The sequence below is a fragment of the Buteo buteo genome, chromosome 16, assembly GCF_964188355.1.
Source record: "Buteo buteo chromosome 16, bButBut1.hap1.1, whole genome shotgun sequence".
Taxonomy (NCBI): Eukaryota; Metazoa; Chordata; class Aves; order Accipitriformes; family Accipitridae; genus Buteo; species Buteo buteo.
The window spans coordinates 10,154,695-10,443,052 of NC_134186.1; the positions used below are offsets into that span (position 1 = coordinate 10,154,695).

At 42.2% G+C, this 288,358-nt stretch overlaps 2 protein-coding genes across 10 annotated transcripts; both read right to left on the reverse strand.

The window, feature by feature from the left end:
* Nucleotides 1–15,961: 15,961 nt before the first annotated feature.
* Nucleotides 15,962–196,196, reverse strand: LRP5 (LDL receptor related protein 5). 2 transcript variants are annotated; one of them, XM_075047792.1, is made up of 23 exons: nt 195,797–196,196; nt 160,094–160,490; nt 142,774–142,971; nt 138,217–138,413; nt 136,076–136,207; nt 116,211–116,607; nt 115,565–115,736; nt 62,293–62,509; nt 60,448–60,737; nt 58,056–58,282; nt 57,539–57,723; nt 54,375–54,698; nt 52,003–52,205; nt 49,186–49,397; nt 47,369–47,559; nt 41,320–41,529; nt 39,008–39,133; nt 35,772–36,008; nt 32,521–32,631; nt 29,391–29,636; nt 26,815–26,954; nt 23,826–23,923; nt 15,962–23,194 (listed from the first exon to the last, which is right to left on the reverse strand). In XM_075047792.1, the coding sequence occupies exons 1-23, from the start codon at nt 195,888–195,890 to the stop codon at nt 22,933–22,935; spliced, it is 4,866 nt and encodes a 1,621-aa protein (XP_074903893.1). In that variant the 5' UTR covers nt 195,891–196,196; the 3' UTR covers nt 15,962–22,932. The 2 variants fall into 2 exon arrangements, with proteins under 2 accessions (XP_074903893.1, XP_074903894.1); XM_075047793.1 differs by having other exon boundaries at nt 15,964–23,194; nt 29,400–29,636; nt 195,797–196,018.
* A 38,668-nt stretch (nt 196,197–234,864) lies between these two features.
* Nucleotides 234,865–265,067, reverse strand: C16H11orf24 (chromosome 16 C11orf24 homolog). 8 transcript variants are annotated; one of them, XM_075047794.1, is made up of 6 exons: nt 264,940–265,067; nt 263,864–263,986; nt 259,575–259,671; nt 242,564–242,802; nt 237,875–237,991; nt 234,865–236,698 (listed from the first exon to the last, which is right to left on the reverse strand). In XM_075047794.1, the coding sequence occupies exons 4-6, from the start codon at nt 242,718–242,720 to the stop codon at nt 235,539–235,541; spliced, it is 1,434 nt and encodes a 477-aa protein (XP_074903895.1). In that variant the 5' UTR covers nt 242,721–242,802; nt 259,575–259,671; nt 263,864–263,986; nt 264,940–265,067; the 3' UTR covers nt 234,865–235,538. The 8 variants fall into 8 exon arrangements, with proteins under 8 accessions (XP_074903895.1, XP_074903896.1, XP_074903899.1 ...); XM_075047795.1 differs by lacking the exon at nt 264,940–265,067 and adding an exon at nt 264,789–264,807; XM_075047798.1 differs by lacking the exon at nt 259,575–259,671.
* Nucleotides 265,068–288,358: the final 23,291 nt, after the last annotated feature.

Here is a 288,358-nt window from a genome sequence, read left to right on the forward strand (position 1 = left end):
CTTGGTAAGGAATATGGAGGGAAGCTAAAAAGGAAATAATAACCTACAGGAATTATAGGTTGCTTGGGTCTGGGATGTGACTGGACAAGGTTGTTGCTTACATGAGGTTGATAGGAATGTATGCCCTCTCTCTGGGATGTTTTGCAAATGGAAAAGTTGGAAATCAATGAAGGACCAGTGAAGTTCACAGCTGCGATTTACTGAGAGCGTAAGTGAGTTTGAGGCAGATTCTGGTTAAGGCTCCAAGTGCTCTGAAGTCATCAAGAATAATTTATTGTACGTGAGGGGGACATTTGAACTTTCTCATAGATGAGCAGTACAGGGGGAAGTAGAAGGTGCTGGTCTTCTCTCCCCCAAAAGTATTGCAGTGATCAAGGGGGTAGCTTTGGCAGAAAAGGGTAAAGAGATTCACAAGTGTCTCAGGAGAAATATATCCCTGTTTTAGCATCAAAGTCTTCCAGTGAGCCCTGTAGGAGAGGAAAGTCTGCCTTGAGAGGAAGCAAATAAAAAGTTTGTTAAGAGTGAAAAATACAGGAAAAGTTACTGAGCTCTACAACAGGACTGTCATCTCCACAGAGGCAAGAAACCCCTTTACCAGGAGCTAAAGGGCTGTTCAAAATCATGTTTCCCCCACTTCTCCAACTGTGCTCAGATGAATAGCAATTACATTGCCATTGATAAATGCCTGCAAGTATCAATATGTCTTATACACCTGTAGAAAATTCTCAGAGGATTAGGGACCATGATGTCTTTTATCTGATAAGCGTAAGGGCTGCACAATGTGCTAAGAACAGTGAATTTGACTGTAGTAAAGAGCTGTGAGGAATATTCTCTCAGGTTTGACTCTGTCCTATTGCCACATGTGTAGTATATGGTCCTTTTAAATGGTTTGAGCTCTCTGAGGTACCTTTGTGTTTCCATGCTGTGTTGTGTGCACCTATATATGTCTGTATGTGTGGTTTTTCTTGCCTCTATTACACAACTAGGAAACATGGATTCCTCTTAAAATTTCTTCCCATTCATTTTCTAAAAAAGCAGGTGAAACAGTGATGTACTGGGCAGAGCATGGTCAAAAGCTGTTTGTGCAGCACAAGGCAACTTAATGTAGTTTGTTGGAAACTCCTTGTACCTTATTACGTGGTAAAATGGGTGCAGAAATGGAAGCCTGATGATCCTGAACATTGCTCCCTGGTGCTACCACTGACTCTGTGTATATGTCAGGGTTGTTTCCCTTGAGCAATGACCTGTGTATTTTTGGCCAGATAAAAGGGTTAGATGTTTAGTGTTTATCTCGCATCCAAACACAACACTGTTAATTAGAAATCATGAGGAACAGGGGAAGATCTCGTTACATCAATTATTAATATCAGAACCAAATAATGTTCTAATAATAAAACAGGTTGTACTGTAAGCAGAAGAAATAATGAAGTATAGTTTCCAACAAACATTTGAGGCTAAACCCTAGGTCTAGGGATAAAGGTGAGCAAAACTTAATTAAATATCCATTAAACACTCACCAGACAAGATACACTTGCAGCACCCAGAGCAGAGAGAGAAGTTGCCTTCAATGACTGAACTACAGCAGTGCTCATCTTTGGTGTTCCTGGCCTGACAGGAGGTTGGCAACACATTCCTATCCTCGGAGAGCTTGTAATCTGGTGGTTATAGGTACACTTGAGAAGTGCAGGTTGAAATTCCCATGGGCAAAGAAGAGAATGGGAGCTTGGTATCCTGCAGACTCATTAAGTGGGCTAAGCCCTAGACTGTTGTATGTAAGGAGCACCCATCTCCATTTCTTTTCCGTCTGGCTGTGCTTCAGAAGAAAGCATAGCCAAGGACTGTGAGTTGTGGAGAGTCCAGCATCCTGGAAGCATGCCTAGGACTTGGAATGCTGACCAAACTGAACTCCTGGGGACCCCGGCCAAGCAATACAGAGTTTCTGCATCATGATTTGGATGTAGCTGCTTGGCCCTCTCAAAGCCCTCCCAGGGATTTTCGATACCTTAAAGTTTACATAGCAACTGAGCGGGAGCATTGCAGGATTGCAATTTTAGACTGAAGTGTCTTAATCCCATTTCAAGTAGTTAAATGCTTTAGTTATAGATACTAATATCAAAGAGGAGAAAAAAGGGAAGAAAGCTGCTAAACAAATAATTGAATACAGATTCAGGAAGAGAGAGTGTTCATTTTTCTTTTACTTCTTTAGATGTGCAGTGGGTACTGGTTTTGTTATGTAGTTACCTATTAAAAAAAAAAAAAAGTAACACTGAGTTTAGCAGCAGTGCTAATTACCAGCATAACCACATGACCACTCTGGACTAATGATAGTCCTAAACCCATGTTATCTTTTAATAGCTAAGCTGATTAAACTAGCACAGAGGAAAAACAAGTTAGAGAAATTACCTTCATGCTACTTCTCCTAGGAAAATTAAGGTGCTTTCCAAGCGTGCAAAGTGCATGTCTCTGTCATTTCCCAACAGACCAAGAAACAGCTGCCTAGTAACTACTGAGTTCACATTTCTTTGAAACTGTAGCACAGGACTGGAAGAGATGATAGAAACAGGCTGGATCACCCAGGCAAACTTGTGAGCACAGGGAATAGCTATCTAATTAGGTGTATGTCATAAGCAACTGTTGCAATTTATTTTTGCTTTAAGCTTTCCCTTCTCTTTCTTCCCCTCCAATTCCACCACCAAAAGGTTGTGTCATCCCCCAAATGGGTCAAGATGGAAACCTGTACAGAGTTTAAATATTGCAACCTTGAAATACAGAGCCAAACTCTGGTTTTACCCCCCTTGTTCCACTGGATAGGAAGGAACAGAGGAAAGACAAGGTGTTTCCCTGTTTGAAGGCCAGAAAGGACAACTATGATCAGCTAGCTCATGTTTTGATAGCTAAAAGATGATTAAATGAGCACAGGAAAAACAAGGTGGAGAAATTGCCTTCAAAGTACTTCTAGGAAAACAAAGATGCTTTCTTTATCTCAGCCCCCTTTTCTTCTTATCTCTCCTAACCTGCTGTCTTCATAGTATGGTACATGTATGCAAAACTTGAGGAGTGCCAGACAAAGGCATTAGGCTTCTGAAAAGTGTAAGTGATTGGAATTAACTGTGCAGGTAGTTCCCACCTCTGAGATAGGAAATGCCTTGGGAGACCTGATGACCCACTCGGGCAATGCTATTTAACGCTTTTTAAGTGAGGGAAGAGGCACAGGCACACAAAGGATGCCATATCCAAGCTAAACAGGGCTTGAGCTAACCTTGGGATGGATTAAAACAGAGACCAGAATGTAAGGGGTAGTTTTCCAGCCCCTGTTTGAGACTTTCATGAGCAAATATCTCTAAACACAATTGATCTCACTAAGGACTTGACTTATAGCAAATGTGAAACATTCCCCTGCCCACCCACCCCCCCACACACACACAGTCTGGGCTTTAGGTAGCTGATTTAATCCCTTGCGCTTAAGGATTTCATCTAACAGATTCTCTCCCAAGAGTAATTTGGCTGTTGGTGTGAAAGAAATAGAAGCACATCAATGGATAAATATTTTGAAGCTGGGCTTGGAACATCCTGCAAGAGAGAGCTCTAAAGAGTGCCTGATAACTGTTCTGTGATACCCCCCAAACAAATAAAAAAACCCACCCACATGCTTTCTGCAGCATTTAAAATATTTCAGAATGCCCAGACTGCTTTTAAAACTCTGTGGAAGTTGTGAAATATTCTTTTTTCTGAATAAATTGTACAAAGTAATGAGTCCATTTCTTTCTACCTGAAAGATCTTTTGTGTTGCAGTAAGTCAAATACCTCTCAACCTTTGGTGATAATGTGGTGTCAGGAGAGATTAGTATGTGCTGGAGGCTGCTTTTATGTCAATCGAATTTGTCCTCAAATTTATTTTTTCTGAATAAATTAAAGACTATAAATACTTACTGAGTGACTCTACCCTGACCTGGCCAGAGAAATGGACCTAACTTTCTGTATCTCATCTCCCTCTCTTCCAGTCTCTCCTGACCTGGTGCCCCTATAGCATGGTACATGTATGCAAGCATGAGGGGTGCCAGTCAAAGGGATTAGGTTCCTAAAAAGTGTGTGTGATTGCAATTAACTGTTCACATAGTTCCAACATCTGAGATAGTGAAGGCCTTGCAGACACCTCATGACCTGCTTGGGCAATGCTGTTTAAACCTTTTTTATATTGAGAGACACCAAGGACCACAACCTCAGAAATATTTGCAAGTGTCTGTCTTCCAAGGACTCACAAAGGCATCAAAAGGAGTTAGGACTGAGCCTTGGGAATCTAGGCCTAAATAATGTGCCTAAGGCTGCTGAGAAAAACCTGGAATTAAGTTCATATATGTCCAAGCCTTGTTCATGGGTAATAAGAGAATTTCTGCTTTTCTTGGGTTTGTAGGTTTTGAAGGTTTTTTTTTTTAATTTCACTATTTTTTTTTCATTAGCCTGTTGTGTGGCTATATATATATATGTAGGTAAAAATAATTTTTTTAAAATTAGACAGTCTTAATTAATAGCTGTGTATGGTGTGTTAGAGGATGTTAGAGGAGCTGTGTGTACTTGGAGGATTTCTGTCAGTCTTCTAAGGCTCAGTTTTATTACTTGGCTTTGTTTGTGCATTGATGTAGTGTCGATTTTCAAAGCCCCCCCCACCCCCCCACCCCCCACCCCCCGGCAGAAATAGGTGACCTACTTTTCAGCCCTGGACATCTGCTAACTGTAGCCCATCCCTCCCTCTGTCCTTTAACCCCTTCTTCGCTCCCTCCCTCTCTGCCTCTGCTTTAGGACTGGGGCGATCCCTCTGCAGCGACAGGCAGATAATCCAGAAGACAGTGCTGAAGTGGGGTTATACGCATGACATCAGAGGGTTGCAGTTCTGCCTCTGTGCCACAGGTCACCCCAGTAGCATCCCCAAAGCTGTCTGGGCCCAGGTACCAGCTGGAAAGTCCAGAGGCACCTCACCTCAGGCCTCCTGCTGCTGGCGCTGCGGTGTTGCTGGACAAGTTTCCCATGGGATCTGGATCCAGCCCATCAGCAGCAGGCAGTTCCTCCCAGGCCCGGCTCAGCAGCAAGTAGTGGTGGGGCTGAGGTGTTGAGGTGGGAGGCCTGGGGCACACCTGGCTTCCCACCGCACTGGAAGAGCACCATAGGGAGCCCCTCGCTGCTCCCTCCCTCCCTCACCAGCCGAGCCCTCAGCACCAAGGCCACTGCCTGTTAGGGGAGGTAACACGGGAACAGGAGAGGGCTGCAGGGTTGTCTGCAGCCTGGGAACAAAGGAAAGGCTCTCCTTGCCTGGTTCACATAAGCCCCCCAGACCCTGAGACAGTCTCCACCTGAGTGGAGGTTCCTGGGCCCAGTGCTGAGAGAGACTTTTGCTCCCCCACAAACTTATTACCTATGCTGAACAGGGATGCTGTGTTTGCTCAGCAGCACCCATGGGGTAAAAATCAAATATTCATCCTGCTTCTCATGAATATAATGGAATAGCTCAGTTGGATGAGACCTACAACTGCCTGACCACTTCAGGGCTGACCAAAAGTTAAAGCATGTTTTGAAGTCTCTCCATTCAGAATTTTCCCTTTCACAGAGGCACTGCTGCTTCCCAGAGGCCTCCTCTGCTATCACTGCTCTTAGGAAACAGCCCTTGAGTGTTGCCTTGCAATCCGCTTCAACACCAGTTTGTCCTGTCCTTGCTAGCCCCTTCCCTGCCCTGTGTTAGAAACCCTCAGCAGGAGGCCGCAGTGGTGTTTGCTTGCATTGCAGCTTTTTCAGGCAGTGCCAATTCTGTGCCTTTGCTCTAGATAGTATGGTGGTAGTCTGTAACCTTGTCCAGGCTCTGGCCTTGCTGCTCCATTGCATTTGCAGATTTGCAGGTTAAGAGCATAGTGTTGCAGGGTGATTCTTGCACAGTGGTGGAGAGCAGACTTTAACCTGTGGTACCCAGATCCTTTGACTGGTTTTGCAATGCAAATATGCTTCGAGTTTGGTTAATTTATGCACTGGTTTTATGGAATATACAATGTCTCCCTTCTGACAAACAGCAGGTGGCATGTTTGGATCAAGAATGTATGTGCTCTGTCAGGCTCTGGGGGCATGGGAAGGTGCACAGGGATTGGGAAAGAAATAATGCAGTAGAGATGCCCTTTCACTAATTTTCCATAATAACTTCAAGCTGCCAGTGAAAAGATCAATTCTGGCTGGGCAGTCCTGCCTCCTTTTCCAGTGATGGTCCAACAGGAGGGGATGGGTAGCATTTCCCTTTGCAGCAGCCCAGATGAAGGTGCTCAGGCACCTCAGCTTGTGGGATGGAGTGAGAATATATCCATTTTGCCATTGGAATTTGCCCATGCTGATGCACTGCTGTTGCCTTCCAGACTTTTGGTGAGGTTTGATGGTGAAAGCCCACACAATGTATGGAAGGAAATAACAATAGGGGCCAGGAGTGGGCACTGGGCTCAAATTACTTACCTGTTCTCTTTTAAGTAATGAGTTGGATGCTGCATCCCCATATGCCTCGTGTACAGGGTGTGAGTTCACAGACATTTCAAGCTTCTGATTTCCCATGCAAGGAGGAGGAATTCTCCAGGTATTTCATTAATTATAAAAGAAAAGCTACTCAAAGCAAATCCTTGCCTTCTGGACAGGAGAAGCAAAGCAGCTCCAGAAATTTGATCTCATTCTTGTTGAAATAAACTCTGGGCTTATGCAACTACATGACAAACAGCACACTCTAGGGCAGGCTTAGCTTGGTCAGATTTCCAAGCAGCCAGCACCAAGTCTGCCTCTCCCCAGCTCTGCCAGCTCCTGCAGCAACCTTGGGTCCTCACAGAATCACACTCGTGTCCCCCACACCTGATCTGTCCCATGCATGAAGCCTTCACAAAGGACAGGAGGCTCAGCACAACATTGAAGCCTGTGACATAGAGCAAAGCTCAAAAAAGGGACAGTACAGAAGTGAGGGACAGGGGAATAAATGTACATTTTTTTCCTGGGAATCTGGCTTGGCTTGGGGTGTACGCAGAAGTTGATTTCAATTGGAGAGAGTCAAGGGGAGTTAGTTAAATCCCCGGATTCCCAAGCAATCACATCTAAGCATAGGTAGAAAATTTAAATATATATCTAGAGAGATACAATGTATGTAGAGATATTATATATATAAAACCTCAAAAAAGGGACAGTACAAAAGTGACAGTACAGAAGTGAGGGACAGGGAAGCAAATGGGTATGTATATATGTATAGACAGATAGATATCTATTTTAAACAACACCAAAGGATCAGTTGTCCCACCTGTTTAAACACCAAGCACTAGTCAAGAGACACATCATTGCTGGGTGTTTTTCTGTTAGAAGTGAACAGCAAAACATGGGCTGCTCCAGGCCAAAGGACCAGGCTGTCTGTGGGTAGGTCAGGCACTGGTGTACTCCTATTAGAGACAAGCAAAACAGTCTACATGAGAGAAATTATTTCCACCTGCTGTGAAACAGCAAACAGTCTGCAAACAAAAGTAGCTCCAAGTGTCTGCACTTACCCTATGGTCAGTGAGAAGAATAGAGGGAAAGATAGACATGCTGATGCTTCCCTTTACTGTGTTGCTTCTTCCTTGCAATGCTAAATCCTCCCCCTGCCCCATGCAGGTGTCTCTGCAAACAAGGAATATAAGGACAGCCTCTTTTTTTTCCCAAAGATCCTTTGATCCCTCTGGGCTTTTCCTGATTCTCATCTCTGTATTTCCATACATTCCATGTTTCCCTCCAAAGAAGAGAAGGCAGGAGATAGATTGGTTAACTTTGTTCCAAAAACCTACATTGGCCTCATGATATTAAAGCTGAAGTCAGGCACCAAACAAATTGCTGCTATAGCTACACAGATAAAGCTGCCTAGCAGAGATGCTGCTTCCACCAGCAAAAAACGGGGTTCTACTGTTACAGATTTTCTCAGGCTGAGGAAAATTAGCAATAGCAGCAAAATGTTTATTGCCATGTAATCATTTCCATGGTAGGCATTTATTCTATACTAAAAATTGCACTCTGAGAAAAGCTACAGCCACCATCAGTGTTTACTCTTTGAAACTTAGTGCAAGGGAAGGAGACAGAATAATTCCCTGCTGAAAAGGGCAGCCCTGGAGCTGTGTTTCCTTTGGGAAATGAAGTTTGGTGAGCAATGCTTCACAGCAGATGACTGTGCCACCTTGTGGCTTTGGCTAGTGCTAAGCTCTAAAGTATTTATGTTTTTTGACATGGATGTGTCCCTGTAAATGCCAGATCTATTGAAACAGCAAGAAAAAAAATGCCCAGTAGTACTGCAAGAAAGGCAGTAGGAGTCAAGAGTCAGCTCTAATAACTTTACATTTGTTGGTCCTACCATCCCATATCAGTCTGCCCATACGCCCAACTCAACCTACCAGCCTAAAGGGAGGGGCAAACACTTGAAATGAGTAGTTGTCTGCTACACTGGAGGCAGGGCAGTTTATTCTTGGTGGTACTTAACCTGAAATCTTCAATGTTAGATAACCTTTGGTCACTGCCGTTGTTTTTTAATAGAAGTCACCTGAAACGCTAGTACCTTGACAGCAGAGGCACCATCACAAATCATCTCTATGCTGCTTTTGCTCAAGCAGATGCATCCTTAATGCCCAGCCTGCCTGCACCAGCTGGATCCTGCTGCATCTGAGGAGGGCACAGATGGAGAGCTCTATAAGAAAAGGCCAGCATCTGTTTTGGTGGCCTTGAGCTTAAAGAGGAGGGTCCCTGGGATCAGACTTTGTGCATGGATAGAGGCAGTCTGACCTATCTCCATGTCAGATGAAGGGAGGAAAGGCCAGCAGAAACACAGAAGTGATGCAACCCATGAAGTAAGGTCACAGATCCAGATCAATTGCAAAATGAAGAAAAGCCACAAGATCTCTTGGCTTGCAGTGCTACCAAATGGTACTGAACACTCAAAGACCAATCTCTTCTCTCTGACATATGCCACTGGCTTGTCCTAAGTAGTGTTGACACATAAGACTGGCAGGAGGAATTAAACTGCCATTAACTCCTTTTGTTGTTTAGGTAACTAAGCAGCCAGATCGTGAGCAGAGGGCTTGGCTGCCCTTGGCAACTTTGATTACAGATAGTGAGAGCAGCAAAAAAACAAAAAAAATCACTCCTACACTTCTCTAAGAGGAGGATGAATTTCTTCATTCTAATTAGCTAACTTTAGGAAGAAAAAAAAAACCCCACAACATCAACAGATGCCACCAGGTGTCACAGCCAGTCAGGAGAGAAACTGTGCACTGACCTTTGTTTGAATGTATCTATCCCACTGCAGCTGAGACTTTAAAGGGTGATGTATTTCCAACCTCTCATGTCTTGTGATGTTTAAAGATTTACAGAATTTACTGACAAAATTTCCACTTTCAAGTAAGACTGCCACTGACACACATTGACATCTCCTAGGAGTTTCACACAACTAGTTTCCTCCCACTGTCCTTCTCCAGACTGAAAGCCACACTGGAAGTTTTATCAAAGATCACTTGGAACCACTTGTGGGGTTTAAATCCCACCAGTGGACACCTTCTGTGGTGATCGCAAGTTTACACCTGCTGTTTGTGTCAATATGAAATGGTCCTTCTAACAAGGCTGATACAGCCTTTAAGCAAAAGGAGAATCTTGTTTCTGCATCAGGACCCTGGAGAAAGTATTCTGTTCCTGGTCTTCCTCTTTTACCCAATCTTGGGCAAATCTTTGAACCTCTGTATACCTGTACATGGCACAGGCCAGCCCTACACTTGCTGAACTACTACATTTGGTCCATGGGCAGTTGGTTGTAGATTTCTGGCCTAGATAGGTTTTGCCCTTTTGATCCCTGTAACTTGATTTTTGTTAAAAAAAATCTGTTCTTTCCTACTCATATGTTTCATCCCCCCCAAGCTTTTTAAGTAACTTTTCTATCTCCAAGCCTGGGTTTCATATGCTATCATGCTAGAGTTTTTTGAAATCCAAATCCAGATTCTCATCTCTGTAACTCCAAATATTGCTGACACTCAGAGACTTTACAAATAAGTCATTTGTTGTTAGAACTATTAACTTGTGAAAGCATATGAGCTATTTTTACTACAGAATAATGTTAATTTGTGAGTTCTTTCGAAGAGGAAGAGAAAGAAGAAATCACTCTACTAAGAAGCTCACTATCTAAATACATGCAACACTCTGACATTATTATCTAAAATGTTAAATGCTTGTAAGCAGATTTAAGTATGAATTTTGGCTGTGTGATCCCAGCCTTTGAAATGGGAGAAGTTATGACTGTTTTAGCAGAATGATTCTGCCATAATTGCAGGTCTTGACCTGAGATGGATGTTATTTGCGTATCTTGGGGGACTGTCTGCTCTCTCCAGGCTGTTGACTTACCTGACTGGTCTTTGAAGTACCCATCTTATGGACATCAAGGTCTTTCCTTTTGATTTATGTCTTCTCCCTAGGCTTTTTTCTACAGTCAGTTCTCCCTTACTCCACAGTTAGAAACTAACAAACAAATAAACAGAACTAATTATTCTCATAAATCCTTAATCTATTTTCCATTAAATCAGAGGCGCACTGGGACCTTTGGAAAACAGGTGATGTTTAATACTGAGAACTCAGTGTTACCTTGTCAAAGCTTATCAGACCCACTGACTTTCAATGCCACTTCACTTTCATTTATGTAAACATCACAGATAGATAGACACTGGCTTTGTAACAAAGAAAGAAAGGGGACCAATAAGGCAAGAGGCCAGTTGTTACATACAATTTAAGCTGATTGTAACTAAACTGCTTGACTTAAATGAGACAAATTGTTGGTAATACTGATGATTTCAGTCTTTCTAGACACACAGGATTGATTTTTGGAAGATGGATGTTTCTGTGTTTCTGTTCACACATGTGTTAGGGAAATATGAATTGTCTGATCTCTTACGTTACAGGCTACAGAATACCACTTCTGCAGAGAAAATACCGCAGAATCATCCTGTCTGGTTGTAAATCTTAAGAAGTAGAATTCAACAGGTTCCTAAACCCAAAAGTGGTTGATACAAGAATGTGGGACAGAACATGCCACTCCAATTAAAAAAACCCAACAAAACAACACCACTAATCCATCTTCAAAAGAAGTAATTCAAAGTGTTTGAAACAACTTTGAATGACACAGAACATATAAAGGAAGGGAAAATTCCTTTTAAAATTACTGTCACTGTTATTTCTTTATAATATATAAGGAAATATATAAGGAAAAATAACCTTTTAGCAAAATTGGAAGAAGAGATGCTGTCCCTTTGACACCTGCCCTCTCCCTTTTTTTGTGAGCAAGCTGGAAAGCCATCCTATGCCTCTTCAAGGCTTCCTTCCCCAACCTTAACTGCAATCATAAGTGTTACTGAAGTTATGGCAATGAAATCTAATCTTCTGTTGTAAGACTGAGAAGCATTTGTCCCTACATCTGTTGCTGTCTTTACAATGCCTGATCTCCTAGAAGCACTTCTGGAGCGAGATTGAAGATGGTGGTCCTAGGGATTCTAAGCATTTCCTTGTTGGTTGCATCTCTAGAAATCCAGCAGGATCTGGAAATAAACTGGACTCTTCAAGTGCTCAATTCACAAAACCTAGCCTTAGTTGTAGGTGGAAAAAAGATACCAATTTATAAAAAGAGACAAAATACTTGCCCCAGTGAACACTATCTCTCACAAGGCCCAAGTTAGAAGAGTGGGCTCCAGAATGCACATATTCCTCAATCTCTTTCATCACCAATTCCTGATTTTTTTCAGGTCTGATCCTCCAAGCAGGTCTACTAGTAAAGAGAAGTGAGTTCCTATTCAGTCGAGCTTTCATTTTAAGTGCACTGCCTGATCCTGTATGGACACAGCAGTATACTCTCTACATTTTGAATTCCCAAACATTGAACTTGCCCTAACCCTGTTTAATTCTACGTGAGGGATGAATGCTGTATGTGAACAAACACTGGAAATGTTCTCTAGGAACTGGGTAGAACTGTGTGACAAACAGGTCCTCTGAATGCATGCATACCTCTCCCTTAACTTTATGCTTTAGTATTTCCTGGATACACCTGCCAGAACTGCAGAGAAAAGGGGTAAGGGTGAGGACTAGAGCTCATGAGATGCTCACCTCTCTGCTAGGATCCCTTGTCAGCCTTCCTGTTAGGGATAGGATTAGTGTTCACGCTGAGAAATGTAAAACACCTGGGCTTCAGTTTATTGCTGGCTCCTGTAGCATATCAGGAGTTAAAAAGAAGGCTTGAATGCAATGGGAGCTATTTTCTTCTTCTTTTTTTTTTTTTTTTTTGCTATGATCAGTTCTCAACATTTAGGTTAATGTAGTGCTAGGGAACCGAAAGCTTTGAGAGACCAGTTGCTTGCCACTATCAGTCAGCACCCTTCCTGGCTCCAGGATCCTGCTGAATCAAACAATAGGTTTACTATTTTAATCCCTAAACCTTCTGACTTCCCTGTAACTATAGGCAAAGGATAGACACCTTCTGTGCAAGAGAAGCTAAGGGCACAGTCTCACCTACATGATGAGCATTTCTTCCAACTCTAGCTCCAGGGAATCCAGCAACTGAACTCTTACCACTCGATTGTTCCCAATACATGGGCTTTTTGTACCATAACTTACAATAGAAAAGAGAACCTAAGGATACCAACCCTTCCTAATGCTGCAGGCTATGTATAATATGGCAACTGAGTGTAACTATTTGAGCCTGAGATTTCCAAATTCGATTTTGAATGCTTCTCAGTTTTAGTGACTGCCTATGTATAGTACAATGCCTACAGTAAAGGGAATGTAAGCACTAAATCTATTTCTCTACAACCTAGGAGGAATTCAGATCTCTATGAGCAAGAGATCATCTAAGAATTAAGCCCCAATCAAACTTGTAACGATAGCCTAATGAGCTAAATTAAAATACAAGAGAAAGCATTGGCCATGTTCTCGTGAGTCCTTCTCATACCCTTCTAGGCCATGCAAAGTTCAGTAACAAACATTACTCCCTGAGCAATAGATTGTTAAAGCTGTTGCTATCCCTTAAAACAGATTTATTGCCAAAGTAGCTCTCCCTTCGGGAAATTGTAACAGAAGGTATTAGCCTCAATTAGGGCAAGCCCAGATCCTGTCTTTGCAGGCTGTCCAGAATATATGTAAGCTGTTGGTATCTTCCTATCCCAAAAGCCAATGCTAGCCTCAAGCCTACTACTCATATTAATTACAGACAGCAGACCAATCACTAATTGTAAGAGGAAATTCAAGACCTTATCCTGCCCCTGCCATCCCTCTTCCAATTCTTGTGTACCATGAGGAATCCATCAAAAATCCAAACTGGGAAGACCCAAGTAAAATGCTTGTCCTAATCTTCACTGTAGCTATGATCTTAGCCAGCTGATCTGGCAATACCCCTTGCAGTTACTAGCCTCATCTCATTCCTGCAATATATTCAATCTCCAGCAATTAGCCTGGCTCATCAAGCCTTCATTTCCCAAACACTAGCTTTGTCTGCAATCTTAATTATAGGCAGGGGCCCTTTCGTACTGCCTAAACCACAACAGCATTGGCTCCTGTGCACACCAACCCTCTTCCTATCTGTGCTTTTTGAGCAAATTCCAGCAACCACCTGGACTCTTCCGAGAAAGTTTGTGGTACGTAGTGCTCTGTGTTGTTAGCAGGGTTGTGGGCAGCCTGCTGTGGTCAGTCACTCTTGTGGAAGCCACAGAGCCTGTGTGTTCGATTGCCTTCCCTCCACCCTGCTCTCCACAGCAGTACGCACTGCCTAAAAGGCTGCACCACCATTCCCTGGCCTCTCACAGGACAACCCATGTAAAACCCCTCAGAGCACAGGTGGGTGAAAGACAACATACCTGGGGAATACCTGTCCTAAAAAGCATTAGTTTTGCATGAAGATCTTTCTCCCCATAATGCTGTGTGGGCTTTTTGGCAGCACATGGCCACTGGGTCCGGCTGAGATGGAGTTATATTTTCCCCATAGCAGCCCTCACAGTGCTGTGCTTTGTACTAGTAGCTAGAAAAGTGTTGATAACACACCAGTGTTTTGGCTACTGCTGAGCAGTGCGCCCACAGCATCAAGGCTCTCTCTCCAACATTCTCCCCGCCCCCCCCCCCCAGTAGGCTGGGGTGGGCAAGATCTTGGGAAGGGACATAGCCAGAACAGCTGACCCAAACTGACCAAAGGGATGTTCCATACGGTATGGTATCTGCTCAGCAATAAAAGCTAAGAGAAAGGAGGAGGAAGGGAGGGCATTCATTATTGATGATGTTTGTCTTCTGGAGCAACTGCTTGTACTGAAGCCCTGCTTCCTGGGTAGTTGCTGGACATCGCCTGCTGATAGGAAGTAGAGAATAAATTTTTTTTATTCCTTTGCTTCCACACACAATGTTTGCTTTCACTTTATCAAACTGCCTTTGTCTTGACCCACAACTTTTGTTCTGTCTTATTTTCTGCCCTCCCTGTCCTGCTGAGGAGAACACCTTGAGCTGCCCTGCCGTGGACAATAACAGCTGGGGCAATTTTGTAAATGATCAAGACCAGTGGATTTAGAATTAGGCATCCCTCCCTGTGACCACAGGTTTGGTCCTGGGAACACATTCAGATTCCACTGGGACAAATGATACAACAGAGCTGTATTTCCCAATTAATGCATTAAGGAATCTGTAAGCTGAGTGAGTGTAAGGCTACAAAGATCCAGTCAGACAGCTGAGCAAGCTTTTCTGGAGCAAAAAGCAAATACTGTCTCCTGCAGTTTTAAGAGAGACCCTGAAACATCTGAGATTAAGGCATAGGAATAATAGGTATGCCGTGTAGAAATCTGTATTCCTTGTGTGAGATATGTATATCAAACACCTCCCTGCAACAAGCCACTGTGTCAGTCAGGGTCCACTCCAAGACATGAAGACCTTGTGCATCTTCCCAGGTGAGAAAGCCCAGCTACAGCCAGGAGTTCTGGAAAGAAGAGTGGGGCCACTCTGCTTCATGCCATACAAAATCCTAAAAAGTTTTCTATTCTTCTGGGTAATGTGGTCCAACGTTTCTAACACAATAAGATCATGGATGGCCGGTTCCAGGCTGTGCACAGCACCAGAAGTCCAGATCCTTCAGGTTTTTTCCCTCAAACTACAAGTGTATCTTAATCATAGTGATGGAATAAATCACTAGAGTTAGGCAGTCATCACATGGCTGGTCCAGGGTCCATTTATATTAAGCATTATTAGCAAGGGTAATGTGGCTAAGTGAAAAAATTTGTCTACATTTTCTGGTTCAGTACAATACAAAACCTGGAAGGACTTTGTAGGAAACAGAAGCATGTCTCTGAGTTTGTATGCTAGATTTTTTTCTGCTCTGGAAAAATCCAAAGAAATGGAACTAGACATCACCAGGACTGCTTGATGACTGCTCAGAAAGATTTCCTTCATTCAGTCTCATCTAACCAGCACACAGGAGAAAGGATATCTTGATTAAAGATTATTTTGACTTTTGGATTAAGACGGTAAATTCACAAACCCAAGACCACCAATACTGGCTGCAGAAATCAAGAACAAACTAGACTTAATGGAGTTTTCAAGTATGTTCACCATAAAAAAAGTATGTTCACCATTTAAAAAAAAAAAAGTCATTAGTTAATTACTTTGACATCCTATAGCATCAATTTAAAAGATACCATACAAATAAATAAAGAAATACAGATCTGATCTGGTCAAAACACAGATTATTCCTATGGAGTGTAACATTTTTTATAAGGTCATGATGCTGACAAATTTGTGGTAAGTTCTATAGCTAGCTAACAATTGTTATTCTAAAGGTGATCAGTTTTCCAATCAACTTCTTCACCTCCTTGCTCTTGCTGTTATTGTACATTATAAAATTAAAAACAAGGAGACAGCTACACTATCTTTATCTTAAATAGTAGCTAAACCAATTGTGATACTGGCTGGTTGCCTCTACTGTAGGTGACAAAACAACTTCGCTCATAAAAAGGGCTGCTAATCAAATCTTTTAAAAGTATTTATTATAAAACAAAATCCTCAGAATTTATAGTACAAATGCAGAGTCTGTTATCTGTACAGATATTTATACAAAATACCAGTTACTTCAAACAAGACTTTGGTTTTGTTAACGTAAAGAAACATTGCAGTTTCATGACCAGAAAATTGTTAATGTATAATGGTCTGAAGTGATGAAAGCCTCAAAGAAGTTTTTCTTAAGATAGTATTACCAAGTTCATTTGTATGCTAGAAGGCCATACTTGGAAAAATAATTGGTAAAGACTTTCTGTAACACAACAAAGATTTTATGGCTCTAATGAAAAGTATGGTAGTGACAATCTGAAAATAGAGTAAATTTAATCCCCAAATACATTAAGTGTCAGTTACTGGCATTTTTTTTTTTTTAATGTTAGGTATTTTCAACAGGTATTAAGATGTCTGTTGAAATAGATATGAATATATAAATCAAAGTTCACTTGAAATAATGCATGAGAGAAATTCCAATATGTTACAAATTCAAGACATGCACACTCAAAAAAATTCAGAAGCTGTCAGTTTCAGTTAGTTCCACAACTTGTGGATGTATGTCTTTTAACTGACGAGAACCCTAACAATGATACAAAGCTTTGTTAAACCAGTGGAGTACAATCTACGTATGATTCTGGGGGCACTTGTGATTTAAGGCTTTACTTTTTTCCTCAGTTAATATGCTGAACTGTTTAAAATATGCAAGGCACTGAAGTATTGGTTTGGTTGTCTTTTGTAATAACAAATGCTACAAACTGATACACATATAAAGCTGTAATTATTAGGCTGTTTGCAGAATATACATTTTAATATAAATATAAAAAAGACTGTGTGTGGGTTTTATCATAAAAATTCTTGGTACTCTTTTAATATTCATGTACATTTACAATAGCAGCAATTGCAATAAAATTAGGTAAGTAAGAAAGCGGTCTGGGTTAAGAGCTTTGTTTATGATGCCCTCCAAATTTCATGTATAACAGCAAAGCAGTCCTCCCATTTTCAACAGCTTTTGTTTTATCTCTATAGGCTGATGAATTCCATTTACAACTATTGTGTTTGTAGTTGCAACCAAAATACTTTCATACTTATTTACACACTGCGGGATCTCTATACAAATCAAACTGGAATATTGCTTCCCTTGTCAGTCAAACACAGCTACCCTGGGAATGCTGACACAGGAGTAGCGTCATTCTTATTTAGAAAAAGGTGTGTCAGCGGGACTACTTGCTTTTCAAAGATGTGAATGCCAGGGAATTAGTCTGTCACTTACTGTAGCTGTCAAACTTGCTTTTCTCTTCTGATAAGTCCTTCTAAGCACATTCTCAGCATATATTTTGTCAATATAAAGTGACCCATTTAGGAATTGCCATTGTGGTCTTCTATCCACCAGGATTCTGCGTTGGCTGGAGAGAACCCAGCCTGACTCCAGAGGTGGGCTGCAACAAGGGTCGTGGCTCACGCTGGGAACAGCCAGGATGTGGCAGCTTGATGTCATGTGTGGCTGGGAGCACTGTTAGTATTTCAGGACATAGCATTTTGAAGGATTTTGTTGTGGAATGCAGAAGCCATTTGTATCAGACTGGGTTTCATCATTCATATCAGCAGGCTTAACATTGATTTAAAATCAATTTTTCCTTTTTTCCCTCCAGGGACTACGATCTTATGTGAAAAGGCCCACAACATAGTTGGCCAACCTCAAAATAAACAAATTAAAGAAAAATACCCTTTACAAAAACTAGAGTAAGTGTTCTCAGGAAGGAGAGCTAGAAGACATGACACGATTGAAAATATCTATGTATATTAATATGTCTTTTAACATGTAGTAAATACCATAAGCTGTTTAGCTAAACTTAGAATAATAGCTGAAGAAAGGGGTTTTTACATTTAGTGATGCACAGAAAGTGTTGCGGTACCTAAGGGAAGAGCAGCAGAACCAGCAGACACCTCTCAGAATTTAGGATTCAGACTTTACTGGATCTTCTGCAGACAAGCCAAATTTACGGTGAGGACTGTACTCATCATTCATAATGGAGACATAATAAAAACACAGAAACAACTGAATAACTGATCTGTAAACAACTATCATCTTTGACTGTGGCTTGTCTAAGGCTCTGTCCAAACATGGACATTTAAAAAATGTCCTTCAGCACTGTAACAGAAAATATGTTTCTTGCAATTCAGGGCTTCATGCCAGGCACTCTTGTGTGTTACTAATTATTGGGGACATGCTTGCCTTCTGTTTTCATTTCCTGACATTAATGGATATCACTTGTAGTATAATTATAAGCACAGCTACTCATTTGGACTGACTCAACATATACCCCAACAAAATGACTGACATCAGGAAGATCTGCTTCTGAAAATGCTTGAAGCAAACAGGACACACAACTTTTCTGAAGTTTGACTGATCACACTCATGAAGTAGTACAACATGCTCCAGAGGCTCTGATGAAGGGTAGCACAGGAGCCCTCCCTAGCAAAGGGATCTGACCCTGCAGGCAGTGGAGGAACATCCTTCTGACTGGCACATCAGCCCAGTGTGACCAGCCCTTACTGCATGCTCCTGCTTCCAAATCCTTTTTCACTGCTGTGCACAGAGCTTCAGAATTTCAAAAGCCCCAGCATCCAAGAGGCACTAATTGGCATAAAAATGGGGAGAACATTGTCCTAGATCTAGCATATGACCTCCTAGGTATCAGATGGAAAACAGATCTAGGATAAAAGGGCCTGGAGCTTTCCAGAAGGCCTATCCTAGGTATGCAGAACACGTGTTGAAGAAAAAGGCCATTTTGTTGTTACTTTGAAAAGAATCAGAGCTTTTAGGGAAGTGCTTGCACCCTTTGCAAACCAGAGACATTAAGGTTTATTACTGAAAATCAAACCCATTATTCCAAAAGAAGAAACTCGTTTCCACTCATTTGTGCCTTCCTCTTTAGAACATGCTGATAATGGCACAGTCTCATTTTTAGACATAGGACGTTTTGTACTATGACACTATCCTAAAGAAAACATTATTTGTCATACATGCAGATTTAGCTTAATCTTGGCCTAAATGCTCTTTAGTGATCTGTCCAGACAGAAGAAAACTGAACCAGCAAGACTGTTGGGATAGCGCTAACGAAGTTTCCTTAAAATCATCCAGCAATAATGAACAAATTAGCTCCATTGCAAATTTCAGGGTGCAGTGACTGTTGACCAGTCTAGCTGAAGTAAAGTCAAGCTGTAATTTACACAAAACTTTTGCTTGAAATTAAAGAATACTTCACTGTCAAAGATTATGTACTTGCCATGTACTTGTCCATTTACCTTATAGCTTCACACTGCTGCTACATCTGTCCTGCAGATAAGACAAATTCTACAAAAGAGAAGACGGCCTGAGTAGCTGCTTTCATGACTGCACTGGAAGGCAGGTAAGCTGCTTTCTGCTAGGACATCTGTCCTTTAAATGTAACATAGAATCAACCATATAATTTGCCTGTTACTAGCTGCTCTCCAGACACAGTTCTATATTACACCCTGAGCTGTTTCAAGTGCTAATATGCAGTCATAACAGGCTTGGGAAATAGTGGTTGAAAACACTGATTCAAGTAAGTACAAGCTCACACAGGTAGTCCAATCACGCAACCCCTTCCGGTTCTCAGGGGAGAACTCTCACAATATTTCAGTCAGTTTTCTCATAGAAAACTTTTGCACTATTAAAACTGTGCCTAAACCTCACCAAAATACAACCTTCCCCCGCTTATTTCCTATTCAGCCCCAAACTGCCACAACTTGCCATATGCATTCACTAATTCCCTGCAACTCTTTCTCTCATCCTGATCTAGAAGAAAATAGCACCTATTTTCTACATTTTAGCCTGAAAGTTCACAGGATGGAAACCACTAAAAGCACACTGAAGATATTTGTGGAGAGAAGTAGTTCTTGTCACTCAAATTTTCTTTCTGGTCTTTTCTAGCATCAGGAGTACACTAATCCTTTTAAAATATATAGTCTACAGCAATCAAAAATAATATTTAATATTTAAATGATAATATGCTAAATTTCTACACAAATTCTTTTTAGAAGAGGCTTTTAAAGTCAGTATTATGGAGCAGTGTGTGTCTTAGATTCTGATCACCAAAATTCACATGGCTCAGAGGAGGCAATTTTTCAGCAAACATCAGCAGCAAGAGGCTATGAATGTCCAACTGAAACAAAAATGTACATGCTTAATTCACCCCATCAGCAAGTGCTTCCTTACTTCTGAATACCTAAGCTCCAAAAGAATTTGACTCTTAAGACAGTTTATCTCTCGCAAGAATGCCAATTTTCTTGGACTCGATTCCAAACTTCGTAATAGAATACAAGTCTTCAGATGAAGTTGTTAGGATTGTTACAGTTGTGGCACTTTAAAAAGATCAGGGATTTAATGAAAAAAAAAAAATCAATGTAATTTTGCATCCAGTGTCATCATAGGAAGACAGGAAAATTGATGTAGTATGTCTCAGCTAGAACTGTAACACAAAACAACTAAACTAATGAATTCATTATAAATGGTGAATAGTTATCTTGCACAAAATTACGTATGATATAAAACTGGACTACTAACTGCTGTAATACAGAAGAAGTACTCCTTTACATGATCAATGTGGTACATAAAATATCCTGTGGATCTATATTCCTAATTTAGTTCACTGAAACATGATCACATGAGAATTGCTTTGTTTTACCAAATCATTAACACTTGTTCAGAGATCTGCCAAGTCACTCTAAGAGTAACACACTCTGACCTTGCCCCTTTTGGCATACTACAGAATTACTAATGTTGATAGGGGATGGGGAAAAAAACCATTCTTAAAATCCCAATGCTCTATTCTCCAGTTTTGTATTTTTCTCCATGAAAAATGGTGGGCATCTTCTTTGTGCTCAGTCTCTCAAGTGAAAATTTAGACATGAAGGTTGTAAAAATTACTTTAAGAGTTTTAGTAACACACCAGTGACAGCACAAATCCTATCTTTGAATAAAGTAGATAGGAAGAACATATCTGGACTAATAAATCTGAAAACACAAACTGGATCAGAACACCATGGTCCCAGCCCCTCTACCACCACAATAAAGACCTCTGTCCCGGAGTTGTAGGGTTCCTCTGATGTGCTCTCAAATAACTTGTTAAAAAGACCCCACACCAAGTACAATTTAAGTTCAAACAAGAAAAGAGTTTTCATTGTTTCCAACAATATTAAGGCCGTCAAAGGCCCAACACATCTGTTATTCAGCAGCTGCAGAAACAGGTGCGAGTCTGCATATTCAGAACTTCCCTCAGATGTCCCAACTAGGCATTCACATTGTCATCACCAGAGCTGAATTTATAAAGTGCCATACAATGCCCAATCCCTTTTGTTACAGCAAGAGAGCAATGAAAGCAAAAAATTATGTTCTGTATTTTGAAAGGGACTGATCCTAACACCCCCCCCCTTCCCAAAGGAGGGGGGGGTGGTAGGAGTTGGGAACATGAGCACTTTGCTGATCATGATGTCCTTAGTTACAGCAGTTTGTATGAGAGTTTATCTTTTTTTTTCAACACAATTAGAAAGTATTTGTCTCCTCTCCTTCCTCCCCTCTGCTTTTTCTATTTCTAAACCTGAACTTATTTTGTGGCAAATTTGTATGAGATATGACTAAACTGTTTGAATGGCAGATGTTTTTGTTTTGAGCTATGCAAATACCATTTTCTACAAACACCAATTAAAATCCAAACAACTTTCCTCATTTAAATGAATACAAGTGACCATATCATTCCACTTTGGAAAAGGAACATTAGAGATGAAGCAATTCTCTGATCAAGTCAACAGAGGTGAACATCTCAGAGGCCTGGCACAGTGAATTACTGGACTTTTGGGAAAAAGAGAACTAGCACTGTATTTTGAGAAGCAGCTGACTGTTACAGCCTCTTGCCAGACAGTCATCAAAGCCTCACAAGGAAGGATGAAGGAGCTTGGTTTCATCACATTAAGATGGTAAGTCTGACCAAATCTGCATTTTGTCAGGCATTTTTCTTAGCTTAAATACCACTTTAAACTTGCCCCTTGCTCTCACCCACAGGTCAAAACAACTACTTCTGCTACCATTCACCCAGCCAAGGGGGAAACTGATTGGAGCTAAACCAAGTTCTTTAGGGCTGGTTATCTTTTTTAGCTTGAATCAGTTCCAGAATTAGCCATGTGCAGAGTGGCACTGACATGAGGTAGGGCATGATGCCTGTGGGCCTACTTAAGCTGAAGGTTTGGCCAAAAGAAGTGTTCTTCCAGTTTGATGTTAAGCAAATAGAGAGGGAGGTTTGAAATCCAGGTCTCAGCATACAAGTTCTGCTGGGAAGCATTCAGCTCACTTGCACACAGGAGCATCTGAGGGTTGTGATCTTTGCATGTTTTCTCTAGTGGTGGTAAAGGGATGAGATACTGACAATTTTATTTAAACGTGTTTTTCTTCTCTGTGAATAAACTTACAACTTTCTTTAGATTCGTGCTCCCACAAGCCACTTTGCTTTCTTGTCTCACATTAATAAAAAGAATTACATACAGTTTGCATGTAAAAAGGTGACTAAAAATTGCAAAAAGGCTCAACATTCCCTCCCCAAATCCTTTGGAGATCGAGTCATTTTCATGACTTAAAAAAGGCAAATATGGCACAAAAGAATGGAAATTAAGTTAAAAAATCAATTTTATAAATATTCTTCCTCTGTACAATTTTTCACAGCCCCATCCCTCCCACCCATTTTTATTCACATTTCTTTTTTTAAATTCCCACCCCGATTTATTTTTAAATCATAAAATATATATTTTAAATCTGTTCATATTTTAAAATATTTACAGGAAAAGTTCCTTCTGTTGAGGTCATGAGGAGTCTGTACAAGGAGAGGGTGGAGGGGGATAGAGGTGAAAATAGCTTCGTTCTGTGGCAGGAGACGGAGGGCAACTTTCTTCTGCCGACATGTACTGACTGCGAGGTGTGGGTGGAGGGGGATAAGGGTCTGAGTCTGAATTTAAATCTATATAGTATTTGTTGGCCTTCCATCGACTAGTAGTATAGTCACTGTCACAAACATCTGTGCTGCATGGAGTTGTGGGTGGAGCTATCCCTCGTATAAGGTATGGCCTGCAGGAAAAAAAAAAGGACATGCATTAGTTGCAATGTGGGGAAAAAAAAGAAAGAAAGAGACTGAAAATTAACAGCTCTGTGTCCTCAGTCAAAATGCCTGCTCATTAATACTATGTAAGACTTAATTCAGGTTTTCATTGGAACCCAACAAGAAGTACCTGAACTGTGTTAAATTTGAATGCAACAACTACCTTCAGCCAGCAGTGCATTCTTCCAGCCCCTGACAAGCCAGAGGAGACCACCATGACCATTTAGCCCAGTCACTAACAAACAGGTTGACTCATCAAAGAGTTTTAAGATAAGCTTGAGGAACTGAACAGAAAACACCAAACTTTTCTATACAGGATGCTAAGCAACTGTTACATAGCAATGTAACTTACACATATTGCATTATTACTCAGCAACACTGTATATTGAAAGGTGCTGAACACTATTGTGTCAAAATAAGAACACAAAGCCAATGTTTAACATCAAAACTGGCATAATCTCCATTTGAATGGTCATTTATTAAGAGAGGTAAAGGTTTTTTTAAACAAGGTAAAGTCTGAACAAGAACATTTTGCTTAAGATCCAAAACTGGAGGACAGATCAATAGCAGATTTATCAAACCTTTTTATCTGAGCTGTACCTGTAAGATCTCGTGGTTGAAGGAATGTTTGAGGAATAAAACATCTCTGCATTATACAGGGAGCGATCAGTAGCTGGGGAAGGAGGTGGGTTCAAGATCTAGGAAGAATAGGAAAAAGCAGTGCGAACGTTTAGGTTAATTATACAACTCTACTTCTTTTGAAAATATTATTTATGACTTTACCCTGTCACTCATCCTTATTTTAGATTCCTCCTCTTGCTGCTTGGGTGGGTTAATGCATTTTTAAAGATCACAGAAGTTCATTATGAGACTTCACTCTGGGCTTAGGTACACTGGAGGCCTTCAAAGTTCTCACAGTACAGGGAATTTCCTTCCTTGCCACATCCGTTACTATGGTGGAAAGCTGGGGTAAAGCTGGAAATTAGACCCAGTTTTGCTGAATCTCAGTGCACTTCCTTGGATATAAGGACTGATATCACCCTCAGCAGATGCTAATGGGAAATAAAGTCTGTTCCACTCCCAGCCCCTAAACATACTCCCAGTCAATAGTAGGGTCAGGAGGCCAAGTTCCTTTACTATAACTAACACAACTCCATCCTTCCATAAATACTTCCTTTTTGCTGCCATTCTGTAAACATAACATTCTGGCACAGGTCACAATGCAAAGAGCCTAAGAGCTAAAAATAGTTATAGTCTGCCCTAGCCTGTGTGTGCATATACACGGTTGCTGGTAACCCCCACACTAGGAAAACAGTTTATTATGAGTCAGAATCCTTTAGGATTCTTCCCCCAGCAGGAAGCAGAACCCCTGACATGGCCAGCAGGACTTTGGCCTAAAAACAAGGAGAGCACTTCATCCCTTCCAATGTGGAAAATTACAGCATTGCTGTTGATGGTAGGGCCTTGCTACTGATGTGAGCATCTTGTACATAGCCTGTCCTGGGCATTCTGCCACACCATGGCCTGCCACAGTGACCATGATAGCATCCTTCCTCCTCTGCCTCTGCTCTTCTCTTAAAATAATACTGTAAAATCACTGCAGTGGAGATCATTGTTTTGGTCTTCACTGTGCAGCATCTAGCAAAATGATTCCTGGCCATTGAGTCGAGCTCATCATTACAAATACTGACAAGCCCTGCATCCAGATTCATGTGAGGGGAGACAACCTTGAATATCACCCATTGCCAGCTGTGGGGAGTGATGAGTAATTGCCCCAAGAGTATCTTCCAGAAATCCTCTTCCTTGGAGGAGCACGGCATGCTACTTCTGGATTCTCTCCTACTAGCACCCTGAGCTGCATCAACATCACTTTGTGTTGAGATTAAGTATGAGTGTCAGCCAGGATGCCCGTGGCCAGGTTCTCAGGTATATAAACTGGCATAACTCCAATGACATAAATTCTTTCCTAGTCTCTATTCACTACACCATCTCTCAGTACCACCAAGATGTGTTAAAACAAAACAAAACAAAAAAGCCAAGACAACTAGATGCTCAGATCTCTCCTTTTTGTTATTAACCTGAAGCTGGGTAATTAGCTACCAGGTAGAACTGACCAAAATATTTGGATTAAGCACTAACTTTAATGTAACAAAGCCCTTGCAACAGCTTCCTTCTAAGAATCCTGCCTGCCTTTCCTGAAGGATATCATCCCTGCAGGCCCTGGCTGACATAGTCCAGAGTGGAAAGTTAAAGAATTTTCAGTAACAGTCAGATTAGCTTAGGCCAGAAGTCCAACGGAAGAGTTGATCTTTTGGCCGACACAGATCCCACAGAATGGCACAGGCAGATCAGCTCTTGGGCTTCTTTCCTTTTTTTAGACACATTTTTAAATATAAATTCAGCTAATTTTTTTCTGTTCATCCTTTTTAGTGTGGCACTGACACATCAATCAGGTACTAGCATGAAATTGTTCAGCATGTTACAGAGACACTGGTAAAGCATGAGACAAGGTAAATTAGGAGGGCTGCTGAGTTCCAAACATCTGCTAGCTGTGTCTAGCTTCTTGATGGCTTCATTGAGAAGGTAATGCGAAATGAACAATTTTACCTTATCAATAGATAAACTCACAAGCCTCTCTTTTCCGTCTTTGTCCTTATTAAAGGGGAGAAAGACCACATTTGCCACTGGTCAAAACACAATCGATCAAAATGCCCATACACAACATAACAATTTACCTGTAAACACAAGTGCACATACAGCCACCCAGTATGTGGGCTCCTGATTAAATACTGCTGAAGAATCACCTCAATAGCTAGCAGATTGACTCTGCAAGCTTGTGTGAAGAAGAGTGAATGTATGTATTGCTGAGAAGCACTAAGGAAAAAAACTGTCATATGACAAATGCTGGTAAACAGTAACCTTTGTATGTCTCTCCTACCTGTTCTTAGAGAATCATTTCCATTCATACTATACATCTTTGAATTAATAAAACTCTGATATGGCATCTAAAATCCTGTCACTTCCAACAGTTAAAAGCCAGAAATGGAGCTAAATTACAGCTAAAAAACCCAAGCATAGCAACTTCTGCTGGTACCAGTGTTTTCTCCCAGTGCATGCACTTGGTTTTCTGAATCAACAATTGACACTTTATCTAAACAGCAAGCAAAGCTTATTTCTTATGTGTCTGCATTCCAGTCCTGTCGCGTCTTGTCTTTTTATTCCATGTGTGCCTGCAGCATGACACAGTGCAAAATGTCATTGGGCCATTGACATCAGAGTTCACAAAGAACAAAGGAGGTGGCATCTCCAAGGGAGTCAAGACAGAAGAACAGAAGTGCCCAGGAACAACTCAGCTGAGTATCACTAATAACAAACCATTTTAGACACCATATGGCATTGTGTAACCCTGATGGACTGCAACAAAGCCCTTTTGTGAAGTTCAGTGGGTGTCAGACTGGGCCTGTTTATCATAAGCAGTAACACCCAAGAACAACTGTTATTAACACTCTATTTAGCAGCACAAATTTTCATCTTCCTTTTCTTCAGAAATAAAAGATACCTAACTCACAGGTATATTTTTAAGACATACCTGTGGGTAGAAAGTGGCTTTAGTGCTGGATGAGCTACTTGAAGAGGCTCCAGTAACATGGTTTCTGTCATATAAGGGGGCACCACTGCTTCCTCCCATGAGACTCATGGAGCTAATCATGGACTTTCCACAAGAGATGCCTGCAGTGAGACAGAGAGGAAAACAAGGTCAGGTAAACCACAATTTTATCTACCAATGCAAAACAGAAAACAAATCCACAGCTTGGCAAACCCATGCAACACTACTGGTTGTCCTTTGGGAACAGTGTTTTATGTAAAAACTTCAGGATTACAAGGAACAACATATTTTGTAAAGAAAACATCTCATCCCCAGACCACCTATTGTCTCACTGCAGCACTGAATTCCTTACAACCTCCTCTCACACTCTGCTGAGAAAGGAATCTCCAGAACATTTGATCCAAACTTTTCACCCAAATCATTAACTGAGAAATTTTCCAATTAAGCAAACTCAGGCATTTGCAAAAAAAGCATTATATATTATTGCCAAAGAAAAACAAGCTAGAGACCTCCAATCTTTTCATTTCCATCCACAGAAATTCAATTGCAAGTATATGAACGACAGCAAAAATTAATTATTTTTATTGAAAAATCACTGCCTAAAATAAAAATCAGCAGAGGCAAAAGGAAGGAAACCTGGGTGACAGGAAAAGGGAGGACAACATTCTCCAATCTGTTTTACTCCAATATGCACTTAAATCAGACAATACATTTTTAGTTTCTTCCTGTCAGGCTATTCAGTGCTAATGGAAGAGTTTAGTTTGGGAAGTTTTCAGAGGTTTTTCAGATGCAGGAAATATTTATTACAAGCAGATTGACTCTAGTTGTGATCATCATTCATGACTATTTATCTCTTTTGGAAATGCCATGATATTAAGAACCTATGTCTTTTCTTTAGAATTGACATCAATAGTAATATTTTCAGCTGTTGTAACTTGTCACAGCAGTATGGATTAGAAAAAGCCAACAAATATGAATGAGAATTGGAATGACAGCTTAGTTTAGCACCTACAGAGGTACAGATGAAAACCACTGATACTTGCTTTAATTAAAAAAGCTTTAGTGTGAAGTCCAATTTAAAACACCACTGCAAAGATTTCACCTGCAATGATTTCATCCTCAAATTTTATCTCCTACCACAAAAACCTCTTGATAACTGTAAAAATGTAATTTAAGCAGGAACAGCTGACCACAGTCATTAAAGTGCAAGAAAGGCTAAACCTGAGTTGTATCTGGATACCTTCAAAGCCATGGCTAGAAGACAACAACAATTAGCACATCTCAAAAACTTGTTTAATACGAAGAAGTGCCACATCTTTTCATTTGTCTTTAAGTTTATCATCTATCTGATTTTCAGCTAACATGAAAAACAGACTCCAAGCACGCTGAAGTATGGATTTCTTGTATTCTGACCCTGTCTGGCAGGTTTACAGGCACACATTTACTTTGCAGCTTCCTGAACAACATGAAGAGATATTCTTTCTTCTCAGGGCTTTGTAGTTAAGAATTTGCTATTTCCTCTACGACAGGTCTATTTTACATTTGTAAAATAATTTGAGGTACATCATTTAAGTGTTTACTTTGACGTCTATATGAGGTTTCTGGGTTCTTATCTATTAGCTGAATATCCTGAGCTTTTATGTATACTTCAAGTCCTCCTTCGATCTCAGCATTGTAGCTGTATGCACTTCTCCAAATGGATGCTTTGAGTTCTTTGCGAGGTAGAGAAACTTCGCTGTTTTACAGATGAAGGACTAAGACACAGAGAGAATAAATACTTTGTCCAAAAGCAGACAGGAAAGCTGTCTCAGAGATGGGCTAAACCAAAGGGGATGTTTTCATTACACTTCAGGCAACAAGCAGCCAGACTACAAACCCACACCCAGACTGCTTGTGTTCTTCCACATTTACTGTTGTAACTTTGGGGAAGGGATGTCTATCCCCTGCTTTTTTGTATTATAGTAAACTAAGCTGCTTCACTTCTCTCCTCTGCTTCTTTCCACTGTGGAATAGCTTATCCATCCGGAGCAGACAGGACAAAACTGTGTAAAGACCTTTGATGGACAGGACAGACACAAGGACAGCTGAGTACAAGACACAAAGAACAACTCAACAGAGCTCTTACTAGAACACTGAATGGCATGTGCATTCTTAGTTTCCAATATTGCATGTGGTTCACTACTCTTTATAGTGTTTTGCAGGCCTTTATAGTGTTTTGCAAGTACTATGCAAAACCCAGGCTTTATTACATACACCAGAAAAAAAGAGGATATTTTCACTGGCAAAATACTGTAGATCTTGTATCAAAAAGATAGATACCTGTGCAGATGCAGCCTAGCATGAAAATTGCATTTGAAAATCTGGCAAGATGCCTGATGAAATGCATCTAACAGTTTTTGCATATCTGATCCAAATGACAAGATTTATACCAAAACCACTGAGCAGCTCAACAACATCTAATTTCTGATTTTTGAAAACTCTGCATCTAGCACTCTTAATTACCTGTAAAACTCCAAATCCAGACAATGTAATGGTACTGATTAGATGCAGGTTCTTACCATCCTTACCAGTAAAAGTGCCATGTTGAGAACTTCCTGGAGCAATAAAATTAAGAGGGACGTGAGGCGTGCCACTGACATACTCATGTGGAAAAGGACTATTGGGCCCGGCATAGCGCTGACACACGACTCGTTGGCAAACAAAGTACATTCCTCCCATGACAAAAAGTGACAGTATTATACCAATGACAGGACCGATGGCACTACTGTGTGGCTGTGACTCATCTGAGGCTGGCTTTGTTTTTTCTGGAAAGAGAGGAGAAAATAATAGAGGTCATTAAACATGGAGCAATATATATGTTGCTGTTCTGGAGCTCATGTAGCAAATCATTCACACAGTGTCTCTGAAAGTATCTGCATCAAACTCGGGCATCTATAACTCCATATATTCTGATTCAATGCACAAGACTTCATGCCTCCTCTTCCCCTCCGTGTACATAAAGCAGTATTAGCATGGTACTCTCCTTTCTGTCCAGCAATCCATCTCGTAACAGGATTACTTATCATCTTGATATAACAACAGCCTAGAAAGTTTCCTTTTCTTGACCCCACAAAGTCTACGGGTTAAGGATATAGGACACTTGAAAACATGAAGTCTTTAATCAGAGAAGCATCTGCTCCCTCAAAAGTCATTTGGGCTAGCAATAACATTAAAAAATTAAAATGTTTTACCAGTAGGGAAGCTACCATATGTATTAAGCAGTGGATGTCTTCCTAGCTAATATAGGCCCTAAAACAGAATACTCTTTCTTCCTAAAATATGACTTGCTTTCTAAAAAAAAACCCCTAACAAATTAGAAAGAAAACACAGTCCAGAATATCCCAAATACTTTCTACTTCTTATTTCTTCTTCCCCTGTATAGCCCAATGTTAAATAATAAAAAGTGTTGCTGTATTTGGGATGAGCTACGTATCACATCTCCCCGATTATGGGTAACACATTCAAAATTTTTGCCAAATAAACCTGACACCTCTATGTTTTTCGCATATATGACATTCTTCAGTGAAAATTATTTTTCCATGATTCACACAACATTTATGATTTTTTTTTACATACACAAATACATATATTCATAAACTGAAAAAACCCCAAAATAATCTTGGCCAAAGCCTATCAGTTTTACATGTTCAGATCAAACTATATAGCCCTTTCCCCCTTTAATGAAGTTGTAAGAAGTGAAATGGCCTTCACTTCATGAAATTTTTCTCCAGTGGTTCTGGTTTCATTCCCTTCAGTGGAAGGGAATGAAAACCAACAAAAATTTGAGAGGGAAGATAAACGAAATACAAAGATCTAGAAATAAACTCTTAACATCTTAGCATCAGGAGTCCATTTCAGTCTTAAAGTCTTTATCTACTTTTCACACTTATTAGTGCATGACAACTTTTATGTCAGCTAAGGCTCTAACTTTCAAATAGTCAGATTAGTTCAGATATGATACCAGAAAAAAGCAAAGCCAAAATTAAAACATGTTCCCAAATTAGCTAAATTAAAACACACAATTCTCATTTTGGTTAAACCTAGCTTCTTTTGAATGCAAGATCCTTATCTAGAAAGTAGCAATCATTTTTATTCCCTACTTCAGTTCTTTCCCTCAGTCAAGCAAGAAACCACAGAATACTCTGTTCCACAAAGAGACTCTGGAGGAGATGTCTTATATCTACATAAAGACACACTGAAATCAGTGAAGACCTAATTGCAGGACTGGAGCCAAAGTGCAAACAGGAAACGGCTGCATTAACTTGGCAGCACAAAAGTTTGCCAAGTGCACAAAGAAAATAAACTAAAAAAAAAAGGAAGAAGTGGCTTTACATTATCCACGGAATTGGGGGAACTAGGCGAGAGCTGGGAGATAAATGGAAGATGTGGGAGAAGCAGGACAAGCATGTTCAGTCTGAAATTTCCACCAGGACAGCTAAACAGTTGTTGTCGCCATTCTTTTAGCCTTTTCTTCTATTCACTACTTGGGCTCCTTTCACCATTCTTGCTCATGAAATACACTTGCTTCCACCGTGAGGATGGAAGGAAGAAACAAGGTTACCCTGACCAGACCTGGTGACCCCTCCTCTCACCCCATCAGTGGCACAGCTTCTGACAACTGGTGCTTTAAAACCTGACAAGACTCTAAGATATTAAACACCTTGCAATTAGCCAAGGTCCTATAGGTACAATTACTAAGCAAAGTGCAGCATTTCTCTACACAAACCCAACACAAGGTATTTGTTCAGAATGAATTACCGACAGATCAGCACATCTATTTGCTTTTGTTCTAAAATGCTATGTTTCAACTATTTTGCTAAACCACTCGTGAGCTACTAAATGCTCCCTTTATCTGCCCCATTGCCTGAAAACTTCATGCACTAGTCACCCCAATGGTGCAAAAAGAGGGAAATTGCAAGCAGAGCACAAGTAAGTTACTGTCCACTTTGGACTGCAAAATAACAGAACCCAGTAAGGACTAAATACAGCAACTGTCATCAGTATGCCTGTAACTTGCATATACCTACTGCCATGAGAATTCAAAGTAACATTTCGCCCAGAAAAATCAAGGTCTCTCCTTATATTCTTTTCCTACCTGCACTTTAAGAGACCAGCTTGTGGTCTTTTGTGGAACTTGCTCATTGCATTTTAGTTCCTCCACATAATTAGCCCCCAGCTTGACCCTGTAATTGCAGTGGATAGGGCTGTGCATTTTTAAAAGCCACCCCAAGCTTAGCAGCAGCTCTGCAAGTTCCAAGGTTCTGAGCGTAGTAGAATCAGGTCCCCCTGGGTATAGGTCTGAACGCCCATCTAAACAAGGCAGTGTTGTATCCCAAACAGCATTTTAGAACTAGCTTGAAGTTAACATTGGCTTTTCAGTTCATCTTCACTACTGCTGCTCCTGCATGTCCTGGAATAATAGCATTACAGACTTGCTACAACATGCTGCAAGCTCACACTCTTTTGCCACACAGACCAATGGAAAAGCATGACTATATTTAGCAGCCAAATACAACTGTGAGAGTATTTGGCCAAGATTCACTGGGCTTCCCTGAAAGAATATTACTATGCAAAGACTGGGGATCTGCATAGGGATGTAGGACATTACTCCTAAACACAGCACTTGAATCTCAAGGAAAGACGTCTCACCACACATAAGCTCATCAGAACCGTCAATGCAATCTGGAAAGGAGTCACACTGTTGCTTCAGGAGGATGCACTGGCCACTTGCACATCGGAACTGATTGGGTAGACAAATTGCTGCACAGAAAGAAAGAAAAGATTAAGTACTATTTGCATGGGAGCGTTTGAGCATCTTAAGAAAACCAAAAGAAGTGAGACATGAAGCCACTGTGCATTTTATATTATGACCAGGCAGGCACCAGAACACCTGCTTTGCTGCTGTGGGTAAAATGCAAGTCTGCATTTCTCTGATTCTTCCTTCTTGTTATACATCCTACCCAGTAGGCCTAAAATAAAATTCTGATCCCAGTAACTCCCCATCCTTTGTCAAATCAGTCCTGTTGGGGCAAACCAAGGATCAAATCAGCAAGAATCTTTTACAATAACTAACAAAGTGTAGCTGATCACCTGACATGTTAACAAAATGTAGTAACTCGGCATATTATAAAACCTTATATAGCCCATACTATCTTATGTAGCCCTGTATAATATAACTTTGCAAATAACTGCTAAATTTCTTATCTATATTCAGAAGCCTCTGTTTCAGCAAAAACAACTTGTTAATTAACTTTGGAATCTCTGTCAAGTCAAAGCATATTAAATTATCAGTAAAGAAACTGTCTTAGGAGGACTAGTAACCATCAGTCCTGGAAGGTTCACAGTGTAGGTTATTCAATGCAAAAAGAAGAAAGATTCTTTTCTTCTGGAGGAGAAGACCCACATTCATGTTTTGGATTACAGCACTGGTGGTGTTGTGAAGTGGACCTTCTGAATAGCCATACTTACTTTGCCATGGTCCAGTTTGCAGAGCAGTTCTTGTGTAAGAGAACTAAATTATATAATAAATTATTATTTCTACGGAGAAAAAACTTAGGTAGAAGCTCCAAATGCAGCAGCTCCTGATTTGGACTGTTATGCCCCCAGTAAGTTGGATACAGTTCCACAAGGTCCTACAGTGCATACAAAACACAGACAGCATCTAGAGCTCCCACCATACCACTTAGGTTCTTGCACTATGAGAAGGGCCAAGTTCTGTGTGCACCCTCCTATTTGCCAATGACTACCAGCCCTCTAGTTATTCTTGCAACTGCTGCTCCTTTGTCTTCCATCAAGACTTCTGTCTTAATATCCTTTCCCTTCTTACATGTCGTATCTTCTGTTGCTGTCCTGCCTTGCTGGACTCCTTGTTTCTTCTTGATGCAGCAACAGACAACTTGGAGAACTGAACCTGTATTGTACAGGAGATGAAGTTTCTTCAGTGGCATGGTAATCCAGTTGCAATATCAAGACTGTTAACCTTGTGGCTTCCACTGGGTATGAGAGGACCAGCTAGCAATGCCACAATAAATTCAAGAAGATGAAAGGCACAGTCTTGATTGAAGATGTGGGACAAGAACCACGAACATATCCAGGGACATTTCTTTGGCCACTTCCAGTCATAGTCTGCAAGCCCTGTGCCAATGCTTCAGATTCAACTCTCCAAAAACATGCCTTGGAAAACCAGGAGACAGGAGAAACAGCTTCTGATAGAATCAAGGCATTGAACTCAGACCTGTGGAAAGGCAGTGATTACCACTGCTCTGACCAGAAGGCAATTCCTCTGATGCATGAGGTATAGTAGGAAAGTTCTGTTAAGCCCAGTTAGCCTCACCACCTTAATAAACCTCATATAAAGAACAAGAATGTACTATATGCCACCTTTTCTTCCCAAAACACAGTGGGTTATAGGCTGACACATGCTAAGGGATGAGAAAGGCCTATTGGTTTTATTTTTCTTAGGAACCCACTCAGGCCTTGGCCTGTAAAGATTCCTGAGCAATAGAGGCCACGTTTGCCACATCTCCCTCAGTCTAAGCCTGGACACTGAGTATGTTCGTAGCCCTTCTAGGGAAGTGTCAGACAGCATCCTGGACAAAAGTCTAGTCTTGGATGGCCCAAGTTCTTGCAGAGGACTAGGCATACAACCACTGAGCATTCAACTGCTGAAGAAATGTGTCTTCAACTATTCTAGACCAGATGGGAAGGCACATCTGTGCCCTCAAAGGGGCTGTGCAGGGCAGCACAGGTGCCTACAGTTAGTACGAGGCCAGGAACATTGTGACTGTTTGCTTAGCAGTGCCCACCATTTCACATGGAGATGACCAAATGCACGTTCCACTTTGACTCTGTGCAATGGTAACGGCACCATTACACTGCATATGGGCTGCGCGGTGGGCAAAGCAGAGCCTTTTAAGGAAGCAGTACAGGTAGTAAGTACCACTTCCCACAAGAAAGACAGGAAGTTAGACATGGCTGATGCTCTTCTTGTTTGCAGAGAAGGTACTGGTGTTCTGGTGTCCAGGCTCAGAGTTACAGAAGACATTGCAAATCCACAAAATTGCTCATTGAAATGTCCACAAAAATCTACCCTGCTGGTCCAGTGGCAATGGTTAGCCACTAAGTGGGTAGAGCCAAGGGTCCTGAGGCTTCACAGACAAGAGCCACCCTACTGAATAAGCTCCTGAAATTTTGTACAGCAATAAGAAGCCATGGTGCCAGATCATAGTAAAGTGTCTTGTTTCAGCTATGCCTTGACACTAGACACAGACTATGCAAGTTTTCCCATCACCCAAAGGATGATGCAAATGCGCCCATCCATGCTTCTCTCTTGGACCCAGATCCTACGGCTGACTGCATACAAAGCAGCTGCAGCAGCAAGAGTTCCTTGGACATCATTCCACAGATTTTTCACAGAAAGTTACATCCAGGATTATAAGCATCAGCTTGCTAAGAGTGAACTCTCAGAACAGCCAATTCAGGCACAGGAGTAATCCATCTCTTCCTCCCTGTGTCACCTTGCAGTGAGCACTGTCTGAAGGTGAAGTGAACACCGTGGAAACAGTGCAAGCCAAAATGGTAATTATGCAGGAAAAAAAAGCATGTGGTAAGTTCTGCCAGTTTCATTCCTGTTTTCATTCTGAATATGGAATAAAGATACTCTCCCCAACCTCCCCCACATCTATAGTTACATGGTTAACAATTTATGTAGCTACAGAGAAGTTTAATTTGAGCAAGAAAGAGGGAAAGAAAAATAGCATCAGTGGATAGATTAGTTAGGCTTATGGTTAAGGCTGTTTTTCCCCATTTGAAATTAAAAATCATATATATATATCTAGAACAGTTAAAATCAAAAATGGATGCTTATGTTAGAACCATGAGTTCAGGAAAACTAATCTTACTATCACAGTCCACTTCATCAGATTTATCTTGGCAGTCAATTTCTCCATTACACCGCAAGTGTGCATCGATACACTGTCCTTTCTCACACTGGAACTGGGTTGCAGAGCATATGGGACAACTATCTTCATCACTCTGGTCATCACACTCTGGAAATCCATCACACCGCCATGCCATTGGGATACAGTCAATCTCTCCAGTTGCACAGGTAAACTGGTCTGGGGAACAAGTTGGAGGTTCTGGAGAAAGAGAAAACAAATCACATTTGTATGTTCAATTTTAGCTCTTACAACAGAGTAAAAATGTGACAGACTTTTTCAAGAAAAACACACGTCTGGACTGTAGTTCTTCTGTGACAATATTAAGATTCCAGCAAAGAGGAAAACATGATTTTGCATAGGGAATGAAATTTTGCCAACTTCAAAACAAAACCTGGATGCATGCTAATTGAAGAAGCATACTCTAGCAGGCAAGCACTGAACTAAGGACAGGAACTACAAATACTTTAGCTCTAACAGCCACCTTTCGGAAGACACTGTCATACACATAAATTCAAATGAATACTCAATTTCTGATTGCAAACCACATTCTACACAATTCTAATCCCTGCAATTATATTAGCCTGGAACAATTCTTCATTAAAACAACTGGCGCATTGGGTTCATTGGCAATGAGTACACCTAAAACATGTAACATTGGCTTCTACAATATCTGTTTCTCTATTTTTCTAGTGGTTTCTCCACAAACAAATTTCTGAGTCAGATATGAATTGAAAAATATGAATGGAGAAAAAGTATCTGTAAAGGCCTGTTCAACATTAAGCTAAGTCCTCTTGCTGGAAAGTCTCTGGGCTGCAGGTTAGTGGAGGTTCAGAGAGCAGTCTGAGGAGCACTGTAGGCCTGCCCTGATTTTATATTCTTTCACTACAGTCAGAGACATAACACTGGACCTTCTGCACAGCCATTTTTATATTTGTTGGACCTAAGAATGCTGGGAATTCCTTCAAATTTGACTTTTCACAGACCCCAAGATCCTGGCATCAATCCATTCCACATCCACACTATTGCTCAAGTTGCAGTCACACACTGATAGCATTAAGCAGCAGCTAGAACCTCATGTAGAGATGCAACAATTATGCTGTAATAAGGCATTCACAGTTGCTTTCTTCAGAATGTCAAAAGACAAAGACAATCCAGATCAAGAATCTATTGAAAAAAATGCTCCTAATTGCTAAATACAGCAAATTAGCACACACTTTTTCACCATTAGTACCAATGAAACAAACAGTCAATGTATAAGTCCCTTCAGGTGTTATCAGTAGCAGTTAGTTATGTTCAAAATGAGGGGGCCATCTCAAAACACTGCTGCAGCAAACATACATTTCCACTGATTTCAAAAGTTGCTGGGTCAAATCCCTGTGATGTAGTTAAATCAGTTAACACAGACAGTCACTAATCCCCACAGCTGCTGTTGCCAGCTAATGCTCTGAGATGCTTTACTACTTGGATTAACAGAATACCACATCATACCCTGTCTATGACAACAATATTGAGCAAGCTGGAGGTGTGCTCTGATGCTGGATGGTAACACCCCTCTGGAAATCCAATGAGCTTTTATTAACATTCAGGCTCAGGAATGGACTTCGCAAAGAACACAGTATAAGGAAAGCTTCTCAGTTGTAACCAATAACAAGACTTTTGTATGAGTATTTTTCTCCTGAGGGAGGTGTTACAGATCCTAGAGCTATGCAATTACATGCAAACCATTTTTAAAGTGCTGCTGTCCTTCCTTCATTAGGGAGAAATGTTCAAGAACAAGACTCAAGTATAGTCAGGAGCTTGGAAAGCAAAATGTAAATAAAAATCTAAATGAATCCAATTTTTCAAGTTTTTATAATTTTTAAGTTTCTGACTTATGATTATTTGGTGTAGCAATATGAGAATTAAAAATGTAGCCAGTGACCTGACAGCTGTAGGTAAGATAAAGATGCCAGCTAGACACATTAAGATAATTCTTGAATTAAATTTTGATGTTAGTGTGCTGTTTAGATAATTCAGCAGACAGATTACTACTTCTGCATTTAGAGCCACATTTAATGTTGCATTATGGTTGCACTTGGCAGGCACAAGCTTGCATTTAAAAGCTTGTCAAGAGCATTCATAAGGGTACATGGACAAATGTTCTCCAGCCAAAATACCTATTAATCTATTTTGAAATACTGGCTATTGGCTGCTACTATGGTAGACAAGATAGGTTAAAATGCTGTTGCAGGCTCTGTGAAGGATTAGAATAATAAAAAGAGACACAGAAATGGAAGCCTCTTAATTTTTAGATTTATAGCTGAAGATAACAAAGGAGTGGAACGTAATAATCTCTTGTTGGCCATGTTGTGCAACAACAGTACAGCAAGAAATATAAGTAGATTGATTTCCTTCCCCCCCCTGCAGATGTAACCACCGCTATTCTAAAACCACATAGCATGTTGTGGTCATGGGAAAGAAAACAGTTTATCATGGAAATGACTGTCCCATGGGAGGTCAGAGTTCAGCCAGAAAATGAAATCCACAGCAAAATGAGTACATAAAAAGAAGTCAAGAGGACCAACAGAGCCAAACGATTTAAGATATGATGCCTCCCAAAAAGAAACAATGTTTTTTTGTTTTGTTTTTAATCCCCTCTGCAAGTTTAATGTAACAATTTTCAAAAATCCTGGGATTGTGAAAGAGAATTCTAAAGAAAAAGTCTACCATGTGGAAAGAGGAGAGCTACCTTAATTAAAAAGGATTGCAATGGAGCTTTTGGCCTACATTTCATAACTAGACAGTACAGTGTTTAATGTTATGAGGCCAATTTCATTTAAAAGACTGCGGTATCACACTGTGGGAATCATATGCACAATTTCTGCTGCTAGGTCACCACATATTGATGCAACATCATCTTATAAGCATCTGTTTAAAGCACAAACCTGTCACATCATACATTTATAAAAATCTCAGTAGAAGATACAAGTATTTTAAGGTCAAACAAGAATATTCTGCTCAAAATGAAAGTCACATACGTCCCAAAACTGAAGCAGCAAACAGCTGGTAGAAGAATCAAAGGTCAATTTAACACATGATGCAACACACCATGTGTAGGAAAACACTGTGTGTAAATCCACATTTTGGATTAGAATGCAACCTCAACCCCCATCTTTTCTGATGTAAACTGCTTAGCAGTACTGTTAAACATCACACACCTCCACATGTTAAGAGATTCTGTAGAAGCACAAGGTGCTCGGGGCACGAACATCTTGGAGTCCCATCCCCTTTGGCAATGCATATGTGTGAACACCCACCATTGTCACGGGAGCATGGATGGACAGCTGGAGAAAGACACAGAAAAGAGTATTAGACAGCATAAAAGAAATTGTAACTACTCCTAGCTAGGGCAAACTCACAAAACTACTCACAAACCAATTCTGTTTGAGTAAACAAGATTTCACTACAAATTAATATGAAGATAAATGCAGGATTTTCAGTTCAGTGCTCAAAAGCTGATTTACTACTTCATGAGAACTAGGTTTCTCCCAGTCACAGTGATATGGAGACCTTTAAAAGACTTCTAAAAATAATTTGGGAGCTCAGGTGAAGAGGAATGAGAAGGCAGATTTGAGAAGGTCGCATTTACAGCATACCTAGACATCCCACCCGCATTCCTTAACATATGTCGCTGAAGAATACCAACACCCCAAATCCTCAGGAATTCTCCTTTAACCTTACAGAGCTAATATGTAGCCCCTCCACTTCCCTGTTACTCACAAAACTGCAGTATAAGCACACAGAGTTGATTTTTTTTTTTTTTAAAAAGATAGGAAGCTACATGGTTGTGTTCCCAAATCAGTTACCCAGAAGCACTGAATGCCTGAGTGCTCCTAATAGAATCACTCTAAATGAACATTAGGTGGATAAGAAACAGGAACAGAGAAGTGAGGTCACTGTCTGAGGACCCCAGCCCAACAAGAGACCCAGTCTCCTGTCTGCTTATTCCAGCTGACAGCTGAGCATCTGCTGGAGTGATCTATGGGGCTATAGCCTGGGTTATTTGCGATCCTGCTGATCAATGCATTCTTTACTACTAGGAAGGACGAAGAATTTCCACAGGGAAGAAACAGTATCTGTCCAGGCTTCTCAGCGACCTGCTTTCAGCTTTAACAAATTCATTAATTTAATACAGTGTTGGAGACACTACTGTTTGAGGCATGGGTTGCTAGCAGAAAAAGTGCATGCATGTATACTTGTGTGGGCATTCACATGTGCATATGTGTTTTTACTCGCCTGTTTTATCAGAAGTCACCTATGTAGGACAGTTTTCTGCTGCAAAAGGTGATTCCTTTCAGTGTGACTTAGAACAGTACTCTTACCATAAAAAATAAACATTTTTAAAAAACACATGGGATATAAAGTAATCTTTTTTTTTTAACAGTGCTGAGAATTAAAAAATTCTTTTTCCATTATTTAGTATTATGTTTGAAATATACTAAAAACATGAGAAATGGCACAGAAAAACTGGCTGTTGTGAAAGAAAAAACCAAACATCTGGATGAGGATTAGCACATAGAACCTACTACATTTTAAATACTTATGCTCCCTTATTTGTAACAGCTTACCCACACAGGCAAGTTTGAAAATACTTTCAGCTATCACAGAAACTAATGTAAGTGGCACAGAGGGTTGCAAAATGGAATAATTTCTTCTGAAAATTAAAGCATTATACAGAAATGTACCCTCCCTATAAAAGACAGCTCATCACAGGCAACAAAGTTTAAAGAGGCCACTGTGATTAGCTCTCTGTTTCCCACATCTTGTCTGTGCTCTTATATTCTCTTTTATATTCCTGTTAAACAGGAGCTGTAGGTTGTCACTTTGAGGATTGACTACTTTAAGAGGTTTCTGCACTCTCCCTCAGACCACAGGAACTTAGGCCACCAGTCCAGAAAAAGAAAGTCCTGCATGCATGAGCCCTTTCAGAAGGGAGCACCTAAAATGGCTCCACCTCTGATGGGAGAGAATTTCCACATCCACAATAATTCATTGTAGGAGCTTCCTGCCCATTCTCCCTCCCTCCCTGGAGGCTTTTACATCATCGATGTGCTGAGTCAAACCAGTCATGCTTTACACAGGGGTCTGAAACCCCTGGAGAAAAGGCAAGTACAATCCTTTTCTTTCCTTTTAAAGGTTTTTCCAAGTCTTATTACTTGGTTGTACTTAAAAAATTAACAACCATAATTATAAGTAGCTTTTAGAGTGAATTCAGTATCATGTGACTGTGTACAAAGCAGATAACTAAGTGCCATGAAATCACACATTCTGGCTGTGCAGAAATACTCCTCTGGACAAGAACAAGGAACTTGTTTCTCTTCCTCTTCTAGAATCCCAACTGGCCAAGTTGAAAGCACTCCATGGCTTACTTGAAGCCCACTGGGCAATGTTATTACAATATTCAGCTGGATGAGGACTTTGAGAGACAGTGACCAAGAGTGACAGATATCAGATATTGAAAAAAACTCACAAAATTCCTCCATATCAAGCTCTTCCACAGCATGAATGCCTGTCAGGTGAGCAATTCGGCCTTGAATTCTAGTCCTTTTGTACCCGTTCATTTTCTCCACTCTTTCAATCATCTGCTGCTGACGATCAATCCAATACAAGTGATTCCCCAGCACAGTGAGTCCCATCGGCTGAAGGATGTTGGAGTCCTCCAGGGTCACACGGTTAGCACCTGAAATCAACAAAGACTAGTTTTATTTACACCAGTTGACTTTCAACTCATTTCTTAAAAAAACACACAACCAAAACCAAACCAAACCCTGAAAATAGTTAGCTGTACGGTCATTGGCTTCATTTGTCCATGCAGACCAAGGCTCTACTTGTTCAGCCTCATCTCAGGTAAATGCAACCAGTTGCTATGTCATGAGGGCAAGCAGATACAATATGAAACATCACTCATCCTTGCATACACTGGCTGGTCAGCCAGCCACAATCAGCCTCATGTTGACATGTTCTATTACGTGTAACTGTGTGCAGTCCCTAGAAGCCTCTGTCACTGATACAGACTCAGCTCCTGGGCCAAAATTTTTACAATACATTCACACACCAAGCAGTATACTTTGTTGGAATCTACAAGTAAGAGTGAAATACAACCAATTAGCTTCACTGCCATTACTCAAGTAAAACACATTCATCATGCAAAGCAAGAGGCAAGTACACAAACCCTGACATATGCTGTATCACAACCACAGAGATATGACCATGAAAGAAAAGCTCTATTCTAACAGCCACACTTCTTTCTTCACCTTCTCTTTTTTCTTCAGTAACTGACCAGAAAACCCAAACTCTGAGTAATTCAGTGTGCTTTTAACAGGAACACTGTGAAATGCTCAGGTTTTCTGCTCTACAGAAACGTGTAAAAATCTGCTCTCAGCCAGTAGGTAAAAATCAGGTTAAGTAAAAATGCATTTATGACTGCTTTTAACTTTAATTGCTTGCAGTCTTCTACTGTGTGCTGTCCTACACTTAGCAGCATTTAATTGTTGCTTTTGTTATGCTTATTTAGGGTGAACAAGATATTCCAAATTATTCTGTTAATTCACAGAAACCATTTTCAGGCCGCGTATACCTATGTATACTGATTATATTTTATTTTAAAAATGAGGAATCAAAACAAAATTGTAACGTAGTGCTTCTGCTCTCATATTTCATTTTGGAATAAAGACCTTACATCTGCTTGCATTTAAAAAATTAGTTTTGAATATCTACACAAAATGAGATTATAAAATCTGGATACATTATAAAAATGCTATAAGCACTGGATTCAACTAATTTGCTACATAAATTATGTAGAGCTCAACCAAGCATAAGAATGTAACATTTATTTCAATTACAGATTCTATTAGTTTTGCACGTAAAATTACCACCTGCAATGACTCTTGCTTGACTGTTGTGACATACAGCAAGCATTCAAATCGAATTTATTTGTAGAGAGATCAGAAATTCTTGGACTTGCAATTGGGGTTTTAGTTCTTTAGCCCTGAATTTCTTTTGTTTCCAAACCAATGAGGAAGACATCTTTGTTTCATTCCATTTTCAGAAGAAACATGCATGAACTGTAAGTGACAGTACAGTCCTGGTTGTAATCTGATGTGTCTATTATTGTACACACTTCCAAGGTACCACTGGATTTTACTCTTGTAAAGAGTAAAAGAACAGAATAGATGCACCTGCACTAATTTAAATAAGCAGGCACTAAACCTGACCCTTAGTACTACTCTCTAGCAGTGCAGTTCCTGAGATGTTCTTTGTCTTCTCCTAAACAGGTCTTAAAATTTAGAAATACTAGAAGAGATTTTGAAAGAAGAAGGTTCTTGGTTAACAAAGCACAGGGCACTTTATTCATTTGCCCTGCAACCTGCGAAGCACCCTTAGTTCCTATGAACTTCAGTGACATTGGATTTTCAAAGACGACTGTCCTTTTGCCAGACTAAGCCTCACATTTTGACCCAAAAGCACAATTTTCAGCTGCTTTCAAGATACCATGCCTTCTTGATTTTTTAAGTGCTAAATTGCTCATCCATTTAGAAATAAAAGGCAAGCTGGTTTCCTGAAGGAAATCCTGAAGGCATCCTGAAATCATGAATACATGAGGCGTCAGGTGACACTCGCAAGCTAGCAGTCCTGCTAGAATCCTACCTTGTTTGACCAGCCTTCGAAATCCAGGCCTAAACCAGGCTACATTTAATGGTTTTTGGGGGTGTACATCAAGCATCATCTTTTTTCTCCCTCACCTACAAAAAGCTGAACACTGCTGATTTGGGAAGCTGCTGGAGATAGCACTGGATAAGGTGATTAATCTATACTATAATTATGTTTGATTTGATCTTGAGTAAATGACAGTCCAAATTATTAATGAATAAGTTTAAAAGGAGAGGCAAAGGGCACCTATAGCACCGGATGACACCATTAAACTGTTGTTTAGAAGAACGATCAAAATGAAAAACTCAATCTGAATAAATAAAAGGATATTTTCAACAGATATGGTTAGAAAAAAGAAGAGAAAACATGTTGCAATTAAAGAAGTGTTGAATTTCCATAGTAATTTAATACTTTGATTCCCAGAATGAAACAGATGTGTAGTCTTTTCAAGATGGAAATCAATAGTTAAATGTAAAGAACATTAAGCTGGAAGGACACACAATTCCTCTATTTAAAGTCTAATTGAAAACAAAGCATGTTTTCACTGCACCAATTTTATAGTTTTTCCAGTCACTTCAACAATAATATAAAACACTACTTTTTAATTGACTGGTGTGGCACACAAGTCATTTGCAAATGGTTTATGAATGTCTAAAAATCATCAACAACTCCAACTGAAAAATTCAAGAACCTTGAAAGAAAACTGTTGGGTTTACAGTTCTTTCATCCTTCTCTGAAAGATAAGCACTGGACATCTGAGGTTATTCCATGACTTAGTAGGATACTGTTAACCAGGGTGTAGTGCAAGCTTCAGAAACCTCCATAACCACGTCATCTCCCCAAGCCTACGAAGGAATAAGTTCATCTAGACCAGTCTAATTGGCATGAAGGATGCTATACACAATTTTGGTCCAATTTATTCAGCAGCCTCAGTTTACGCTAAAATCCTTTTGCTAATATATGCCCATTTTGAAGTGTTTTGCTCAGAAAATACTTTCTAGAGGAAGTAATTCAAGCCAACATAACTTTGGCTGTCAAATTTCTTCTGAAGTTGTGATGCAAGACTGCCAAATATTTTAAAATAAAAATATGCTGTTAACTCATTTAAAAAATCAAGAGCTCAGTAAATCAAATTACAGTGAGCTCAGCTGGATGCAACAGAACCATAGTTTTCTGGCTACATGATACATATCCTCTAGTTAATAAACATAGTTTTATTTTAATCCTGTAGCTTTCCCCTGCTTTTATCTTACCTATAGGGTTTGATTCTTTACCTGTGACCCTATCAAATAAATGTGCACTAAAAGCTTTGGTTCAATATTAACCAGAGAAAGCTTAGTTCTCCTTGTAAAAACATCCAAAGAATTGGATTAAAATATATAACCAGTATGCAAACATGCTTACATGGAGTTTTAATGTCAAGAAAAGGAAGAATGCGTACAAAGGAAGCTGCAGTCACAGGATACAACTACCAGCATATGATGGCCTAGCTGCTGATTTATTCATATATGAGTTTACCTAAGTCCTATTGTCAGGTCTTATTCATTCAAGACTTAGATCTGAAACAATAATAAACAGACTCTGCATTTTATCCTGTACTATGCAAGGACACAGTCCATCTTCCAACCTGTGACATGACAAGGAAAAAGCACATGTCCCCTGCCTGCCCTCATCTGCTAGCTGTGACTCAACCTTGCATGCATCCTAAATCAAAGGGGAAAAGAGGATGCTTATGTACATATAAGTAGAAGACCTAGGCATAGCTAGGTCCACTGTGTGCTACAGCTTCATTAAATAATATGGCTTCCTATTACATGGGTACCACCTTTTTATCAGCAGCAGCACTAGTTATTGATCCTGTCCTCCCTTATCAATTCATTAACTTCTCCCTGGCACGTTCCCCCTCTCCTAAACCATATGATTTTCACATAATCTTCTTTGGTCCCTCTTCTCTCTCCCTTGCGTTTGTGGGTACCATTTCAGCCACAATACTTGCATGATATGAAGCTTTTCTGTCTTGTCATTTTACTTCTGCATTTCCTCCTACAGTACTTTTCTTTTCATCACTAGACAAAACCCTCTCAGTATCTCTGACGCATCTTGTTATGTGTCCCACTCTGTCTACCTTTTCTTCTCAAACATGGGTTGTTTCATAGGTCAAGTCTTGTCTCCCTCCTATCTTCTTCTGTCCTACAAATTTTTGTAGGCTCTCTGACGCCTATCCTCGATTGGACATTTTGTGTCTACACAGGCAGTTTGACAATACTCCCCTATCCAGCCTGATAATTGATGAAAGACATGGGCTGCTATACCTTCCCAGCTCCAGCTTCATGTTTTTATCCCTTCTCTGGCAGAAGTGACCTGAGTCTGACCTTGAGTCAGGTTTAGGTGCTCAAAAGTGAACTGTCCTTGTAAAAAAGTGAACAATTTTCTCCTGTTTTAGTTCATTGCCTCACTACAACACAAGGAAAGGATGTGACTACATGGCAAGAAGAGCAGAGCCACCAAAAATTGGTCAATCAGCCTTTTATGGCAGATGCCAATCACTAGAACAGTCCAGCTTCTACTCCCTCACACTAGTTCACTTCTCTCTGCACTTCCTTTAGGAGTTTAATTTCTTGATACCCGAATGACAATGAGAGAATGAATCATGAGTCAGAAAGTAGGGCCATTGGATTGTCTGTGCTATACTGCTCACCAGATGAGCGAGCCTGTTTCTCCACTTATTCAGCACTATCAAGTGCTTTTAAAAGTCAACGATGAACAGTGCTCTCTAAGATCCATGTGGTGCTATTGCTATGGACGTGGAATAATGCTTTATTTTACTAATATGGGAAAACTGCAACTCTGCACTTTTGCAACACAGAGCAACAGATGAGCTGCCTTATCAACCATGTTAGAAGAAAGCCATTCCCCTTCCTTCTGTTTGTATTTCAAGCTACCTTGTTTTACTAAGCTGTAAACTCCAGAGAAAGAAAAATTGAAGAGTTATGCAAACTTTTCAAACCATTAAGGAAAAAAAAAAAGGGCACACTGGAGGTGATTTAGGGGTTCCATAACTGGCAACACCTATTTAAATCTGATCTTGCAAGAGTTGTTTTCAGAACTGTCCTGGTTTCAGCTGGGATAGAATTAACTGTCTTCCTAGTAGCTGGTACAGTGCTATGTTTTGAGTTCAGTATGTGAAGAATGCTGATAACACTGATGTTTTCAGTTGTTGCTCAGTAGTGTTTAGACTATAGTCAAGGATTTTTCAGCTTCTCATGCCCAGCCAGGGCACCTGACCCAAACTGGCCAACGGTGTATTCCATACCATGTGATGTCCCATCTAGTTTAGGAACTGGGAAGGGGGGGGCAGGGATTCGCCGCTCGGGGACTGGCTGGGTGTCGGTCGGCGGGTGGTGAGCAATTGCCCTGCGCATCATTTGTACATTTCAATCCTTTTATTACTACTGCTGTCATTTTGTTAGTGTTATCATTATCATTATTAGTTTCTTCTTTTCTGTTCTATTAAACCGTTCTTATCGCAACCCAGGAGTTTTACTTCTTTTCCTGATTTTCTCCCCCATCCCACTGGGTGGGGGGGGGAGTGAGTGAGCGGCTGCGTGGTGCTTAGTTGCTGGCTGGGGTTAAACCACGACAAGAACACATCAAAAGTCAAATGGCTCTCTTGGAGGGTGGCAATCGTTACATATGTGTTTATTCCAATCACATCAAAGATGGGAGCCCACCAGCAATTGTTATCTGTGACTGCCTACACAGAACTGGCAACAGCGGAGATAGAAGTTACTGGGGTCACCATCAAAGAGGGAATGATGTCCTATACATACACACATTCCACTCCAAATGTTTAACTGTATGCCACATACCTGACAAGTCACAGCTTTCGATGCGCTTCAGATCTGCATCCACCCAGAAAAGCTTTCCAAGTTTGTTGTCAATCACCAGTGCTACTGGTCGGATCAACCCCGTTGTAAAAAGCACTTCTCTCTCTGTGCCATCAAGGGCTGCACGCTCAATCTTGGGAGCTCGGTCTTGCATGTTGGTGAAGTACATGTACCTGAGAACAAAGACACCAGCTGCTTAACTGAGAGCTTCAAAAGAGGGGCAAGTCACCCTTGCACACAGGTTTTACGTTGTGAGTGGGAATGTTTTACATAGGGATGACTGCGGTGACTGTTGCTCTCAGCTGCAAAGATCCGGATCTGTCAGCTGCAGAACCCCAAACATTTGCTAACTGGCATATTGAGATAGCCTGAAATTAATAGCATTTGTCCTTAATACACCAGGCCATAAAATGCCTCAGCTCTCAGCACCACTGCACTGGCAGCACTGTTCCTGCAGTGGAGGTGGGGCTTGTAAGAGACTAGCACAGATTTTCTGCACCCTTCCTTGAGTAAAGCTGTCCCCATCTGTGAATCAAAGCCCAGCAGCTCTTTCTGACAAAAAACATTAACTTTCACCTCCTCTCCTTCTGGGTTGCCTTCCTTCTCAGCAAGTAGAAGTTCCTACCAAACTTGAGAGGAGCAAAGATCACAGAAGGAAGAACAACTGAGGATGGCATATTCCTGGTGTCTTAGTTCCATGAATTCTTTATATCCACCTAAATAATTTGACAACCTGACTAGAATAGTTGAGAGTTTTAGAGATCAACAAACCCAAACTCCAATTTTAATGGAGAAAGCAGATAAGCTTTTATAAATAAAAACTATGTCCAAGTGACTTAGTCCCAATAAGATTAGAATCTTTCCTCTAATCTCCCTCTCCCCACACCAGCTTTTGAACTATGCAGAGTACACTGACTATTGTGTAAAATACCAATCCTATAAATGCTGTGGATAGAGTCTCTGGGTACTACTGTATCCACACAGTTACAAAATATTGTCATTCAACATCTGCCAAGCAAATGGTAAGCCATTTAGTAGTAAATTGGGATTTAAGCATCTATCTTATTAAAAAGAACAGTAAAGGACCATCTTTGGCCTCTAAGAATGAAGCTACTAACTACCTGAAGTGGAGATGGGGTCTGCTGAATCTAACCAAAACTGCTTTGCAGCAAAACAACATATTTTCTTTCTGTGGGAAATCACTCTAGTATATTCTACCTGTTTTAATTAATTTCAGAAGTTTTTGAGATACACATCAAAGCAGAACTAGCTTAGAAGTGTATAGAACATAAGGGGTTGGTTGGTTTGTTTCTTTAACTTTATACTATTACATTAGCAGGAATAGTTTTATGATATGAGTGATCTCTTTTTTTTTTCCCAGTAACATTTGTTTTTATGATGACCAAACATTTATGAGCCAGGTCCCCAGCTGATATAAACACGGTGTAAACTCTCCTGTTTTTCATATTAGGTAGTGGGGCTGTGCACTCATGCAGCGAACAGGACGAGGTGGCTTTGCTTTGCTTTCCCCACCTGGGTTAGTTCCTCACTATAACCAACCACATGGCTGTGTGAACGTCTAAGTCATTCACACCAGAGGAGGCAGCAAAGGAGAGAACAGGAAAAGAAAGCTGGATATCTTTAAAAGCCAGTATCGGACAAGCAGTCACCTACATCCTGAACAATTAAACACACAAAAATTCTCCTTTTTAAAATATACAGATGCAACACAAGATTCACACAGACAGCTAACATGCATCCCAAGAGAGCTCTGTACAAGGTACAGAAAGGAATCTCACCCTCGCTCTGCGTTCACTACAATGGCTCTGGGCTTGTCGTGATCCCCTCGCAGCACCATCCCAATTGACTCGCCGTTCAGCCTGTGGACATTGACTGAATTTGTGGCCTCACAGGTCCAGTACAAGGTATGGCTGTATATATCAATGCTGAGGTCATGTGGCTGCTTCTCTGGGTTCTGGCTTTGGTTTGGAGTACTCATGACAGTGAAAGGCTGCAAGACAACATATGGGGAACAATTTCCAGAAATTATTCTGATTATTGATTGGAGAACACTGGTTGCACAGAAAACATGGTTTACCTACCTGACAGTCCAGAAAAACCTAAAACCATCCACAAGGAAACAACAAATACAAGACATGCGATAAAGCTTAACAAGAAAAGATTTTATTCAAACTGTGGTTTAGAGGAAAAACATCTGGACAAAATCTGTAAGATTATGCAAAACTCCCCAGAAAGCAGTTGTGGGGCCTCCTACAAGTAGAATTAATTAGCAGGAGATGGAAGAAAACAATAGCGAATGTTCATGCACAGAACAACCTTGAATGAAACCACCCAAGTAACAAGGCAGCCTTCTGGCCAGACGTGCACCGTTATACAGTCAGCTGTATCTCTGTCTCTTTCCAAAGTCTCCTTACTTTATTATTTGTAGTGCAGTAGATATTGATTTTCTTTAAGTTCTGGCTTCTCTCAAAAACTAAAATTTTTTAATGAAACTTCGTTCTGTTTGCTCACATGGCTACAGCTCTGCCTCACATCCATACTAACAACATTACCTTGCTTTCACCCTCATGTGTTTATGATGGACCTTAGAAAACTTGACATTATTGCCAAGTTCCTGGAATCATTACCCTCAACCTCTCCCAATCTAACTAACATGCTATTTACTAAACTTTTTAACTCTATGCTGAATACTAACATAGATTTCCATACTTTATTTCTGTGAAGAGCACTAGAGCATATTAAAAAATCCCTAAAGGAAAATAATCTTTCTATTGTTTGTTTAAGTTACACAGGCTCCACTAGTGTACAGCCAATCCCAGTGCCACTGGGATAGTAATACTGCTGGCACGACTCCCAACATCCAACTAGCCTTCAAAGGTGACTGCTTTTGGTGACATGATAATGGTGAGGGGAAAGCCATGGCTTCCTTAAGTGTTCTAATGTGGCACTCCCAATTCAAACACAAAAACAGTACCAGAAAAAGTTTGTATAGGTCAAGAAAGCTGAAGACACCATTCCGTGCTCAGCTTAAGTCAAATGATTTACCTAACACAGCATTACTTTCACAAGTTATATTTCCACAATTTGGTTTTAAGCCTTCAGGTTCTGCATAGTGATATACAGGCTTTTTTTTCTTTTTATGTAAAGCTTTATCCCTATTTTGTCTTGACAGAGTGCCTAGAAATAAAAAGAAATCATTCTTTTCCTGATATCAAAGGTAACACTACCCAGGTATGAAATTCATATGTACCACCTCTAAACAGCATGATTTAGCAAAAATAAGTAAATATAGTTAGTGAAAATTGGAAAGTCAAAATTTGCAGTGGATCTGCATCTTCAAAGCTGTGTGACCAAGGTAGAGGAAAACACAGAGCAAATGAATCTCCACTGCAATTTGCACCTAGCAAGTACCAAAGAGAAGCTAGACTACAACAATTAGCACCTAGCATAATCCCAAAAAGCAAGAGAAAAACTTCTTCAAAATTCATCCACAACCCAGTTAGCTGTTCATCCCAACATATCTCCTCCCAGTTTTAAAAGAAATGGCCAAAAAATAAAATTGCCATCTCTTCCTTTAAAGTTAACCATAAAACCTCTGAGTTCCTAGATGCATGAAGAGACCAGTCCATTTCTATTGATATCAAGTCATATTGTTTAGATATGACTGCCCAAGAACTAGGAAAATATAATTTGCCTGTTCTCCATTTCATTTTATATTCTTACTCAAACCATAGTTTTTAAATAATCTGTTATCTTGACCTGGGAGTTAAGCTATGTTAACACGTAACACTGCCTGGAAGAACAGTACACTTATTTCCACTGTTGCGTGAATAACTAGCACAAAAGAATACTGTCCCCAACTCAGTAGAACAATTAAGCATGTAGATAAGCCTGTCCCTATCTGGCACAGCAATCAACTCTACATTCACTCAGGATTTAACTACAGCTTGGATAGCTGAGAGTTTTCGTTTTGAGAGAGCTTTACAATGATGCTAATATTATCACACAATTGGCATGCACAATATTGATTTTTGAATACAATTTACCTGTCCTGAGTATAGTGAGTCTGCCCTACTTTAGTGCCTGTCCTTAACTAAAGATTGCAATTCAAGGCTTATAGTTTCAGATACACATGATGTACTATATTTTATTACACTTATTTGTGTATAAATTAAAATCACGATCCTAAAAGCCTTCAGTAATTTTCACACATAAATAGAATATGTAGGGAACGGCGTTTGGAAGATCTCGCGATGTCACAGAAAGATGGAGGGTTAGTCGCAGCCCTATGATGTACCTGTAATCCCGCCTACCCTTGTTAGCATAAAAGGAATTAACTGTGCAATAAAAGGAGGAAGTTGGCGCTCACGCTGTGTGTGTTATCTGTCTCTTTCCCTGGTCCGGGCCGACCAGTGATCTAATCGTGGCACCTTGATATGTAGCAAACGCTACAGAATATACATGAATAAGTGCTGGCAAAAGTAAAGTTTAAACCGATGATTCTTTGGTGCAGGGGATGGAAGGGGAAAGTCAAGCATAAAGTACAAAGCACACAAAAAGACCAACACAAAACTACATACACCATGTAAACTTGCCTGAGTGCCATCATCTTTGGCTCTTTTTATAATATTCTGACGTCCATCCACCCAGTAGATCAATTTATCTAAGGGATCATAATCAATAGCCTTGACATTCCTTAGACCATGCATAGGCAGGATGATATCTGGACTTTGCTGATCATCTGGTATCATCCGGCTGATTGCAGATTTCTGGCTAAACAACAGGAAGCTGGCAGGGGCTGAAACAAGCCAAAACAGAATGCATAAGAAAATGCAATTCACACAGTCAAAAATACACCCACACAAAAGACAAAGAATATTTAGGACAAAATCCCAGAGAGACAATTATATTCACAATGAAAACTAAGGTAATTCATAATTGGAGATGTTTGCTATGAAGTTGAAAATGTTTCTTTGTATACTTCTGGAAGGTAAATGTGCACACCCGCACCCAGAAAGTATTTCCTTTTCATATTATAAAATAACAACGTTCCCCATGTGGACTTTAAGTAACACCAGTGAGAGTGGGCAATACAGAGTCACAGGTTTTCCTATATTATCATAGAAATATTTAAGTTGGAAAAGACCTTCAAGATCATTAAGTCCAACCATAAACCTAACACTGCCAAGTCCACCACTAAACCATGTCCCTAAGCACCACGTCTACTCATCTTTTAAATACCTCCAGGGATGGTGACTCAAGCACTTCCCTGGGCAGCCTGTTCCAATGCTTGATAACCCTTTCGGTAAAGAAATTGTTCCTAATATCCAATCTAAACCTCCCCTTGGTGCAATATTTCCTCTTGTCCTATCACCATCCACCTGACAGAAGAGACTGACACCCACCTCACTACAATCCCCCTTCAGGTAGTTGTAGAGAGCGATAAGGTCTCCCCTCAGCCTCCTTTTCTCCAGGCTGAACAACCCCAGTTCCCTCAGCCACTCCTCATAGGACTTGTTCTCTAGACCCTTCACCAGCTCCGTTGCCCTTCTCTGGACACACTCCAGCACCTCAATGTCTTTCCTGTAGTGAGAGGCCCAAAAGTGAACACAGTACTCGAGGTGCGGCCTCACCAGTGCCAAGTACAGGGGGACAATCCCTTCCCTAGTCCTGCTGGCCACACTATTTCTGATAGAAGCCAGGATGCTATTGGCCGCCTTGGCCACCTGGACACACTGCTGGCTCATATTCAGCCGGCTGTTGACCAACACCTCAGGTCCTTTTCTGCCGGGCAGCTTTCCAGCCACTCCTCCCCAAGCCTGTAGTGTTGCATGGGGTTGCTGTGACCCAAGTGCAGGACCCGGCACTTGGCCTTGTTGAACCTCATACAATTGGCCTCGTCCCATCGATCCAACCTGTCCAGATCCCTCTGTAGAGCCTTCCTACCTTCCACCAGATCAACCCTCCCTCCCAACTTGGTGTCATCTGCAAACTTACTGAGGGTGCACTCGATCCCCTCATCCAGATCACTGTTAACGATATTAAACAGAACTGGTCCCAATACTGAGCCCTGGGGAACACCACTTGTGACCCACTGCCAACTGGATTTCACCCCATTCACCACCACCCTCTGGGCTCGTCCATCCAGCCAGTTTTTTACCCAGTGAAGAGTACACTTGTCTAAGCCATGAGCTGCCAGCTTCTCAAGGAGTATGCCATGAGAGACAGTGTCAAAAGCCTTACTAAAGTCCAGGTAAACAACATCCACAGCCTTTCCCTCATCCACTAAGCAGGTCATCTTGTCATAAAAGGAGATGAGGTTAGTCAAGCAGAACCTGCCTTTCATAAACCCATTCTTTCATCCAGTTAAAATTTCCTTATATGCTACTGTGCCAGGATGCCCAAAGCTTTGTTGTTTTTTTTAATGTCAACAGTCCATTTTCTATTCATCTGCTATTATTCCTAGGAACTTAAATTCTTACTGGACAAACAGTGAACTGGCAGGCTCATAATATCACACACAGGGGGAAAACAAACATATGAATTTCAAGTGCATGTGCATGTTGCGCAGACTACTTAGGAGGCTGTTTTATTGGATGTTATTTTTGCTGACTGTATTAAACACTTAAGAGACAAAGACATTCTTTGTTTAGAATTTCTCTTCCACCCACCTACATACTTAGGTAAGGACTGGGAAAGCTTCAGTCACACAGCTGAATCACCTGGAAAGCACTTCTAGTAAAACAAGAAAGACCAGACTTGACAGTGCTGTTATTTCTAAGATTTGAAATACAAATCTTCAGACCTAATTCATGTCACAATAATGGGTATAAAACTCCATAATCTGTCCTCGTATTTCAAACCTTTGAAATGGACTTGTGATATCCCTTCCCTTTCTATACTGAAAGGGATTACAAGCACCTGGGAGCTGCAAGCACTGAATATAGTAGCAAACAAAAAGGCTTACAACTACAGTTCCTGCTGTTGGGATCCAAGGTATAATGAGCAGCACAGCCACACCTAAATCCATTTGGTATGGCAAGACACAAGTGACCACAATGGCCATTATTTTGCACACAATCATTCAAGCCATCCTGACGTGAAGAATGGAAGACCAATATATCCATCACAAAATCCAGATGGCCCTGAATAAGTGTCCTGTTCTTCCCACTGGTCTTGTCTGCTCTTTCTATACTGTGAAGATTCCAGTCTGTCCAGTAGATGTAGTCACTGTATTGGGTTAATCCAAATGGATGAGGTAGATCATCTGCTATGATTTCTCGTTCTTGTCCTGCAAAAATAAGGATAATCAGCTAAAGGACAATTCACAAGTCATGAAATGAAGATTGTGACTGGCATCAAGAAAAGGTTTTTTCTTCCCTTTTTAAAATAAAACCTCATTTCCCAAGTCAGCGTCATGGGATTCATTATTAAGCAGTATCTGCTCAAGAGGTAACCTAAACACTTGCATTCAAAAACCTTATCCTGATACCCTTTTGCCTATAGAGCCATTTGAATCTGTGCCAGGGTATTGGCATTTAAATAAATACTACTCTGTATGTCTCATGCTTATCATCCCAAATAGATATTGGAAAACATATTCAAGAATACTAACAGCTCCAGGAATCACTTAGGCCAATAAAAACCCCAACTAATATGCATGAAAGCAATGACATACAACAAACTTGAGCTTCACAGAGAAACAGCTATTAGAAATTATGGTGTTTCACTCAACAAACACGAATCTTTTGCGGTGCAATTTAATGTACAGCTACCCCACGAGATTAGGAAACCATTTGTTTGGCAGAAATCCCAATATTCCCACATTCAGTGGCTCAGTTAGCAACTTTCACAACAGACTTAAAACCTTCTAGAGCACTGGATGACCTCTGCCAGAGATGAACTACTAAAGTAGATAAAGTCTTACTGTAAATCACCTTCCTAAATATTTTCAAGAATAAACCTCTACGGATCTCTGCCACTTTACATCAAATGAAGATGTAGCCTTCATCAGCATCGTCTCCTCCTGCCTCAAATAAACGTCCGATGCTAGATTCTACAGAACACCTTGTTTTTCTTCCCCTGCCCATCATGCCCTCTCCCATTTGGCCAAGATTAGAGAAGGAATGAAAAACCCAAAACCTAGGACATGAAGCCGCTTTCCTATAAACCACCAGAACTAAATATAGAGGCAACCTTCCCAATTACTTTTAGGCATCTAAAGTGTCCAGGTTAGGGGCACAGATATCCTGCACACTCTCAGGCAGGTACTTCTTAGAGCAATTCTCGTTCACAGCGATGAATTCAGGGGATAGGCTCTTTTGAAGGAAGCAGATAAGCTGTCTAATTGAATTTTGAAAGTCGGTTGAGGGAGGAAAATCTGCTGAAAGAGTGATTTTTTCCTGTTGGGTAATGTTTATAATGCCCAAGATTAAGCTAGGACAGCATTCATTCATCCATCCATCCATCCACTTAAGAGTGCTTTATTCATTGCTGGTGGGGCAGACGTTTCTATCAGCAACACTCATTCAGATTTCTCCTGGCAAGGAGACCAGCACTGCATAACGTAGGCCAAGTCTAATAACATTTCTTTAACCAATAAGGCCACTTGCTTGAAGTCTACCTGAGTCTTTACAATCTGCTAACTAAAAAGATATCATACAACTTTGTTAGCTTTAGTGGTCAGCCTTCTGCTTTCTCACCACAAATAAATGTTAACAGTAGGTTCAGCTTTAGAACCAGTTTAATTTACCAGAGATTATTTCAATCTTGTGTTTCTTCTCAATGTCACAATCAGTTTCTAGTTCAAGCTTGCCTCCAGCTATTTTGTTTCTCTAAGTATAATGCAGTAGCTTAGTAACAGCTTTGATAGATTGTGCACTGTGGATGGCAAAAACCCAACTCTAGATAAAGAAACAATCTTACTGCAATTTCTAAACAGTAACATCCATTCAGCAGTTGTCATCCCAAGGCAACAAATACAAGAAATGCAAAATCAGTGATAGCCTCGGAATCCAAAACTGCATTGCTCTCTCTGTTTTCCTGAGCTTAGATTTTCTATACTCTGAAGATACGCACACACAATAACACCTTAAAAAAAAATCTCACTCTGATTGGTACCTTTTCACAGATTAAAAAAAAAAAAAAAAAAAAAGAGTTGCAGGGAAATTATATATTATCAGTCAGAGCATTGCTGTAATAATCCTGTATAAGCTTGCTTAAATACTGTATGTTCTGCCACATAAACTTTAATTTTTACATTGGAATCCCAGAGGCATTAATTACCATCTCACAAAGGTCTCTCCTTGAAAATGGAACAGGGATAGGATGTCAGGTCAGGAACTTCTGGATTCCATTTCTGATCCTGTCACTGATTCACTGTGTGGCATTTGGAAACTTATATAAACTCTGTTTTCTCAAAAAGGAATTAATTTCTGCCTCAGCTAAAACCTTGAAGACCATTTAATATTTACAAAACATCTGGACAATACAAAAGCTCTATATCAGCTGCAGAAAACAAAACTCCCTTCTTTTATCCAGTTAGTTATCATGTCAATATCAACGTCAAAGTTTAGTAGATCTTCACACACCCCTTGTATGTATAAATGAAATTCTAATGGAAGACATGAAAATGTGTAAAGTTGTGTACAAAACTTATGATACGCTGCAGAAGTAGCTGCACAACCTTCCAGATGGCAGGAAATGGAAGCAGTATTTTGGTTTTGGTTTTGAGCTAATACAAATAGTCTGAAGCTGGAAACACAGATAATACTTCAACAGAAAATTAGCATCCAGACTGAAAAGTCAGTGGTGGTTTACAGTGAACCTATAAGTTGTCCTCACTTTGAGAAACTCAGAGGTCATCTCTGCTTTGGTAAAACACAGGCAGTTTCATATCAATACCGAGAAATGGTAACGTATGTCACCGTCATTATAAATCATCATATAGTTATTAATTTAGGAAGCTTTTTTTTATCTCCTGAAACATTTAACTCTCCATTTCCTCTCATAAGAAAAATACACACACAGATTTAATACCAATTATGTTATTCCAATTTCATATTATTCAATTACTTTACTACGGTCAGTGCATATTTCTGTACTGGCTGGTGTAATATAACACTAGATTACCTAGCATATTTGATGACTCAATCATGCTTGTGTCTAAGTCAGTCCAATATAGCCTTTGGTCTGCATAATCAATAGTGAGGTCATTGGCACGACCCACTTTATCCACCAAAGTGATGCTGTTTGTTCCGTCCATATACGCCCGAACAATCCTAGGTTTACCTCCCCATTCAGTCCAGTACATGTATCTGCAATGAGAAGTGGAACAAAAAGACTACATCAGCTAGGTAAGATTGTGTTTAGCTGCATGCTTTCATTTTTAAAAATTTATTTTCAGTTCTTTAAAAAAATAAAAAGGAATAACCCATGTGGTTATGTGCAGTATTACAGTACTCCTTTTTTAGACAAAGGCAGAAAAATATGATTGACAATTCTTAATTTTTCATTGTAACCCATACGGTTGTGGAGCGTTTATTGTCTTTTCAAGGACTCTGAAGAAATGGAGCTATATAAACTAGCAATTAACTTGTCACGTACAAGATATGTACACAAAGCTTTGAAAAACAACACCATCCCTTACCCTTTGGTAGGATCAAGAGCCAGAGACCTTGGGTTGTCCAAGTCCTTCCACACAAGCACCTGCCTATACTGTCCATCCAGGCGGGCTACTTCAATGCGATTGGTTCCAGTATCTGCCCAGTAGAGGTTCTTTCCCATCCAGTCTACAGCCATTCCCTCAGGATAATCTAGCCCAAACTCAATCACATGTTCAACAGAGCTCCCATTCATGAAAGCTCGGCTTATGGTCTGGAAAACAATTTTGTAAAAATATTATGGCATTTACAGATACCCCACTGAAATAAAAAGGAATAACTATTATGAAGTTTAGTGTACAAAAAGAAATTAGTAAGAAAAATCAGCCCATGTTACATTTTTAAAAATAAATTTCTGTTGTCAAAAAAGATATAGCAATTCACAGGATAAAACCCCGTGAATTTTCAGAAAGTAGTAGTTTCTGATGTGCAGTCAAAGACATCTTAAAAGGATATGATTTTCAGAAAGCACTATGTATCTGCAGATTCTTCCTTGCCCCTTCTCCCTCTCTTCTGTTTGCACACAAAAAGTGAGGGGTTTTTGATTACTTAATTCGCTGTAAAGTTTTAAGTCTCAGAAACACATCTCAATTCAGAGAAATCTGAATTAAATTGTTTCTCATGATCAGTCACCTGGAGCAAGTTTGCTGATCCCATCTACATTTTAGTTATGCACACTCAACAAAACAAGTCATAGGGCAAGGACTGTGTACATATAAATATGCCACTCCCAACAAGGAGGTGCACTGAAACAACCCCCAGGTAAATAACTGGTAACTTCCAGGACCAATGTACAATTACCCACCCCTGTTAGCAACACTAAGCAATCATTCTACATGCCTGCTAATATTTCAGCTATTAATTTCTTAATAATTTGAGAAATGAATGTATCAGAGTGTCCTGGTCTCAGCTGGGATAGAGTTAATTGTCTTCCTAGTAGCTGGTACACTGCTATGTTTTGAGTTCAGTATGAGAAGAATGTTAGGGGTTAAATCACGACACAGGGTTAAGAGACATTTTATATTTTTAAAGGTAAATGTCAAAACCAGAAATCATGTAGTATTTTTACAGGTATAAACCACATCTCAGAAGAAGTATAATCCCTTTTTGAAAATGAGTCCTCATACAACCAGAGGCAGGAGGATATCAGGGAAGTGGTGGTCACCAAAGGAAAGGGAGATGGCTATGGGCTCTGAAGTTGCACTACCTGCTGCTAAGCTGCAGGAGTTGGGGGGACAGGGGGAATGAAAACCCAGACATGCCAAAAAATACACTGATACGTATGTGAAAATACAGTATGCTGGATAATTCAGCAGGCCACAAACAAGTAAAATGTTTTCTAGTTCTGCATAGAATGAGACAGATCTATGCACTGATGCAGCTGAAGTAATGTATTTTCCACTACAGATGGTTAAGACAACCGTAGCTCCAGCTCTCCACATGCTTGCGTGAGATTTATTTAGTAACTGTGTCTGCAGTACACTAATTTATTACATTCTCACTGTTCCTGAAGGAAAGGTATCCACACCACAAGCAGCACTGTTAACGCTCAAGCACAATCCTCATTAGTCTTCACAGAGAGAGTATGGAAACTGCACGTGCCCTGCAGTCACTAAAAGTGAGCTTTTCCCTATTATGACTTAGGCACATTGGCAAGGAAACTTTAATTGGTCTTGGAAAACCTATTAAGAGGCTAAACAGAGGAATTCAGTTCCAATGAAGTGAACCTGTCATTTTTCACCATTACTTAATTCACTTCAAAAAGCAAAGTAACACTGATGAACAGCACAACTCTCACTTTAGCATGCACCTGGATATGAACCAAACACATCACAGGAAATGTCAAACTCCTGGGGAACACACTGAGATAGAACTGGGTGCAGGCAGGGGCTTAACAGTGTGGAGGGGACTGGACAAGTTCCCTGGCCTTTTCTGTGCCAAGCTGGAGCCACAGTCTAACAGCAACCAATCCAAAGTTCACTTGCCAAATGTTAATATTGAGTAAGATTGCCTTCCAAGTCAAAACTGGAAGAGGATAGAAAGCTTGGAGGGTTGCCAAGCTCAATGTTGAAATTACTGTGTGACATGAAAACAGCTTTTCTACAATAGATACTTATATAGATGCAACACATGCAGCATCCAAGACTTAGGCATTCGGTATGAGCAGACACCACTTTGGATTTTTATTTGATGCAGAAGATGCCTATCACCCAACTGTGCATTCAACAATGCAACTGTCTTCATCTCCAAGAGTCTCCTTGGATGCAATTCAATGACACCATTAGCAACTGCAGGACGGATCATGTAATAGAGACCTTTGTTAGATCAAAGTAACTACTCTGTGGCTTTATATTCAGGGAATTCACACATCAGTAATACCTTCAAACTAACATCAGTCCAATAGATTCTGTTATCAGAGACATCAAAATCCAGAGCAGATGCTTCCTTGACTCCAGTAAGAGGAATAGCAACATCATTATTATTGGTTTCAAGGGAAATCCTATGAATTGCTGCTCTGCTTGTGAAAACTAAGAAGGCTTCAGGAATGATGCAAGTCTTCATGTCACTCAGCAGCTCAAGGCCAATCGGACAGGCACACCTTGTCTCCTGGGGTGTAAAGAAACACAGATGGCTGCAACCTCCGTTGTTCTCTGCACATGAATTAGTTCCTTAAAAACAAAACAAAACAAAACAGATATTGGTGCATTGTGGATGTAGGGGGGAAGGAGGAGGGGGCAAGGCTGAGCGGAAACGTAGTGTAATTATAATTTTTCAAAATAACTTAACACTGTGGGTTGTCAACAGGGAATTCTAAAAAAACATTCAAAACTGTTTCTTTCCCTCTACCCAAAGATTAGGAAGTTGGTCCTATCCTTCCTATAGTACAAATAACAGCTACAAAATATGTCTTTCCAGTTTTCCCAAAGATTAAATTCCTTCACTTAAGGCAGGTAATTACATACATGTTCTGCTTGGTTATTTTTGGCCGAGTATCCCATCTTTGTATCTCTTTGAAACCACCAGTTTTACAAATGTTCAATGATACAAAATGGTGAGAAGAGCTGGATAACTGCAGTTCTTTTCCAGCTGTTTAATTTAAAGCTGAGAAGATTCAATAGCAGAAGCAGCTCCAACAAGATCATCACAATCTCACACTTATTTTTTCATGTGAACGACCATGGCCAGATGGGGAGGGAATGTAGAGGGGGAAGTAAGGACCAAAAGATAAATGAGTGCCTTTCTCCATCTGCTGGAACCAAGGATTTAGGTATTTAAAGACTGTAACCACAAAAAAAATCTCCAACATCAGTCTCAACCAGGTTTCTTTTAATTTTCCCTTCTTAGAACTTACATATTTCAGACTGATGCCATAACTTGCAGCTTGAGGACTTGAATATCTTTCAAGTAAAGCTTCCTGAAAGGCTGGAAATCCATGTACTGGCAGGGTGTAATTTGACAACCTACTTTATATGATTCTGTTGCAACTATGCTCAGTAATTTTTATAGCTGACCAACAAATCCGTTTACTGGTATGCCCAGACTCCAAAGTCCCAGGTAGTAGACACATCTGTGGTGAACACGCACCTCTCATGAGTTGCTACTGAAGCCAGGAGGTCCTGTGACATACTCCTCTGCAGAATGCTAGCAGAGGACCTAAAACACTGTCTGCACCTTTCAGCAGATGCAGTGTAAGAGCACGAAGCTCCAGCTGCTGAATCCATGCTATGGGCAAGATTTAATTGTTAAGATTTAGCTAAGATTTAGGTGTTAAAGTTAAGTGCCACATGCCTTGAGGCAACGTTGTAATGGCCTCTAACTCTGCCTGTACCACCCAACACAGTAAAAAGCATTCTGCTACCTGAACATCACTGGGACTTTGTACTGGAAGAAAAGAACAACAGAAAATGGAGCAATTCTGTCACTGCCAGAAGTAATGATTCCTGTAGACTGGAGGCAGGAATAAAATTCTCCTCACAAAAAATTCAAAGAGTGTAGTGGAAGCTGTAGAAGATTTATATCAAAAGTCACTAAAAACTGGAAGCCCATACTTCTTTTGCAACACTATATTTTCACAACATTACAAACAATAGGTGCAGTTTTCCTTTAAAATGATTCAAACATGAGACCACAGTTATTCTCATTACAAGCAATCACCAGTTGCTTAATGAAAGCAAGCCCATCTAGAAACTACTATAGATCCATCCTATGATTGTTCATGCTTACCAAACACTTTGGTAACACTTGTTGCTTTAAGGCCCATTAAATCTGGCAGCTGATCAATAATGATGTCTCTGCTAGCCTTTATCTTGTGAACTCTTTCAATGCTTCGTCTCTGCCAGTCAGTCCAGTAGATGTAATCTCCCAGCAGCGTGAACCCAAATATATGTGGAAGCTTATCTTCTAGGAGGGTTTTCCTCATTGTTCCATCAATGTTTATGACCTATGGGATGCATGAGAAAAAAGGAAAAAATAATCTGCTTTAATGTGGGTACAACTAAAATGGCATTATCAATCATATTTTGACAAGTCCTCTATTTTTGCACAAGAACCCCCTGAAATTCACAGCATGCTTCTTTCAAAAGAATGTACCTCTAGGTTTGTTGAAAGATAAATATATTGGAATGACAAGACTGAAAGTGGCTTATCTCACCCCTTCTCCACTGAAAACCCTAAGCAACATGAATTTAACTTGCATCAGTTCAAACCTGCAAAGACCACAGCAAAGGGAGTGGTTTTGGGGATGGGAGTGACGTTCAGGAGATTTTTGGTCTTCATTCATGTCTTCGTCTCACTACTGAACTCTCTCCCCAGAAACAAGGGATTGCTGGAGTGACATTCAGCACTCATTCATGGAGAATAGAGGCCATCAGAATTCTTTCAGGGCACAACAAGGCCATGTAGCATCTGCGCTTTCTGGAATTTCAGTTTTTTACTATAAAAGAATTAAGTTTTTCTCACTCTTGTGTTAAGCAAGATCTTTAAGATGTAGAATAAGTATTGACTTACATAAACTCGTATTCCTAAACCTGCAGAGAAAGCAGAATAGTACTGGAGATGGGATAAGCCCCACAGATATATATACACTATTGGTTTATTATTTCATAAGCAATTACTACAATGATCTCATGCTACCCCACTTTGCTTGGCCTAAGGAAAGAGATTCATATAGTCTGACCCTGATCAAGAATCACTGAGCAAGATAGGAAATTAAAATGTCCACATACAATTTCCCATACCACATGCCTAAAGTCACCCCCACCTACTACACAAACTGCAATAATCTTTTCAATCATCCAGACACCTCTTACCCATGGCAAAGAGTGTATATTTTTAAGACTCAGGCAAAATATTTATCTGACAAATCCCCAGATTATTCCCCATCCTACTTCTTGCAATTGGTAGCTGCAATATAACTGCAATATTTTTAAGGTGCTACTTGAAAATTTATACTGTAAGCAGCATCAAGTTCAGTATCATATTAAAACAAAAACAAAAGACCACAACTTAAGACAATTTATTTTTCAATGTGATTCAATCAAATCTCCATTTGTTGCTAGAAACACTTCAAAGGTGGACAACTGCTGTGCTTTAATTTAGGCTACTGCGGCCTGTGATAGGGGTTTTAAATAGTCTCCTCTTTACTATTATTTAGAAATTATTTGTTTATTCAGACTCAAAATACTAAACCTGTACCTTGTAGGTGATTAAGGTGCCTTCATTGTACAATGCTTCTATTTTCTTGTGATTTAAAGACAGCTATGGTCATTTCAATATTGTATTCCCCAACTTTTAAATTGCTAAATGTTCAAGCAATATTTATTTCTTATTAAAGAATGTCTAAAACTTAAATGCAATGTAATATTAAACCATTAAATGCCTAACAATATTGTGGGCAGTCAAAATCAACCATCGGGAGGAAATAGTTAGTGACCTACTACGCCATCTGGACACTCACAAGTCTATGGGACCAGATGGGATCCATCCAAGAGTACTGAGGGAGCTGGCAGAGGAGCTTGCCAAGCCAATCTCCATCATTTATCAGCAATCCTGGTCAACAGGGGAGGTCCCAGACGACTGGAGGCTTGCCAGCGTGACGCCCATTTACAAGAAGGGTCGGAGGAAGGATCCAGGGAACTACAGGCCTGTCAGCCTGACCTCAGTACCAGGAAAGATTATGGAACGGTTCATCTAGAGTGCGCTCACATGGCACGTGCAGGACAAACAGGGGATCAGGCCCAGCCAGCATGGGTTCATGAAAGGCAGGTCCTGCTTGACCAACCCACCCAGTGGATGAGGGAAAGGCTGTGGATGTTGTTTACCTGGACTTTAGTAAGGCTTTTGACACTGTCTCTCATGGCATACTCCTTGAGAAGCTGGCAGCTCATGGCTTAGACAAGTGTACTCTTCACTGGGTAAAAAACTGGCTGGATGGACGAGCCCAGAGGGTGGTGGTGAATGGGGTGAAATCCAGTTGGCGGTGGGTCACAAGTGGTGTTCCCCAGGGCTCAGTATTGGGACCAGTTCTGTTTAATATCGTTAACAGTGATCTGGATGAGGGGATCGAGTGCACCCTCAGTAAGTTTGCAGATGACACCAAGTTGGGAGGGAGGGTTGATCTGGTGGAGGGTAGGAAGGCTCTACAGAGGGATCTGGACAGGTTGGATCGATGGGATGAGGCCAATTGTATGAGGTTCAACAAGGCCAAGTGCCGGGTCCTGCACTTGGGTCACAGCAACCCCATGCAGCGCTACAGGCTTGGGGAGGAGTGGCTGGAAAGCTGCCCGGCAGAAGAAGACCTGGGGGTGCTGGTTGACAGCCGGCTGAATACGAGCCAGCAGTGTGTCCAGGTGGCCAAGGCGGCCAATGGCATCCTGGCCTGTATCAGAAATAGTGTGGCCAGCAGGAGCAGGGAGGTGATTGTCCTCCTGTACTCGGCACTGGTGAGGCCGCACCTCGAGTACTGTGTTCAGTTTTGGGCCCCTCACTACAGGAAAGACACTGAGGTGCTGGAGTGTGTCCAGAGAAGGGCAACCAAGTTGGTGAGGGGCACAAGTCTTACGAGGAGCAGCTGAGGGAACTGGGGTTGTTTAGCCTGGAGAAAAGGAGGCTGAGGGGAGACCTTATCGCTCTCTACAACTACCTGAAGGGGGGTTGTAGTGAGGTGGGTGTCAGTCTCTTCTGTCAGGTGGATGGTGATAGGACAAGAGGAAATATTGCGCCAAGGGGAGGTTTAGATTGGATATTAGGAACAATTTCTTTACTGAAAGGGTTATCAAGCATTGGAACAGGCTGCCCAGGGAAGTGCTTGAGTCACCATCCCTGGAGGTATTCAAAAAGCGCATAGACAAGGCACTTCAGGACATGGTTTAGTAGGCATGGTTGATGGTTGGACTTAATGATCTTGAAGGTCTTTTCCAACCTAAATGATTCAGTTTTACCACAATTTAATACAGATATAATAAAACAGTAAGTTGAAAGGCTCTGTCCATACATGGTAAGCAGCAGAAGCACCTATGATTTCTTTTTTTAAGATGACCAATGACAATCACCACAACTTACTAAATTAGCATGTGAATTTTAGTACGTTCATGCACACCCATGGGAGATATTCAAATAAATTAAAAAATGAAATCTCTACTTTGAAATCTTATAATACTTTACAAATTTGTGAAAACAACATGCATTATTACTGTGACACAGTTAATTTGGGCACAACATCTCCCCTTTAGAGAAACACAAATAAGATGTGGTCACCAATTTTACTACATGAATTTTACCTGAAAAAAAATCTTAAATCCTAGCACACTGAATTGGGTTTGTGTAGTAAGGTTTTGGTAGCAGGGGGGCTACAGGGATGGCTTCTGTGAGAAGCTGCTGGAAGCTTCCCCTGTGTCCAACAGAGCCAATGCCAGCCAGCTCCAAGATGGATCCGCTGCTGGCCAAGGCCGAGCCCATCAGAGATAGTGGTAGTGCCTCTGGGAGAATGTATTTAAGAAGGGGAAAAAAGTCACTGCCTAACAGAAACTGCAGCTGGACAGAGGAGTGAGAACATGTGGGAGAAACAACCCTGCAGACCCCCAGGTCAGTGAAGAAGGAGGGGGAGGAGATGCTCCAGGCGCTGGAGCAGAGATTCCCCTGCAGCCCATGGTGGGGAAGACCCTGGTGAGGCAGGCTGTCCCACTGCAGCTCATGGAGGTCCACGATGGAGCAGATATCCACCTGCAGCCAGGGGAGGACCCCACGCCGGAGCAGGTAGGTGCCCAAAGGAGGCTGTGACCCTGTGGGAAGCCCGCGCTGGAGCAGGCTCCTGGCAGGACCCGTGGAGAGAGGAGCCCATGCTGGAGCAGTTCGTGAAGAACTGCAGCCCGTGGGAAGGACCCACGTCGAAGAAGTTCGCGAAGAACTGTCTCCTGTGGGAGGGACCCCACGCTGGAACAGGGGAAGAGTGAGGAGTCCTCCCCCTGAGGAGGAAGGAGCGGCAGAGACAATGTGTGATGAACTGACCCCAACCCCCATTCCCCATCCCCCTGTGCTGCTGGGGGGGAGGAGGTGGAGAAAATCAGGAGTGAAGTTGAGCCGGGAAGAAGGGAGGGGTGGGGGGAAGGTGTTTCAAGATTTAGGTTTATTTCTTATTATCCTAGTCTGATTTGATTGGTAATAAATTAATTTTCCCCAAATTGAGTCTGTTTTGCCCATGATGGTAATCGGTGAGTGATCTCTCCGTGTCCTTATCTTGACCCACGAGCCTTTCGTTATATTTTCTCTCTCCTGTCCAGCTGAGGAGGGGGAGTAATAGAGCGGCTTTGGTGGGCACCTGGCATCCAGCTAGGGTCAACTCACCACACACATGGGACACGCACTACCTCTTCCAGGTACCACCAGCCTAGCAGCAGAGATGCACAGTCAACTACTGCATCCTATATTTACCTATGCTGTACACAAAAATCATCGCTATAACACAGTCTGTCTTGCAACACTAGAGTGTAGATGTCTTAAACCACAGAGAAAAACAACTTCACAAGAACTTGAAGACTATCTAGTAGCTTATGTGAAATTGAACACATGCTACAAGGTAAACTTCTGGATTCCTTCCATGCAAAAAGCCTCCTGCTGGAGACAGTTAAAAATAACACTGTCATTCCTGAAAACTAAGTTTTAGGGGAGTTTTGTGCCAGCCCATCAACCTCCGATTCTTTTACTACTTGATGAAGTACCAGAGACTGAAGATTAATGTCTTTTTATTTTGTTAAACTAAATAGAGTATACTGGGGGGAAAAAAAAAAAAAAGACGACTGTATCTGTGGTTAAAAGCCAAATGGTTCTGCAATTATCTCATTACATCATGTCCAGACAAACCCCAAATGCTCACTTATTTAAAACATTATCAATCCCACAGGCAGTACTGCAGGTTCAAAAGTTCATCATGCATACTCAGGTGCTGGAGCCAAACTGGTACCACACTAAGTAAACGAGACACCATTTCCTTTACAACAATGCATCAGCAGGATGGTGATCAAACTACCACATTTCCAAACTACTTTTACAGACATGGACAGTAAAAGTATAATTCAAACACTAGAGCTGCTGACTAAAATACACCAGACAAAGACTGGATCCAAGGATGCAGAAACACACATTATTTAAATCCATGCGCACCTCTGGATGTTGCAGATGAACTTCATGAACCTCATGAAGTTCAACAAGGCCAAGTGCAAGGTCCTGCACCTGGGTCTGGGCAATCCCAAGCATAAATATAGGCTGGGCAATGAGTGGATTGAGCAGCCCTGCCGAGAAGGACTTGGGGATACTGGTGGACAAAAAATTGGACATGAGCTGTCAAATATGCACTTGCAGCTCAGAAAGCCAATCATGTCCTGGGCTGCATAAGAAGCAGTGTGGCTGGCAGTCAAGGGAAGCGATTCTCCCCCTCTATGCTGCTTTTGTGAGACCCTACCTACAGTACTGCATGCAGCTCTGGAGTTCCCAGTACAAGACAGACAGGAACCTGTTAGAGTGAGTCGAGAGAAGGGCCACAAAAATGATCTGAGGGCTGGAAGACTTCTGCTATGAAGAAAGGCTGAGAGTTGGGATTGTTCAGCCTGGAGAAGAGAAGGCTCTGGGAATACCTTATTGCAGTATTCCTACATTATATGGCTGTTCAAGCATAGTGGGAATGGAGATCCAAAATGTGGAATCAGATAGCAATAAAATACTTAATGACTTATATTTTGGCTAAGTCGATGGAATAAATGTTTGCTCTCTGCCTCTGAAACATCCTTCCCCAGAATCCTGTGGGCAGAACACCTACGAATCCAAGCAGGCTTCCCTTGCATGCAGAAGGGCAGCTCTGACTTGGAGGATTTTTCTGTGCCATGGGCAATCAAGCCTTCTTAGTGGTAGCTAATTCATGGCAAAAGGCAGGAAACACTAACTAACCATGAGACCATCTTCTAGTACATCTAGGGCAAAGCCTGAACAGCGAGCTGTCGCATGCAGTTCAATACAGGTACCTATACATGGTCTTTACTTCAAATTTTGCTGCCAACCATTTTCCCAGAGATCTACCTCTACTCTAGTATATCAACCGAAACCATGAGGATCCAAAATAAAACCCTACAAACAGGCCTCACAATATGGCCAAAAGCACAACTCCTTTCACTAAAAAGGCACAGCTAATAAAATACTGTATTAACTCATCATTTAATATCTGAAATGCTGTGTAGCCAGCCAACTGCAGCCAATGGGAAGCTGTTATGGTGCATTCCTTATCATTTAGCAGAAAGAGATTAGCATAGGCTTTTTTCTGCTCAGGGTTTTCATCCTCTTTCTATAACTGATAAATAGATCTTGACTTGGGTCAAAGGATAAATGCAACACTAAATCTGTTGTGCTTTCCATACGAAACACTGAAAGCCCCCCTTGAACAGAGGCACACACTAGAAGTCCCTGATTAGTCTTAAGACTTCAATGACAATCTCCTAACAAGGCATCACCAAGCTCAGCTAAAATCTGTTGTGGGCAAAATGAAATCAACATCAAACACCTTAATGAACTGAATTACACAAAAACCATGATAAGGTGTGATTTTTTTTTTTAGATGCTGCTACAGTGTATGCAAAATAATTTAACAAATATTTCCAAATATAACACTCAAAAGCTCTTGGCTCTTTGAAGAAGATTAAAGTAAAACAATGCAATTAAATTCTACACATCAGCATGATTCATATAGTCAAGTTATATTTCAGGTGCATCTGTGAAAAAACCAACTATTCAGCATACATATAGGATGTCTTTTGACAGAACAACAAAGAGAACACTTTGCTCCTATATTTAATCCATTAAGATAAAACAAAATTTATTCAATTGCTACAGACAAAACTGTAGCCAAATGGAAACCAGTTCTTGGGCTGAGCTAAATCACTATGTGAGCAGTAAGCAGACATAGCAGGTTGGCAACAGTAAAATGACATGACTGCCATATTATTAGAAGACCCACGTGGTGGGCTTGTGGATCTATGACTCTTCTCTTGTGGACCTATTCCTCTTCAACTGTGGAAGAGGTGAGCTACACTTTCTTTTGCTGTGAGGGTGACTGAGAACTGAAACAGGCTGCCCAGGGAGGTTGTGGAGTCTCCATCCTTGGAGGTATTCAAAAACCATCTGGTCACAGTCTTGGGCTTCTGGCTGCAGATGGCCCTGTCTGAGCAGGGGCGTTGGACCAGATGACCTCCAGAGGTCCCTTCCAACCTCAACCAGCCTGTTATTCTATGAATGGCTTCTAACAATTCTCACCAGAAGACTCTAAAAAAGGCATCTTGAGTGAAAAATGTCAAGTCTTCTTTGGCTGGAGAAAGAAATTGTGAGACAAATCATGTGGATGGCAGTCAACACGGAGTGAAAAAGACAAAGAAAAATGGAGAGAAGTAGAAAACTTGAGAGGGTAAAGAAGCCTGTCCCAAAAAGAGAAGAATGAAGCAGCTATGAGCAGTCTGTACCACAGTCTATATTCAGCTGAGTATAAGCCATTCGTTAACATTTCCAACAGCTGAAACACAACCACCTTTCATCAGTGCTTTGGGATAAAAGTGAACTCCTGTTTTTTTTCTGGTCTGAAGGGGCTTGATGCCAGGCATGTATTGGCAGACACTGGCAAGCAGAAAAGAGAATAACATTAAAACAAACAGTACCAGAACCCATATATCAAAAAAGGGTGGGGGTGGGCACACAACAGACATATCTGGCCATTTTCCACAAAAAAAGACTACATGAGTCTCTTAGCAATCTGTTACCTCAAACACTTGACTAAGACTCGAGAATTTAGAAAACAGCTCCTCCTTGTTCTCAATAATTTCTGTCCACCTTGACGGTATTTAGGCTACCTGGTAAAAGCTGCCTCATAAATAAAATTCATCAGGTTTCTATTGTCATTATATTTCACAGATTAATCCTACATGTACTATTGTGGTTGTTCTTTCAGGTCATTCTCATTGCAGGTAAGTTTTGATGTTGACGTACATTTTCATTATTATTTTCTGAACTTTCGCATTGCTTAGGTGTTGGTTGCCAATTGCAAACTATCAGCACCCACCTACCTTTAGAATAATCTATGAACCAAGACAGCAGGGAGAATGAATCTATACAACATCATGAGTGAAACACCCCTACTGAACTGTGGATAACAATTTGCCATTTGCAAATACACAGTGACACACCACCACTCTTTTCTTCTTACATATTCTTCTCCTTTCTCTAAGAGACATTTCCTCATTTCTCACTGCAGAACATGTCATTTTAGCTTGTTGAGGATACAGCATGACAAGATACTTCTCTATGGCTACACACAAAGGTCATATTTTCATTCATAATATAAAAGCTACTATGAGATGCTGAGTAAAGAGAATTCCAAGGAGGATTATCAAATGTCAGTACTCTTTTTTGGCAGCCTTCCCTCACAAGTACCTTTACAGCCTCCTACAGCTAAAGCATGGTAGTAATGACAAACCATCCCTGCTGCTAGGCTCTATCTTGCAGCCGTGGCAGTATGCTATGGCTGGCAGGGCAGCGATGCCTGTCATAGAGACAGGCAAAGTAGCTGGTGTGTAATACCAAATTAAAGCCATTGGTAAAAGAGCCTGCACTCAAACTTTTTCTGATAGTCTTACACACACAAAAAAAATTCTCAACAATCTAGTAACATCGGCTTCTTGATGGGATACTCGAAAACTGTTTGTTCTAAATGCAATGACTCCAGCACATTTTCTTTATCCATTTGTTCTGTTTCAAACAAATTAAAATCTACACTTACAGATTAATGTAAGAGAGTTAAGTAGTGACTTGTTAAAAAAAACCCAACCTAACCACCTACAAAGATGCCAAATGAACAGAGTGTAAATTTACATTATGAAAAATAGTAGTTTACAGTCATCTCCCATTTTCTCTGGGAATAATATAAACAAAATATATTCTTATTCTTGTGTTCATATTATCACCATGTGAAGTGGTTATTTATCTGCAGTGTTGATCTGTTCGTATTTTTCCATATCAAATCACCACGACACCTGATTTTCTCCTAGGACTTAACAAAATCTTACTAGTTCCAGAGAGAGTACTGCATTTTCAGACACTTTTGAAAACATGAGCACATCTAATAAGCTTTAACAGACAGTGATCAATGGATAAATTTCTTCTTGTTGGAAAGGTTGTGTTAACATGACTGTGATTTTGAACCTGCTTATATTTTATAAACCTCACCTAGGAGTAGCTAATGTTCTCCATATGAGGTACACCAGCCTGGTATTTCCAGAACTTTGCTCTGCTTACAGAATATCAAAGGCTTAAGAGTGCAGCTGGTCAATTCTGCAACTTGTCTCTCAGAAGCAGAAACATGATGGTATGCTTCGAAACACCTTAAATGGGGAAAAAGTTAAACACAAACATTCTTAAAATAATTTATGGCAACTGGTGGCTAGACCCTAAAGTATAGAGGATCTACTGAATTAGTATTTCAGTTTTATTTTTAGGTAGAAGGTGCTTATTTAATACACTTCAGGGAAATTTTATCTTCTGTAAATACTTTCTCATTCTTAAGTGTTGACCACCATGAGTTAAGTTTAAAGGGACATGTAACAACTCTGAAATTTAGCTAACATCCACTATGAAAACAATACACCTTTCCAACTTCTAGTTAACTAGCCTGGGAAAGGTGAAGAAGAATTTTTACAGTAATATTTTTAAAACACACCTATCTTAATTTTTCTCACTTCTCTCCTGATTTCCCTTTTCTTCAAAGGGATTTGAATAGTCCAGTGAGATCTTTACTCTCTCCTTTCCAAATCCAAACATCTTCCCAACTCTATAGACAGCTAGAAGTCTGTGAAAATAGCACATCATATAAATATTTAACATGTTGTACTCCTGCTGATGAAACTGGGACTGCAAGCACATTTATAAGCTACATGTATGTCGTGGTTTCAGGCCAGCCGGTAACAAAGGACCACGCAGCCACTCACCCACTCCTCCCACCCCCCTCCGGAGGGATAGGGAGGAGAATCGGAGGAGAGAAAATAAAAAAAAAACAAAAACCCTGGAACCTCGAGGGTTGAGATAAAGGCAGTTTACTGGGACAACACAAAAAAAGTTACAACAACAACGGTACTAATGAAAGAGTATACAAAAGGAGTGATGCACAGTGCAACTGCTCACCACCCGGAACCCGACGCTCAGCCACTTCCCCCAGGAAAGTGGAGAGAGCTTCCCCCAGCCCGCTCCCCATTTATATACTAAGCATGACGTCACATGGTATGGAATAGCTCCCGGGCTAGTTCAGGTCAGCTGCCCCGGCTATGCCCCCACCTCCCAGGTTCCTGTAAAAATTAACTCTATCCCAGCTGAACCCAGGACATTATCCACCCCTTATTCTACACCATCTACATCGTGCCCAGATCTTACATTTTCCAATTAACCACTACCACTTTCCTTGTCTTATATATATATGTGTATATGGACACCCCCCACACACACACACAAAAATAGTATTCCCTTAGTCAATAGGGTATCCCTCTAATGTGTCCATCAATTTTATTTAGTCCATGACTTTGGGGCTCCATCTGTTGTAAGAGTCCTTCAGGATAGGAGACATGGTGTGAGGTATTGTGTTGTTGTATGCTGCCTCTGGAACTTGCGGCTGGTACACTTGGTGCAACCCACACCCTTGGTCTGCAGGTCAAAGATGTTGATCTCGGGGAAATTGCTGGGCGCCAGTTCAAGTTCTATCACTGTTGTACTTGGCTCAGTTTCAAAGTCCATCCTGCAGTCATTTGGGTAATTCTTACAGTAATACCCTTGATATGGCATATAGACACTGTAGATACAATGACATATATTGGCAGGTTATTTAGCAGTTAAATATCATACAGCCTAATTCACTGGCCTTTCTCTCCCAAAATCAAATCTCCCTGAGGTACACATCAAACTTCCCCATCCTTCTGCATCACCCACCAGGTGTACCCAGGTCCCTGAGCAAAAACAACCCCTTGAATGGGTTTGCCTCTGCTCGAGGGAGGACTAACCCAGACCGTCTTTCCTAACATACTCCTCATGTGCACTACAGGGACTTTATCCCCTTCTACAGTATGTGGAAGTCTTGGTTGGGCGGGGCCAGCCCGATTGGCGGATCCTCTAGTACTAACTAACCAGGTGGCTTTTGTTAAATGTGTATCCCAGTGTTTGAAAGTTCCCCCCCCTCATCGCTCTCAATGTAGTTTTCAGCAGTCCATTGTATCGTTCGATTTTTCCGGAGCCTGGTGCGTGATAAGGGATGTGATATACCCACTCAATGCCACGTTCTTTGGCCCAGGTGTCTATGAGGTTGTTTCAGAAGTGAGTCCCATTGTCTGACTCGATTCTTTCTGGGGTGCCATGTCGGCATAAAACTTTCTCTTCAAGGCCCAGGATAGTGTTCTGGGCAGTGGCGTGGGACACAGGATATGTTTCCAGCCATCCAGTGGTTGCTTCCACCATTGTAAGCACATGGCACTTGCCTTGGAGGGTTTGGGAGTGTGATATAGTCAATCTGCCAGGCCTCCCCCTGTTTATATTTCAGCCATCGCCCTCCATACGACAGGGGTTTCAGCCGCTTGGCTTGCTTAATTGCAGCACATGTTTCACATTCATGGATGACCTGTGCGATAGTGTCCATGGTCAAGTCCACCCCTCGATCACGAGCCCATCTATATGCTGCATCTCTTCCCTGATGGCCTGAGGTATCATGGGCCCACTGAGCCATAAATAGCTCACCCCTATGCTGCCAGTCCAGGTCCATCTGAGACACCTCAATCTTGGCGGCCTGATCTGCCTGCTGGTTGTTTTGATGTTCTTCAGTGGCCCGACTCTTGGGTACATGAGCATCTACATGACATACTTTTACCACTAGCTTCTCTATCCAAACAGCGATATCTTGCCACAGTGCGGCAGCCCAGATGGGTTTACCTCTGCGCTGCCAGTTGCCCTTCTTCCATTGCTGTAGCCACCCCCATAGGGCATTTGCTACCATCCATGAGTCAGCATAGAGATAGAGCACTGGCCACTTCTCTCTTTCAGCAATGTCTAATGCTAGCTGGATGGCTTTCACCTCTGCAAACTGACTCAATTCACCTTCTCCTTCAGCAGTTTCTGCGACTTGTCATGTAGGACTCCATACAGCGGCCTTCCACCTTCGATGCTTTCCCACAATGCGACAGGACCCATCAGTGAACAGGGCATGTTGCCTCTCATTTTCTGGCAGTTTATTATACAGCGGGGCCTCTTCAGCACGTGTCACCTCCTCCTCTGGCGACATTCCAAAATCTTTGCCTTCTGGCCAGTCTGTGATCACTTCTAAAATTCCTGGGCGACTGGGGTTTCCTATGCGAGCCCGTTGTGTGATCAGTGCGGCCCACTTACTCCACGTGGCATCAGTCGCGTGATGTGTAGAGGAGACCCTCCCTTTGAACATCCAGCCCAGCACTGGCAGTCGGGGTGCTAAGAGGAGCTGTGTTTCAGTACCAACCACTTCTGAGGCGGCTCAAACTCCTTCATATGCTGCCAATATCTCTTTTTCAGTTGGAGTATAGCGAGCCTCGGATCCTCTGTATCCCCGACTCCAAAACCCCAGGGGTCGGCCTTGGGTCTCCCCAGGTGCTTTCTGCCAAAGGCTCCAGGTAGGGCCATTCTCCCCAGCTGCAGCGTAGAGCACATTTTTAACATCTTGTCCTGCCCAGACTGGCCCAAGAGCTACTGCATGAACAATCTCCCGCTTAATTTGTTCAAAGGCTTGTCGTTGCTCAGGCCCCCATTTAAAATTGTTCTTCTTCCGGGTAACTTGGTAGAGAGGACTTACAATTTGACTGTAATTTGGAATATGCATTCTCCAAAAGCCCACAACACCTAAGAAAGCCTGCGTTTCCTTTTTGTTAGTCAGTGGGGACATAGCTGCTATTTTGTTGATCACATCCATAGGGATCTGACGACGCCCGTCTTGCCATTTTACTCCTAAGAATTGGATCTCCTGCACAGGTCCCTTGACCTTACTTTCTTTTATGGCAAAACCAGCCTTCAAAAGGATTTGGATTATTTTCTTCCCTTTCTCAAAAACTTCTTCTGCCGTGTTGTCCCATATGATGATGTCTTCATTCAGCCCACGATAATCTACTGTTACGTCTCCATTCCCCATTAGATTTCCGCACGGGCCATATGGGGCTATTAAAGGGTGAGTGAGTCTTGCTGATCACTCCTTGGCTCTCCAATTGGCAAATCAGCTTATGGATGGGGATCAGGGAGTCTCAACTGGTGCGATATTGCCGCCGGTGCACCGTCGTGATAGCAATTGGCACCTGTTGTTCTTCAACCTTCAGCAACCCCACAACTGAAGGGTCTTGGGAGAGACCAGGCAGGGTAGACAGCTGTTCAATCTCCTCCGTCTCCAATGCAGCTATACCAAAGGCCCAACGGTACCCTTTTGGGTCCTTGAAATACCCCCCTCCTGAGATAATCTATACCAAGGAAGCACAGGGCATCTGGGCCAGTCACAATGGGGTGTTTATGCCACTCATTCCCGGTTAGACTCATTTCAGCTTCCAATTCGGTTAGCTCTTGGGATCCCCCTGTCACACCAGAGATACAGATAGGTTCTGCCCCTTTACAACTTGATGGCATTAGGGTGCATTGTGCACCAGTGTCTACTAGAGCCTTATATTCCCATGGGTCTGATGTGCCAGGCCATCGAATCCACGCTGTCCAGTAGACTCGGTTGTCCCTCTCCTCCACCTGGCTGGAGGCAGGGCCCCTCTAATCCTGATTAGAATATCCGTTACTCACTTTTCGCACATGTGAATCAGAAGTCCCTTCAAGAGGATCAGAAATGAGATCAGCCCATCTACTGCATCTGGGGGACTGCTCACGGGAAACTGGAGCAGCAGTTTTCCAAGAAGAATCCTCTTTTCTGGTTGCTTTTTCTCGCAACTCCCATACCCGTGCATCCAGGACTGAGGTAGGTTCTCCATCCCACTTCCTCATGCCCTCTCCATGGTCACACAGGGAAAACCACAGGTTAGCCTGTCGTGTGTACTTTTCTCTCTCCTCTCTCTTGGGCAGAGGAATGCTTACTCCCAATAGCTGTGATGTGGGCCTGTACAGGTGGGGAGAAGGACATATCCACTTTGAATTGCTGGAACTCTTGGGACAATTCCTCTACAGCCGAGACACAGGCCCGTAGGGAGGAAGAGAGACTTCCTTCGTATTGCCGGAGTAGGACAGCCAATTCATCCACTGTTTGTCCATAGCCTTCTTTCCAGGACATTACTGCCAATGAGTTGGCATAGGTTGGTGGTGCCCTTCGTAGAAACTTCCGCCACATTGGTTGTGTGCACTGGACTTCATCTGGATCTGTGGGTGACTGCGCATTTTCTGGATCATTATAAATCGCCTCCAGCACGGCTAATTCCCTCAGGTATTGGATACCTCTCTCCATGGTGGTCCACCTGCCTTGGTGACATGTAACTTCATCCTTGAAGGGGTATCTTTCCTTTACACCTAACAGAAGTCGCCTCCAGAGGCTGAGGACTTGTGTTTTTCTCCCAATCGCCTTGTCGATGCCCCCTTCCCTAGACAGAGATACTAACTGCTTGGCTTCTTTACCCTCTAATTCCACACTACTAGCCCCATTATCCCAGCATTGGAGCAGCCAGGTAACAATGTGCTCACCTGGGTGGTGGCTAAAATCTTTTCGCATGTCACGCAACTCACTCAGGGATAGAGATCGGGTAATTATTTCAGGTTCTGCCTCTTCCTCCTGTTCTCGTGATGACCCTGGTTCATCTTCATCTCTCACTAAGCGAACTGATTTCTTTGTGTGTTTCTTTTTCTGTACAGGGGCGACTGATACTGGCACAGGCTGGTTCTCTGGTTTAGCTGCAGTATCTGTCACCGGGGTTGGGGTAGCCACGCTGCCTGCTGCCGGGGTTGGGGTAGCCACGGTGTCTGTTGTCAGGGTTTGGGTAGCCACGGTGCATGTTGTCCTGTTTTCCATCTTTTCCCCCTTTTCCCCCTGAGGGTGCTGCCTAATATCAAGCAGTGTTTGGTAGATACTGGCCAGGGCCCAGCACAGTGCAGTGAGTTGTGCGTCTCTGGAATAGCCACAGCATTTTTCTTTCAAATATTCTACCACTTCATGAGGGTTCTGTAGTTGTTTGGGAGTGAACTTCCAAGCCACTGGAGGTGAGAAGTTCTCTAGATACCTGCCCATATCCTCCCACATGCCGTGCCACCCATGAATATCCAGCTTTGGGGCAGATCTCTGGGTGGTACTCTTAAAGAGCCTTTTTGTAGCCCTAAACAAGACCTGAAACATATTCAGGAGGCATAGCACTAACAGCACACTGGCTTGCACATCCCAAGGATATTCAAAATTCTCAAAAGCTGTTGTAATTAGTCGGAAGGAGAGAAGGGAGGCGAACGGACGGGGGGAAGTATCCCCCCCTAACTTCCCCATGGATTGGGTGTAATTACCAATAAAATCCAATAGAAGGTGCCCGAAGTATGGAAATGATATCACTGCCTCATACAGATACCGGCTTAACCTCATGACCAGTGATGTAATCATTTCACAAGGCGACCGTGACCAGTACAGCAAAATGATAATCCCAATCACTCTCCCAGAGGTGAGATACGCAACTACAGGCAAGACATAGAGCATATAAGAACTTACAAAACGCCACCATGTAAACAAATTAATCAACATTGTGACTAACATCTATTTATCTAGTATAAGAAACGCGTATGACAAATTTGTTTCAACATGCTCTGGCCAGATCTGTCGTTATCCCAACCCTTCGTGCCCCACGTTGGGCGCCAAAAAGGACTGTCGTGGTTCCAGCCCAGCCAGTAACAAAGGACCACGCAGCCGCTCGCTCACTCCTCCCACCCCCCTCCGGTGGGATAGGGAGGAGACAGAGGAGAGAAAAGAAAAAAAAAAAAAAACAAACCCAAAAAAACTGGAACCTCGAGGGTTGAGATAAAGGCAGTTTACTGGGTGTGAAATGTGTTCATCTGATTTGTGTCAATATAAACAATGCTAGGGCCGCATAACAAAATGTGACCCTCACTGTATATGTAATCTTTAACCATTTTGTGGGTCCTCGTATAACCGCAGGGCTGGAGGAGACAGATGATATCTATAGTTCTTTTTTGCCAGCCCAAAACTGGTTTTGTCGTTAACTGCATAGTGTTAAACAAGAGATCTTAGGGGAGAATTGAGGCATTTATCATAGTATTAAGCGAGGTTATGAATGGGGTGATCTTTAGTATGTATAAATAGAGGGTGTGTATAAATAGAGGGTGTATTGAAATGGCAGTGTATGGGCAATTTGTGGTATGCATTTGTTGAGGGGGAGGTGTTTGTTGTGAACTTGTTTGGGTTCTGGTGACCACAGCTGGTGCTGTGCAGGGTGTCCGCTGTTGCACAGGTTGTCTGCCGTGGTGCCTGAGCAGTGGGGAGCTTGGTCGGAGATACATTGTATAGAAAACGCCTCAGCCAATGAGGAGAGTTGGAGAAGTTTCTAGGAGAACTACTGCACCTGCACAACCAGGAGGTGGAGAGTGTTTTAGAAGAACACAACTAGTATGAATATGTAACTAATGTTAGACTATAAAAGAAGCTGGGTTGTTTTACACAGCGCGTCTTGGTAGAGCAGAGGCTACCGGCGCGCAACCAGTGCTGTTTGCTTGCCTTTATTCATTTAATAAATTGTAAATTTGATTGGAATCCTGTTTGAGACTAAATTCATTTATCACACTGGGACAAACACAAAAAAAGTTACAACAACGGTACTAATGAAAGAGTATACAAAAGGAGTGATGCACAGTGCACCACTCATCACCCGGAACACAACGCTCCACCACTTCCCCCACGAAAGTCGAGAGAGCTCCTCCCAGCCCGCTCCCCATTTATATACTGAGCTTGATGTCACATGGTATGGAATAGCTCCTGGGCCAGTTCAGGTCAGCTGCCCTGGCTATTCGCCCCCCCCCCCCCCCCATCTCCCAGGTTCCTGTAAAAATTAACTCTATCCCAGCTGAACCCAGGACAATGTACAACAGGAAGGAAAGACAAAAAAATAAAATAATGAGCTTGATATGAGAAAAAATTTGTGGTAAAATTTTGAGTCCCAAAATCAAATCAGCAATTTCAGTAGCTAACTAGAATTCCTTAAAAAGTCAAAAGGATGTCAAGAATAACAGTTACACTTGATCTTAAAGTAGAAAGTAGCATCAGTGCTGGTCAACCTTTCCAAAGAAAAGACTTGCCTCCTGTCCAATGTTACCATGCTAACATTAACTTGCAATGAAATAAAAATTAAGCTAAATGTAGTATTTACTACTCCTATTTTCCTCCTTTTTGTTTGCTTACCCAAATATACATGGATTTTAAATTTTTTTAAAAATCATCTTTTATCTTACGGACAATGAGAGGTCAGTGAACAATTGATTGAGAAACACTGGTCTAGTCATGACCCCCTCTTGTGGTCTTTCCATCTCTGTTTTACATACAATGCTAGGTCTCACGCAGTCAATCCCTGTCCAGTGGAGTTATCAGAAGCCACTTGTAACTCTTCACATATTCTTTATACTGTGATAGGCACACACAGTGCTTCAGAGAGACAAACAATGAATCCTTTATGCTCTAAGTCACTAGAAGTGTCACACATGGAAATTCCATGGCAAGTCAAAGGTTAAAAGAATACACCCTAGATTAGTTGGCGTGGCCATCTATTCATGGCACTACACCTTGAAGAATGGATGCTTTTTTCCTCATTTGATAATGGATTGGCCAAGTCTCATGTACCTCCCTTAGTTATGCCTCAGAAATTGAATCAAAGTTCTTTCATTAAACAAATATTTCTATCAAAGGAAGACAGATGAAATACTAATCCCATACAAATACAACCAAAGGAAGCGGGCATAGAATGCCTACTTGGAGGCAGGCAATTAAAGTCTAAGGACTCCTGCATGTATCTACAAACGTTCATTCAGTTCCTCATCTCATGAAGCCTCCTCACCCAAGTAAACAGCAAATTCTGACCATAGTTCCCTCCTATTTGTACTGTTTATAGAAACACTGCATTAGCCTAATCCAACAAATCCAGTCTTACATACCACCATGTGGGGTGTATGTCAACAAAGCACAAATAAAAGCCATGCACGGAAACCTAAACTAGGTTGTCCACAGTTAGCTGGAGTACCAACACCTGTACAGAGCCCAGGCTAAGATACTGTGCTAACACAAGTACATTGCTAGCTCCTGCAGAACTAAGCCAGGTACCTCAGCACAGCAAACTCTGACACATGCAAGCCCTCTCACAGCTGAAATGCATCTGCTGGAAGAACAGATCATGGCAAGACTTCTCCTGCCTTGATAAGATGCCTGCACTCCACTGTCACTTGGGATAAGCAATACTATCAGTCATATTTATTTGAGACACTATTAGTATTCGTAAGTTATGCAAGGTAGCATTCAGAGAATTTATCAATAAAATGTAGTTACCGAATGGTCTCCAGTCCCTGCAAATGATTAAAAAGGCAAAACACATAACTTTTGGTCAGCACAATCTTGACCTGTTTTCAAATAAAGCTACCCTTCCTTCTCAGGCCAAAGCCTGGCAGGACAGACAGACCCTTAGAGGATGTTCTGAAGCTCAGCCCATTAGGTTCACCACAGGAAACCAAGTGCCACACAGCCCTGTCTCCGACGATTGCAGTACAGAATGTGTTATAGGGAGGGTCCCAGTACTTCTGCAGCCAAAACTCAAACTCTCTTGGGGGGTAAATGTAATGCAGAAAGATGCTCCATCACATTGCTCTCTTCAGTAGCCCTCTCTGGAGGTCAGACCATCAGTTGAATTGCTCAGAATGTTACATTTTTCACATAGGTCTTACAATTGTATGAGCTAAGTGCCCCACCCCAGTTCTTAAACAGCTTTTTCACCAGATGAGCTCAGTGTACTTTAACAAAAAGGAAAATAGCACCATCCTATTCTCCCAACAGGAGAGCAGAGGCATAAGAAAGAAGTTGCCTTGAATCATCAAGTGACACTGAGAACTCAAGAGACTCAAGGGCCAACCTAACACTGGATTCACCACACCACAGTGCCTCCCTTCCCATGCTCAGGCAAGTGAGAGCATTTGCCAGGTGGAATAACCTTTCAACTGAGGTTAATGTGCAATATTTTCCACTTACTGGAAGAAAAAGAAATAAATAAATAGCCTCCCCACCACTCATATACAGGGCTGGTTTCACTCAAGAGAATATAAATTCTTCAGTCCATATCACACGGCTTATTTTCAATCCAAGGCCCTAGGCCTAATCAGCAGAGAGTGAGAGATGTGTAGAAGACTCCTAAGAGTAGATCAAACTCCACAGTATGAAAAAGTGGAGTCAAGAGTTTAGCAGAAATTTAGGATGACCTTTTAGCTTACAAGGCAGATCTTTTAGGGTATGATTCCCTGTACCCCAGCATAAGTAATTAAAAGAGGTATATTTGGCATCTACTGATAGGAGAAGAGCAAACATACACAATGTCTTCAGGAAGTTAGCTACAGTCAACTGAAACTTGCATGCTGCTTCTCTGCCTTCATTAGGCTGGTCTAAGATCATAACAACTCCACTCCAAAAGAAAAGTCCCTATGAGTCCCTTCTATTCAAAATAGAGCGGTTAATTCAGGTATCGGGAGGATGGTTTGGTTTTACGGCTCAAGTACTAGACAAAGATGGATCCCTGTGCGTAACCTCAAGTAAGTCACCAAATATTATTTCTCCATGTGCATAACAGGGATAAAATTTCTCCCTCTTTTCTGAACCCTGCCTTGTCTGTTCAAACTGCTTCTCAATACCAAAGAAAGGAGCCAAGCTAATATATCTTTCAGAATACAGCTTAAAATTTGGCAGGCAGTGCTGCTCAGGCCAGTTCAAGCAGATGCCACCTTGCCTCTGGCCCCTCATTCCCCTATTCACCTTCCTGCCATGTCAGCACAACTACTTGTGTGGCACAAAATGTATCAGACTGAAAAATATAAACCTTTTCAGCTGGTTATTTTTCAGCTGGATCAGTTCCCTGCTCTGGTTTTCCACCTGGCTGCACAGACTGCTATGCCAGCCAGAACAGAGCAGGAGCACACTGTGAGAGAGGGAGGGCAGGGACCGCCTGCAGGCACAGATGCAAAGAACTTGTCTAACACCATCTTCAGGGAAGTAGTAGACCCACAGGAAAAGTATGTCTTTATAGTTGCCTCACTAGGTAACAAAAGGCTTTCTTTCCATTGGAAACAGTAGGAGTGATTTTATACTTAAAATTAATTGGGGGACATATTCTAAAATAATACATTAAATAATTGAAGACTTATAGTTTATATAGTTGATAATTGTACCTTAGAGGGCTGACAGTTGATTAGAAACAAATCATAAAGCTTGTGCTCTCTTCTTCCTATGCAAATGCCCCAAAAGCTCATATTTAATGTGAAACCAGCACTATTTGAAGACACTCAATCCTAGGTAAAAGGGGCAAAATACAGTCTGCACATGTGACCGAGTCACCCACAGGGCATGTCTGCAAAGCCAAGCAATAAAAACTGACCCAACAGCAGCTCTCACCTGTGATCTGCCCACTAATCACTCTCCTGTAATAACAAAAATCCAAACCTCCAGGCTCACTTTCCAATTAGTATATGTGAAAGGTGAGGAGCCTTATGACAGGGGAAAAGAGCACAGTTTTTTCACCCTGAACTTGTAGAGGATGCAAGGATTCTACCTGCTTGCATTCCAAGTTTTATCTTTCTGCCCTGTATTCCCTTGACCTTGCAAACACTGGATTGGAGCAAAACCTCAACTTTCCAAACAGAGATTGCAACACGATGCTTCTAAGCCTGGAAAGGTTCAGCAGAAAATCAGGATTAAATTTTAAAGGGGTGGGGAGGGAAATGTATGTGAATTTGAACTATAAATTTTTTAAAAGAATTCATTAATGACAGTATTTCTCTCCCTGAAGGTTGGCACAACTGAAAACCTGATATTACAGGAGACTGGGCTTACAAGAAAAGGACATTGAAACACCAGTAGCTATATTTTTATGGTTTTGGATTTGAGGGCTTGTTTTCAGAAGGATGGTTATTTCTAAAATAGTTGTTTGCGTAGCATACAAGCAACTGCAACCATAGCAGCCCAAGCTAGAGCAACAGTGATGGAGTAGTAGATTAAAAAATAAAGCATTTCACATGAGCCACAAATACACTGCTCTAACAGTAGATTTTAGTACAGGTAAAGGGCAAAGACAGAAATATGCCGATCACTAAACTCTTAGCTCCCAGGCACCCAAACTATATGGATCAATTGTTGCCCTACCACGTCAAGGGAAAACCCCTGAGCTTAAAAATATTTGAAAGATGAGAAAGTAGTTCAGGTAAATAGTGTATGCATACCCAGCTTTTCCTCTTCTGCAGATACCTGTTTTGGTTCACTGTTGGAGTCTGATACTATGAGTAGATGGACTTTAGCCTGACCCCAGATGCCCTTTTTAAAGTTCTAACTCGATAATGTAATAGGAAGTCCTGAAAGGAACAAGAAGTAAAAGTTGGCTTAGAGAGAAAGACTGGAAATGATCATCTGAGCAAAGTGTTTCCTACCTTCTGATCCTAATTAGGAGGGGAAGAATCTCCAAATTAGAATCCTCTCTACCCCTGAGTTCCAGTATGATTTTAGCAGTACTCACGCTCTCAAATAAAAGACAGGGACCACAGGAGATAATCAGCTGCACCCACTTCTCCTTGCCCAGATGTTATTAATGCCTCTTCAAACAATGTGACTCTCAAGTACAAGAAGACAGACAGATGGAATTGATTAATGCAAACCCAAAGCTGCATCTCTCATTAGCAGTAGGCAGAGTTTGCATCTAGACTGGATGTGACACTTCTGGTTCATAACACTTTCAATTGATAGAAAAGTAAGAGGTGGAAAGGAAGGGAGAATTGGAGACAAATGCAAATACTGTACAACAGTAAAGGCTTTGGAAGAACTCTGCCAAACAAGATATGCACATACAACAGTGAGCACAACAGCATTCAACTTGGATGCAAGTTTTACCTGCTACTGTAACATAAAGGCATAAACCCACTACAGCACTTATTTGTGTGAGTATCTTTAAGAATATATGGCATTACACTGCCTTTTTTTTTCCCTGAAAGCAGCATAAAAGCATGTATTCTAAATTAAACAAAAATATTTGCAGTCATATTATTGGTGTACTTTCCAATATTCCTACAGAAAGCTTACAAATTAATCAGAAACACATGCTTAAGCTTTATTTAAACCTGCTGGAACTTCAGAAAACAATAAAAAAGCTTAAAGGTAAGCTGCCTATGAAAACACACAAAAAATCTAAAATTCTGCATGAAATTCCTGAAATAAGCATTTATTTTGAAACAAAAAAAGTAAACAATCACCAATATAAGGTTACTTCTGAACAAGGATTTGAACCACAAATACTTAAATTTGCAAACAAAATATACTAATTTAATTTAATCGTAAAGGCAATTTATTCAACATATGTTACAGATAATTATTTTAACCTTGTTAAAATAGTCAAATTTCACATACTATAAATTATAAACTGCAAAAAGGCAGAGAAGCACGAGGCCATTTTAAACTCAGCTTCTTTCGCTGGTCTCATCCATTAAGATGAATGATATTAGGGGTTTAGCTTTAATTGGAAATGACAGTGTTTACTAACATTTCATAGAATTCCCCAGCTAATTTAACTGGCAGGCTGGTTCCTTGAATTCTAAAACATTAATCTGGTCCTGAGGGATGGACAATATAATTTAAGTCATTGTACAAGGAGGGCTGGATCACTCCTGATCTTGCTTGAGTAACACAGAAGAATTCACCTCTCCTGTGTTCAGTTCCAACCTAGGTATGTCAGCCTTGCCTGAACCAAAGCTTCAGAAAGAAAGCAGCAGTTCATTTCAGTACAGACAATGAAGGCAATATAACCTTTTTTTCATTTTTTTAAACAAGGAATTAGAGAAGCCTATTCTCAGCTCAGAAGAGGTCAATGGCACAACCAAGAGATGTTGCAGGGGTATTCACAGCAGTCCATTTAGGAATCAGGTATCTAATATCAGAAATACAGAGTAATAAAGAAATAATAAAGAAATCACATTCTACTGGAAAATGAATCTAAAAGCTGCTTCTGTGAAAACAGTTACATAGTCAAAGAATGTTTTCCTGAGAATATTTTTGTGTAAAAAAAAATCTTACCATTTTCCAGCCAAGAAAAACTGAAGTATGGTAATTCAAACAGTACTATTTCTTCTAAAGTTAGTACCCCTAGAAATGTGTATTAAGATTTCCAATTTCCTTTGCTCACTTCTTTCATAGGTATGGGAAGGCAAGAAACTAATTCTCCCGGCTCTTGTTGCTACGAGTGCAAAACTATTTTATATGCTTCCTAGGACAAAGTTCTTCAATCCAATTCTCCTCTTGCTTTGCATTAAGAGCTACAAAAGCCAGTGTCGTTCAACAGGTATCCATGAGAAGGTTTAAGTCTTTTTCCCCCCAGGTGAATGCCTGGCTCCACATACTTGAGAAAATTGAAGCCAGAGGTAAAGGTTTAAGACTCTTATTCACCACACTCAATATAAGCTGAGGCTATAATTTTATTATACAATAGACCTGCAACTTTATGATCAATTTAAGCCACTGGAAGAGATGGTCCAAGAACCTTCCCTGCACATCAGCTTTTGCAGCTCATCTCATTTCCTTCTCTGCCAGCATATCCATTTCTGTGGCTGTACAGTCAGCTAGACCAAGGATTTGATTCAGGGTAAAACTAATTTCTTTTCCCGTCCTCTCTCAGCTATAGTCCTGACTTAAACCAATCTCAACAATTTGGTGTAAATCTGGTTTGAAGGCTTTTGTCTCCAAATCAGAAATGCCATGGCCACCTGAAGCAAAGTGCTCTTATGAATTTTTTCCACTAATTTTACTCAGAAAGCACCGAAGGGCTAGGTTTGTATCAGTTTTATACCACACGCACTGTCTTCCCACAGCTGCCATAATAAGGGATTTACAGCAGTGTTGCGTGCTTTCGATAACGCACCAGGAAGATGGCACTCCTACCTGACCCAGGATATATGCTATCAGGTGACCTGTGGCCTCTGTGACTCAAGTTCAACTGAAGAAACACTTTAAAGCTGTAGGTAGCAAGGAAACCTAAGAGTGAGCCACTCTGAGACACAAGAACGGCACACTCTTCTCCTGGCATTCCAGCTTCAGCCTTGCAAAACAACTGGGTGTTGTCAACCGCTTAAAATTATACAAATAGGGTAAAGAACTATATATATTGACCACTAGTTTATTTTTGTGGGTGTAATGCACTCTACAAGATATATTTATATTTTTCTTGATTACCTGTGGACAAAACAGTCACACAGAACTTGAAGCACACATAATACTACTTTTTCATTTATCCTTTTCTGCAATAAGGTCAATGACATGGTCACCTCCATGTTACATTAAATACAATTCTATGAAGTATGTACCAACATATGTCTGCAGTTTCTTCAAGCCCTTCTGCCAATCCTGTGATCCCTTACCTGTAATTAAATTGTGTTTGGATGTTCATTCAAAGGTTGTACATGTGAAGGCTGGAGAATCATGCTGACAGGAACCTGGTAAAGTTCAACAAGGAGAACTGTAAGTCCTGCACCTGAGGAGAAACAAACCCACAGCAACTATATATGCTGGGGGCCACCCAGCTGGAAAGCAGCTTGGCAGAAAAGGACCTGGGGGTCCTGGTGGACACCAAGTTGAATATGAGCCAGCAGTGTGCCCTTGCTGCAAAGAAGGCTAATGGTATTCTGGGCTGCATCAGGAGTGTTGCCAGCAGGTCTAGGGAGGTGATGCTTCTCCTCTGCTCAGCACTGCTGAGGCTACACCTGTAGTACTGTGTCCAGTTCTGGGCTCCTCAGCACAAAAGAGATGTGGACGTGTTGGTGTGAGTCTAACAAAGGACTAGGAAGATGATTAAGAGACTGGAACATCTCTCTTATGAGAAAATGCTGAGAGACCTGGGCCTGTTTAGACTGGAGAAGAGAAGGCTCAGGGGGAAATCTCATGAATGCAGGTAAATACCTGCAGGAAGGGTGTAAAAAAGGTGGAGTCAGGCTCTTTTCAGTGGTACCCAGTGACAGGACCAGAGGCAATGGGCACAGATTGAAACACAGGAGGTTCCCTCTGAACATCAGGAAATACTTTTTTACTGTGAGGGGGACCAAGCCCTGGCACAGGTTGCCCAGGGAGGCTGTGGAGTCTCCACCCTTGGAGATATTCCAAAGTCATCTTGTCCTGCGCAACCAAAAAGTCATGGTCCTAGGCAACCAGTTCTAGGTGGCCCTGCTTGAGCACAGGGGCTGAACGTGACGACCTCCAGAGGTCCCTTCCCACCTCAACCATTCTGTGATTCTGTGTGACTGCTGTTTTGTGAAGCCTTTTGATTCTAAAAAATAAGCAGAGATGAGTGCTTCCCACCTCCATTATTTGCACTCCATCTTGTACCCTGTAAATTCCCTCCATGTTGTGGTCTCCAGCACATATGGAATGCATTGCAAACAGACAATCCGCCAGCTGTGGTGGCAACTGAGAACCACAATGCTGTTATAAAACAAGAAACTTCAATCCCAGTTTTGGTGCAATTATGTTAGTAAGCCTCAAACAACCATAACAACAAAAAATATTCTCTTGCTTTTTCTTTAGATTGATTTAAAAAAAAAAAAAAAAGCTGCACCGTGGTAAGTTAAGTTACAGAACTTCTAATTTTTCTTCTACATAAAAAAACCTAATCTTTTAAAACCTCGTTTTATAAGGTAAACTTAGATTTCAGATATATTTCTGGGCATTGTTTAAAACATATGTATTGTTAACAATATATTCTGTTTGGTTTTGCTACACGTTATTACCAACTCATAGGTGTAAAGTCCCCCATATGTAGCCAGAAGCTGCATCTTTCTAGATAGTGTTTGTAAGCATAATTTGAAGTAATAATCCCATAATAGATGACACACTCACTCCTGAAATCTTATTTCCCTTCACAGTCCTCCATCTTTTCATACACTTGAACCATTTAGTAGTAGAAGAGGAAGAACCTCTGCAGTATTATCACAGATTTAATCAAGACTTCCTTTTTGTCAGGTCTATGTGGTTCCATTCAATTAAAAAAGTCACCTTATCACATTAGAAAAAAACTGAGGAATTGTTGATGCAGTTGGGCAAACCTGCATGCCACATGTCAGACTAGCAGGATACTTCACACCAAGGATGTCCTGGATCTAAAAGTCATTTTGCCATTGTGATGAAGAAACCTCTTGATGACAATAGACTGGTACCATAGAGAAAAACAAACATATTTCTCCCAGTACTGCGTGGGCTCAGGAGACTCTTGCGACCTTAGTTTGAGACATGGGTATCAGACCCAGCTTTTGAAAGATCAGAAATCAGATTACTAGTTAACAGATATTTCTCAGATATATCACTACCCCCCTGCATTTATTTTACATTAAATTTAGGAAAGCACTTGCATACTCTAAGTTTGCCCTTCCTAGAGCTTATGGTTAATGAAAGCAAGTGACTTAGCTGCCCTGTGATGCGAATTATAGAAAAAGCACATGACTGGGGGAGAAGGAGAGCTTCCTAACACAAGATCATGGTTTCACTGGCTCCCAGTGCCCTGTTCACTGCACTACAGGACTTATTTTCCCCAGTATCTGCAGGCTTATGCACCTCCTTTAAGTATACACTTGTGGACAATGTAAAAGTGTTTCTCCTTTAAGAAGAGGTCTATTTTTATAAGGGAACAAACATACTTTAAAAAAAAAAAAAAAGTGTAACATCTGATTTTGGTGTTGCATTTGCCATGTTCTCTTCGTAAACTGTACTGGGTGAGTATCCAAGCTACTTTTTGGTTGTTTAGTCAAGATGCAGTCTTCCTCAACATACCACAGCTAATATTCCACTCATTCCTTCAGCCACCTTTAAAACAAAGCAGCTCATAAAAAAGCTAGACAGTCTGTTTCAGTTACCTTCTGCCTTTTCATTTAAGAAGTCTGCTGCAAAAGCACACCAGCTATTCAGAATGAGATGCTATGCTGCATTCATACTCCACATGTATAAATCATTCCCTCCAGCCTCTCACCCAAGGGTCAAGTCCAGCTCCAGAGAATGCTGGCTGAGGTCCACCTCTCAGGAATCGTGCCACCTGCGGGCCTCTAGGTATAAGGCTCCCAGTACCAGCTGAAATACGCTAATGGGCTGTGGAGACACCCTGTCTACCCTTTACCAGAGATCTCTGCCAACCCCACATGGTATTAATATCTCATTTAGCAACCTCAGTAGTTGCCAATGTTTTTTGTTTTCATTATAATCTCCACCAAGTTTGCAGGCTTGCAAAAAGACCTGGTTTCAGTTTTCATGGACACAAATATTGAACTTCTTTTCTAAAGTTAGATTTAAACTTTGGCTCAAAGTTTAGAGGCCCAACACTTGTGAAGCATTCTGCCCCTGTTCCAAAAAGAGCTCAGCATTCCTGCTTTAGCTTCAGCTATCCTTTTGATCTCATACCTTGCACAGCACTTCTGGCTTTAAAGTTGCTGTACCATTCAGTGGAAAGCACAGAATGAAAGGATGTAAGAGTTTCAGGGATGAGACTGGCATCATCAAAGAGCTAGGTCCTGAGATGTCCACCTGCACATCTGGTTATTGTGGGTTTGTTTATTTATTTATAATTATTTATTTATAATTAGCTGAAAGGGATTAATTTCTACACACCATTTCACCAGTAGTGGTTTACAACTCCATTGTAAAACACTCTGAAATAGCTATAAAAACAAACAGCTGCAAAACCAAAAAAACCCCGCACTCCTAATTGCAGTAAAGTGGCCATGAAGGCAATCTCCAATCAGACAAACCATTCAGAAAGCTCTCTGGGGACCAAAAAAACCCCCCAAAACCCCACTTCTCTAAATAGCTAAGGCTAAAATACAATTTCTAAGGCCTCCACTACCCCATGGGAAGGAAAAACCTACAGCCAGCTGCATCTTGATATAGTTCTGCTTAGCACCGTTCATAGAGAGAAAACAAATATCTGTAATTAATCCCTGATGTGAGCTTTAACAGTGATACACATCAACATCAGAATTCCTTCCTTTAAAAAGAAGAAAGTCATCATATCATGTAGCCTTCCAGCAGTTAAGTTTACCTGATGCAATATTTTCCACTGAGGCATTCCTAGTGCCTTCACCATTGCTGACAGAACAATGTCAATGGGGAGTTGCAAGCCGAAGACCACCTAATACAGACTTCTACTCTGACACAGACTAAAAAAACAGCATAAGTAATTTCCACTGTGATATTTAATTTCAATCATCTGAATTTTGGAAAGAGGAAGTTGGCTTGTATGTTCAGAAACAAAGAATAATTAGAGCCACACTTGCATGTGTGAGCAGACACTTGGATGCATTCTGCTGATAAATGCATTTGAAATATGGCTGCCCCATGCCACATGAAAATAATCTGTAGATAGGCACAGGTATCAGACAAGGCAACTGAGGACCAGAGATTTAGCCCCAGAAAATAGTAAATATCTTGCACTACAGCTCCTCCATGTTCTGGTGTGTCCTTACCCATAGAGCAGAGAATTCTCAAAGTAGCTGTGCAGCACCAATAACCCCTGGGTAGTTTGGTGCCATTGTCAGTGGCACAGATGCATAATTTTTTTTTCTTTCTGCAGATCCAGGCTCAAATTTAAACATCAGCAACACAGTTTTGTTGTTTTCTAGATTCCATTCTAACATGGCGAGTTGTGGTCACCGCTCAGGAAGAGCTCAAGATGGGACCTGGTTAGTTTGCAGTCTCTGAGAGGGACCAGCAGATAGGTGCTTCCAGTTTTGGGGAGAAGGGAAGAGGGGGTTTTTGCCAGTTTACTGCAAGCAACACCCAGTCAGAACTGTGGGATCTGACTGTGCTCACCTTGACTTCTGAGAGCCACAAGATCCTTCTCCTCTTCACCAAATCACTTCTGATATGACCAGGATCCACATTACCTCCTCAGCCAGAGTAAAAGGAGGAGTTGTGTGGAACTTGTGTCCCAGCAGAGCTCCAGGGAGAGAAGCAAAGCAGAACCAGAGTGACAAAGGTGACCAACAAAAATGACCCTACCAGTCTGGCTGGGGCAGAGAAGATAAAGACACAAAGACAGACTGCCATATGCTAAGCAGCTGCAGTTCTGTCTAGTTTGGGGATCAGCAGACCTACTGGACCTGCCTTTCAGCAGATGCCATCTCCTGAAAAATGGGCTGCATAACAGGACAAAGAAGGACTGCTTCTGTGAAAACAGTTTATTGACCCGATGGCAAAGGTAAGGCCATCTTTAAGGGACAAGAATGAGGATCAATATAACACGGAGGCTGTACGTACTCTGTAATGTTGGAAGGCTCTTCTTCCTTCAGACAGAGGAGAGACACTCGGAGTAGGTAGGGAGGCAAGTGTCATGTAGCTGGAGCAGGGAAATCATAATGTTCATAATTCCTCTAGGAGTTCTTCCATAAATTGGGATGAAACACATTTTAAACATGCATAACTCCCTCTTCTGCTTCACAGGATGTCTGCATACACAGCTACTAAGACATTAATGTGCCCTCAGATCTTGTAGCAGGTTACAGAAATTATCATCGCTGTACCTACCTATTAAATGGTAACTGGGGGAAGTTTCTGGCCTTGGTCTTCACTTACCAAAGAGGGTACAAAAATCCTGATTTCCCAGTGCACTGGTACACCAGTTCCACGCTTGATGTTTTTTTATTGAAGCAGGGTAGTAGAAATAAAGGACAAAAGGGGAAGCATGTAAGATACATCCAAATTCCCCATATTTAAGAGATGCATTAGAAAGCTGAGAAAGCAAGCAAGGAAAAAGAATGACCCCCTGCTTTGTTCTGATAAACAAGAACTTGACTAGGTCAACACAGGTTTTAACACCTAAGCTAAAGAATGGGAACAGCTTCTTCAAGAACGGGATTAAACAAATGATCTTGTCAGCATGGAGAAGTGGTGGAAAGGACAGAACAGAATGTGGGTGGAACATAGCCAACATTAAATATTTATTAAAGAACCTTGCAAACAAGAGCTGAATCACTAATTGCACCTGCAGTGATAACACTCATCACTTTCTCCAAATCCCATCCCTTCTTCTGATTCTACAAACTTCTGGAAACACAAGCCTTCTGTTTTACTCCATGCATGGAAGAAATGGGATGCTAGAGTGGGAAGATTTCTTCCTTTTTTTCTGCTACTGGCCATCTGCAAGACTGAACTAGTCTCTTCATTTCAATGCCTCTGTCTCTCCCTCTCCCCTTTTGTACTGTCTATTTAGCTTTGGGGCTTGGTGGGTGGCTGCTTGGGTGTTGTGGTGGGTTTTTTTTTTGTTGTTTGGGGTTTTTTGTAACTTATATTTTGCATTTTACTTAAATGTTCAGCTCTTAAGAGACACTGACTGGGTGGGAATCTTGACTTAAATTATAATGTAAATGTTTCAAGTGTTCTGGGTTTCAGAGAAATTTTTAAAAAATGTAACTTGAATCCCTGAAAGGCTTAAAATAAAAGGGCAAAAGGCAAGTTATAAAAAGTCATTTTAAGTGCCCATTTTTAAGCAGATCTTTAGGGAGAAGGGCTGTTTCATGCATTAGCTGCACTGCCTGGGGCAATGGGACAAACCCATCGTCTGGATTTACTAATACTGGAACAGCCACACACTGTGTTTTCAGGCTGTGACTGGCATTAGCAAGATTCACAGTCTCCATTAGCAATAAATAAATTAAAAAAAAATAAATTCACTTTGTCCCTATCAGGAACTTTCTCATGAAAGTACACCTTGAGTAAGGGCTGAGAAAGAGTTTCAGGATCTAGCTACATGTATGCGTGTGCATATGTATAAACACAGATATATACATACATACTTATATATTTGTATGTGTGTGCATGTAAGTGCATATGTGTTTGTTTCTAATATGTTTTCAGAAATCCTGTTTCCTGTTGGAAGATTCAAGGACATGAATAACCCACCCATGAACAAATCAGTTACATATTCTTCACTTCTCAAGCCAAATTTTACTGGTGATATATAATGAGATTTTACATACTTTGTGCCTCATTGACTAATTAGATCAATGCAGGCTACTCCCCTTGTCCCTCCCTTTTTGTAGTAGGGACTTTCATTGCCTGTAGCTACACAAGTGTGGTTGCTTTTGCCAAATACTTGGAGATACTGCTAACGGCTTCATTTGAACTCCGCATTGCTGCATATTAGTATGGAGGAATGGGGGCGGGGGGGATGTATTTTAATCCATATTGTGATTGCTTTGATGTTGTCTGTAATGAGGAACATGTTTTTATTTAAACATTTCAGAGCTGTTATAGAAATTTGTGCTTCCCAAAGGATTAGATTTCCACTATCAAACAAATACAGTGTATACTTAGAAGAAGGGGGAGGCTAACTAGAGGTCAATTTTCTACTCACAAACTACAGTGCTTAGCGCCTTTCATAGTTCTTTCCATCCACGGATCCAAACACTTTGTACAGAAAGCTATCAGTTATCCCCACCTTACATGCAAGGAAACTGAGTCAGGACACTGCCACACACTGCTGTACGTCACGTGGGTGGTTAATGCGGCACTAGTAGAGTCACAGGACCGACCGACTGCTGCCTCCAAATTGACACTGCCACTCACATATTTTGAAAAGCACAAGTACTACCAGAAATAAGGATCCATAATTTTCACATCTCTGACAGGTAGTGCATAAGAGGGCAGAAAGAACAAAGTTGAGGGGAAGGTTTGGCTGAAGAAGTTTTTAAAAGGAATACAAAAAATTTAACCAGGGGAATATGTATGGGTCCTGTTACTCCTGCTTCCAAATGCTGAGACCACAAACTACAGCACTACTTTTTTCTCCCTTCAGAAGCTCAAAGTCCACGTACAAATTATTACACTCCTGAAATTAGGCATTTATGCCAGAAGCAAGAATGAAACTGTACCTCTACAACACAGAAGAATGATATCTCAATCTCCAAGGTAAAGTACTTAGTACCCAAGATAGAGATGACCATTTTGGGGAAGAACACCCCACATTATTAAATGAAGTTTCTGGTGCAGTTCACTTACATGTAAATTAAAGCCTGAGTACCAGGTCTTACTGTGTGAAAGCCTGGAAAATGAATCTGTCTTGCCAAAGTAAGTTTTGCCTCCCAGTTGTCACTTTGAGAGTGCTGCAGGGGCTTTTATCATTTCAGTTTCACAAATTAGCCTCATTTAAACATTTAATTTTAACATGAGGATCTTTTAAAATTACAGTATCTGACCACTTGCAATGGGAGAATAGCTTTTCAGAGTACTTTGTGGACACGCCAGAGCTGCTTTTCAGAATGAAACTTCTGCTTGGGGGTACATCTTTGTCTCTTCATATTTATTCAATGTTTTGTTTTGACCAATTTAGTTGTTTATGATCATTATAGTATTCTGGTGGAAAAAAATTACGATGGTGAAAGTGGAGGGGAAGGAGAGTGACAGTGTAACAACACTTCAGATCTGGTAGAAAAGGCACTTTTACAGACCTTTCAGCATCTTCTGAAAACAGATTCACTGCAGAACTACAGAAGGAAGGGGACTCATAGGTAATACATGGAGAACCTGGATGCTCCTGGCCACTAGAACTCCACTCTTCACTCATGGGTGTGTGAGAAAACTGGAGTTTTTCACTGACCCAGTGAATGGTACATATTCTGAGCACTCTTTAGACACTAAGAAAGTTGCTGCAATCGCTCATTTATTTAAGGAATGCAAACTCCATCTGAATAAAATCTCCCAGTACTGCTGCTGGAAAGGACTAAACTGTATTATTCTCACGTGACCCAACTGAACAAGATGAGGTGGCACTGCACCTCATTGGAGCAGAGGGTAAGGACACATGGACACCCACCCAGTCTGGCATGCCTGGCACTGTGGTAACGCCAGCTGAGCACACAGGGTTTTACCTGCTACAGAGAATGGCTTAAGGCCATGCCTGAGCCTTAGTTCCCAGCTCACTGTCAAGCAAGTATGACAAGCCAGGTCACAAGGATGTTGCAGACAACCCTGTGTGTCAGCAGAGGTACAAACTCATGGAGGACCTCTCCCCTGATTTCATTTAACAAGGCTGAAAACCAGAGAGAGTAATCTAAACAGACCAAAATAATTAATTTTCTACTCCAAGTTACTGGGTTGACATGAAAGAACAGCATTTATAACAACCGTTCCGTGCATCTATTGGAAACATATGCTTTTTTTGAGCCTGAGGACATGGGAGGAGGCAGCCACTGTAACTACAAAAATATCAGTTTCCTGTTTAAATTTGGGACTGTATTTAGACTTGATGGCTTATTGTCTGAGAGGTTTCTCTGGACAGAAGGAAGGTTGGTTGGTTTGTTTGTATTAGGGATAAGGCAGTTTCCTGATTGGGATCACAATGTTTACATTTGTCAACGTTATGCTGATTGTGAGTTAAAAAAAAAAAAAAAAAAATCAACTAATTTACTCAAACACTGCCTGTGGTGAATTTGTTCAATACATCCAATCCCAATTCCTTTTTTTAAAAGAATTGGTCATTTCAACATGCAAAATATTTGAAATTTTGGGAATGCCTGGTCTATGCAGCTGTTATATAGTAAACTATTAGATACTCAAAGGAAGTTCCTCTCAAAAAGGAAGCTGAAGCTGGTTTGATCAGAAATAGGAGACTCTCCGTGACCTTCCACTGCCTGTATCTTAATGCCAATGTGCGAGTTCCAACTGTATATTCAACACAAGAGACTTAGACTACCCCTTGACCGTGAACAGCTGGCACTGCCCACTCAGTTGGTTCTCTAAGGAACTGTCAAAAGCAGCTGCAACATGGAGAAAAAAAATACTTGCAAAAAGCTAGGGTGAAAACTTTCATCCACTTATTTGGAAAGATACCAGGGTGAGAAGCTGACAAGCTTTTGGCTTGTCTAGTACTCACCTCTCCAAAGCAGAAGAGATCTAAGAACTTATTGAAATTAATTTCATTTCACTCTTTGCTAGGGTCTGTAATGGAGAAGCTCGAGTCCATTTACTTTAAAGCATCAAGGCTGAAAAAGACAGCAGCTCTCAAGTTGATTCACCAGTGGATTAGTTGCTCAGGAACTCAAAGAAGGGCAAAGACCTGGATGTTATCAGAATAAACTGAGCCTCATCTGCTGACATAAACTTGTCAGACGTTAATACAGTATATAGATGCATAGGACCTTTTCACTCTATCTATGCCTCTCCTCCAAATGTTTGTTTCAGCATGTAAACACTGAAAACCAAAGCGCATTTGTACCAAGTTTAATTTGGAGAAAAAGAAATTCTCTCAACTATTCCAGCATTCATTCATAGCATGAGGTATCCCACTCCACTTTGGAGACCGGACTGATCTGACATGTTTAAGAACTTAAGTCTGTTACTCCAAAACCAAATTATTTGTGTTTTATTATCAGTCTGCAGCAGCAAATTATCTTTGATCTCAGCCCATCCTCCCCTTCCCAAACCTCACTGGCAAGCTTTTCTCTTTTGAGAACCATTTGCTGTGTGTTTTCAACTTCTTTCACAAGATCTAAGCAAGCTGGGATATTCACCAACAAAAACAACTTTAACTTTGCATTGACAAAGCTGTCCTGTGCTATCGGGTGCCCTATTATAATCACAAGTTCAAACTTTCAAAAGCCAGGAAATAGATAATGAAGGCACAAACTGATGCAACCTTTACTTTGTTCTTAAAAAGGGTAAGTAACAGCTAGCATCAATTTCCATATATTGTAGCACAATCAACAGGTTACTGGTAACTATGAAAATGAAGGAAAAAAAGGCTAGTTCTCTTGTAGATCCTTCCCATCTCAGAAAACAAGAAAAAAAACAGGTAAGAAGCTCTTGACTGCACAAGGGTGGCATCAAGTGCACTGGTTGTGTGGAACAAATGGGATTCCTCCTCCCTGTGAACTGTCTCCATAGCAGGAACAACCAGGTGACAGACAAGGTAGAACTGTTGTGAGGGTGTTAAGCTCACACCAAAAGGAGATCCTGTTAATGCATAAGCACCGTACAAAGTCTCCATACCCACATTCCATAATGCCATGAATGCAAAGTGTCAAAGACAAGGAGAAGACATTCCTCTTGCTGCCTGTACGGCCATGCCAGAAGCCTGTTGATAAAACAAGACAAAAGGCAAATGCTTGTACCAAGAACAATTTTGACATTTGGTCTGCTACTGAATCCTTGAAGGTGGATTCATGAGATCAGAACATTAAAAGTGTAAGACAAACCATAGGGAGGAAAGAGCAGGGGCCAAAGGAGATGCAGTGGCACTCCACAAAGATGCCTTGAATCTCCCCATTTCCTGGCATCATTAAGTTTGCATTTATGTAGCATTTCACAAACCTTAAATTAGTAAGGCTTCAACAAGCTGGAAAACACTAACCTTCCTCTACTGCAGGGGCACACGATACTAAAACACCCAACCCAAGGTCTTGCAGCAAGTCAGTACAAGTACCACCTACTTTTGTCCCCCGGGGATCTACTTTATGCTGGAAGATTTCCCCAGTACAACTCTGCCAGAAACGCCCACTCGCAGGGGAACATCTCATACCAAAGGAAGGAGTGCTGGCACTTTCTGGATGACATAAGCACTCTGAGCAAATGACCTTCCCAGCTCTAGCATAGGCTGAGGGGCATGACTTCTTCCACACTCCTAACCTTCCCAGCTCTCAGACCTGGCCCGAGTCCCAAATCTAACCACCTCCAGGCACCTCACATAACTGAAACATGTCTCAATTTAATTATCTATAACACGAAGGGCAAACATGCTCCCTACCTCCAAGAGCTCTTCAACTTTCTAGAAGTAGGTGGCGCAAAGTTTAATCCTTCTCTGAAAGGAAAGTACTTGTGTATCACTGTGTCAGAGGATGCTCTTGAAAAGTTGCTGCAAACTACAGTATCTCCCTAGGGGAGCAAACCCGAGGCTGGGCCTTATTAAACCTCCACTGGGCCATCAGAACACAACCAGCCTTTAAGAAAAAAAACAAACCCAAACCCAGGAGTTTTGTAATTACTACTCTGGAAAAATCTTCCGAATGTCATGGTTCTGACCTCAGTCACTTCTCAGATTCCCCATGGAACCTGGTATTAATTGCTCATTCTTCTTGCGCCCAACATTTCCGAATCGCTAAGGTAAATCACACCTTTGGCTGGGCCTTGTCATTTTAGAGTAGGAGTTCAGCAGGGCAAAGTCATCTCTTGTATCAGTTTGGACTAGCAAAAAAGGTATCTCTGAAGCACTGCACGGTCTTCAGGAGTAACTTCCAATCTAAGCATAAAGTCACAGGCATGAGATTTCCCAGCTGCAGTGATCTCTATACAAGCTGTCACAGGTAGTGACAAGTTGGGTGTTGAAAATTTGCTTAAGTTGACATTATTTTTGTGGGAGCTGTGCAAGCAAATCCAAGCAATTCTCTTTTTAATGCTCATGACAAATATTTCATTTACACTTTAACAAAGATGCATTTCTGTGCCTTCAGTCCAGGTCCTGCTTCATGTTGCTATATGCACGTAGTACTGGCTCTACGTTTAGCTGCTGATTGCAGCTTCTCTTTTAAGCCTTTTTATTAATTTGATTTAATAATATGCCACCCATTAATATTCTGTTCTGACAACAGACATGGGTAGTTGTGTTATTTCCAGTGAGTATGAATCTGCACCAGCAACTCCAGTGTTCAGAAACAGTAAGAGAACAGGGAATATGTAGATTATCCTGTGCTGCTATATGATGACACCGTTTATCAGTGGAAAGCAGAGAACTATTTTTTGCCAAAAAACCCCATAACTGTGTTGCCTTCCAAAGAAAAAAAACACACACAGACTCCTAAAATCACCAACTCATTAAATGGTTCATAGACTTCAATCTCAAAACCATTTAAGAAAACAGGGTTCACTTAAATTCATACACATTTCTCCATACTGAGCTCCCTCTAGTCGCAATGAAGATGACTAATCAGCATACCACAGCCAAAGTGGATGACACCAATAAAGCCACAAAGACACATGGCTCCCACTTCTACACAATGGTAAGAGGATCACATATCAGGCTGGACAGCAAATTCTAGAGAATATGCTAGAGAATAATCCTTCCTAACCGCAGATCCTTATGACTCTGCACATACACACAAGCTACACCAAGTACCTATTAAGAAAGGATTTTCAGCATCACCTCAGGCCACTGATTCAGTGTCATGTGTCCAGATGCAGCCAAGGTGAATAGGTCTTCTCAGTTATACATGAGACACAGAAACGTCCTGACTCCTACAGGCATGCAACTGGAGCCCTGAGCCATGGGAGTTAACAATAATGCTACCTCTTGAGGTTAGACTGAAGAAAAGTAAAGCAAAGAAAAAACCAAAGGAACATAGAGAAGAATCCAGTAAATGCAGTATTAAAGTAAAAGCAATGTAAAGTATTTATACCTTACATCACTGAAGAAGGCAATTACATAGCTATTATTGTTCACAGATAGCACAGAATTTGAGACTTAAATATCCATTGCTTCTGGGTTAGGAAAACCTCATATGACAAGAGCAGAGAGGAACCTGAGGAAGTAACCTATAAGACTGACTATCCGCACTCTTTGAGCACAATTTGTAAAACCCTCCTTATTGCTGAGTAAGGGGAGGGAGGCCTCAAACCAAACCAGATCTTTCACCATAGACATTGGTGAAATTGAGGCATTGAGTTCATTAATTCTTACTGATTATCTGATAAATTGAAGATCCATTCTGAGATGTTTTCAAGAGACAAGGGGGTTGAGTGGGGACTTCCCTCATGTAGATCTATGCTAACTGCTTGGGGCTAACCAGGACTCATGACAGGAATGGAAGGTGACAACAGGGTAGCGGGTTCTACAACCTTGCTGCTTTAACCAGCTTGATAAGGAAAAACCCCAGGGGAGGGAAAAAACCAAATCAGTTCTGCTCTCCTAGAGACAGATCACACCTGCCTTCTCCCCAAGGACACAGCTTTCATGACTAGTGGTTTCTAAAGCAGAGGGACTCTCTTGTGCTTTACCTGCTAGGTGACAGCAATGGGGTTTTCAGGCGTTCAAAGTAAGACTAAAATGTTAATAATACGTAAGACAGAAAGGAGGTGAGTTTTATGTTAGAAGCAACTACCTAGGTTCTAATGATGTCCTTCCTGAAAAGTTTCTTCTTGCCTTAAATTTGCCAAAAATGTTTGGTATTTTAACAAGGAATAAAACCAGACCCACAGCTAGCAGAAAGGTGCACTCTGTGCTTGCCACCCATTTTACGAATCATAATGTTTTACTTTTCAACAGGATATACATACATAATTATTAAATATACATATTTTATAAATATATAAACACTACATATAAATAGATCTTACTGATAAGTTAAAAAAGCACATGATCCAAAACTTCATGTAATCATGAACTAGTGGGCAACACAATTAAAAATAAGCCGATGCAATATTTGATCTAAGAAAAACTGCATGTGGTTTTTTTTAGCTAGAAAGTAACTTTAAGTGAAGAACTCAAAGGCAACTCAGATGAATAACTGGCAAAAAATAATCTGAGCAATCGCTTGTCTTTCTAAACTAAGAGCTCTGCTCAAGGAGATTTATAAAGGTAAAACATCCCATGAAGCAAAGTAACTTCAAATTAAGAGGCAGGAAAAAAATTACTGTAAAAATATGAGCTAAGGTGGGAATAGTAGCAGGCAAATTTTACAACTGTGAGTGGATGGCAGCTGACACCCGACAAGTGACTTTAAATGTTGGACAGAAGTCACTAGAGGCAAGGCAAGACGAAAAAGAGTCCAATGTGTTTGTACAATGGCTCACAAGAGGCTCCCGAGGGAAATGGAAAAGGTGACAGAAATACCTACACTAGCTGCAAATGGGAAAGGACAGCTGGGGCCCATCACAGGTGACGTCAGTCACACAATAAAGGTGACAAGGAAAACATACGGTGCCCCAGACAGAAACCAGCATGCAGACAAAATGTAAAATGACAAGGATAATCAAGATGTCTCAATAGTCAGGATCAAGATAAGGAAATGACCAACTTGAATACATTTCTCTATAAAGTTTGTTATTCATGTGTCCAGCTATGAAAAATCCTATTAAGAGTGACACTGACAGTCAGTTTTAAGCTAAGAAAATTAAAATTTAGAAAACTACAAAGAAATTAAATATTGTAGAATCTCTTTTCTCCTTAGCCTGCTTGATGACCTCTTAAAATCTGCTTTCCTGGGCTTGCCGAAGAGCACTTTTTTTTTTCTGCTTTTCCCCCCCTTTTATTAGAAATATGAACAGCAACTTCATATTACTCCCTTTATTTCCTGCCCATTCGCTGCTGCTCTCATTTTTACATTAGTACTAATGCAAAAAAACACTGCAAACCATGCACAGGATAAGCTTTAAAAAATTAAGGTGGGTATTTGTCAACCTTTTAATTCCTCTGTTAAACAAAAAACCCACAACCCACACAACTAGGACTCCATCAGTAATGGAAAGAGCAATGCAACAAATCTACAGACCCATTCTTTAAAAACTATGAACAGGGAAAAGAAGACTCTATGAAGAAGGCTACCCTTGCTAGTTTTTTGAGGGCAGAAAAAAATGTGAAACAAAAGGTCCGAGGAGAAAATTAGAAGCAGCTTTCAAAATAACATCACACAAACACCACTGTGTTAGGAAGGAAAAAGGGGAAGGGGGGGAAGAGGAACAGAGAGAGGAAAAACTGAAAAAAAAGGCAAAATGAAAAAAAAGGGGAAAAAAGAGGAAAAAGCCAATCCAACAGCTCAAGTGCTAGGATCTTTTACATTGCCAGCTCACAAACCCATCAAACATTTTCCTCACATTTACTATGCTTCTTTCTTTAATACTAAAGTCCTTCTGAAAAGGGGAGGAAGAAGAAAAATTATTGCATTAAATTTGCATAACTGCACAACACGGGAGATTTATGAGCAATTTTTAACAGCCAAATCAGCCAAACAAATTGTCTGCAGAACTGCAACAGTAAGCTATTGGGGTTCTTACCGTCGGCAACATCACAAGTGTGTTGGGAGAATCAAATCTTTTATTACAAAAATCAATCACAATTCCCATTCTTTTCCTCGATTCCTACAAAAAACCCCAAAAGACCTGAGTGCTGCTAATTTAGCCTTCTCACTGAAGAATGAATACCAGATAAAAAGGGAGCCGACAGCTGGCCCAGAGCCAAAAAGAAAGCTTTCAGGCGCAAAAATTTCTGAGAACAATGTTTGTTCTGCGCTCAGAAATTTTTTTACACGCAACTCTGTACAGACAAGACAGGCATATCTGGCGACATGGCTAAGAATATATATTTATGATGGAGGATACCGCCTTTTAAAAGGAGAAATAAATTAGAGATTAATGCTTCTTTATGCAAGCTGCAAGGAGAAGAATTCCTGGAGCAATTCAATTCAGCCCAAGGAACAAGGTTTCTTTCAAAAAGTCACCCTTTAACTGGGAAGGGCGCTTCTTTGCAGGGAGTCTGAACTGAGAAATACGCAGCTCCTTGCTTTCTATTTATAGTCATTCAGGCAGTGAATAGTCTCATTCCAAATGCCACAAGGCATACTCACAACCTTTTATTCCAGAGACCTGATTTGTGTTTCATTTAAAAAAGTCCAGCCCGATTAAAAAAAAAAAAAAAAAAAAAAGGGGGGGGGGCGGTGGGGAGAAACAGCAATGCAACGTGCAACAGAAGCGCTTTTTTTCCCCCCAACATTTCCTTTATGAAGCTGGTGCTGGAGAGTGTGGAAAAGAGGGGGGGCAGTTTAGAAACTTCCCTATGGGAAGGAAAAAAGTGTAAGCTTTGGAAGCGCATGCATTTGTACTCATTAACACTGAATACCAGTTGCCCTGCAATTTAAGCAAGTCTGGGGGAAGGAGGAAAAGGAGCAAGGGGTGAGAGCATTTCAATTACTTGGCTTTGAAGGACCCTTCTGAATGAGAAAGAGACAGAAAACACTTGTCAAATGCAAGTTCAAGTGAAAGCCACTTCTGCCAATGAAGTGTGCAGATGGCTGTGGGGGTTCCGCTGAACCCTAACTGGGCCTCTATTATGTCTTTATTGCTCACAAAAAGGCAAGGGTCACCTTCAGTTTAGAATAAGTTAGCATCCTTTCCCACAGAATGACTCTGGTCAATCAAGCCAAGCAAAGGAAGTCTTCCTTTGAGTGACTGCTATCCCATCAGCGCGCTGAAGAATTTTTAGAAAGGCTAAATAGACACAAAACCCTTTGGTCTCATCTACACTACCAACATTTATCAGAAAAGTTTCCCACCGTCGCAGGCAATCTTGGGAGAACTAGGGTAGGCTGGCAGTGGCTGTCATTTATGTCTGTTAGATTTCTTTCTTGTCAGGGATGGATGATACGAGTCTAAAAATGGTACTGACAGCTTTCGAAATTTCACTAATAAGACATGGCATGAAAAGCAAGTTCTACACTTCTATTTTTAGCATGCGTTCTTCAGAAACACGGGAACCCCACCAGGCCAGCCCATTACACCAAGTCTCCTGTTTCTAACAGCATCTGGGTTCACGTGTTTCACAACCAAAGGTTGCAGCAACAGGCACATGTGGTACCACTGCCTGCCCTCCCAGCGTTGCTCAAGACAGTCCAGATGGTGCTTTCCAAGATTATCTTTGTGGTGCTGTGAAACACCATCACCAATGCAGAACCCTTAAAAAACCCAAAGCTGAAATAGAAGGAGGCTAGAATTTGTGTTTGTGGCACAAAACCCTGTATTCTTCATTTGAAAAACTTACACCTAAGGTCACTAAACACCAAGGCGGCATGGTATCCCCCCCACTGGGTTCAAAGGATTATATACAAGAAGGTGAGTTGCAGACACTGAAAGGTCAAGTATCTCCAATACTTTCCTTCCAAATCAGCAATAGGAAAATAAGAGCAGGGGAAGGGCTTTTTCCCAGTGAAAAGTTAGTTCCCAAACTACAGTGATAAACCAACCTACCTGACAGGGTACACTGCATATTGACACAACTAGCCCCAAAGTATCAGAGAAACAAGCTTCTCTCAACACTTCTATAAGACAGTATTAATGGGATCACAACTCCTGGGCAGCACAAATCATGCTCCCTCTAGGTCAGAGGTAAGCTGTATGGCAAAGCTCAATATTATTCTTGGAAGAGAACAGGAGAAAGTAGGAAAACAAAAGCAAAAAAGGGAATAGTATTTAAAGAAAATTCCTCCTAGCTATTGGCAAACAACATAGCAAGTAACTTCAAGAAGGTTACTAAGTTAAAAACTCTCTTAACTATCCTACTTGCTAGTCTGACAAAGAAACTCCAAGTTACTCCAGCTTCCATAGAAACCACCTTTTTCTCAGCAACTGGAAAAAGACGTACTTATTCTGCACCAGAAAAGACATCAGGTTCTCATAAAGGGGGGCCTATTTCCACACTTTGCAGGTACAGAAGCGTTTGTACCAGTAAATACAAAATCCCTCTTTTAAATACAGAAAGCTGATCCCAGCAAGGGAAGTAAAGCAGAATTCTCTCCCTAGCAAGTGGAAAAGGGTGATTGGATATCAGATAGCCTAAAATAAGTCTTCAGGGAGAAAGGAGAGCCAGCGGAAAAGGGTGATTTGATATCAGATAGCCTAAAATAATTCTTCAGGGAGAAAGGAGAGCCTCAAGCATGTAAAACTCAAATAATTCTTCAACTTTGTAGTTTAATACATCCTCAGGATTTCCTCTTGATAGATATAGCAAAAGTTGCACATACAGAAGTAATTCCTGAGCACTCCACAAAGAGCAAATTTAGAAGCTGTCTGTCAGTTGCTTTCTTCTTTTAAGTTGTCCCTTTAAAAAAAGTAGTACAAAACAATATAGTCCATGGAAAATTGACAAGATTTAGAGGTCTTTATGACTATACAGCAACCAAATAAATCGTAAATGGTTGTAGATGAAATTAAGTGCATAGTGGTGCAGATTCCACTGTGGAAAGACTCAAAGGAGTATTTAAACTGGCAGCTGGCAGTATTTGTGGATTTTTCACTTTGAAGCTAATGGATACAGTATCAAGCTGGGCATATAAAAGTTTGGGAGAATCTCTGATCGAGAGCATCCTATGGAAGGTCACTCAATCAAATCATTATTTGAGAGTTTTCTACTAGTGCATTAAGTGGCATGACTAACACAGGCCACATCATCTGCTGTATCCTCTACTTGGGACAAGAAGCCCATGCTGCAACTGCTTCCACACAATGGGGTTTTGCTGCAAGGCTGGTTTCTGGTTTTGCTCTACTTCTTTACAGATGAACATTTCCGGTTATCTACAATGCTGAAGGCAAGGTCAACTAATATGAACCTTGCACTTGGAACAGAGAGTACTGAACTTTTTGATGTTTTTTAGTTGCTGGAAATTGGGAAAAGGGGGGAGGAGGGGAGGTTAATCCAGTACCTTAGCACAGCCTTTAAGAAAAAACTCTCTTCACTACAGAAAAGATTTGCCTTTATTGTGGAAAATCCATTTATGCTCAACAGTACCCCAGACAGCAGTGTTCACTTCAGACATGTAGCTGCCTTTTCCATATGCATGGACTAGACCATGGAGAAAAGAACTGGAGTCTTGAATTTGATTTGAAGTTATCTGGGAAATCTCAGCTTAAAGAACTAAGAATGTGCTCATCATGGCACCACATGCTGCTGAGGAGACATGGTATAATATTTTTGGTCCATGATGTTTGCCTTGAGGACTGAAGCCTCCACACCTGTCTACTGGGCTACTGTATTTCATCCAAAAGGTGATAAAGACAAGACTAATTGAGGCTAGGTCATCACCCACCTGTGGAGGCACTCCCCATCCCATCCCATCTGGAATGGCAGAAAAAGTTATACTTAACACTGCTGAAGAATGCAAAATTATATGTATCTCCAACACCACTACTGAACACAGGATGGAACTGGCCAAAGTTCGGATGTGTCCCTTATACCAAACACTTTCCTCTTCAACACTGTCATACCTTTCTCTTGCGCAGGGCTCAGATACAAGTTCACCTGGTAGCTAATTCAGAATGGTAAAAAGGGACAGGAGGGAATTCACCTTGACAAGCTCATCTTCTTCCACTTGGTCAATGAATCTCTCTGCTCTTTGAACACCTCCTTATGGAGCTTAGAGCAGAAAGGTGCAACACTTATGTTCTGATAAGCTATGTAAGTTCATTTTGTGAACCTGGATCTGACTTTTCTTCAGCAGCTCCCACACTTGGTAACAGTCCTCTTAAAAGTAAACACAGGTCATGTGGTGCAAGGTATAAAATAACATACTGAAATTCCTAATTAAGCAGTAAGCAAAATACAGACAACTTGATCTTGTAGTTAGAAGAGCGGAGCTAGAAGGCTCTATGCTCCTAAAGAGGATATGGACAGTGTGTGTTAGCAGGTAGAGGCTGGCTATGTTTGTGTGTTCCATCCAGAAAGGTAAGTCTCACAGAAGGAAATCCTGAACCAGAGTTCAGGGTTTAGAAACATGTAACACAGCGAGAAGAGTTTAAATTCATAAGAAACCATTAGGACCTGAAATCACTCAGTGGTCTGACCTGCTGACCTTACAGATCATTGTATGTCATCTCAGCAGTCTCTGTTCCCCACTACAGGCTGGTGTGTACAAGGCTGGACCAAATGCAACATCAATTCTACAGTAGTAAACTAGTTAAGAAAGATCATTCCAAATATGCCTGAGCAGAAAACTCTTAATTCTTTCAGCAGAGGAAATTGAGACTCCGCTAACATCCCTGCCAGTCTGAACCGAGGTGCTTATTCTTGACTCCAAATCTGGCGATGAGTGTGATGGTGCAAGCAGAACACAGCCAACAGGCAGACAGGAGAGTGAGGATTCCTGAAGAGGAGAGAATAAAAGACCCTATTCCCCTAGCTGCCAGGTTTCCTCCTTCTTTCTAAAGATGCAACACCCCCTTTTCACTGAAGGAACACTGTCAGGCTTTATATAATTTTTTAGAATTAGTGAGAATCTGTTTTATTCTTTATGCAACTCTCCACAGATATTTGTAATTGTCATTGTTAAAGCACTGAAGTCAGATACAGCTCTCTTCCCTCCCAGAAAGCCTGTGTTCCATCCCAGCAATGTCCCTCTGGGAAAAGCAATCATAACTAATTTGTCATCAGTCTTAACAAAGTCCAAGAATTGCCAGAACCCCGAGACAACATTTTTAGTCCTTCCTCCAAATGACCCCTCTCATCCATTCTACAGTAACTATCTGGCTGCTGGTAAAAATTTGGTCCCAAGCTCATTAGTAGATTACTACCCTTCGGAACCTTAAAAGATAGTTATATGCTAGGTTTTTGGACACTGCTACAAATATAGCTCTCGTGTGATAGTGTTTGCTGAGCAGCTCCCTTCAGGTAAAACAAAAAACCCCATCCACCTACAACAGCATTCATGCTTGCTGGTTCTTCAAGCAAAACACATAGCAATAGAGGCCTAACAGCTATTTAAAACTAACAAAAACATAGTGGTATATAATGCTCACAAACCACATACATAACGTCCTACAAAAAAACCCATACCCAATGGCCACAATCATGTACACATATCACTTCTCCAACAACATAGCTTAATCCCAGGCAGGAGAGCAGTACATTGCAAAAAGAAAAACTAGAAGTGGCACTGACGGTAGCATTCAAAGGAGCAGTCCAGGTTGCAGAAATACGCTGCTGAACAGAGCTATACGAACAGCCGGGACATATACATGGTTTGCTAGCCCAATTCTGACATGCTGTTCAACATTACATTATTATATGTCAATATCATATCATACGCATCACTTTAGATATGTAGCACTTGCATCTAGAAAGAGTATAATTTACAAATGTATCAGAAGCAAAAAGCATAGGATATAGTGTATATATGTTTCATCTTGGGACCACAGTATAAGCTTCAATTAATAACTTATTTCTAACAATTCTATTAGCTGACATTTCTCTGCCACAGTTCTAAATTGAATCAAATGTCACCAAGAAGTTCCAAAAAAATCACTGAAATTAAGGCTCCCTCACCATCATCAATTTAAGTGATTTTATTACTGCAGCTGTCTACTTAGACTGATATCTATTCTTCAGATCTAGGAGATCTGGTATTTCTTATTTCTATATCCACATTTCACTTTTCTCTTCTCATGTATTAATATGAATATGCACTGTGGGGATTATTTACATTAATATAAATATAAACTAGGTCTTCTGAAATACATTTATATTTATAGAAAAATTATGCTTTGAGTTTTTTATATCTAATTAGCATGTGGCAATAAGTTTAAATTATTGTTCTCTCTATGAGGTTTGCCTGTTTCAATAAATCAGTCCAGAATATCTATCTCCCAAGTAGTTTATTACACTACATAGTCTTTTTAATGCTTCCATGAAAACTGCCAATGCAAAGAAACACACACACACACACAAATATATCAGTTATGAGAAAATGTCTCATGTATAAATTAAAAATTGCATTTTTTTAGGTCAAATGACTGGCAAACAAAGTACAATATGTGAAGTATACTCAGCCTTGTTTAGAAAAAGCAGCCTTAAATTAGTTTAGTTGTTAATTTTTCTCCCCAGTACAATTGACTTCTGCAAAGCCTACTCCCATTTAAGTAGCAAATTGTTCCAGATGTCCTTTTATGCTATTTATGGAGAATGTAATCAACAACAAAGTAATTATAAAGATTGTTTCCTTAAGTTTCAAGGACAGCCCACATAACTGCATCTTGGAAAATTTTTTCAGTGAACTCCAGGATTGTCATCTGGTGCTGACTTACACTTTAGACTGAAACACCCTACAAACTTGCAAATGATTACTGTACAGAATTAGGAGTCTTCTGCAAAGACAAATGAAGGACATTTGTCAATAGAGGGGGGTGGGGGGGTGGGGGGGGGGGTGGGGATGAGGGGAAGCTGCCAGAAGGGATAGTCTGCATAACATTTATTCCAAGAATATCGCACAAACTTAAGTAAAATGCATACATAATAACAGGCACCTGAGAATTCAGTAATTGCTCATTATGCAATTATACCTTAGGCACTTTAAGCAAATGCTGAAGAAATAATACATGGGAAAACCTGGCTAACCACAAAATTGTTCTTAAGGAGAATGAGGAAACTCTACACGTGGATGCCATTGGATCTTTGCTTCTCTCTCTCTGCTGGAACCCTGTAATCCTTATTAATCTGCTGTTTGTTCCTGGGAAGTACCTTTTCTCTGTCAGTAAAATCCAGAGTTCATTTGGATTAATCCATGCCCCTTACTTGTAGCTGAAGCCGTGCGGACAAACACATGATTTTGACAGACACGATTCAATATTTGCTATATATTTTTCCTTGCCATACACTTTGCCAAACTAATAAAAAAAAAATTAAATGCTGGGAACAGTGTTACCACAGGGTGCCAAATTTGCAGCGAAAGCCCCATAGGCTCCTGTCACACAAAATTTTGAAAAGCCTTGCCAAATGGTTTCTTCAGGATGCAAACTGCTTGCAAAAGTGACTGGGCCCTTTGTGTTGCAGCTGAATGCTGCAGATGGGAAGCTTAGGAAAGGGTTTTTGCCAGGAAAGGGTAACTGCTGTTTTCACCCCGTGAAGTTTTACACACACAAATAAGAACATACTCTCCTGGTATAGCACACTGCTTGGTACCTTCAACAGCTCTGCAGTCTTTCTTTTCTAATTGTGGAAGAGCACACCCAAAAGTAATGTCACAATGTGTTACCAAAACCAAACAAAACCACCCCCAAAACAAACAAGCAAACAAAAAACCAAACCCGAGACATTTACAGTACATTTCAAACACGAGGTCCAGCAAAAATAGGACAATGTCTTCAGCTTATCAAATTTCCAAGCTATACGAAGTTCAGTCACTTCATATATGAACAGGTCTTCCCAGGAAGAGTAAGATGACTCCCTACAGATCTAAAATATCAGAAACCAGAGCAGAATACCAAGCAGAGATATGCACAAATATGTACAAGCTATATTCACTCTTGTTTTTTTTCTATATGGAAAGCAGTTGAAGGCATGCTATGTGATGAAAGCAATTCTCATCTACAAGCAGTTCATCAGAAAGCTACAGAAAAGCCTACATAGTGCATTTCTTACATTACTGGGCATCAGTCTTAATACTACTTCTTCCCCAATAGGCTTTAAGTCCAACCATGCTCTGCACAGTAGTAGAGATAATAGTTTCCATTTATTTTATTTTGCAATTTCTACACAGTGAGCTGGGACATTTTGAGGCAGGTGAAAGTAGATGGATGGAGCAAAACAGCGGAGATGGGAATTTTCTCCTTTACCTTACGCCTTCTGCAGATCTGTGGTCTCTGGAAAATTTCTAGTTGCTTCAGGAAATCTGAGACTGCAGTTTCTAGGTGAGAAAACTGTCAAGTGACAGCATTGCAAAAGTCCAAGAGAAACTAATTGCTCTGAAAAGAAGGCGATGGGAGTAGAGGATGTTCTTTAACAGTCAACTACTTCAATGCAGAGCAATATACTGGCCCAGCCACTGTCCCTGTCCACCACCATCTTCAGCATGTACAAGGCAGCAGACAGCGATCCACATGCCACCTTCTTTGCCTTCTGCCATGGAGTGCAGCTGCAGAGTGCCACTTTCTGAACCACGTAGGGGCCCTCCAGTTGGTTGAAGTCTTCCTCCTTCAGGAGTGCTCAACATAAATCTGAATGTCATTTTTTGATGAAGCAAGAACTCTCTCCTTGCAGTGTAGCAACAGAGTAACCCACCCAAAACTTCATCAACTTTTTTTTTTTTTTTTTTTTTTTTGCTACCTAGTGAGTTACAAAATAGAGTTACAGCTTACTATCTACTATCCCGCCTATGCTGGTTTTAGGTGTTAACATAAATTAAATTTATCCAGTAACATGCTTCAAGGTAGTTTAGGTGCTTACCGGGAAAAAGAAAAATCCTAATACTCAGCTAGGTCAACTATAGTATAAAATATAAACGCGTATCCTTGACTTGCAGTCAGCTTGTCCTTGTTTCTGACAAGCTGTGAATACAACAGACATAAATACACATACAGAACAAATCACCAAGACACCAGCTGCATTAGCAAGCCATTTAAATGGCATGCTCTTGGCAACAGAACACATGCATGAGAGAATGAGTTTATGCTGAATAACTTCAACAGCAAGTAAAAGTGGAAATGCCCCACCTCATACACCATACAGTGAGGTTTCACATGCACTGGGGCCAACAGACTAGCACAAACTATGGCTTACTGGGAAAAAATCTAGGGTATCGACAGAACCTCTCAAACAGAGGAATCTTGCAGGAAAGGACTGTCAGGTTACAATATAGCGAAATGAGCAAGAAATGTGAAATACAATCCATTGGATCAATTTGCTTCTATTCTAAAGTATTTTCTTAGTGCAATTTTTTCATCTTGTAGAGGAGTATTAATGAAAAGAAGCTGTATTAGAGACCAGTCTCAAACCGGCCAGTATCTGAGCTGTGTCAGTGACTGGTTAAGTCTCACAGCTCTTTCCCAAGTGAGCAGAATATACAAATGAGTCTGGCGCATCTTCCAAAATGGAAACTGAAAATTTGTTTTCTAATGGAAGTTCTGCAATAGACATCTAATATCCATTTCTACTGATAACATGTCAGTGCCATTTTAACTTGTGCCAGTCCAGAATGGACCACAACAGACCCCTTCACAGCACAGTTCAGAATTGTGGGCAAACACGCATGATTTTTTCCCCCATAATATTCTAAATGGGCCTATTTAGGTATTTGTAAATACAGCCTCAGAAGGAGTCTGCTCATGATAGCCAGCAAAAGTAAACTCCAAGCATAAAGAGAAAAAGTGGGGGAGAAAAAAAAAAAAGAAAAAAAAAAGGCAAGGGGAGGGGGAGAGACTTAAAATGAGAGAATTTACACCTGTTTAAACCTAAGAAAACGTGGAATCCATTGCTAGGAGCATGGAGATTTCATTCTTTGCACTAAGAATTAAAATGGGGTTGCATAATATATAGGAATCAATGTATCTACAGATGTCACAATCCACTTCATGCAAAGAATATCTTCTGTTTGCAAGACCAAGTGATCCACCCGCTTCTCTCTATTTTTGCAAATAGAAGAGAACCACAAAAAGTAAGTATAGTAAGCAAAGAAAAACTGAGGGAATAAAAAGCTCTTACTTTGGCTTCCCTGATTTTCCTAAATTTTGATGCCAAACCAAACAGTATCGCTGGCTTTGCTACTTTACAGTGAAGCTAGACAGACTGAATAGACCACTTAAACCCATGCAATGCATTGCACAGCTATGGTCCCAGCTATAAAAGGTGGCATCTGGAACATTCCCTGTTCTGCAGGCTGAAAGATAAGGGGGAACAGGACCTGTCTGGTAGTCATCAAGCCTACTACTTAGGTACTGCCAAACACTGAAGTTACATTTCTCAAGCTAGTAGACAGTCTTGCTTCCCCTCTTCCTGAGGGCAAAACCTTCAGAGAGCACAATCATTCCTCAAAATTTATTTCTCTAAAAATGCTGCATACGCTACTCCCCCAAACAACACAAAAACTGAATCAACTTCACAGGCCATAACCAAGGGAAAAAAATTCTATATTCCTGTTCTTAGGTATTGGTACAGAAATGGACTGTTGTAACAGTATAGTCAAAACACAACTTCTGCAAACTGGCTTATAACATAGGAAGATAATTTTTAATTATTGCTTTAAAGAGAAGAAATTTTTGGAGGTCTTTACTCTCATATTCTGGTTTGAGAATTGTTTTTATGAACTGATTTCAATTAGCTAGTTATCCCCCTCATCTTACTTTGAAGCTAATTCAAATTCCCTAGAGAGTTGCCTTTTCAAATTAAAATACTCAGAGCTAATTGTTTAGCACCTTCAATTTTCAACTGTTCTTCTGACATCTTTGTGGAAGATAAACAACTACTTCATACTAAGAACATACCACAACCAGGCCAAGGGACCTATGGCCACCAGTCACCTGGAGCTTAACAAGACATTAAAGAGGAACACTTCTCTGGCTGACAAATCTAGTGATCTAACGATAACAGAGCAGGAATTTTTTAATTTGCCTGATCTCAGGTCACATCTCATGTTGTCATCTAAACCCGTGGGTTAATCATAACCTATGATAACAACTTTAGATTGAGGTTCAAAATCCAATTTTTCCTTCTTAGAAACATGAGCACAAGTGGCCAGTAACAAGATGCACTTCTTAAACAACTATTTTATTTAGAAACTAAGCATTGAAGCTGGTGGGGAACACAATAGGATCTTAAGCAACTGTTTGAGACTTCTTCACATCTGGCTGTATCCATATTCTCTACCCATATCCTCAGCTGTCTCAAATTAAATGGACACACTCATGCAAGTTAAGCCTCCTACTACATACAGCTCTTCAGTAACTCCATGAACACTTCCACAAGAAATGTATAAAATGGCTGTTAATCAGTATTCCTAGATTACACAAAAGCCATGTGCCCTTCTACATCACAATATTATCAAGCTCTATCAATTTGCTGAATTTCCTCTCAGTTGAATACTCAGTTGTTAATTATTCACTGAAACCTCCAAATCTCATGACCACATGCTCAGAAGCCCCAAAAAACCTTGCCCCAAACCTTCATTCTAACTCTTTCAGTTATTTAATTTATCACCTTCTGCTCTGAGTGAAACTACTTTGGGACTCAGTTCTCTGCAGTGGTATCTTAGACTTGTTTCACTTCTGTGGCAGCACAATTATTCTTTTAGATTAAGATTTAATCATGGGATACTAATGCAAAAACAATGGGAAAAAAAAGCATCTCCATTAGGAGAATGTGTCTTGGAACATCTCAGGCCTCCCTGGTGCAATTGTCAATGTCCATGACTAGACCAGTGCAGATGCCTGCTTTGACCATATTTTAAATCTAAAGCAGTGAATCTCCAGACACACTTCACTGCCTTACTCCTGGGAGCACATCATAACAAATGAGTGGATAATTTGTCCAACTTTGTCTAGTGTTTGAGCAATAGACAGACAGGATGAATTTTTTGCATTTTTAAGAAAATTCTTCCCAAAGAAAGGGGGGCATAAGGGAATCACACTGTGTTTTATCAGACATTGTTTCAACAATTAAGAGGTACTAAATATTGTCATGAAAGTTTATACAACATTGTGAATAGGATTTCCTCCCATCAAATTCAGAGGTAGAATATCTATGTTGTTTTCAAAGCTGGTGATACATTAAAAATTACTTCTTCTCCATGCATCTGGACACCGCATAATCATTAAGGTCCTGCATATATAGCTCTCTAGGGCCCCCACATCCACCTTCTCCTGTACATGAACCTTGCATCAAGTCTTTTTGCATGCAGCAATATTAGATACTAGTTCCAAGCACTACAGACATGTCAAAACATCTTTTAAAGAGGTTGTACCGGAGTGTCCCAATTTGTTGCAAAAGCCTCAGGTAAAACCTGAGATTTCAAGCAATTAAATTACACTTGTAACAATGCAGACATAACAAACATTTCTTGCAAAAGTTTTCTGAACCATATGAATGTGTTTCCTTTCTTCTCAAATATGTCTTGTTATGGTAAATAACATGTTAATATTAATGAAACAACAGACTCCTCAAAAAACGGATAAATGTATCCAAGACATAAAGTGGCACATGAGACCAGCACTTTTTTATCTAAGAATGCACTGAAGTATGGCTCTATTACTCACCTCAATTTTATCTGTTTTTGCATCTCCCCAGTAAAGCTTGTCTTTTTCAAGATCCAGTGCCAAGCCATTAGGCCAACCTAGGGACGTATTCACCAGAATTCGCCTTTCTGAGCCGTCCAAATAAGCACATTCTATCTTTGGACTTTCACCCCAGTCTGTCCAATACATGTAGCTATGAAAAAAACAGAGGGGAAACAGTCAATGCACGTAACATGCAAGACCAAAAACTGTCAAAATCTGTCCCGCTTTTGAAAGAACTTACTAACTTTCTGCTTCCCCAACTGCAGCAAACAAGCCAACTGGAACTGTAATCAGTGATGACAATGTAAGTTTCAGCATTAAATAAATTAAACTATTGAAAATGTGTAGTGGCCTAATTCTTTCATAGTTACGATAATACCGAAGATGCAGAGAAAAGAAAATTCAACGAAACACACAATGTATATGTTCATTGAAGAACACTATATTTAGAAGTCACCTTTTATATACACAGTATTAAAGGGATGAAGCAAGGGAAAGCCAGTTATTTCCAGAACATTTGACAAATAATACACACATCATCTTGCAATTTGCAGATTTTCAGTTTCAGGAGACCATAAACTGGATCCAATCCTATCACAGGGCTATCAATAAACACAAAACTTACCCCATTACAGGATTGAGCACTATTGCTCGAGGTTCATCTAGGTTTTCTGAGATAAGGATCTTTCTTGATGTCCCATTCAACCGGGTCACTTCAATGCGGTCTGTTCCAGTATCAGTCCAGTACAGGTTCCTCGCCACCCAATCCACAGCAATACCATCTGGATGGTTGATTTCTGTGGTTACCAGAGTCTGTGCTCCAGAGCCATCAAGGTAGGCTCGACGAATTGCCCGGACATCATCATCAGTCCAGTAGATGTAGCCTTCCACGGGATCGTAGTCTATGGCAATTGCATGTCTGATATTGTCTATCTGCAGAATAATGTCAGTGAAATCTGGCATGTCCAGGGAAATCCTCCTCAAGTCAGTCCTTCTAGCAAGCAGCAAGACTTCCTCAGCACCTGGAGAAAAAAACATTCATGGTATCATTTCCTTTGCTATTGATGTGAACACTTCAATACAGCACAGAAGGCTGTAAACTGCCACTGTCACTATAACAAGAAGATATTTCCTTAAAATAAGGACAAACTTTCACTGCAAATATAGACTTTTCTGAGCAGGGAGTTATTTCTAATCAGTTCTTCTCAACTAGCTACTTGGGCTGGCACTCTTATTTCACAATGACAGCATCTTTCTCCCGGCTCCTAAACTAATAAGGAACACAGCAATCTCTATCCAGAATCTTAAAAAAATAAATAATTAATTTGGTGGGGGTACGTCCAAATATTTCATCACATTACAGAATTCCTCAGCTCAGCCAAACTTCCCACTAGCTGTATCAGTGCATTAGATGTGGTTTTCGCACACAAGCCCTACATAATAAATGACAAGGGCTAATGGAAAACTTGAGTATTTGTAAACAAATTACATTAATTATTTGCTCCAGACAGCCCAACAAGAAAGCAAGTCGCAACTACAGCAAGTATTTCTCATCTGGCCAAAGTTGATGCAAAACTAAATTCTAAGGCAATAGGGTTGTTGATCTTTTCTCTTCTCTATTCCTCCTTCCCACTGTGAAGTTTCACTGCGTGTGGAAAGGGTGTCAAACAACAACCTGGAGCACATTTCAAAGACAAATGGCATCGTCAGTGTCATCTTTCTGGCAACTTCTTTTATAAGTACAAAAACAGGACACACAGTAAACCATCCAGTTGCTTAACACAGTTTCCACACATTCACCCATGCATGCTTCAGCACAAAAAGAGCAATACAAGTATGAGCCTTTTTCCTACTCTGTTACTAAAGTAATGCCATATAGTTTGAAAACTGACAAGGAGTTTTTATCATTTAGCAACACTCCAAAACTGGAAACCAGAACAAAAGTCACTTGTCACATTTCATCCAGACCAGCAAACAGCAGCAGGGGGTGGTAACTTCCAGTTCCCACCAACACTCCAAATTGAATCAATATGGCCAACACAGGACATATCTTTTGGACCACTGAGAATAACAGAAATTCAAATCCTCATGAGAATATTCTTCTAGAAATAATTCACACCTAGGCATGCATATGGAGTTCTGGAGACTCAGAAGTTGAATCAATTGCACATCAAAACCAAATTCACGTTCTCTTTGGGAGCTGGACTGTGCTGCTATTTGCTTTTGGGTTTGGAAATCAGAGCTTTACCTCCAAATAATATCTCAGAAGCTCTGGAAAAAAAACCAGTGCTCAAACTGCAGGTGTATAATAAAAGGCAAAGATCTAGAGAAGCAGTGTTGTAACATCACCAGAACAAGAATGCTACACAGCACGAAGGACATAGTTTGATGTGCCCTTTGAACTACCTCAAGTTACCGCAGCTCCTGCATTAAGTGGTGCTCCCCTTCTCTGCCATAGGCTGCTTGTTCTCACTTCTGTATCACTCCTTCTCACATGCAAGCACAGCATGGCTGTGTGTTGCAAACCACACTAAAGAGCTGATCCAAACAAAAAACTAGCAGAAATAAAGCCATCAGCCTAAGTTAACAAATAGATTGGTTCACTGCTGAGCTCCACAAACACTTGTGCTGTCACGGATAGGGACTCCAGCAAGAATGCTTCTTCCACTCAGCATTAGCTGACAAGGTTTGATAACTACAGCGTCAGTTGCACAAACAAACTTTGAGGGAAGGCTTGGGTAGAAGGAAAGCAACATTAATTCAGAGCTCAAAAAACACGTGGAGAAAAGGGAGGAGGGAAAGCCCATATATTCTTGACAGCAAAGCAAAGAGCGATGTTTACCATCAAATTTCCTTAATACAGATTTTTCTAACTTCACAGGTTACAAAATAAAAAGAGGTTTGCAGGAAGAGTGTTTCTTACACTTGAAACTTCTGCTCGCTTCTTTAGACACAGCAAAACTAGTAACCTGTTGCCAAAGTTGAGAAGGGAATAGCCCCAGCTGACCAGACAACTTAGAATGCTTCCTTCCTCCATTGCCCCCTTAAGTAAGCATGGCAACAGGTTTTCATTTTTTCAGGTTTCCTTTCTGTTAAGGGAACAACATGCATCAGCAATCCTTAGAAGGCACTGCTAACAAAAGTATTCATTTTCAAAAGCTTTATGAATCTCCAGGATTTTAGCACCTTTACTAAATAAAAATAATGGGATACCTAAAACAGTATTTGATATTTTATATTATGCTTAAAAATGTTGGTTTACTTCCTGAACAGTGAAAAAAAAAAATCAATCAACTGTTTTCTTATAAAAGACCATGGTGGACAGAAGTCCAATATATAGCTTATACCTCCTCTTCTACCATGCTTCTTTGCTAGATGTATATTCCAACATATCACCTCTGAAAGATTAACTACATATAATGGCAAACAGCATGAACGAAAGGTGACACTGTCAACTACTTCACTGTAACTACTTCACTGTACATCAAATGCAAGACAGTTCCCAGACAGCTATTTTAAAAAGCTATCTGGGAACAAAAGCAGTCCATAGTCTGTGATGCTGTTCCCGCTCTCTGCATAAAGGATTAACCCAGGAACAGTAGTCTTGGGGCTATGCTGACATCTCTGGATTAGAAAACAGGTCAAAACCAAAACATTATGGAGAGAATCAACTTTAAGCAGAAAGGGAGGATTTTCAAAATAGAAAAAGGGCTGTATTCAAACCTGATCTATGCAGTGTTAAATATGGTATTTTTATGGACACTGTTCAAACAGAAAGGCTTTTAGATGTCTTTTGTTTCATTAACTTATTTGTGTTGACATTTTGTTAGAAGTACTTAACTGGTATCAAGTCCCATGTTGCAAAGTATTAAGCATACTTTTTTTTTCCCCTGACATTACCATCTCCAAAGAACTTACAGTGTCACCAGACACTGGCTTGTCCAGAGCATGTTAGCTTGACAACAGCAGAAATGAAAAGGCACCCAGGTCAAATTATATATGGACCAATATTACCTCCAACAGTACAAATTGTCCACCACCTTTAGTCTCTTTACAGGTAAAACTTCCAAAACGTCCTATTTCTTAATACATTTAAACACACGGAAAACATTTGATTTTCTAATACAAATGAAAATTACAGCTTAATAGCCAAAGGGGGGGCGGGGGGGTGGGGTGGGGTGGGGAATCACTGTTAGAGAGAGCATCTGCAAACCAGGACACTGATCTGCAACTGCAGAGGTCAGGGAGCAAGCTACAACAGCATAGCAACTACAGCAGAAAAAAATACCTCATGTAACAAAGTTTTGTCTTGCTTCTGTGTTTCTGAAATATTTCACTTGTGGGAGTCAAAATAAAACCTCCTGTTTAGTGCAAGTTAAGTAAAAATTCAGGCCTCAAAACTCAACATGGAAAGGGGGATGTATCAGGTCATCCAAGTGCCCTACAAACACAGAAGATTTTTAAATTATATATGTTAAATTATTTTAGCTCAACTGTCAAAAAGTGAGCAGCACTGCAGCTGTTCATCCACCCCACAGTGCTGTTTCACATCCACCTTAACTTCTGAACTTCTACTATATTAATGTGTCTGCAATCATTATCTTAATATTAAAGTACAAGTAGTGTGAAGCAGAAGAGCATCAAACACATACCTAGCAGCTGATAACACAGCAATTACCAATATTACATGTATTTCTAAGACAACCAACATTACAAGCTCATTGCATGGGAACAGACAGATAAGAATCAAATGCATGTGTTTTGCTTCTTCACACAACTGATTGCAGCTTCACCTTGGTTCACTGTGATTAAGGCCAGTGTTGAATGTACCAGAGGAAGGAACTGGCAGTGTAAAGCCCAGATTGTGCCCAAAGGTGCTGGCTAGACAACAGGCTGAAAGACACTGTTAATACTCCCCTAAAATTCACAAGCAATACCAAAACAGTCTTCAGTTCTTCACAGTAGCAATAATTGGACTCAATTTTATCTCATCCAGCTCTGTCATATACTCATCGCTGCAAATGATCACACATTCACATGCATACAAAATATTATTTTGATCAGGAACAGGACAGCCAGGACCCCTTGAATTACATAATGACTACAACCTTCTTGCAAAGGGAAGAGAACAATCCTGTTTCTGACTTACTCAGCTGCTCTGGCTTTTTCTGCAGGCGAACACTACTGTAGAAATATTCTCAACCTCAGTTCTGTCCCACGGACATACACAGCTAAAAACGAACAAGGAGAAGAAAATGTTTCTCTGCTGACATAGCAGACCAGAAAAAAAAAATATCTTCAGTTGACAACTGGGACAGTTTATTGGTAGTTGAACTGACTACCCCTTGGGAAATTCTTCTAATTTCTAACACACTTCTAACTGAGACTTAAGAAATAATAAGGGGAATGAGCTACTTGGCCAATTTGAAGTTCTGGCTGCTTGGCAATTTCTACTGTAGAGATGCCTACAATTAAATTATTCCACAACAAGAATCTTGACAGACACGCATTTACATCCTTGGACATTTTAAAAAACACATGAACAGAGAAAATGTTATCAGAGCATATCTCACTATATTCTGCCCCCTCCTTGAAAGTTGGTAAAAGATCATTATCATGGGTAATTTTTGATAGGTGCAAAAATCCTGGCTTTTATTACAATGCAGTTTAAAATCACTGTGTTGGTTATAACTGTATTTGAGTCTATTAACAAATTTCTGTTACAGAAAAAAAGAGTTGGCAGTAGGCTCTGAGCACCTCACTAAGAGATGAGAACCTGACATTGTTTCTCTCTAAAAACCTGGACAAACACGCTTGTCTGGCTCATTAGTTTTATCTGTATCATGGAGGTATTTTGATTATTAATGTTGGTAGGAATGTTTTCAGGGCTACAGAAGTGTTATGCTGTGACTTGCCTAGTGTTATCCTAGGTACCCTAGAACCTGCCTAATAAATTACAACTAGCTATTTACCTAGTGCTAAAGTGCTATGGCATTTATTTAATTAAATTAATCTTCAAAAACCTCCCTCACCGCAGTCACTTTTGTAACCACATGATTAAGAGATTCCCAGCAGAAATGCTAACTGTTATAACGTGGTCATATATAACACCATACAATGAACAAAAGAGTTTTTTGGGGGGAGCGGGGAATGCAAGCTATACCAACATCACAACTGCAGCGACCAAACACTTCAGCAGAAGTTTATGTAAAGTCCTCTGTGCAAATCATAGATCAGAAAAACAGAAGGAATTAGGTCACTCTAAAGTTTCCATTTAGAAAGCATTTTAAAAGACCCAAGTTCAAATTGTTGTTTTATTTTTCCAACTGGTTTAAACTTTGAACTGTTGGGTTTTTTTTTTCTCTAGTCTTTTTTATTCAGCAAAAGCTTTCTGCAGACCTTCCACAGAACTTTTCACTAGGTCTGATATCCATAAAAGCCAATGAACTGTTCTGGTTAACATGCAGAACAGTATCTGAATTTAAAAAACAAACAGAACAGAAAACAAAGTAATACCATTCAAGGCAGTCTTTCTCACTCCCTGAAGACTATATTCTCCCTTTGCAATCAAGAAATCCTATAAAAACAGGTTAAGAGATTATTTTTTTTTTTGCTTGTACATGTGATGCTTTCCTCCCATACCCACTGATCAATTATTTTTAATATCCATGCTAGGTATAGTGTTTACTTTGATTTGGTTGGTTTGTGCTCTTGTTATTAAAAATTCATGCTTCAATGCTAGAAATGGCAACTGTATTCTATTTGCAAAATTAACTGCAATCAGAGCTGACAGCAGCGAAGCAGGCCATCTCACCAGCTTGACAAGAGAGCCTTTTTTATTCTTCCCTTGGCACACTTCACATTTGACAAGTGACAAGACATCTATAATACAATAACAAATGCTCCAATTTATTCACCCAACCTAAACAAATGTAGACTGTAGTGGCTGCCTCTGCTAGTCTATGCCAGAAAACACCATGCTATTCCTTTCCCATTTGTCTCTCTGCTAATTAGGTTAGAACAATGCTCCATTGTGGGACTCTTCCCCCAGTTTTATGTATGTCCATGTGCATGCATCTGCACGTATAGACTCAGTCTATTTACAGGCAACTTTGGAAATCTCTGTATTTGTGGGGAAAAAAATCAGATAAACTCTAACAACCAGAGAGCTTTTAGCTCTTCTCTGAAGAACAAAATGGTAAGCGCATTTTAAAAAGTGCATTAGAAGTACTTTGACTGCAGGCAACTCTTTTACAAGCTGTTTGAGTACAGCTGCCTCAGCACTCTTGATAAACTAAGAAGATTTATCAGAAAAGCAAGGGATTTTGGTAGTTGCTGTAATACAGTGAATTACCTGGCAAAGTTTCAGTGTATGGCAAAAAGGAGTGGGGGGGCGCAGAACATAGGGGTGGGAGAAAACTTCATTATTCTGCATGGAGTGTATGAAAATAGGTATCGTTCCCATGCTGTTTAATAAGGTTGCCAATATTCAAAACAATTACAACATTAGCATTGGCTGCTCTTCACACCGCAGGAATAATGATGCAATGAAACTCACTATGAGAGGTTTAAATCAACAATACCATGTAAAATCCCATTCCTGCTATTCAACTTCCACAGAAAATAAAAATATTTAAGGAGTTGAAACAAACTTTGGTAATACCTAGAAACAAATGGAAATTCGTTTTATATATTCTCCTTGGGTACATTAACAGGGCTCGTTGCAACATGAACAGCACTACACATCCCAGTTCAGGTCTTTATTTATCTTCCACTCTGAGAGGAAGAGGACACTGCTTCATACTGTGTGATGGCGGTGGGCTGGGAAAAACTGGTGATGTAGTCTCCTACTTGACAGTGCGGACTGGGGAGAGCATGCAATGCACATCAGATTTCCCAATTTAAAACCAAGAGTTGCGTGCGGTGGGAATATGTAACCAACAAAATAGAAACAGGAAAGGTTTCTTTGAAAGAATGTTTTGAGTGCCCAAATTCAGACAGGACTTGATTTAACTGAAAGGTAAGTAGGCATAAGGAAAACTAACACTTGTGACAAAGAAAGGAAATACCAGAGCACTCACGTAACTCATAAATTACATCATATCTGTCTGCATGTTACAGTGAAAAGCTATTGTCTACTGTTTCTTCCATTATCGCAGTAGCAGACTTCTAACAGTTATTTTGCCTGAACCAGAAAAAAACCCCCTACAGTTCAGGTTTTTGACACATTTATACAGCCACTAAAAAACCCTCACAAACAGAATATTAATTAAACTGTACAGCTGAAAAAATCATTAGCACAAAACAGCTGACTAAGACAAAAGTAATGATTCTTCCAGACAAAGCCATTACAAGACAGAAGTCACAGTTACCCTACTCTAATTTAGGACTGAGCTTCTGTGAGACACCTCAAGTTTGTACATACCCAGTGCTACACTTGCGAGCACAAAGCTGTGTAAAGTTACTACTAGCAGAGGAGTAGATAACTCTTACTAAGACTTACTCAAAATAGCATAACAGTCATAACTGCATTGGTAGTAACCAGAATCAAATATAAGAACAATTGTCTGGCTACCGCTGTACCAAGCAAAGAATCTGCCTTTATACAGAGGTTTCATCCAAAGACCTCAAAGCACTTGAACAACTAAGTCTCACCTCCCCACCCTGAGGTCTGTCTATACTATATGTGCTTTAAAGAAAGAGAACATGAAGTTGGAAATGTTAAGTGGTAAACCTGAATGTTAGCTTACACATACCATAGTCCCAGTTTCTACTTTTTATTAACAAAAAAATTTAACATCCCTTTGCACAGAACTCTTAATAACAGTCCATTGCAAGCCATAGGAAAAAGGATGGGCCAAGAAAAAGTCTGTCAGAAATCCCCACTGCTAGAAAAAGGGAACAGTCTTTGGATTCTGGTATTTCCTTGCAAAGCACGGTTTTAAAGTTTAAATGCACCTATTCTCTGCTGGAGATACACAACCCCACTGGCTCAGAGCAAGGAATCACTGAATTTAGAGGTGACAGCCATTTAACCACTTAGTTTCTGCTAAACAGAGTTTTGGCAGTGACACCTTCAAACACACACAGATGATGATCAAAAATTCACTATAACCCAACAAGATAAATAAATAACATAAAAAAAATACTGAAATACACTTACAATAGTTTTGCTACCATCCCATTTCTGTTGAGTTCTAATTGCAGACATTTCTCACTCACCAAGAGACCTTGAACATACTAGTTCCTCTGCGCTGCTGTCCTTTACACAAACAGAAATAAATACTTTACATCCCACAGGCCATCTCCGAGGCTCATAGCTGTATAATGCTTTGAAGTTTAAGAGTTATTCATTATGTTCCAAGTATGATGGAGCCACAGAAAATTAAATTCCAAGCTAACACAATCATCTGTCAAAGGGTAAACATAATGGAAAAAAGTTATAAACAGCTATAAATTAGGGCTTGCAAATCTAGGCAGCATCTCAACCTCACTGTTACTACATAGATGCAGTAAAATAGAGCTTGGCCACCCAATTTTTGAAGAGGCAGTCAAGCTACAGCAGCTTAACAAGTCATCACTGGGTCGTGGTAACTTTCCATGTGTATGTACCTAGCCCATGCTGAACGCAAGATAACAAAGTTTACACATAAACCTTTTCAGTGCAGATGCAGGGTGTGGTTCTCCTGCAGCGTAAAACCAGAATCAATCCAGAGGCTCAACAGTGCTGAAAAGGGACACACACACACAGACACACACACACACACACACAGAGACACACAGACACAGACAGACAGACACACACGCGCGCGCGCACACACACACACACACCCATAACCACACACAAAATGAGGTGGTTACCATCTCTAACTAGGCAGTGTCTTAGAGTCCTGGAAAGTAGTCATCAATCTAAAACATGCACCAAAGCCCAAAAAGAGAGTTTCATTCACTAGCCCAGCAAAACCACTGACAACAGAGCTAGAAGATGATATGGCAGACCTTCCAGAATGCTCCTCACTCCCTCCAGGTTTCTTCCTTACAGCATGTTTCTAATGGCTTTTATCCAATGAAATTATAAAGAAGGCCATTTCCATATGAGGCTATTTCATTTTGTTGCTACACAAAGTACTCCCCATTTAGGAGGATAAAAGCTGCTATGAACAGAAAGTAATACAATCTTTTCATACAGATCAAATAAAATCATAAACATAACGTACAAACAAAAGCAAGGGGAAAACATATTCAAAACAAACAAGATCTACACATGAATGAAAGAAAAAAAAACACTCATGAGGTTTTTATGAAATGGAGTAGAAATAAAAGAGGTAACCTCTAGATTTCCTAGACTGTCAGGTACCCATTGCTGGACAGTTTCTACAACCCTTTCCAGTGTATTGCAAAGGTATCTCAGTGAAATATAGTTCCACATAATACTATTTCTTACTGAGTAAATAACATCCTAGCCCATTGTTTTAGTGCTAAAGACTCAATATGATGTGTTTGGAGTAAGTAATGTAACACAGGTCCAGATGCAGCAAGGGAAATGCTATTTCCTTATTCAACCCATTGCATTTCATTTTCATAGCCTGGAATCTGGATAATTTTCCAGCTTGCAGGAACCACCGTAGACTACTTGTACATTTGATATCCAAACTTTCCCTCTCATCTGGTGCAAAACACCCAAAGGTCCTTTCAGTAGATCAGCTGCTGGCTGAAGAGAAGACACTGCTATGATCAGTGAACTAATGTGGCTGCAGGCATTAAATGACATGCCAGCTACACAAATCCCTCCTTTAGAGAAGGATCACAGTAATCTTTAAGAAGCCCATCTCAGCCTAACAAAGGAAAAACATGAGATCAACAATTTCTTGATAAGCAAAAGAAGTGTGATACACCTTGGGGAGTGCAGTAGGGAGAGGGGAATGAGGAAGAACTTCTGGATAACATCTCCCTATGGCAGTCAGACACCAGGCACAGAACAGAAGACACATATGAAGTCAAAGCATCTCGCAAACCAAAGATCGTGGTTTTCCACAGTGCATTTCAATCACAGAGTGAGCAAGGGGGAGAGACTGGCATGCAGGCAGCTGTAAAGGTTCTAGGAAATAAGGGAAAACAGATTTTTCCTTTTGTTTACTTACCTCGTGATAAACAGATTAGGACATGAGTGCTCCTTCCCAATACAGCCCCAAATCAATGCCAGAATATAATCAGATTTTAGCTACTGATATACAAGATTTGTCTTCCAGCATCTTCCAAGTGCTATAAGACTCTTGACAGTTATTTTAGGTTATTCACACAACACTAGCAGAAGCTTTCTCAGGTACTTGAAAGAGCTGATTTACTGCAATTACCCCAAATAACAAATGTCTCCCTAACCCTTCCCTTTCACAAAGCGGATGTTCATCTCTAATTAGTAATTGATCTACTTAATCAGAAAGTCTGGATTAGACCATACTGTTTCTCTTTACTAATCAGGAAGATGTGTTAGCAAAGGGACCTTCTCCTCTGGTGGTTAAAATGCATGAGAATAAATACTTTACAATGGAGGTATTTGTCTGCCTGCTTGTCTTGCTTGGAGGCTTAGTTGCTCAAATAACCTGACAATTGCTCAGCCAAGGAACTGCAGACACAAAACTTTTGAAACATATGATGTGCACCAAGAAACACAAGGGAGATGAGAAGGGAGTGCCTTAACATCTCTTCCTTCATTACTCTTCTATCTCCTGCACAAAAAAAAACAGTCTCAGCCCTGCAGTATTAACCAGCAGGTTCCAAAACCAGCGCTTTCTGTTTTGCATTGTGAAGAATGGCAAGGAGAAATTCGACACTGAGAATGTTACCCAACCCTGATCAACTGCCTCACCAACAGGATCAAGGATAAATAAGGAAAGGTGACTCTTCAAATGGCTAAAGGTAGCATCTTCTTCTCCAATTACAATTTTTTTTTTCTGGTTTTCACTTGAGAAAACAGAATTTCCTAGTTCATTTGAGAAACTACAGCTGTCATACTTCCCCAGCAGAAACCTAGAGCTCCTACCACTATGTGAGACTGACTCAACAGCCAAAGCTCTCTCACTCTGAAGCAAGTTAACAGTTGCCTTCAACTGGAGAAATGTGTCTCTGATCAGTTGAGGTCAACATGCCATATGTCACAAATGACCACTTACATTCTGACATATCAGGGACAAGATTACTGCTAAAGCAGCTGGCTAGACTGAGATACCTTAAAGGAACCAGATTTCTAGAAAGTACTCATCACCCATTTGAGAGGGAGGAACTCTCCTTCTTACTGCTTTAAAACAACCTACCTCCTGCCATTGATTAACTAAAAGAAGGTTCTGAAAATGAGTAACTTTGACTCACATTTAAAGTTACACATATGGCAGTGGCTCTTATGCTGGCTTTAAGGAATGTTCACAATGACATACAGTAAGAGTTTAATTTCCACATTTCAAGTAGCGTAAACCCTCTCTTTTGTAAGTGTAGATTTGCTAGGGTAAAGAAGCCGCCAACGCAATTGACAATTCAGGTACCTGTTTCAATGTGAAACCTGCCAACTATGTCAGCAGGCCATTCATGGGTAACCTGTGGCATACAGACACTAAAAGTTCCTGCAATTGAGCATTTATAGCACACACCGAGTGTGTACATATTTTTTTTAATTATTTTTTTTAAAACATTCATACCCTAACTTGTATGCCAATTTACCGCAACACAACAAAGCTGATTGTCCTTTGTTGCAGATGATGTAAAGAATTTAAAATATAAAATAACAACAACAAACACTTTAGGGTTATTAAAGGGCATCAAAAAATATCCAGAGAGGATCTTGGATGCAATCCTTGGTCCGAGGGAAACTTATGGGAACTTTCCTGTGATCTCAGTAGGGCCAGTTTTCACTACCATCATGAAATGGAAAAATCATTTTTCAGTGTACTTTATTCAACTTATCAACTCACCTTGAGATTACCTCTAGCTTAAGAATTAGAAATTTAAACTTGAAAGGTTTTTTTAAAAATCTCATGTTTATGTATAAGTATATATAAAAGCACCTGAGAAGAGGAAACCAGAAAGAAGCAAAAGTCATAGAAAAAAAAAAAAGACGCGTTAACAACCAAAATAGTATCATCTATCCATGTAGAGGACCAAGCAGGCACTTGCCATGTACCAGAGGATTTTCTGTATCTGTATTCAGCTGCAGTATCTAATAGGTCCTGCTCTTTACAAGGATGCAAATAACCAAATTTCCTTTATTTCTGCTCTTTACTTCTCCTCTATCAAATCTTAAAGCAACTCACTAGGTAGGAGTAAATGTAATCCTGGACATTGATCCTTAACATATTAACCAGCTGAACTTTTTTACACAGCATTTAGGAAAAGATCACTGACAGAAGTAATCTACTATCAAGCATTGTAAGTACAGCATCAAGCTCACAAAGCCATCTACAGTATATAGGCATTTACTTTTTCCTAGTTCAGTAATAATAACAAGGTAAGCAGAAGCTAAGGTACCATTACTATATTGTTGCTTTTGCAGCCAAATTCCTTGTCTTCAGTTACTGCAGAAAATCATTTACGTTTTTATAGCCCTTGCTGGAGATGGTTGTGCTTAGTCTCCTTAGAATCATAGAATGTCTCAAGTTGGAAGGGACCCATAAGGATCATCGAGGCCAAATCCCTATTCCTTGCAGGACTACCTAAAACTAAACCATGTGAGTAAGAGCGTTGTCCAGACGCTCCTTGACTTAGATCTATACTGAGCAATGCTCAGCATATTAAAGGAACATACTTGACTCGGCACTGCCCTGAGATCCAGGCATCGCTCCTTTGTGCACCAAGAGCATTTCTCTGAGAGTATGACAAACTTGGAGGTCATGGACAGAGAAGGGATATCTCATATAGATGGACATCAAGCTTTTACTGGTATTAAAGATCAGAGCCTGGATTTAGCACTAGAAGATAGGAGTAGTCCAGCTATGATGAAAGACTGATGACTCAGCCACTAAATGCTTCCCCCTGCCAAGTACTTGTTTAGGTTGCACTTGATGTCACATTTGCTATCCGTTGTTCGCATGGCATGCAAATACACCAATACCTCAACCACCCATATGCCTTCTTACCAACAGGTCTCTCATCTCACTTTGAAGTACAAGAAAGGGAACAGACTCATCATCTTTTCAACACAAATGGAAAGAAAATAAATCAGTGCAAAATTAAATCTCCAAGAGATTTCAGTGTAAACAATGCCTACAGAAACACACAGAAAGGATTGGGGTTCTCTTGTGGAGGCAAGCACAAAAAGATTCCTCTTAAGGGAGACTTAAATTTGGTTGGAGAGGAATTTAGATATAACAAGTGTGTATAACACTCAGGAATGTTTGATTTATTAAAAGTACATATGCCACAGGTTGCACAGGAAGCACAGAAATCACCCAGCACAGAATGAGCAGATAAAATATCATCAGGGAACTTCCATCATATTAGAGAATATAAAAATACATCAGGGAAAATTAACAGGAAGACTTTACAGAAATTAATAGCTTCCCCTCCAAACTCCAGAGAAGATAAAGAAAACACAGCTACTGTTTGCACAATTGTTATGGGTTAACCCTGGTGGGCAGCTCAGCCCCACCTAGCCGCTCACTGGCACCCTGCAGTGGGGTGGGGAGAGAATGGGAAGCGTAAAAGCGAGAAAACTCATGGGTTGAGATAAAGACACTTTAATAGGTAAAGCAAAAGCCATGCGCACAAGCAAAGCAACGTAAGGAATTCATTCACCACTTCCCATGGGCAGGCAGATGTTCAGCTGATTCCAGGAAAGCAGGGCTTTGTCACACCTAACAGTGACTTGGGAAGACAAATGCCATAACTCCAAATGTCCCCTCTTCCTCCTTCTTTACTCCAGCTGTTAGTGCTGAGCATGATGGTGTATGGTATGGAATATCCCTTTAGTCAGTTGGGGTCAGCTGTCCCGGCTGTGTCCCCTCCCGACTTCTGGTGCACCCCCAGCCTGCTCACTGGCAGGGCAGGGTGAGAAACAGAGAAGCCTTGACACTGTGCAAGCACTGTGCAGCACTTGCTAAAAAATCCCTGTGTTATCCACACTGTTTTGGTCACAAATCCAAAACAGAGCACCGTACAAACTGCTATGAAGAAAATTAACTCCATCCCAGCCAAAATCAGTGCAGCAATTTTAGTTAAATGGATCAAAACCTAATGATGCCTATGCCAAGTGCAATTGCTGCAATGAAGTTGCGTTAACAACTAGAGTAAAATTCTGTAGCTTTTACTGAAATATTTTATCCACATCATTATGGTTTAATCCCAGTTAGCAACTAAGCACCATGCAGCTGCTCGCTCATTCCCCCCACCCAGTGGGATGGGGAGAGAATGAAAAAAAAGTAGAACTCATGGGTTCAGATAAAGACAGTTGAATAGGACAGAAAGGAAAAAAAAAAAAAAAAAAAAAATAAAAAACAACAATAATAATAAAAATAATTAGAATATACAAAACAAGTGATGCACAATGCATTTGCTCACTACTCACTGACTGATGCCCAGTTAGTCCCTCAGCAGTGATACGCCCCTCCTGGCCAACTCTCCCCAGTTTATATACTGGGTATGATGTCACATGGTATGGAATACTCCATTGGCCAGTCTGGGTCAGCTGTCCTGGCTGTGTCCCCTCCCAACTTCTTGTGCCCCTCCAGCCTTCTTGCTGGCAGGGCACGAGAAGCTGAAAAATCCTTGACTTTAGATTAAACACCACTTAGCAACAACTGAAAACATCAGTGTGTTACCAACCTTATTCTCCTACTAAATCCAAAATGTAACACTATACCAGCTACTAGAAAGAAAATTAACTCTATCCCAGCTGAAACCAGGGCAATATACTGCAGCAAAACATTACACATTTAATGCAAAACAAAAATAAAACTGGAAAATAGTTTTTTAAACCTTGGGGTACACAGCTTCCAGAAGCTGCATGGATCTGGACTAATTCTGACATTGTATGGCTCTGAATGCTCTAGCTGAAGTTAAAAAATATACAATAAAAAAGAACATTGGCTGAAGTCCTAGTTTATCCTACTTATTACAGCTCCATAGCCCTAGAGCCAAGCCAGTAAAAAATTGGGAGGGCAAGGTGGGGAGTAGTTGAGCTTTCACTCAAAATGTTTTGTGGTATCAGGCATGGATGACCAGTTTGAAAAGTCTGTCAAATTAATTTTAGTTCATATACAATTGACTTACTTGGTATCATGATATTAGAAAAGGATGTGCAATGAGAGTAAGATCCTTTGGGAATAAAACATTAACAGGCAGAGGGAATTTAGGAAGAGAGAGTGACCACTTACAGGGAAATATATTGACTTCTAAGAAAAAAGATGAGGCTTTTGACACTCTTTTAGAAGGCCTGCAGCAATAGCTGTATGCCAGCAACACTGAATACAGCAGAAAGAAATTATATCTTTTGCAGAAACATAAGAGAAACAGGCTACTGAACGCTGTTTACAGGAACCAGCTCAATCTTGGAAGGATGCATACAGATAGCTGTTGTACAAAAGACTGGGATCAGGGTTTAACCACAATTTGCTGACAAGATACACAACAAACCTCTAGACTTGCGTGAATGTGATTAAACTGAACCACATGGTCAAGTCAAAGAGGAAAGGAAAAAGCAGGGGGAGTCATCAACATTTTGAGACAGTACCTCCACCTAGCAGAGCAAAGCATGAAAGCGGAGCAGGATGGAAAGATTCTGGCTCCATTTTGCCTGGAAATATTCACACTAAGTAGTGCAAATTATACCAAACGTGCACCAGAGCTGTAGTCAGAAATGGATAAATTCATGTCATTCACTGCGTACCAAAGAAAGCAAGAATGAGATGCACAAGGAAGGTGAAGCTGCTCAAAGGAGATGGCATGCAGCTATCACCTGAAGACTCTGCCCTGCAAGGTAAGAAAGGTTCAAATGGTTTACTGTTGGAGACATGACACTAGCCACTAATACATCTGTCTTTCTCACAACACTTGAAACTACTACTAGCCCAATAACAGAAATCACTAAATCCTAGGAAGGGAACCTCAGGACAGAAGGAGAAGGAACGGCTGCCTGAAAGGAGCCCTCACAGACAAACAAAAGACTCATGAATCAAAGTAATTCTGTTCATAAAATGATAAATGTGATCCTTAAAGAAAGAAAGAAAGAAAAGCCTCAGGATAGCCCTAAGTCAGCAAGATGACTGAAAGAAGGTCCACACTTCTGCTCTGCTTGCTAAACTGGCCTATTTGCTTGTCCATTGCTGATCATATCAAACTTTGCTTCTCTCAAAATATGCACAGAACACACATAATTTTTACTTTGGTCTTAAGACTTTGATTATTTGCATCAGAAAGCATCTAAAGCAAGAAACTGAAGATTAACTAAAACAGGCTTACAATTTTATGAGTGCATGAATAAAGAGCTAATTGGGAAGAATTACACATCCCTTTTAAATGACTGCAACCAAACCTTCGCACCTTTGCTCAAGCAGGCTTAGAGAAGACTTTCAAACAAAAACCAGCAAATAAAAAAAAAAAAAAAAAAATCAACAAACAAATACAAAAAACAAACACAAATCAAGAAAGCCACCTGGTCTAAGAACTGAAGCTCTGTTTTGAAACATGGAATTTCAGAGGTCAGTCACTCCCGGAAGTTACGAGGTACTAAGAGCTATTACTGACTAGGCCACCCTCCACAGGCACTTCAGACTAGAGCCGTCAGCCTCTGATGGGCATTACAAACTGTGACTTCATTATCTTCTACGTAGGCAAGATTGGGTTCAGATACCTATCTAAAATCGTGTATTTGGACACATCCACCAAGACAGCAGTGGTCCAACACAACTTCTTAAGCAATTCCAAAGATCATAGCTTGAATGCTCACTTTGCTAAGAGTACATTTACTTTCCAAACTTATAACCCCTCTCCTTGTTGATATGGGAACTTCAAGCAAGTCCAGAGCATTTTCACAGTCAACAGAGGAAAACAGACTTAATATCACACATCTGGAGGAAAGCAACACAAAACATCTACCTGCACAAAATCAGTACACACTCCCAGAGAGGAACTTATACTTGATGCCAGTTGCAATCTATCCTTATATTTAATATCAATTATTAGTGATGGATATCTACTGTAGAGCTAATTTTTTTTATTTACTCAGAGCAACTGTTTAGAACCAGAGAGAAAGCTAGAATGAATCAACACTAAAAGCCAAAACTACAAAATAATGAATTATTCTTTTAACACAGACACAATCCTTATAGTTTCAGCATATGAACAGTTATATGTTTAGAAAAAGTGTAAAAATCCAGAGTTTCAATGCATACGGACACAACCCACAGCAAAGCAAATAGTGGCACAGTCTGTCCTTGAATTCATGTTTTCTTAATTACCTAGGCCCATTACCATTGAACACTCTTTGTAAAGAGCTACAGAGCTCTCATATCTGAACATTACCAACAGATGTGTTCTTCAATATCCAAGAGAGCTGAAATCGCCTAAGAGTCTCAGGGCTTTTCTGCACAAGAATACTTTCTGACAGAGCTATATAGTAACATTATATAGTTATACTTGCACCAATAAACTCCCCATGTGGACACAGATTTTGAGAACAGAATGCCTTTTTCCTTGTGCAGACAAATCCCCATTAGCATTTGTGTAATTCACTTAAAAGCCTAATGTCAAAGCAGCTGATATACCCAAGTGACTTTATACTTTTGCACTTTTGCCCAAGCCAATAGGGAACAAAATGGAGAGGTGGTCAACACTGTTGCTTCCATAGTTCCTGATACAACTTTACTACAAAGGACTTGTGCAGAGAACAAAAAGTCAGTTCCTTGTAACCAAGGAGTTAATTAATAAGAGGGGAAAGAGAAGCACATGGATGTTGGCATAAGGCAGACAGGACAGCAAACGATGTGGAGCTTGGGAAAGAAATAATCCATAAAACTGAACCAAAAGGGCACATTCTTATGCAAAACCACATTTCCTGTTCCCATTCCACTTTTTTGCCCTCCTTTGACTGAACACCCTTGACAGATTGTCTGGATTGACAATGGAAAGGTGAAAGCACAGTATAAGCAGTCACTCCTGCTTGTGCTATCCGCCAACACACCAAAAGCAGGCTGACCTTCATTCCCACTGCCAGAAACTTAAGGTCAATATGAACGTCTAAAAAGGTTGTCCTGAGCATTCAGCAATGTTTTTTTAAAAGCTGTGAAAGGGAAACTTTCCAAAGCTGGAAGGAGGAAAGAGGAAAGGTCTTTCAGCAGCTGCAAAAACTACCTTATAAGCCTTTCAATTGCAGCAGGATGAGCTAATAAAGCTGGCCCTTAAACCCTGGAGGTTCAGTGTTCAAATTCTGCTTCAAGTTCACAAATGAAAGGAATCTATTATGCTTGCGTTAGTACTCTGAGGAATCAAGCCACATCAGAAAAAGACTATACTCTTTGACTAGACTCGTTGAAAACGCATCAGAGACAGGCAGCAGAGTGTCTTTCAGTCTGTTGGCAGAACATTCTCCAAAACCTTGCCTCCTAATGTCCTACCGCCGTATCGGTGTTAATTGCCTGCTTTTGTAAGATGCATTTTTAAAAGAGGCTTCCTGGTCAGTGATAAAACCAAGCTTTCAAAATATACCACTAGACTTATTCAACTTAAGGATACAAAATATGCATCTAGTTACACTTCTCAATTAAAACACAAACTAGACCCAGGAAGAAAAAATTCCCAGTGCAATTTTCTCATAAATCCTTCCCACAGAGCAGCCCAAAGGGAAACAGAGGGTTGATTAATCTTCAGAACCAGAAAAACAGTATTTTAGTTTACATCTTAATTTTGAATTTTTCAGTACAAATTATTTCATTATAAAACTAATCGAAGCAGGGGCAACTCACTGGTTTATCTCTAAAATACTACATGGGCACGTGGACAAATTTTTGGCACATCTGTGTGCAGAACATGTCTCAAGCATATTGCTAACTTTAAGATGGAACTGGAGGGCAATAACTCGGCCACCAGTGCTGCATCATTGACCACTACTGGACAATACATGGAAGGGAGCAGAAGTCTGTCCATGGTCTATTGTCTAAATGAAAAGATGTCCTACAATAGCTTACTTCTAATAAAATTCCACAATGCGGTCCACATACTACTTCATTCCTACAGGGAACTGGGAACACAAAATACAGTCAAAAGACACAAAATAAATTACAGCCAAATTCTCCAATTTCTGATGCAAGGGATTACTTTAGTTCATAAAAATCACCGTCTATGGTAGCCTGGCAGGAGATTTGAGTGTAAAATTTCTGCCATCTTCATCAGGACATGAGTGACATTTCAGTGTCAGGCAGTTCCTCTCAACTCACATTTTCAAGGCTCAACTTCTAAGCAGCAAACCCAAACCAACTCAACACTGTCACTGTAGAAAAGCCAAGCTCCTACCTGATTTGCATGTCCTGCCATCGTCTTCTAGCTGCACACCAGTGGGACAGGCACAGCTGTAGAAGGGGTCTCTTGGAGACAGCAGGCACAGATGGGAGCAACCACCGTTGTTTTCTTCACATGGAGTGTGAACTTCAAGAAACCAAAAAGATTTATTTTCTCCATGAGGAAGAAATTATAGATCCCAAATGACTGGCACAAGCTTTAGTGCTAAAAGACAGAGGAACCACAAAATAAAAGTGTTTGATTCCCCCCTCCCCAGCACCTTGCTTCTAGGGGCACCTAAATTGAGATGCACGCAAACGCTGATTTTGAAAGAGCTGACAGCTCAGCACATTCCCACTATACAGTTCTTTCAATGTTTCTAAAGCTGAACATAGCTAAGAGCTTTGGACATCAGTTACTTTGCGGATGTCAGGTCTGCCAAGCATCATGAAAATGGAAAACAGGGCTTGGAGGATGGTGATGGTGGGGGGGTAACCAGTTCTATGAAAGAAAGCAAAACATAACAATTTGTACAATTCCTACATTACAGTAGTGTTGTGTGTTGGAAACATCTTTTCCTACTGGAAAGCTTTCACAGCCAGACATATCCCTGAATCACCAGGAAATCCAGAGGAGCAACATGTAAAGTCAGCAATCTTGAAAATGAAAAAACAAACAAAACAAAACAAACAAACAAACAACAAAAAAAAACCACCAAACAAACAAAAATGGGAGGGGATGATGACAGGATGGGGACAGACACGCGACAACTGCACGCACCTATCTCATATACATGGGAAAAAAAGTGCCAGCAAAAGATGAAACTGTAACCATAAATCATAATTATGGAGAATATTGCTAGCTATTAAAAAAAAAATAAATGAAATATTGCAAGTCGTGCAAGATGTCTCCAAAATCAATCCTAGTTTGAATAAGCATCTGAACTGCTTTAATATAAAACCAGAAAATTTGGCTTGTGTTGCTTCCACTGACAGTCAAAAAGAGGTAAAAAAGGGAGAGGAAGGAATCCAAGCCTGATCTTAATGAAGTCATTGGCGTCTGAGCTACTTTCAGCATATGCTATTTCCCTACGTGCTGTATTTTCTTTGTGACTGGCCCAGAAATACTATGACCCAAGGCTGGGACGTTCCCTGAGCTAAAAGCAATGACAAGAATTCAGCATAGACAAACTCTTATCTGGAGCTGTGAGATAAACTAGGGTGCTGTGCATACCCGACAACCTCAATGAAAACGTGTTCCATCACCAAGATGATCTCCAAACTCCTTTTACTTACTTTCTAGCCTGTTTACTGACATCCTATAAACTTCACTGGAATGACAAACGTTATCTTTGGGGAAGCAAACTTTACAGTTGGTGTAAATAAAGAAGCCAATCCAAATGGCAAGAGTATCTCCCCTAGGCAAAAGATGATTTTTCCCGTAGCTACTCAATTATATACGTTTCCACGCCATTGCTTTTAAGTCCCATTCCTGCAATCCTAAAAAAACCCTAGACCAACTGCCACATGGAATCACAGGCATATACAAAATATATGCAGCCTCATTCAACTCTCAATTCTCTACACCTGCCTTCCTTTGAAGTAGGATCATACATAAAGGAAAAAATAGAGGCACATATATGTTTTATTACAAAAGCTCAGAACTAAATCCCTTCCGTACCAAAGCATTCATAAACTATTTGTTACATATTGAATATAAACACGATCAAGTCTAGGCTGCAAAAACCGGACTTGCAAGTACCTGAACATTACATATTTTGTGGTAATTCTACTCACTAAAAAAAAAAAGTAATGGTAAACATTTTTTTCAGTTGTGTTTAAAATAATGGTGTTAAACACATGCCAGGTGAGTCTTTATCATTCTCATTCAGATATTCCAAACCAAAAGATGTACCGAAGTACTCCACTGGATTTTGGATTTTGTTACCAACTGGAATGATAACTGAGCTCGTACCAATTCAGGCTGGAATTTTCAAGGAAAGGTACAGGATTTGGGTACTTATACCTTTAGCAACAAATCTCCTGACAAGTGTTCACAACCCTACAACTTCACACTAAACCACTTTTATGATTAACGTTTTTCCTGATAGATAAGTAACAGTCATGCAAAAAGTTTCAGGGAAAAGTAAAACATACAGTATGGCTGCCGGTCTGGACTTAAGACCTGGATGTCCATTGGTGAATATAGGGCGGACAGTATTTCTCTCCTTTTCTCTCCCGTCCTTTTGTTACAGGCATGAATGGAGCGCGTTTGCCAGTCTGTCCAATACAAAGTGTCTCCAGACAACGTCAGTGCAAAGGGATGAGTAAGACTACCTTCAACAACCTTTTGCCTAGATGAAAGAAAGAGCAAGGATTAAAAATGCATTGCTTCCACTTGTTACCATACAGAAAAAAATCTGGTTTTGTAAAAACTTTTATAGGAATTGTCTTCTTTTAATGAATTCACTGGACTGAGAGATTCACCTGGTGGTAAAAGTGATAATCAGACTGAAGAATGTAAAACAAGGCTTTGCCCCTTCACAGCAATAAGCACACAAATATACTGGGTTTCATAGTGACACGGTATCTAATTCAGCTCCACACTGACCTCTGAAAGGCCACACTGAAGTTCCTTAAAAGGGTTGTGCAGATACCCAAACACACTTGCCTTTTGGAGGAAACACAGGTCCAAAGAGGGCACCTCCAATCAAAGCATTACTCTTTTTGTCCCCCCATGCAATATATGACATCTTTGCCCAGGACTTGAGTTGCACTCAGTCCTTTCTTGTAGCAGGAAAAGGAAGAAACAACCCAAGAGTCTCTTTAAATTACTTCTCTTAACTTGGTCAGCTGCCGAAACAAATGTATTTCACATTACCTTTTCAAATGTAGAGCAAAGCTCAGTTATATTTTTTCTAAGACTAAATATTTATAATTAATATAAATCAGAAACATTTCAGATGTTTTTCAATGACCTCATTCAGCCACACCTCTTCTGGGGATGCATATATTTTCACATTGGTTATTAGCTGAACTGAAAGCCAGAAAACGCATGACGTTTCCGACTGTCATGGTTAAACCTCAGCCAGCAACTAAGCACTATGCAGCCACTCGCCCACTGCCCCCCCACCCAGTGGGATGGGGGAGAGAGTCAGGAAAATTTAGAACTCATGGGTTCAGATAAAGACAGTTGAATAGGACAGAAAGGAAAAAGATAACAACAGTGATAACAATAATAATAAAAATAAAAGAATTGAAATACACAAAACAAGTGATGCACAATGCATTTGCTCACTACTCACTGACTGACGCCCAGTTAGTCCCTCAGCAGTGATACGCCCCCAGTCCAGGCCAACTCTCCCCAGTTTATACACTAGATGTGACGTCGCATGGTATGGAATATCCCTTTGACCAGTTTGGGTCAGCGGTCCTGGCTGTGTCCCCTCCCAACTTCTTATGCCCCTCCAGCTTTCTTGCTGACTGGGCATAAGAAGCTGAAAAATCCTTGACTTTAGACTAAACACTACTTAGCAACAACTGAAAACACCAGTGTGTTACCAACATTCTTCTCATCCTAAATCCAAAACACAGCACTATACCAGCTACTAGAAAGAATATTAACTCTATCCCAACATGTCTTCTAAACTCACGGGATCCCCAAATTTATACACATTGCAATAAATTTGTATAAATTAGATTCACTAGTTTGGGGGACATTTACTAAGCCAGTGAAAACATACTTAACAATTCCTCAGTCAAAACTACATGAACTCCATTTTCACAAAATTCATGCATTTTATGTGTGCACAAACATACACCTTCCAAACCAGTGTTCTAACACAGCAAACCAGTATTCAAAATTTTCTATCACACAGCTTTGAAAAAGCTGAAGTCTCAGCATCATCTTGAAGGAAAGAGGAACATTTTTCTTATACCTAGATTCACATCTGCATTTAAATTGTTACCATTGAAGAGATTACAGAAAAAAAAACCAACAAAAAACAGCTAACATTTGGCACGGAAGGGTTCTGTTTCATTTTGAGCAGCATAGGTACTGTTTGCGTTTCCTGGGGGGGAAGGGCAGAATATAAAAAGTACCCCCAAAATTCTTCATATGTATTCAGACATGGACAAGTTTAAAACAGACTGACACATACAAACAAGTATCTACATACACATGTACAAAGGAGAAAATGTGGAAAAAAAGAAAACAAAATTATTATCTCTAGAACAGAAAGAATAAAATTGAAACTGCTCTAAAATTTCTGTCTTTCAAATTATCACTACTACTTCTCTCACCATAAAACATGACAGAATAAATAGAAATACTGATTTCACTTTCTCTTTCCACTCTCACCGTTGCTGTCGCTTCTTTACTAGTAACAGCAGTGGCTGTATTTTAGTATCGTAGCAGCTGTTTCCCATTATATATTGCCCCTATTTCCATCATTCTTAGATATCAAGTCTCCCCTTCTCCTGTAATTACATCCCTTGAAACAGTTCCAGCCGATGTGCTTGCAAACTGAAGCTTGCCAAGATGCAACAGGCAGATTGCTCTGGTAACATTAATCCACCATGCAGAATGCAAATTTCCTTTTTATTTGAATTCTGAAATGATTCTGGGACGGGAGGGGTAGAAGCATGTGAAACACCATAAGATTTCTTTATTGACAAGTCTGGGTGAAACTTATTTTGCTCTATATTTAAGGAACAGAAGCAACCTCCAAAGTTATCAACTAGTTGGAACTATTATTGAAGTCTACCTTGACACCAGAACCTAAGAGTCCCAACTTCACAGATGTCTATTTCAACATTGATCAGTGGAAGGGAAAAAAGAATAAATAAAAATTTCATTTTAAAAGAGTTAAAATTAAGATCAATATTCATGGCATTTTATTAATATGCATAACATTTTAGGAAGGAAGTTTTGTGATATGGTAACAATATAAAATATACACAGCTAAATGACATCAAGCTATTATATTGGACAACACCTAAAAGTCCACATGCAGTTAGACACAAGGAATTTCCAGAATGCATCCTGCACAGGCATATCCTGACCTCAAGTGTGCATTTACACCCTCCAGCAGCAATTGGACTCATTAACTCGACTAACCTCATTTATTCCAGTTGAGTAAAATATGTAAGAAGTGTACACCAGTGAGCTAATTATTTTTTTTTAATGCAAAATACATTAATTTTTCCTAACATACTGTTTCATTTATGGTTCAATGGAAAACTGCTTGGGAGGTGGGGCACATGCACTAATCTATCACAAAGTAATTTGGACAGATTGGTGGAATTAGTCTATTCAAAGGCTTGCTCCCTTTCAGGTGGCCTTTCTCTACCCTAAAATGAGCAAAATAAATTTTACTTACCAATTACAACTTAAAGTTTTTACACAGACAGGCAAGTAAAGTTTATACAATTTGTATGTGCATGATAACTGCAGAATCAGTCTGGAAACCTTACCCTCTGCCACTCACCCAAATCAGAGATACATATTCACCTTGTATTGTATGAAAATCTCTCTTAGAATTTGAATTTTGAGAGAGCATTTTCTTTCTGTCTATGAACCTGCACCTAGCCTTTGAGTTACCACTCCCTTCCATAAAGGCCTCTTCCCTTGCCTTATACTTCTGACTGTCAGTCAGTACTTGTCATGTACTACAATGCCGCCATTATCTAGCTCTTACATAGCGCTCTCAAAAGAACTTAAGAGTGTTTTATAAAGGACGTCAATATTGTTATTCCTCTTTTAGGAGTGTGAAAATCAGGCACAGGATGCACCACAGTAAAAAAATTGGAAAACACCATGGAAAATGCAGTGGTTTTTGGGGGGAAGGCATACTATTCTATTACACAGATATACATAAAATAAAACTCCTTCAACTTTTTACCAAAGCAGAATGACTTCATAACACGGACATGTAAAATGTTATGAAATTATGAAAATGAAAACATCATTTTAAACTATCTGAAGACCAAAGCCAGACCAGAATGCAGAGACTTGCCTTGTCGGCAGGACATTTCACTGGCAGATGACACTCACCCTTCAGGACCAACACAACCTGCCCATTGAACACTGCATAGAATTCAAAGTGCAGTCTCAAACACCCAGGTCTGCCCTGTCTGTGCCTACAAAAGCCAAAACTCAACAGCACACTTAGACAGCAGCCACCAACCAAAACTTCCATACTGTGCTTTCTATCAGGCTTTAGGAAAATCTGCTTCCTGCATGCTTGGCACCTGAAATAAGGTGAAGTTGGTTAATTTATAGGCATACCACAAAGGACATGTTTGGATGGTGCCAAGGACAAGTGTGTCTCAATGTGTATTTCCTGCTGAAAGAAAATACAGTAACAATACTGCAAAATCCCAGTCATTAGTTAAATGTTAGATTGCCTAGGGCCAATGATAAGCATCTCCAACTATTTTCAATGTAAGCTTAAAAATGAAAAATCCTGTTGTACAAGAAGGCTACGAACAGTCTGTAGTGAAATACTGATACAAATAGTCTTACTTTTAGAACCAGTTTTATAGTCTGTGAGGCTATTTTACTTTTTGCAAGGCTATTAGCAACTGCATTTAAAAAGAACACTAAGGTATTGGCATTATTCTAGATTACTGAAAAAAAAAACGCCTTAGTTCAAAATAAATGCAGGAAGTGAGAAATAACTTACACCATATTATTTTCTAAAGGAAACTTACCTAAAGGAACCATCCAGATTTGCCCTATGAATGAAACTCAGTTTTGCATCAGCCCAATAAAGTTTCTGCTCATCAAGATCTATTGTGAGTCCATTTGGCCAATAAATATCTGAATCGACAATTATTTTTCGTGTGCTGCTGTCCATTCCTGCCCGTTCTATTCTAGGTGTTTCACCCCAGTCAGTCCAATACATGTATCTGAAAAAGAAAGCAGAGGTACATACAAATTATATCACAATAAATGCTGGTTAGCTTTAGGAACAGAAGGGATGGCAGCTCTTTGCAAAGCTTGTAAGTGTATACACATAGAGTGGTGTATATACACAAATGTATATCCCCAAAACTTTAACATACTTATTAACATACTTGTTGACGTGAATCAAACCACAGTTTCAGAGGGTGCTAAAAAAGTCCTTCATGAGAGCATCTCTCACAAGCATTGCCTCTGCATAATGTATTACCATTCTCTTTCAATGTTGGGCAGCACCTGATTGTTATAAGCATTTACAACCGAGTATCATCCTTGCATGGCCAGCTATTACACATTAATATCCTAAATCACATTCCGAAGCAACTAATTACCTATCCAAGCAGGCAATGACCATAGCCAAGCTTCCTTCTGCAAGTCTGTACACAGAAAAGAATAAAATAAATCAAGTGCCCTGAAATTTGTTTCTGTCAATAAATAAATCATGATTCCATGCAGACTTAGAATGACATTAGATTAAATTTTGGGGTGCTTTTTTTCCCCTCCCATCCATGTCCCAGTTCTCCTGTCACCCTACCTATGGGCAATTTAAGTAGCCTGAATAGAGACACTAACAGCACTTATCAATTGGAAAGGACCAGATCAAAATGTGGCAAATCACGCAATGTCTGACTGAAAAGTTGAGACTGTACAGTTAGGAGAGAAATTGTCTGATCAGAAGAGGTCAGGCAGTTCCCAGCTGGCAAACATTACTCAGCATAATATATCCAGGTTGCAAATTTGGCATGCCAGGGGTGCAAACACAACACAGCTGACCCCTTGCACAGCTACCTCAGGCCAGTCAGAGAAACAATATTGTCAATACAGTCACTTCTGGCAGGGCCTGTGTCAGAAAGCCTTTGACCCGAGTGAGCCCTCAAACAAAATTAGGTGTCTGTGCACTGATTGGACTCTTCACCACTCCAGTTCATCCCGCTATAGTAGATCAACAATGGTGCCGGATGGGCATCAGCTGGGTAAGTGCACCAAGCTACATCTAAGCTAAGTCCTGCTACCACTGGAGCTCCAGAAAAGCGCGGTAAAGAGGCATCTATTCAGTCTTGCAGAGCCCACGCTTAGCCAGACTTTTCATAACCTGGATTATCCCAGACCCTCAAATCCCCTGCAGAAGACAGCACTGGCTATGCAACCATGCTAGAAACCACAAAGGAAGTAAATGAATGTGCACTGTGAACACACACGGAGGAAAAAAGCTTCATGGTTTCTTTTATGAAAGAATGCCGTCCACTTTGGGAACAAAGAGGGGACTACATTTGTAATTGCTATCATGTTTCTCAGCAGGATGTTCTCCCCTTCGCAACAAAAGCTGCTCCTGTAAACTGCAGTAGCTCTGTAGCTGCTTCACGTGCAGCTGGGGCCATCACTTCATCCAAGGAGGAACAAGCAGCTGTACAGTTATCCCCAGCACACATCCCTCACAACTCATTTAGGCTTAAAATGCTATGCTCTCCATGTACATACTGCACCCCGATTCAGCTGTACCTCCAGTTCCAGCACAGTCACAGCACCTATTTAGACCGTTCTGATCACAGCAGCACACCTAATCATTAGCATGTGTATCCTACTGAAGAGGGGAATATAGATAAAAATACAGATACACACAGACAGGTAGAAATTACTCACCTGTCTCACAATACACATACACTTGAGCATGGGAGGGTAAAACAAGGAATTTCTAGTTGAAATGGTAAAGCTTCCATTCAGATGAGTCCTCAGGCTTCTGAGACAGCTCACCTCAGAGTGGCTGCAGTGGACTCATGTCCCCAGATGCCTTCCCCAAAACATCTCAACTCCAGCAGCCAGGACAGAGTGACTGTTCCTGAAGAAGTGGCAGCAGTAGCTGAGCTGCCCCATTTCATAGGACAACCTGTGAATGTAAATTGCCACTCATTTTGGTTTTCCTCAACAAGTCAGGCTGTAATTTGTGGCAGCTCAAACTGTGTGGGGAAGCAGCTACTGAGAAACAGTGGAAGCCAGAGAAAAGCAGACATAAAAGAAACTGTCTACACAAACAGCTGGTGAATCAGACTGTGGAACTGATCCGGCCAAATACTCGCTTTTGGTCAGGCCAAATCAGTTCTCTGATCTGGCTCACCTGCACAACCTTGAAGTATTCAAAGGTGTTTTGGGTTTGTGTGGCAAGGTTTTGGTAGTGGGGGAGGGGGCTACAGGGGTAGCTCCTGTGAGAAGCTGCTAGAAGCTTCTCCAAGGCCGAGCCCATCAGCAACAGTGGTAGCACCTCTGCAATAACGCATTTAGGAAGGGGAAACCTGCAGTGGAGGAGGGCAGTGGGGTGTGAGAGAAAGCCCCGTGCAGACAGCAAGGTCAGTGAAGAAGGAGGGGGAAGAGCTGCGCTGGAGGAGGGATGCCCCTGCAGCCCATGGGGAGACGGCAGGCTGTCCCCCTGCAGCCCATGGAGGGAAGCGGGGGAGCAGATGCCCACCTGCAGCCTGGGGAGGAGCCCAGGGATGCCCCCGAAGATGGCCGTGACTCCATGGGAAAACCTGTGCTGGAGCAGCCTGTACCTGAAGGACTGCGGCCCATGGAAAGGACCCACACTAGAACAGCTCGTGAAGAACTGCAGCCCATAGGAAGGGCTCACGCTGCAGAAGTTCATGGAGAACTGTCTCCCACGGGAGGGACCCCACGCTGGAGCAGGGGAAGAGTGAGGAGTCCTCCCCCTGAGGAGGAAGGAGCGGCAGAGACATGTGATGAACTGACCCCAACCCCCATTCCCCATCCCCCTGTGCCACTGGTGGGAGAAGGTGGAGAAATCAGGAGTGGAGTTGAGCCCAGGAAGGAGGGAGGGGTGGGGGGAAGGTGTTATAAGATTTGGGGTTTACTTCTCATTATCCTTGTTTTGATTTGATTGGTAACAAATTAAATTGGGTTCCCCCCCCCCAAATCCAGTCTGTTTTGCCCGTGACCATAATTGGTGAGTGATCCCTCCCTGTCCTTGTCTCCACCCATAACCTTTTTGTTATAGTTTTCTCCTCTACATCCCACCAGTGAGCAAGCAGCTTCATGGTGCTTTGTTACCAGCTGGGCTTAAACCATGACAAAAGGACACCTTGATCCACATCTACAGGAATGAAGATGGAAAAAGATGGACTGTTGAATTAAGAAAAACCTGGCTATTAAAGGTGCCTTTGGTTTATATCATATGGCTATGACAGTCCCATACTTACTCATACATTGAAATGTATAAACGCAGACTAAAAAGGAGCTTAGACCAAAATCAAAAATCCCATGACAGTTATTTAAAAGCAAAACCAAAGGAGACAAAACTAGCTAAGTCCAATTAAACCTTAAAAGTAGGTTAAAATAAAAAGAATGAAAAAATATCCCCAAAATTACCCTTGAGCAAAATTCCTCTCCTCAAACCTCCCATTAAAATTGCAGCCTGCCCTGAAGCTCAGTGCATTCAGATGAAGCAAAGGAAAAAACAAGTCTGTAAGCCAAAGGGCCCTCCACGGATTTTCTATATTAAAGGAGCTCCAGCTCAAGAGCCTCTCCCCCCCAAAAAACCTGTTGGCTATTTCCATAGGTGATGTGTGTTTATCCTTGGCCACACAGACACTGTTGGACAAAAGTAGTACTTTCAACTTCACACATTAATTTGCCACAGGAAAACGAGATCCCTAGGTTTTAACTCATTAACAGGTACCAAGTTCAATCCTCACCAATGTCTGTGTCATTCAAAGGTCTAAAACTACACAGGATTAGCAAAGTAACTGTACCACAAAGGAAAGCTAGCAGGATGAAAATGCATTTAGACAGCATGTAGAACAATCTGAATGCAGGCAGCGTTCTTTCAAAGCATTTCTCTCCCAGTTGGACTTTTTTAATGCAACATATAAAAGATTATTATTACCCTGTCACCACCTCATCCTGATTGTAGGGTATCTCTGCAATCCTGTAAGTATCATAAAGCTGATCTTCCTGGTGAACTTTCCAGAATATATCGAGTCTCTGCAGTAATCAAGCACCTACTGAAGTAATGGTTTCATTCCCCCCACAGGCTACAAAGCACCCCCGTGGTCCATCATAGGAAAGCGTGCCAAGCAAGAGAATGGCAAAAGCAATTCTTGTCTCCATTTAACCTCCTCCCCTTTTCCAACAGGTTTCCACCCTTTCGGCAGGCAGCAGGTGCTGAGTTGCCATCAATTATAGGAAATCAGCTCTGGTTTGGGGGTCTCTGAACACATCAAGACCCTGAAGTGGGATTTTGGATACCACTGTAAGAAGAGATCAGCTGTTCGTGCAACAGGAGTGCAAGTCTCTGGTTTACATTTGCCTATTTAAAACCACGTCGCTGCCAAATGGAGCAGTTCCTCCCCTGGTTCCTACCCCTGCTGCTGACATTAGCACCCTACATGAAAAAAAACAAAACCAACTTTCAGTTACCTTAGCAAATGATCAGTCCAACCAATGGTTCCACAGCAGTGGTGCTTAAACAGAAGGAAGAAATAAAGGCAGTGGCCACACAGCTGAAGCCACCTATGAAACTTCCCCAGAGAAAGAGGCACTACTCTCCAACTCCCCCTAGATAAGTCACTCACAAATCAGGGCCTTGGACCCTACAATTAGCTAGGGCTAATTAAAAAAAAAAAAAAAGCCATTGTGAGCAAAATTCGCTGCTAAGCAGCTATCACAAACCAATGCTCTTAAAAAAACCCCATCCAAACAGCACTAGAGAAGCACTGGACAAAAAGCAGCCCTGGGACAAACTCTCAGGTTACTTTATACAGTTCTTCAAGGAAGCTTAAGTGTCTTCTCTCTTACTGGGTTTTAACCTTTAGTTCCAGACTTTCAAGGCAAAAAGGAAGGGGGGGCAGGGGGAGAAGAGATTAATATCTAATAATAATTTTGCAACAATTGCACCAATTTTGTCCCTAAACTGAACTGCACATTGTTACACCAAAGAAACCAGCAGGAACAAAGCAGAGCAAAAGCCAAAGCTTCATCAGGGAGAAGATGTAAATTTATACTTCTTTCTGAACACACAACCACTAACAGTTTATCCAGTCTATCATCCAGTAGCCAGAAGTACCAGACTCAACAGAGTTTGTAAAATTCAGTTACTGCTTTATTAGTAAGCACAGTAGCTGCAAGCTTTGCTACCAAGCTTTCTAGTCAGAAGGCAATTAAACAAATGCAGTTCAACTGCAGTCAGCAAGTCACTGGGTTTTGGCACATACTTAATTACCACATTGAATCAGGGCTTGAATAGTGCTTCAGTACTATCAGAAGAATGGGACTTAAAGCCACCTTGCAAAAATAATCAGATTTTAAAGTTGGTACACTGCACTCCAGCAGTCTTTTTTTTTTTTTTTTTTCTTTCCTCCTGCTTAACTCATTTTAACCAGGTGCGGGAGCAAAAACAGGATGAAGACCATACTTCCACTCAGTTTTAAAGCTGCAGGTCATTTCTTATTTCCTGGCGCTTCACCTCTCTTGTCATCATTTTTGCAAAGATTAGAAATCATGGCCATGCCCTCAAAGAGCAGCCAATCAGCCATTGGAGCTGGAAGGTATCACAGACATAATAAAAAGCGGCCAACACTGCCCAAACGCTTTTTCCACCTCCTGAAATGCAGTATGGTTGCCAAATCTTACATAACCTGCTTACACAAAAGGAGCCAGTTGTACAGATGATGTAAATCAGCAAAAACTCCTCCAATTTCAACAATGTTCTTGAACTTATATGAGCCCAGGGCACAAAACAGGAGTTTACAGGAAATTGCTACAAAGTTTAGATTCCTGCACATTTAAAACTTACTTCCCACATCCCACCTTTAAAGTTACAAAAACTCAACTGTGAAATTAAATAGCACCAATTGTTTACAGAAGGGAAAAGAATGGCTATCTTGTAGAGAATTAAGCTGCAAATTACTTACTCAAATTACCTCTTTGGTTTTTTTCAAGCACTGAACGTTGAGACCTGGATGTTCTTGACAAAAAACATTACATCAAACCCCAAAATATGCCACAGCAGGTAACCATCACAACTAATCACATTGTATTCAAAGACATGTATTTAAAGCAAAGCAAACAAAACCCCCAAGAACCACCCTTCTCCACTACAGTTTTCTTACAACATGTTTTATTCTGACAAGTTTATTCTTTTAAAATATATACATTACACATATAAATAGTATGCTATTTGGCAACTGAGAACAAAGAGGAAAAACATAATTGCCTGTCAACTGATGGATGCTCAAATATCATTGCAATGAAGTGCTTGCAAAGAAAGATCACATCTTTCCCTACTCACCCATATGGAAGGGAGTAAGACACCCTAGTGATTTCTCAAAGGTAAATAAGCACGCACTCAAAACAGCTTCAATAGCTTGTTAAAAAGTCAGGATACATGACACCATGAAGCTGAAGAATCCTCGGAGAGAGGGACTCAAGAAGATTTCCAAACACATTAAGTTAGAGAAGGAGGGCAGCAGCAATGAGATACTTGCAACACTACTTGGGGAGGTTAGAAAGAGAATTTTCAACTTGGAATGCAGTATTACTGCAAATATCTCTGATACATTGAGAAAAAGAAACTGCACTGGTAGGATTTCCGGGGGCGGGGTGGAAGGGGGAAAGACTTGCACACACTTTGTGTGTTACGCACTTTCCCCTCTAAAAGAATGTCCAGCACATTCATATGCAAAAACTCTACAAAGAACAGAAAAACAGCCATAAGAAGATAAAATGAGCCTTCATAATTGCTCCTCATGGTCACTAGATAAAGTACAAGAAACAACACAATATAACTTTTTCTTCCCAGACATTTCTGAGGATACATGAAGCAATATTATATATAAAGAAATAATTTCATACTGAAAGCACTTCACAAGCAACTCAGCATTACACTACCACTCTAGGGTGGTCAGGGAAGTCACAGAAAACAAGGTAGGGAAAGGACCTCATTGAGGTCACGAGCCCTGCACCAAAAAGGCTGCTTTTTCACAGAATCAGTGAATTCCTGAGGTTGGAAGGCACTTCTGGAGATTGCTGCAACCCCACCACTCAAGGCAGGGTCAACCAGAGCAGGTTACCCAGGACCTCATCCAGTCAGGTTTTGAGTATCTCTAAGGCTGGAGACTCCAAAACCTCTCCAGGCAACCTGTTCCAGTGATTCATCACCCTTTCAGTAGACAAGTATTTTCTTTCATTTAAGCGGAACTTCCTCTGCTTCAGTTTGTGCCTATTGCCTCTAGTCCTTTCACTGGATACCATTGAGAAGAGTCTGGCTCTATCATCTTTACTCCTTCATATCACATATTTATACACAGCGATATGATCCCCTGAGCCTTCTCTTTTAAAGGGTAAACAATCCCAACTCAATCAGCCCCACCTTCTATGGTGGATGGTCCAATCCCTTCATCATCTTTGTGGCCCTTTCTTAGGCTCACACCAACACATCCACATCTCTTCTGTGCTGAGGAACCCAGAACTGAACACAGTACTCCAGGGTGGCATCACCAGCACTGAGTAGAGGGGAAGGCTCATCTCCCTTGATCTGCTGGCAACACTCCTAATGAAGCCCAGGATGCATTGTCTTTCTTTTGCAACAAGGGCATATTGCTGGCTCATATCCTGTCCATTGACCCCAGGTCCTCCTCCTCTTTCAAAAAGTATGATTTATTTTAGGAAAGGGAAAAATAGTCCAAATATCACTACCTTCAACCCATTTTAAGACACACTGCAGCAACTCAAAAGTCAGGGGATCCTCCTACCAAAAGGTGTAGAATGAACTGCTAAACTCTCTCTCCATCAGCTTGTGAGACACCTCCCACCCTCTGCTGTTTACAGGTAGACCCAGTCATGACTTAACCTCTGACTTAACTACCTCTACCTAAAGTTAAGCCTAGATTTCTTCCTCTCTCCATAAGGAACATTGGATCAAAGCATATCAGGACAGTTCAAGAAATTGTGTCTACACACTGTACTGACTTAATGGAGGACAGGGGTCCAGCAAACATATTAAACAACAGTAATTCAATTGTGCAATTAAGGTGTTGGTTGCCCTCTTACCCATAGATCTCACAACTGCCCTTGAACATTTAGCCCAAGCCAACGCGTTTTATCTATTTCAGCATGCTGATGCAGTTTAATTCAATGTTTGGGAAAACAGTACACTCAACAGGCAATAACTTGTCAAGGCATGCAATCTAAGCATGTTCATTTGCATGCTTATAATTTTAAACACAATTTAACAAAACCCTGTTTTAAGTACACATTCAACAGGTTATGTAGAAAAACTCTTCCTTCAGCTTATACTATTGCTTAATTTCACATGAAAAAATTAGAAACATGTTTTGAGTTAAATCAAAGCCACCTATTCATGACAAACAGAATGGTGCCAGTCCAGCCAGACCAACACGTCATATATGCCATGACTTCCACGCTGCCTCTGTGCAGCTATAAACTGCACCCATCATGCCCTCTAATCAAAGAGAATCCCAGCTTCCACCATCTCTTTGGTCCCAAAGCTACATTCCTGACTTCACCTCAGAACCCAATGCAAGACACACTGGCACTGAGACAACCAAAGCCATCCTGTTCCCTTAAGAAATGCTGTAGAAATTAAAAAGATAAGAATACCATAATTCCCAAACTACTTAAGACGACTATATGCATACAGGGCAAAGAAGCCTCAGTCTCCAGGACTCAGGATATGAGGAATCACAGAACTTGTAGCAAAAAAAGAGTGCTAACAGGGGAGTGAGTTCAATGGGGTTATTAAGGAAGACTACACATTTCCACCTCTTCCCCATGCAATTCCAGCTGGGGGGGAGGGGGGAACGACCAACACTTTTTTCTGCCATCTTTGAACAGGCAGCTCGGTTCTCAAATGAAGCAAATGGTCTTTGAACAATTTATGCCCTTTAGTCATATGTATGAGCAGGAAAAGAGACTAATGAAACATTTATGGAAAGGCTGTCACCATCAAGGGCATCCATCTGAAAATTAGAGTAAATAACACTTCCCACAAGAACTTCAACTTTCACATGCATGAGACTATATGCAGCTATTTGGCCACACAACTTATCAAAAACTTTCCAACTCCCAGAAATTACAGCCATACCAAGATACTGGATATGACTCGTAACCAATTTTATGGTTGAGTACTTTTCTTACATTCTAAGAAAACAACTGTGCTACTCATATTCATCCTCATTACAGTGTTTCAAATAATTAACCAAAAGCTTCAAAATAATTTTATACTTGAAATTAATTACTAAATAGAGACACACAGGATATAAACTAATCTCCAGCTTTCAAGGCAGCAATAATCATGCTTCACTCAAAAACAGACCATCTTCTGCATTTTAACTGAGTAGCCGTAAGCAGAAGTAAGAGCTGCTAAAAACCATAATCTTTAACAATAGCATGTTTGCTATTTTTCTTCTTCAGTATTTGTAACAGTCACAAATTTTATTCAGTATTCCCCCTCCCCTCAACTACTGCAAAGGAGATAAGATCAGATGATACACTGTTAAAAACATTTCACCATTCACAGTCATTTAAATCAAAATATTCAAAGCCTCAGTCTATTGCAGCTCATACAGATCAGGCTTCAGCATACAGATCCCAATGATTTCAACACAGAAAGCCAACATGCTTAACCTTATGTACGCAACATACTGCTGTGTGGGACCTAGGTCCTGGTGAATCAGCAGTAAACACCGCTGCAGTTTTATTTAAGTGCTGCTATAAACACAGTCATGAGTTATGTAAGAACAGCTATAGGTCTGGTTCACGGTTTTGCTGTGACACTGGGGAAACACTGGATTAACACCTAGGCGTGTCTGAGGCTTTTAACTTTAGACTCTGAACTGAGAGCTTTCTAATCTTGCTAGCTGTCCCTTCTAAAACCATTTTTTAATATCCCACTTGTCATATTTAGTCATCCAATCCTTTCCTTCCTTCAGTGCCAAATATACGTTAGGTCAATGACAATCATTGCTTGTAGATTTTAGCTAGTTTGCCAGTGACAGACATTGCTTGCAGATTTTGGCTAATTTCCCATAAGCAACCTGAAGCGATGGTTAGGCTGGGCTATGGCACACACTTCCCTAACGCTGTTCAGAACCTGATTAGACTTGTTTTAACCTCTAAACCAACGGCCACTCTGCAGAATGCCAAAACTGATGATTAGTAGCTTTATCCTTTGTACTCAATAATTTTTTTTTATTGCTGTTTTCTAATTTGCATCTTATTTCCTTCCCCTAAAGCCTCTGCTGTTCCAAAAGGGGAAGACTGCTCCATCAATGAAGTTGGCTTCTGCGCTAGTCTGCTAGCACTTCCACTGCCCAACAGACCCACAGCAAGTCATGAAAGACATTTTAAGAACTAAAATGAGGGAGGAAATGTAGAAACAGGTTTGGAGCTTTCCTTCAGCCAGTCACACCACTTCAAAAGTCCTTGCTCTCCTCCTCCACAAACATCATTTCTACAAACCCCAGAGTTAGCATGCCAGCTCAGGTATGGCCAATTCAACAACCCCAGTGACTGCACCAAGGCTGCTGCTACACACATGCAAAAAAGCCCACAAGACAGCACGGTTTTTCTGGAGGCAATCAGGTTTTATTTTTCCTTAAAACAACCGTTTCACAGATGTCAGATGTTTCAGCTCTTTGTGCTTCAGCAGACAGAGGGGGCAGAAACTTCTCAAGCAGTACTGTCTGCTGAATAAGCCAAACCATAGAAAATACATCCTGAACTTGAACAGTACACTTGCTCTAGAAGATATCGCAGCAGCCATCACACAACTAGGAACAAATTCAAGATTTATATTAACCAAAGTAGATGTTTCTAATACATTGTAGGCTTTAATAATGTGAACTAACTTCTTCACTAAGCACTTAGCAGTGAAAATCAGATTTGAGGATTACAGATATGCTACAGCTTCTCAGAATCAGAGCCCTGTGTTACAGGTTGAAGGTAGCATGTCTTTAGAATTAGATTTAGAGGTCCAAGATTTAATGGCCCTTGTCAACACACATTCTAGGCTGTTCAGATCTAAGATCTTCCCTACAGGACTGAGAATTAACTCATTTGTTTTGGCTATGTATTCATATGTTATTTTCAAAATTTCTTTTTGGGAAACTGAAGTTTGCTTGCCTCGACACATGATAAGGACCTGCTTCTGAAATGCATTCCTGCTTCTGGTTCTTTGCACTGTGTTGCACAGAATTTGAGCTATGTCTTTAGTTGGTCTTAAGTAAAATCTTTACATACACTAACCTAAGTTTTGTTAGAAGTTGCTGTTCTGAGAACACAAAAATATGTATGCAAAAGCTGTGAACTCAAACTTAATAAAACACCAACACCACTGAATCCCCCATCAACGGCCCACCTAGCAAGAATGTATATAAATGCTAATGTTCTCCAAAACAGTGCTATGAATTTTAGCCTAATGTCTTCCATTAAATAAACTCAGCTTCACATAACCTACACCAGGTCTGGGATCTGGATGTTCAGAACAAAATGTCAGTGAATTTGCAGAAAAATGTTTTGTACTCTCCTCTGTCTGCTTAGTTCATCCTTAATTTCAGGGAAGCAGGATAATTGGTTTATCACATATTCTGCCTGCTTTGATTCCTAGAATATCTAGTGGATCCAGCAAGAAAACTTTAAGGTGTATGGAAAAGAATGCCATGTTACATATGATACTGTCTTGGAGCATCAGAAAATCCTGTACATTTAATGAATTTCACTAGCTGGGAAGAGTAGAGACCCACAGATGATCTGCAAGTCTCTCACAGCTTGCCTTAAAAGAAATAAATTTTAGAAATGATCTGAATGATTGTTAGGAGAGATGACAAGGGCTTCTCTCTTTCGAGTTATAACCTTCAGATAAGCATTGCCATTAAAGGCAGAAGGTAGGTTGAGTGTGGAAATGATGAAGTTGTCTTTAAAAATGGCATTACACCAAGCCCACCAAAACATCCCCAAAAATCAGACTTTTGAGTGTCAGCCAGAAATCACAGAAAAACAGGCTTCGAAAGGAATCGCTAGAAGTCAGCTAGCTCATCTCCCATGCCCTAAGGCTTGGTCATTACACCTATAACATTCCTGAGAGATGATCACTGTATATTCAATACGTTCTCCTCTATTCTCTCGAACTAGTCTATGTCTTGAAGAACCGCACTCAAAATGGAATAAAACCCACTTATTAGGCAAATGCCACTCTGGGCACGACATCCCACTGTGAACACCACAACATTAAATGGAGTCCTGCATCCATCTCTGCAGAACAGCCTTACTAAAGCTAAAAGAGAAGAGAAGGTGTCACCCATCTACACAAGGACATGTTATTTTGTCAACAGAAGGAAATTAGATTTGTTTGACACAGAGCATTCTTAACAAACCCATGCTTGGGTACTATTAGTATTGGCTAAGCATTTACAAACTGCTTATTTGTCCCATTTTTCTTCTGGAAACTGAAGTTGACTGGCCTATACCTAATGAAGTTTTCTTCCTCATTTTCTAAGCTTTCCCGCACTTTTCTAGAAGAAACTGTTAAAAGGCCAAAATCACATTTGTGGAAATTATTCCAGACCAAAAGCAAATGTCTAGCAACTTTAAGGCTGCATCAACTATTTGAAGAATCCTAGTCTAAATTTCATCAGATTTTATGATCCAGAAAAAAAACCCACAAACTTACTGAAGTGCTCTAAATTTTAGCACAAATTCTTACTCTTCTGTCAGTTGTAATAAATGCATTAGCCACCTGATCACAAAAACTTATTAACAAAAAGACAAATGAAAAGGTACTAAATGGTTCTTCTTTCCCCAGAAAATACCAGTAAACCAGGAACAACTGGTTCTAGGTGAGCTCAAACCCAGAGCCTGCTGTGCCTAAGTCAAATGTAATGATCAGTACTTCAAGATGCACCTATGAAATATTTCAGAACTACCATGTGAAATGAAGTGGTTGTAAAAGCAAATTAAATTTGAATGTTTTATTCCACAAATATACAGAAAGCATGATTTTTTGGTTTATTGTTTACTATATTAGATAGTTATTTGGGCAAACCTGCCTTTAATTCAATAGGACACTTCTGCAATATTGGACTTTGTCACTTTTACCCAGAAAAGCAGCAATATGGAGGCTGATTTTAACAGACCATAGTGGGGATTAATTGGTTAATTATAAAGCATACATGTATCTCCATAATACATTTTCACAGACCATTTATTTATGTTGCTTTGTTGCATTGGATTAATCCACAAATCAAACAGGCTTACAGTTAAGAAACATCTGCCACAAGGTAAAACTGACAGAGGTGTTTCATGTAAAGCTGCTGCTCCCAGTGGAAAAAAAAACCCAACTTGTAGACTGAACTAATTATCAGGACAGCAGCACTGGCAACCCAAGGAATTGATCTGAGCAAAAGTCAGAAGAACTGTCATTCTCTCCTCATCTCAAGCAATTTTGTTGATTAATACTAGAAAGTCTCAAGTTGACCAGCTCACATTGCAGACATCTACATTTCTGGCAAATGAATCTTCTTCCTTATATTAGCCCATTCCACAGTAACTGTTCATACTTGCACACCTTCCCTAGAAGAGTAAGTGCAAGATACTTGAAAGTAGAGAACCCTTCCGGGAAAGAAAGAATAGGCTACCACAAATTTACGGAAAGGCAAAACCAAGGTAAGATACCTAACACACACCAAAATGGTGTTTTCTGTTGTTACACTTAGTGGATTTTGTGTATGTTTAAGAAATGTAGCACATCTGTTCTGCACAGAGTATTGCTGCGAAGAACTGCCTTTCAAAGTCACACAAAATAAAGCATGCCTGCATCCCTCCTTCCAAACACAGAAGTTTGCTTGGTGCAGAAGCACTGCAACTTCACCATCATCACTGATGATTTTAAGAAAGCCTTCCTTTTGACCTGTACCAACAATACTTTCTCTCCTGGTTGTTCTAATCCGGTTTTCATTAAAAATAATAATTTCCTATGTCCTGTAGCATAGGAGCAATATACCACCAGAAATCCCCAGTTAATCCCTTCAGTTTTCCAAAACAGGAGAGTAAAAAAAGCACATAATATGGCATGAAATGTACTGCCACAACCAATATTTAAGCTACCTTAAAGAAAATAGTCAAAAGGCAAGGAACTGCATCCACTTATGAGATGTCAGCCTGGCACTGGTATTTCATGGAAAGCACCATTCCACTCTCTCTGATCTACCTCATTATAAAATACTCAATTTAACATCATATTCCCTCTTTAAATTACACTACTGAACTCTAAATCTTCAGCATTAATTAATTCTGCATGGATTACTTGCTGTCAGGATACACACAGGATTCCTGCTAATTTATTTTAAATACTTCAATACAGCAATTTTCTATGGGAAGAATTCCTCTCACCTAAAGGTATCCATAGTGAAGTCAGGATTAAGAGGAGAAGGTCCCCTCTGGAAAATTACTTTGCTCCAACAAAGTCACTCCACTTTCCCTTTTACTGATTATGGCTGTACCTTTCCACCAGTTATCTGAAGGATACAGGCAGCTCCAGCATTTGACTTGTCAACAAAACTAAGGATTTTGTTTCTTTGGGTACATACAGTCCCATTTAGTACTTATACGTCCTTTACTTATTAATCATAAATGTACCCCTAACTCCTCGCATTCATCTGGGAAGCCTTATGCAGGAATGACTGCAAAAACAACCCGACAAAGTTCCAGGGTGTAGCGTGGCAGTTGCTGACATGACAATCTTAAGCTGCCCTCTGTTGCCTAGTTTCAATTTTCACTTCTCATACACCTGAAGAAGGTGGTTTCTCACAAGACTGTCCAACTCCCAGTGTAGGATGAACCACAAATACAAAGTAGTTTGTGGTTTATCGTAAGCCCTTGTATTAACTCACCATCCTTTTGCAATGAGGCCAGACTCAGCGAAAATGCCAGTTGACGCCAGATTTCCTTACAGATGAGAAACCTACCTACACATACCGTACAGAAGAGGAAGATAAAGTGATCCCTGAGAAAAAGTTGTGAAAACAGCAGTAGATTAGTGGCAAACCACCTCACTTGTATGGATTTGTGCACACGTATTGGCTTTGTGTGGCAAGGTTTTGGTAGCAGGGGGCTACAGGGGTGGCTTCTGTGAAAAGCTGCTGGAAGCTCCCCCCATGTCCAATGGAGCCAATGCCAGCCAGCTCCAAGGCAGACCCGCCGCTGGCCAAGGCCGAACCCATCAGAGATAGTGGTAGTGCCTCTGGGAGAATGTATTTAAGAAGGGAAAAAAAAAAAAGTTGCTGCCCAACAGAAACTGCAGCCAGAGAGAGGAGTGAGAACATGTGAGAGAAACAACCCCGCAGACCCCCAGGTCAGTGCAGAAGGAGGGGGAGGAGGTGCTCCAGGTGCTGGAGCAGAGATTCCCCTGCAGCCCGTGGTGGGGAAGACCCTGGTGAGGCAGGCTGTCCCCCTGCAGCCCAGGGAGGTCCACGGTGGAGCAGATCTCCACCTGCAGCCCATGGAGGACCCCACGCCAGAGCAGGTGGGTGCCCGAAGGAGGCTGTGACCCCGTGGGAAGTCCATGCTGGAGCAGGCTCCTGGCAGGACCTGCGGCCCCATGGAGAGAGGAGCCCACGCTGGAGCAGGTTTTCTGGCAGGACTTGTGACCCTGTGGGGGACCCACGCTGGTGCAGTCTGTGCCTGAAGGACTGCACACCGTGGAAGGGACCCACGCTGGAGCAGTTCATGAAGAACTGCAGCCCGTGGGAAGGACCCAGATTGGAGAAGTTTGTGGAGGACTCTCTCCTGTGGGAGGGACCCCACGCTGGAGCAGGGAAAGAGTGTGAGGAGTCCTGCCCCTGAGGAGGAAGGAGGAGCAGAGACAATGTGTGATGAACTGACCACAAGCCCCATTCCCTGTCCCCCCACACTGCTGGCAGGGAGGAGGGAAAGAAGACTGGGAGTAAAGTTAAGCCCAGGAAGAAGGGAGGGGTGGGGAGTAGGTGTTTTAAGGTTTGGTTTTATTTCTCATTATCCTACTCTGATTGGATTGGCAATAAATTAAATTAATTCTCCAATTCGAGTCTGGTTTTCCTGTGACGGTAATTGGTTGAGTGATCTTTCCCTGTCCTCATCTCAACCCACGAGCCCTTTTGTTATATTTTCTCTCCCCTGCCCAGCTGGGGGGGTGGGGGGGTGTGAGTGATAGAGCGGCTTTGGTGGGCACCTGGCATCCAGCCAGAGTCAACCCACCACAGCACACAAGAGAAGTGCACCTCACTTCTCTCTTCCCCTTATTCCAGGGATCCAACTGGCACAGCAGATCTTCAGTCATCACTACAATGAATACAGGGCCCAAACTGCACAACATCAGTACTATTCGTGCACAGGGATAGCAAATAGCACATGTGAAATGGTGGGGAGTATTGAAGAGGGAGGGAGGAGCCATATAGAGGTACAAGTATTTTCAAGAGCACTAGAAGTGACACATCCAGCCTGCTCCCTTATTACTTCCTAACCTGGTCACCTAACAGCATTGAGAGTCCCCGGTTTCACCTGGATTCTTTTACTTGCTGGCACAAAAATGATTATCAATATCAACAATCAAAAATATCCTGATTTTGTTTACCAGAGCATAGCAAGAGAGAATTCCTGTTTCAACTCAAGCAGATTTACATGCCTTGCTGTCTAGATACATTAAATAGGCATCACATATCAAATGAAAGTTAACTTACCAGGCAAGACAACTGAGAAGATAACAATTAAAAAGGATTGAAAAATTAATTACTTTTCAGAAGTGCAATGGAGTAAGTTAGGCCATCATACTGGTTCAATATTTGGCTTGGCACCTAAGAACAGCTGTATTTTTCTTTTTGGCTCTATGTCTGGCCTGTCATTTCTTGCCACAAAATATTTAAGCTCAAACATATGTTCAGCTACAGATCTTGCGAAAAATACCTTGGGAAAATGTGAACTGAAACAAAAGGCTGTGTTTCTTTTTCAGAACTAAAAACTCAACATAAATCACCACTGTATCCATTTAAGCATTTAAGTCAAATTAATATTTACCCATGAGCAGGATCCAAAGCTATTGCCCTGGGCTGATCAAGGTCTTGCCAGAAGAGGACTTTTCTAGATGTTCCATTGAGATTAGCTACTTCTATCCTATTGGTTTCTGAATCCGTCCAGTAAAGTTTTTTCCCAATCCAATCACATGCCAGGCCATCCGGGGAAACCAGACCAGAAATGATGACATTCTGCACCACATTCCCAGTTTGGTTAATGTAAGTTTGCTTGATGGCTTCTTCACTCACATCTGTCCAGAAAACGATGCCTTGCGAATACTGGAAGTCAACCGCAGCAGCATCCTCTAAACCACTGACCACCACAGTGGACTCCAGCTTTGTGCCTCCAGCATCCACAAGTCGAACATCCCGCCGGTTGGCAAAAAGCAGAAAGGGAGATGCTACAGAAGAAAAAAATGAAAACATGTTAGTATTACTGGCATTTACAGATGTTAAAGCACTGAGTATGAATATGGCAGAGGAGGATTTCTTTTCCAAGATCAGCAGGGCAGGCAGCACAGCAGAAGGAACACAGAAGTTTCACATGAGAGAAAAATGCACACTACCCAAAAACCTCTTCCTTCCACACATCAGACAAAGGAGTAAAAGACAGAGGGAAAAGCAGGCCCAATTCTGTATCTACAGGATATGGATAGCGTCTTCAACATAGTTAAGAGTTCAAACTGCGGCCCTTCAACAATACCTTCTGTCAATCCATAAACCCAGGTTTAGAACAAATTAAGTCTTCACGGTTTAAAAGCTTGGTTCACCCAGCTTAAGTAGTAACAACACACAGAAGGCAAGTTCTGATGCCTTTTAGTAGCAGGCTGGAAGCTAACAGCACTAGACACAACACCCTGAAATGCTCCTACCAAGTGCCCTCCTAGATGGCAAAGACTGTGACAGAGGTTCAGAACTACTATCTTCTCCCCTACACCACAACAGGAGAGAAATTTAAGGAAGAGTTTGAAGGAAGATGATGACATGGGTTGTGGAAGTTTGTGGGGACTGCTGTTAGCTGGAAGAGGCAGCCAGAGAAAAAGGACAAAGGTTCTTGCTGTTTGAAGCTGTAAGTGGGTGGTGGAAGCTGAAGTCCTAGTACTGAATGACAGGGAACAGGCTTTAAAAGGGAAGCTAACTTATGATTGCTGCAAAAGGGATGGGAAGCTTAAAGACATGTCCAAGTGACAGTCGTAGAGATATTCCAGCAGTACCTGCACAAATTCTACATCTCTTCTGTGCGAGGTTCAGCTGGACCATGACAGAACCTCAGCAGATGACGCTGGCATTCACAGACAGAAAAGAAGGAGGTGTGGAGAGAGACTCATCAGAGGCAAGGAAATGAACCTCGTTGAGTTGGATCTGACAGCAAGACATACAAAAGCAGCAGTAACACTAGCAGAGATTTCAGCACAGACAAGATGACTTTTCTGTCATACCAGATCTCATCCGCCATTATACAAAGAGAGAGAAATCTGTGCTTGCAATTGAGGCTGTCCCTCCACACACTGAGAGGGAGAGAAAGGTATGAAGGTCTGAGTCCTACAACTCCTCCCTCCGCTTACCCAGGCAGAATATTACAAAACTCTGGCAGAAGAAGACTGTAAAGATCCTCTGAAGGACCCACTATGGTGGGAGAGGGCATGATTCAAACAAACAGAGACAAAGGCATGATTCGGCCCAACTGCTTCTTCCGGAAGAGGACATTAACTAGACATACTGCAGAACATTCCTTCCCAACCATACCAGCTAGACTGATGGCCAAGTAAACCACTTCATTTCTCTCCTAAAAGCGCAGGCTTGCTTCTTTATCCAGCAGTTAACAAGAAAAATGGTTACCTGCAGATATGGCTGAGAAGGCAGCAGCCAAGTACAAAGATGCCATCATACCAGCCCCAACTGTGAACGCCACTGGCAGCTGAGGAGGATGCCAGTATTTCAGAAAAAGCCACTAGATGCTGGAAGTAATGGAGCTCCCTCAGCCTCTCCTCCAATTGCCAAAGTCTGGTAGGGATCTTATGTCATCAAACAAAAAGCTACTTTCATTTGCCCCTACTGTTTGTCACCTTGAACCCCACTAGCCTTCTCACTCCTCACCCCAATTCTAACTCAAGCGGCATCTGCTGGAGTTCTACACCAGGCAACTGCTGACCCCGAGCTTCAAACCCAACCCTTTCACTTGATGCTGCTGCTTCCCACATGCACCCATCAGAGGTCCAAACACTGGCCACTCAATGCCAGGAACAACACACAGAACAGAGCAGAAACAACAGGTATGTTATTTCATCTTCTAGAGGTTCAAGCCTGTGATATAAATACCTTTAGTTTCAAATTCAGCTTACTGCATATAATATATGAGAGTTAGCTCTTGATATTTTCTTTCAGATTCAATTCCTCCTGCACTTTTAAAAAACGACAGTTTATAGGAGGTCTGAGCCGCAGGTCTGCTATGGCGGCAGCCCTGCCACGTGCTGTTGCCTTTTTTGTGAACTCTGGCTCCAGCTACATGCTCACTGGAGAGTGTGTGCCACTGCATAGGCCAAAGCAAGGTACGTCTCTGACAACAGCTGGTGTCTTTATGTGCAGGCCAAGGACCTCAGTTAGAATCTACAACTCAGCTTCAGATGAGCTTAAAAACATGCATACAAATTCAGCCTTTTTATTATTATTCTGCATGGTCTTTTTTTCCCCCAAGTCAGGAAAGAGATGGCTTTATTTTTCTTTTTGGGGGAAGTCTATGCTGATGAAAGTAATAAGGAAAATTTAAATCAGCTGGTCATTTTAGTGAGGATCTTGGACAGCAAGGACACCGACAATTGTTATCACAAATGTTTCACTGAAAATGTAATATCTCTGTTTTCTACAATATTTAACTCAAGAACATTTATACAGCTTGAGAATTACTTCTTAAGAAATGAAGTCTCAGTATCACTCTTATGTCATCTCCTAACTTGCCAAGTCCTCCTCTCCGTCATCTTTAAAAACACTAGGAATAGTATCATGAAAGCCCGACAGGTTAGTTATTGAAAACAGAAGAAAAAATGTCTAGAATGCAAAGTACTTGTTTTCTTCTCTGCAACTCATTCGTTTCCCGTAACCATGTCTATTTTAAGTGGCACTGTACCAAAGCATTTGAACACTTGGAAAGTTTGATGTTAGCCAGCTCTGTTTAAGTCACAAGTTCTCTGGGGCAGAGAACTTCTCGAGTTATGCACATTGCCTCACAAAACCAGCCCCATATCAAGCCAAAGATCAAAGCTGAAAAAAGTCTATGTCCAAATTTTAAAAAAATGTTGTCCCAAAACTGTGTTTTGAAGAACATGAATAGACAGATTTTCATCTAGACACTTCCACGCTGAAGCCATTATTAATGCTACTACAAAGGAAAAAGGAACCTGAAATATCAAGTCCGATCAACAGCAGAGGAACTCAACAGCTTCTTAACTAAAGATCAGACATGAACAATGTCTAATCCAATCAGTATCAATATTATCCCAGCTCCCCATCACTTTCAAGAGATTTCTTCCCCACTGATGCACACAGTAGGGCAACAGCACACAGATAACACATTAACCACTGTGTTGTGTGTCACTTCTGTGCTTCAGAGTCGTCCTGATTGATGTGTAGCCACATTGTGTTGGCTACGAACACCCAGCAGGGAAATCACATTGCCCTGCTTGCAATTGCATTAGAATTTACATCAGTGTATAAACACAGTAAAACTGATTGATTATTGAAAATGGCCGGTTTGTCCCCTTTAAGAACAAATGAGTATTCAATTTCCTTTGGAAAAAATAGAAGAGAGAAAGCAGAGACTTTGACAACCATATTCACTTCTCTGCTCCTCCCCACCAGCCTATTTTATTCAGTCCAAATTTGATAAAAAATGCTTGCAGAGCCCTTTTAAAGCATTACTGGTATGGGAAAAAAACAAACAAACAAACAAAAAACAGTGATCAGAACAAGTAACTGGAATGCTGCTGGAAGCATTTGCCTGGAATGCTGCTGAAGAAACACAGGCTCTCCCACCTTTAAAAATAATACCAAAGTCAGAAGAGCGATTAAATGCTCTGTTTCCATGGCCTTGTATTTATCATATCAGCTCAGAATGTGATGGCTCACTAGCAGGCAAAGCTGGCTCTGGTAACTTTGCAGTTTCAACTAAATACAACATCCAAGATGCCCCAAGAAAAGCTTACAGAACTTTTCAAATTTCCAACTTTCCCTGTTAGTAAGCAGTAAATTTGAAAGAGGCAACCAAGCAAGCAGATGCCTTTCTAGAAGGATAGATGCATAGCATTTCATTTCATAGAATTACTAAACTCAAAAGTTTAGCAATTCAAAAGACACATTCAGAGCCTATCTGATTATAACCAACAGGTTTTTTTAAGGCATTATAATGAGAAACAAAGAAAGCTCAAAAAGCAATAAAACAAATGGCATTGACCAAAAACTTGATTTGCTGCACCATCAACGAACCATCCTAGAGATTCAAGATCATCCCACCGATACAGTGTGCAAGTTTATTTTGAATCACACATGTATGTAGAATCCAAGGTTCATTTCCAAAAACGTGCAGACCAATCTCCTTTCAAATCATGCTGTCTTCTCAATCCTGAACTGGACTTGAAGGTCCAAAGAACACTCTTATCCTTGGTGCATTTAATTCTTTACTGTACAACTCTTGACGAGGCAAACCAAAGGGCCAGTTAACAGCAGTTTCTGAGGAGAGGGATGGAGGAGACCCAAAAAACTAGCAACAACTATGATTACTATTGACCATCAGATGAGCTTATCTGTTACACAACAAGAGGCAATATCCTTTGCTTGAGAAAATATGGTTAGAAAGTTAGGAGACTCTCAAAGAACACTTAGTGTTATGCTCTATTTTGATCAGCAATGCTCCTGACAACTGCAAATTGCTTGAAAAGGGAAACACCAGCTTCTATTTTGAAAAGAATAAACAGTAACAGGATGAATGATGAATGTGGAGGACAAACTGTTTGTATCCAGTCTATTACCACCCAATTGAAAGGACAACATTTTAATGTAGTTACAAATAAAAAAAAAAAACAATACTGTATTCTTTTTCAGTAAAATTAGAACAGTTCATATTTTTCCATAATAGGCAATATTTAAAACCTCTGTACATACCTGGAGTCCACAATCCTTTGACAAAGCAAAAAAAGAACCTGAAATTCCACAAATTATCAAATGAACTCTGAACAGATAACAGCCTAAACTGTAGAAAGTTACAGACTTCTTGCAGCAATTCTACAATCTCATTTGGATCATGAAGCAGTTGATCAACAATCCTTCATTCTAGAAAGACATATTATTTCTGTTAAAAAACCCACCAATTTTCCAGTGGTTTTCCGCTAAGTGGAAAACACACCCTTGACTTGATAATGGAGCTATCTACACAGAGGCTTAGTGTACAACAGTGTGGAAACAGAGCTTCTCATCAGTTTATTAACTGGAGAAAAGGAAACCCTCCTCATCCAGCTAGTTAGGAATCAGGCATAGGTTCAATTTCCAGCTTTGCTCTTGATCTCCTGAATGCTCTTGAGGAAATCTGTTCCTTGTCTATGTTTAATTACTGAATTTTAATTGTTTTACCTGCATTGGGAAAGCTGTCTTGTGCAGACATAATATAAGACTGGAGGATTTGTACACTTTATGTATAATTAATTTGGTGGACCACTATAAACAGTATCAGTTTTAGTACATATACCATAGTTCCCTTACCACCACCTCTTATCACATATATAAGCAATAAAACCCCCCATTTTTTTAAAAGCACTGAGGCTTCAACTCCTCTGCACTTCACCATACAAAAAAAGGCAGTAATAATCTTTCTTTTTCTCTGCCTTCCATCCATCCCTGTTAAAAACATAAACTCTATGAAGTATGGCAAGTCTACTGCCATCTGCCCAGCTGTAACTACCTTCCAACAGAACAGGCCAGTGTGTTGCTTCTGAATTCAGCCATTAACTTTCTTTTTTTGTTGTAATTGTACCAATCCCACATACAGCACTTAAATTTTAGTAAGTGCTTCAGGGGCACCCATTAGCCCCAGGAAACTGACATGAGACAAACCACTAACAATTGCACTATATGATCTTTGCTATTAGTTTCAGTAGTAGTTCCAAAAACCAGTCTGACAGGGCTCAACTCATTTACGTATTAAGACTAAGATGATCATGAATTACAATCAACAGAGCATTTGTCATCAGTTGCTGGTTAGCTGCAAAGCTGCAACAGTTCTAAGACAAGCTGAGCAAGAGAGTTTTAAAAAGTTATATTTATACTACTGCTTCATACTTGCTGACATTCCTACATTTTGTCTCCTTCCCCTTAAAGCCAAAATAGAAAGCCATGAGAATACTGGGGCACATGCATGATTCCTACTCTTGAAAGCACCAGAAGTGCAGAACACACACAAATCCTATGTATAGCACAGGAAAAAAGCCTTATTTAACAATTCTTAAACCAATTAACTAGGCTAAAGGTCATGGAAAGGTTTAGCTGTGCTTTTAAGAAAAGTGAATGAAGATCTTGGGAGCCTGGTACACAACATAAAATGAAGATCTCGTTTTAACAAGCATACAAGCTAAAATAGCCATCCAAAATTACAGTATGCGCAACAACTTATATTTTAAATATTATTTCAATTCTTAACAAGACAAATGCATAGGGGACCTCTGTGGTTAAGCCATCTGTACTGCTGGACAGAAAGAATAGCACACAATTCTTGCAGCAGTCAGTGTCCCAAACCACAAAAACTTTCATTACCAAGGAACAAAAACAACCCCCCCCACCCCTGCCACAGGCGCACCAGATGGTAAAAAAACAAACGTGTCAAAACTTTTGCACCCAAGGGTGTAGAGTCTTATGGAAACCCTAAGACGGGATATGGAGTAAGCATGCATCAGCTTTCTATGCTTAAAAATAGCTGTTATGCTGAAACAAAACCATGTAGGTAGGGTCCTAGCAGCCATAAATTAATCAGACAAACCAGTTCTACAGCACAAAGTGCTCCTATCCAGCTCTAACTCTTTTAGAGCATAAGGAGGCTTAGACCTTTGATGTGTAGCATGAGGTTCCTTCCAAACATTTAGGGAAGGAAGTTATTCCATGCGCTGTTGCCCTTTTGGGTGTTATCCCCATTTTTCATGGCTTAGCTCAAGGGGAGAGAGACAGCAGCTGGTGGCAGCAGGAAGCTCATGTGCCAGGACACACATACACAACTGGAGCCATAAACACACATGAAAGAAGGTAGAAAGGAGAGAGATTCAGGCATGGAAGAGAAAGGAAGGTAATTAAGAGTTTAGCCAAACCTGTCTCCTAAAAACATGCACAACTAAAAAACGCAGTCTGACACCTTGCTAGGCAAGAAGGGAATATGGCAGGTACAAATCCCACAGATAAAGACTAAAATAAACTTATGTGTAATGCAACTGTTATGTATTTAGAAGGAAAAAAAAAAGTTTCTTCCTCAAATACTCTAAGCTCTGCATTCTGGACCCCGGTCCTTTTTACTGGCAACTGTTGCTGCTGCAGACATTCTGAAATCACCAACTTGAAAAGACAGATTAAATGTTGATCTTCCTGTACTAACTGCACATACTCAACCCAAGTTTAAACTTGCCAGGTACAGTCCTCCAAAGAATAGAGGGCTATTGCTTTCATCCTCAAAACACATTATTGTAGATAAGGTGAATTCCCAGTGTAATTACTAAATTACGGAATATCCTTGCTGCTGTAGGTGGTAGCAGTCTGTAGACTGCAGGACGAAAAAGATTGGGGCTCCTCGGTTTCACTCCCACTTAGACCCCCTTAGTGAACTTGAGCAGGGGCTTCAGCCCAATGATTTATAAACATTATTCCACCTGCTACAAACATACCCTTCCTTCTGACATTAATTATCTCAAAGGACTGTCATGAAGCCTACTCATGCTTGAGCAAGGCGCTTGAAGATCTTCCAGCAGAAGGCTCCATGATACACTCAGCTTTTCATTCCTGACACAGCTTAGACTTCTCCTCTCTGTGAATCAGGGAGTGTGTGCGGGTCAGTGAGCTGTGAAGGAATGGCTAGTCAGTGATGGCTAGTTTACAGTACTACTGTAAGAGGAAAATACACTCCTTCCCCAAATTCCATCCCATTTCTCTAACCCTGCAGCTCAAGCCATTTGATAATTTCCCTCTCCAAACCATGAACCAAAGTTTTCTGGTTATCAGGTAAGGAGGATTCATTTCCCTTTTATCTGATTTTAGGTAGAATCAAGGTCTGAAATCCAGGGGGAGACAGGAGTGTCATTTTAAACCACTGAGAATATCCCATATTTATACACATTGTGCGCAGCAGATGTCAGGGAATTTTTGTAAATTTTACGCTTTGCCAGCCTATATTTTAAATTGTTTATAGGGTCACACCAGGCATAAACCAGTGCAAAGTAATCCAATCCACACTACTATCCCATATTATGAAATATATTTGGTGCCAGTTTTATTCATGTGTCCTAAGTATTGTCTTGAGTATCACTGCTGAATACTAGAAGACAGGCAGGATCTCAGTGATCTATTTGCCATCAGGCTATAGTAAAAGGGAGGCTGTTCATCCATCACTGTACCTACAAGAAGTGACATGGCTTTAGCCACAAATATGTTGGGGGGGGGGGGGGGGGGAGTATGTAAATAAATTATGTAAGTTTAAAGGACATCTGGTTTTGCAGCTGCAAGCCGGAAAGGGTCCACAGAACAGTATTTAAAAAAAAAGAAAAAAGTTTTAAGTGGGTTTAGAAAACATACAAAGTTTGTTCTTCTCTTCTAGGAGAGAAGCTGAGAAGACAGCGAGATAAAAAAAAAGAGTAAAACAACAGTCCAACCAGTAAATGGTTTTATGAGACGCTGACGATCATTTATTCTTAGCCACTAGAGAAAGGACACACTAAAGAAATTAGATCAGGTTAGGCTTTGGGTTTTTCATTGATGGGGAAGAGAATGTAGAAATGATGCAGCGAGAAACATGCTCTGAAGATACTGGAGCACAGTACAGAAGCTGCAGAATTGCTTGCAAAAGGTGATTTTTAACAGCAGTTGGATAGCCATTCCTCGGGTATGGCTTTTTCACAATTAATTCCTGCCTCAGCAAAGGAGTTTCATGTGTGTGTCTTGAAATTGAAGACAAAAAAAAAAAGCTCAGTGGACTGAACTCCCCATACCATTTCACTAAAAATGTTGATTACGAGGGCGTGGGGCTGCTTGTGTTTATGCTTGGTTTTACACAAAACAGTTTTAAAAACTCTCCTTGTAACATAATACTCACATCACTGTTTCTGTTGCCCTCCTGAAGCAGATTAATTTAGTAGCTTTATCAAACAGTAACATTAAAATGTTGTTAGATAACCTGCTAGCTACCTTTTATTTCATTTTTTTAAGTAAACAAGCAGTAAGTTTTTTGAAGATGTTGTTACATTTTCTGGATAGTGTAGGGTTCCCCCTCCCCCCCCCCCATAATGACAGGGTTTTAGGAAGACAAGAGATTTACTTCAGACTGTTGGTTTTGTTTGGCAGCCTACAATTTTTAAATAATAATGTTATCAGTAACAACAAAATATAGCGCTGATTATATACCATTTCATCGCCATTGACCTGAACTAGTTCATTTCCCTTGGTCAAGAGATGCCAAAGGATTCCTCTGAAGAGCATGCTCTGAAGAAGTCCAGCAAAAGTGCTTTATACTAATTATGAAACTTAGGATTTGTTCAGATTGTCTGGGATGGCAATAGAATGTTTTAAAACTCTCCAACAGCACACTCCGAACTTATTCATTATTGTTTTGTCCAGTTTCTAGTTATATTACCTACTTCAAGTAAAAATCTTCACATACCAAAAAAGCCAAGTGATTGGATTCAGTGTGCTTCATTTAGTGGACTTCCATCTCTGCAGAGGCTGGCAGAAAACGATGTGTGTTAGAGATCACTTTTCTATGGACACATTATTTTAAAGGAGGGTTCCTCAAACTTTTCAGACTTTTCCCACAGACCACCCATTAAGCATGCCCCATGAACTCCCCTCCTGGTGCACAAGGCAATGGCTCTATCAGACTGTCCTTAATACCCCTGTAGCAAATACTGAAATTGGTTACATGGAACAGCATATTTCACCTTCTTTTAACACAGTTTAGCAGCTGGAAAGGAGGACAGCCAAGTCCATGCAAGCAGCCAACACTACATGGACCACCAAGAAGCATACAGAACATATTTAGAGATCTGCTGAAAAACTAAACAAAACCCAGAATATCAGCTGTGATTTGGGGACACTTACATCAAGTTGCTGAGATACTCATTAGATAAGACTCGCAAGCACTTTAACCATTTTATTTAGAGGAGAAAACAGATTCACCAGAGCATAAAGGAATTTTCATCTGGTCTGTTTTGTTAGAGGAAATTTCTAAATATTATTGCAAAACTGGCTCTTGGCAATCTCTCACTGTGCAATGCACAACTGATGTTCAGCCAAACAGTTGTGAGGATTGCAGTCTCGTGCAATTCTGACTAGCTAATGCTAAAAAGATAGTATCTCTGCAGTCTGAACCCCTATCTCTTCCTGACCTCAGGTTCTCACCGGACCATTTTACAGAGGTTAAAACATAGATGGGATTTTCCCAAAAGCAGAAGTATACTGTTGATATAACTTGCTTATTCTTCTGAGGGTTCTTCTGCAATTTGCTTCTCAAGAACCACTATGCACACGATAGCTTAAATGCAAATTTACTGTCTATTAGGGATTAGGGCGTTTTGGCTCCAGACAGACACCAACAACAAGCTTTGAAAACTACCACTTTGAAAATGGCTGTTGAACTGAGCACTGTCCAATCTTAAAAGCCAACTTTTGAGTTTGGTGCTGGTTGGATCTTAGAACCTACACTGAACTCCAAGGGAGGTTAAACTGACTACTTCCATCAGACTTCAGTGATGATGACCAAAGCTCCCAAGGTCCACTGAAAATCCCAGTCTAAACGTAGACAGTAAGCCCCACAAGGAAGGTGAAAACTTTCCCGCTCTTTAAGAACAACTAGGCAGCAGTACCTCAGAGGTCTGCGCTGGGATGTTTGAGTCCGACACTGTATCCAAACAGAGGAATTGGATAGCAGAGGGATCACATACACACAGGCGATCTACTGACCCGCACCACAGGCAGCCTCCAAACTTCCTCCATGTTAAATTAAGAATGGTGTGATACAAGGAAGGCAACAAGCAAACTTGTCCAGATCCATCACAGACCACTGCACTAGACGCTCACCTCCTCCAGCTATACAAAGCTATGGTCTTTACGCTGCCATCTGTAAGAGTGAAATAAGCTATAAGCACTTATATTTTGTAACCCTGGGTCAAAAAAACAAACTGTACAGGCAATCTTTAATGACCAATTACTTGCACTGAGGGAAGAGGAGTATTGCTTTACAGCGTCTCTCATGTAAAAGCCCATAGTGACCCTACCTCAGCTAGAAGCTCAGTTCAGAAGTCTTCAAGGACCATGTTCTTAGGCAAGTCACTAAGCAAGTCACTGAGAAGGTATCATCATAAAAATACAGTTGCTTATGGCAGGCACATTCATGCCAAGGGGAGGTCCATGGCCCTTTTATAAGAATACACTGGCAACACTACTGGAGCACTAGTCAAAGCGTTTGCTAAATAAAAACTCTGACTTGTGTTACCCATAGCTGTTCAGATACGAAAGAACAAAGACTTTACCTCTCTCCTCAGCCTGTTATGTGTCTTGGCTGGTTAACCGAAACACAAATTTGTTTATTGCAAACATGCTGTCTGAGCAGGCATCGACCTATTCTGATGTGGAACTTAAGAAATGAATGGCTTCAACTTGATATGAGCAGTGATGTTCACATGCATGCTGCTAGCAAAGTCCACCCCATTACCCTCTCTTTGCAAAGTGGTGGATTATGCATTAATTCCTTATTGGACTGTGTTTCTATGTTGGACCCAGAAAGCTGAGTTAGGAATGGGTGCTCATGGTGTGGTGGTACTGGGAAGGAACTTGGCCAATGAGGATTTGATTTCCACTCTACCAGACCACCCTGTTCAAATATCACTTCTCTTTGAATCGATTCTGTAATACTGAATACTTTCATCGTCTTATCAGTGAGAAGGTTTCATATTTTGATTAAGGATTCTTTAAAGTACAAACTTGTATTTTGTGTAATACCATAGGACACTAGTTTCATTTCCATAACAGTGTTTACCATATTCAAACCACAATGGAGCTATCTGTCAGCTGACTCATGATGGTTTTCTGTGTGAGAATTAATATGGCACTCTGCTTGTACCCACAAAAATTGGAAACAGCCCGCCCATTGAGATTTCTGGTATTTTCTGATTTTAGAATAAGCAGAAATGGCACTGAAGTAGTCTCTTACGTGGTATTGCCGTTGGGCTTTGCCAAAACGAGTAAGTGCAAAGGCAGTGCTTAAAAATAGGGATGAGGGATGTTGCAGGAAAAACCATACTTGGATGTTTCACCTTCTGTGATGCAGAGTACATAGCAATAATTTTGCTATTGTTACTTTAAACGCAGTAGGCATGGATTTTCCCCCATCCCCATGTTATGCTCAGTACAGTTTTAAAACTGCAGAGGAAAAATGAAGATTTGTCCTACTTCTGCATAAACTGGTTTAGAAGAATGCAAAGGGGTGACCTCCTTGAACATCTAAACATGACTCTTGTTGTGAATAACAGTTCAGGTCAATCCATGCATGGAAAAAAACCCTGCAGTGTCCTCTTTTTAGATTCTGAATGCCAACAGGAGCAAGGTTCTTCTCTGGGAGTTTTTTTGCAGTTTATTTTATTCTTCCTTGGTTTGGCAGATAGCTGTCTGGCCAATAATATAGTAGAGTATGCAGCGATGATGGTTCCAAACTTTTAATGGATAAAATAGAGGTTCTACATCATCTGGAAAATTTGGCTTGCAAATTTTCTCCAGGACTTGAACAAATACAGGCTTGACAAAGGTATGCTTGTTTCTGATCAGAATTGTTTCCACTTTCTAGTTCCAGTTCCAGATGTTATGTTAACTCCGAAAGACGCAAATCTTAAGAAAGGTGGAAAAAGACATTTTGCTTCTATGTCCACCAAACGTACAATATGTACCCTTGAAAATGTAGCATATTTCTAAAATGCAGAAAATGACTCAGAAATAGCATGCGCTGGATTCAGCTGCTGGCAAATGTTTTTCATTGGAACTAAAGTGTAGTCAAGTCAGAAGTGGAAGACTCAAACGTAGGTTCCACAGTCTGATGTGGTTTTCTTCCAACAGTTAAGAATCTTCCCAGATAAAACCACCTTGTTAAAGCGAACCTGCCACATGATACTGGGCTTTAGAGGGTGCGAAGTTGAGAGAAGTTTTTAGTGCCAAGTTGTGGACAGGACTTCTGATTTCTGTGCAAGTCTCCTGACTGTCTTCCAAAGATTTTGTTTTTGTGAGAGCTTGTTAGGAAGGAGAGCAAAAAGATGATGAGGTGAAATGGATTATATAAGATAATGAAATCCGTAATATTGTACTTGTATTTATGGTGCCGCTAATACTTAATTCGCCTCCTCTAACATAGCAAATAAATACAGTAATGTGCTCCAAGCTTTGTAAATCACTCCTTGCTGGAGATGATTCTGCTTTAGCCAAGAACATTGATTAAACTAAATTCATTTCTTATGGCTCCTTTTGCCTGTCTAAGGTCAGCATTTGTCCTGCAAGTTATCTGGAGCTTTGTCCTGTCAGAACTACACAAAGGAAGACTTTCTGCTCTCTCTTATTATTATTATTATATAAATCTAATTGGTTTTCAGTATTGTGATGGCAAAGACATGGCACTTCTGATAATTTAGCTTCTTCTCAAACATCTGTTCAAAAATAGTGGATTTGCTGGAAGAGAGAGCATGTTCAGGATTTCACTAACTTTTCTTCTTTTTTTTGTCAGAAGTCAGCCAAGGGTCAGGGGGGAAAAAAAAATCTGACTTGCTTTATTTTGGGGTTAAAATGATCATATTATATTACAAATTGAGTCAAGGTTCAACTCTTCCAAGGTCTGAAGGGAAGTGTTAATTAAAGAGGTGTTACAATGCCATTGAATACAGCTGTTCTGATAAATTGATTTCACGTGTCTTTGGTGATCAGTGTATGACTTTTATGGACATAACAGAGTAGGATCCTATGCTCTTTGGGGCATGCCTGTACTCTGCTGTTAATGCAAATTAATGCCAGCATTATCTTCAATGGTGTTGCAGTTTACATACTTGCAAAGCACGTGGTTAGATCAAACTGATCTGAGTAAGGTAGGTAAGTGAATATTGCTCATTAACTGATGATATTCCTGCTTTAGAGGGTAGTCCACATTCTATTATCATTTACCTGGCAGTCATCATCTGCAACTGTGACACATTTTCATCACTGGGTCCAAAAATTTTTGTTATGGTCTCCACCAGTAACTACATTTACTTCAACACTGAGTCCCAAGGACTCTTAGTACCAAACTAAGATTTGGTAGTATGTCACTGTTGGACAGAAGAGCTTGAGTGATGTTTTCCCCATGAAATTATTTTCCCTTTAAATTGGAAGTGCATGTGGCTCACTCATAATTCTGCTGTATTGCAAATTAGTGAAGATCATAAACTGCCCAAAATTGCTCCTTCCTTTATCTAAGTGTGCAAAGGGTCCCAACAGAGAGCAATAAAGTACAAATGCTAGCCTAGCTGAAGAAACATAAAATAATCGTCTGTGCTATTTGTCCCTCCAAAATATGGAATTTAAGGACATTTCCAAAATAAACAGTTGTCATTTCCAAACCTCCAGAATAAAAGAGACTCACCACATTTGGACCTGTGTTGGTAATATTCAAAAGAAAGTAGACTGTATCAGTCTCCTTGTATCTATTTTTATAGGCTGGTAGTTTGTGTGTGCAAAAAGGGAAATGTGTTTTGGAACTCAGCCCCAGAATGGCTCATTTTTTTTCTTGGAAAAGGTTTTGCATCTAGATAATTATTTAAAACTGAAGAAAATCTGAGAGAGTGGAAGTTTGGGGCCTTAAAAGATGAGTTACACAGGACTGTTTAACATTTTTGGGTCTGTTGTTTTTGCAGCTGCCTACTGCTCTGTACAATCTCATGGTTATTAATCGGTCACTCTCCCTAGTGTCTGTTGAATTCTGCTGTTTGCAGAATTGTGATATGTATGTTATTCTTGATTACATATTATACTATCAAGGTCCCAAAAATGAGACTAAAAACAATATTAAAGAAGTGGTGACACTCTGAGCTGAGGGAAGGTTGTAAAACTGCAAAAGGCTGAGCAGCTGGAAGGGTTCCTCAAGCTCCCAGGGCAGCGCATGGTGTAGTACATATTCCTCTGACAAACACCATATTCCAGGCCAAATCATAAACTCTGTACAAATCAAGCTCCAGCTATGCTGTGTTAGGAGGGATCTTGATTTAAATATGCCCTTTGTATTGGGCTGGGTCAGATGTGTTTTGTTCTGCCTGAAGCTGAGTCTGGTTGAATTTTTTAATTTTTTAATTGCCCTCCCCATTCCTGCCCATCCTCAGTTGCATGTTGCTCCCCATCCCCCAGTCTCCTACTACCTCACAGATGTTTTGGTGCCCTGAAATCTGCCAGCGTGACTGCACACATAGTTGCTTTCCTCGAGCCGATCTCGTCAAAAGGGTCTTGGTTTAAAAGGGTGCCAGGTTTAAAAAAGGCAAGTTGATTAAAAAAAAAAGTACTATGGCAATTTCTTTGTCCAGCTTGGCTGTAGCCAGAATATTGTCTGGTTGCAGACTTGCAGAGCACTGTCTATGTGCTGCTGTGTCTTGTACACGCAAAGCTCAGGGGAAGGAACTTTATAGGTGGGTTTGTGCTTAAAAAAAAATAAAAAAATACAGTGGCACACACAGGTGTTTGCTTTACTCATATGCTTTAAGCATAAACCCAGCCATCCACAAACTCACAAACTTAAGACTTCAAAATATTTTCATGTAGAGCTAGAGCAAATTATTAGTCATCTTTTATTTTTCAAGTTAGGCTTATTTACCTCTTGAAATTTTCATGTGAGTCTCAATAACATCCCACTGGCATAAGAAATTAACTGTCTGCAATGCATACACAAGAGAATCTGCCACAACATTGTCAAATACTTTCATATGGCTGAAACACAAAGTAGGAGAGGTACTAGAAACATACGCTGCACCTCAACTTCAGCAGCAGGTAGAAGCAAAAAAACATACTATTCTTTTCTTCCCAGTTCACTCTGAGACTTAATTCTTCAGTTTTCTTCTACCCATGGTTTCCCCACCTGTATAAACAGCCAAGCCTAATTATTCTTTTAACCCAGTAGATATCTGCCTTTCCCAAACAAGAAAGGACATGAAAGTCTAAAAAGCTTTCAGTTCATCATAAAAGAGGTCCAAAATCATAAGGAAGTCAATCTGTTCCCTACAAAGGAACTACCTGGAGAAAAAAAAAGAAACAGCACAAACTTTACACAACGTGAACTGTCATCATTCATATTATGGTAACACCTAGAAGCCAGAATTGAGATTTGCACCCGGAAAGACAAAACATGGACACATTGTGAAGGACTGTCCTACCTGAAGAACTTGCTGTCTAGATACACAAGGCAGAGAATGAAAGGAAGCCCACAGAAGACCAGGATTAAGGGTCTTGCCTATGAGCAAGACACGCAGTCCATGGCATAGCCAAGAACCCAACGTGCCAAGTAGAACCATAAACAGTGTTTCTTTCCAGAGTAAACTTACAACCTTTTTAGACCTTACAAACAAATTTTAATAGAGTAAAAAAAGGCATACATTTTACTATGGCAAATGGTTTAGGAACGATCTCAGCCACCCCAACTCCCCACCCCAACTCCCCTGTCCCTTTGGCACCCTAGACAAGGTGTACTGCAAGTAAGAAGCTGGACTCCTGATACACAACACATCTAGAGAAGTGTGACTAAATGTTTTTCCATCTTCTCTATGCTCTACTTTCAGCAAATTTAAGTGCCAAAAGAAATAACTCCACAGCTATGCAACAGTGCAAATGGTTCAAATACAGAAGAAAAAAGAAAGGGAAAAAAAAAAAAGACACAAATGCCACAGTGCCAGTTCAAAGAAAATCCTAGCTGCAACTTTTGGGAGTCAAAAGACACATAGATCATCACCAAAATCAGAGGGCCACAAATATAAGCAGCACCTTGCTGGAAATGTAGACAGAAAAACAGGAATGCAGACATTTTTCCCCACATATAAATTAAAATATATAAATTCTAAAACTGCTTGTAGCACACAGTCGACAAAACGCATTCACAGGGTGTTTGATTTATTTAATTTTGCCCAAAACCTACCCCTTATTTCTGCAGAAGGAAGGGTACAAGCCTATTAGCATTACACAAGGAAGCAGTATCATGGAGGGCAGAGCAAAGTGCATTTGTTTATACTAAAACAAAATTAACTCAAGCAATGTGTGGCCATCACTGATCTGATTATCCTGTTTTGTGCACTGTATCCCTTTCCTCCACCCTTCATTTGCACTATTTGGCTGTGTCTTCATTGCTAAAAGAAAGATGTAATTATTACATTGAGACAGCTATTGCACTGTAAAAATGCCAGCAGCGAAAAGGAAACTTTCACATCAAGTAAAAAGCCAGTGTCATTATTTCACTCCTCACCTGAGATTTCATCAGCTGCATGGAGTTGCACTGACTCTATCAGGACTTTTACTTCAAGATTGCAGTATCAGTGTAATAATTGCACCTGTTTCAGCAATGAAGACATGACCTGGGACTTTCAGAGCAGAAAGCCTTCTCCCTTTGTGTCTGGAAAACATCCAGGGCATTTCAGATGCAATGATATTCCAAACAACTATTCCAACCCTATGCTATAGTTGAGAAAAAGAAATTAATACTGTCATCCTTCAGGAGCCAGACTGGGAGTCTGACTAAGGCAGAATTCACTTAAAACATTCACCATTGCAATGCACTGCCTAGCATTTCACACACTCATAGATGGACTAAGTGTTAGTGCCACGTGTCCCCTCTCTGGTGAATGCCTTTTAAGCACAGTAAGCTTATTACAACCAGTTTTTACACCTCTTCTATTTCCAGTTGTTGCAGACTGGTTTGGAGTTTAAATGTGGATTCTGCCGTCCCTATCACACATATGCCTATTTTTTTACTAATTAAAAACACCACAAAATACAAATGTTAATACAAAAAGCTACAACCCACAGCCTAAAATCACATTTCCAATCCAGAAACATGACAAACATGGCACATTCAACATGCCAGACACTAGCACACTGCCAGCAATTAACAACTGCATTTTAACTTTTTATAAACAAGACTCTGCAGCAGATTGTTAATAAACATGAAATACATGCAAGAAATGACCACATGCATTTCAGTAACTCCCTCCAGGTATGAACAATAATGACTAAACACAGAAGCAGACATCTACCCTTTTAAAATACAACAGGGTCTTATGAACCCAATTTAACCCACATATTTACATGCAAAGCAGAAGGGCTGTTTTCCCTACATACTAAAGATGGAAGTCTTGCTTAAAAAAATTATATTATGCCGCAAATGTAAGCCTTATGTGAATAATTTAAAAAACAAAGATACCTTAAATTTCATTAGTGAATTGCAAGAAAATTGAACATGGTGCCTGCACCCACCTAGCCTTTGAAGCACTGTCTGAAAGAGAGAACTGAACAACCAGCATATTGTGAAACGAAATGAAAAACCTACCTTCTCTAAAAACTAGATGTAAACTAGACCACAAAAGCACTTGCTTGTTATGAAAAACAGCTTTCTCCTCAAAAACAAGTACCAACTTACCAAAAAAAAAAATCCAAACCCAAAAACGACAAACAAACCCACACCAAACAAGCATTAACCTGAAGCACAGTTGACAGAAGCCTTTCACTTCTGTACTAAACTTAGGCACCTCATACTGTAACTAAATACTTGCTCAGAGTTAGGGCAACCTTCATGTTCTACTTACAGAAAGCATTGTAACATTACAATAAAAGTAGTACAGAGTGGAAACGGATGAACTTAATAAAGGAGTTATCTAATGCAGAAATTAACTAAAGACAACGCAAATAAAAATGAAGATTTCTTTCTCCTTTAAAAAGGGGACCTAAAATCCAGAACTCCCGGCTCATGTCAGTCTTCTATTAATTACCATGCGCAATATGGGTCAACCTTGCTATCAACAGACCTCACTTGGGTGACAGAAAGTAATTCACTTTTGAGGACAATTCAAGTTTTGCCGTCTCCTTTGCTTTCACTAATACTTGCAATGTAGAGCAGCACTGTGCAATACACATTATCAACTCATCAGGAATGATATTCAAAACCACCAACTCATTTTATAAAAGTCACTGAGGAGACAATAACTAGAAGCCATTATCATCCATCCATTCACCACTTCTTCTCGATAATTGCACCATGAAGCTCTGAAGCGAGAAGATGCACTTGATTTCCTCTGTTATCAACATGTGAAAAACATCAACTTTCTTATGTTTTACTTGGAGGAAGTTAGGGCATCTAAAACCTTTCAGGAATGTGCTTTACTGATTACAGCATTATGTTGTTTCCTTTATAAAACCCTAGAAAGCAAAGTATGTTTATATATACATATATATATCAAGTGTGTGTGTGTGTATACATATATATACACACACACTTAATAAGGTAACAAGACTTGACATCAAATGACACCAAATATTTCTAAAGGCTGAAGCTTTCAAACTAAAAACTTCATCTCATGCAGTAATTGTCCAAGGACACCACAGAATAGCACAACATCAAAAGAGAAAACATCTATCTACTCCTGCAGAACAGTTAATCCATACAATTTACCCTCTATCACATCACACTATAAATGCGAACACATGTTGCATTTCTGTGTTGCTCAGAAGATTCTCCAAGATGCTATTCTTGTCACTAATGAGGTGCAGCACAATTAGACTCACAAAAATAACACACTGAGTTTAGATTTTATTTATATTAAAAAAAACACCAAAACAAAAAAGAACACAGAGAACAAAACATCATAGGCTGTATAACATCTGAATTGCATGGAAACATGGCATTATCCTTCCTTCAAAGCTGAACATGTTAGACCCATCAAATCCTTGATCTTGCATTATCACAGTTTTATTAGACTAGACAAAAAATTATTTAAATCATTTTTTACCCTATATCATAAAGCACAGCCTCTCTTTTTCTCCTCTCTTATGCAGGTGTTTATTAATAAACACGTTTGATGAGAGAGGAGGGAAAGAAGGAGGGAAAAGAGAAAAAAAAAAAAACAAAAAAAAACCAAAAAAAAACCTGAGCAAGGAAAAGACATCCCACAAAACAAAAGTAACTCAGGAGGTTACTTTCAGCCCAGTCCTCTAATCTAGTTTACTACATGGCCACACATTTTTTGCTGTCACTGAATGGGGCATGCTATGGAAGCTGGATGCTGCTTAAACTAAAACCACTGGACAAAATACTCCCTTTGAAACACACTCTATTCCTAACCTGCGCCAAGTGTTGCAAACGAATTCCTTTTTGTTCAGGCTTAAAGCAACATCGTTAGTTATGAAAAGGTTCCCAGTAGACTCTAGAACATTTAAAATTAATACATCTACTGAGTGGCATGACACTGTTGCAACCTCATTTACAGTGACCTGTGCCTAAATGTTGTTTAAATTGTTTAAAAAAAACTAAAACAAAACAAAACAAAAACAACCAAAAAAACCAACAACAACAACAAAAACAACTTCTCCAGGATTTAGGAAGCAACAAGAGAACCACTTTTGAGTTAAATTTAAGTATCAAATCAGCCTCCAGGGAAGAAAAAAAATTAATTAAAATCTAAACAGTAAGCTGCAGATAAACCAAATTTGGGGCTATTTGGGGTTTGCACGTAAACTTTTGTGTACTAGTCAAATAAAGACTTTTTTATTAGTGCCAATTTTACAACTGTATAAAAAAGATGTGCTTTGAGGTTGCTAATAGACAAGTTGCAGGAATTCTTGTTTTTTAACATGAATGTACAGCTGTCAGAACTAGAAAGTTTCATGCCATTTCAGACACTGGGAAGAATTCTGAAGTCATTACTGCTTTGCCGATGCATCGCTGAAGCCAGCGCAACAGGTGGAGTAGAAGTTGGAAGATCTGTAGTATCCAGTGAAAAGAGTCTGATTGTACATTGGGCACATGCTCAGCCAAACGTGGAGGAAAGACAGGCACAGAATGCTATCTGCTGTAGACTGATCTACTTGTTAGTGTTTTGGGATCATCTCCAAAAAAATTATCCTCTTAGGAATAAGCAATATATATGACAGGACTTTGAATAAATTACCATTCCATGTTTCAAAGCCTTTCTAAATAAACATAATAAACCACACTCACTTCTGGCCACATACACGATGTCACATGATGTGACAACTGACACCTTACACATCAATAACTCAAAAAAACCACACAAAAAAAAACCAAAACAAAAACAAAAAACAACCCACTTTTTTTTCTTTCCCATCTTACATTCCTGATGAAGGCCAAAGTTTTGAAATTGAACATGGATAGCTTAAAAGTTAAACTTTCATTGAAAGAAATGTTGCCAAGCACTAAGCAAACACAACTTACTCAAATACAGTAATCTGTTTCCAGTGTCCTGCTGCTGTTTAAATAGGAAAATAACCCTGCAAAGTCCATTCCTTTTTATAAACAGCCAACATTAGTTCAGACTTTATAATAACAAACTGGTGCTAAAGTTTCTTTTTGCAGTCCTAAGTGTGTGTGCATGATGCTTACCCATCTCCCACCGTGCTTGACTGCTCTATTCTTGCCTACAAACACATCAGTTTAAAAAAAAAGTTATCAAAACTCTAGTTCCTGGAGAAAACAGGGATGTTTTTGTAGAATTCAGTATATTCCTTCTGCCTCACAATAAAGTGGTGAACACATTATACAGGAGAAAGCGTTGCATGCAGCTGTAATTCAGAGCACAGCAGCTGACAAGTTATATTTTTATCCCTGCAACATCTCCACATGCCTGTTGATGCCCAAGCCTCCAGAAAAAACGCAAAGGCTTTTCATTAGCACTGGTACATAGTCTCTCAATTGCTATGAAGCTTTACTGAACCAATGATGAGTTCCTGTCAACACAGTGGTTTGCAACAGCAATGACAGTCACACGGCAGGGAAGACAGACCTGAAGTCATTTAGTTTCCAACACAGACCAAGATTTTATTTATTAAAAAATAAAAAAAAAATAATCAACAAAAAACCCCTGCTGCTAGAGTCTCAAAGTGAGCATAAAAAAGAATGTGTAAAGCAGCTTCCTCCCAATTAATGGCCAGGGAACTAAAGAGCTGGAGAATTTAGCAGTGATTAAAAAAGAACAGCAGAATTCACAAGTAAAAGAACAAATTCCTATCCCATACTAGTACACTGGTTTGAGTGTACCTGTCCTGCAGCGTGAGCTCCCAAGCAAATCATGACTTTTGCTGTCGTCCATTCAAACAAGTCCTCCCACCTTTCGCAGGCTCAGTGCCAACCAAGGGCCAAAAACGTGTCTGGAAGACGCTCTTGCCTCATGCCCTGAAATGTCCTCATAGGCTCCTGGCAATATGTTAAGAGAAGGAATACCTAAAAGAAGGCATCCTCTCTCAGAAACTAGCATTTGTGGACAAGAAGGTCCTAACAGGCTGTCAACAAGCATAGGGACAGGTGTGATGTTATAAACAACCACAATAATGAATCAGTTTATATCACGATGTTACCCGCAGATGCTCAGATTCAGTAACGTGAGCCTGTTACACAGTCCCAATCCCTACAGTATGAAATGAGCTCAAAGGCTAAGACTCAGAAAGGGCTGTAATAAAGTATTCCAGAACAGATCTTTGTGGGGAAACCATTCCAAAATACAAGCACCCTTGGGGAATTAATTGTGGAATAGCTGTTAGCTTTTGAATTCATATTCTATCTGAAACAAAGCAAGTTTTGTTACCCTACAAAAACCTTATAATCTGTACAAGGAAGGATACTAACAGGTCCCAAGAACATTCCTCAAAGTTGGGCACTGCAATACATCTCCTTTAAAAAGAAAAATTTCTTCTGTGTCCCTGCAACATTAACTCCACAGAATCCTAGGAATCAGAAAAGCACAAAAAAATCATGCCAGAATCTTTACCTGTATCTACCAAGTGCCTTCTGGATGGGCACAGTGGCTTTTACACATGCATTTTGCATATGTAAGCCCACCAGTGTCAAGGAGCAAGTAAAACATGGAGGACTGAGACAGCTGTATCAAGAACTCACAGTACTCCACATCCTCCCTCATTGCACACAGACTTCCTCAGGAAAAAAAAAAAAATAAACCAACACAAAAAACCAACTCAGAATAACCAGGCGAGAGGCCAATGCTTACAAAGATCCCATAGCCATTGTTCAGAGAAAACAAGTCACTTGCATCACTCCCCACATGCAATAAGCTTTGGGCTGGCTGAATTCTGCCTCTGAGGACCAGCGCCAGATGTGCTCTACCTCCAGATGCCAGGAGTTCCACACCCTGGGGATCAGCAACCCGAGTTATTTTCCATGAGCTGTAATTACTGTAGCAGGATGAAGAAGGGCTGGATGAGTGAAGGTGGTAATCCCGAAAGTAAATGAATCCTAGATCACTTAAATCTTTTGCAGATAACGATGAAAACCTTAATTTGGACCATGCAAGTTGAGAGACAATATGGAACACAGGTCACAAGCATAAAGTACTTCTACCTGCTCATCTTCTCTCCATTGTGCACTAGGCTGAATGCTAAGCAGCAATCCTCAAACAGAGGCTAAGTTGCAGCTTCTCCAGTTTTATCAATTCTGTCATGGGCAGACAATGTTAGTGGAGCCACACGCTAAGGGGAGCAGGCAGCCTCTTCAAACTGCCAGAAAAAGGAGGGTGGTTTGGGGTTGGTTGTTTTGTTTTGGGTTGGGCTTTTTTTCCTTCCATTCAATGATGCTGCCTCATCATCCTACTTACAGAAGTAACCCAACAAGTTTCCAAGAGCTCTCTTGACCACTGTTTTTAATTACCCACCTACAGACATTCCAGCCTTTAGCAATCTTGGTTCTTCAGACAGTGGCCAGGGGCGGGGAGGGGCCAAACACAACACAAAGCAAGCAGGTAAAAGAAAAAACAATACACAAGATCCCTGCCTAGAAGAACTTTCACGCTAAGAAATAGTACCAATACAGGAAAAGGATCCGACACGCAGAAATTGTAAAATAAGGACTGCAAAAGGTATGGAAAGTGGTTATCCAAGAGCAAAGACTTAGATGCTCAAAATTGATCAGGCATACAATTTTGATTAATAGAATGCACGTCACCCTACCTTTCCAGGGATACTTTACCTACCATTCTGTTAGTTTGTAGCTTTGTTTCTCTCTAATGAAACACCAATCATTGAGAGAGTAATACAATGGAGTCAAAGCAGATTTATTACTAGAAGGTTATTTAAAAGCATGTGTATAGGAAAAGATTACTCTGAGATGCCCCTTGTGTAAAACACTGCAAGATGCATTCAGGGAGACCATTTATGTATCACTGTCACCTTTTCTCAGGTGCAAAGTTGGGACTTCACAGACTGAAGAGCATGCTTCAGTAACAACACCAAATCCAGGTATACTGAATTCCAGTCCCATACCTAGTGACTGTGAAACTTTCCTCCATAAAATTATGTATCAAGATCTAACATCAGGAGTTGAAGTCTACATAAAAAGCAGGGGGTTTTTTTCAGAAACAGAAGGTTATTCAATAATACAACCATTAGAATGAAAGGAAAAAAACAGAGCAGGAGAAACTAGTTAACCAAGTATTTAAGCACATAAGAACATGCATACATATTATATATGCACTCACACATACGTGGAATACCACCCCCCAAACAAGAAAAAAAAAAATATCTTAAACCCTTCCACATGTACATACATCAGCATGAACTAGCCAGGACCTTGTAAGAGATTACTTCTGCCTAGAGCAGCACTTCTGCGAACTACAAGCAAATCTGCCTCTGCTCCAGGGAACTGAGTGGTCTGGTAACACATTTAAACTCCGAGTAACTACAAGTCACTAAGTAAAATCCAAGTATTTTCCAGTTCTCTGGCTCACGCAAAATGGTTTCACTTTCCATAAATGTCTTGAAGGCTCTTTAAAACACTGAAATTTGCAAACAGCAGAATGACTTCAGCACTAACAGGCATCTAACACAGGGATTTTTGTCCCAACCATCCAGGATTCCTTCAAGTAGAAGGATTACCACCCCCCAATCCTGACAAACACGTTTTCTGTTGCTTTGATAGAGGAAGGCAAGTTCAAAAGTAGCCAGGATAACTCCATGGCCAACTCTCTGCCCTTTAAAATTAAATTGAAAATCTTCCTAGCTGAGCATTTCATTTTTCAGTTGCAGTCAGATGCGATGGTAACAGTGAGTGGAATGACCACAGCCATGAAAACATTTCAGAGAGAAGATTAATCACAACCTATATCACATTTTTGGCCACAAACTGGCCGTGAACAGACAGCAATTCTTCTGAAAATAATAACCATCTGTAGAACTTGTCAAAGTTTATTAGGCAAATAAGATCTATCAGCAGACTTACTAAGTGTCAAGCACGCCATTCGAAGTTCAAATGGTATGGATTAGTTTTGGATGCAAGCTACAGCACTCACTTCACTTATTCGTCTGCAGCTCTTACAGAACACCTGCAGATAATGGTTTATTTACTGCAAGTATCATCCAATGCTTGCTTAGATTTTTGCTGGTGTGTATGCAATTTCTCCCAATTTTACCATTAACTACAATGTCCACAGAAACTAAGTTTTGAGTTCCAGGCAGGGTGGGTGTTGAAGAAAGATTAGATGAGATGAAAATCCAGGTTCATACAGGTTTTGGGGGTAGGTAAAAGGGACAGATGATTCAAATCCAATTTATTGAGGCTTCATTACAGTTTTGCCTGCACTAGCCACAGCCTACCTAACTCTCACTATGCAGCTTGCCTAAATAAGTCCAGATGTGTAAACTCTTTCTAACTCTACACTGTTTCTAGCACTTCAACACCTGCAAACTGGAGTTTTAGAATATTGGTAACAGTCAACTTTATCCAGACAGTAGAAAACATGGTGTTAAAACCCAGTCAGAGAAAAATTCTCCATAACTACAGATTTCTTTTACTCAGCTACTAACAATGCAGATAAGGTATACGTATAACCATTTATTTTTTTTTAAATCATCCACAGCTGGGCAGACCTTCTAAGTGGAAAATGCTAACACAGCTGTTTAATTTGCTTTCATATCATCTGTGAAAGACACATCTAGGTAAGTCACCAATAAAGATTTCTGAGGCTAAAACATTTTCCCCTTGGAAAGAAAAAAAATAAATGTTTAAACACATCATACTTCAAGCTGCCAACTCTCAAGAAGGAAATGCAATCAGAGAAAAATCTGAACAAAACCTATTTAATGTCAAAATTCATCCCTATAGGGCAGGCAACTCTATTCTGAGCTTCTCAGTTGTTCTAGAACTAGAAAATTTTCAATGACAAACGAAAACAAAATGTGACAGAGAAAATGGGAAACTTGGTGGCCATGAGTGACTGTCCTTAAACGGGACAGAATTCATAAGTAAGCCACAGTATATTTGAAATAACTAGTTATGTACATTAAACCCTCCAAAGCTCCTTTAAACTATATGCACAACATAAGTAATGATCGATATATATCTAACACTGGGTAATTTATGATTCAGTGGTCAAAGGGCACACCTTCTATAAAACAAAGGATTAGGTTTTTGTTTTTTAAATTCTGCTGCTTTGAGAAGTTCAAGAAACAGCATTCTGACTTTTGTATTAAGCTACAAGTGCTAAGAAGGAACACTAAGTATGCTATACAGATACCCCTGTAGTTACACATCAGAGAATAAATCTCATAACCTTTCATTCCTTCTCCTCCTTGAATTATTCACTGTCATCAGCAGAGACAGCTTGTTATCCAAGAGCTAAACTCTTGCTTTTTCTCTTCCTCCACAATAAAATGTAAAACAGATGCAAATATACTTCTATTTCACAATATATTTTTTGTGGCATCACCAAGACACTGGTCTAAGTGATTGAACTAAAAACAGTATTTGCAGACAGATATACAGCAGCAACATTTCCTAGGTTACTCCAAATGCTACAGTTTTGGGATTGTCCTTTCAAAGCAATCACTCTTTGACTCCAAAAACTTATTTTTCCATCTGCACAAAAACTTGTAGAAACTGTCCTTTACCAATTATTTGGAAATAATCCTTGAACAATAATAATAATAAAGACAAAATAAGGTCCTTCACATCACCTCAAATATCAAGTATGCACCACTTCTAAAACTAAAACTAGAGATATCTATCAGCTTAGAAGACTTTCTAATATTTGATGCACTGAGATTTCAACCCTCAACAGCCTCTTCAGACAAAGTCTGGTGAAATAGGAACACGGCACAGCTTATGTAGCAACCTAGAAATGATGGGCTGGCTGTCAGAAAAGGACATGACAAAGTGCCCAAGCACCCCACAAGGTGGGAGAAAGAGCAAAACCTGGTAACAACAAAGTAGCTGGCAGACCACAAACTCAATGTCACAGAAGGTACCCTTCAGTCTCACCTGAAGAGCCAGACATAGAGTATGTTATTTAGGAAATCTGAGAAACAAGAAAAAAAAATCCACACCACAAAGAAATAAAGCTTCAGGTGGCCCACGCCAGCTAATCCAGAAAGCTCCTAGAGATGTGTCATGGTGGGAAACCTGCAAAACACTTTCCTACACCATGCACAACCCAGCTCTTTACTCAGGAGCACCTACAATATGAAAACGGGGTACTTTTGACCACCACTGACATAGAGAGTTCACTGAAAAAAGCATTTCATCTCTTATAGCAAGGCCAAATGCAAATCTTTATTTAAGAATTATCTAGAGAAAAGAGAATGGCAGAAGCATGGCATAACAAAGAGCAGCTGTAGGTCAGGACGTCCTACAAGCTGGCTAATTTGAAGCAACATTAAGTCTTACAAAAGCATTTTGTTTTGATTGATCCACAAGATATATTGCCACTTAGGCATTCTGTGCTGTTTTTTTAATTCATATAAAGACAATTACACTGGGTAGGCTTAGGGGTATGTCGTCCTCTCAATTTATAAAGGTATAAAAAGAAGCAACTTCACCTTCTTGACAGCCATACTATATACACACTACATAGTATGAAGTTTTGCATTAAAAAAAAAAAAAAAGATTTAATTATATTTCTGGTCTTCTAAACACTTTTTTTGGTTGTTTTTTTTTTTCCTTCTAAAGTCCAGCTAGGACAGTTTTAATTTGGAAGAACAGAAAAGAACGTGCTCATGCAAAGTGAATGGAAAAAAAAAAGTACAAGGACTGGACAAACCATCCATGGATCTGGAATCCAAGTGAAACTGAAATTTCCACAGAAGGTATGCTTAAGTTATCAACAAGTATTTAAGTGCATTACTGCTGTTAGGCATAATCTGTGCCTAATTCAAAACCTGGAGTATATGGCTTAAACCATAACTACCTACAGTGTTCCATGAAAGTTCTCAAATGACATATCAATAACCCATAGATTGTAGCAGCACTGTACACTTTCATCACGTTTTCTCAGATCCTCCACTCTTTTTCCTTTTGATTTAATTAAAACCAGCACTGAACAGCAGAAAAGAAAAAGAACATCTACAAAATCACATTGTAGTAATACTATTTGATTCCCAAACCCAAAAGCCAAGAAATTCACTGAGCAGGTCCACTCAATCCACAGGTCCTCCTCATCCACCAAGAGGTTTTGAAACACGAAGCAGACAACACTTGCTCACACTCTCTGGCTTTTTTTGACTCTTAATTAAACACCACAGAAAGAAGAGGTCAAGCTTCTGTCTTCACTGACTGCCACCTCCTACCTCCAATCTAATTCTTGCAGGCTGAGGATCAAGAGTCCCCAGGGCTAATTTATCACCTTTACTAGCATGTGTAACAAGCCACTTCCAAAAAGAAGTATTAAAAAATGTTTAATGGATCACATTTAATGCAACAACATGGTAAAATTAAAGTCAATATACACTCAAGGCAACCTAAAGAAAGGGCAACAGAGAACCTCTAGAATCACAATATGTTGTCAAATCCCGAGCCAAATGAAGAGATGCCAAGGTAAGGAACTCAACCATTTATCTCCCTCTCAGACAAAACTCAAGCCAACAGGGGTCCTGCAAGAAGGACAGAACCCCAAATTAAGACCACTGCACTTTTACAGGACACCACGTTGCCCTTTAACAAGAATCCATGAGGAAAAACTGAAAATCAAGCCCTTTGTGTAACCACACCAAAGCCAGAAATATAACTTCCATCTTTCTGCTTTTCATAGTAGAGGGGAGACTTAGAACCCAACACACTTGCAACTTCATTTCTCCAGTTGCATCATTTTTCACCACAGCTCAGGAACAGCACACTTCATAGCTTTATTGAACAATTACCTGTTTTACCTCTGTAGTCTCAACAGGACAATCAGAGTTCAGAAACCTTAATTCTGCCTGCCACAAAGACAACTTTTATTACTGTTTAAAGGCAGTCAACTCAAACTGGGGAAGCTCAATTGCCATATGTATACAAGATAAATAATAGATGCTATGTTAGCAGAATATTCAGAATTAGCTAATACTCGCACAGCACTTCAGAAAGCCAAAGTGCCAAACAATATTCAACAATTATTATATTACTAAGCAGGGACATTTTTAAATACATATGCCAACATTTGAGGTTCTCAGACCATGACAATCGCACCAGGAACTTACTATTGCATCTGCTGTCAGTGCTGTTTATTGCAATAGCAGTAAACCCTCATACTGTGAAATGAAGACAATTCTGTAGCTGATTCACAGTTGAGAAATTCCTTCTCCCAGCAGACTGTCCCCATTAAGCTAATCTAACACAACACACTCACATAAAGTATTTACTGGTTTAAAAGCTGTTTCAGTTGCTTTAACCCTTTTATCATCCAGAGCAAACAAACTAATTTAAGTCAAGCATGTGTCAATTTACTGGCATCTTTGCCAAAGTCACCCATGGATTTAACATCAATACAAAATGACACCTTACATCTGCCTATGCTGGCAGGCTAAGTGTGAGTCAAGCAAGAGTAAAGGAAACAACAGCTAAATTAAAAATCCTGTTTATTACATGGACCCTCACCACCCTTACCAACCCATCATCCATTCTTTGTAGCTTCTCAGTAGAATTTTGTGGCTTAACAGATATTTTAAATCTTTAGTAAACAGAAACCACAAAGATGAAACGTTGGTGAGCTCCACATCCTGATTTTCCTGAGAGAAGGAATAGAAAGGATTGTTGGCCCACAAACTTCTAACAAACAGCCATAGCGAACAATACTTTGTGGGACATACTTCCCATTTTCTCTCTTCCTCTCATCACAACTGTTTAATCACCCAATATCTCAAGAACTGCTCAAAATATTCTTTGACTCTATCGTGAGACTTTCCCTGGCCTAACTGAACGGGGCTAGGAGTCTCCAGAAGTATTTTTCCCAGTTCAGAAGTCCTAGCTGTGGGCTGTCAGGAGATGGCACACCTTTGACTTCTTCAGAAAGTCCCAAGTGTCCAAACAGCACGTGGCTTTGGCCAGCCAGTGTCCCCAGCCAATATTATAATTATTTGCTCCTTCCCTAAGTGAACTTGCAGTGTTGTAGGACAAGTTCTGTTGGAAAGCAATATAGCAAAAAAGGAAAATAATCCACGTGTCTCATAATCTCTAAACAAAATGCTGACTCCATTGTGCATAGTAGAATTGCATCGCTGCTGGCCTGTGCTGTAAACTGTGGTGATACTTATTCTACCGTTGTTCTTCCCTCAAGACTCAGGTAGATATCTATATGAGTTCTTCAGAAAGGTCTTGAGCAGCAAGTAACAACTATTTCCTTCAAGTGTTCTCAGTGCTGTGGTTTTTTCAGCCGTATCAACTCCTGTGAGAAATTCTGAACTTACAAAAGCCAGACATTTTGAATGTTTAATAGCTCTTTGGTTAAAGATGTAAGGAAAAATTAAGAACATTTCTTAGAATGAAGAGAAATAAAGTTACCCACAATAGCTTCTTTCTAAACAAGGGATTTAAGCCTAGTTATTGTTCTCAACCTCAGGATGGCAGGTTGCTTTCATACAATACAGTATGTTCACAAAAAATACTGATCTAACATGGAACTAAACCTTGTCAATAAAGCTATTTCTGAGCATCACAAATAATGAAATTTCTTTTATTTCTGCTTTGACAAAAAGCGAGACAACTACTTTTAACTCTACATTGTTGGCTAAATTTTAACTAGAAGCAAAGTTACATTACACACTCTTTATAAGTCACGTGCATCTATATTCTAGGAGAGGTTTTGTAACCTTTAATTGTTGTTACACTGCCAGACCTTACCCTAACAATAAAGGATAACAAGTTCCCAAAAACAATCTCTGTGTTTGCTAAAAAGTTACCTTGGCTTGCGTTATTCAAGAAGCATGCAGGACTGAGAAAATTTACAGTTGGAACAAAACACATGGCCTATTTTACTAACGACTACATTATCAACAAGTAAAAAAAAAAAAATTCTTAAGATAAAAGTTAAAGTAGCTGAGATCAAAAAAGATTCCAAAATAGCAAGAGGCAATGGTGGAATTTACACTGGGCTATTGATAAAATACATTCACACCCTCCTAAAGTATTGACTTTGTGTATCATGCTGATTTATGTATTACAGACACATCTACAGTATGAGTAATTTTAAAGCATCTCAATGCTTTAAGATGATTTTAAAATTAAATTAATTTAATCTAAAATGAAATAGTAACAAATTAATTCACGCACTATACCTAAAAGACAGTTAAAGCCATTATCCTCTGTCTGGAGAGAAAAGATTCAGTGCTTTGAAAGTACCAACTTAAGCTTCAGAGTAAGTCTGGAGTTTCAGTATTTCCTCACTATTTCAAGAGGATTTATGACCATCATTTGTGACAGACCCTCACATCATGCTAGTAGTAGTTAGTAGGAAAATAGCCCCCTAAATCAATGACAGACTGACTGAAATGGCACTGAAATGCAGTTGAGGACTCCTAGATAGCACATTTCCCCATCATAAAATTAGCAAGTGTTCTTTCCTACTATGTTCTACATTTAAACATAGTGATAGGTAGCATTAGCTTTCAGTTATCTCAGGAAAAACAGTATTAATTAAATGTCATTTTAGGGTTGTGCTCAAATGCATTTTTTATTACACGCTGCATCCCTAGTTTCAAACTTCTGAAACAATTCTGTCACACTTCTCTGTTCACCTTTCTGTATCTTGTGTTTCTTATATCAGGCAAATAGTCCTTCTATTAAAGAAAACCAAGACACAGTCTCACAATTTTGGGAAATGTTCTAGTACACGACAACCAAGAGCTAACCAAGCTTTTATGAGTTTAAGTAAAAATAATTCTTGTTTGAGATAATGTCGTGGTTTAACCCCAGCCATCAACTAAGCACCACGCAGCCGCTCACTCACTCCCCCCCCACCCAGTGGGATGGGGGAGAGAATCGGGAAAAGAAGTAAAACTCCTGGGTTGAGATAAGAACGGTTTAATAGAACAGAAAAGAAGAAACTAATAATGATAATACTAATAAAATGACAACAGTAGTAATAAAAGGATTGAAATGTACAAATGATGCATAGTGCAATTGCTCACCACCTGCAGACCGACACCCAGCCAGTCCCCGAGCGGCGAATCCCTGCCCCCCCCCTCCCAGTTCCTAAACTAGATGGGACGTCACATGGTATGGAATACACTGTTGGCCAGTTTGGGTCAGGTGCCCTGGCTGGGCATGAGAAGCTGAAAAATCCTTGACTATAGTCTAAACACTACTGAGCAACAACTGAAAACATCAGTGTTATCAACATTCTTCACATACTGAACTCAAACCATAGCACTGTACCAGCTACTAGGAAGACAGTTAACTCTATCCCAGCTGAAACCAAGACATTCTTAAACAAGAACTTCAACAAGAATTATCTCAGCTACTTCCAGGCTTTAAGAGCCCCACATAAAACACCTGCTGTGTAGTATTAAACATTCAGAACTTACAATATCTGCAGACAAAAACATGCCATTGTCATAACCATCTTGTTCCCGAATACTTTACACAAGCAAGAGATTCCTCCTTTCAAGGAAGCCCAAAATGCAACGATCATCTTGTCTTACCTCAGTGAAAGGAGTCTCAAGTATGACCCACATCTGAAACAGGTTTATCATTATTTCAAGCCACATAAATAAAACCACCCCTGACACTACCACATATAGAGCAAGGACTTAGCTCCACAGCAAAATTATTTCACAGTCAAAGTATTCAGGATCTATTATAACATGCCAAACTTCACAGAAGCTTTAACACTGCAGAAGTTCCAGCACATTCCCCATCTTGCAGAGATGTATTTACATATTTGTAAGATAAGCATATCAGAATACTTTTAAGAGGTAAAAGTCCCTTAAAGTCAGGTGTTTGCTTACAGAGTGGGGGTTCTCAGGAATGGAACTAAAAACATGGAGAGCCTCTCATAGTGCATCCATGCTCCTGCTAAAAGGACAGATAAGCTGTCCTTAAAAGTACTGTCCAGATCAACCTAACAAAAGAATCACATACCTTCCTACTAAGTAGGCAGAACAAAAGCAACGTCATTAAGATTTATAACCAAGACTCTTTAGCTAATTACTGAAAAATGGTACCTTTGTAGAAGAGTTTTTCCATGCATGTTAAGGAAGGTGACTATTGATACAGAACATACACTATATTAAAAGAATCACTGTCCCTAAAATGAAGTGAATGAAAACCAAACTCCAAGTGTGAGTTCTTATTTTCCTAAGAGTTCCAAATGCAAAGTTACCCGTTTTAAAAAATACTTTCTATTAGAGTCTGTTAAGTAAATGTAAGGAAACCCTCAAGCAACACTATCAGCCTGTTCTCTCTTCATTTAACTCCTGTAAGTTGATTTTTTTTCCCCCTACAGCTCCATAGCTTCATTCAGTCAAGTAGAAACGTGAACGTCTTTACACAAGCGTAAGTGTTCAGAAAGGAAAAAGCCACACTTCAGGTTTTCTGAAACATTTTTATAAGATTGTGGCAATGTGTATGGAGAAGGTGCATCCTGAGATGCAAAGGGCATCTTTTTCATATAATCCCAATAGAATAATCAATACATAAGACACACCTACACAGAGCTCCAACTAAAGATACAGAACAATGATGCCAGCAGAAAATGGTCAGTTCTCTTGCTCTAAATGACAGTTCTAATAATTACAGATGGTTTGAAAAGGTGGGTGGCCTAACAAAAGAGGCCCTGCGGTGATGTTCTGACAGCCTTGGCCACACTGCCGAGTTTTCTAAACTACCTCGGAAATTGCAACAAGTAGGCTTCAGCTTGCTGAAGCATCAGGCTGAGGTATTCAGGCAGACCAGGCGCAGCAGCCACAAACCACAAGTCCCGCACATGCTGCCCCAACTCCCCATCTTCGGCGATACAAGGTCGGGGCCGAAGCAGCGCGCAGGGAGAAAGGCTGGGGACGCGCCCCGGCCCCCTCCCCACGGGTGCTGCAGGCAGAGCAGAGCCTCCGCTCATTTCTGCTTTTAAAGATTAGCGCATGCACTGCAAAACGGTGTTGCAGAAGGAAAGCAAAGGGCAGGCTCGGTGCCCGGGACAGAGCGCGGGTTAGCGGGAGGCCCAGCGCTCCGCCGGCGCGGGGCGACCGGGCTCCGGCTGCGCCCGCGGAGCTGCACCGGGGCCGCACCCCGGACCCCCGGGCCGGGCCGGGCCGGACCCCGCACCCCCGCCCGCCGCTTGCCTCCAGCCGGGCCGGCCGGTTCCTCCCGCCGCAGCGCCATCCCCCCCCTCCCCGGCCCTGTCGCCCGCCTACAGCCTTAAACGGAGCTGCGGGGGGGACACTCGCCCTCCCCCCACCCCCTCCCCAGCCCTGCCAAGAGTTGGATAAGCGACACCCGACACCCGCCTCTCCAAACCCCAGAGAAATCCCTGCCCGGGATCGCGGAAAGACGGCCGCGGGGATGGGGGGGCGGGGGGGGAAGCGACTTTTGTCTCTCTTTTTGCAACTGTACGCGTTTACCTGAGCCACCCCCGGGGGAAACGGCTTCACCGCCGCGGCGGGACAGGTCCGGAGGGAAGAGGGAGGAGAGGCCTCCTCTTCCTGCGCCCCCCTTTTGAAGAAAAGGGGGGCGAGGAGGAGTAGTTTGGGGGGCGGGGGGGGAAGATGCATCCAGCCTCCCGTCCTCCTCCCGCCCCGTCCCGTCTCGTCCATGTGCGCGTCCTCCCCCCCGGGCCTCCCCGCGGGAGCCCGGCCCGCGCCCCCCCGCCCCGCAGGGTCCCGCTCCCGCCCCCCTCCCCGCCGCCGCGGCCCCCGCAGCCCTCCCGGCGGAGCGCGGCGGAAAGTTTGCCCAAGTCCGACAACAAAAGGGACAGCGGCACTCCCCCTCCCCGCCGACCCGGGCCCCGCGACGCCCCGGCGAGCTTACCCCCGGCCGAGCCCGGCCCGCACCGCAGCACCGAGGCGGCCAGGAGCCGCAGCAGCAGCAGCAGCGGGAGCGGCGGGGCCGCCGCCGCCTCCATGTTGTGCCGCCGCAGCAGCTGCCGGAGCCCGCGGAGCGTCTCAGGCAGGCTCCATGCTCGGGGCGCTGCGCTCGGCGAGGAGGGAGGCGGGGAAGGGGGGAGGCGCTGGAGCCGACCCTCCCTCCTCCTCCTCCTCCTCCTCCTCCTCCCGCCGCCGCCAGGGAGGGGGCTGGGAGCTGCCGCTCGCACCCGCGGCCCTGGGAGGAGCCGAGGGCGAAGCGTCCCGCCGCAGCGTAGCCCACGCGTGGGTACACCTGGACGGGGAGGGGGGGCAGGAGTTGGGATCTCAGAGCTTGCTTCTTTCTTTTTTTTTTTCCCTCGTTCCTTCTGGAGCAATTACTCCAGAAGCAGCCAGGAAGGTCGGAGAAGATGGCTCGCTGCGTGTTCAGAAAGCAACCTTTCTTTGGTAGATTTAGAAGTTGAGCGTGGGGACGCCCGCCCCTTTTTCTGTCTCCAGGGAAGAGGGTGGCGGTTTGCTTTCCAGGAGGAGGTTCGCTTTTGCCTTCCTCCTCCCACCAAAACAAACGTTTTATAAAGCCGCTTTTCTACAAAACGCTACTTTTCAAAGAAAGGCGCGTTCAACAACAACCTTTTGTCGTCTAGCGCCCCCCCCCCCCCCCCCTTAAACAGGCCACCTGCTCGCGTAAACACATTAGCACTAGGAAAGGGGCGGAAACTCTGCCCCGTGAGATGAGGCCTTTGCCGTGCTGGCGACGGGCTGCAGAGAGCTGGGCAGCACTCGGCTCACACTGCACCGTCCTGCGCCTTCCACGCATCAGACCCTGCCCCCACCTCCCTAGCAAGGACAAAAAGAAACAGCCCAAATCAAGAAGGTCCTTTTGAATCTGCATTTTCCCTTGGGCTGGCACCAATTCTACCACAGGAAAAAAAGTTGCTAGATGGCCTTGTACAGGGATGGAAACAACCGGAGTCTGCCTGGCACCCCCTTAAACCGTTTTTGCAAGTCTTGGAGCAGAAGCTGTAAATCACAAGCAATTACTTAACAAGTGGAGGTTAAGTTTAACAGTTTTGTTTCATTTCAGAAGATGAGCACCTTCCAGGTTTCTCAGTTGCCATGTACTAACTTAGCTGCCTTGCTGTAGGTGATACAGCAGCAGCTGAGATTTCTTCTTGGTGCCCTGTGGATCCCTGTCCATCCCAAATACCAGGACCAAATATTTGGGAATTGTTTTAGGTCCTGTTGGTTAGTCCATTGCAGACCTCCCCTCAGACTTCCTTTCCTCAGAAGGGGAAAAGGTCTAGTAGTTTGTTTGGGGTTTAGTCAGTGGTATTCAACTTAGCTAAGAAAGCAGTTTAAAATTTCAAGGAGTTACAAAAGGCTTATAGTGCTGACCTTAAAGTTGACCTGCAAAGGAAAATAAAGTTTTCTTCTCTATCTTGCGGCTGTTTTAATGTATGAAGAACATGTATTTTAAAGAGGGCTCATTTTAGGTGGCATTTAAAACCTAGAAAAATCTCAACTTTCTTGAAGACAGGAAAACCAAAAGTTGGTCTTTCTTGATAGAATGTCTGTAATAAACTGGAGCCCAAATCTGTGCTGTTGTAAATCATTAATGGCAAAACTTTGGGTGAACACCAACTGAATAAGGGTTTTGTTTTGGATCTGTTTAAAAAAACCTGCCCAACACCAGACAAATAACTGGAAGAAAGATTTCTTTATTGAAGACAGCGATTGAACTTTACTTTTGATGTGTCTGACCTCCTGCATCATGGAAATTACCCAGTAGTCCTGGCATCACAGTAACTGGGGGTAATTAAAGTCAGAGACAGAGAAGGGGCAGGTGAAACAGTTGCACTTGCAGCAGGCAGTGGGGAGCAGTGGGGCATGGAGACCGATAGCCCACACCCCCAGCAGCTTGGGAGAATTGCAGCACCCATACGCAAAACTGGTTTGTGTGCCTCCACGGAGAGCCAGGCCATCCTGAGATGGCATCGGTGGCACCACCTGAGTCCCTTTTGCCACCAGGGCAACTGGGTTCCCTGTCCCATCCTCCTCCCGACAGGAGCGGGGACCAGTTCCTAAGATGACTTACCCACAGCACCAAAGCCAGTGTCAAGCCATGTGGGGTGGGTGAGCCTGCCCATAAGGCTGCTGGAGGGGAGCAGCAACTTCTCTTTCAGCTGGCAGCTGCTCCCAGCACTTGGTGTCTTGGGGCTCAAGGTCCCATACTGGGATGTAATATGGCTGCTGCTATCCCTGCTCCATCCAAGTGTTGTTTGTTTATATCCCTATCTGACCCTGTTAAAGTGCATGAGCAATTTAAGATTGGCAGCATTTTATACCAACGGAGGGAAATAGCAGCATGTGAGTGGCCACACCAGAGAAAGAAGCAGTATTTTATACAAGAGGCTAAAAGAGATAAAGATGACACTGACTGACAAAGGGATTTGGACAGAGAGATTTCAAACTAGAACATTTTTCAAAGGAAGGTACCCAACCATAAGAAGAGATATTGAGACCAGGTAGATCCACTGGTGACCTATCAGAACCACACACCAACCTTGCTGCAATGGATGATTAATCACGGGTATAAACCGCAGAGTTTCATACCACATTGAAGTTCGTTCTTCACCATAGCACAGATCTGGTATGAAAGTTCATTTTGAGAGTGGAGTATTCTTGTCTGGTACCCCCTTTCCTTCCTGACTAGGTCTACCACAATTAGCGGTGGGTGATAGACTCAAAGCTAAAACAAAATGAGGAGAGAAACCAGGCCAGGGAGGCAGGCAGCTAGGGAAGAGACTCTTACCAGAATGCATCTTCGGGGCTTTGACCATAACACCTCCGCTAAAAAGACATTAGTCATGATCTAAAGTGATGGCAAATCTAGTAGCAGCCAGGAATGCAGTATTCCTCCAACCAGAAGATGCCATCTTAAACTCTGTTAATATGTTGTAGGGGAATTTGGAGGAAATGAAAGTTGGGCAACTCTGAAAAGAAGTCTCACCCATGTGCTGAGAAAGCTGCCTTGACCTGTTTTCCAGCCCTGCAAGAATTCCTCCAGCAAAACCAGGAGAGGCAAAGCTGTGACGTTCCTGAAATGTCCAATATATAGATTTCTATAAGAAAGTAAAAAACAGTCTAAAAAAAAAAAAAAAACCAACAACTTATCAGGATAGCAAAAGCATGCTCCTACCTTTCCTTTTAATAGAAGAAAGACGGATCCCTTCCCATACTGTTGTATGCTCACGGTGCCCAAGTAGGACTGCAGAAACAGAGCCAATACCCCGTTGCACCTAAGATTTCTTGTGTAATCCTGGGCAAGTCACAGTCCAGCATTTCTTCAGTTTCTCCTACAATAAAAGGAACAGGGGGAATAATTTTCCAAACTTTCATCCTTTCTGTGTATAGAGTGAAGGAAGCTGCAGCAAATTTGGGGCCTGGCTGTAGGAAGCAGGAAAGGGAAAAATCCAGACTGGGAGCCCAGCACTCCCCTGCCAAGCTGTAAGCAGGCCAGTTCCTGCATTCTGCCATTGCCATCACTGATGGAGAAAGGAGGGACATGCAGAGACAAAGGAGGGAAAACAAAGAGCCCGGCTGTATCTGAGCACCTAGAGATGTCCTCCAGGATAATCTAGCCATCCCACCACAGCTGGGAAACTTGGCTTGACTGAAACGCTCCAAATGTTTTCTGCACATTTACTCCTACTGTATTTCTCCCTCCTACCCCAGTTTACAGCATCCTTCTCTCCCAGCTGCCAGAGCTGTCTGAGCTCCTGTAGAGCTAACATTTAATGACAACTGCAGAAGCCCCTGAAGTGAATTTACTGCCTTATAAATGACACCCAGGTTTATTTTATGATGAATATCAGTACCAAGACATGAATCTTTGCTCCTCTGGGGCAGCGCCATTTGGTTAAGATAAAGTCACTAGGCCTGGATAGGCTGAGGATGCTCTTCAGTGTTTTGCAAAGGGAAGGTAAAGTGAACAATGAGAAACAAAGACAGCATCAAAACATTTTCCTTCGTTACTTCTAAGGCTATGGGACAAAATCATTTTCCTTTCCCTGTGTCTCAAATACACTTCCTCACACTTCCTCTCCCAGCTTTCAGCTAGGAAGCAGTCTCAAACTAAACATATGTAGGGACCCCTATTCTTTCTCACCCTGTATCACAGGAGAAAATGTTTACAGGTAATCTAGAATGAGTCAGAAATTACAGAAGAAAGCATCATCCAGACACAAGTTCCCTCATCTCCTCCAAAAAATAGGCACACTAAGGAAACATATACATACAACAGCCGTAGTTAAGATTACTTCAGATTTCTCCTCAGGACGTGTAATCTTAGCAAGGGATGGGTTTGGTCAAGGACTCACCAGGACAAGCTTCAGAAAACCTGGGTTTAGTCTCCAGGTCCATCTATCACAGACTCTATAGACACCACTTGGATTCTCCTCCAACATCAGGTGCTCATGTTTGTCCCATTCAGGTGGTATTTTCACTCCTCTTTTATCTGCCTTGCCCATTCAGAACATCCTTCTCAGCACAAGCTAGCCCAATAGTGGCATGAAGGTGTATGGGGCTTCTAGGCACTTCTTTGAAAAAAGTGGCTTCTTAAGTGCTAAATAAATACTTAATGTCAAAAACTGAATCACTTCACTGCCATTCATTAAGTGCCTGAAATGGTGGGAAAGTGTTACCATCACCACCTCCTTATCCATAGAGGAGGTGACAGTAAGACAAAAAATACCTTTGTTTATATCATGCAGTTTCCCTGGCATTGCACAAGGATAATAGCAGATTTTGTTCAAAGTAATTATTCCCCAAAACATCTCAGCAACCCAACTTTGTCTACATGGCAGTTTTCTTCCTCTTCTTTATCCCCCTTCCCTAGATAAACTGTTACACAAAGTGAACAGTTAAACCAGCACAATCTGCCATGCAGACACAAAAAGGAGCAACTTTTTCAGTTTAGATTAAAACCAGTGATCTTTCAGCCTGTGGTTTGTATGCTACTTTTAAGACACTCCTAAAAGTAACAACGAAAAACAAGCCAAACTTTGGCGCATTTAAATTTTCTATGCAGGACTCTTTATGCTTATTGGGAAAGCTTTAAGTTTTGAAAAAGGTTGAAAGGCTTAGGCTGCTTAGGGAAAGGTTAACATTAAATATCAAAGAAAGCTACTCTTCCAGAGCCTAGGCAGCCATGTGAAAGAGCATAGGTGCATTATAGGTATAACTGGAGAAAATTATGCATTATATTATATTATATTTATTATATTTAAACTAGAGAACTTTCCTGCATAGACAGGGCTCCAATGCCACACCTGGAATTGCAACCCCAGCATTTCCAGTGCAGCCATTTCCAGTGTCATGACCCCAGCAAGGTTGGTTATGGCAGTCACAAACAGGGCTGGGAGCTTGCAAAAAAAGTGGTTTTGTCAAATAATTACGGTATATTTTAGGGGACAGAAGTGCTGCAAGTAATCTAGGTGGGACTACAGAAGGAAAAAGACAGAGAATGGCAGTCTTTCAGCATTTTTCCAGTGCTTGAGATTTCCCGCAACACCCAGGGCCCATCTGCCAAGAGCTTCTGCTCCAACAGGGACAAATAGGACACACATGCCAGTAACTCAAATACAGGGAAATCTGGAGACATTGCAAGCCAAGGGATCAGAGTGCTACAGGACAGAGACTTCCCAGCAGAAGTGAGTTTAAGGAGAGAGATGACCCACATAAGTTTGCAAGAGGAAAACTAATATTAAAAAAAAGTATGAAAAATGTCCCACTCATGTAATTTTAAACAACATTTAAGGGTTTTCTGTGTCAGTGAGATGACGAGGGTAAAGAGCCTGTTCCCAAAGCCTCCTGCTGGCTAGCAACCTCAGGAACAGAGGGGCTGACACTGCTTGAGAAACATGTCACCATAAAAAGTTCTGAAAACATAAAAATAGTTCAGTGGGTTTCTTTGGTGGTGATTCTTGGACTCTGAATGCTTTTCTGGTTACAACTACACTCCCTGCTACAGCTACCAGAACAGCAGTCATCGCATTTCCCTGCACTGTATAAGCAAGAGATTCTCTTTAAAACCTCCATAACAGATACCTTTGCAAAGCTGCTTGAAAAGTTAGCTATTCTTGACACTGGAGCTGCACCTTGTATCTACTTCTTAGTCACCAAAGTTCTGTATCAATGAGAGGAAGTAGTCTGAATGGGCATGGAAATTCAGTTGCAAGGGAGGGAGAAGAATACCATTGTAGGGTTCGGCGTTCGGAAGATCTCGCGATGGCACGGAAAGTTGGAGGGTCAGTCGCAGCCTTGTGATGTACCTGTAACCCCACCTCCCCTTGTTAGTATAAAAGGAATTAACTGCGCAATAAAAGGCGGAAGTTGGCACTCACACTACGTGTGTTATCTGTCTCTTTCCCTGGTCCGGGCCGACCAGTGATCTAAGCGTGGCACCTTGATATGTAGCGAACGCTACATACCATCTTCAGTGTGACAAAGTAGGAGTCCTCTCCTCACAGCTCCTTTGCCTTATGTTCCTTGTGAAGAACCAACTTTTCTTACAAACACCACCAATATTTCTGTGGCAATCTAAAGCATTAGCAAAAATTAAAGAAGTCAGCACAGAAATAAGTATTGAAGTAACACTAAAAAAAATCCCTAAGTGAATCATAGGATGGTTTGGGTTAGAAGGGACCTTTAAAGATCATCTAGTCCAACCCCCCTGCAATGAACAGGGACATCTTCAACTAGATCAGGTTGCTCAGAGCCCCGTCCAGCCTGACCTTGACTGTTTCCAGGGATGGGGCGTCTACCACCTCTCTGGGCAACCTCTTCCAGTGTTTCACCACCCCCATTGTAAAAAATTTCTTCCTTCTATCTAGTCTGAATCTACCCTCTTTCAGTTTAAAACCATTACCCCTTGTCCTGTCACAACAGGCCCTACTGAAAAGTCTGTCCCCATTTTTCTTATAAGCCCCCTTTAACTTTTGAAAGGCTGAAATAAGGTCTGCCTGGAGCCTTCTCTTCTCCAGGCTGAACAACCCCAGCTCTTTCAGCCTTTCCTCATAGGAGAGGTGTTCCAGCCCTCTGATCATTTTTGTGGCCCTCCTCTGGACCTGCTCCAACAGGTCCATGGCTTTCCTATACCAAGGACTCCAGAGGTGGACGCAGTACTGCAGGTGGGGTCTCACCAGAACGGAGTAGAGGGGAACAATCACCTCTCTTGACCTGCTGGCTCACAGTTCTTTTGAGGCGGCCCAGGGTACAGTCAGCTTTCTGGGCTGCAAGTGCACATTGCTGGCTCATGTCCAGCTTTTCATCCACCAGTACCTCCAAGTCCCTCTACACAGGACTGCTCTCAATCCCTTCATCCCCCAGCCTCTATTGATACTGGGGATTGCCCTGTCCCAGGTGCAGGACCTTGCACTTGGCCTTGTTGAACCTCATGGGGATCACATGGGCCCACTTCTCGAGTGTGTCCAGGTCCCTCTGGATGGCATCCTGTCCCTCAGGTGTGTCAACCACACCACTCAGCTTGGTGTCATCTGCAAATCTGCTGAGGGTGCACTCGATCCCACTGTCCATGTCACTGATTAAGACATTAAACAGTACTGGTCCCAGTATGGACTCCTGAAGGACACCACTCATCACTGATCTCCATCTGGACTTTGAGCCATTGACCACTATGCTCTGGATGCGACCATCCAACCAATTCTTTATCCACCAAACAGTCCACCCATCAAATCCATATCTCTCCAATTTAGAGAGAAGGTTGTTGTGGGGGACCGTGTCAAAGGCCTTACAAAAGTCCAGACAGATGACACCCGTAGCTTTTCCCTTGTCCACTGGTGTAGTCACTCCATCATAGAAGGCTACTAGGTTGGTCAGGCAAGACTTGCCCTTGGTGAAGCCATGCTGGCTGTCTCGAATCACCTCCCTGTCCTCCACGTGCCTTAACACAGCTTCTAGGAGGATCTGTTCCATGATCTTCCCAGGCACAGAGGTGAGGCTGCCAGGTCAGTAGTTCCCAGGGTCCTCCTTTCCAACCTTTTTAAAAATGGGTGCAATGTTTCCCTTTTCGCAGTCTCCGAGGACTTCACCTGACTGCCATGACTTTTCAAGTACCATGGAGAGTGGCTTGGCAACTACATCAGCCAATTCCCTCAGGACTCTGGGATGCATCTCATCAGGTCCCATAGACTTACGTATGTTCAGGTTCCTCAGGTGGTCTCAAACCTGATCTTCTCTTACAGTGGGAGGGACTTTGCTCCCCCAGTCCCTGCCTCAAGGTCCATCCACTCGAGAAGTGGGGGAAGAGAGATTGCCAGTGAAGACTGAGGCAAAAAAGTTGTTGAGTACCTCAGCCTTCTCCTCGTCTGTTGTTACCAGTTTGCCAGTCATGTTCGTTGGGGGGATACACTTTCTTTGACCTTCCTTTTCAGGCTGACATACCTATAGAATCCCTTCTTATTATTCTTTGCATCCCTTGCCAAGTTCAGCTCCAGCCACGCCTTGGCCTTCCTGACCCCATCCCTACACAACTGGGCAATGTCCCTATACTCTTCCCAGGACACCTGTCCCTGCTTCCACTGCCTGTGCATTTCCTTCTTGCCCTTTAGCTTGACCAGTAGGTCTCAACTCATCCGTGCCGGTCTCTTGGCATCCTTGACTTCTTACTCCTGGGAATCAAGAGCTCTTGTGCTTTATGGAAAGCATCCTTAAAGATCTGCCAGCTCTGTTCTGCTCCCTTGTCACTGATGGCAGTTTCCCAGGGGGTCCTACTGACTAACTCCTTGAACAGCTGGAATTTTTCTTTCCTAAAATTCAGGGTCCTGACTTCAGTCTTTGCATGACCCATATCCCTCAGGACTGCAAACTCCACTAGTGCGTGATCACTGCAGCCCAGGCTGCCTCCAATCCTGATGTCACCAATTAGTTCACTTGTGTTGGTCACCAACAGGTCCAGTAATGCATCCCCTCTGGCAGGGCTGTCTATTACCTGGCTTAAGAAGTTATATTCAATGCACTCCAGGAGTCTCCCAGATTGTCTACAGCTCGCCGTGCTATTTTTCCAGCAGATGTTGGGGTGGTTGAAGTCTCCCAGCAGGATGAGAGCCCTGATTAAGATTTTCAGCTTCTCTTCTGGACACTAGAGGTTTGTAAGGTGCAAACTGTGTGAAGAACTGAACAGATACCAGGAGCAGAAAATCCAGCCCAAAACCCAGTTTGTAAGAATTAATGGTTATAGGGTAGAGAAGCTCACAGAAATAGTGTTGTCATGGTTGCTTATCACTGTGGATGCAGTCCAACCTGATCAGTTCCCCCATGCTGTTTGCAAAACAAATTCAACAGCCATCTGCTGGCACATGGGAGTTTGAAACTCAAAAGTGAGAACACTAAACAGGTTTTGTAGTTCTGTATGAGCAAAAGTGTGTTCATTTTATAGTTAATCTTGGACTCCCTGCAAAAGAAAATGTATGTTCTTTAAATAGTATTGACAGACCAGCAGGAACTCAGGTTTTGCCTTCAGTAGGCTCCTAAGCATTGTGAATTATGACTCTCCCGGGAATAGCAGCAATCCTTATTATAGCTAGATAGTACCCATTGGAGCAAGTCCCTTATCACTGACCAGAGTTCCCATGAGCTGCTGAAACAGTTCTGATTTGTTTGGAGAGGTATTGCTGCCAGGCCAATGTGCTTTGTCCAACAGGGATGAGAGAGAAAATACTAATTATTTAAAAAGCACAAATTGTGAAAAGTAAATCAATGATGAAAAAAATGCCTGTTTTCCACAACAAAAAGTGCTACAAACCCTTCAAATAAAAGCATAGGTGTTGGTTAGCTGGGCTCTGTGGAGCTGTGGTTTCCCGGGTGGTGCTCACCAATGCTGCCATCTGCAGCTCCTCAGTCTGGGGCTGGACCTTCAGGAGCACTTGATGCTCTTGCACTGCTGTGGAAGTAACTTCGTTTGTCCCTGCAGACAGAGTTTCAGTCATCTGACTTGCCACATAGCAAACTCAGTATAGGCATATTTATATATTCTCATATATTACAAAGTGCTGACCAGATACTGTTCAAAAGGTTGTTAAATGCAATAAATTTTTGTGTGCATTGATGTCTAGTAATACATAAATTTTGTAGGAAACTTTATCAGGACTTTTTTTTCCCCCAGTTATGCCTGTCTGCAACTTTCCCCCACAGGTCACCTTCCTTTTTTTCCTCCCTTAACTTCCTCCTACTGTCTTTGGCAGTCAACAGGAGCATGCAGTGTAATCCCAGTGAGAACCACTCCCAGTACTGTCAGCAAACAGATAGCAGGTAAGAGTTCATATAGCCAGTTGCATTCAGGGTTGGTTTCGACATCCACCGTTTTAATATCTAAATAGTCATGGCACTGAGCCATATCATGGGGCCTTTCCCACTATGTACAGGAAAGATTCCCATCTTGCCGGGACAGAGCAAGTCTTGCCTGGCATCTTAACCACCCACAAAAATTAGTCAGATTGTAACTAGTCAAGCATGGCTTCACCCCTGCTTACAACATTCTTTATCTTGAGCAGCTTTCAAAGGCAGAAGAAACTTTTTTAATGCTGAAAATGTCAAAGAAATTACCTTAGTCTGTGACCTTGTCTGTGATCTAGTTAAGGGAGAACCTTACTACCAGGTTGTTCTGATGCTATTTCTACATTGTACATTTTCCAATCTTACAGTACTTGACTTGGTGATGCTTTTAATGGTGGAAGTGAGCTTTGTAATTTAAGGTATGAATGAATATGACAGGCATGTACTAGTGCTAACAGATCACGGTGTTTTGCAATGTTTCTTCCATACACCCAAGTGCTCACTGAATGGGTAATCATATTACAAAGGTTGCACACTCCATGGCATAACAAATTACTATTATTTATTTTACATGTGCGTATCAACCGCAGTTGTTTGGGGTTTAAAGTGAAGCAGGACTTGGCTGTTACATGAATAAATATTGTGTTTATTCTTCCTTCAGAAGAACCTTTTCTTGCTCTACTCAGTACCCAGACACTTGTGCAGTGCAGAGATGCTTGGAGCAGTGTAGGGGCATGTAAAGATGCTACCCTAAATAAGATCATTTCTCCATGACCCATTCAGCATCTGTTCTTGCATCCTCACTATCTCAAGGACAGCTCTGTCTCATTAATACTGCAGTTGGAGAAGGCTTCTCCTGTTACCCTCTTCCCTGTGTTGTTTAGGACCCTGCAAACTATGGAGAGAGGGAAGTGCCTTGCTTTACAAACAGGCCTGCTTTGTTGGTTGTGCGGATGCAGCTTAGGCTAGATAATGACCTCACAGTCTGGGGAAAGGAGAAGGAGGTGGCAGAACATATTTTCTTGTTGTGTTCAACTTTTAATGTTAATTCCTCTATAAGGAAAGTATTTCACAACATCATTCTCTCTAAATTGGAGAGATATGGATTTGATAGATGGACTCTTCAGTAGATGGGGGATTGCCTGGATGGTCGCATCCAGAGCATAGTGGTCAATGGCTCAAAGTCCAGATGGAGATCAGTGATGAGTGGTGTCCTTCAGGAGTCCATACTGGGACCAGTACTGTTTAATGTCTTAATCAGTGACATGGACAGTGGGATCGAGTGCACCCTCAGCAGATTTGCAGATGTCTGATGGTTTAACCGCCATGCATGTGCAGGACAAGCATGTTTCCGAGGAGTTGTAAAGACAGTGTCTATCTCTGAAAAGGGGAAAGGGAGGAGTTACAATTATGCTTCATTTAACTTCAATTCCAAGAAAAAAAACAAACTAACAAACCATTTGGGAGCACCTACCAGGTAATCAGGAGGCAGGTAACATCCAACCCATATCCGTCACAAACAGATACAATGTAGCATGTTTAATTTCTTTTTATGACAAAGACCTTGTAGAGAGACAAGGCAAGCACAAGGAACCACATACGCTGACTCTGCTGAGGGCTTTAACACTGTTTCATGTGACCTTGGCAAAAACGAACCAGGAAAAATATGCTCTGGATGAAAATATTATGAGGTAACTGTGATATTCATCGTAAAACTGCATCAGTAGCTGCAATGTTCGTCAGGATTGGCAGTCTAAAGGAAGGATGACTGAGAGAAGAGGCGAGAACAGTATTAGCTTCTGTAAAGAGAAAAGAAATAACCTACCTTCCATGCCCTTAGTAAACATCACAAGAAGTACAGGGATCAAATCACAGCAAGAGAGGAGTCCAGGTTAGATATGAGGAAAAACATTACAGTGGTATGCATAGCTGGAACAGATACTCAAGGAGATTGAGGAATCAGCCCTGCCAGAAGTTTTAGGAGGCCAGGTAAGACAAACACCTCTCAGATTTATTGTACACAGTCAGTTCTGTCCTGAGGCTGGGGCATGGGGCAGCTGACCTCTTGATGTCCCTTTTCTCCCTTGTTTACCTTAATGTTAACACTTCTTTACCAAAGAATTACATTCGTTTTCTAGGATGTCCACTAGTATAGAGAGGTAAACCAGTGCTAATGAACAGAAGTACAAGTTGACCAGCTTCTCTCTCTTGCCCAGACTGAAAAGAATCAAATATACACAGGAGAAAAAGAAAAAAAAAAAAAAAAGAGAGAGATAAAACAAGTAGCTAAGGCTGTTGAACCACCTGACTTCTGTAATATCAGACAACACTAAAAAAAACCCAAACATTTTTAAAGAGGGCAACATCAACAACTAATAAAATCTCTTTTAAAGTCCTGTAGGAAAAAGAGTTTTCAGTGATTTCAGAAACTCTCATTTAGAGGACAGTGGAGATTCAAGGGAGGAAGGGGAGGGGTGAGAAAAAACCAAGACTCCCCAACCTTACTTTCCCATAATTTCATTCCTCCATTGCTGTGAATGATCTGGAAGTCCAACACATCTTTCTTTCTTGTAAGCACCCCAGAATGGGCACACAGAGGTAGCCAACCCATGACCAGAGAGCCTCCCTCCTCCTCTCCCAAGTGACCTAGGACTTGCCAGAAGTGACCTGGTGCTGCTTTTCCCCCCTCCAGCTCTTGAGGGTCCTCTCACCTGATGGATCCAGGACTCTGTGAGAGAGCGAGATTTGCGGTGCCTGACTTAGGATTCCCCGTGCCCCACAGATCTCCCTGGCATTTCTTCTTTTTCTATAATGGATCTTCTATACCTTGCAAGAAATCCCACGCCTTTTCATGCAACCTCTTGAATGATTCATCATGCTCCCCCATCTGAGCAGTTCCTAAGCCTTATTTCCCCTTCAGAAAGATTTCTACTTACATTACCATGTTGCCCTGATCCATCGTCACTGCTATGACTTTGCAAACACATTCTAACTCTTTCTATAGTTTTGGATTTTTCTCCCCGTTTGCTTTGTAAGCCTTGGAAAACATCAGCAGATGTCAACAGTGGCTGCCATGAAGGCAATAACCTAGACAAGGCATAGCTTTTTGGCATTTTTAATCATCCTTGTGCATAAACCCTGTCCACACAGAGGAGGGGGAAGCCACAGGGTTAGGTAGAACTCTGTCATGCTCCAAAGGGCTGGTGTTGCTCTATGCGTTCATGAGGTGAGAGTATGCCCATCCAGGCATGGCACACACTCTTCCCCTGTGATATTGGGCTTTCCATCTCCCAAAGCTGTTCACTGTCTGTACGCTAGGTCTATCTCCCCCTTCCTCCACAGCTGCTCTTCAAACCCTATCCAACCCGCAGCATGGCCTCAGCAGGACAGTCTCCCAACGCTGCCCTGGAATCACACACGTGTCTAGTTGTGGATTTGTACCCAGCTTGGGCAGGAGACAAGTTTGGGCCAATGCCTAAACCAGTGAGACCTCCCAGTATGCCTTGTGGGAGGGCTGTTCTGGGAAATGCCAGGGAGGTCCTGCTAGCCCACGTAATGTTTGTATAATGGCAGACCTGACACCAGCAGGCAGATTTGGATAGGAAGGGAATGAAAATAGAGGCAGCATCACCTAACGAGTAGGGCATGGCCTGAGAGGCTGGAGACTTGTATTCTGGTTGTATTCTCAGTTCAGCAGCCCATCTGCTGAATAACTTTTCCACATACTTTGGTTTTCCTACCTATAAAAGGGTGGGAATTAATCTTACTTTCCTTCAAAATGCTTTCAAGTCCACCAGTAAAGCACACTACAGAACAGCTACACACTAGTTCCATTAGTTCATCAGCAAGGCAGGCAAAAGCTTCCTCACATTAAAATCACAGTCTATACTTACCTTCTTCTATGCGCTAAAGGACTTTTAGGATGCACTGCCAGTTCATATGAATGGGCACAGTGGGCAATACTGTTTTGCTCTATACAGTCTATGACACAGGAGAAGCCATGCTGACATCTGTTATTATTGTGAGAAGACACCATAACTCAGGAACTACCCAAAACCAAATGGAAAATAAAGGGAAAATACAATAGGAATGACGGATTCTTAGCAATTGGGCAATAACAAGCCAAAGTGGAAAGTTTAAAGTGGCTACTCACAAAGCGATTGCACTTTATCTGCCAAGACTGAAAAAATAAACCTCAAGAAGACATGCCCAGGAAAAAAAAAAAATCTATAAAGGGGCAATAGCTCTGTCTCTGAGAGCATTAGTAGGTGTAGGCTGTAACAGGTTATTAAGCAACTTGTCTTTGAGAAAAACCAGATGTTTATTTCCAAGGCTCTATAAACTGCAGGCTAAAATATGACCATGAGTCTACTTAGTATAAAATATCAGGACTCCTTGGTTTTGAATTAAAAGTTATGTTTTAGTCTGTTAATAATTTGAAATTAAAAGAAAGCAAGTGATAGCTATGGCAGTTAACTTTAGCAAGAAGCTGTGGAAAGGACTCTGTGTACTGCTGTGTGGTCAAAGGAACACCATGCAAGTCACTTGGCTCAGAGAGGTGGGTGTGGGAAAATCTGCCCGTGCCTCCTCTCTGAAGCAGCTGTATTTGGAATACAAAGGTCTTGTCCCCGGAGGACTAGAAAGGAAAAACAGAGAAGCCATATTCTGTGGCATTTTAGCTGACTGGGAAGCAGGAGCCAGACCTGCTCTTGTTCTCAAGTATTGCAACCTCTTTGGGGAGCCAATAGGAAGACAGACCTAGAGAAACAACAGCCAGGCTCTCAAGCTATCCTCCTGAAATTGAGCACTGTCTTATCACCACCCTCTCCTTTGGCAACATAACCGGCACATCCTCTCTGCACTGTCTTTGCCAGGAGCGAGGACACGAAGCCCACTGCTTAACTTGTGCTCCAACCCAAACTATTGAGATGTGAGAAGTACAAATACAAATACCTGATATCTTACACACACAATCCAAGGAGCATCATGGCCCTCTTAAATGACCAGAAGTGGGCAGAAACAGAACTGTATTTTCAGTTTATGTGACAATGCCCTACCTATGCCTGTTAGCAGACAGCAGTCATCATTTTCTCTTTCCTCCTGAAATCTTTTAAATCTGTTTGTCAGTCTTGACAGAAGAGGGCTCAAAGATACCAAATGTGCACAAGTTTCACAGAAATAGATGGCTAGTTGAGGAGAGAAACCTTATTAGTATTCCCATAAAAAGGAAGGGCCGGGCAGGACCTGAACACTTCTTAAGACTCCAGAGAATCTGTACAGGACAAGACTCATTATGGGAATCCCATGTCTAAGTAATTTTTCAAAACAGAGATTCTCTCTTAGTAGGCACTGAAGATTCTACTTGTAAAAGACAGATCCATAGGAGAACAGCTTCATTCTCACCTCTGCCCAGGCAACTACGACCTAGATCTCTTATAAGCCACAGTCTGAGAGCCACACTAAAACAGCGATCCAAGAGCGACTTGTTGAAAGAGCAACTTTTAGAAGTGCTTCAGCATTCACTTCTTGAGACCAGCTATTTAAATTAGACCGGTAGGCAGAAAAACATCAAAATAAAGGGCTAGATTTCTTAAACATCTCAGTGTGGTAAATATGGACAGACTGATCCTGGGGGTCACGCTTGCAAAAAACAAGCCCAGCTGCTGGGTATTGATAGCATTAGGATAGCTGGCCCCACTCCACTAACACATGCACTATCTGGAAACGTCCCCTTTTCCCTTGGGGAAGGTCCTCCCAACAGCCTAAGCCAGCCCAAGCCTGCTGAGGTGAGGATGGCTTTACAGACAGGTCACAGACTGAACTCCACTGAAGGAGCTGCACAGGAGCTGGCAAACAGGAGTCCCGTCCAGGGGACACCATACAGCACAGCACACTGTTACGGAGTGTCTCCACGTCAGCCCGCTGGACAACTCTAGGATGACACACTGAGAGTTTGCCTCGAAGATGAGACCAGAACATCCTTTGACTGCAGCACTGTCATTTCTGGTGCCCCAGATCCTCCCTTTGCCAACCACATCACTGGTGGCATTACCGGTACAGCACCAAACCTTCTCAGTAGCCTGATTGGGAAGAAAAGGATGAAGGTGTTTTTCTCTTCTATTTTCATTCCAAACTGCATTCAGTTTCCATGGACACATCCTGCAGAAAAAGAAGCTGATGCTCCACACTGAGGACCAGGGGACAGCTAGGACAGCTTAGCCAGAGAAGTGCAGAGCCCAGCAGAAAGGGCTGAGACACGGCTACACTGCTCATGCTTTGACAGCAGCCTGTTGTGTGGCCCTGGACATGTTATTTTACTTTTCTGCCTCCTGTGAACAGCAGGTGATGGTGCGTGCCTGCATGGTGGCGCATTTCCAGATTGGACCTGCAGAGCTCTTCTGCATGTCCCTCACCTCCCCTTATACACTCCACTCCATCTGGCAGAAATCTTTGCAGAGCAGAGCAGCCATAAATACTAGAACTTATCCCACAGTACGAGGTCAAGCTGGCCTGAGAGTAGAATTTAAAATATAATTTAAAAAGCGAGCAACATATTCTTAAACACAGACCATAAAGAGACAAGTGCCCGGCCCCTGGCACAGCTGGGAACTGCACAGCAGTTACTGCCAGGTGAGGTCAGCAATCTGTTGTTTCAGTGCAGATGGGGAGGAAAGGACAACCCTATGCCAAATTCATTCAGTTACCACCTGGGCTGTTTAAGTGATTTCCACTGTCCTCCAGGCTCTAACCCCTCTCCCTTCACACTCATCCCTGCCTGCCTTCCTGCATCTTTTACACCAGCTCTACCATAGTATACAAGGGTTCCTTGTCACCAAGTCCTCCTCTTGCTCTCTTATAATGAAAAACAGCTGTGGCAGGCATGTCCCAAACAAAGCCTTACACATTCCTGGTGGAACTGCCTCCTCACTGCCAAAACCCCCAGACTTTATATTTACTACAGAAAATTCAAAACACAACCACTTTTCCTCCTCCAAGCTGTAATTTCCTCCCTGACAGGCCCATCAAATATAAGATTTCACGTACTATTCTTATCTCAAGTCCCTGCTTCCCCCCTGCCCCAGCACCCGGCAAAGCTGACAGCCCTCCAGCACCATGAACATTGCTATAAGTAGCTTCTGTGGAGAATAGCACATTCTTCCTTCTCTGAAAAAGACCACAGAGGGTGGTTTGAAGTAGAGATAGGAAAATCACTGGGGCACAACAAGAATCCATCTAAACTGCAGTAGACCTTCTCACCAGGTGGACCCCTGTTCAAAAACAGGCAGGCAGTGAACATCTCTCCTCTCTCACTTGTGTTTTACTTTGCATCCTACTTTCTGGCAGTATTGACCAGAAACTACTGTGGCAAAATTCAGAGGGAAAGCCTGGGCTTGGGATATTTCAGGTCCAGTTCTGCAAACCAAAGAAGCCTGGGCAATTCAGTTTAGGTTTCAGTACAAAGAAAAGTGGTAGGTGCCTACTGTGAACAGCAGGCCAATGAGCATTTTACCCCTTCAGTTTGGCTGTGAAAGCCAAGTCTTGAACTGGACCTGTGCTGGCACAAAAGCAATTAAATTGATTTTTGTAGATTGCACTCTCAGAAACCTGGGGACAACATGCATTGACCTGAACCACTCCATGAACCCCAGTGAGTTATCATCTGTTATTTTTGCTACTCTCAAGAGACAAAAATAACCATATGCAAAGCACTGACATAGCCAAGACATACAGGATGAGTTCAGGCACCAGCAGTACATGGCAATATATCCTGTTGTAATGTGGTGACTTTTAAGTACTAGGCTGATCTAGAATGAACCAGCTTGAGTCCCACATAGCCCCCAGCTGCCATACAGGGGCCTCAGATATGTTTTAGGGTACCCAATGGGGTGCTTTGCACCTCCTCTCTTCTCACAGCTGGTAACTGGCACCCACCCCTACCATGCTGCTCCTCTTCCTTACCCCCAGCAGCAACTGGCACCAGCAGTAAGTGTAAGGTTCTTCTTAGTCACTGCCAAGGCTGAGGTAGGTGACAGAGCTCAGCAGAAGTCTCCCATGAGCAGGATTTGACTCCACCAGCCACAGACTGCAGTCTGGAAATGGAGAGGGGAGCACAGGGCTGTATATTTGGCAAGATTTGTGCAGCTTTTTGCAGAGTAGGTTTTCTGCACAGGCTATGCTCACCCCTTAGTCTAGACCAAGCCTTAAAACGTGCTCCTGTGAAGCTGAGGTCTTGTCTGCCTTTTTGCTGCTCAATTCTCCTCCTATCCAGCAATCTTTGTCACAAGAACAAGGGCAACCTGAGCTACCAACGGCCTCAGTGATGGGGAGAAGGAGTGATCACCAGCCAGGGGAAAGCAGTAGCACTATACTTTCCTTCCTGACCATTTTTTTGCCAGTTGTCTGAGCTCCAGGCCGGCAATTTAAGTTATCAAAGTTTGTTCCAACATTATACAAACAAGCGAGTGAGAGCCTGAAAGCAAAGCCAAGCAAAGGAAGGTCAAAAAGCAGCTTCTCCCGCAAGACCTTTATTGAGGATGCTACTTCTTGAATAGCCAGGACGTATTAAGACTACCTCAAGGCTTGCTCTCCTGTAAGCTATCTTCAGGCACCAATTTCCCTAACACTGGAATTCTTGAGGCTTAGAAAGGCAAGTCTTCTGTCAGCCTGACAGCCAAAGAACAAGCTTTCCTGCCTTTTAACTCCTACCTGTTTCTCCTTCACAGCCCAGCAGCTTTGCTACGCAGGCAGCTTGCTAGATCACATGCCATAGAGCAATCATTCCCCTGCCACATTCTCCCTACTCCAGACGATCAGCAAATCACTCAGATATCCCCAGGAAGGTTGGTCTCACCAGAGTACCTAGAGGCCATAAGTAGCAAACACCAGCCTTCATGGGACTCCCTAGAGCTTGTACCTGCAGGCAGCTATGTTTTTCTTAAGTAAGGAAATCCCAGCCCCATCTGCAAGCATCTCAAAGTTCACCTTCCACTGGGGTTCTCAGCCTATTTACTGCAGTATAGTTGATGAGTCTGTTAGCAGAAGTCCCCAGGGGGATGGTTTGGAAATACTTCCTCCTACCTGCTTTCCCAAAAGATTTTCACAAACTACTGTCAAACCCCGATACTTGCGCTTTTCCAGTAGAAGGGGCTGTAAAAATGTATATGACATTTTAGTACCACAGGACATGGAGCTTACCTAATTTCTTACTTAACACAAATCTACGAATAAGATGGGATCCAGACAGCCCATTATGCGTTGGCAGGAGATGCTCACTTGACCTCTAGCTAGAGCATTGCTGCAGCCACAAGCAATCTGCCTACTCCAGTGCCCCTGAGCCACCAGGTGGGTGGCCTTGGGGAATGACTGAGGCAGAGAGAGTTTCTGGCCACCAGTTGGCAATCAAAGCCCATCTCAGCAAGATCTACATAGGATGCAGTGGTCTATTTGGCCTATAATTTCCTGTATTACACACAACTGTACTACCCTTTAACAAAGAGGCAGGGCCACTCTATGGTTTTTATGTCTCCCTGCACGAATCATCACCAGCACCTAGCTGTGCTCTGGAAGATTCCTGGTAACTTTCCTGAGATCAGGTATGTAGAACAAGTAATAAGAAGAGTCCAAATGACTGCTATGCCGCTTTGTTCAGCTGCAAGAACTCCCTTCTACAAAGTGCTAGAGGTTGTTTGGTCACAACCAATGCCATTAAATCAGGTCACGTTTGGAAGAGAGGCAAGACATCATGATGACCTGTGTTGAGGATTTTTTGCAGCTGTAATAGCTTTAGGTTATGTAGTTTTATAACTTAACATGTACAGGTGCACACACACATGCAATATCTGCAGTAGAACCTGTCCATCCTTGGAGCAGCACACAGGGGCAGTCCTCAACATACAGGAGTGCCCTGGAAAGCTTGCAGAGAAGCTGGAGAACCCAAACCAGGTCCACCGAGAAGTTTGCCCTCCATCTTCCTCTGGTGGCACAGTGTAGCACAGGAACATCAAGGCTGAGGTTGGTACGAGGAGGTGGATTATCATCAAACTATCCAACCCTCACAGCCAACTGCTGGAACCCAACAGCTTAGGTGCTGAGGTGGCAGTCACCAGCTCCTGGTGACGAGTCCTTGCAAACAAACTTTCAAGAAATCATGAATTCCCATTGATTATTTTTTTTTTTAATTGTCATTAGGGGTCACATTTCCCAACACATCTACTCATCCTTAAACTTTCAGATGAAAACTTTGATCCTTAAGTGATCATCTTATCTGTTTAGCTGGATGGAACTGTTAAGCTGGAATACCACATATGATGCAAGAATTGGCAGACTAATTTGGCCAGGGCCCAGCGTTTAATATTTACTTTCTCTTGTGGAACCAGCAATCAAAGTGGATGAAGGAGGTTCTTGGTCTAGTCTAGTCAAGCCAGTAATCCTCAATTTTCCAAGTTCACAGCCTGCGTGACACCTAACCTGCAGTAACTGTCCATAAGCATGCTAATTCCCTGGCACAGACGAAATGATTCAGTCTAGATTCTTCCTGAAGACAGGCTTCTCCTTCTGTTCCTGCAAACAAAGATGTTTTAGAAGTAGACAACTCCAAAGCAAACTGTTGGTTATACATATCTTGTGAGACATAGTTTTGGTGCCGGGGCGCAGGGCTCTGCCCTTGATGAAGACTAACAGTAAGGCTTCCAGTGGTCTCCACCCGCAGACAAATGTCTGCATCGTGAAAAGCAAAGTTCAGTGAAGAAAAGTGTGAGGGACTACCCTAAAGAGGGAGAAGGAAAATAATAAATCAAGCACACCTATTCAAAAAGGGGAGTAATTGACTAGAGAAGGCACTGAAAAAAAGGGTCAGGACATGGACTAAACCACAAACTAAACAAGAGCCAGGAGCACAGACCAATTGCCATAATTTGTCTAGAGGTGGTCAATCTTATTCTAGGACTTCAGGAGCAATATACATTTGATACCAGGAAAAAACCCAAACATGTTACCACTGAGCTGTGCAAACATGAATGATACAGAGAACACTTGCTATTTCTCACAATGCAAGAGCTAATGGGGGATAAAAGGGGTGGGAGCAGTGGTTAAATTGCCAGGCAAACACATCTGAGACAAGCTGCAGGAAATATGTTTTTTTTGTGTGGATAGCATGTAAATTGAGGAACTCAATGTCACCAGATGCTTTGAAGATTAACCATAAAATTTGTCTAATCTCTTTTTCAGCCAATTAAATTAGTCCATCAGGGTGTATTAAATGTGATTATATAGATGTAACCCCCAGTTCAGGAAGTTTTTAAACCACCAATTGCTGAGAGTGCCTTATGGAGTAAGCATACCCTGATTTTTCTATTTTCCCTATTCATTACTGGCCATATGAGACACCTGACACTGGGCTGAACTGTTTTGTATGAGTTGGTATTAAAGTGTTCTTCTACAATTACAGATCTCTACCTTAGCAGAGTTTCAAGCTTTTCCAATTCTCTTTCATTCAAAATGTGATCTAGTTAAAGGAAAATGAATAATATTGATAGTTCAGGAATTATGATCAAGAAAAAAGGTTAGAAAGAACACACTTGTTTTGCATCACAGGAAAAAAATGAGGAATATATGGCAAAACCTTAAATACATCAACTTTTTAAACTACAGAACATTGTTCAAACTGTTCTCTGCCTGGAAAAAGAATATAAAAGGCAAAATTTATAATAAGCAAGATTTCAGTTAAACATTGCAATAAAACTTCATAATTATGAAGTTAGTTAAGCATTATAGTAGAGAACTGAGATTGTAGAATCCTCTTCAGGTAGGATCTTCAGGAACAGGTATAGACAAATCATTGTCAAGATGTTAATAAGTTGCTCTGGAAAAAGTAGAATTGATACAACTCTTTCCAGTGATGTATGTCCCGTGTCCACTGTGATATGTCCACAGTTAAAAACCCCGCAGCTCCCCTGTTTCATGCCCACCAGGCAAAAAATAATGCTTTGCTGCTAGTCAAGTGCTATGCGTAGGCTGACCAGCTGCTTAGCACATGTACTAGCTGGCCAGCCCACATGGTGCTGGTTTGGAAAAACAGATACTGGCACAGTGTCACAGCTAAGTTCTGCTGGTCTCTTCCCCAGTTAGGGCACCGATCTATGCTCCTCTCTTCTGCCTACCCAGGGGTTTCATTGAACTTATAGGCACTTAACTACTATTGTGAAGGCAAGCCCTCTACCTAATTTGTCATCAGTGGACATCATAGGAAATAAATGATTCAAGTAGCGACTGGTTCACCTGCTGGTTTCAGTGGGACACATCCTTCCTCTAGCCGGCTGAATGGAAGATTAAGGGATGATCTGACAAGAGTTTAGATGCACCTACATTTCAAAATAGAGGGCCTTCCATTACCACCAACAAATATATAATAAGCCCAAGTGGTCACATACTGAAATCCTGACTAGCAATGGCGTACACATCTTTAACCCTATCCCAGGACATCTTAGGTCATTTCTGCCCCTGCTCTCACTGCAAATCACCTTTAAAGAAGAGTGCACCAGACTCAGCCAGGCATTCTCCTTGTTGTTGAGCAGCCTCCAGCTCCCCAGCATCAGAAACAGCTTATTTCTGGCACAGGTTTCTTCCCCATGTTGGCAACCATGGTGCTTGTAGCTAATGATCTATTAGCTATAATTAAACAGCAGGTACTGCCTTGGGAATCAACTGCTATAATCTGTTGTAGAAAATGATGAAAACATCATTTGAGTCAGATGGTGCAGAGACTGTGGGTTACAGGACAACAGACTAAATTATGGAATGATCTTCAGTAGGTTCAATAACATAGCGGGGTTAAGTTTCAGAGCTTGATCCAGAGTGCAAAACACTGAATTAAGTCTAAATTACCTTCAGCAGCATTGGACCAGACCAGTAGCATTTGCTATCTTAGAGTATGGATGCCCTCACTAAAATCAGTATTTGGCACCGCCTGAGGCCATGGCAAGTGACAGTCCCCCAAACTGTGAGCTTGACAGGCAAAGTACAGGGGGAAAACAGACAAGCAAGCAAGAAGGAAACCTTGTCGCATCCCCTCTCTCTGCAAATTTTGTCTGGTCCACTTGAAACTGAGCTCCACATAGATTCCTACTCATTCAGAAAGGAAGATCTCAAAAATTGCCAGCATGCACCCTGGGCAATAATGCTCTAAGCTCTTACAACAAAGCCAAATGATAGGCAGCTTTAGTCACCAATGGCTGCAAACATGGCCCTCTCACCACTGCTGCTCTTGCTTCAAAACTGTATCATCTTCTGCCTCCTCACTGAGCTTGGGAAGGATGTGGTTCACCAAGAATCATTTCCCAAATTCATCCCAATTGCTCAATTAATTATCCTTTAGCTTCAACATGAGGAACCAGTTTCCACCTTCTGTAGCAGGTCTATTTTTAGTGAAGCATCAATTTTCTCTGTTTTGTTATCCCTTACTCACTGTTAGTCCTGCCCACACAACAAATCTGGCATTGATCGCTTGTGGTAGACAAGTATTTTTGGCTTAGGCTGTGAAAGAGGCAAGAGGAAGGGTGTAGAGAAAAGGAGTCTTAATAACCAGAAAGAGAATCACTGTAAACCAGAATTCACACAGAGAAAGCAAAGCAAAGCAAAGCAAAAAGAAAAGAAAAACTGTTAGTAGTATGTAGAAGTGAATGTGTGTTTGTGGATATAAATCTGCGTAAGTAACAAGCATCCCTCAGCTTCTGCCAGTGCAAATTCAGATCAGCAAATTCAAGTCCATATGAAGGGAGGCTTCAGTTTTGGCTAGTGTTCCTGGTGTGCCAAAGATGGCTCTGCCTGCTGCCCAAGACCATCCCTTCCTACCAAACCATGGACCTAGATCAATAGGGGAGGAAAGACTGATAGATCATTTCGCAGGCACTTTATATCCTCATAACAATTTCCAACTCTGCACAGCTGTCAGACAAGGGACTGATCCTATCTGAGATGTCACCTCTGCGTTAACTGCTTTCCTGCCTGGCTGAAATGAAAATAGGTACTAGGGGTACTTATGTGACCCAGGTACAGTATACTCAAGAAAATACTGCTCTGAGTGATGGGCCTGCTGCTTGAATGGGAAAAAGGGAGAAGTCAAAAGGAAACATCCTCCTTGTCTACATTCATCCACCTTGTAATGATGCTAACACCTGAAGTGATTTGAAGTGAATAGCTTTAAGGCACAGTCCAGCTCTGTGTGCTATATGCAAGCTCTGCCACCCTAAATGGGTGACACCTGGCACCACGTGGCTCCAGTTGCAGCCACCCCCCAACAAAAGTCTTTCAGAAACTGTTATGCATAGTCTCAGCCTCTAATTCCAGGTCCTGTCCCTCACCCAGCTCATCTGCCCAGACCTGCTTTCCTTAAAGAAGGTCTGAAGGCGAATCCAGAGCCGGACTAGATGCAAGTGATGAAGCAGCATAAACTGCTCCACACCACAGTGCCTCTGCTCCATCATCAGAATTTAATCTTCACAATCCATCTTGTAACCTAGACCTTCACTGAGACTGCTCAAGCTGAGCAAGGTAAAACAAAGCAGCATGACTGACCCCTTTGACCTGCATGCCCTACAATGGTGAAGGGCAAAATATAACTGAAAATGATAAAATTAGCTGGCAAATTGGCCTAAAGCCCTATGTTTCAGAGCTTCAGCCTACTTCATACAAGCCCATCCATACCACTAGCTCTCTTTTGTGAGCTGTGTTAAGAGTTTTAAGAGCTTTGAAGCACCTTGAGCTTACTGCCATCCTTAAACCCCAGACTGAGAAGCAAGGGGCCTCTCAAAATTATGCAAGCCAAAGAAAGCCTGAAACTTAATGACAGTAGTTTACTGGACTCAGGACAGCAAGGAGCAGACTCAGCTCTGGCTGAAAATGTCATTAATGCTATAGGTCCTGTTATAGACCGAGGAACACGTAGCAGAATGGGAGGCAAAGACAGAGGCACCAGGAAAGGCTGAAGGAACAAAACAGAAGTGCAAACTATTCATAAACTGCTTATTTCTGTGTACGTATATGCCTACGACTTTTATCCCTCAGTCACGATTTTGATCCACACTAGCCCTGGATGTGATCTCCAGCCACGGTGTGTGTGCGAAAGGAAAATAATCCTCATTTGATCTGGAAATCTGCTATTCCTGACTCCAACTGCTGCTCTGGGACTGCTGAAAGAAACAACTCCTCCCAGCCAGGCCAGGTGTTTAAATAGCTTGGACTGTAATTCACTGCCCTGAGCCACAGTTTAGCAGTTGCTAAACCTGGACATCAGCCAATGCCCCAGACTATTAACCATTCCAATAACTCTATCAGCATTTTTGTCATCTTCTGGAAAACAGGGAAGCTTGAACCAGACAGATAAACAATAGAAACAGAAGATCAGAGATGCCTATGATCAGTCCAAATACACAAGCTGTCTACAGCTATACGGGCATCCATCCCTTCCAATATAAAGGACAGAGGGAAGGTAAACCCTGTGGCAAGACATTTATCTTAGCGATAGGCTCCAGAAGAGTTTTCAGGAAAGGAGCACAGTTTGGAAGGCAAATTGCAACCCAGCACAGCTTCCAGTACTGCTGTCAGTAGCTAGGAGGAGCAGGAATGGAAGGTTATTAGGCTCCACCTAGAAGTCTGCCCCAGAGCCCCAGGCCAAATACTGCTGCCTACCATCCACTCCCCAGGTGCAGCCAAATCCACCGGTATCACTGTGTCCTCGCCAGCTCTGTGCAAGGTTCATGGGCACTGGTGGAGCGGTCTCCCATCCTCCTCCTCTCTGCATCATCAAACAAAAACTCCCAAGATAATACTGACACATTTTTCTTCTGGATTCCCATGTTCCCAAGCCAGTAAATATCAATTCAGCAGGTTTTTTTGTTGTTGTTCAGTTTAAGCAGAGAAAAAAATGACCTGTTTGGGATTCTGCAAAGAGCTGAAGCTAATGGAAAGTAAGAGCAGAAAACTGTTTTAAGGAGCCCAAAGTGTCCCATATAAAGGACAAGCCAGCTTTCACAGTACAGAGGGAGGATATGCTGTTTAAGGGAGGTTGCTCCGAAGCCTTGAATTCAGTTTACAATTATGGTCTCCCTGGGTCATCTTAGGTATGTCATCAGTTCCTCTTAGGTCCTATTTTTCCCCATCTACTAAACAGGGTTAGCAAAATATCTCATTTCTCCACATCCCTTTTGTCTGACCAGATTGTATAGCCTGCAGTTCAGGTCTGGTTGTGGTCTTTGTTAAGAGTTGAGGCCATGGGTTCACAATAGAGCTGAGTTAAACCCAAGCTGCTTAAGACACCAAGAGAGGCAAACAGAGATCCCTTCCCACGTTCAGATTTGCATTTCTCTTGTTCCCAAGGAGCAGCACCTATACAGAGCTCCTGCTGTGGTACCATCCATTCCCACTGTGCAATCACTCCCAGGAGGAGGTGGCTAACATTATGGAAATACTCTCCCTCCAACTCAGCAGGGCAGAGGCTTTAGTCTTTGCTTCCTTCACAGGCACCACACCTGAAATATAAATTATACTCCAGAAGGTGGGGGATTTTGTTTTTTGGTTTTTTTCTCCCCCCCCCCCCCCCGTTTTAACCTTTTGCTAGGGTGTGGAAAATGAATAATCCAAATTGAGCATTCCTTACCTAACAAACTTACACTTGGCTGCTTAATTAGGAATTTAATAAATGTGACTTAATTATCTCTTAACAAGATTGCTTTATTAATGCCCATGGCCATAGCCCTTTAGGGCTCTCGATCTTGTCAGATCTCAAAAGCTAGGCTGAGTCAACACTTGAATAAACAGCTGCCAGTGAAATACCTTGTGCTGCCAGCAGTGGCATTTGAATTTTACTAGATGATTCCCTTCCCAGGTTAAGCTCTGTACCCTCCCACAGTGCCAGCTGAAGCTTTGCTGTCAGAGGTTCCTTTTCTGCATGAGATGCAAAGTGGAGAACTGACCACTTTTGACACAGCTTACAGCAGGCAAAGTTGTAGGAGTCTTACTGGCCAGGCCATACTCCAACTGGAGTAGTTATAGTTCCCTTTACTTCAATTTTCACCAGGAACCAGTTTTCTCCACTTCTGAAGAGCTGTTGTGCAATGCTGCCATATACTGTTAAGACCTGTTGACATGACAGACTTCTGGCATCTTCTTAGGTACCTGAAGTACCTATAAAACGCTCCTTGGCCATCTAGCACTCTTATTACTATTAATATTAGAAGAGAAGCATGTATGGACAGCTCTCATTTCTATTCTCAAATGGCTTTTTTCAGTTGTAAGCAACTTCATTAAACTTTAACCTTTTCAGGTGGAATTTTGCCATTCCGGTTCCTGCCTAATATTTTTTGAAAGTTTAGTTCAGCTGGTTTTTAGTTTTAAGGCAGCAAGTAGGCAGGGAAAAATACAACTGTTGCCGTGATTTAAAAGTTAAAATAAATATTCTGTCACCTTGTCTTGAGCAATCCCACACTTCACCAAGAAAAGAGAACTTTTAAAGTTGGCTCAGACATACACTTGTTAGTTTTCCAGTGAAAACACATCTCAAATTAGCTGAATCACATCAATGCCTACTGAGCTAACCGACCCAGAATCCACTACTTAAAATCCAGGAACAAATCCAGAGATGAGTCTCTTAGGCAATAGCCACTCAATAGCAGCAATGATGATAGAGGTCATGGCCCTTGAATGTTAGAAAAGACATTTTGCAGAGCTTGTTCTTCAGGTCAAAGGAAGGTAGTTTAAAGGAAACATTGCATCCAACATCCAAAGAGAGGAAGATGGTGCCGGAGAACAGCCTGTTCCTGACTTTTTTTGTTGAAAAGTAAAAAAGCAAGCAACACCCTCCCACCCCCAACAAGTCATGCTGTTAATTCAGTACAGAGCAGCAGAAATATACGAATCAGTACTACAGAAGATACAGCAACCCCTGGGGACCAAATGCCTGATGAAGTGACACCTCAAATGGGGCCTATAGCTGACAGAACAGCAGCATGAAGCCACAGGTTCAACACAAGACTCTTATCCAGCTAGCAGAAGGAGAATATGGATATTAGGACAATGCAAAAGCCTCTTTTTTTTTTTTTTGCCATGGCCACCCACATCCCAGACAAGGCTAGAAATATATTTTTATGAAAAATCCATGTATTCTAGGACCTTGTACTCAGCAGACCATCTCTGGTCCTTTTAAGGCATGCTGAGCCTTGGTACTGTGTTCCCTCTCCTGTGATTTGAAATACCCAGTGTTTTTTACATCCAAAACAACTGCAGCCCTGTACACATTTTCTCCTGGCCTGCCACAAAATGAAGGCGTGTTTCCTGGCAAGCAGTTTGTTGCTCTTCCAAACCACCCCGAGCGGTCTGCTCAGTGTTACAGCCAACGTGGACTGCTGCAGTGCAGCATGCTGAGGAAATGTCCTGGAACAGTTTTATTTGGAGTGGACATCTCTGACGGTGAGCTGATGCCTCGTGGAAAGTTTCAAAGTGGAACTGACACTACCTCTAGAGCAGGACAGCTTCTGTTTCCTTCCCCTCCTACCACAGATGCTGCTGCTTGTATAAAAACAGGAGAAGTTGTATCATCAGGGATGGGGCAGGAAGCAGTAAACTGGAAACCAGAGGCCCAGCCACTTCTCTTGACTCCAACCACTCTTCTCTATCTCCCGAAGTTAGTTGCCACTTCTCTGCATTCACTCTCTTTTCTACCCCAAAGCTGTCTAGTCTGTACAGGTCACAAGCTCTTCAAGCCATGGGCAGCATCTCCATATATGTATGCTTCCAACCTAATGCAATGGGTAGCATGACTAAAATATTTTAAATAATTAAATATCAATTAATAAAAAACATGTTGTGTAGGAGGGGCTGGTCAGCTTTTCTTCTTTTTATGCACTTGAAGACTAAATGCTTTGTAGCACATGCCTGTGTCAGCTACTGTGGAGAATGCAACATTAAGGAAGCATCTCTTGCTCTTCTGCCCCAAGATCTAAAAGTACCTCTGGCCTTTGGGTGACAGACACAGAATGATGGAGAACGGACCCCACCACCAAGGTGTTCCAGAGCATGAGCAGCAAGGCTGGCTCTTGTCACTTGAATTCACCTGTCACTCATTGCCAGGCACCTGCACTACAGGAAACTGTCAGTGCCACTAACACAACACGTTAGAAGACTACAGAGCCTAAGTGACCCTCTGGCCCTGGCTCCAACCCCACCAAGCCAATGGGGTCATCTCCTCTGGCTTCAAGTGGCCTGCATTCTCTATAGCAGCTGTATCATGACACATGGCACAGCTTACTAGTGACGTTTTCAGGCACACCTAAATCTCCTTAAGCTGGAGACAACGTCAAGCATCACATCCTGGCAAATGCACCATCAGGAAGCAAGGTTCACCAGTGTGTCTGATCACACTGTGCTGTATCTGGGATGAACAAGGTGCAGCCACTCTCCCCTCCATGCTCTTACCCATCCCATGGCCGCTGCTTTGCCAGCTGTCTGGGCTCATGCCTCCAGCACATCTTACAAGCAAGAAGAGAACGTGGTGCTCTTCATCAGCCTGCTCATGCAAGGACCACTCTTCTTCCTGAGCAGGTAGCCAAACTTCAACAGACAGGGTGCTCGATAAGAAACTTCAAGGACCTATCTCCTCTTCCTCCTGCTCTCTACTTTTACTGTAGCTTGCAGAACACTCCCATTTTCTGCCCTTCTCTGACTCTGGTGAATGCAGCTGTGAGCAAGAACAGCTGGCCCAAAAGCAAGCAGCAGCAGCCCCCTCAGCTCATTTTCAGTTCTCCTAGCCCCTTCTCTTCTGAGCCAAGAGGAGAAACCCTGCCCTGACACCAAAGCTAGAAAATCAGTATTTTGCCCTCCCTTCTGCTGCCTGCACAGACAGATCACCCAGAGAGCAGCGCCAAGGGCAAGGAGCAGTTACAGCCCCACAAGCACCAAGCCACCAGCATACACACAGGGAAGAGGAAGTTGTTATTGGGACCCAGTAACACAAAACAGCTGCTGCCTGGCTAGGGCAGCCACAGCTCACCCCTGCTTGGGGCTGAGCAGCAGCTGTGCTCGGGAAACCTTCTGCTTTAGCTTGTGGTCCAGATTCCCAGTGAACGAGGAGGCACCTCAGGACGTCCCAATGAAATCAGCACCCGAATTCTTCCTTTGCCTAAGCCATTTCGGCAAATCAGCCCAGAGGCCTCGCTAGCATGGCCTTTCTCTTAAAGCACCCCTTCTTCTCTAGGTTCTGCTGGCTCAAAAAGGTGATAATGCAGCACATCCCCAACACATGACAGCTGTAGCTAAAATGTATTGGCCAGGCACTTTGGAAACCTTGGAGAGAAAAAAAAGAAAACAAAACAACAACAAAAAGGCAGTCTCAGCCTTCCAGTGACCTGCCTTGGTATACCTCAGCCCCAGCTCAACTTGCAGCACAGGTTGCTCCATCTGTCCCACGCCCTTGCCCAGCTCCACCAGTGCAATTCGAAACCAGCTGGTAGAGGCAAGGGTCTCTTGTGAAGCCTACATAAGCACACAATGAGAGGGATCTGCACTGCAAAAAGGCCTTCAGCAAGGCTGCTATAGCTAGGGGATGAACAAAAGACAAGGTGAGGTGATTTAAAATCCACCTTCCCTGGAGGTACTTCTGTCTCATGCCCAGGGACTGTTTACCTCTCAGGAGCACAAGAACCTTGCAGAAGGAGCGATGCCAGTGCTCCTGCAACCTCTGCTCTCCCGTGGCACATGGGTGGCCCAAGCCAAAAGGTTGTACAGAAAATAATTTTCCCGTTGTCAGAGGCTAAAACCATCTGTGTAAATGTTATAGCAGTAGGTTAATAATGCAGACTGCATCCCCACCCAACCCACACAGTATCACAAGGCAGGCAGGTCAGCTCCAGCCCAGGTTTCAATTAAAGAGCACATTGCAGTTAAAACTGTCCCTGCCTGCTTTTCTTTTGGATTTAAGCTCCTCCACAATGCAGCTGCTTTTAGTGCAGGTTTATTATTAGTCTCATCTACATTACAACCTCCTCAACTCACTGGAATGACCAGGAGACCCATGGAGAGAGAACAAACAGATAGCACATGGTAGCCCTGCAAAAGGTACATGGTCATTTGATAAGTGGAGTTTAGTTTTAATTAGCAGTGGTAAAGGGGGGGTTGTGGTGTAATAAATCTCAGAATAAGGATTAGCCTCCCTGTGGCACCTTGCTGGTCATTTCTGGCAGGAAATGGCAAGACATGAAGGAATATTAAACCTCACGCTTCAGGGCTGGAGCCAAACAGAGTCAGAGATGTGGAAGAGACATCTCACACATGCCTTTTTTACAGGAGAGGTCTTTCATTTTCCTTTGAAAAGAGCAGTGACATCTGTGTTGGCAAAGGGTGAAGTATATACACTTCAAAGCTGTTGTGGGACAACAGTTCCTAAACCAACACATGCACACATGAACACACACATGTTGCAGGGTGGGAAGGAGCAGCCACAGTGGGTATCCACATACCCTACTTGGGAGATGAGGCAGTCTCACCTTGCTGCTGCAGCGCTCTCTTCCTAGTGGGAGGCAACTGGAAAGAGCTTTAAAGCTAAGCTAGGAAAAGGACAAGGTAATGAAGCAAACCTTTACAGAGTCCTCCAGCCAGAAACTGGCTTCATGACACTGCTACATGGATCAGCAAAGCCCAGTATTTTCAGCTAGCAACTCAACAGGGCAACAACATCTCTTCAGCACTAACATCAGGTACCTCAAAGAATGCTTCTGTTCTGGCTTTTAATTCCCTCTGCAGACAGTTCTGTACAAATGCACACAGAGGTGTATTTCTCTTTCATCTGGCTAGCAATCATGCATACCCAGAAGCATGAAGACTAATAGCCCAGTCCAGTTAAGAAAGGACTATTCTTCATGGGAGTGGCTGGTCTTTCTTTTCCTTTAGCACGCACACAGTTCTCTCCAGCTCATCTGGTTTCTTCCATCATTCATTACTTCTCCCCAGAAGAGCTCTCAGGTCATCCCACTCATCCTCAGGATTTTTCCTGTGCTACATTAGCCTGCAAGGTTTTGAACTCCTATAGGGCTGCTACTCCTTCCCTTGGGAGATCACTACACAGTCTGACAGCTCTCACTAACATTTTCCAGAATTTCCCACTGTCTAACAAAACTGCAAACATTCAAAGAAAAGGACACTCTACCAAGCCCTGCACACCCCGATGGCACAGAACCAAGGCTCACAGCTAGAAAAAAACGCACGGGTTGTCCCAGTGCAAGCCATGTGCATCTGCTGCACATGTGGAGCCCTCCATCCCTTTCAGCCACTGCTCCCCTTCCTGCTTTGGTTCACATGCATGTGGTTTTCAACTGGTGAGATCGTCTTTTGAAAAAGCTTTCTGTTTGGCTACAAAGAGACCCCAGAGCTGCGTGCAATCCAGGAGGGGCACAGAGACCGTGTTAATGAGGCTCGCCATTTCCTTCAAAATGGGATGCTCGCTGCATGTCACAAACTGCTGGGGGACAAGATTGCTCCCTCCTGCAGAAGAGTCTCTCTACCTCTCCATGCGGACTAAAGTACAAAGGAAAGTGCAAAACTTTCTACAGAAATTCTGGAGGCATTTCTGGACCACAGGAACCTGCCTGATCCTCAGTGAGATGCTGGGGACTTCAACCCCAGGCAGGTGCCGGGTCCTGGGCAAAGCTCCAGGTTGCCGTTTCCAGGGAAGCTCATTTTTCCTGAAGATCTTTAGCCCAATACTAAGCACAATCTAAATACTGAAGACATGTAGCAATACATAAAAATCAATAAATCAGGGGAAAAAAAAAGTGCCTTCACCTCTTACAACATCCTTGCAATAAACTTTGACACAGCAAACAGGAGGATGAGGTAGAAGAGCTGGCTTTTATCCTACAGATGAGACAGCCTTTCTGCCTGGAACCTTAGACATTGGCTTGTAACACATGGTGCTGCTGATGACCTCTCACTGTTGGGAATATTCACCAGGATGCATGCAGGAAGAATCAGTTTAGAGCTATCTTCTACCAGCAACAGGTCCCTGTAACTGCACTGGTCAGAAGTACGCAGCACATTCATTCAGAGCACATGTCTCCTCCATTTACCCTGTGCACCTTGAATAGCCATATTAGCACATACCTCCATAACAGGCTTTACCTAGTTCTGACTAAAGTCATCAGCAAGGATTTCAGCTGCTCCCCAACAGTACTGCCCTGTGCACCGGTATTGGCAAAGCTTCCTCCCTGAGCAAACTCTCTTTTCTGGCACTTTACAGGCTCATCTGCTTCTGGCAACACCTGGATCACAGAAGGTACCACACCATACCAAGGATATTCTTGTTATTGCACAAGGGTGCAGGACCAGCTGGCAGCCACTGTGCACCTCCCCATTCCCCTACTGCGGTAAAAGGTGTCTCAGTTTCCCAAGAGCACAGGGAACTTCTGCCCCATGGTACAGCTTACATTAATCATTATTCAGCTGCTGACTTCAGCTTAGCTGCTGCATTGACCAAGGATCAGCAAAGTTGCTCAGAAACATGCCTACAGCAGGGGAGGGGCACGTGTGAGAAATCACAACATAACTGGGATTTTATGTCCCCGTTTAGATACTTTTGAAAACTCTCACCTTCTAATCTGCAGCAGTGGCTGAAATCTCAAGACCTTAGAGCAGAGTTTATGATTAAACTAACTCCAGAACTTGGTTAAATCTTTAAAAAAAAGTAAACTAGCCCTGAATAGTCACTTCAAAATGTGAGCATTTTCAAGCTGAATAAATCCCTCCTCCTTTCTTCTCCATTCCTTACTGTTATAGGAATTATGTGGGAAGATTGAACAGTGTTTACACTCATAAGCTTGGGCTCTACAATTTCATCTGCATGCAGTAAAGAACAAGAACCACTTGCATAAGTCCATGACCCTCAAGCCAGTGTAATTAGTTTCAAGTGTCCCAGCTTGAAGGGGTTAAAATATTTAGCCACTTTTCATGAAGACAAGTTATTTGTTTGCTTTTTCAAACAGATTGTACAATCCCATCCATGCAGCTTTAGTCTTTTTAATTAGGACCAGCAGGACGTTGGGCAAGTTCTGCATGCTAGCAAAGGAGCTCTCCTTCAAACATGCTTCGTAATTCAAACGTAACTCCAGCCAAAGCACAAGCTGAACATCACCCAGGGCTAACCAGGAAGCCCCAGATGAGGTGGAGACTCCTTTTTCCCCAGACCCTTTGGGATTTCCCTGCCAGAGGGAGGCTGAGCAGACAAGCTCCTGAAGAGCTGCCCCGCAGCACAACCTGCTGGCATCTCTCAGCCAAGGCAGGACTGCTCTAAATAAATTATCCAGCCTAGCAGCAGCACAGAAAGACAAGGTCCAAGGACATGAAACTACAAGGAAGTCGACCCAAAATGCCGTAGAGCAAAGACCAGCTTTGCCCACAATAACTAGCTATCCAGCAAGAACAAAAAGTAAAAGCAGAGTCCTAACCTTGAACTACCTTAGGCCTTCTAGCAGATAGGAATCATTGCAGCTCTAGGCTTTGCTGGTTTTTAGCCTGGTTTCTTCTAGGAAAGCACAAACTTGCGAGCCCATACTTTGTGCAAGATGAAAGCATTTGCTCTTGAACCCACAGGCCAACCTCAGCCAAGTGCAACAAAGGTAATTAAGTTTCCTAAGACTTAGAGGCCATGGAAAGGAGACAACTACAGTTGTGCTGGTCAGGGGAGATGCTGCAATGTGAACTTGCCTTTACTGCATACCAGAGAACCCACAGTTGAAAAAGCCCTTAGAAATGCTTCAGTAGGGCAGGGGTCAGGTTTCCTTTTTTGATGCCAGAAATGAGCAGCCACCAGACAAATCCAGAGAAACCAGCTCCACGATATACCTCTGTTTCCAGAGCTCCCTGGGTGTTTTCTGACTACATGCATTAGCTGTTTTAAAGGTCATGCTTTAGAGTTCTGCATATGCTCCCCAATTCTCTAGACACCACATGGCATATTGCAAACTCACATTTGCAGTCAAAAAGTTCTTCATTCCTATTATTCCTTTAAATGTTTTAATATTCCATTATTTCCTTTCTTTCTGCTGCCTAGAACAACATACTTGAATACAGGCAATTAAATGAGGGAGGTGGCATTTAGAATTAATCTAATCTAAATTTAATTCCAGGATGTTCTTGTGTTTTATTGAGAAAGAGGCTGTGCAACCCAATGAAACCCAATGTGCGCCAGACATTCTATGCTTCACAGCAGCAGAATGTTGGTTTTGGCAGTCTATTGGCAGATGTCTTCTAGATAACTTGCTAGAACCCCATCTATTGTTATATCGTGAATTCTGCAAGCAAACTTTCAAAGGTGTTGCATTTCCTTGTCTAATATACTCACTATTAACTACTGCAACACTACACCATGAAATGAATAGATTTGCCATCATTTGCAGTCTCAAAAGCAAAACAAGTGAAGCTATTCTAGGAGGCTGGCTTTGGCCCAAACAGAAACAATACGTTGAAGGTAGAAACAACCAAGTGAATGTTTGCTGCTGGTGACCTCCAACACAAAAAGAACCAGAAGGGAAGAAATCCTAATTGCTTCGGACTTGCACATCAAGCCACCACTCCAGAAGAGCCCTTTAGAGGACTGAATATGCAATCTACCTTCCACAGTCCCACTGCTCTCCTTCTTCAATTCTCACAAGTAGCTAGATGCAAAACAGAACCACCAAAGCTGCCAAATCTTTACAATTGGGTTTCAATGTACCAGCCAGAAAACACACCTTGACTTTCAGTGGCCAGGCTACAGCCAAATATTTTTATTTTTTTAATGCCTAAACTGAGCTAGTATAAGACAAAACCATTGGCGTGCAAAGAAAAACCTACTTGACATTTCTCTAGCTGGCACTGCACTTTGAGCACCATTGCAATAGGACAAGGGGTAACGGTTTTAAACTGAAAGAAGGTAGATTCAGACTAGATGAAGAAACTTTTTACGATGAGGGTGATGAAACACTGGAAGATGTTGCCCAGAGAGGTGGTAGATGCCTCATCCCTGGAAACAGTCAAGGTCTGGTTGGATGGGGATCTGAGCAACATGGTCTAGTGGAAGGTGTCCCTGGTCATTGCAGGGGGGTTGCACTAGATGAACTTTAAGGGTCCCTTCCAACCCAAACCATTCTATGATTCTATGGTAAGCATGAAGATCTCTACTTTGTGTGCAGAAATGCACTGAGGCAAGGCTTGCTCTGGTGCTCAGCCTTACACTAAAAATCTCAGTTTCTGCTGAGAACGTATTTCACAGCTGGAAGTGCAGTAACTCAAATAAGAACAAAAAAGACAGGCTGTGCCAGTATCTGAAGAGGAGACCTGGACGTAAACATACCAGGACTGTGGGAACTGCAACAAACTTCTGATGAGTACTCACCTTCCTGTAAGAACCTGTTAAGAAGCCACAAAGATTTTTATGGTGGTGGTTTCTCTTAGCCATGATGTAGTTGTAATATTCTCACTGTGTCCATGAGAAATTCCCTAAGACTCTTGTAAATAGAATTGTAACCCAATTCCAATTCTTGTAATTATATCAAACCCACTTAAATTATGTCTGAAGGGTTTTATTTGTTTTTAATAAACCAATCTTAGAAAGTATCTGTTTTTAGAATAGAAAACTCTTTCAGAGTTTTGTTTAAGTAATGCCCCTTTCCTCTCCCTTCCCTTCCTACTCCCTCCAAAAAATCAGCACAGGAGCCTAATATCTCGTCAAAGAAAATAAAACTCGGTGCAACTTCACACACTTCCACTCCACAGAATCTGGTGTCCAACCTTGGGTCTATGAAGTGATCCACAGAGACCGAAAGAAACAAGGCCACAGTTAGTGCAAAGCTTATCCAAAAATTTCCCCATTTCCAGGGTAAGCAATTAAAAGGCTGATGATGGTAGTTTGCCTTTGTGTAAGTGGCTCAGGCAACTTAAAAAAAATAATAAAATACTGCAGAGCACTAGCAGAACAGCTGCAACACTGAGCCTTTTTGCAGGAAGGCACTTCCTACAGACAGGAGTTCACTTACATAGGAAGGGATAAATTAGAAGGAAAAGCACTATTGCCTGGATTCACCCTATCAAAATGCAAGCATTTATTTGAGTTGCCTAAATAAGGAGAAAAAGAAGTGAGCTGAACCTGAGGTAGCACCCATCTCCTTACTTGGGAGTGAAGGAGACAGTTCTTATCTCAGTATCTAGAGCAGAGCTCAAAGACCACATGCTTAGGTCTATGATTAGTGACTCACCTGCAATTAAGATGAAACCCAAGATCCCCAAGTAAAGATAAGTCTCTGGACATTGTGGTTGTAAAGCAGCATCTGCCTGACATCTGCTAACAGCTCAGAACAGTTGTGCTGAGAGGCGAACAGTCCCAAGCATCTCAACAGGGTACAAGTCCCCAGCCACGCTGGGGGATGTTCCCACCACCTTGTTGCACAGATACTGCACACGGGCAGCTCCTGGAAGATGGCAGAAATCAGGGTTTGGTTCCCTTCTGCTGAGGAGAAGCCAATTTAAAATAACCTTGAAATACAATAAAATTCAGTCCCTCAAGCTTTTTTTTCCCTTCCAGGAAACATCATGTGAATTTTGTGGCTTATACTTCAAGCCTTCTAAGGAGGGAGGCTCCCAAAACCACACTATCCTTTTACCCTGAGAGATGCTCTAGCCTACCAGCATGCAGGTGCAGTCCATGCGAAAGCACTGCAAAATGCAACCTAATGCTAACAACCAAGTCATCTCACTTCCAAAGCAATCTCTTTCCTTTCCTCAACATACTCGCTGAAATTTTGACCTCAAAATTTGTATTGGGTAAGATTCAGGAAACTACCTCCCGTCCATTTCTTTCAAACCCCTTGCCTTTGCTGCTACTTGTGCTGTTTGCAGCTGTTTTCATAGCACTTTCAACTTGATGATGAACAAGAAGTCTACAAAGTAACCTCTTCCAGCGTAAAGACTCCAAATTCCAAACAGCCAAAGAATTCGGATAAATACCCAAACCAAAACCCAACAGCTCAAATTCTGAGGTTTGCCGGTTATCAGCCTCAAGTTTACATGCAAGCAGGATTAAAGAGCAGCCAACTAATTCAGAGTGTGACACAAGCTATCAATAATTCAGAGTGAGACACAAGCTATCAATCTGGTTAAAAAAAAAATACAATGCTCCTTGATTCAGCATTTTGCTATTGGTATGTACGTGTGTCATTCAAATTAGATGCATTCATCACTGAAGAATACTTGCCAAAAATCATGTGTTTTCTACTCACTCTCTCAGCTGCAGATCTTGGGAGGTAAGCTGCAACTGCACGTGCAATAAGGTTTCCAAATTACTAGCAACTCTGAGCTGGTCCTAAATGCAAAACAAAAAAACAAAACACAGTCTGATGCTTTTTGCACGAAAGATAAAAAAGCAGTGAATGGGTCTGTATACCTGGGAGACCGGCAGCTTACTGCTCTGAAAGCACAGCAGCAGTAGCCTGGAAGATGATCAGCATCTTCTGTGACATGTCCATACTTCCAGGGAGGTCTTCAAAGCCCCCGTACTTGGAATATTGAAGTAGAGCTAATTTGCTTAAGCCCCAAAAGCGCACTTGCCTGCTTCTGAACTGACAGGGAGAGGAATGAAAACAGAAATGCAACAAGATATGCCCTTCCAGGGCCCCCTTTATTAAGTGAATATAAAAATAAGATCATTTCAGTGCAGAGGCACAGTAATCCGCTCCACGGTGAAAAGGTATCTTGGGTTAGCAGTAAACAGAGTTTACAATGCTTTGTAAACAGACCTTTTTACAAGCAAGAAGCATACTGAAACATGACACACATTCGATTAAAAGTTCCCTGTTGCAGCAAAACTGCACACTTCTCATCTGGCAATTTCCAAGCACTTTGCAAAAGGTGAGAGCATTATTTGCTCTGTTTTCAGAGCGCACATGAAACGAATATAACACAAGGAACCTGCAGTGTAAACACTTGAAAAAGTGCCACAGCATTTTCCGAGGATGATGGCTTACCCCTTGTTAGGCTTATTTTACAATGAAAAATAATGGCCAAAGCTATTGTGCATTATGAAAGTTTTAAAAATTACTACTTTTTTTTCTTTTTTTTTTTTTTTTTTTACAGCAACCTGTTGCACAGTTGGATAAAAAAATTATTTTTTTTCTTAATACAGTACATGGCATTTCTCCTCGATTGCACTAGAAGTAAATTTGGAAGCACTTTAAGTTTGTGTTATAGGCAAACAGGAAAGAAAAACAAGTCAGGCAGGCTTTCAATCTCCTTTCCATCTCTCTGCCTGCTGTTTTATCCCCACCCTTTCACATCTCCGAGTCCACGTACATGCCATTGATCAGGTAATCCACTTGTGTGTAATCCTTCTTCTTGTAGCTCTCATAGGCCTGCATAAGGAAAAGAACTATAACAGTTATGAAAAAAAATGTACCAACTAAAAGCACTGCAAGAAGCGAACTTTTATCTACTAAGTACTGAGTCAGGGGTTCGGCAGCAATGAGAAGATATTCATTGTCCGTGTCCAGCGTTTCTGCAAGGCCTGAAGCTGTTGTTTTGGGTGCATCTGCTGGAGCCGTGGTTGTTGAAAAAATGTGAGATGTTGACTTTATCTCATGCCTAGCTGTTGTTTCTGCTGTAGAGGCAGTAGTTAAAACCGTGGCACCTCTCGTAGAGCCCAGAGAAGTTGATTTACTCAAGGATGTTGCGGCTCTACTTGTTTCTGGCTCTAGATATAGCGACGTAATGACAGGCAGTGGGTTCGCAGAGTGTGAAATCTCTGAGGGGGTGAGTGCCATGGCACGAGTAGAAGTAGTGGAAGACATTCCTGCATCCTGCGGGATGAGGATAGTCAATGTTGCACTCGCTGTCTTTGGGCCAGCTCCAACAGTGGTGGGGCTGCTAGAGCGGGAAGTGCTGGCAGTGGTGGTTGGGTTAAACTGCTCTGTTTGAGGCATTTGAGTACCTGCTTGAAAAATGACAGTGAGGGGAGCAGAAGTAGAAGTGGGGGACGATACTGAGACAGAGCTACTACTTCTTGATTTTTTGGTGGTGGTCACAAGCTTGATGAAATGGCTAGAAGTGGAAGCAGGGATGTGACCAGAAGTGGGAGAAGAGGCACTGGATGACATGGCTTCAGCAAGGAAACCAGAACTTCCAGGGGTGTTTGAGGCTTTAGCAGTTGTTTCATAAGCTGTAGTGAGGACAGTTGTGTTTGTAACGTTTGTTGTTGTGGTGGTCACTGTGGTGGTGGTAGCATTGCTTGCAATTGTTTTTCTTGCATTTGTCATTACACCTTCACTCTGAATCTCAAGCAAATGCCTCAGTTGGATCTTCTGAGTCCGAGGAGTTGAGGAAAGCAGGTTTTCGACATTGTGTTGGTCAACCTGTGCATTCACCATCCTCTCCTTTTTCTGTGGATAGCTTTGGTGGTGAAACAGGACTGTTTGCCTTTTCCCACCGACAATTTCTTCAAAAAGACAAAACCAGTAAGTTTCATAAGGATAAAACTCTCAAGCTCAAATCTGACCCCATACCCCCAACATGCAAACCAGAACACAAATTCTGCAGTACATGTAGTACAACTGGAATAAATCAGTCCTGAAGTCAGCAAGAACGTGAAAACTCAGACCCCTGCTCCCTCTCGGGTTTTTTGGGGGTGAGGTTTTTTTGTTTGTTTTGGGGGGGGTGTTTTGCTTTGTTTTTTGCCAGAGACCTCTGGCATTTGCCCAACCAGGGAATTAATTCCACAAAAAGGAGGTAACAAAGTACTGACCTACAATGCCGAAGCACATTATCAACAAGAGCTGCAGCATTTACGAATGCCAGCTCCTGAGAAGACTCATGCTTTCAAAGCTACACAGCATGGACAAAACCTTTATGCTTAGATTCATAATTTTCACCTCTCAAATGAGTGTAAATTTCCACTTACACCTTTGTACTTTGGGAGAATTTCCTTCACAACTAGTGTTCTAGATTTATAGTGACATAAATCCCATCTGCTTATCAAAGGTCTGGTTGCTATGTTGCAGAGAAACCTTTGCCAACCCAAAAGAACCATGAACAAATTTTCTCTTTTTTTAACTTGGGTACAGAGAACTACTGAAACATACTTTAGAAGACTGATTCCCCAATCACCAACAAGCTCCATTTTGTTATTGCGCTAGTTAACTAAATTGAAGATCCTGGCACTGGAAAGTCACCACGAGCAATTGCTGCTAAGGCTGCTCTGATTATGGAAGCAGCCTGCTGCCTCTGGCACAAAATCCTGGCAATCTCAAAAAAAACCAATGCCAAGATGTTTTCCTTTCTCTTAAAAAAATATAAATACATCTGTTTATGCCTTTATTTTCCAAAGGACAGTGTGTGGAGTGCAAATGGCTTGAATGAAGGATGTCCTCAACACAGAGACAAACTTACTCAGTAACAGCTACAAAAGTTACTCAAAGACAGGTGTAAGTGCCAGAGCCCTTACCAGGCTACTGAAACAGTTCTTTCAGTGAACCAACTTCACCTATGGAATCACCCTGCAGGCATTTCACAACCTATCTCTCTCAGCTGAAAGCCAGTCAAGGTCTAAATGTAGGCATTTAAAGCAAAAGGACCAGGATCCTGGATTTAGCAGGAGCCTGAAGCATAGCGTTACCTCCAAGCAGATCTCTGATGTCTTGTTCGCCAGCATTCTGGCACACGCTCAGCTGGTGACAGTGCAAGAAGATGCAGTGATTCTGGTAGGGCACAGCCCAATTACAGTGATGGTTACCTGAAAACAGCAGAGAAAGTGGGTCGCTACACACAGTATACTGAACACACTGCTTCATGGCTGTAATCAAAGAATTAGAAAAAAAAACCCAACATGATAGCTGGAAGATCTGGCCTTAAGGGATCCTGACTCAGCCTTAGTGAAAATAACGGGAAAGTCAATGAAATCAATATAGCAGCTGCAGCCTACGTTCCTGCTTGTCTTCTGGTACCAACATCTCCTAACAACAGCAATTCACTCACCCAGACAGGGACCAAGAGAGTGCTCTACAGTTTGGACTCATCTAAATGCTAGCATTCACCTAGATGTCTTAATCGGGGGGGGGGGGGAAGTGCACTGAAACTGAGAAGACACCCATCTTATCATCCATGGGAGACAGCTCTCACCTCAGTGCTTGGAGTTACACTGAAATTTACTCTTCATTTGCTGAACAATGATACCATTAGCCATGGGAGCCATCACAGAAATTGTCTTTTAGTAAGTCAAATCCCAACACAAGCTAAATAAGCTCATCACAGCAGGAACTGTCTCTCTTGGCATCCCTTTGAATTCACTAACTTCTTTCTGGGCATGTCTACATACACATAACCAAGCTTTGAGGGAAAGAATGAACCTCCCCTAATAAGCGCTGAGGAGACATCTCAAACACTGTGCCCAGTTTTGGGGTCCCTAGCATAACAAAAGCAGTGTTGATGTACTGGAGCGAGTCCAAGGGTGACTCTACGTGTCTGAGGGGCCAAAGCAGATGATTTACAGGAAATCCCAACTTAACATCAAGGGAAAAATTCAGTTTCCACCACAAGGGCACTCAAACACTGGGCTGGGGGCCAGAGAGGTGGTACACTCTCCATCAGGTCTTGAACAGCCAGATCTAAGTCGAGTTCAGACCAAAGATCTTCAAAAGATCCTTCCTGTGTAAATTATGCTATTATTTTATGTAATATCACAGTAGCATGCAATTAATTTCTGGGACAAGCTGTAACAAAAAAAAACAGAAGAAGGTAACACAGTGCTTGGTCTGGGATGAAGCAGACGTATGCCCAACTGACCACCCATCAGTGGATTAAAAGGAACTTAAGTGTACAGTAGGATAAATTAATTTTGTGTTTATAAGTGTGACAAAGGGCAAAGAACACACCTATGTGGTACATATGGCTATATTTAAAGCTCTTATCTACAAAGAGAGTTACTCTCACTAAGGATTAAGGCTATGGGAAGCTTGAACTTTTCATTAAAAAACCATTTATGTTACCACAGTTATTAAGAGGGCTTGTGGAAAACTTATGAACTTGGAGAAATTCCTGTACCAAGAACTGCAATCTGTTTTGAAAGTCCTAAAGAAACTAGTCAAGGTGGAATTTTACTGTCTTTGATAAAATGTTAAGAAAGTGCCTGAAACCATTCAAAGCCTTTAAAAAATGGTACTTCAAAAGCAATAAAAAGCTTCAACAGTCACACAGAGCAGGAGATACAGCAGCAGCCCTTCAAGAAATTAAAACCCACTCCTCAGAAATGAAAGCATGTTTGGATGTGCCCTGACTCCCCATCCCACCTCCTGTCCCTCGGTCAGTAAGTCACACTAGTGGAGAAACGTAGACCATCTACTAATGTAAATCATGCCATTTCTCACTTCTTGGGAAGGGGAAAACAAAAAGCTATCAGCTACCTTGCATTGGCTACTTATCGAAGACAGTTAGTTCAGAAAGGTCAGGTGATTAATGAGGTCAGCATGGTTAAAGCACCCTGGTTTCTGCTGCCATCGGAATGGTATCCAGTTGCTCATGAGTTCCCTGTTGCTCCCCATGACAAGCAGAGACCTCTATTGAACCAGACTACCAGACTGATTAGTACTCTCTTTGATGCAACTCCAGATTGAGGCTCCAACTGATGTGTCCACTGCAAGATCCCTGCTACCCAGCGGTTCCTTTTTGCTCACTTCCAATTAGGAGACAGAAGAAAAAAGAAAAAAAAAAAGAAAAGAATAAATAGAAAGTGGAAGGACAACAAAAGCTCTTCAGAGCTCTTTTGAAAGGAAACCACATAGGCAGATGCCAAGGTCTTGCCCTATCAAACTGGTTTATTTCATTTTTAAGCCTGCTGTTACCAGAAAGGAATCGCAGATGCCCAAAGGCAAGCAGAACCCAGGTAAGCAGTTGTATTGTGGAAGTAGGGAGCAGGAATATTTGCTCCCGCAGCCATGTCATATTTTCCCTTCATTTTCCCCAGAGCATGCAAGATAGCCCAGAATAATGACCAAGGGGCTCTGTTCTCAGAGCCAGACTGCTCTGACGGCCAAGAGATTTCCCCCCAGCCCTGGGCTGGCCACCCTAGAAGAAACTTGGGAGAGCTCTGAATATGGCTGGGGATGCAAAGGGAAGAGTACAAGCTTATCTTACCTCCCAACATGGGTTCACCATGCTCACCAGGCATCTGGGAATTCCAGATTGCCAGATCTTTGCTAGGATGCACACTTTCTCCATCAAGTATATCACTTACCCTAGCAGCATATGGAGACTTGAACCCATTCCATTAGACAACGTACGGAGGTTAGAGTTACTATCCATGCTGTCAGCACTAGAGAGTTTTGCTGCTTTTATTAGCACATAACTGAAGTGTCAAACCGTCTCATGATATTGGTACAATCGTTTTGCGTATGTTAGTTTGCTAACTATGTATCCTGGCCTCTGGTGTGGATATTCAAAGACGATGCTGGAATAGCTAGATCAGCAACCATTCCCTTTTCTGCAGGGCACATCTGAAATGTGAATATACTGACAAAAGCAGTTCTTTTTGTGATAGTTGCACTACTTCTCTAAGTTAGTGATGTTCTGTCAGCAAGGGTATATATTACATCTACAGAAGAGAGCCTAACCAGCTAGGAATGTTATTTTTCCACTTTTCCAAGCAATGCAGCTATGAAGATGTCTCCCCATGCAACTTTGGCCTGCAACTTGACACCATAATACCTTGAAAAATAACAACCACTGCTCCTTTACTGCCAGTTACATAGGTGTAACTATTCGGACATCTAAGCCTCAGGCCTCACGTCTGTAATGAAAGCAAGCACAAAAATAAACATACTTGGGGAAGGTGGGAATGGAGAAGGAGAGAAGTAAAACTGATCTTAAAACCTAAAGCTAATCATAAAAAAAAAGACATTTCAGGTCCTCCTCTCCAGATGATCTCTCTGCACATGGCTATACATTTACATCAAGAGTTTGTATCTTTTCCATCTCCCTTGACATCAAGCAGTGCAACAGACTGGCCATCAAGTAACAAATAGGAATTAAATTGCTTCAGTGGGCTTAATACAGAAGGTAAAACCCAAAAAGCTTTCGGGTTTAGTTTTACGTGGTTTCCTAAAGATGAAACAAGTCACCTAATTGTAGAGGCTCAACCACCTCTGTCCAACAAAGCTAACACTCAACTGGACTTGCTGTGTACAAAATACGTCAGGAGAGAACGAGGTGAAGGGTATAAAAAAACAGTGGCCGAAGTCAGCAACAGGGCAAAGTATGCACTCAGATCATCTCCCAGCTCTGATCACAGACAAACTAAATTCCTTATGGCCCTCCTCTGGAAGAGAGAGCAGATAGCACCTTTTCTACCCTTATCAAGATATCAGGAGATTAAGTAGACACATGCACTGTATTGAGAGATTCTCAGGTGGAACAGAAAAACATGCAGTGCTACAGACCCTAAATGTCAGCACAGTCAGTGTGAATGTGTCATCTCTCTAGGGTTTACTACCTTAAAAAGCAGAAGCTGAAGTTTTCACAGCTTTGGTGCCTGGGAGACAAACCCACTCATATTTTACCTCCTAAATAAAATGTTTAGTTTATAAAGGTGCTTTCTTTCCACTATGAAGAGATGTTTCATTTAAAACAAAGGTTTGAAACACTGGGCATTAAAAAAAAGGCATCTTTATGATGTTCCTATCAATCTGATTGTCAGACATTCATCCACCTGAGCCAAGGTCTCATCTTCACCACTGCAGCCCCAGTTTGTAGGTGCTACAAGCTTTCACATGCGGCTAGGTAAGATAGGGCAACTCTGAAAGACTCAGAAGTTTAATGCTTTTTAAAGACATCTCAGAGGTAGACAGCAGAAGGTTTTCATCTCCCCAGACTTGTTTAACCCTGTGCTTGGTTGCAGGATACAAACGGTTTCTTCTAAGGCAGAAAAACCAGAAATATCAGTAAGCAAAGACTACTCATTCCAGTGCAGCTGTCTTCAACAGCACTGTTCACTTGCAAACATCTGGAAGAATGATTATTCCATGCTGCAAGTGAAGTGACCTAACACCGTTTGCACGCTACCAGCGCACACCAAGTGCACATGCATTCTGTTTCTTACGGAAGCTGCAAGGGCCCTGGGATATGGTTGTTCTGGATTCAATTTAACCAAAGCTGTCAGAAGTTATTTAGCACCGCGGGACTGCACAGAGAAGCCATAACTGTAAATGCCTGTAAACAACTGGAATTAAGAAAGATAGTTGTCAGGTGAGCAGAAGAGACCTTTAAGGAACAGAAAACCCAGCTGGAATTCCAGCTAAGGGACAAAGAACCTCACCTGAACCACCTGGGCTTTGACAAGCCTGCCTGCACTGCTTTTCAGTTGTAAGCTTGTTTATTCGTACTACACGGACTCCTCTCCCTTTCAGGACAGAAAACCTGTGTTCACATATACAGAAGGAAATCAGCAGGAAGAATACAATGGCAGTCCACATCTTCAGGGTTGGCCTTGCAGGGATGCTTCTCTTCCCAGAAGCAATTCTTTCTTATATCACTTTCAGATCCACTACAATATACCTATTAAAAAAAAAAAAAAAAAAGAAAATTATCAATTTATATTGAGAGAGTGTTCTACTAAACACACTCCTATCAGCAGGGATAGAAAAAAAATACAAAAGGCAAGTATCAATACACACAACATATAGGCAATGATGCAGAGGCAGGAAGAGAAAAGACCATACCCAAATTCACAGAGAGGCTCTTTCTTTGGAAACGGTACTTTGCTCTTCTTCCCTCAGGCCCGATCAGAGAACAGCTCAAGTCAAAAGTCACATATACAAAGCCAAACTCAAAGTCCACAGGCGTACGGCAGCACAGACATGATGGTTTTTGACTCACTCTGGGACCTTTAATGTTGTTCCCAGGCTCAGCAGAAGGGTTTGCACCAGCTTGAGCACACTGATAATACAGGGAACTATAGTCCTGGCCCTGCCTTTACACTAAGTCAGTCAAACCCAAGCATCAACCTTAGTTGATTCCTGCTTTGATTTTCCTGCTCATTGCAATAAGTTAAAAAAACCTCTGGTTGAAAACAAGCAAGAGTCAATATTTCCAGTCTTCCAAGAGATTACACAAACACATCAGCTGTTGCTGAAGAAGTAAGCAACAGTAAGCCTTCATTTCCCCACATAAAACAATAAATAGGCAATGTCTTTTCTTCATTATCAATGAACACATGAGACTCTGTCCCAATGGATGGGCTCTCATCCTTGAAGTCACTGGAGCAGCTCCTGTTGACTTCAGAGCAGATTGTCAGCTTTTACCTGGATTTACCCTCTTGTTTCCAAGACTTTTTAAAGCTTTATATGAGCTTCCAAACTGTTCAGCCTGAACCAGACCAATTGTAAGTCTCTTTCCTAAGTAGTTTTTAAGGGCAACCCTCTTCCTCATCACTGGAGCAAGCTTTAGTCCTCACCCTGCAGTTATGAAGAGAAATGTCATGGCCTTCGAAGAGTGCTGAGATTCAACTTTGCATGACATCTCAGAGGTGTATGTGACGACTGCAGTTGAAGATGCAAAGGCAGTTCACAACACAGAATGAGTAGCATATGTGAATGGTATAAATAGCATAGTGAAAAACATCCAACAGTCATCAGTAACACGTCTAAGACCCTGATTTAGCCATACATGCAAGAAGTTTCGTCCTGAGTTCTCAACTCCAGCTGCAACCATGCTTGTGAATTTAAGAGTCTGAGTAACAGCCTTTTTTTCCTCCAAGAAAGCCCAAGACGACATTTATTAGCTTTGACTCCCAGATTGCAATATTTTGATGCTTCACACCATGAAACTTTTGTTTCCAAATTTCCCTCCTTACTCTATGTCCTAAAGCCCCAAGAGGATAACAGAGTTTTAGCCTCAGAACCACCCTGCCTGAAAAGGGTGAAACATAAACAGCTACCCAAGCTTCGCAGAGGACACACAACACAGAGGTCCACAATGGACTACCAAAGAGTCAAAGGTGGGGGCAAAACTTGATACTAAAATGCAGTGTCTCAAATTCAGCATGCCTAGTCACCCTACAAGTTCCCTAAGGAACTCAGAGCCTCCTTCCTGCCCTTTTATTTATTCTAATAAAAAGAGTTATTTTGCATGTTGAAAATAGATGGAGCATTTCTACATCTTCTGCTCTCCCAGAGAGCAGGGGAGCCCAAAAGGACTGGGCTGCGGGGTACTTGCACAGCTGACCTCAGCTCATGCGTTCCTCTCCAGCTTTCTCCGTGGAGTAAGAGTGCACAGCATCACGCTGGTTTTGTGCAAGCAGGTTTCTCGCTGCAGCCAAAAGTTCATGCCTGGGTCACCCCACCTGGCAGCTGGAAATAGAATTTCTAAGTCTGACCTGACAACAGAGGTCTTGGTGGGGAAAGGCAGCTCACCAGCCCCATCTAGCCCCGTGTACCAGACACTGCTCCCGGCCAGCACCAGCTCCGCCGCGTTTCACAGTGCACACTTTGCTCCCTCCTCCTCCTCATCACTTGCTCTTCCAAGTACAACTTTGCAGGAGTTGCAAGAATCAGCGTAGAGGAGGAGAGGAGAGGAGCTGTGTGATAGATATGCAACCGCAGCCCCTCCAATATGGTACACAGGCACTGGCTGCCCGGGAAAGCAGCCCCGCATCTTCGGCAGGGAATTGGTAATATAAGTTTGTGTTCCTCAGCCAAGATAACTTCAATACCTTTCCAACTGTTCTGAATTACAAAGCACTTCCACAAGTTTGCCTTAGCCTGTAGCACGCCCTTGCTGTCACTCTTAGCATATGCGTATACTGAAAACTCCAGTTGACAAGACTGGGAGCAAGGGGAGAAAGCAAGGGTAGATGTGAAATACTCTGCCCACAGTAGATTTTCCTAGAGCAGACAGACAACACAAGTTTGCTTTAAACACTGAATCCTTCAACTTAAAGCAGGTGATTTGGGTTCCCTCACCGACACTATAGGTACCTCACCAAGACACTCAGAGCACTGTTTGTCAACCTGCACTCCCAGCACACTACACAGAAGTGGACTTTTTGTAAGGTTCACAGGTCACAGGCAGAGATTCAGCAAGCAGTATCTGACCCACAGAAAAAAAGAAAAAAATACATCATTACGGGTAAATTTTACATTTTAAAGAGAGTCAAGCTTATGTTTGCTGTCCCTTTTCAAGGTAAAAGGCTTACAAGAAGCAACATTTTATAGCCTAACAAGTGACCCTGAGAATGAATTGGCTGTGCAATAATGTATGCATTTACTGTTTTAAAGAAAATGGTAAATAACAGCAATGAATACAAACACAAAGTACTCTCTTATTATAGGGGAGTTTTCCTACCTTTACTAATACCTTTGTAGTTATACTAACCAACCCTCAAAGAATAAACATCTTCCACTGCATTTCAGAAATGCAGATATAGCAGCATTATATCTATGCATAAATACTGTAATTATTATTATATTGTAAATCTCAGTCTTTTAGGACAAATAAAATAATCTTAATTCATCTCAACTGACTCAAAAACTACATATATTTGTAAGATCAAATGTTGATCATACTCAGTGTCTAGAAGGACATAGCGACCTGTCCCTTATGCATAGAGATGCTTTATATCCCCAACCACACTAACCCATCAGAAGTCCTTCCCATCACAGCTGACTTTGGTCCCACTTGACTGCAACAGCTCCAGAGGAAAGCAAAATCCCAGTAACTGCCTCTCACCTCTTCCAAAGCACCTGGCAGCCTTTCTGGATTAGGCCAGCACCGGTTAAGGGGGACATGCTGAGCTCAGACACAAGAGGTTTGTCTCCCCTTTCCCTCTCACTAAGCATGGTCTCCTCAGGGGCCAACTGCTAATTCCTCTCCCAAAGTGCTCAATACAAACTTACAAGCTTAAAAGAATTTTAAATGTTCTTTAGCCAATTCTAAAGTCCCTTTACAAATTGCAGAGTGAGCGTGCGAAGTAGACAAACACGCTACACAGACTCTAAGTACGGCAGACAAGCAAACAGCTCATTCCCAAGTCCAGCAAAGGAATAACCAGAAGCAGTTGTACCTTAATGCAGTCCAGATGATGCTTGGGATGCTGTATTAAATACCAGAACCTCCAGCTAGGGGTGGTTGTTTTTTTGGCTTCTTCCACCTTAGCACAATCCCATACATCCAGAACAAGAGTCACAATCACTTGCAGATCACTTTTCCCAACTTAACAACTGCCTTTTATAATTACAAGCAATAAGATTTATTTCTGCCTTCCCATCACACTTCTAGCCAGTCCCACATGGCTCCATTTGTACTCTGAGATCCCACTGAGCACCCACCCCACACACCTACATCCCAGAAAAGCACCAGCTAAAGCTTCTCCTCCAGATCGTGTTGCTCCCCAGAAGAAACCACCCTTTGGCCGTCGGAGATAACACTGAGGAAGAGATGAACACTACTGTTCCCATCAGAAGTAGTTTTGAGAAATCTGGGTAAAATTCACTCTTTGAGCACTACCTTCTCCATCTGTAGAGCATCCCCAAGGAAATTAAAAGTCAAACCAAACCACAAAAGACAGCAACAAATAAAATCTGGGAAAGGACTACACTCTGAAAAGTGCAAAGTTTACTTTTACCATCTGTGGCTATAACTCAGCAGGGAACAAGCATGATGGAAAACCAGAATAACTTTGAGTCAACAACTAAATGACTAATGACTTTGCAATGCACACACACATCCAGAGGGCATTGCCTGCTGGGTTTCAGAAGCATTCCTCTCTTCTTGCTGATCTCCCTGTGCTTGAGCCAAGGAATTTGGGGGGCAGGGGAAATCAAAGTATTATTTCAAACAATATTGATTGGGGTGATTGTGCAAGAGCAGAGTGAAGCCTTTGGAATATAAACTCCTTGTCTCCATGTCCTCCCAGCCAGCCTTAGTTGCTCCTGGTTAAGTAGCTGCAAGGTGCATGCAGTGACTGCACCAAGGCAAAAGGAGAGATATAGAACTAGACAAAAAACATGGGACGAGTGTATGGGTTGCGGAGGATCCACAGGGGACATCACACACAGACCAATGTGATCAAGTGAAGTCCATTTACTACAACATTTGACACAGTTATATATCTTATGCGCTTGTGCACGCACCTTATACAATACTCTAATTGGTACAATACCCCGTTTCACGCGACACTATCTTATTCTCTATTGGCTGCGCAAGCTTCTTCATGAGGTGTCCAGCAGTTACTTATCTCATTCTTCAGCATCCAGGTGTTGTTTGTCAGGCTCTTCTTATCTTCTTTTTTCCCAGCGTACAAGGACACAGCGTCCTTGTCTGCTCCAGCATTTTGTAAACTTATGCTTCGTTCCCACCTAACAGCTGGATTGCTCACATGCCTTCACCCAGCCAAGAAATCCTCAACATGTATGCATTAGAAATCACAAGTACAAAGTGAGCAAAGCAAATCATTTAGGGTAATACATGCTCCTTTAAGCTGTCATCAAAGAGCCAGCAGACGCTGCCCCCAAATTCATACTTACAAGCGTGCATGGACGAGGCATGAAATAAGGTCAAAGAGCTGCAAAGAAATCTTCTATTCTCAGAACAACAATAAAGCAGGGAAAACAAAGGTGGAATACCTTTTGCAGATAACAATGCTACCTTCCCATCAAGTTGAGAAGACATAAGGCCTGGTTTCAACTTGCAATTGCTGCTAAACACTTCACATGTTGTCAGCTCTCAAAACAAGTGCTATATTTCACTCTTTAGAAAAACAGAATTAAACCAGATTTTGCTAAGGGAGACAAGCACATCTCATTTTGTGAATTGAGGCTAGAATGCAGGAGGCAGGGAATCTGTGCTGCAATCTTGAGAAGCATTTGGCTTCCCAAGCTTACCTCCAAGGATGAAGTTGCACATGTGGATAGGTCTGGAGACAGAAGGGGCAGCACCAGGGCACATGAGACTGACCCACTGTCAGCTGAGCATGACCAGATGAAGTTGTATCATTCCCAGAAGAGCAGCTTTAGAGCCATTAGGTTCCTTTGGCTCCCAAAGAAAGTTAATGGCAAGTTACAAAGCTGTTTCTGCAAAATGTCACGTGCTATCAACAATGAAGGATGAACTGAACAGAGATTGTGAAGCAAAGGGGCATGGGTCCCTGGTCTGGACATAGTTCCTTTGACTTCCCAAGATGCCTGCACAGCCTGAAGTGTTCCCACTTCCTTAGAAAACCCAGGATGCAATGGTCAATTTGCTGCCACAATACAAGCTCTCCATGCCCCCGCCATGTCCAATATAAACAAAACGCTCCTCTGGGAGGATGACTGAGGTGGGACATGCACAGTTCCATACTTTCAGAGGGAGTTTTGAAGAAAAATATGCCTAGAAATCACTGAGTCTTATCTCATGGATACATCAGCCAGGCTAGGATGGTGACCAACAAGCTGGATCTGATAAACACCTGGGGCTGACATAAGGCCAGCAGAGTATTTGAGGCTGATCTGCTGCAACAGTAGGATGCAAATTACACATGCTCCAAAATGTGATTCAGAGGAGAAACATTGCCAGCTCAGGTCCGGAAGACCATCACTTATATTCCTTCTCCTACCACACAACTTCTTCAGAGTGTAACATCACACAGCGGACCATGTATTATGAAAGAGCTGGCACATCTCTCCACCTTAGCAGGCACAGTCCTCGCTGCAGCAGGCAGAATAGGGTATTGGATAGACATCGGTTTGGTCTGCTGCTGCCTTTTCTGATGTTCCTCCTGATATATGTCCACAAAAAAAGATTTTAAAAGTCCTACAAAGCCAAAAAGTCCACACAGACTGCATCACACTGGAATGTGTGGATGCACAACAGCCCAATAAGCAAAAACACTTTAATTAGGCAGCCATAAAGTTATATATCTTCTCCTCCCCTAAATATGAACCACCTCCTTCAGTTTGTGATGTAGTCCCCATCTATGGCTGAACTTCTCATCAATCTGCACGACGCACATCCCACAGGAAATGTGACTGCAATGCCTGCAGCAGCATCTACAAGCTTCAGGGAATGAGCTAAAAGGATGCCAACAGCCACAAACAATTAAGTCAAAAGAACAGAGACAGCATCCTTGCTCAGTGCACCCAACACACCCTCTACATTCACATTTGACTGACTTTAATGGGAGTTATTAAGCCAGAGAGCAAGAAATAATAGAATATCACTGAGCAGACAGCCTCTAAGAAGGCTGCTGCATCCTCTGGAAGACTAGTGTGGAAACAGTGCTTTTAAAAAGAAGTTTGCAGCTGCTAAAGTATTTCTCCAGCTGCTACATATTGCTCTCTGCAAGAAAAACCATTCTTCTGTTTGTAAATGGCCAAACACAATAGATCAGAACTTTCAGGATGTTCTGCATGAACAGAACAAACACCTTAAAGTCTCTTTCAAAGAGGTGGAATGCCAAGTTTTGCTGAGAAACTCTGTGATCACACTTGGACTTGGCCAACTTTCACAAGTATAATGCACTTCAGGCTCCATGCTGACAAAGGTACCTTATGCTACACAGGCCCAAGGCAGTGCAAAGCTCATGAGGAACAGCATCTCTGCAAGGTCAACACCACCACGCTCCACAAAAGGAACGGAAAGCCACTTCCATGCAAGTGGTGGATTTATTGCAGGCTCTGAACAGCAGACCTCATTCACGCAGATATTGAAGTGCTGTATCCTTCAGGTTCAAGATTTTCAGCAGCTTGCTCAATCTTCCTTTCCCTATCAGGAACCCAGAGAGGAAGGAGGTTTTAGTGGTTAGAGCCCACGTCTGACAGTGACACAACCTGAGCTCAGGCTCCTTCCCTGCTTCCAGCTTCCCATGGAAGTGATGCAGGGCTACAGATTCACAATCTTTAGCACATTTAGCCACAGTGGGTTTTGTGGGTGGTTTTGGGGGGTTAGTTTTGTTTTCAGTAGTACCGGCTTTACCCATCTCCATCTTTCTGTGCCTCAGTTCTCCACTTGCGTTCCTCTCTCAGGGCACAAGGCAGACAACTTATGCATTTGTTACCCCACTAATAAGGGCAGCCCACACTGGCACCACTGAGGCTTCATGGCCATCATACTTTGCCTCTGAGAAAATAAATGTTAAAGCCTAAAACTCCAATACCAGCATCACCCATCCATCATCAATTCTCACCCATATTAGTGCCATGTTCTGCAGTTCAGATAGTGAGAAGTACTACTCAGCGGGATGTTTTCCTGTGAAAAATGACCAGACAGCTATTCCATTTATGTGAATGTGGCTTGTTTCAGAATATCTGAAACAATCCAGTTTTAATATGAAGAAAAATGAACTGCCAAAGGCTAACTGCATAAAGCTGTGACTGGACAATAAATCTGCCAACAAAAATACCTTCAAGCAATAACAATGGGCACTATGGCTCAACTGCAACCTTCCCTGGTCTGATCCACACCCCAAGCAGCTAGCAAATTTTCAGACATGCAGCTGTCTCCTGGGAACAGGAGATGGTATGCAGGGCATTTCTTACCACATGTTTCAAATTAAACAGCTTTCAACAAGACCCTCAAAGGAACCATCCTAGTGGGCACCCACATGAACTCTGCAGCCACTGAGCTAATACAGAGCAAAGGAGTTCAAGAAGGGTAAAAGGCAAGCTCATGATGTTGGCTTCTCCAAGTGCCTGCAGAAGCAGGTACTCTGCAGCATGGGTGCTTCATGCTTGCTGAGAGACTGCATTAGAAGCTAGAACCAGCACAGTGTACGTGCACAGGAATAAATTGTGTCTGAGGTGCTATTAAATTCAAATCTGCCAAGTCTGGAGCTAACAGAGACTTAAACAAGCAGGAACTTCAGCCTGAAGGTACAATTAACCAAGTGTTACTTTTGGAGCAAATAAAACTGCCAGTGTGTTAAAGTCTGGTCACCCACCCACCTCCTGCCCTGCAGAATTTTACTGCAGTCAGCAATTTCCTGGCAATTCAGGTCAAGTTAAATTTCACTGAAGTTGATAGTTTCAATGCTGTCTTTCACTCCAGACACTTCTGAGAAATCATTATGCTCCTCTATAAGTTCATGTAGCTGTAATACTAATTTTAGGCGTGTAGAAACAGAGGACACATCTCTGTCCAGAACACAAGGTTCTGCCAGTTTGTTCAGGAATTTAAGCTTATGTATGGTTTTCAGCAGGATTACACAAAGTAGTGATGGCACCCTAAGTTACAAAAGCATTAGGCGATAGTGTGGAGAGCTCAGAAACAGAGAAGTTCAGACAGCCTGGAAACAGCCAAAACATGGTCCCAGTGCAGCAACTGAAGGGGAACTTCTCACTGCTAAAAGAACTGCAAGAAAGGAAAGCATCTGAGGCTATTTCTCCTTTCTGCAAGGAAGTAGGATCTTTGTGCATATCCTCAAATATGAAGAATAAAAAAAAAAATTTTTTTTTAAATCAAAAGATAGGTGCCTCCTCCTCCAGCCATCCTCACAAGCAAAACAACCTGAAGGCTCCTAGATTATAAGAGGTTTCTTCTTTTTAAGCTAACAACTCTGGTTAAAAAACAAAGATAGCTTTATACGGAAGGTCTGCTAGGTGAGATGCAGCAAAAAGACACTCCAGCTTACCACAATGCAATATGATACTGAGGAGCTTTTCACCATATATTAGCACAAATCAAAAGATTCTTCCCAAACTCTCCAAGCCAGGAAGACATTTATAGCAACACCAAATGAAGGTTGCTGGCACATGCCTCCCTGCTTTGTGATTTTGACAGCTTGAAAGATGTGGAAATCACAGGGCAGGGTGTGTGGGGAAGCTTAGCCAAGTCTATTTTCTCTGAACAAAGAGAGAATTAAATGCAATAGCAGCTTTCCTCATCCTTGCTGGCCTTCCCTGTTGCAGCTTCTTCATAGCCAGTAAATCTTCAAGTCATGCACTAACCTGAATTTAAACCTATGGGTCATCAGAACCTATAGGAAAAACATTCTTCCCCCTCCTTACTCTCATGGATGTCCATGGCTGCCAAGGCAGCATCTGTAGAAGTGCTTCAGCCCAACTTTTGGGCCTCATCTCCTATGTGGCAGCAGCTGTGCTACCTTGTTATACATTCCCTCTTTTCAGTTTCAGAGGAACTCGTTTAAGTGTTGAGTCCTGATGCTACCTGATTAATAGGTCAAAGCAAAATAAGCTTGGTTTGAGGTCCTCAAAGCTTTTCCAGTACAAAAGTCTTCATACGAAGAGCCCCTTTTTCATGGAAGGGGGACTACACAGGCAGTAGCAGGTTCTTCTGAACCTTTCTGAGCAATATATGGAAGGTCTGTCCATCTATCGGTCTGCTGCTGATGCTGCCAACAAGGACTTCAAAACTATTCCATAGGGTTACCTGAATACCATGGGCAGCTACAGACAGTGAGCAAAGCAGCTCACCAAGAGAGATTACAACTACCACAAACATCAGTTTAACTTATACCAAAGACATGGAAGTGAAAAACTGCATGTTTTCCCATAATCTCTCTCATGTTCTGTATTTTACTGGACAGATGGGGTCCAAATACAGATATTTTCTGAACCACTCTGGGATGCCTCCGTGCTTATCTCAGTCTTCGATTTTTGCTCAGCAGTACAGCAACAGACTATGGAAAAAACAAAGTTGAAACCTCTCTCTCAGCTGTAACACCTGAACTTGAAACAAAAGCAAGAGGTTATTCTCACTGCTCCAGAAGTTGTGACCTAGAAGCAGCAGCACAAACTGAACCCATTAGAAACTTCTGGCTACTGATTTTATGCCAAAGATGCTCTGATTCCGTAACGAGGGGAACAGTGAACTAGAAAAGGCAAAATACCAACAAGATCAGCCCCCCCTGGTCCAAAGATGAGCTCAGAATACACTAATTATCTAGGTCAAGAGACTGCCTGGGGGACATTGTCCAAGCACAGACAACAAAAACAAGGATAAGGACAAACATGTGAAAGCCATACTACAAGTAGTAACTCTTACCACTTGCTTCGATACACTGAATGGTGTTTTGAAGACTTTGGCTCCAGCATAATCCAATACAAACCTGTCTGATATCATCAGATCACAGCAGAACACCATTACAGGTCAGGAAGCAACAGGTGGAACAGGCTGTGACTGAATGAAATCAGATACAAAACAAAGGACATGCCAAGAATTAAATAATTCACACTTGAATTAACATGAACATCCTGCCTACCAAACCCTACCTTTTGCTCCAATCCAGTTTGCTGCTAGAGTCTCTGCAAGCCTGGAATGAGAAAAGGCTATAAATGCAGAAGAGCAAGGACCCAGGTGGCCAGCACTGAGGTACAACACTTCTTCAGCCTCATCCTTTAAAGCAAGTTTAGGATCCTCAGAACTAGACATCAGACAAACAAGTCCAGCTTGCAGTCTGGAGAGTCCCATCAGCTGGTCTTAGGGGCCTCCCACCCATAAACCCAGCTCAGCCCTTTCAGCTGCTCTTGCTCCTGTTAGGGACTGCTCAACTACTCACGAAGCAGCAGTAAATCACACCAGTAAACTGCATCAGTTTAGAGCCAGGTACACAAGGTGAACTGGCACCAATTCTGCTTTCCTTGAAAGCTGCAATTTGTAGCAAACCGAGAACTGCCCCATAAGCAGCAGAGTCATTTGTACAGAAGGACAGGAACCTCCAAGTAACATAATGCATGCTCTGGCATGGTAACTGCCAACTACTAGGAAGCATATTTTGCTTCTTAAAATCATCTAGGAATCTGGAAGTTTCTAAAGCAGATCAGAGAAAACTCCAGAGCTATCTTTTAAGTGACTGTGTGGGTCAGAGGACCAGCAGTCTCTTCAGGTTCCCTCTCTATTCTGGGTCAGTTTAGTGGAGAACCAGCATCTTCTCAGGACTTAAGGGAGAAGGGTCTTTTGTGAAGACTGTGGCCATCTCTGTAAGAAGCTGGAAAAGCAACTTCCCAACAAGTTTCTGGTAAATCTAATGCCAATGCTCACTTCCAAAAGGCCAAAAATTAAAGAGGCAGAGAAAGTTAGTTCCTCTAGCCTTGGTTGGGCACAAGGCAATATGAAGGAAGATTGCAACTGATACCAGGTTTTCACCTTCTTCATTAACAACCAGTGGGCATCAGGCTTTAGCAGTATGAAGCCACCAACTTTCAAGCATAAACAAACAAGAAAACGAAAGAACATTTCCACTCTGTAACTCCAGTTTCCTTTTTTTTACAAACTCTGAAGCACCTCTTTAAAAGAGGTATTTTGGCCTTTCACACAGCAATCTGTCTTCTGGTTTATAAGGCAAGAGCCAACAGAGCGAATCTCAATCTAGCAAGGATTAAGTCTTACAAAACCTGTCATGGTACTAAAAAAGTGCATTTGCTTTTAATGGAGAAAAGACTTGGCACGCTCCACTTTAGGGAAGAATCAGCTCCAGCTGGGACACTGTGACTATCTCTCCGAGACCAGAAGCTGTGACTGAGTTGCATGTCTTGTTATCTAGCATGGTTAGCCTGTACCTAAAGCTAGTAATAAGTTTTAGTTATCATCAATGAAACATTTGCACAACCTGTTCTTGGCTACAGAGCATCTATGTATTTAGTGAAAGCATGAGATGACCTGAAAACACAGCTCTAAGCCTGATGACTTTATATCCAACACCTTTTCATCAGCAGGAAGTACATAAATTGTTATCATGTTAGTAACCACGAGGACTTCAGAAGGCAGAGTGCAGATAATATTCGGGTGAACCACCATGGAAAAGAAGGGTTCTCCATCAGAAGGGTCTCTGCTCCAGGTCCAGGGTTCCATTTCAGAGTGATGATGCAGGAGACACACAGGTAGCATTCAGCAGGACAAGGAGACACCATCTCCCCTACCAGCTGCATCTCAAACAATGCAAGCACCCATAGGAGGGTTTAACGAAGCTATTACAACAGGTCACTCTTTAAACTCACTAATTTTCCCAAGAGCCTGGCTGTAACTGAACAGTCAAGTACTTTTAGCATTCAGTGAAAGGATCTTTATGGGTTTCATTTGCAAGTGTGGAGAAATTAAAGGCTTCCTCTGCCCTAGAAAGCAGTGCTTCTGCCTCCACCAGCTTCCTAACAAAATCCAGCTTCTGTCTCAGCACTCAGCTTCTTGGGCATCTGAGCCACTTTGCAGGAGGGCACTTTCACTTCAATTGCCTGAAATGGTATCATGAGGTAAATCTGCCCAAGCAGATAATGGAGCAGAAAAAGTGCCCTGCAGTGAGGATTAGATGTTCACAGCATGGGTTGGGGTTTTTTGGGGGTTGTTTTTGGGTCTGGGTTTGTTGGTTGGGTTTTTTTGTGACAGCCATCTGAAGAGGAACTACATATCAAATCTTGCTTAGCAAATCCTCTAGCACTGATAGGCCAAGATAGAAAACTCTCTCTTCCCACATATTAATGTCTACAACATCAAGCAATCTCTAACCACTTAAACTGCATGCCCACCATGTCAGTCTTTGTTTTTAAAGGTGCTGCACATTTCCTTCACTTCCCTCCAGCAATAACTTTCCTGGAGATGAGAGAAAAATACTGAAATAAATTTGTACATGTATTTTATTTACAAATTCTCTCCTTCATCCAGACATCCTTTATGCAGATGAATTGCCATATGAAATCCAGTATTATGGCTGTATATTCATTGGATGACATTCACTGTATCTTGCTCAGAAGCAACTGTAAATGTGAATGCTTGAGCATGCTGTGGGATATACCTAATGAATCACAATTTTGGGGCATGTATTTTAACTCCAGAAGGAACCCCTGAAGGTGTAATCCTACCGATTTCAATATGGCTCTGCAAACAAATTTGTCCCAAGACATATAGTAACCTAAGAGCTCATTTAGTAGAAGGGTTTGCAGTTTTTGGTCAGCTCCCAGGGGACAGCTTGCCCACTCCATGGTTTGCATTACATATGTTTCCACTTTCAGAGGGGTCAAAGACCAAGTGAAGAACATACCACCCAGAAAGAACTGCTTGCTAATATTGCCAAAACCTGCAGGGGGGGGAAGCAACCAAAACCCCCCACCTCACCAGCATTTTGTGTTTATATTTTATTCTAAAACTCCCTTTCATTCAGCTATTCCTTAGGAGGACGGGTCATCAGCACCAGAAATCCACTTCTGTTACTTCTGTTTATTTGCAGAATGCATTTCATTGCATCAACACATATCCAGCTTCTAGACATTACAAGATTTTTCAAAGCCTAGAAATCCTTGCTCCCTTTGCAACAGACAGAAAAGCAACAAATGGGAATCCATTAATACACCAGATTCAGTCAAAAGCTGTTTGCTAAACAGAAAACAAACCCGACTTCCATGCTTTTGCTTTTCAAGTTAGCTGGTAACAAAAGCCATCTGCATTACAGCTCCATCCAGGCCACATGCTTCTCAAACTCAAGCAGCAAGTGTCCCTGAAGAACATTATCAGCTCTTTCCAAGTCAGCATATCTGCCTTAGGCAGCAATTCCTCAAACACACAAAGCACGTGTTTAACTTTATACGTGAGAGTAAGTCTAGCAGAACTAGCGGAACCTATGACCTGCATAAAATTAAGTCACATAACCACTGGCAGGGTCATGACACTGCATACCCCTGCTAGCTTCACTGCCCAAAATGTGCCCACTAGAGCCAGGTGTACTCCAGACATCACCAGTGACACATTTCAGCCCCAGCACATGCGTAGTCCAGCCATCTCAGAGATGGTCACTGCAGCCAGAGCACATGGATCCTGCCATATCCACAAGGCAAATATAAACTGTTGGGCATCCCCTGAAAAACACCATCATACACGAAGATATAGTTGTTCTTGGTGTCAATTATAGCCTTACCTCATGGCTTCAGGAAAAGTCACCACAGCTTTTGTAGCAGGAAATTATCTTTCATATCTAAAAACTTTGAGGCTATTCATTACACATGGATTTGTATAAAGGTTTTTGGTGAGGGAACATTTCAAAGTTCTAATGCAAACTAGGTGCTGTTGGCTACAAAGAAAGGCTGTTGCATGGACTGATAACTGATTAGAATAGGAAACAAATAGCAGAAAGAAGCCATAGGTTTTCATGAGGACAAGTGACCACCAGTGAAGTTCCAGAGGTCTGTGCTGGGGCCTCTGCTATTCAACTCACAGAAAAGATTTGAAAAGAAAGGGAATAGTGGGAGGATATTGGCTTTTAACTGAACTGCCAGAGGGTCTCATGATACCAAGCACTGGGGGATGATGTCTCTATCCAACACTACTGATCACTGTTGAAGACAATACTGTAGTAGACAGACCTCTGCTTCTAGCTCACACAGGTGAGTCTCACACACTTAAGGTCCACTAACATGGAGCAATAAGCTGACTGATGAATGAGTCCTACAGCTCTTATTGACCAAATGTCCACTGCACCATTTTTAATAAAAAAATGCACTAATGCACTAATGGCCATGTGATATGGCTTAATGCACTGTCAGGAGGAACTGTCACCTTCAAGGGCATATGCTCCACCTCACTATCAGGTGAGAGGTGGTCTTCGGCCATAGCACTTATATCTCTTCTTCCTAAAGGAGTTCTGCATAGCAGTACCACATTGAGACAATGCAGGAGCTGCTGCTTTTGCAAATGAGGCCACTTCCAGACATGGAAAGCATCTGAGATACATCAGGCTTAGCAGTTCTACATCAGCCTAAGCAAGTATTGTAAAGGCACTACATCATCTGTATCACAAAACAAGGAAAATACCCTGACTATCCCACAAAAGCCTCACTATATAAAGGCCCTGGAAAGATTAAATAGGTTTTGCACATTTTGTAAAGCTCTAGATAATCAGGATTTGTTAACAAAAAGGACTAATGACAAAAAAAACACTTGAGGAGGGAGCATGTTTGCTCTTTTCAAAGCTGGTCTCAAGTTTTCACACTCAGACCAGCTGGTCATGCCCACAGTCCCAGCACTTTCCATCACACTCATGAATGAGATATTTTCCAAACAATTTTTTTTTTACAAAAATGAAACCTAGGTATAGGATGTTTTCTTTTAAAGGAGGGAAGCACATTACTCCTTTTTTTAAGCCTCATCAGGTCAGAGTGTCAGAAACCCACACAATGATTCACACAAGTTGCTGTGAAATCCTAGTGACAATTATCATCCTTCCAGATCAGCTAGGATACAAAGAGCTTTAGAAATGGGAAGAAATGATAACTTAAAAGAAAACCAGTCTCAGCAGGGAAAAAACCTTGATCAACACAGCTGAGAAAGGCAGAAGAATGTTTATGGCAATACTTACTGTTTATTAAGTCAACAACTGGACTAGCACCTATTTACTGTGGGTAGAGATCTAGGGAGTAAATGCTTTTTGCTTGGACATTGAGAACTTCAACGTATCACTGGGCATTTCTCACCCATCAGAAACCCCCATCCTTAACTCCCTTAATAGGCCAATCTCCTGTTTATCTTATGGCAGAAAAATTAGAGGGCTTCTTTTCCACCATGCTCTCCTTTTTAATTAGATATGGGAGTCCAGATGCCACTGCCAGCAAAAAGACACACTGATGCTGTGAACTTTCACCAAAAGGATGATGATGTAAAGGAGCTCTGCTGATACAAATACACCAGCCCAACCTTTGTAACACAGGTCAGTCCATAGCACAACAGGGCATCGGTTCAAAAGAGCAGAGTGTAGATAAGGTAGACCAACCCTCCCTTATCTCACAGGGTGGAAAGACAGGCATGAGAAGAGTGAGCCATTTGTGTATAGCTATAGCAGGAACTGGTCAGAGCTGGAAATGAAAACTGAGTCTCTTTAAATCCAGCTTAGTGCATGAGCTACAAGACAGTCTACTTTTCCTGTGAAAGCATATATTTAGTAAGAGTGTCATTAAGAGCATCTCAGGAACATACAGAAATACCTGCTGTGAGCTTTGTTTTTTCTGAAGGAGAGGGGGAAGAGGAGTGTTCCTAATACATAAGTCACATACAAATCAAAAATAATCAATAGTAAGATACAGGGGATGATGTATATTGAGAAATGGGGAAATGAAGATGTAGCACAAACGTGTGAAGTAGCCTCCTCTCAAATTAATGGCTTGCTTGATCTTAGATGGATCCCCAGTATTTCCCTTCAACCAGTTTGCATTCATAACACTTCTACCTTTATCCCCTGTTCTTCAATTTATTCCCAGTTCATGAATAGGGATGAATTTTGCCCTCACCCATACACACATGCTCATTTCCTGCTGACTTCTACAAAATTTCCCTCTACTAATGGACTTGTTTCACAGCAGTTTCAAATCTGTCCAGAGGGAGCAAAAGAAAGAAAAAAAAAATTGAGTGTAGAAACTTACCAGGCAAACACTTTTAACTGTTCTCTTGCTGTCAGGAATTATCGCGCCTGTAGGGGATGCAAAGGCCAATAAAAGCCTGGATACAGTAGGACTACAGCTGAAAGCATAGGGAAAAAAATAAATGTGTAAAGTATTATTGTATGCTACCAGAGATCCACTTCTCTGAGACTGTCAAAGCATTTTCACAAAGAGATGGAAGAGTGGAAAGGTTTATCCTGCTGTTTAATACTGAGAAGCCAAACAAAAAAAGATAGAGAAGACGACTCAGCAAAAGAACATGCTTAATCCTATTAAAGTTAATGAGATTTCACCCTGGTCTCCACACACAAGTCGTATTGGGAGTTTAACTTAAGTGGATTTAAACCCAATTTGGTTAAAGTGCTGCAAAGTCTCCCCAAGCCAAATAAAAATAAATCCAACACAAATATACATGCAAAATTCAATTTCTCCCTCCTTTTTTTTTTTTTTATAAAACAAATCTAAAACCAGTGCACCTTCTCCATCTGAAGTATGTGCTCAAGTGTTTTGCTGAACTATTGCATAAGCAGTTCTCCAGGCTGGCACCAACGCAGCTGGAGCTCAGGGAAGGCAATCCCAACACCGTCCTGGACAGTCAGAGGCAAGAGGGTCATCATTACCAGAAGCAGTGATGGTTGTGAAGAGGACTTGTTGAATGTCTCAATAAATTAAAAAAATGGCCCTTGAACACAGACAACCTCCCCTTCCCTGTGTATTTAGGGAATAATGGAGGTGGCTATGGGGGCTTGGACACTCCATAGCCACATCTGCAGAGCACGATTTAGTTGTCCTTTAGAGGACACAGCTCAACTGAGACTCCCCAAGGAAAGGTGACAGGAGCTGTGGTGATGGTCAGAGATAATCCAGGCATGCAACTGCAACCTGCACTGACTGCACAGACCTAACTTCCTGCTCAAGTGGAGGACCCGTCTGGTTCCTCAAGCAGGTGCAAGATGTACAGATGGACTGTGGGTCCTGCCACATGCACTGGGGAACTGTCCAGCTGGCTGCATATAAGCAAGTACCCATATCCCTGGCTCTCTGCCCTCCATTCTTTTCTTCATACCACATTGTCCTACAAGAAAAAACAAGCAAGTGCTCAACATGCTTTCCAAATGGTTGACAAGTTATTACGTGAACTGCGAGGAAAGGACGTGTTGGAAAATCCAGGCTCACACGCTGTCATTCCAGAGATCTCACATTCTGCAAAGTGCATTTGAAGACTAGCTCTCCCACCACAGCGATGCAGCCATCAGGGACCGTGTTTCGGTCTCATTCTGTCTGACGACACTGCACAGCACCAACTCGGTGTCAGTGCAGTAGCACTCCTACCTCTCAGCACTGCAACCCAAGATCTGACCCTTGAGGCCAAGCCCACAACGGCAAAGAAAAACAAAGCCAGCAACGGCAATGGAAGACTGACAGAAGTTTTGGCACCTACACTGATCAACATTCAAAATTGCCCAGAGGAAACTTCATTTCAGTGATAACCACAATAACGGCACAGCCGAGCAATTAGCTAAATGTAGGGTTTCCACAAACACGCCTGAAGAACTAAAGCAACAAGGAAGCCAGACAGCACAACAGCAAGCAGCCAAGTGCTGCTCTACACACCAGCAAGGCAAGCGTGTTGTTCCACTGAGCATTAAAACCCACTTCTGCAGTTCTTGCCACTTGCTTTTGTTGGAGAAGTTGTTCTCAGGATCACGCAGCAATGTCCATGCAGACATTCCTTCAAGAAGGAGGCCCCCGTACCATGCTGGAGATACGTTGTCCTTTCCTGGATGAATTGCTGTACCACAGGCACCCTGGGTGCCCTACCTGCATGGTGACCTCCTTGGACTGCCAGCACTGAAAAGCTGGAAGAGCTGTGAACAACGTTTCCAAAGTGCACAATCAGCTTCTGCCTTCACTCATTTTCAGCATCACTACTGTCCCTGCAGCACCAGCAGCATCCTTACACCCCAGGGGTCAACTCAGAAGCCCCACTGACTCCTCCAAGTCTAAGCTATAGAAAGGGAACCACAACTTCAGTCCAAGGGAGCAGAACTGACAGGAGGAACAAACGTGTTAAGTGCTTGCTACCATTCAGAGAGAAAGGGTTCAATTGCAGTTTACTCTGCAGGAGTTCTTTGCTTCCCAGTCAACAAAGTCAACAGTCCTTTGCGAGTCCTTCCCAGACCCAGAGGGGCTGGGTATCACTGACAGGCAGGGTATGATGAAGGGTTACACCTGCAGGACAGGCTGGAAGCCAGGAAGGGAAGCCACCTTGCTGAGCCAGAGCACACAGTGTCAGATGGCATCCAGCAACAGTGCACACAGTAGGGATATTGCCCTCCCCGTCCTCTTAAGGGTAGGAGGAAAAAAGCCTCAAAGATCATCTAGTCTGGCTCCTGGTGCAGCATAAGCTGTGGAGTTTCATCCAGCAATTACTGTGCTGGGGGTGGGGACCAGGGAAGGGTATCTCATCTACCGCACAAATGAACTTTGTGCCAGCTCTTGTGTTTGTAGGAATGAACCCCCTCCTTCAGAAAGGCACCCAATCCCAATTTAAACACTTCAAAGGGCAAATGGCCAGCTGGCATGGATTGTCATTTCTCTGCAAGAGAGCTGTAGCAACGCACAGCAGCTGAGGATCTACATGCAAGTGCCAGTGAATTGGCTGCTTTTTCCTCCAGCTTTCCCAGTGCATAATTGCTCTTGCTATTAGAAGTTTGTATCAAACACAAAGCAATAATTAAAGGGCAAGGATAAATCTAAAACAGATATTAGCAGTGCCTGAACATGCTTATACATGTCTGGTGATGAGAGCAGAAACAGGCCAGAGCAGATGGATCTGAGCAGGGCTGTTCAGCACACACATGCAGGCAATGCAGATGATCTCCATATGGAGATGAGGGCTGTGAGGAAATGCATGTGCATGACACCCAGCCACCCAGATGACTGCTCTGAGCCATAAGCCCAGCATCACTCAGAACATGCACATCAGCCAGGATGAAGCAGCTACTGCGATACACCTGGTTTGTGGGTACGCAGCAGAGCAACAAGTTCATTCCCCTTGCACCCAGGTCCCCGGTAATTTTTCACTGCAAATATGCTGGCATAAACTCTTGCTGGACATGCTTTACGGCGTTTTCAGTTTATAAAACTGCGTTCAAACATGGATGATGATACATAGAACACGGACTCGGTTAACACTCTGTCAGAGCATGGGGAGACATCAGCAGAACTGTATACTAAAAGCTTCACGGAGAAAAGTTTTATCCACACCTTAAAATAAAACAAAAACAAAACCGAAAAGAGGTAAGAAACTCTACCCAAACAAATCAATTCTTCATGGTTTCTCCAAGCAAAGTTTTGGACATTTCCAGCATGCACTGCTTTAAACAAAGATCTCCATTCCTTAAAGTCCCTGTGACATTTTCACTTAAAAATTTAGTCAGTCACTTACAATTGAAAAAGTCAGATATTACTTTTGAAAGTAGCTACATTACCTAACCCTGTAATTCAGGCTATGAAGCCAGACATTTTTAAATACATTACCAGGCCTTCAGCATGGATGTTTTTCACTACTGAAGCTTGAAATTTTGCTTGCAAATTACTCCCAGTAATTTGTCTGTGCCAGGAGACTTCCCTTAGAAGGCAGAGATGGCAGGCTGCATGGATGTGCCAATTAGAATTTCAATAGGAGATAACCAGATGCAAAGCCTGTTTTCTGGCAGATGGGTTTATAAATCCAGCAGGGAATTTGCAATTAAAACAAAAAATAAAGATGTCTGCACCAACGTGTTAAGAGGTATGTAGTCTGGAATTTCCCCCAGAAAGTACTAAAGCAATACATGTGCTTATACATACATTTTATATATATATGTGTGTGTGTAAAAACTAGAATCAAGCAGCAAACATGCACAGCAAGTGCATTAATCTACTATAGACATGAAAGCTAATAAAAACGGATAGATTCCTTTTAAACTATCCATTACCATGTAATGGACTGCATTAACATATATAGTACTGGATGATTATGGTAGATAAGTAAGATTAATACAGAAATACATGCACTTTCTAGAGAGAGATACTGCATCAACATGCATCTTACAGCCTAGTTTTCAAGGCTACTGATCAGCCACAAACCCTCTGAGGTCTAAAGGGCACCAAACGCTCATTATGAGCAAGTTTACCTCACTCAGCAAGGCTGCAACTTAGCTCAAGGCAGGGAGGATTAGGGTATCTATGGGTTTGTTCCTCCAGTAAGCAATCAGTTAACTCACTTTATCAGGAAACACGAGTGCTGTTGCATGACCAAGCCTGGCAGGGATTCAGTCAGCTAACATGTAGGACATCAAGGCATCTGACTTGACAGGATCCTGAGACAGGATTTTTCTTTGCCAGTCCTAGAAGACGAAGTTTGGGAGACAGCAGAGGGGAAAGGTAAGGGATTCACTGAATCCACCAGGACATGATCTACTGCAATAGGGTATCCCCACAGGATGCTGTATTTGAGAGCTTGGTCAAAGAACAGTATTTATTCTTCCTACCACTTACTGGATTCCAGCTGACACCTTGCTAACATTGCCCAGGGTACAGTTAAACCTACTGAAAACCTTTACTGAAGGTACGAGAAGATGAAGATTTCAGTAGGATACCACACAAAGCAGGATTCCATTAACAAAGGTATCTCAACCATACTCTCGACATTACCAAATAAATAAGACACAAGATATTTTTACGTATCTGTAATGCCATGCGTAAGGGTGATCTGCCACAGACCCCGTATTTCTGAAGTGGTCCACAGGGCCTAAAAATGTTACATTTGAGGCAGTGAATTACTTGCTGAGTCAATCAGCTCTCTTCCCCGCAGTGAAACGGAGTTCCCTCCACTCCCACCTCCCCAAGAACAACATCACCTGCGAGCACATCGCATCGCAGGAGAACAACGGGCTAGCGCAAAGCCATCACTGCCACGACTGCTAGAGCGGCGTTGCAACTCACTTGCAAATGTATTTACAACTCACTTGCAAATTTATCTGCCACTTCTGCGGCAGTTTATGGGGACGGCTGCCGAGCCCCTGCTCCCCCGCTCCCAGGCCGCAGCCACCCGTCCTCGTCCCGCCCGCGGCCCGCAGCGGTTCAAAGCGACACCCGCTCCACGGCCTCCTCCCCCCCGGCCCGGAGACCCCCGTCCCTGCCGCTCACCCGGCACGGCGTCCCCCCCGGCCCCGCTCCTCCAGGCCCGGGACGAGCCACCGCCCCCCCTTCCTTCCCTCCCTCCCTCCCTCCCTCCCGTCCCGACGACGTGGCGGAGCCCGGCGGAGGGCGCGGCCCACGGGGCGGAAGAGACGCTTACCCCGGCGGAGGCGGCCGCACGCCCGGCGTTGCCGCGGCCCCCACGGGCACCGAGAGGAACCCCGCACGCCGCCACATGCCACGGCCGCGCCCCCCTCCACCTTTCATTGGCTCTCCCGCCTATCTCCCCGCCCCGGCCGCACCTCCCGCCCCGCCCCCCTCCGCCCGCGCCGCGGACGGGGCCCTCGCCGTGCGCAGGCAGGGCCTTTCACCCCGGAAACAGCGGGGCGCGGAGGCAGAGGGGGGGAGGGAGGCTACCTGCCCGCGGAAATGACGTAAACTCGGGGGCGGGGTTTGGGGCGGGGCTAGGGAGCGGAAGCGGGGGGGGCGTGTGGGTACCGGCAGCAGCGGCCGACGGGGCTGGGCGAGTCGCCGCCCGGCTCCGCGGTGCGAAGGCCGGCCTTGTGCGGCGGGCCCCGCCTGGCGGGAGCGCGAGCTCGGCCCCGGCCGTCCCGACGGCTGGCGGCCTGCGGGCCGCCGCCTGCCCGAGCCCCGGCCGGGCCGGCCAGTACCGCCCCCGTCTGCTCAGGGAGAGCTTTGCTGCCTTCGCTGCGGGCCCGCCGGTCCCGAGCGCGGCCTGAGCGGCAGCGGTGGCCGTACTGCCGGCTCCCTACCGCTACGCCGAGCCAGAAATGGCCCCGGTTGCACTTACTCTGTATGAATTACCCTAAATGTGCGCCAGAGATGAGCTTGAGATCCGTGGAGTTTAGAGTTTGGCCTAGGATACGCCAGTGAGAACCTGTAGTCAGATGAAGTATTTTTGTTCTCCTCCTGAATCTTCGTAACACGAACTCCAGCGTCCGCCATCTTCTGCAACCTGCAGCACAGCAGCAGGAGTGTCTTTTTGGCAAAACTGGGGTTTAATACCAACACATTTTGCCCGTGTCTTCTGTGAGCAGACGTCACGGGATTTTTTGCGACGAGCAGAGTATCGGTGGCTGGGTTGGTTGGGTCCAAATTTTCATAATTGCCACCAAGGGGGGAAAACCAGAAAAATGTACAGGGCAACAGCTTCTTGCTACCCTGGACTATGAAGAACACAGATAACTCCACCATAATCGAGGCATAACTTTTCCCGTGTAATCCCTAAACTATGCAAGTCTCTGGTTTACTAGACATGATAGTCCACTATCAACAGCGTTGTTGAAGTAGAGAATGCTGCTGAATTACTGAATCAAGCAGCAGAAATCAGCTCCTTGTTGATTGTTTTACTGGTTTTAGTGCTGCTGCCTATGCCACAAGTTTGCATGCAGCAGCCCACAGCTGCTTGGGGCAAACTCTAGCAGCTGTGGAGCTTTGAAACTTTTCTATACCAGTTATATACATGCATGTACAGACACACATATGACACAAGTGTCTGACCCACATTCTGAAACATGGAGCCAGCTCCATGAAATGGCCAAAGGTGCAGGACTTCCTTTAAGCCATGGGTGCCCATTTTAGAGCAAGCACACCATCTTCTGAATTCAGCTCCTTCGGGTTATTTCCAGATTGCCCAAAGAAGAGTCATCAAAAAAAAGGTGCAGAAAACAGCACTGTGCACGCACAGGCACAGTCCGTATTGTGAGATGCTTTACACAGTGATTGTGGCATTGAACAGGTGAAGAAGGAGCCCTTGCTACCTCAAATCATTTAAGGATTTCCGCTGCTACTTCTAATCTGGCCATAGATGAAAGTGATGCTGAAATTGTTCACGCATCCCAATGTAATTTTAGAACACACACATTTGCTTTTTGAAATGAGCAATGAGGAGGAGGAGTTGTTACGCTGGTCCATCAGTTAATTAAAAGCAGACAAAATGCAGAGCTGGCCAGCACTCCACATTAAGGACTCAATTTAAAGCCTGTCTGTTTGTATATATTCTATAGATATATCATTCCATCATTCATGTAGGATACTGACATCTACTGAAATATTCCCTCCCCTCCTTTCCAGAGAAGGAGGAAGGGAGAAGGAAGCTCTGCAATTTAAGAGAATTAGAAGAGACAGTTGAAGGGGGGAGGAGGACTGTCTGCTGTAGAACAGATTATCTGGCAGGACCAAGCCAACGATGGAGGAAATAATGTGAAGCTGTTGAGCAAAGGAGGAGGGCACATGGCCCTAAGGCTTGGTGTAGTGGGGAACGAGCACATTTCTGGGAAAACAGTCTCAGGAGGAAAAAAAAATGCACATGGAGATGTGGAATGGGAAAATACAGGCACTGAATAAAAGCTGTGATCATGCAAACAAAGAGAACAGGATGTCACGAATACGCCCGTGCTCACTTCTCTCCCTATGATGCACGAGGAATGTCAGTAGGTCAGTCTGTTTCCTTTGACAATCCCAGAGGACAAACATAATTTTGAAGTGTTTAGAGATCTTTGCAACTTTACATGCCTCATGTGAAAAGCTGAGGTACTAAGACATGCTTGCAATAGCAGGTTTTCATAGAATATAAATAAGGGCTAAACCACCATTGAGCTTTCGGTTTGTATTTATTCCATATTGTCAGGAGAGCAGAGGTTATGGGATGTAATGAAATGCTATCAAAGGGGATTGGGCTGGAGGTGCAGGAAGGAGATTTTAGGATATTAGTTTAAACAGGAATGGCTCCAATATAGTCAAGCTATGTCCCAGATGTTAACTCATTCAGGGGTTTTGCACTGACTGAGCTAGAGACCAAAAGGCAGGTCTGCATTTAAGAAATAACACATCTCTGTTTTAAGAACAGATGTTGATTGGGATAGGGAATATTTGCTCTTCTGGACTATTCAGATAAACTTAGCCAGTTGACGCAATGCAAAGAATAGTCACACATCTCCTATTATGTCTAAGAAAAGGTGGAACTACATCCCTTAAAACACATGGAAGGTTGAACCTCCCTGCCCTGCATTGTAATGGCCCTTTTCGTCCAGTGCCAAGAGAGGTTCCCAGGCTGCTTGGGAGAGCTGTCCCCCTACAAGCGTCATCCCTCCAACTCTGCATGTGGTAGGTACAAGCTCCTATAACAGAGTTTTAGCTTGGCGTGGGCCAGATTCACCTCCGCTATAACTCCAGTCTAATTAAGCCAAGAACTTATTCAGCCTGCTATCATTTTTTTCCATAACCATCTTTTCACAGAGGACATGCCTCTGCCAACTCTCAGGCTGTGATTAGGGAAGAGTCTGGATAGAAATGTTGACAATATGCTTGCAGAGTACTAAATACCATTGAATATGGTCTGTAAATATTTACACTTGGAGGAAGAGATTTGCTCTTTGCATAGTTTGCATGCTGGCATCTGCTAGGCTGAATAAATTACTAATAAAAATCACATTGTGAGAAAACAGTCCATGCTGATTCTTTGGAGCTATTTTATTAAAGACAATGGTGTGATAAGCAAATACATTCCTTAGGAATTACATTCTCTCCAAAATTTCAGTGCTGGAGTAGGCACTATTGGTCTGTGGAACTGAGGCAGCACACACTGCAGGAGTGCAGGTTTTCCTAGCGAGGAACCCTAGGCTGAAATGAAGGACATTTTAGCTGGGGAAGGAGAGCCCTTCTCCAGCAGGACTAGTACCTGCAGCCAGCTCTACAATGGCTTGCTTTGGCATGACAGTCTTGAAGGGATTTGGCCATGGTTCCTTTCTGGTCTTGCATCCTTCCCAGCCCGGAATTCAGTCCCACCAAATCGTGAGTCTGACCAGCTCTTGTAATTTTGAGTCTTTTCTGAGCATTCTAGCTTCCTCAATCAAGATACTGCATGAGAATCATTTTAAAATGGCTTTGGTGTATGTGAGGAAATGTCTGGAGATGTGAAACAAAAGTGCTCCGAAACATGGAAATGTGGATAAGCATATCTCAATTTCAGTGAGCTGAACTCCTCATGTTTGAGCATAGGGGTTCCCATCCACTGACAGCTGTCACTTAAAAATCAAATTTCATAATTATAATTCCAAATGCTCTTTATAAACTTATTTTAAAGCCAAGATTCTCATGTAATATAATTGTAGCAATGTGCACCAAATTAAAGAATTGGTCACAGGGAGAGACCGTCAAATTGACTGCATTTTGAATTATTATAAAGAATTAAATACATGCAAACAGCTAAAAATTATCTTCTCTGTGCATCTGCAGGACCCATAATGATGCTCCAGTTATGTTCAGACTCCTAGAGCTGTCCCACCGGCATCATGTTACTGCAGCTTCATCATGAAAAATGGATATCATGCTCTGCCAGAAATGCTGCCTCTCTGAAGCCATGGGAATCTCTGAAGCACAAGTTAAAACATACGTTAACTCCTCACAGCTAAGCAGCAGCATGAAAGACATTTCTAGCAGTGTATTATCAGACATATATTGTACCTGACATCATGGCACAATGTGTTACAACATCCTGTACTTCACTATCTTTCTCGTTGCTGGCTAGCGTTGCTGGCTAGCTTTGCTTCCTGGTGCAGCTCCTTGCTAGGCTCATCATCCTTGATGGAGTGGAAGAGAAAGTACAGGCTGAGAGCGGAGGGAACCTGGGACTGAAGAGAGCCACAGACTGCGCAAGAAGTAGGGCAGAAAGGGGGTGCCAGCAAACTGTTAAAATTTCCTTTAGGCCATGGCACAAGGCAGAAAGCAGCTCTTGAGAAGTTTCTAACCACAGTCCCACCATGTTACCCTGTTACCACATTGCAACCTGGAAAATCTCTTAGGCGAGTACAAATGCATGGTTCATCCATGGCAGATGTTGTGCCATGTGAAGACTGGGTGGGAGTGCTGTCATAGCTCATCTCTGGGCTGCAGTTGGCAGCTACACTCCACTGATGTGGCCTGGTATACACTCCAGTAGGCAATGGTGCCATCATATACCCTAGGGATATATAATAAAACCAGAACTGGAGCTTACAATATAAATTCATTCCAATTCCCAAGGGCCCAAATTCACACTTCTTGGCTGTTCTAGCATTTGGATTTCTCATGATGCAGTGACTCCAACATCACCACAAAGGGGTAGCATATGGTTGTTTTCTACTTCGGGTTTGTAGTGTGCTTGCTGAACAGGCATGGAACATGTCTGACAGGTACTGTACAGCCACACACAAGAGCTGGTCCTCACTCCTAAAATGCCATCCTGAAGAATAGCAGACAGGCTTTGTCCTCACTAATGGGGGTGGAAAAGGAGAAAGGACAGGTTTCCAGTGCGTTAACTGATGAATTTTTCCTAAGGGAAAGCAAAACATGCTTTGACTGGTCAATACAACCTGCCTTGTCCACACAAAGATATTAAGCATGCCTCTCCTTCTGGCATAGGTGTGGCCATACAGGGAAGTAGAAGGGTTGGGAGAGAGACAGATCAGAAGTGCCCTGCCAGGGATATAGCTGAATTTGCGTGAGAGCTACTGTTGACCTGGTTTCTGCTCTGCTGTGTTTAGCTCATCCATAAGGATATCTGACTCACACTAGAATGCTTTCCACTGGCTGCTTCCCTTTTTGAAGGACAGCCCAAGCTGATGCAAAGGATGCATTTGGGAACAAGAGACAATCCCTCCAGAAAGTAAAGCTGGAAAAGCAACATAAGCAAGAATCCAAACAGTGAAAAAAGTGGGTTGCAGAGTGGGGTGGCAGAGAACAGGGAACCGCCATTCAGAAAAGAAAAAAAAAGTAGTGAGAGTAGTCGCCCAATCCCATCTTTCCCTAGAGCTATGCCAGAAGGATTTTCAACTTGAGGGATTAAGTGCTTAAAAAAAATAACCCGGAACTTGAGCCTGTATCCTTTATGCTGAAAGCAGGGTTTGTCCTGCTTGAAGAGACCAGCCACAATAAGGAATCAAGCAACTTTCCCAATCAAATAAGCGGCAGACTTTGCACCACACCTGATTTTGAGTGCAACATATTCAAGTCAAATACAGGGCATCCTGCTTCAATCCTCCTCCTTCCCTCCCTCCTCACACCACAAACCAGGACCTTGATCCTATGCCAAGAACACCTGAAGATTACATGCAGCTGAAGCCGGAGCTGACTGAATGCTCTGTGAATGTTGCTGTTGATTTTTTACTTTTTCTAGCTTGTGTGTGTGCAAGTAATGGATTTGCTAATGAATTTTGCATTGTTTTCTCTCTACTTGCTGCCTTAACAGTAGCATCCATTGAACCATCAGCCTTCTTGCCTTAGACGGGCACAGAAGGAAGAGGCTATAGCTATTTGCATGACTGAAAGAAACAAAGATCATTACAGCAATGCCTGGCAGAGTTGCTGTCAGCCTCATGTCTGGTGGCATTTCTGCAAGATATCATTCTGCCCACCACCTTTCCACTCCAGGGTTTATAGCTTCGATATTAAAATGTGAGGTGAACAGAAGCCTAAACAAATGAACTCAGCATGGAGTACATGTGTTTTGGTTTGTTGTGCTTCAAAATAAAGCTAGTTATTAAAAAAAAAAAAAAAGCCTTTTGACTGGATTCGGACAAGCTCTGAGGCATCCCTCCATAGAAAGAGGCACTGTATTATTAACAAGCCATCACAGTCTGTACTTGTAGATTTTTTTTGAAAAAAGAAAAATGAACCCAAACAAATCACACAGCAGTCTAAACAGTGGAAGCACTGATGGAAGAGCAGGGTAGCTGCTCTAATGACACAGCACGCCCACGAACACTTACATCTTTTTGAACAGGGGTCCACGCAGTGTCCGCATAAGCTGGAGGACAGCAATGCATCATGCCAGTCTCCTCCTGAGTTCAGGTACAGCCAGGGCAAGAGAGGGCAGTTAACCAGTAACATACTTTCTGGTGCTTAGTTTCCTAAATAACAATCTGTTTAACATTAACTGAGCTGATTATGGATTTTTCCCCTTCCATGTGGGAGGCATATCACAGCAAAGGGATTCAGAAATTTCCCTGGGGCTGGCAGGGGAAAGGGCAGCAGGAGGCAGAAGTTACGGCGGGGGACACTCTGGGTGCCATATGACAGTTTCCTCTCCAGCCTGCCCAGGACACTGTCGGTTTCCCAGCCTCCGCCCAGGAAACCCCAGGACTACCAAAAGCCTCAAAGAAGGAGTGGGGTGGTGGATGAAGATTGCCTGAACACTAGTGGGGGGGGTTGGACTGGCTGGAAAGCAGGCTAGACAAGGAGGTACATGCACAAGTCCAGGGGTGCCTTAGGGACTGACTCCCCTTTCCAGAGCCTGCGAGGAAGCAGAGAAGGGTTAAAGTTTCTTCTCCTCGCTGTTTTTTCTGCTTAACCAATTGCTATCCTGTTAGCCAAAATGAATGTCTTTGATATAAGCCCACCCTCATGCCACTTTGGCAACAGAGCTGAAGTCACTCTGTAAAGCCCCAAGACCTGCACTCAGACGGATCCCTTAAGGCTTTCTTTGACCTTCTCTTCTGGACCTGACCCCATCCTAGAAGCAAAGAAACCGTGTTCCATTCATGCACGTGCCACCCTGCACTCCATAAGCCATGCTCAGCAGCTGGCTAAGGAGTGTTCGTTCGCCTTCACACCAGCATCCGCTGGCAGGGAACGTGCCCCACTACCAGGCAGTAAAGCTGCAGCACTCCGTGTGCTCCAGGCTGCTCCCAAACACACGCACGCACACACACGCACACACACACAGGCAGGAAGGTGTGCACTGGATGCAGGTAGAAATGAGGAGCACGGGGGGGGGTGGGGGTGGGGGGGGGTGGAGAGGGACTCCACACCATAACCACCTCCTCCCGCTGCACCAGCTCTCCTGCACATCTCAGCAAAGCAGCTGCTAATAAACACGAGGCGGTCCGAGGGGACAGCATAATGTGGGAGCATGCTGGCAGGGGAGACTTGCTCATTGCCCCACAGACTTGCACATTTCTGAGACAAGCTGGGATGTTTTTTAAGTGTCCCACCCCCACTCTGCAACACGGTTACAAAGCGATCTGAGTTTCATACTGCAGCCTGGGCTGTTTGCGAGGTTCCTCAGCCTGCTGGTGTCATGGCAGATGGATCTCCTTTGATATCTATACCCCCCCAAAGACCTCTTCACACAAACAGTGCAGAACAGACCATCACCAGCTGCTGGTTGTATCCGTTACCTTTCCTTCGGCCCTGGAACGTCCTTCTGCCCCTTTGCTCCATGGTGATGCCTTCAGAACTAGCAAAGTGCTTTTCAATGGACTTCAAAGTGCTCTTCAAAGTACCTGATCTTACAGCTGCACTACAATCTCTGGTCATAGCAGTGTCTATTCTGCCTCTTTCAGAGTGGCAGAAGGTGTGCACTGCCTCTATCCTTACAACTAGGTCATTTAACTCTGAAACCTAATGATAATGACTTTAAAATGTCAGTTGTTTAGAAGTGGCACCCAGCTGCTCAAACCTGGAAAGACACTACTCTTCTCTTACCCTGTAACCACACACCTACATAGTGGTAAGAAAAATAGAAGTGTCTCCAAAACACATACACACAAAAATACATCCATGTCCCTAAATCATCAGTGGACAGATATTTGCTTTCTTTGGCTTCACATGCTTTATTTTCATTAAGATGAGAGACTGAATATGAATGCAGAAGCACTGCCTAACACAACAGCAAACTGCAAGTATGCAAATGTCCATATTAATGGGGCAAAATATCTATTGCCCTTTATATACAGCGTAAGTATTGCTTTCTGAATGGTACTAAAATGTATGTTCTTATACTGGAAAACACTCCTACATACACATTCACTGTACCAGAGATCACCATCTGTCAGTGTCCATGCTCAGGACTTCAGAGGATCACCTTCAAAACAGAAAACAACCACTTGGCAAACATTGACTCATGCCGACCCTTGAAGCTCTGCTTGTCCACAGGGCAAATAATAGCCTCTAGCTTGTGTATATGCAGAAACCAGGTCATCAGAGGTCTCTCCCTGGTCATCTTTTTTTCATGTGGCCCTCCTGCCTCTGAGGTCTTTCTGTTTATAGCCAAGTTTAAAGATCACTTGCAATGGCTGGTGCTGTTGGCTCCTTGGACTGCAAATGTAGAGCTAAGACCCTCCAGGCAGACCAGCCTGGGAGGGGAGGCGTGTTGTGGTAATGTAGATCAGTGGTCTCCAAACTTTTTTGATTGCATACCCCTATCAGTAAGAAAATTTTGAGCACACATCCCCAATAGATGTATATTTATTTATTTATACATTATATACATGTAGTACTGAAGTTATAGTATTTTCTTCCTGCACCTCAATGGATCATCTTGCACAGCCCATGGGGTGCATGCACTCTACTTTGGAGACCACTGATCTAGCCGACAGCTAAACCCTCCTGCTTGTTGCTCTGGGCTGATGACTCTTCTAATCTCTATTTCCTAAATCAGAAGTGTGGAAACTTCTTTGGTCCAGGCTTGCTCTTCTGCAATGCCAATTGGCTTGCTCAGAGGGCATTTGCTAGAGGAGAGAGGGAAGCCACTGAAGGGAGAAGTAAGAGTGTTCCATCATGGGAGGGGAAGGGAAAGAAGAGTTTAAGCAGGAGCTGTTGAATGAGTCCCTAAGAAATATTCTTACACCAAAGTCCACCAGGTCTTATGGATACATTGTGGTACTCAGACTAAATCTGGGTTTTTTTGTAAGAAGGAAGAGGATAGAGAGGGAAGAAAAGGATGCAATTAATAATAATCGCACTGTACTACTGTACTGTCTGACAACTGTGCGTAAGGGCAGCACAATACTTCCAGTTGGCTTAACTCCTGCAAAAATCCTTACAGGCTACAGGGCAATACCTACCACCATCACTCATATGGTGTGGGCTAAATTACTTGGCCATGGGCCCATTCAATCAAAGGACTTTTTAATACAACCATGTGGAAGGAAAACCACCAAGAAATAAAAGAGTTTCATCCCAAGGTAACAAGAGGTGGTGTGGAGGAGAGAAAAGCACAGGCTGCATCTTGGATAGGGACATGGTGAATGTGATAAAACACAAGCTGAACACAGGCTATGGAGCCTTGCAAAAGACATAGCAGAAACAGCTAATACAACTTTGGGGTGAGTTAACAGGAGGTCTCTGTTGGTATAGAGGAAAAACTCTATTTTATTGAGTACTAAGAATTAGCTTTGAGCTGGCAGAAGCCATATAGATTGATCACTCTTGAGGGAGGTAAGACACAAAACCGGCAATTCAAACAAAGTTTCTTTTCTTGCCTTTTACTCTCATGAATGTTCCTCACTTGGAGGGGAAAAAAATACAACTGAGTGACTGGTCTTTCTATTTCCCTAGCTCCTTTCTTTATGGATAATAACCCAGTTCAGCAGCTGTTAGGTCCTTCAGGCCAGTAACCTTAGCCAGACATTTCATGCCAAGAGAGAAAGAGCAGCAGGTGAGGAGAGAGCAGGTGGCTTGGGAGCTCATATCAAAGATCTATGTATCCTAAAGAGTTGTATGTAGGGGGAGCACAGGAAAATGAATCTGGGAATTATTCAGGGCTGGCAACTGGCAATCAGAGTTAGAGTCGTGAGTCATATCTGTATGTTAGGCACCTTTTCGGTGCTTTACAAGTATTCCATCAACAGTGAGAAATAAGAGGAATTGGCATCCCTGATATTGCAAAAGCATAGAAAAAAATGCATAATCACATCAGGAAAGAAAACCCTTAAGGAAACAAATATACTTGCAGGCTTTTTTTGTCTATCAATGTGAAGCAATATGGCCATGTGCCACTTCTCATTTGGTCATCAGCGAGAACCCAACTAGAGGAAGTTTCATCACTCCTGTCCAGAGAAAATGTTCACAGCTGTTGGCATAGAAAACAATGCAAACAAACCACTGATACTGCATGAGGTCCCTAGTTCCCCTTGATCTGAGGCTGGCACCATGCTGTTTGAATTAATAAGGTATGGGATGAAGTCCTTCTAAACCCTGAGTGGCTGCATAAGGTATTGAGCAACAACGTAACACACTGAAAAAGTCTGTCATTGCTGGCATATGAGCTGAATGAGTGAGATATATGGCCCTCCATTCATTAAAGACTAAGTGCAGCAACTGTTTTTTGCTGCATTGCTCAAGCCACACCAAACCTTCAGTAGACCAAGCAACTTCAACAATACTTCACATGGTTCCCCAAAATGCTAGATAAAACTTCCTAGATTTTTAGTAGATCACAAACCATTTTAAGTAGTTTTTACCTTACCTACAGTAACATATATTCTCTGGTTTAATAGACAAGGGAGCAGAAGGGGAAACGAAAGCTGGAGTTCCTGCAAGAGAAGGCTAGCACCCTTCAAAAAAATAACTAAATTTCAGAGATCATATTCATGGATTGCAACCACGGCTTGCAGCCTTCCCTTTGAAAGTGCTAGAGCCTTTAGAAGAGCCAGGGAAGACACTTGCTTACTGGGTATCTTCTCAGCTCTCATGCTTACTGCAGTGTTGTACTCCTCCCCGTCCCCCTCCCCCAGCTTTGGTGTTTGCAGGAGCAGCAGGTGGGCTTCAGGGATTATCTCAGTTCAGAAGCTCAACCAGCTGCTGCAAACTTATCTGGGAAATGGTATAGTTTGTACCCACTACACCAGTTCAGGAGCTGCCAAGATGTCCTGTTTTTGGCTGGGATAGAGTTAACTGTTTTTCTAGTAGCTGGTATACTGTTATGTTTTGGGTTCAGTATGAGAATAATGTTGATAACACACTGATGTTTTCAGTTGTTGCTTAGTAGTGTTTAGTCTGAAGTCAAGGATTTTTCAGCTTCTCATGCCCAGCCAACAAGAAGGCTGGAGGGGCACAAGGAGTTGGGAGGGGATGCAGCCAGGGCAGCTGACCCAAACTGGCCAAAGGGATATTCCATACCATGTGACATCATGCCCAGTACATAAACTGGGGGGAGTTGGCCAGGAGGGGCGGATCGCTGCTCAGGAACTAACTGGGCATCTGAAAGCAAGTGGTGAACAATTGCATTGTGCATCACTTGTTTTATATATTCCAATCCTTTTATTATTATTACTGTCATTTTATTAGTGTTATCATTATCATTATTAGTTTCTTCCTTTCTGTTCTATTAAACTGTTCTTATCTGAACCCACAAGTTTTACTTTTTTTTTTCCTGATTCCCCCACTGAGGGGGGGGAGGGAAGTCAGTGAGCAGCTGCATGGTGCTTAGTTGCTGACTGGGGTTAAACCACAACACAAGACTAGCTCCACAGTTGTCCACTCATGGAGTACCAGAAGGGGTCTATTATTATTGTTAGGCATCTCAGGAGGCTGCTGCCTGCTTTCTGGCTCCAGAATGGTCACACCTGCTGACGTCACCGCAAACCACGGGATTATTCAACATCCTTCATGACTTCTGCTAGCTTGATGTCAACTGCTTGCTAGGTGCCAGGAGACTTTACTCATCACAAGAGAATTAAAATTGTTATTGGCCATATTTTTTGCAGCTGGGCTTTCAAACTGGTTTCATTTTGCCGAAGGTTTGTGTTGTCAAGATGTTTTTTTCTTTTTGGTTCATGTTAAGTTTCATTGAGCTGGTTGTCACTGCATGCACTGAGGGCTACTTCTCTGAATATGGACATGCATGTATGCCATCGGAGCTTGTCCCTCTGGACATACTGGTGATGTTGCTTCTCATATATCTCCATTTTGCCTGCATGCATTGCTGCAGGTCATGTGCCCGTATGAACAATCACATACACATACCATTTATTTCCAGTCCAGGAGGTGGGCTGCAGTCTTAAAGCTGGTGGTAGAGCCCAGAGGCAAGAAGGCCTTGGGATCATGGGCTCCCAGCACAATTTGGGGGAGCTGAGAGGAGCAGCAGCACAGTCTGTAGAAGCGTGTCAGGAGGGCATTAAGTGGAGCTGTGGCTGGTTGGACCAGCTCCTGCCAGCAAGATGCAGGAAGACAGAGCATGGTTGCATTAGCAGTGGTCCAACGGTTTGTTCAGGACATGGGGGAAGAGGAGACTCCCAGGCTAGATCTGTGGGTGAGAAGACAGGCTTTTCTTCTGAAAGGAAAAGAGCACTGACATTTTATCCACACTGAGAACCTGTGTTACTGCACCTCTGCCTCTACCAGCACTGAAACACATCTGAACAACGTGAATAGAGAATGGGAGAGTGAGCTCATCAGGGCATCGCTTCATCCCATAGGATATCATGCGTCTTAAATAAATAACCATGGAAAGAGCATTTAGACCATGTCTGCTAATCCCAGGCCTCTCCAGCCATCTTGCACCTCCCTGGTAAAGCAGCTACAGCCCTGACACAGAAGAGGTTCCAATTCCAAGCACTTCTTTTTAATCCTCAACTACATATTTGTTGTTCTGGCTTCCCTATGAAGTGAAGTTTATAGTCCTACCCTCCAGTACAACTGGGGCCCATGGGACAGAAACGTTGTGTTCAGAAAGTTTGTGTTCTCTGATGCTGAGTTCATATGAGCTGAGACAGGGAGGAGGAAGGATCTTGGCAGTACCCCCGCTGAGGAAGAGGAGGCACTAAGCCTATATCCATTACGAGACAGAAGGGAAGCCACACAAAATGTCTGTTGCTCCAGGAGTCACCAGAACCAGTCCTCCTACCTGGCTTTTCTTCCACCTCGTCACAGCACTGCCAGGATAAATACAAACTTCAGGGGAAAACAGCATTTGTTGCTTTATTGAACTGTCTCTAGGATTGCTGCTGATTTTGCCTTCTCGCATGGCTTTTCATCATTGATCAAGGTCACCCTCATCAGAGAAGCCAGGAGCCTTTAGAAGGAGGAATTCCAGAAGAGGAACCTTTGCAAATTAACTCAGATGCTTTGGGCCTGACTTATCTGCAGCATTGTCAACTCTCGCTATTTTGCAGTAATGCAACAGGGCTGTGAGTTTCCAGCTTCTTAACAGTGATTTAGATACCTGAGCTTTCACCCAGTAGCAATAATACAGATTTATAATCCTTAGGATTAGAGAAAAAATTCTAAGAACAAGTGCACCCTGTAGCCTACAGTAACCTGCAGAGAGCTATGTTTTTAGGGGAAAAAAAACCCTTAATATTTCAGGATGCTTACCATTGAACTAACACTTGTGATGCTTATGATCACTCTTTCCAGCCTCCAGCTTCACTCTCCTTTGAGGCACCCAAAGTTTAAAGTCACTTCTTGAATCTTGATACAGACTCCCACTGAGCTAGTAAAACACCTCCTTCCAACCTAGTTGTCCCACCACCACTGCCTAAGGGCACCAGCCCTTCTTCACCATTGAGAGACAGCTGAGCTGGCCCTCTTATTGCTCTCTCTGCATCCAACTTTCATAGGTCAAGCAGAGCAGAGTGAATTGATCTGTAATTAACCCCCTCTTGGTCATCCAAGACCTATATCAGAAAAAATTGGTAGCCACCCTACTCCTTGGAAATTCCTGGGCTCACAGTGTCATAGCAGGCTAAAAGCCCCAAATCCAACAGTGATATACAAATTTTGTTGTGCTCTCAGAAAGAATTACTCTGTCCTTGCAGCTTGTGTCCTCATGCCTCTGATGGTCCTTGGGACTGCTTCACCCTGTGGGTGCCCCTGGGGTCTATGTTGTGTGGCCTCAGTTTGCTGACGGGAGCTAAACCTTTGCTGGAAGCTTGCAGTGAAGTGACCATTTTAGGACAGGAAGCTAGGTCACCTGAGAGGACAGCCCTCCCTCCTCCCCACGGGTTTTGCTTCTGATCCTACGGAAGTCAGTACGTATTTCATCAAAACCTGGTGCTTCTTTTTGCAGCTGTTTCTTCCTGACTCTAGCAATCTTCATGTATGGCCATGCATTTCAGATGCATAATGCGGCATGTATGTATGCCCTAGAGGTTGCTGGTTCCTACAACGCCAATCCATGTGGGGTTATTCAAGTGTAAGAGAGTCCAAGATTTGACCCCAAGCCTACAAACATTTCTGTTTCCAAGTGAACTTTTCAAGTATTTCTTCTGATTTGGGGGTGACAGATGGTCTGTCCCCATGCTCTGACTCCCCAGACATCTAAGGAAACATTAGCAGGTAGATGAGGTTCAGAATTTACCCTTGTGAACCAGCTGAGTCAGCATCAATGCAATAAAACCACATTCCAGCTCAGCTAGCAAGGTCTCTCCCTCCGGGCTGGACTGCAGTGGCTGCCAAAAGGAAACAGAAGGGCTTGAATGACTCCAACAACACTGTCAAACTTCAGAGCAAGGGCATAGGCAGATCAGTGGGCATCCTGACTTCACCCTTTGCCAGCCAACCTCTTCCCTCTTTTCTGTTCACTTTAGCATCAGCTGGCAGAAAAATTGCACAGACTATACAAGGTCACAGATTCCTGTATTTCCCATGATCTCAAGCCTGCAGAGTTTTCCCAGGCTTCATCATTTGCTGCTGGAACCATTGCCCTTAGTACTATGTTACAGATAATGACACTCTCACTTAAGCTGGAAGTTTTCATTAATGGCAATAGCCACAATAATCATAGAATCATAGAATGGTTTGGGTTGGAAGGGACCTTAAAGATCACCTTATTCCAACCCCCCTGCCATGGGCAGGGACACCTTCCACTAGACCAGGTTGCTCAAAGACCCATCCAACCTGGCCTTGAACACTTCCAATGATGGGGCATCCACAACCTCTTTGGACAACCTTTTCTAGTGTCTCACCATCCTCACAGTAAAGAATTTCTTCCTAATATCTAATCTAAATCTACCATCTTTCAGTTTAAAGCCATTACCCCCTGTCCTATCACTACATGCCCTTGTAAAAAGTCCTTCTCTGGCTTTCCTGTAGGCCCCTTTAGGTACTGGAAGGCTGCTGTAAAGTCTCCCTGGAGCCTTCTCTTCTCCAGGCTGAACAACCCCAACTTTCTCAGCCCGTCTTCATAGGAGAGGTGCTCCAGCCCTCTGATCATCTTCGTGGCCCTCCTCTGGACCTGCTGCAGCAGATGCATGTCTTTCTTCTGTTGGGGGCCCCAGAGCTGAACGTAGTACTGCAGGTGGGGTCTCACAAGAGCAGAGTAGAGGGGCAGAATCACCTCCCTCGACCTGCTGGCTGCGCTGTCTTTAATGTAGCCAGAATGTGATTGGCTTTCAGCGCACATTGCTGGCTCATACTCAGTTTTTCACCCACTAATACCCCCAAGTCCTTCTCTGCAGGGCTCCTTTATGGATTTTACTGGACAGAAATACCCTCTGTCTCTCCCCCACCCCAGGAAAGCAAAACTTGGTGCATCTGCCTGGAGACCTCTTCCGGCACAGCAGACAACTTTCTGGACAGCTGGGGTTGGAGCATTAGCTGCTGGAGTTGTGAAGGACAACTGACTGCTGGAAATTTCTACCTAAACATAGAAGTACCTTAGGGGGGAATCATATGCAGAGTAAGATGCAGGTTTTTTCACTGCAGATGGTTCTGTATTCACACATGAGATCTAGGTGGAAAGTTAGCTCCCTGCACCCTAGAAAACAACCTGGACCTCCAAACCTGCGTCATACTCTTATAACTACTACAGTCAATGACAAAACGTCTTCTGTCCCCTTTAAATGCAATTGCTTGCTGGGAAATAATAAATAAACCCTTAGCTGCTGTTTATATAGATTAAAAATTATTACCTAGCAAATTCACTTCTTACACTTGAGTTTGCAGGTCAGGTGTGCATCTGTGTCAGACTGAGACTGATTCATTGCTGCAGGACCCCACTGGTGGAACTGCAAGCCCTGTAGCTGAATGAATCAGACCTCTCCCACTGCACACCAGTGTGGGTCTGTACAGGTCAACGTACCAGGCAGCTGCAAATAAAGCCTAGGGTGTGCTGCAGATAGAAAGGGTCCAGCTGCCAGCATTAGGAGTACTGGTGCAGGATAGGTGAGCGCAGGGTCCGCTCAGACCTCAGCCAAACTAGTAACAGGGAAATCTCTGCCAGCAGCACACGACGGAGGAAATAAATGAGTGTGCAAGATTTTAGGGACTGTTAGATGGAAATGAGAGGCAGAAGGGGGGAAAGTGCCAAGATTTACCTAAGAGTGGTGGCTTGCAAACTGCTGTGGGAGAAGAGGTCTCCACGAGGATGCACCAAGTTTTGCTATGCTGGGGTGGGGGAGAGACAGAGGGTATTTCTGTCCAGCAAAACCCTGTAAAGGCAGTGAGGACTTGGCTGCAAAACAAAAAGGAAGGATAAGGCAGGAGAGGGCGCCACTGGTTTACTGGCATCTCCCACCTCATCTGGCGGACTTTGCTGATCCCTGCTGACATAGGTCCCATCCAAAGCTGATTGAACTGTTCCCACCAAGTGCGGTGGACTCCGGATAAAGTGGACAGCAGAGAGTTCTGAGCTAGACATGCTGAAACTTCACTTCAAGGAGGGGCAGGCAGCATGGCAACATGCCTTGTGGGGTGTTACCCCGAAGATGCATTTCTCCTGATGCACACCCAAAAAACAGACTGGCTTCATCCCAGAGCCATCACATAAAACATGCTGATGGCCTGTGCAGCATGGAGCAGCTGTAGCTCTGGGAGTGTCCTGGTGTGTTGGGTCACTACCTGCTCACTGCTGGGTCCCATGCTGCAGGGCAATACATCCCCTCTGCATCCCTCTCTCTCTGCCTTGCTCCTGCCACTGACAGTAGAGGAATTTCTGCAGGAAGCAAACCACAGCCTGGGTGTGAAGGGAGTGAGGAGGCAGGATGGTGGGCAGACACATACAGGCTGCAAGTCCCTTTGTGCTGCCACTTCCCACTCATGTTGTGACAGCTCAGCTCAAAGCTCCTTCAGGCTGATGCAGCTCCCCAGCATTACAGGCAGGGAAGGAGGAGGGCATGCTGCTGAGGTGCCTGCAGTGCATCCTCTCCTGTCCCTCAGGGACCTGCAGGGACATAGCTGTGCCCAGCAGAGCAGCCCTCACTCAGTGCATGGAAGGAGCGGTGGAGGCTGCCACTGGGCAGGGGGAGAAGCACAGAGGGGTGGAAAGCCCTCATTTGTAAATATGATGTACAACTGCTTTTCCATACTGGGGGTACACTGAAGAGCTTGCTGGCCTCACAGTACACTGGCTCTGCCCACGTGCTGCTGAACAGAAACAAACAGGAGTATTTAGGAGCAAGAACTAGAGTGATCTGGAAGGGGAGGGCACTGCAAGTGATCCCTAAGTCTCCTTGCAAAGCATCACAGACCATTTTTGAGAGCCTGCATTCGCACTCTTGCAAATGCACAGCTGGAGGGTGGCCCTGCAGGGGGCGGGGGTGGGGGGAGGGAAGGGATGGTGTCCAGCAGGGAGCTATGCCTACCAGCTGAGGCTGAGGATGGCACAAAGCCCAGCAGACAGCCAAGCCAGAGGAGTAAAATAGGAAAAGGTCTGCAATGGCACAAGAGCAAATTCTCCTGAGTCCCCAGGGATTTTGCTGCTCCACGAAGCAAGGCAGAGGGCCTGGCAGACGCCTCGGGATCAGACAGAGCTCTGGGGAGGACTAAAGGTTCCAGCTACTGGAGGGGGCTTTAGGGGGAGAGAACAGAGGGGCTTTCTTCTAAGAAACCATGCCCCCACCTGCCCACTTCTCCTCACCCTCCACAGGCTGCTGGTGGTCCTCACCATCCACAGGGCACTTTGGCTTGCACTCCATACCAGCCTGACCCTCTAGGAACAATGATGTTGCTGCCTCTGAGAGCAGAGGATGACTTCAGGTGAGAAAAAAACAGTACAACTACAACATGGCTGTTTCAGAAAGGATACCCAGCCCTGGCGTTACTTCTGCTCAGCAGGAAGTGCACCAGCATCTCCCAGCTTCTCTCTGCTGTCTCTCCTTGATATTTGCAGGTGCTGCGTCTTTTTGATGCTGCATTATTTTCCTTGCTGCTTGGTACCACCTTCACCTCTTTTCCTCCTACCAACCATTCTTCCAAGAGTGAGGGCATCCAAGCAGTGCCTGGGTGTATCCCAGCCTACACATGCTCTGCCAGATCACTGGCACAACAGTGGGGTAGGAGATCCAGCTGCGCAGGGGTTAAGCCATTCTGCTCTGGCTGTCCAGGTCTCTCCATTCCCATCTCCTCCCGTGAAATAATCAGCAGTTTTTAGCCTTGCAGGCATGCAGAGGGTCCAGCTGCTCTTGTGCAGGCAGTAGTATCCTCTAAGCTGCTGGGGACTAGCTGTCTGAAAGAATCATTTCCAGGGACACATTCAGAGTTGAGGGGTAAAACTGAAAGAAAAAACAAGCAGAGAGATGCAGCTTATTCCAGCAACATTTAACATAGAGGCCAAGGCCTCAGTGTTTGTATCTCCCAGTATTTTAGGGAAAGGAGGGATTGTTTCCCAGAGGCCCTGACTTAAAAAAAACCCACAAACATAAAGAAATACTTATACTTGTGGAGGACAGAAGAGCACAGTTGAATGTCACTCCCTGTCTCAAACTGAATTTCCACAGGCTGACTCAGGAAATTGGTGACAGGTAAGAACATGGACAGAAAAAGTGCATTTTTCAGCATCAGGTCACAGCAAGCAGTGAGGTGCAAGGGGATTTGATCTGCCTAGCTGGCCTGGCAGCCAGCCAACCTGGGATAAGGCAAGAGAGGCCATTGTTTCACAGCACTGGGAGCTTTCTTTTGTCTGGAAGAGTCTAGCAGTTGCGAGACTGGAGAGGAGCATCTGCCTAGGTACCTCCATCTCTTTCCCTCTGTGCTATCAAGTTACCAAAATCAGCTCGTTCAAAGGAGGAGAACTCAATCTAGCCACTATTGTAAGAGACAACAAAAAAAATGTTTTTACAGATATGTTAACAATAAAAAGAAAGCCAAGGAGAATATCTATCCTTTAACGGATACAGAAGGGAACATTGCCAGCAGAGACGAGGAAAAGGCTGAGGTACTTAATGCCTTCTTTGCCTCAGTCTTTAATAGGGAGACCAGTTATCCTCAGGGTACTCTGCCCCCTGAGCTGGAAGACAAGGATGAAGAGCAGAATATACCCCCCCTTAATCCAGGAGGAAACAGTTAGTGACCTACTATGCTGTCTGGACACTCACAAACCTATGGGACAAGATGGGATTCATCCAAGAGTACTGAGGGAACTGGCAGAGGTGCTTGCGAAGCCCCTTTCCATCATTTATCAGCAGTCCTGGTGAATGGGGGAGGTCCCAGATGACTGGAGGCTTGCTAGTGTGATACCTATTTATAAGAAGGGTTGGAGGGAGGATCTGGGGAACTACAGACCTGTCAGCCTGACCTCAGTACCAGGAAAGATTATGGAGCAGTTCATCTTGAGTGCGCTCACATGGCATGTGCGGGACAAACAGGGGATCAGGCCCAGCCAGCATGGGTTCATGAAAGGCAGGTCCTGCTTGACCAACCCACCTAGTGGATGAGGGAAAGGCTGTAGATGTTGCCTACCTGGACTTTAGTAAGGCTTTTGACACTGTCTCTCATGGCATACTCCTTGAGAAGCTGGCAGCTCATGGCTTAGACAAGTGTACTCTTCACTGGGTAAAAAACTGGCTGGATGGACGAGCCCAGAGGGTGGTGGTGAATGGGGTGAAATCCAGTTGGCAGTGGGTCACAAGTGGTGTTCCCCAGGGCTCAGTACTGGGGCCAGTTCTGCTTAATATTGTTAACAGTGATCTGGATGAGGGGATCGAGTGCACCGTCAGTAAGTTTGCAGATGACACCAAGTTGGGAGGGAGGGTTGATCTGGTGGAGGGTAGGAAGGCTCTACAGAGGGATCTGGACAGGTTGGATCGATGGGACGAGGCCAATTGTATGAGGTTCAACAAGGCCAAGTGCCGGGTCCTGCACTTGGGTCACAGCAACCCCATGCAACACTACAGGCTTGGGGAAGAGTGGCTGGAAAGCTGCCCGGCAGAAGAAGACCTGGGGGTGCTGGTTGACAGCCGGCTGAATACGAGCCAGCAGTGTGCCCGGGTGGCCAAGGCGGCCAATGGCATCCTGGCCTGTATCAGAAATAGTGTGGCCAGCAGGAGCAGGGAGGTGATTGTCCTCCTGTACTCGGCACTGGTGAGGCCGCACCTCGAGTGCTGTGTTCAGTTTTGGGCCCCTCACTACAGGAAAGACATTGAGGTGCTGGAGTGTGTCCAGAGAAGGGCAACGGAGCTGGTGAAGGGTCTAGAGAACAAGTCCTGTGAGGAGCGGCTGAGGGAACTGGGGTTGTTTAGCCTGGAGAAAAGGAGGCTGAGGGGAGACCTTATCGCTCTCTACAACTACCTGAAGGGGGATTGTAGTGAGGTGGGTGCTGGTCTCTTCTGTCAGGTGGCTGGAGATAGGACCAGAGGAAATGGCCTTGAGTTGCGGCAAGGGAGATTTAGGTTAGATATTAGGAAAAATTTCTTCACTGAAAGGGTTATCAAGCATTGGAACAGGCTGCCCAGGGAAGTGGTTGAGTCACCATCCCTGGAGGTATTCAAAAAGCGCATAGACAAGGCGCTTCAGGACATGGTTTAGTAGGCATGGTTGATGGTTGGACTCAATGATCTTGAAGGTCTTTTCCAACCTAAATGATTCAATGATTCTAAGAGAGACGATACAGATTCTTCTACCAATCCACTGTATGTTCACGGACATTAGAGCATACAGAGTTTGCAGCCTTCAGCCATTCTGTGCCCATTGATGTGAAATCAGTGGTTCAGATGGCATGGAAGAATTTAGCAGAGATAACTAACCTCTGCCTCCACTGATACAAAAGCTCAGAGGGCTCAAATGAAGGCAAGAGGTGCCAGATTCAAAACGTTCAGGAAGACGTGGCTTTTACATGATGTGCGGTGATGCTGCAGAACTGCCCACAGCAGGATGTGGTGAATGCTGGACAGGAAAGACGGGACGGCTTCAGGGAAGACAAATCTGCCAGGACACAGAAGCCCTACTTGGCTCAGGTAGTGCCTAAACCCTACATAGGTGGAGGCTGTGAAAACCCCCAGAAGTTTGACTCTGGGCTTGCTCTGTTCTTAGGCTCTACTTCAGGTGTCTGTGATTGCCCACTGCCACAGGAGAGGAAGCAAGGTGACTTGGAGGCTCTCACTGTGCCCAAGAGTCATTCACAACTTTAACAACTGCTTGTATGCAGCTCTGTGTCAGGGCCCTGAGGACATCCATAGCCAACTCAACCAGCCTCACCTGGGAACCCCACCACAACCTCTGCCCATGGGCCCAGGAGCCCCGTTTAAGTTCATCCCTGCCTCTTCAGTCCTGGCCTGAGGTATGTTGTAGGCATACCTGCTACCACACCTCTTCCTGGGGTGTTTGGATTTCCTGGCTTGACCTCAGACCTGACTTGCATCCTTACTTCTACTTGACCGTCACAAGAGCATTGATGGGACCCGTTGCCGTTACCATCCCTGCACCCCATCCCCAGCTCAGGTGCGGTGGGACTGTGCACTGTCAGTGAGGGTGCTACTGACCTGTGTACTCTTGGGACTTAAAACTGGCTGGAATGGGGGGGTATTACAAGCTGGGACCAGAGGACTAGTTTCTGTGTCCTCTCCTAGCTTGGCTGGAGGAGGGTGCTGCTGAATTGCAGCAAGGCTGTGTTACTGGAGTGGACAGAAGGCTGTAAAGCAACCAGCAAGTGTCACACTCGCACCATAAAGCACAGGACACAAGAGCAAAGCCAGGGTGGTTTATGAGGGCACCAGGCCTCTGAGGAGGAAGAGAGCCCCAAAGCTGAAACTACAGCAAGATTTGGTCCATCAGTCAGAAACAAGATACTCTGTAGGAGAAAGACTGGGCACCAGCGGCCCACGGTAGTTCTGTATTGGTTAGGGACACTTCACAAAAGCTCGATTGCTCTAGCTAGCTCATTCAGCCAAGCAGGAGGATGAAACTGCATTTCTCCTATAGGGATAGTGTTTATCAGAAGCAGCAAACTGCTTTTTGTTTTGAGTTCAGGTATCAGCTGCATCCACAGATGCTGTTTTAACATCAGAAGGTCCCTGCATGTTTTAGGCTGGCCTCAGAGCCTCTGATCTTGCCAGAGGTATGTGCTGCACACAAGTGGGATGCTGGAACTGCACAGCTTGGGGGTGTTTCAGCTGACTCCTTTAGCTTCACCAGGGCCTGGCTGAGACTGGCAGCCTCAGACCTCTCTGCCTGGGAGCAATCTCTAGCTCCACAACAACTCTACGGTTTAAGCCTCTCCTCCAAGGAGGGAGGCCAGCTGTTGATGGCTTCAGGCTCTTCCTTACCTACCTGTCCACTTTGCTGCATTCATTTCTCTCCTCACCGCATTATTTCAGTTACAAGTAATTTATGTTTTTGATGAGCAACCGATAAGCCACTGTGATGCTTCTCCATACTGTACTGGGTCCTCTGCTCATGCTTTCCCAGTGCTTTTCTGGGGGGGTAGTGATCAGCTGCATGGACATCCTTGCCCTCAGGTGAAACACTCTGCTTTGTTTTTATGCTGCACCAGCACTGATTGCTGTTGTGTAATGCAGACCTGGAGCTTGCCTTTTCTGCCTGAGCTGCACAAAGTGCTAGGTTCACTGAGTGGCTCGGATCTTCTCAGGAATGAAGCCTCTCCCCTGTTTCTGTCTCCTATTGCTTGCAGATACCCAGGGAAC

What these genes read in the sequence shown, in the direction of transcription:
- LRP5 (XM_075047792.1), bottom strand. Translation starts at nt 195,890, where the DNA reads ATGGAGGCGGCGGCGGCCCCGCCGCTCCCGCTGCTGCTGCTGCTGCGG. An exon ending in GCTCTTGATCCTACCAAAGG is followed by an intron (nt 57,724 to 58,055) that starts GTAAGGGATGGT and finishes TTCTCATTGCAG; the next exon opens with ATACATGTACTGGACTGAAT. An exon ending in TGATGAAGTGGACTGTGATA is followed by an intron (nt 32,632 to 35,771) that starts GTAAGATTAGTT and finishes CTTTCTGTGCAG; the next exon opens with CAATTTGTCTACCCAATCAG.
- C16H11orf24 (XM_075047798.1), bottom strand. Translation starts at nt 242,720, where the DNA reads ATGTGGACTGCCATTGTATTCTTCCTGCTGATTTCCTTCTGTATATGT. An exon ending in TCAAAGCCCAGGTGGTTCAG is followed by an intron (nt 237,992 to 242,563) that starts GTGAGGTTCTTT and finishes TGCTGTTTTCAG; the next exon opens with GTAACCATCACTGTAATTGG. An exon ending in CATCAGAGATCTGCTTGGAG is followed by an intron (nt 236,699 to 237,874) that starts GTAACGCTATGC and finishes GTCTTTTTGAAG; the next exon opens with AAATTGTCGGTGGGAAAAGG.